This window comes from Larus michahellis, chromosome Z, assembly GCF_964199755.1.
Source record: "Larus michahellis chromosome Z, bLarMic1.1, whole genome shotgun sequence".
Lineage (NCBI taxonomy): Eukaryota > Metazoa > Chordata > Aves > Charadriiformes > Laridae > Larus > Larus michahellis.
This window is the reverse complement of record NC_133930.1, coordinates 65,144,997-65,433,354: the sequence shown is the minus strand read 5'-3', so window position 1 is coordinate 65,433,354 and position 288,358 is coordinate 65,144,997. Positions and strand designations below refer to the sequence as shown.

The window sequence follows — 288,358 nt, the reverse complement described above, 5'->3', positions numbered from 1 at the left end:
GAATTGTAAGAGTTCAAAAAAGCAGAAGTTCAGATTCTTCTTTAATCACCTGGCTTGAAGAACTAAGCTATAAACATAGACCAACTATAACAATACCGAAGCACAAGGGCATGCACCATCAGAGTTTGGATGTCCATGCTCTGTAAAGAAATTGTATGCAAAGAAAAAAAAAAAGAAAATACAGAGCACAATATTAGAGAAATAGATAAACACTGTTTGGTTTAAAATGTCCAGAGAGCACCTCACTTCACCAGAGACTCTGAAAGTCTGTTCACAGCTTTAAAAATCTGTGTATAGTCTGCCTGGCCTGTGCATAGGAATAAAGGGACAAGGAGAGAATCAAGTGGAAAGCAAATGCTCTGGGTCTTAGTTGGAATAAGAGAAAAAAAGGTATGTGACTGATCTATATAGCCATAAGTCAAAAGGAGGGGTAGAAAGAAGTCTACGTGAAACAGGAAGAGTTAAAAGAAAAGCATAAAAATTAACAGAAGTGCATTACAAGAACTCTACATTTGAAGCAAAGCAAAAGACAGACTAACCTTTGCCAAACTTGAAAGTCTAAATGTAAGGTTCAACATAAAAATGAGGAAAATGCTGAAAAGTACAGAGAGATACTGCAGAGGTAACCTAAATCATCTTCATTCTGCTCTTGCGTTACCTATCTACAGTGATAATCTATAAGGCAACTCTGAGAAAAGGCTGTCCTGTATTAAAAATGTCTCTGTAACTCTTAGCACCAGTGGGCATTGACTCCTGACTGGAGCATTCAGGCATTATGAAATGCACATAATAATTACATTAATATTTTTTAGAATACTAATAACTAATTACAATATAACTTTGCACATCAGAATGCAGCAAAGGCCGTGACAGCCTGATTCTGCAAGTACATACATAGGCTTTATAATGCCAGTGGAGCATAATTACCTTGCCAGCTGGGGCCTCTGTAGTATTACAATATTTCTTCAAAGGCATAGATGAAAGGTACCAGTAAAGGTATTTGGAAAGGAGGCTGTTTGGAGAGAGAGTGACAAATTTATTTGTGTACTGTACTGTGTACAGTCAGTGGCACAGCCAGGATAAGATTTACAGATCAGACTCTAAGTCTTATGCTTATTCCTTCCGTGAGCAAATGGGCTTTGCACACATACAAGCAAAATGCACATTCAGAACAAAAGGCCATCCTCCGAAAACCTTGCTCCTGGCAGGTCCATGAGGGAGCAATGTCCCAACCCCCAGAGTGGTGTCTAGATAAAAGCTCCCTGCCATGTGCTGATCTGTTTGTTGCCACTGATATGAGAACTCCCCCAGACAATTCACAACTTGTCACTGCATGTCACCAGTCCTATATAACTGACTGTAAACTTCCATGGAAGAAAAAAATAGCAAGAGGTTTTTCCCAGAGATTACAGAAGTAAAACTGTCTCCTAAATTCGGTGATAATAATTTTAAACTAACTTTGAAGTTAAACCTTTGGGTTCATTCATCTCTGAAATCAGAAATATTACATTTTAGAAATGGAAAACCAAAATGACTGCAACAGTATTTCAGTGCCATGGAAATAAAAATATTTTTCTTCTTATGATCAAATTTTCTTACATTTCACTGATTAGACAGAGGAGACTAATGTTATGTGTGTTGTAGTGCAGAACTATTTGCTAACATAGTATTAAAAAGCTGCCAAGAATCAAGCTTTTCTCCCTCCCCCCCATCCCCTCAGAGAAGATATAGCCAATCCACCAACAGGTCTGTATTTGCCAGGAATAAAAGACCTAAAGACAGGTTTTGCCAAGGTCTTTTTTAATTCTGTCATTCTTTTGTTTAGGAATAAGTGAGGCATCTGGTCTTAAGTGGTCTGTCAATTCATGGTTTTATATGGGCGTAAATCATACAGCGAAAACTGTAACAGCCATTGATACATTTCTTCATGAAGAGATTTGAATTACAGTATTTTACCAGATGTATTTTTCTGCTGTTATCATTACTCGGTGCTAATTTGGAAAAACAACAGTTCCAAAGGGTGCCCTGGTGCATTAAATACCCTTCAAATTTTGGTAAGTAAAGTGCAAAGAAGGAATTAGAAATCCCAAATGTCAGCATACACCATTTAAAAAAGAGCTCAGTTTTGCAGTAGACTTGACCAAATAGGTCTTGAAAGAAGCACTTGTTCTGCTAAAGTACTTAGAATCAGATTCTAGTTTTTGGTGTGTTTTTTTTTTTTTTTTTCCAAAGAAAAGATCTTTTTTAGAAAATTCCCATTTCAAATTACTTCACTGCTGTTTAATTTGTGTGAAATACAGACTTAATGAGAAAAGGGAATTTCCTCTAAGAGATATTGGCTTGAGCTATAAAATTAATACAAGCAAAGTACAAAGAAGTGAAATTTATCTATCGGAATAACTTCCATCCTGGGACCCATTAACACTTCTCTCAAGAATTGTTTTAGATAGATGGCTAGCAATTTCTGATGACCTATGCACTATTTTGTGTTATCTTTAGGAGGGCTATGGCTGACGTTCTGTCCTCCAGGGTTTTGAAAAGAATCAGATGAGCATTCAAAAAGTAGGGCAATAAAAGGCATAAATTATTTCAAAAGGATCAAGGGAATTAATTAAAGAATAGATAGTGCCTTTTAAGAACTTGGGAGAATTTTTAGTTTATATATTTCTCTGTCATGTCAAGGGGAAACTTCAGAAGTATAATATTAAACATCTCAAAATTATCAAGAACCCTTATTATGGTTTAATAGTTGAGTTTGGTGCTGTCATCACAGTGGTCCAGCTGTAATAATTTTCAGATGTTGATTTTCTTCATGGGAATCAACTGTTAGCTTGGGATAATGCATCTCTCTGTACCCAGGTTTTCTGCTTCACGTGGGACCACAACAGGTGCAGAGCTTCCACTAACCTTCATCACCACTGCTGGACATTGTATCTCTCAGATTACTTTCTTGAACAACTGCCAATCGTGGCATAGCCACCAGTCAAAAGCTATTGCTCTGCTTCTGAGGTGGACAAAGACTGACTCATTTTCAAATTATTTAATATGAATTACAGAATACAGTTCAAATAAATAGTGTTTTCCATAGAAGGTAAACTTCTGCAGAACAATCCCCTTTATAAGAAGTTTATGCTAAAGTACGTTGTTTTCCTTAATTGTAGACATAAGGATTATATTTGTATATATGTAAATGTCTCTGTGTGAAGCTAAGACTTGGACTAAATATTTGGTGGAATAAAGCCTTTGGTTTCTGGGAGGGAGGTTTTCCACCCTCAAATATAAGTATTTGGAGACAGCAAGTGACTCATCGGGCATCTTATTCCTCACCTCTATCAACCTGCAACTCGAAAAGATTATTTTTGAACCATTCTATGGAATTCTGTATGATTTAGAAAATTTTCATTTTTTGTAGTTTGATTATATTTTTAAGTAACTAGTACATGGAGTGTCTGAAATAAACATCTAATTTTGTAGAGGTACTATGACAGAAAATGTCAATTCAGAAATCTCAAGCTATCTAATTTTCAAGTTAGAAAAGAGAAATATATACAGTAGATTTGATGCCCATGCTTAACTCTTTCTTTATTATAGAAGCCATAGATAATTTTGTAATAATTTTAATTTATTTCCCTATTTTAAAAACAGACTGCAAGTTATAGGAAGGGGATATACAAGCCCAGTTCATTGAACTTCTCTTAACATCAGGAACCTAAAGCACTTGGGAGTGTGCAAAGTGCAGGTGAGCTGACAATTCCATTATAGCTTTGTTCTACAGGAAACCAGTAGGACCAGCATTAGGACCTAAGATGTCACCAGTGGCTTGCCACTAAACAAATACAGTCTCCAAAGTCTTCACAGAATGTTATGTGCTGGACTGCAGACTTGGCCCTCCTACCACTAACCTTCTGATAGGGACCCTTTTGTGCTACAAATGGATTTAATCTGACATAGGAAAAAAAATGTAATACACACACTGTAATGTCTGCATTCAAAAGCAAGGCTATAAATTTGGTTCAGTCACGCATTTTCCAGGTGCAAACTGTACCATTTTCCTACCATATCACCTACAGGCGGGAGATACCAAAATCACTTGATATAATTAAGGACTATGTTGTATAAACCAGAAGGTTGGGTTTCATCATGGTTTATGCCTTCCTATCCTTATTTCCAAAACTCACAGGGCACAAAGCCACACCCAGACAAAACTGCCTGTGTGCCAGCTTGCCAGTGGCCTGCAGGCTGCTTGCCAGTGCTTATTACTGCAAGAAACTTTGCCTTCTCTGTGATGGGGAGGATAAGGCCGCAACAGAAGTGCATAAAAGCATACCAGCACTTTGTGTCCTTCTAGACAGGGATATAAAGAAGGCAAAACAGTTGTTCAGTCTGAGCGTACCATGGCTATTCAGGAAAATACCTTCCAGACTCCTGCTAAACCCACTGGTGAGACCTCCTGGGAGGCACGATGGATGCACTCCTCACCTTGTACCTGAAAGCAGACCCGGAGGCGCCTTCGCAGCCAGGGAAAACCAACTTGTGCACATTGAAAGCCCAGGGCGCTGGAGACTGGTGATGGCCCCAGGGACAGGGTGGGGAGGGATGCTGTCTGTCCTTTGGGGGACACTTCACCGTGCCTCCCCATCCCGATGGTTCCCCCATCATGTCACGAGGTGGCAGTATTTAGTTTCCACGCTTCTGCTCTAGGTATGCTTGACATCATGTTCCCTTTTCCCAAACTGTATCTTTTTACCAGAGGACATTTCCACAGTGTGGTTATGAGTAGTTCCCTCTGTGTACCGTTGTCCTCAGCAGTTGAACTTCAGTGTGTCTGATCTACGTGTGAGACCACCTGAAATTGAGCAGTGAGGACCGCATGATGAGTTTAAATATTTTATTTTGTTGCATTCATATTTCATCACTACAGCTGTATGTATGGTCTTTGATGCACCAGGGGAGGTGTGATCCCTAATGCAGGGTCATTGGTTTATTCATTTGTCTATTTAGTCTTTCAGGATTATCCCCTTATTCAAGAAAGCCTGGACCAGGAGAATGCGGACACAGGGTCTGTAACACAGGGGAGCTTCCATCTGCAGTGGAAGTGGACTTAATGTGACAGAAGGCTCTTGGCAGCCTTTGAAGGTTCAAGGTACAAGATATTTCTTACATGTAAGCTTGGGTCAGCTTGATAACGGGAATGGTAGAATGTGGGTATAAAATGAAAATATCCAAAATTCAAGATTGCCCGTAATCAGTAGTTAGTAGTAAGAGTATAGTGATAAGCTGGTGTTTTATTCATTGAAAGCAAAGGAAATTGGGGCTGACCTCAGTGAATTCAATCAGCACAGAATTACTGTGATTTGCCTTGACTATAAGAAAAATAAGTGCGAAGTGTTAGGCCAGTGATTTGCAACAGAAAGAGAAACATTGTACAAGGCCACGGTGATAAATCTCCCTGGGAACCTCAGAGACACTGAAGTTCTGGGAAGCTCGGGAAGGGTGGGCTAAAACTGGAATACATCCATGAGGTATACACAGATGGTCTAGGGAGCAACTCAAAAAGCATGACTTTTCCATTCTCATACATGAAGATAGGGAGGAAGTCTGATTGCTATCTGTATGTATTTCATGCTAGATATGAATAACAAGTGAGATCAAAGCACTGGGTCTTCCAAAGAGAGCAGAAAGAGGACACAACTACCTTAAACGTGATCTTTAAACCGTTTAATTTAGAAAAAGGCATTATGACAGAAATAGCTCTTGAAGAGTTTTAGGAAGGCTCCATCCTGTTCTGTTGTTCCTAGGAACACATTTCGGTCACTTATCACAAGTGCTTGAGACCGTCTATCTGACATATTGATGAACTAGCTCAGCATTAATGGGTTTTTCAGATAATGGTGCCGGAAAATTAGTTTTTTGATGATGTCCAATTTATATATATAAAAAAGAAACATTCAAATCAAGGAAATATTATTTTAAAATCAAGCTGGGAATGTTGGCACTTCACAAGCAACAGGCCAATCACGCCTGAGATGATATTTTCATTTCTTAACATCATTTTTCTTGAATTTCGGCAATCCATAAGATAGCATATACCAAATTCTGTAGTCTCCACATGGATGAATAGCTGGTGTTTTGCTGTCATTCAGGAACTTCTGAAAAAAGCTTGTTGGCTGCTGAAAATTATGTTTGTTCTGAGATGCTGTTGCACAGGAATGGCTTGTTGTATAAATGTATATAAGGCAACAGTCACGGTGAGCTTTGAACATTTATTCTTTTTTGCATTTGTTACTGAAACTAGTTTTTAAAAAGCAGAATGTTAACTGTTTTTTGCCAAAGGCGTTGGAATGAATTTGTTTTTCATTAATCCTTTTGGCATTAGTAATTAATTCAGAGAACTTCATGAATGAGAAGAGGCAAAAGAATATATGTGGCGTAGGTAAGGCAGATAGGTGGGAGAGACCTAACACGGGCACATTCCTGACTGAATACATGCATATTTATTTTACAGTGGAATGGTCTTAATGTAACTATGCAGTCCACATTCAGAGCTTTGTAAAAGACAAATCATCCAGTATCACTGAGTTTAAATTAAGCACTATCTACTCAGTAGCTAAAAATTTTTTTTTCTACAGTTTAGCCTATTTGGTTGTTACGAACATTTACCAAGACATAACAATTTTAATATTGCAAGCAGATATTAGTCTTATGTCTCTATCAATCTAAGTGTAAGAAAAAGTCTACTTGACCAACACCCTAAGGAAATTTTTCTTTAACCGTAAAGCAAACTAGAAATACCGAAACTGTTTATACATTTATGTGACATTTAAGTTGAAAAAAGTAAGAAATTAAAAATAGGACCTGACTTGAGAAATACATGTCAAGAGTAAAGGCTTAGAGTTGTAGGCTAGGATCTGGGTGAAAGTTCATGATAGTTTGATTTTCTTTGTTCCATAGGGATTTTCAATATTTCTTTCTCTTTAAGAAATCTTCAAAACAACAACCGAATTCCAATTGGAAATGGAGCATCACAAAACTATACATATAAATTTGCCCAAATCCTTCTCCCTGTGGCCTTGTCAGAAGAATTGCAAGGGCTAATGTATGAATGGAAGGGACAGAATATGACAAACTTCTCGAAAGGCTGAACGTAATTCTTCTCCGGACTGACTGATGTGGGTAAAATACTGTGTAATTACAGACAGTTCCATCATAGCATTAGTCATGGATTCAATAAATCCCTATTTAGACTATTTTCTAGACAATTCGATGATGTAAAATGCTGAAAAAAATTAATCTTCAGGGATTTTTTAGTTCTTTCCCAAACAAAAAGCTACTGTATTAAAATAGTTTCCTGATGTAGTCAAATCTTAAAGCAAGTTGTCTGATGAGATATTGCATGGTTTTAGGGTTTTCAACCACTTTGTAATGAACTACCCCATTTTCCCCCCAGTCAGCTTTGGTATGGAGAGTGACTGTTCTCTAACCTCAGCCAATGCTATCCATACGAACAGAAAAGGAATCAACACCACCAAGAAAGCTCAAGAGACACAACATTAATATTTTTTTTTTACTTTAGTACATACATTTTTCACTGACATCAATTCTTGCAGTCTTATGCTGCTTGTAAACAAGAACCTGGAGAAAAAAAATGTTCCCTGGCTTGAAATTTTCCAGGAAGGTCTCTTTAATGACTCTGCTCTGCTGAATAAGGCGTTTTGTTGGCTGTACACAAGTGTTCAGAAAAACAGAAGTTGAAGTCAGTAAGGGGGAAAAGATCACAGGCTTTGTTCCACAAAGAATGAATGAAAGTCCTGCATTGTTTTTCACTCATTTAAGATGTCTTTAGCTTTTCAATTTGCAACCAAGATTACCAAGTGTACAAGTATTTAATTTCCTGTAACATCAGCCGAAAGTCATTGTTACATCTTCCCAAGTTTAATTCATACAAATAATGAACAGAGAATTCTACAGGCAGCACTGTACAATGTGTGCTCGTTTATAGTAGTTTTCACATCCAATCAACCACTTAATTGACATCTTAAAAAAAAAAACAACTTGAACATCCTATTAAATGAAGGCATGAGTATTTGTTTTTAATGTGTCTTCCTGTGGGTTATGTTTAGCACCTTCATTTAGATGATTTTATAGGCTTTAATTTTTTTATCCTGTTGCTAAACAGTGGCCAAACCTTTAAGGTGCCCAATAAAAATTAACTATAAAGCCTGTGCTAGGAAAACAACAGCTCCTTGTTAAGTTGTTAACTCAGTTTCTGAGACTCCAGGATCAAAAAAATCATTTTTATCTACAGTTCTAACCTGAAGAATGAGGTCAAACAAACCTGACCACAACTACAAAAAAGGGTCTCATCTCCAGTCCTTCTGCTCCCAACAAAGACAGCCAAACCAAGATGGTTTCCTTAACCTTGCTGACCTAAATTCCTCTGAAACACAGGAAAATCATTGGCCTTTCCCAGTACTATATTACTTCAGGTTTCCACAGAGCATAATAGAAAAATCAGTAAAGAACATCCAGAATGTCCATATGTTTCCGTGATTTTAAAAAATAGTCATAGGGTCAATAGGTACTGGGAATAAAAAAATGGCTCCAGAATAATCCACATGCATATTCCCTTCTAATCCCCTAAAATTTCTACCTCATTCTTAAACTGACATCATATTTCCCCCTAATCTGAACCACAATTTTCAGGTGTACCACACAAAATCCCACAGGTCTTGGCATCTCTAAGAGAATCTTAAAAATAAACTTTGAAATGGAGTGTCTGGGAAGAGTGACTGAATGACAGATGTACCCGCTGCAGCATTGTCAAAGAATGCTTTTACTGCAGAGGTCCTGCTCAGAAGGATGATCTCAACTATCTGTTGTGGCTACAGAGAGTTTCATCCTGAGCTATGAGAGACTCACACCTGGGAGCTACAACCCATCTCTTTCCTTATTGCTATCTCATAACAATCTTAATCTTTAATCTTGAGGTTTTTTTAAGCAGTTTTAGAGCTTCCATATAGTGTGAGGGATTTGGGAGAACCCTTCTCCCCCAACAAACACATTTAAAATACCCTATATCAGATTATTAAAAAAAATTCAAACATACATTGAAGCACATCCAGCTGACTCTGGAATTTTCCTGCCCTTTGTTATGCTCCTACAGCTGAAGAACAGCAAATCTGCCATGCCAGCGCTGAACTTTCTCTTCTTTGGAAGACCATTATCGCATTTCTTAAAGTGGGGGAACCTGTTGTTCTTCACCTTTGCCAGAATTTTTTTTTTTTCTGGAGAAGCTGGAGCCTTGTTTCTTATTCTTTCATCCCATATTCCTTCCTTGCTATAGTAGCATGCTCCCTCAATCAGCTTCTCCACTGAAAGAACAGCCTTGTTGTGCAAAGTCCGAGGCACTGTAAGAACTGTCCTCGTAAGAAGAGTAGATAAACCAGCTGGAATGCGTACAGGCTCCCGCATTCTTCTATAATAATTTCCCTACAAAACTGTAAAAAGAGGTGAACCCTTTCACCATTTCACAGCCAGTGATCATTAGAGGATGAGGTTGTTTGCAAGTGGTCTTTGCAATAGAAAATATGAATATCCTCATATACAGTCATTCCCCAGCTCCTTCCCCCCAACCCGCCCAGCTTGCAGAGTAACCACATGTTCAGTTTAAGCTATAGTTTCAATAAATTCAAAAATTCCAGACCAGATTTGAGTGCTTTTTGATTTTGTAATGCAGATATTTTAAAGAAGAAAAGATAGGCGTTCACTTTTATAAAAACAAAAGAGTGGCAGTTGTGGGAAGATGAGAATGTTTATTGAAAATATTTTATTGTTTAAATGTTGAAAAAACCCACTGTGGGCAAGATACTAGTGTTTTGTATTGTTACTATGTAAATGTTATTTGTTGTAAAAGTAAGTAACTACTTCAGAGTTGAAATCTTAAAGTACAGACAGTAGCGCTTTTATTAGTTCACCCTGCATGAGTCATTCCCCAGAGCTCTCAATAAGCAATTCCTAGAAGTCTTAAGACCAGTGTCTCTCTGGTTTTGCCTCAAGGGGTCTACTGAAATTACCCGCTCCTTTATTATTTTGATGAGGTACAGTTTTCTTAAGTGCATTATTGAATACTTCAACTTGGTTATCCACTTTTGTTGCCCAATGTTATTGGCATTTTTTCCTTTCTGCTTAAGCTTTTCATCTTTCAATACATTTTCAGATCACGTTTGGAATTCTAAGTCTATCATTACTGACAGACGTTCATCCAACCTTTTCCAAGTGCTTTACATTTTCTGAAAAAGATTGGCATAAATATTCTTTGCTATAACAAAATGTGAAGGAAGGAAACAGTGATTTAATTACCAAGACTCAATTGCTGGCTCAGGCTTCTTCTGCCTTATAGAAATTCAGAGGAAACCCTTTAATCAAAGTAAAATTATATTCTGTGTTCATTTTTTTTCTATGTCTGCTTGTTGATTTGCTTGACAGGTTCCTTTCTTTTTCTATGTACCTACCAAGATAAAAGTTTTTTTAAAGGTTTATTAAAAAGTAAATAAACCTGATTTTGAACGGGCTATAGCACAGTTGTCTAATGCTTTCCCACTGCCTGTTTTGAGTTCTTTCAAGTCCACAAAATTTCAGTGTTTTTGACTGATACTTTCTGGTCAGGTCTCTGCTTCCAGCTGGTTACTTGAGGAGAAGTTTGATGTGAGAGATTGACGATCAAAATAGGTCCATTTATGAGAGGTGGAAAAGTTAAGACCTAGTACTTGAATCTTCCTGTGTGCTGGGCATTGCAGCTTCCTGTTTGGCAGGGACTTTCTCTTCATGTTAGAAATGTATTTTTGCTATCCCTAAATTTTGTCAGATTTTAGATCCTTGGGAAAAAATTACTGTCAGGGGAAGCACAGTAGAGAGTTTTGTAATGTTTAGTGGATCATATGCCAGCGATTTCCTTTGTATTGAGCACGCTCCAAGCAGGGAATTGAACAGACTTTACTTTGCAATTGCAAGTATGAGCTGTTATACTCTTTGCTGGTGAGGTGTGAGTCCTCATTTCAAGAACAAGTGAATCATCCTGCATCTAGGAGAGGACAGCAAAACCCAGGAAGCTGAAAAAATACAGCTTGTCTGGGGTAGAAGAAACAAGTCTAAAGCAAGACATCAGGGTAAGGCACAACAGTTCTAAAATTAAGAAGGAAGGCTGAGGCTAGATATTAAACAGTTCTTATTAACAGCATAGCCAAGCTATGGAATATGCTACTTAGGAAAGCTGTAGAATTCCCACCATTGAAAGTTTTTGCAGAACAGCAAAGAAAAGCATTATCTTCAGTCGTCAAGGCATGCTTGTTCCTGTGTTGAAGCAGATGATGGATTTAGAAGGTTCCCTCCAGGCCCACATTTGTGTAAACATGAATGTGATCAAAAATATTCAAAGCGAGACACACGGTATGTGTAGCTTTCACCTTTTCAAACTGCACCTGACAAAGATGGAAAATAGAGAAGACAAACCCTACAGTGGTTATGAGCTGAGGCTTGTCTTCATTGCAGAAGTGAGCATTAATTAACATCTCTCAAGTACTCCTTCAAGGCAGCCTCTTTCCTGAGAGAGATGGACAGTGGCCATGCTGCAGAACAGCACCAGAGCAGTAGAAGGTGGTTTCCTAAGAGGGTAATTGCATAAGCAGCTGAAAAGCTGCACATGCATCTGTTGTTTTGCAATGTTGTAACTTGAGCTACTTCATACCTCTCTCATTACCTGTTCAGGTGTCAGCAGCACTTTAGTTTAAAGCCCCTTTCACCAAATTGCCATCAAGTTCAATATTAAAGCACCATTTCATTCAAGCTGCAAATGCTTATGGCTAGAAAGACATCTCAATATGAAGAAGATCTGAGTTATAGTTTGGACAAAGATCTTCAACATTTAGAACTGCAAACCATACTGTGGCACTGTTAAGGAGCTGCTCTCAACATCTGCATACACGGTTTTCTGGATATTAGTTACTAGATCTACATTAATGTGTCAGGAGAGAACATGAGTCAAGGCATCAGGAGCTTTAGTTCACAGACTGCTGTCTTAAATTTCTGCTATAAACTTTGTTAAAGGAATGCTGGAGACACAGGAACTATAATGTTTTTACCATCTGCATCAAAATTTGTTTACTTTTTGTGTAAAATTGTTGTTCAAGCAATAGTTCGAAATTTGTCACCAAACTGATTTGTATCACTATATGTGACAGACCTAGTTTGGATCATCTGACAGAATGTCAACAGTGCAATGAATGCAACTTCTCAGTGGCAAATTCCATAATGAAAATGGTCAGTAGTTACAATATCATGTCTGTGCTTTCAGTTTACAGACTCATCTTGAGGAACTCCATCACATTACTGAAGTTAATACCAAATGTGTATGCTTGGCAACCCACAAGGAAAGGGGATTGATGATTTTAATTATTGATATTAGTTAACAAGGAATATTTTTTGTATTTAAAGTGTTCTATGCATGCAGTGAAACAGCAGGCTTTTTTAATAGCAGCTTCTGGTAGCCAGTATTAATCTGATATTGTTATTACAGCCCTACTTTTTCTTGTCTGTATTTCCTATATTTTTGACTCAATAAGAAGAAATTATAGGTGCAGAGAACTTTTTTACTCTATTAAAGGTGGAAAAAAAGGACAGAAATGAAAAGAACATCCACATCAAAAGAAAATGGGACATAGGAAAACACAAGCAGCTGTAAGTGTTCTTGTCTGCTTTCCCTAGTTTGCAATATGTCCTAATTAATGGAATATTCATATGAGTGTTTGTAAAGGCTGGGAAAGGAACTACAAAATGACAGATCTCAGTGAGAGAGCGTTACTTAGACACAAATAGGTGCAAGTTTTGAAAACTAAATGTTAGCAAACAGAACTTATCCAGGACATAAGGAATCCACAATGAATGGTCTCAAGCAACCCCTACGTGGACAGTAAACCGTTTAGAAAAGGGAGCTGCAAAAGAAAAAGACATCAGGACTAAGTAAGTCAATAGTGTTTTCGCTTTTCCATTCATGAGGCAGAAACTCATCAAGTAAAATGGTGTTCATTTTGGTGTGGATTGAATTTCTTCCATTGCACATTTCTGTGTCTGCTTTGCAAAGACAAAGTGAGATGCAGGAGAAACTACTGTCTTTCAAATACAGACAAAGGGATTTGGGTTTCCTGACTTCTACAGTTCTCTAGTCAATACAACTTTGAAACCATCCAGCATATCTCCTTATCAGACTGTAGGGTTTGGGGACAGACACTGAGTGCTGTGGGGTTTGGGGACAGACACTGAGAAGAAATTAGAATTTATGGGTAATGACCAAGTGAAACAAGAAAAGACTTTCTGGCTATGTTGGCAGGAAAATATATAAATGATTCTAAATATCTTACAATTTTGGTTGATTTCCTCTGTAGAAGTAAGGCTAGAAGGCAGGCCACGAGCCTATAGAGTAATAAAAGTAGTAGAGCTTGATAACACCATAGACCTACAGTGAAGCCCAGGAAGGAAACTGGTCAAAAAAACCCCAAAAAACTAGAAGAGAGAAGGTTACAAACTATTCTTCTCTCACTGCAGTTATAACTGTTTGCATTGAGTATGTGTTGATCATTTATAAAGAAGCCACAGCTTTCTCTCCTATTTTGTCACAGAAACTGTATAGGATGTGTCAGGAGCATATTTTTCATTTCCTATTAAAGTGACTTATAAAGACACACAATGTAAAAATGGGGTTGAAAGTTGAATTTAAACCCTTTTACTGGAGATCATCAAAATAAAAATGAGCCTCAGTACTTCTTTTCTCTTAAGAGGAAAGCGGAAGAGCTGAATATTATCCCAGGAGTACCACCGTTATTTCACTAATCCATTGTATCTAGAATTATCTTGTAAGACCACTTTCATCTGTTCATCCTCATATTTCTGATAAATGTCCACTGAACCAACTGGCATGGCGTGAAGCCTATTCCAAGGCAATGCTCAGAAGACTGAGACCTTGACTACTTCTGCCAGCCTTTATCTGACTAAAATAATCTGATATGAGCTGGAAAACAGAAGCCATAGAAGAACTTTGTTAAGGTAAATGCTCATGACTTTACACTCTTGTAATACATTTTGAGTGAAATATCAGAGAATGAAAAAATCCCTGGTTGACACAAGGAGATCAAGCAGATTGGCCTGGGGCTACACCATTAGCAAAGTGGGAAATAGCTAAGACAGTAAGTAGATCAGGGTTGGGGGGAAAAATCCATGGCATCCAATACTATGTTGAAGACTAAGGGAGGTGGAAGTGCTTCATGCAGGGGCTGGGTGGCCAGCCAGGATCTGCCCAGTCAAGCAGTGGGAGTGAGCGTCATGCTCCCCATCTGAACTGGCCCAGAGGGCCAGGACCTGTGTGTGTCGCAAGAGGGAAGTCTTAGAGTAGAAACCACTATCCACCCACTGTGCCCATCCTGCTGAGCAAGTAAATTTTAGATGAGATGTCACTGAGGGTGTAGGCCGGTTCTTGTGACTGCTCCACCTAAATTCTCCTGTGACAACTGAGGAAACAGCTGCAGCAAGCTAAGAGGTTTCGATTTTGCTAGCTGTTCATTACAGCCTTTTTTGGGGAGGATATTGACCCCTTGGGGAGCAGGCAGACCGGGAGACACGCCCATGCCACAGCCACACACACTGATGTTCTCGTGTCTTAATTTAAAATCACTTTTTGGTTAATGATGTAAGCTAATATGTCAATTTGTGAGCTGGAGTTTGGAGCTGAAGCACCACAGCTAGATTTACCAGAGCAAATGGTCCGTATAATCTGTGCTGTTTTATACCCTGATCCAGAAGAACTCATAAACACATGCATATCTTTAAAATGCTTGCATGCTTAAAATTAAATATATTATCTGAGATCTATCCACCTAGTGTTGAAAAGTTTTAGTAATGTTTAGATTAACAACTACAAGGAAACTGGATGTTTGAAATTACTGAAAAACAGAAAAATAGTGGCTTTAATGCATTATGGCATTTCTAAGTTGACAGAAGCATTTCCCAGATATTCCCCAAAGTCTTGAATTAGGTGCATTTGACAATAACTTTACAATTTCCATTAGTGTCAGGAATTACCTGCACATGCATTTTAAAGAAAATATCTTCCCCAGTACGCTTCACAACAGACTACCTGAAGGAGTATTTTATGTGCTTGCTGGTATCTATGATTAGTTAGCAAAACCGCTCAGAATGTTTTAATTGAAACAATTTTTATATTGAAACAATATCACACTCTTTTTTTTCAAAATCACGTTTTACCAAAAATTTGTTTCAAACATTCTGAAGAACATCTTCAAGGTAAACAGTGTTGAAAAATTACTTTTCTATTTCCAAACGTATTTTGAAAAAGTAATCAAAAATTGTTTCACACAAAAAAAGTGAAATTTTTATTTATTATCTCAGAACAATTTCTCTCCTGAAACCTCATTTTTTCCCCCCCAGGATAAAAAACAAAACAAAACAAAACAAAAACAAACAAAAAAAAAAAAAAAAAGGAAGGTTTTCTGACCAAGCCTGTTCATTTATGTGTAAGGTATTTGTGACATTATCTTGCGAAGCACTTCAACTGATTATTTGAAGTATTTAAATTAAAACATGTCTTCCAGTCTGGTTAAAAAAAAAAAAAGTTAAAAAAAACCCACAGACAAACAAAAAACAAACCCAAACCCTGCCTATTTTAAAACGACACAGACGACCTCTTCAGAGGCAATGCAACAGTAACTGGCCATCTAGATGTTCCCAACTGATTAAGAGCTCCCTCAGCCCTGACAGGCATTTATTGATATTTGAGGACTCTCTTTCAGTGAAAAAGCATCCTCCGTTGCCTCCCTGCAGCTTGTCAATCTCAGGTGAAGATGAACATGTTAATTGACTTCCTTGTTAATTTATTAACGAGTCATGACAGAAAGAGTAGTGCTGAATGCTCATAAAATTAGTCCTTCAGTGAAGAACTATCCATGTTTTAAAATAATACTTTTAACTACGTTTCATTACTAATTTACTCATCATTGTACATTATACTTAAAGACCAACAACACCCAGCAAACTGCTGCATTATTATGGAGGCAAATGTATTGAAGAGGAAAGAATTACACATACCAGACAGCAGTTGGGGCTTTCATCTGTATTGTGTTACAAGGAGAGGCGAAACTGCATTAGCATTTGAAAGTAGGATGCAGAATAATTATATTCAATTAACTAAGGACTCCTTGGGCAGCAGCCCAACAGAGAACTGCACACAAGACCAAGCAGAAGGGAAGGAGGTAAACTGGTTTGAATTCTGTACTCCCCAAGTGCTAATAAATACAAGTACTGTGCCGCGGCTGTTAAATATGCAGCTATGGGGAATGAATAGCTGGTTTAATCCCAGTGGAAGTGTCATTGTTTACTACTTTACAATAGTTCTGTAAGCCTCACTGAGGCATGCAGGTGGTATTTGGCTTTGTCTGCAGGAAGTGCTGTCCAATATACACAAACAGTTCTGCTAAATACATGTTTCCATAAGTTACATTCCACCTTACTCTGAAGGGAAAGGAGTTTGCATTCATCATCACGTATTTATGCTCCCTTAAAGCTGCAGTAATAGCAACAAATCTTCTTACTAATAAGCATATTCCACCGCAAACAGGACAGTCATGTCTTCCCAAGGATTTCACTTACTGGAAACGAAGAAGATGGTGTCAATCTCTGAATTGGGCAATAAACAGAGGAGATGTATTCCCACACATAATATAGAGAGTGAATGCACAGAAAGGGTAGTGGCTGCTTTCAAGGTACTGCCAGAAGGTGCCTGACAAAAAAAGAGTTAATATTTTCCTCAGAATTGCTTTCTACCCTCTGTTCCAAAGAAGAACAGAATTTCTCCCCAGATGCCATGACATTCACTGGGGCACATGTGGGTACAAAGGCTTCCTCCAGCAGAAAACCTTAGTTAGCTAACAGAGAGACGACTATGGTTGCAGCTAGTCAAAAGCCAGCTGGAAGCATGTGACTTCTGTAGGATTACGTCCTCTAAACATGGCCTCTTGACTAAAAATATTAGAATGCCTTAAAATGCATTGATTTCTGTAAAACTTTACAACAGTTGTCTAGTGAAATATTTCTGGATGGTCTTATTGGTCTTCTTCCATACCCCTTCTTTTTAAACTCGGTCATTTAAAAGGTGATGTGTCTGAGTTAGACCACCTCTTGCTCAGTTGGCCAGTCTGTGCTTTTATCTACAAGAATGACACGGGTGTCTTTCCTAGTTAATGTACTTTATTTGAGTTCATTGATACCACTACTCTCCATTTGTTTATATCATGAGAGTAGTCATAGAGAGGGATGGCAATTAGCAGAGGAAATGTAACGGTTACAGTTTTGGCAGTGGCATTTTGCACTTTTACTTCCTCCCTAGTTCTTATGTCTCACATATAGGCAGCTTTTTGTGCGCCCCAGTTTAGATGCCAAGGCTGATGGATAGAATTTCCTGCAAGAAGTTAATCTGCATGGTCTTCTTAGTGTTTGGTTACCTCAGGGGATCAGTAGGATTCCTGCAAAGATTCTGGCACGCTATCAATTGTTACTATAAATCTAGGTGCAGCCCAGTGGAAGAATGCTGAAAACCCTATGTGAAAACAATCTTCTTTGCAAATACTTATTATTATTACAAATAGGTTTTATTCTGGAGTTTTGTCTCAGACAACTACCTCATGTGCCAGTAAATAGTTTGCAATATTTTCCTTTCCTGAGAATATTAGAAAAAAAAGGAAAAATAGGCTTATATCTGTTAGTGCTTCCTTATAATGCAAATTGTAGGCTTGAAGGTGTTCTCTCAAAAGATTGCTTTTCCTTCATACATTAATGATTTATGCAACACAAAATAAGTGGTGACAGAACTGAAGTAATGGTTTTGGAAGAGAGAAATGACTGAAAGATGGGCAGCCAAGAACTGACTGATTTTTTTACCAGACATTTGAATGCTTTGTTAATAACTGTTTATCCCAAAGCTTGAATTGTCACCTGGGTGCAAAGATGGCTTTGGTAGCATTTCAGCAATGTCAGATCTTGAAGACACCTCTTTGAAAATTCGGACAGTCCAGCAGAATAAGGAGGAGAAAATCTGAATTCATTTTATCACTTGCAAAAACACATATGTGTAGTCAGTGGTGGAGGAAAACAAAGCCCCTAAAGTTTCCAGAAGGCTAATTCATTAAACTTTAGGCATGTTTAGAAGAGAAGGGAAGGGAAAAACTTCAGAAAGATCTATAGGAAAAGTAAAGGAGGGAAATACACCAACTTCTTAAATAAACCACATTATTCTCCACACCTTCTAGGACTTAGCTTGTATAATTTGCATAGCAGAACTATGTAAGTGTTATCTGGAATTGAATTTTAATATGTTGTCTAACATATGTTAATGGTACATTTATTAGTGGTATCCATGAAGCCTAGAAGGGAAAAGAATTTTGAAGAGGATTTTTACAGTGACTGATTTTTTTACTCGCTACTAATCCTTTCTGTGGCAGTTTCAATTAAGATTTGTTTTATTCAAAAGAATTATTCAGATGATCGAAAAGTCCATAGGAATATACTGTTTAGTTTCAGACGGCTTCTGAGGAAGCTTACTAAGAACATGGATTAGTCCCTCTTCAAGTAACATGATATCATATGCTTGTGCGGTTTCTTGTTCTGTTTTCTGTGTTCAGCAAATTCTACAAAACATGTGGCTCTGAATTGCTATTACCATAGGGAATGAATCTTCCTCTTTAAGAGAGAGAGACCTCTGACTTTTTAAGTGAGCTGCACTGCTAAATTAGGCCGTCTGTTTTCTTTGCAGGGTATCCAAAGTGACATCTTCCTTGGCTTCAAGTCAGGAATCTTATCTGAAAAGTGCATGGCCAAGCAAGTGTATTTTTTCTGAGGCAGCCCTTATAGAAACTAAAGGAAGTCTGCTACTGCTGTGACTTTCTGGAGAAAAAAAAGGAAGTCTCTCTTCACTCCTACCTGGAAAACTCTCCTTCTGAAATGGGGAATCTACTGATTTCAGTTGCAAACATTTTCTGCAAAATTTGGGAAGAATCAGCATCTCACACCTATCTAAATTGCTGCAGGTGATAGCACTGAAGTTAGATAGGAAGGTATCTACTGTAAGAATGGTACACAATCTCTTCCTGAAAGCGAGCTTCAAATGAATAGGAAAAATATGTTTCCCAACTCTCATGTCTCAGTCCAAATTTAGAACAAGACTTCTTCTGAAGTTAAATTTTGGCATTTTTCTAGTGAGAGTATTCCTTTTCTAGACCAGACCATGACAGCAACTTTTACAAAATGCAGTTGTTGATTTTTGTTGAAATACTTTCTTAAGCCGGAATTTGCTTTGTCTTTCCAAATGTACTTTCTGAAGTTCATTTTCACCACTCTTTTAAAAAATCACATTACTGATGAATAAATACCTATAGATTACTACTCCCCTACCATTCTCATCCTCAAATACATGCTTTGCTCCCCAGTAATGTAGTTCCTGTAAATCCCAAGAACAAGGGTCTGTCCTCCCCAGAAAAGCTGTGCAGCTTGCTCTCCTGTTATGACTCCTCTCCATGGAAATCATGTCAGCCAAGTGAAGCAACATGGAATCATGTCAGTGTATACAGTGTGTCTGAAAGCTCTTTATAAATTACAGAATCACAGAATCACAGAACGGTTCGGGTTGGAAGGGACCTTAAAGATCATCTAGTTCCAACCCCCTGCCCTGGGCAGGGACACCTCCCACTAGACCAGGCTGCTCAAAGCCTCATCCAGCCTGGCCTTGAACACTTCCAGGGATGGGGCATCCACAGCTTCCCTGGGCAACCTGTTCCAGTGCCTCACCACCCTCACAGTAAAGAATTTCTTCCTCATATCTAATCTAAATCTACCCTCCTTCAGTATGAGGCCTCTACATTGAATGTTTTCACTTTACTGTATATTATTCCTGAGTAAATTTTTGGGAGGTATTTCTTCTTAAAAAAAATAAAATTCCTAATGTGCAAAGGGTCTTTGTGAATACCAGTTTAAAAATAACAAATTCTATCATTATTGTCACTTATTGTAGTTGTATCATTGCTTATTCCTTTGTATGACAGCTTAATTTGCATCAGTGCTTAGCCTGTCTTTCACAAGCCCAAAGGAAACAATGACATTTTCTTCCTTTAGACTTCACAGGAGCAAGAAGTAGTACCTAGCATTTATGCACATTACCCCCCGAATGCCCTTTTTTCACGTTTTATTTTAACAGTCCTGTAGATCTTTTGTATCTGAAGGGAGAGGATAAAATAATGAACGGTGTGTGGTAGATGTAATTCATATTGCTTAGAGTGCTCTTGGAAGAATCTCAGGTACAACTGAGATGAGGGTGCGAATTAGAAGAGGGTAGAGTAGAAGAGAAGAATATAATGAGTGCAATAATGCCTTTCAGTGCTGTTTCCAGTGACAATATTGTCTCCTATTATCTGTCCTTGTAAAGGACCTCCCAAGACCAGCTTAAAACCTTCTAAGGCAGGTGTGATGATCCCAGGCTTTTGAACCTGTGGACAAGAGTGTATTCTGAGCTTTTTTTGCAATGTATACAGTAACTGTTGCTTGTTCTAAAGAAATTCAATACATGCAGCTCATATATTGTACATGCAAACTCAAAGATGTTCTTCTTCCTTAGGTTCCTAAAGTAATTTAGAAGTTTAAATGGGTATTTACTTCCTTCAGTGGAAATTTTTGCACCTGGCTGTAGGCTTGGCACATTCTGGTTAGGTAACTAACCTGAAAACCAAGTGTCCAGATCCAGCGGTGAAGTATACAGCTCTTGTTTGGTGTGGATTCAGAGGGTTTTGGATGTACAATATTCAGCTTCAAAACCAAATATAGCTGCGCTGCAGAAACTTGTGTATTTGTCAGTGCTGAGGTAAAATAAGAATAGATAGTGGTTATGTTATTATATGGCCTTTAATGGGAATAGAGACTTGCAGGTGGAAATGTTACCATTAGTAGAAGAAACCCAAGCTCATTCTTCTCTTAGTGATGCCAGAGCAGCTATTATGATTTCCATAAAGCTGAACTGGTCTAATTGGTAGGTGTGATTCATCTTTCTGCTGCCAGTTTTATGCTAATGGGGTTCCAGTGGTCTCATTGTTTCTGTGCTGGTATAAAAATGGAGTAATATGAAGAAAAATGGAGTCTATTGCCCCTGAACAACAACTAATTATGCAACTCTTTTTCATAGCAGAAATTTGAATCATTTAACATAGACAGTGTAAAGAAAGTGGAGCAGTACTTATGGCCAGTATTATCTTTAAATGAATATTTAAACCGGCACAAGAAATATGTCTGTGTGGCATGTACAGCCACTAGTTGGTGAGTAACTGGGAAGGGGAAGAATGTGCACCGGAGTAGAACTACAGTAAACCTACAGCTAGTTTTTGTCTCTTATGCTGCATAAGAAATATGTGCCTGCCTGCTCTCATGGCTCTCTGCCTGTTTTAGCAAGCTACGGGTATTTCATCTATGTCTTATCCCCTTGCTATGAACTATTCTTGTAAAGAGATCTTATCCACTGTGTCATATTCACCAACACAGAAAACAATTTAGAGCTTAGGCACGGAGTTATTATATCCATGAGATCTTCTGCTCTTCTGTGCCCACTTGAGCGTCTAAATAGATATTAATCTGATTTTGTATTTCAAACAGAAGTCGTGGGAATCTCCTTTCTAACTGCCAAGATATGAAAAAACAGTGTTATTAAGTAACTGGACATCAGTTCCTTTTAGTATATCTGTTATATTTCCTTTATGGGCACCAAGATTGAACCAAAGCCATCCACAGTTCTCAGAGTGAGTTGCTGCTGTTCAATAACCCTTGGCTCTATAGCAAACAGGGAGGCCTGTGAAAGAAAAGGAATGCAGACTCTGCAGTAATGTGTAGTTACCAATGTGTGAAGCTGAGCAGTTCGCTCTGAGCCTGCAAGGCTTGCATCACTGGGCTTGGGTTGTCTGTTGTCATCAACGGGGACGGCCATTGTCTTGATGGAGACTGCAGACTGAACAAAGTGACCTGGAGAACTGAAAGTGTGTCTTGACCACTTGAAAGAAATAGCGGCTGTAACTTTTATGAGCCAAATATGTCAAAGGACACATGAAATGCGTGGACCAGTGAGTTATATTCACCCCAACTGGAAAATGTTTTTTTTTTAAAATCCTCTGATACATATCATCATACAGACATTACAGACTTAAAGCAGTCAGAATCAGAACTATGTATTCCTGTTTTCACAGCCTTTTCTTTTTGTGCAAGATCAGGAAAAGCAAGTAGATAGGACATGGAGCTAAAGCGCTTGACTTCTGAACCTTGATATATATGCTATTGATACAGCCTATAAAAGCAGTTTTTCATTATAAAATATAAAATATATTGGTAATTGCTATCAGGGTAGAAGGAAGCATCCTAAGTCTGCTTCTTTGCCCAATAACATTGCATAACATTGCATAGAAATTAAACTTTAGGACTGTTGTATCAGGCGATGGCCTTCTCACTACCAAAACACAGCTGTCAATTTTACCAACCTACATTTTCGAAACAGCTACAGACACTGTATCTATCATCTATCATCTATTATCTATCATCTATCATCTATCTAGTGTACTATCACCTAGAAATTACTGCAAAGCTCACACATCTGCACCATTTTTTATGCAGGATAGGATGTTTATACATATTAATTTCAACGGACCTAGAAAACAACTCTAGATTTCTGCAACTTGCGGAAAGTGAACATTTAAGGACAGCAGAGAATGTATTGCATTCAAGTTAACCCATTCAAATTAGTCAGTCCCTGTAGCTTATTGGTCAGACCTGATTGGTGCAATGACAAGGCAGAACAGGAAACTTGAGAGGCTGATTTTTTTAAATATATATCTGGTATTATTTACCATCATATTTATAATTTTAAAATCTTCCATTTTCATTTTGCAGCAGATCTTTCTACTAGTTAATTGCTTTACGGAAGTTGCCTGAAAGGAAAACAGAATCTTTTGTGCCTGAGTTCACAATTCAAAGTTTTGGTGTAATGTTTAAATTTGGGATCTGATGTACAATTGAGACTTTTGGATGTGAGAAAGTAGATTTTCCCTAATCCTGTGGGAAGGGCAGTTCTGACTTTAGACCTGGGAATGACATGTCACTCCTCTGCCTTCTGTTTCACCGAAATGGATACTTACTGTATATACCACTTAGCCTGGTAGCCTTCTACAGAGTGCAGTACTGAAATCACCACTGAACAATTTCACACTGAACCGAAACAATCCTCACATCTTAACAGCCAAAGTATCAGAACATGATACCATCAGTTTTGCATAAATGCGATTCCATGGATTCTCCTGGACATGTTCTTGGTCGAGCCCAGTATGAGAAAAAAATGAGATTTTCTCCTTCTCTTTTGTTTGTTCATTTAGTGAAAGCAAATATTTGGAGTTGCAGTGGTTTCTATTAGAGAGTATTTTTAACAGCTGCAGGATCTATGAGTTTCTCCAGAGCCTGATTCTTAAAAAACTATAACATAAAGATCTGTGTCATCTACATCTGATTTTTATGAGCAGATGCATGCAATCGCACACTAAATTATATAAAAAAATTGCACTTTTTTATTTTCTAAAATTTGCTTGTTTTAGAGAGTGAGAACAGCTATCATTTCTTTCCATGTAAGCTTTCTCTGACTGAGCTTAATACCTCTGCTAAATAACTCTCCTGCTCCTCTCTGGCTGCTCTGCCCATCACTTCTGTCCACTTCTGTCTGACTCCAGTATTCCATAACCCATATGGTTTTCCTGTTGGAATAACTTCTCACCAATGTTGTCTGTTACTCCACATTGTCACACCTATTCCCCTCCAGCCCAGTAATACCCCTTCATGTCTGCCTCTCCTCCTGACTGTCCTTATTCACCTCCTTTCTTATTATTCTTATCCTTTATTAGATCTTGTTATGTGAACACCTACTGTGAAGTACTTAATAAATTGAAGGTTTTTTCTAAAATTAAATGTTTAAGCAATTAATTAGGCAGATCTGGAACTATTTGGTGCATCGTCACTGAGTTTCCCATTGTTTTCCAAGAAAAGGATGAGAGTATTTTTAAAAATTTATTTCATCTGTACAGTTAACATTAGTAAAGAAAATAGAAAGGGAGAACCCCTACACGTTTTCATGTAGGTTATATCAGGAGGCAATGCATGCAAATACGTGCGTTTACGGACAGACTCTGTTGTTAGCTCCTCAGTAGCTAGCATGCACCAGTCGTAACTCCTATGAACCCACCAGACTAAACAAATGCCAGGGAAAGCAGTCGTAGCCAAAGTAGCTGGGGTGGTACACCATAGCATGGCATCAGAAACAGGCCTCTGAGGGGAGAGCAATGACAGTCAGGATACTGCGAATGAAATGTATTCAATTTTCTGTTATTAATTACATGCCTGTCTCCTACATGAAAACACTGCTAGGTCACCTGAAAGCCGCGCTGATGTGCTGAGCAGCAACGAGTTTTTCATGTGCTTGAAACTTCACAAGAAAAGAGGTTAAAGCGTCTGTTTTAACAGCAGGAAGGCCTCTGAAGGACAGCAGTAGGTGCCATGGCACGCCTGGCCCCCCAGGCTGTAAGGAGGCAGGCCTGTGCAGGAGGGTGAGCTGGCACTGTTTGCTAGGGTGTTCTAGGGGTTTTATGGTTCTTCTCATTTTCAATAACAGATTTTAAGAAAAAAAAAATAAACTCAAATGCTTCTTGTTCAAGATAAATTCTGGAAGTGTAAAACGAGTGGGAATTAATGGTACAATTTCAACCCTCAACAAGGATGCCGAGAGGTCATCTCATGTATGTTCTGCAGTCCACAGGAAGAAGTGGAGCCCTGGCTGCGCTGACCCCTCCTACCCACGCAATCTGTTCCCTGTTTTACTTACACCCTGCGGTACTCCATGAATGTCAGTAAAATGAAAATAATAATTGTTTTCCTACCTGTCTTAAGATGTTCTTCGGATAAATTTGCCAGTCTTGGGAAGGACTCTTCCCACTATTAATATAATAGGTCTGTGATGCCATTTGGCAAACAAACCGTTACACAACCTTTAAAGCTCTTATACAGCAAAGCCTCAAAGGGCCAATAAATTGAAGCTTTTCTTGAAGTCTTATGAAGGCCAGAGAGCTTAAACACTTAGAGACATTGAACTTGGAAAGATTTCCTGCACTACTGACTCTGCTCGCTCACCTATTTTGGGCAACCAGGTCACATAAACTCATGAAGGAAGTTAGCAAGCTCCTTATGTATAAATATTTGGACTTTTTTGAGCAGTGAGAAAATTGTAACTAACAAGTCAGTTATCTCTAGGGTGAAGAAATACACCAATATCAAGTAGTGACTTCAAAATATGATTCTATATTTAGAGCACATTGCATTGGCAAATATATTTGCAGATTAGGTATGGAACCGTATGTATATTTTGGATTTGCAAGAGTGTGACTGAACTGCAAAATCTCTTTGCTCTTTTTTGGGGTAGGCCCAGAATGCGTAAACTTTCATTGATCGCATTTACCTTCTTCCTTCTTTATACATAATTTATCATTCTAAAGCACAACGTTTTAAATTAAAACTCATAAATCCAAAGCAGATTGAAAGAAAGTGCTTCAACAGTATTAATACACTCTTCTAAGCAACCCAGTCGGATAACTCTTTCCCCTACCGTTTCAGAACAATGCCAAAAAGGTCTCCCTAATTCAAAATCCTATTTTTTTATCTTTTTTTTTGTATTACACTTGCAAAGAGGAAGACATAGATAAGAATCCCTTTCTGACTTCAGGGTTATAGAAGCAATTTTCAAACCTGGCATCCCATATGAGCTCTGCAGATGGAGAGGTGCTGTCAGGGCTGCAGACTGATGTGTGTTGATGCTGGAGACAGAGGCTGGTTGTTTCTAGCAAGTGGATTAGCAAGGTCACAAACAACAGTGTCCCAGCTCTTCTTGATATAATTTTAGTGATATAATTAGAATAAGCACATTAAAAAAAAAGGATTTTTCAATTTCAGTATCTTTGAACAATTTTCTTAGTATCCTGGTTGGATCTGTTGTGAATTTCCCCATCAGTTTTTATAAATTTACTGGTTTAACGTTTGCCTGGCATTACATCCCAGGTAGACATGAAGGTCCCCTTGTGTTGGGGACCATATTCTTTGCCCTGTCCTAGGGAAAAGTTGTCTGCAGTTTAAGGAGACAATAGAAGAATCTGTAATAAAAAAATCTGAGGCTCACCAACAGAAAGGGGAGATGTGGTGGTGAAAAATCAAACCGTGCACTTAGACTGCTTAACTATTGCACAACTGGAGAGCCCCAAATTGTCTGAATTTTAAGACCATATAAACACACACAAAAATAACCTCAGCTGCTGTTCAAGCTGGCATTCTCTGTTTGAAACTTGGCCAGCATTGCTCAGAACTTGCAGTAGTTTTATCCATGAAATATGTTCTGCAGTAATAAATGACAAGGACATTCCCTCGTGTCCTGTCCTGTTCTGCCTTCTCTTGGTACTGAGAGTCTTGCTGTGCCATTCTGATGCAAATGGAACATATACCTACCTGTTAGTTTATACTTAAATAAAAAATCAGCTTCTCCTTAATATAGACAACTAAAATAGCAACAAAATCACTGCTCAGAAAGACTGAATATGGAATAGTTATTGCAATGCCTAGAAAAACACCTAAGGCAACTATTCACTTTCTTTGAACGAAATTTCTATGAGGCTTGAAACAGAAGGGACTTAGCAATTTTTTTTTTCCAGAAAAACTGAAAATCTACCTTCTTATTTCATTTTGATATGGAGAAACTTTGAGGCAGTGAAGTGCTTGGAATCGTGCTGACGCAGTACATGTATTTGTAGAATTTCACTGATAGATTCTTCATATACAAAAGTAGGAGGCTAAGTTTTTTTCTGCATAGGTCATGCCACAGTGGTTTTGAAATGGGATTCTAAATGAGGGTGAGATTAGTCCATAGGGACAATGACTTTCCCTTTCATACCATTGAAAGAAGGGAGACAAGGCTTCTCAGTTCTGCATTCTTCCATCGTTATCCTTTCTCTTTTTAATCTCATGGGACTGCTGGGAATTACATAATTTTTCTTTCCAGTTTGTTCTGTTAAGTATGGATCTCTCTCTAAATGCAATGTTCTCATGTGTTCTTCTCTACCAGAGTACCAATCTCAATGCAGTTTTACAGATAGCATGCAGTAGTATCATCTAGTATCCAACTGATTCCATGGTATATTATTACAAGAACTTTGTTTAATGGCGGTTAAAAATACGGTGGAAGAGATCCATCCACTCTAAGATATAAAAAGGAAATAATATTCTAAGGAGAAGGAGTCATTCTCTTACTCCGCCACCATATTCTGTAACATTAAGAACATCATAGAGAGTTACTGTGTTTTCACTCCCATCACTGAACAGTACATCAAGGTGGCATGTTCCCAATTTCATCAGGTTTTCTAAAGTCACTCTTCTACTGGAACAGTGTAGCAGAACAACACATAGACCCTACCGCCACTTGTTCTACATAATAAAAAAGTTTGTGATTCAGTGCTTCTACATTACATTTTTTGTGCAAACTTGACTACGTGGTAGCACAATAGAGAATTCACCTGGAAAATTACCAGCGGTCCCCAGAGAGTATCATACCTAGAGTTCTTATCTGGAACTGGTTTGGAACATTCAAACATTTATTCCACTTACATATTCCATTAATTTTACTTCAAAGCACAGACACCTCATAACAAAATTTGCCCAGACAGCAAAGCCAAGTGTCTAATTCAAAGAACATTAAAAGAAATATTAACTTTTTCTGGGAAGAAGGACAAAACAAGCTTAAACCAAAATTCCCATATTCTAGTAAAAGGGCACTGAAATCTAAATCTATAGTAAATCTGGTGGATTGGTGTGAGAAACAGACCCAAGAAAAGGAACTGCAGTATAAATATTCAAAGGAATTTTGATTACAGATATGCCTTCCGTTTCAGCAACCCAGAAATAGAAGCTGATCTTCAAATTGCACCCTTCTACTAACGGTATTTAAAAATCTAGCATGGCAGTCTTCAGTTCTAGTCCAATTTTCATATGGGAATTGTGACCTAAAATAAACTTTCTTATGAACCCTACCAGGAGTCCAGGAAGGAAAATCCATGTAGTGTGGTCATTGCTATTAAATAAGTTTCCTGATAATGTTTCAAAATTGTACATTCAATGCATCACAGAATTTATTATACTTCTTATTTAAAATTTGTTTTATTTCAATAAAGCAGTAATGTCCAGATATGTTATTCGCAAAGGACTTGATCCTCCAAAGACTCAGCTTTATATACTGAGAATACTGCCCTGGAAATGGATAGGTCATATCTAACAATCTTTGGAGGGATATGAACTATAGGGTGTTAACTTAAATAGGGTTAGCAAAATGTCAGGTGTCTACGTCTTTATCTGCAGTTCATTTTTAGTTAATGCCAACAGCAATTTCTTATTTCATGGTGATCCACACTTTCTTTGTAAATTCACTGTCTCAGTCAACAGACATCATCAAAGTTGACTCACCCTTAAGCTTATTGTAGTGCTTGCTGCCTGGTTTCTGCAAACACCTCTTTTTCAAGGTCATTTTCCTTTACCTCCGGGGCCTAATCTCTTCCTTTAGAGTTAAATTCAGTTAACACATGTACTTACATCAGGGTCTTAGAACTCTCAACACCTTTGACAGTCTTTCTCCCACCAAGGCAAATACGTCTCAGGTGCATTAATTCTGTGCGCTTCTGCCCACAGAATGGGACGAGAGGGCAGAGCTCACAACCAAAGGGTAATCCAACCACCTAAATCAAAAAAGATATATCTCTAACAGTTGTAATACCTATGATGATTGGGCCCGTTGTAGCTGAAGCAACCTTTAGTGGCAGCTGATGAAAAATGAAGCATTTCCAGAGAACAGCATTTCTACTATCTGGTGCATTTACAGACATAGTGGAGACATTTCAGCTGCGCGCATTTTTGTTAAAGGACAGTGTTCTACTCTTTCTGACACCCAATTTAATGCATAAGTTCTGTATTTTTTCATGTTTCATGAGACCAAATAAGTTTTAAAGAAATGTAACAGGGATAGCAGATCATGTTGCAAAACCAAACGTAATTGGAATATCTGAATGTGACAATGAGAGCCTCTTATTTATTTTCTTTCCTCATTTGAAAATGGACAATTTTACTGGCTTGGATTGATACACAAAGTTTGCCCTAATACATGCTGGTACATTTTTAACAACATTAATCATATCCTGTCAGTCCTACCATAATGCATTGGCTTCTCAAACTAGAGTCATAGAGCTATAGAGCAGTCTTTCAATCAAATCTGGAAAGGGGGTCTATTGAAATGAGAGCATGATGGATATTAAGTGCTTCAGTGATAGGGTTTTTAGGTTGTCAGCTTTGATTTATGTCATTTAAAGTTTGCAATACACAAATATGCAGATTGCCTCAAAACTTTGCAAAGGATCGGGTATAATTTTGAAAGTGTTGAAAGCTTATGCTTCTGCGGATGGACAAGTCCTTAAAGTACTGGGGCTCAGAAAATCTTAGATGTTAAATCTGAATGGCCAGACAGATGTTGCAAAATATATTTTTTTCTTTCCATTGCTTTTGCTGTTGCTTTGACTGCCTTATGTATCCCCCCCTGCTCTCTGAAAAATTATCTATGCTGGAACTACAAAAACAAGGGTGGAAAATCTAGCTGTGAAAAAGTATACAGAGACATGATGACTGGTTAGTGAGATGTTAATTATCATTCCTGTATATTCATGCTCTGAATGTGCATGTTTATTGAACAGTCCAGTAAGCATAGGTATACCCTCTGGGAGATGGCAAGCCTACCAGCTGTGGATGCATTTGGAGAAGAAAAACTTCTGCTGTTTGTAAAGTGCCTGGAAAACAAATGCAGATTTGTGAAACCAAATGAAGCAAAGCCTTCAGCCTTAGGAAACAGTTGCTTCCCTCACAATGAAAATCTTGTTGTATGGACGAAGAACTGAAATCTCATTCCCTAAATGGTACTCCTGTTAGATCCCAAACTCTGCAACGAGTATCTCTTAGATTTCATGAACCACTACATTTAGCATTGAAATACAGGAGAGATAGTGACAGAAGCGTGATTCTCTTTGTTTGCCAACACATATGCATGCTATGTATGCTTCAGTGAAAATGTATTTCTGGACAGTCTTGTCTTGGTTATTGCGTGCTGGGCCATGTGAAAAAAAGAGTGAAAGTAATTGGATATTTTCAGCTGGGAGCATCTATCTAGCGTGCAGGGTCAGGCCAGGTGAAGAGAAGTACAGGCAGGAAGCAACTGAAGAACTGGTCCAGAGTCCCTGAGAGTAACAGAGAGGAGACAAGGCGGCAGACGTCAGAGAGGGTGGGAAGAAAAAGACACAGAAAGTCTGTAGCAGCTCAGGAAGTCACTGGAAAATGCTGGACTGGAATCAAGCATGAAAAAAATGGCCTGTCTTGAATGGACAGAGTACGCAGGGTAGAGGTTTTTTTACTCACCTTATTAATTGTTCCACAGAGCAGATCTAGAACTCTCTCTAGTTAAACTTCTCCTGTTATAATGACACAGCAAGAGAGTTTCAAAGATCTTATGTTGACTACATTTTAAGGAGAAGGTGCGGGCAGGTCTGTCATAAAGCTCTGACCAACACAGAGCCATATCAGAAGAACATGCCGATTTTCCGTTTCTGATTCAAAGATTGTGCAGAGCAAAAGACATTCTGTTAGCCCTTCATGGAAGAGTCAATATCCACCCTTGATTTGTTGTTGTAATTAAAATGATCCTTACATTTTACTTATGACAGTATTTTATCACTGCTGCTAATTCTGAGTTCCTTATCCAGTATGTAATCAATGCTTTCATAAGCAACTCCCATTGAAGCCACATATGTAAAAACCCAGGCAAAACACAAAAATCTCCCTCAATTAAGAAATCAAAAAGATAGCCAATGAAAGTTATACTAATTCTTAAACAATATCAATGAGCTGGGTTCATTTAAATGACTTTGTCACAGAATCTCTCAAAACACTTTCCAAACAGGAATAATTTAGGTCTATGCTACCAATATGAAATAATAAGTCTGTTTACAGTTCATAGATAGGGAAACTGAGATTTGTAGCTTCTTCTAAGATAATTTGTAAAAGAGTCAAGAATTTTGGTTAATTTTCCATCTGTTTCTTCATTCAGATAACATTTTTATTTCCTTTTAGTAGATAGACAAATACTTTCAAATTACTCTGTTCTCTTTTTTATACTGTTGACATATTGGGTACTAAACAATCCAGGCAAAAAGTAACCATGGTATCAGAAAGAAGACAGAAACAAACACACACACATATGCGCACAACCTGGCTACAAAAGATTCTATTTCTCAAGGCACTTGAAGAGTAATTTCAGAGAGGAGAGAAGCTGCACTACTTCCTTACATAATGGTGAAGCAAAATTTGACAAATATTGTGATGCTGCTTAGCAAAAAGCTACTGGAAATACATTGATTGCTAGTATGCAGGAGTGGACTAAAGAATGTCTGTGTCAATACGTCTTAAATGAAATGCTGTCACGTGCACATCAGTGTGTGTGTGTGTGTGTGTGTGTGTGTGTGTGTGTGTGTGTGTTGTCCAGAGTCCTGCCTGGCATCATTTTTTTTTTTTCTCATTTTACTCATGTTACTCTTGAAGGTCAAGCACAAGGGGGAGCGAGCTGGAATCTATTCCTTCTTATTAGTCACGGACTGGACTGGTCCTTTGCACAATCAGCCAGCCACATATGAGCAAAGACATGTGAGCATAACCTGCAGGTGATGGGCTGTACGTATGTGTGTGTGGTAGTAATCTGAACCCTTTCTTGTGAGTCATCATGTGTAAGAGGACAAAAGCACAACTTGACCTTTACAGCTGAGGTTGAATTTGCAAGACAGGTGGAGAGATACTAGCTAATTGTCAAATTGCACAGTTGTGAACTGTGCAAAGGCACTGACAGACAATGCATATGGAGTCATACCACTACTTTCTACAGGCCTCAGTGCAAAAAATTATTCTGCTGCACATGGATTCTCATTTTTACTTTCTTCCTCTCAACCTTTTCCCCTTTACTTATCTAACTCCCATACCTGGCTAACATATAGCAAGTGAAATCCTGACGTGTCTGCTTGTTGTCTTCACTTTGCTTCTTTGGCGCTCATTTGGCAAAGTACAGGTAGCTTGGTGGGTATTTATTACAGTGATGGATCAAAGCTTGAGGACACTAGCAGTGTCTGAATCTTTCTTTGATCCACAGATAGTATTTCAATTAAAGACAGATTTGGCAATGCCTCTTGGTTTTCCATCAAACTTTACACCATAGCCTATTTCCCTTTCCCCTCCTACGCTGGAATCTTCCAGGGAAATGTCATCTCATTATTGCTATTTGTTTTTCAGACCCTTCTCAAGGACTTAGTCCTGGTCATATAACAGTACAACTCTTGTTTGATATTACCCCTTTCAACTGTAATGTTGGACTAGGATAATCCCTGCATGATTTTAAGTCAGTTCTTCCTAAGATGGACTTCCTTTATCTTGTATGCTTTATTTGCTTTATTATTAAGTATATGCCTTTACATTTAATGGTATTAAGAGATTTAGTTCCTTGCACTCAGTTTATCTGATGATGCACACCAGTAGAAGGGACCCCACCTCTCATTTTGAAGTTGGCTTTTTGAAGAAGGTGGATCATGTCTTAGGTAAAGGAAAGGATGTTAATAGTGACAAAAAATTAAAGTGAAATACCAAATTCATTATTAAAAAAGAGAGCAAGAGTTAGAGATCAAGATCTTACATTAGCCTCAGAAGAAGGAGACTTAGAGACAAACTAATGCAGCTGCAGGAGAAGAAGGGAAAAGTAGTTTTTGTTTGGTTTAAAAAGACTTTACCAGATAAGTTAGCTACTGAAAAAAAACAATATTTGCCAGTAATTTATAAGAAATTATTTGAGCAACTGGAAAAACTGCTCACAAACATGTAGATAAGCGCTGGCACTCATTCAATACAGCCACATCCCAGTGTAAATGGAAAGCTGGTAACGAAGGTATGCTAACCGACACCACCCCTCCCTGCTGCAAAACCTTGGCAGAATTTTAGGGAAATTGCCTGGGGCTTTTGAGACATTTATTCAAATGACTATGACATCCTTGGATTCTACTAGGTGGTGCTATCTTAGTCTGCACCCAGCATACTATGGTGCAGTTTTGCAACACTACATCACACTTCATCTTGAGAAGTTTTCGGGTATTTTATATCCAAGCTGGGAGAGTGGTCTTCGTTTTCTTATCAGCAGAGGTTTATATTGGGTGCAGCTGGAGTTATATTGCCTTTACAAGTGCTGTCTCCTACTGCAAGGTGAGTGATTTGTTGCTTCCTTTTGTTTCTGGCTGCAGAAGTGGGTGATGGAGGGACCCAGGGAGTAGCTAGCCTGACAAAATGACCCCATTGAGGCAGACACCTTGCCCAGCTTGTGCATGGAGCCAGAGCAAACCACTGTCTGGCTTTTCATTTAGAGGTATACATTTGACCATGAAGAGCTGGCGTTTTTTCCTTCGGCAGTTGATTTGTAGCCCCTGTTTGAAGTGGGGTATAACACCTACATGGCAGCAGTGCACAGCCCCTCTTCCCAGTTGCCAACACTGGGGCGTAAAAAGCAGTCTGCGCACTTGCAACTGCTAGCTGGTTGACCAAACAATAAGGCAGTTAGAGTGTAGGAACAGGTTGTACTCAAACAACATACTATTATGAAAAATGCCTGCAAATGTTTTTAAAAGCCATGTATAATTTTCCATTTCTTATATAACTCTGCATTTGTTCACACAAAAAAAAGGAAGGAGCTGAGAACTACAGCATACAACAGCCCTCAGTGCAGGGCAGTCAGTCATTTCTGTCTTATTCAGAATATGCTGGTCCAAAAAGCATTCCTGTTAACTCTGAGACTAATAAATTCTCGTGATCACAATTAGTAATCTCCTTGGGACAACAATTCTCCTAACAAAGGCATTTTGTAGGAAAAAACAACTTAAACCAAACCATAAGCATATCTAGTTTTTCACTGAAATTTGACATTGTCCTAATCTGACATAATATAGTTCATCTAGGTTGCTGCCTAGAAAAACTTCTCTGCTGATTTTTCCAGTGTTGGCTGTTAACATATGAAACTCTCTCACCTCAGAGATATTTTGTCTTCTGGCGAGTCATGGTTTGCAAGAAGAGGTAATATCTTACTTTAGATCAAAAATTACAGTTATGAAATGGTAACTTTTTAGGTTCCAGCTCTCCTTTGGGTTTGGGAAACAGTAAAAGTTTAGTTTCCTTTTGATGTCTGCACTTCCTAGTTGGTGAAATGGGGTCTTCAATGCACAGGAGACAGAGACCTTGGAGAAGACGTCTTCCAAGAGTACTTTTAAGAAGTGCTTATATCGAGCTGTGTTCTCTTTTCACAGTCCCGTTTTGATTTAGGTTGATACAGTCTTGCAGGGAATTCTAGTTGATTTTCTAAATGTCAGTGATTAAGGGACTTACAATAGTCATACTATTGTCATATACTAATACGTTGCTTATGTAATTACTTCAGTAACTTTATTACCCTACTTATGTAATTCCTTAAGTGATACCTTAACACATAGCACTGAGTGAATACACATACACAGTTCTATGACTTCTGTATTACATGCATACGGTTTGAAACACTTTTAATTTGTATGCCTAGGACATGAAAGTAAGCTTATGTATTCCAGGAGAGTTATGAAAATGAAATTCACTTCTGGGCAGAGATGAAGCATGTGATCTATGTGTTGCGTAAGAAATCATTGTGCGTATTGAATAAGCCCATGTGTTGGCTCACAGAGGCACATTTCATCCACACCAAATGATACTTACACAAACTGTACGATGACCCATTAATGACTCCTCAGATATATAGCTGTTAATTGCTATTCTGTTAAGAAAGTGCACAAAATTATTGATGTGGGGCACACTGTACTTTGCTCCATTTCTTCCTGTATTATGGAGCAGAGGACTAACTGGATTTAATGACAATGAGAAATTATATATTCTTCCATGTAGTGGAAATGTGGTAGTTTTAGTGTCCAGAAACCAGACCACTGGATTTGTTTGTGTCAGTGCCACATAGTGTCAAGAAATACACTATGGAATAAAGGAAATTATTCCCTCAAGGGATGCCGTAGTTTCAGACTGATTGTTATAACTCTGAAAAATTTTCAGGTTTGAATTTTATCTGCTCTCCTTGACTTCTGGTTTTCAGCTATGAAGTAATGGTGCTAACTACTTAAGAAATGTGATAGCGCTTCCTTTTGTTTTGTGCATTGCAGACTCTTTCCTCACTCATTATATATACCCTGAATGTACATCTAGTAATGCTCATGTTAAACAAAGTGACAGAGAGCATATATAATGTGATTATTTTAAGAAGCCTGGTAAAGCTAGGGAAATTCTGATTGGGCTGCAGCAGGAAACAAAGCAAAACTGCCAACAGCATAAAAAGAAATGCAGGAAATTGCCAGTCAAAGGGAGTATTACAAAATATACCGAAAGAAAACAGCAAACTCAGAAGACATTTGTGCTGAGAGACAACCGTTGGACTGACACAGTCCAGAGACGCTTCTAACAGCGCTTTGATTTGGGCCACTTTCTAAACCATTCACCGAACGTGGTCCTAAAAATGGAGTTTGCTGGGGAATACAAGATGCGTGTGGTCGCTCATGGAGGGAGACTACACACCAGAGAGACAGTGAGAAGTAACAAATAGAGACACTTCTTGCCCTAGAATTGATTATATGGAATATTAAAATATGTATTGTAGCTAGGTTTAGCACAAATTAAACCTTTTGTAACAAAGATTTTTTTAAAACTCTGGTGGGAAGACCTAGCTTGAGACATTTCAAAGGGATCTGTGTCCAGAAGGTAGAGGATCAGCATATTTAGTGGATTGGGTCCATTTCAAATTTGATCAGTAATACTGAAGCACCCAGATGACTTAATCACTGACATGCTTTTGTGTAGCCGTCTGGTTTTGAGGAGATTCCTCACAGACTGACAAGGGACTTGGGTTGATAGTCCCCATGCTTTGGCTCTCACACTTTGTATTTGGACTTCCCTCTCTGAACAATTACTTGCATACAATTGCAAGTTGTTTGTAAATATGAATTCACAGAAGGTTACTTCTCTACTGAGCTGAAAAGGAAGGTGTTCTGTTCCTATGTAATCATTATTCGAGAAAGGACTATACAGTGACTTTTTAGATAGCATTTTTCTTTAAACCATTTTAATTAAACTTTTCGGAACTAAGGCAAGACAGAATTATTTCTGGTTGTGAATTCAATGCAGTTTTAAATTAATTAGAATTCTGTATGACAAGGCTTCAGAGATGTTTCTATGCCTACCAGTTGTCTTCAAAACTAGTATGTTATTGCAAAATACCTACACATTTACAGTAAATTAATAAAATCATCAGATTTGCTTACTTGCTTACCTGTCCAGGAGAGGAAGTCACTTTTCTTAACCAGTGGAATTCCCTCAGGAGGAAATTAATCTTTAAACTGGGTAAATGTATAGACAGTCCCAAAAGCATAAAGAGTGATTTTCCAGAGTCCAAAGAGTGAATCTCATGAATACTTCCATAATTCAGATTACTTTCCGATTCTTATATCACAAAATTATTAATGTCAAAGAGTGAACAAAGGAGCTTTTCAAATTTTTCTTAAAATCTTGGTTTTTCATAAGTAATAATAGAAATGAGATAAAAATGACCGTCTGATCCGTGTCAATGATTTGACCGTTTTCCCACCATTCCTTCCAGGTGGCTAAATCTCTCTCTGCCCTAGAAATGAAACATATTGAACCAGTTTGGCTTGTTTAAAATATCTTTCCTAGTAACTGACTACATACATATTTTGTCCTCTGCTCAATGTGGTTGTGTCTGACTGAATCCCATTCCAAGGGAAAAAAACATTTCAGGTGTCCTGTAGATGATTGGAAGAATTTTTTCAGTTGTGTGAAATGGGGCCTGTCAAGAGTACTGATGACATATAAAAAGTTTAGAGTAACTGAAACCCTCTAAAAAGTAAATTACTATATCTTTGCTTATAATACACTATAAAATATAAACTGTATGAGACTGAAAGTGTTTCTCAAAGTTTGGGGAGTGCTACGAGCAATGATGCTCCTATCTTACCGTGGCATCTTAATAACAAGTAACATGTCAAAAGCCCTTCTTATTTATCATTAACTCTGTTAAAAATAGATATTATTAGCAGACTTATATGATTAGTATTATAGTATACAGTACTAGTACTACATTTCAGAAGTATTTTATGTTCTTTTATAAAATGTTACTTATTTTATATTCTGCCCCTCTTAATAAAGCCAAGCTTTTGCTTAGTTTTGCTTAGGATTTCAGAAATTTAGTGACTAAATTGGACTCTATAAAATCTCCTGATTCCTATGGGAGAATTACTCATTGTTTGCATCACAAACCCATCTCTCTGATGCCAATTACATTCATAAAATTAAAATGCCTGTTAGTCCAACTCAACACAGCTGCCAAAGAGTAAAAGTATTAAAGCAGCATTGTGCATCTGTCAACCTGTTTTGACTTCTGTATAATCATGCATATTGTGTTTTTAAAGGCAGTTTTATGCTGTTAAATTGATTACTTGGCTACTTTTGCAATTTGGATTGTCCAGTTCTTTTTCAGTTCCCTGCTTTTTTTTTTTTTTGAGACTAATTACTCTTCACATAGTGAAGAGTACAAGAAATAGAACCTGTATAGGAAATGTGAGGGGTTCCCATAGCACAGAAACTGCTGTCGAGGTGCAGTGTTAGCGTATTTTCATGAAGATCAGTTGAGGTACTGCAAGTGCAAAAGGAGAAGTTAAACTTTTCATAATAACCGAATTCATTATTATTATAAGCAAACCTTCCAATCAGCTTAAGAAGTAAAGCCTTAATGTCATTTTGTGGTAGTAAACCAAGGAAGAATATTACAACTTTAGCATTTTAAAAGCTTCTCTCTTTTTTTCCAGGTATTGTCAAAAATTCTTTATAGCACAAGCCATTAAGATTTCCTGTCAGCCCCTCAATGTGCTGTTAGTTACTTTAAGTAGTTCCTCTGGGTTGTCTGCGTATCTGCAGCCATGTCTGTACTCTGATGCCAACATTGTGATCCCTCTTTGCCTCACACAAGATGGTGCTTAGGCACCAAGTTGATCTCTACACACTGCTGTGCCTTGCTGCAACTTGTAATCCTTTATTTTCAGGTGTCTTTGTATATTGTTTTTTATTGTATACTGACCATCATCCTCACTTTTACACAAATCCAAACTTCTGCCTTACTCGTGTGCTCTAGCATGTATAAATGTAAAGATGAGGCCTTTGTTTATATGAACCCCAAAACTTAGCTTGGCATCACACTCTGAAGCTAGGCACCACTCCTTCCCCTCGCCTTTCCTGGCTAGAAACCAGACACTGATGCCAGTCCTGATTTCTGTTGAGAAGCGCGCCAAACATGTCTTTGCTAAGACACATGGTATGGGCTGCCATAGCCCTTCTGAAGTTACATTAGTTAAATTTATAACCTTGCACAAGGTTATCAATTAGGTCAGGTGACAGAAAAAAGCCAGTATGGGCTTTTAACATACTTTTTGGTAATTTGTAGTTTTTTGGTATTTCTGAGCAAGATGAGGATTCTGGTTCGTCACTGACTGCAGCAATGACCTAAGTTTAAACAAAGTCTTAGAGGGAGCTAAGTTGATGGTCACCACATAACACCACGCTACATGGAAGAAGGATGTTTGAGAAATAGTTAGGAGAGGGCTTTAATGAAGCTTAGGTTTCCAGGTTTGGTTTCATCTTATGCCGAGAGATACTACTAGACCATGGTAACACAGGGGGTCAGAGGTACAGAGACACAGCCAAGGTTTTTCATCAGATTACAGTTGTGCCAGAGATGAAAGGAGACAATGGACTCCAAAGCTGTGGAACTTCTTTCTGACTCGTTTACATTATTGCATTAAATTAACTCAATTTATCCTAAAAAATAAACTAAGCCTATCCAGTAAATGGATAAATATTACTGTTTAAAAAGGTTCTTTAACACAAGTGATCAACATCTAAAACATTTTGAGATATCATAAGATTTTTTACTCTAAGTTACTACATATTTTAGGATAATCAGAAGTAATTTTAGCTAAAACAAAGTTAAAGTTTACAATTCCAGCATTTCTTTAAATACATATTAAGAAGCATGCAATACTGGAAATAAGCTGTTTTAAACTCTGCTGAAGGAAATTAACTTTAAAATTGTTTTTGGAACACTGTTTTAACTAAATCTTCACGAACTAGGTTTTGTGAAACTATTAGTGAAATTTTGCATATCAGAGGTTTTGGATGCTCAGCACAGGCTGCTCCAAGAAATCTGACTGATAAAGGGTTTTTATATTCTCTACATGTTGGATACATTAGGATCCTGGAACTAGTTTACAAAATGGCAGATAGTGATTTACAATGCTTTAAAAAACTTAAGACTTTCACATGTAAGAATGGTAAGACATACTTTCTGGTAGAAGGCAGTCTGACGTACCATTCTTCTGAATCAACCATTCCATCAGAAATAGATTGACAATATTGCAAATCTGTACCTCTAAACGTTTGCCTGCAATGAATTTTAAATACAAAAATTTGTAACAAAAGATCAAACTCCTGTCTTTCATATTTATCTCAATTGCCTATGGCTATACTGGAGACATAGCTGCATGGATTTTTGATTTAGTACAGTCTGGTCATTTCCAGATTCACATTACTGTGAATGAAATAGCTACTGATCTAATTGCTAAATACTGTTTTTCTAGTACCTTGCAGGTATTGTTTGTGGAAGGGTCTTCGGAAGGGTTGTGGAAGGGTTTATGTTTGTCAAGATCTATAGACATATACTGCCCATGCAGTTTATCTTGAATGTATTTCAGTTGAAAATTCAAGTTCTCTGTCTACATTTTCCTACCTACACTGGTGCCGAAAACTGAGGATTCTTATTCCCTGTATACAAGTTTATCAGAAACTTGTATCCTTTTTAAAAGCTTATCAAAAGAATGAGAAATCTTATATGGTTATTAAGATTTTATGTTCCCTCTTGATTGCCATTATTTCCTGAGCATGCTGTCCTTCACCTAAGAAGGAAGAGGTTGAAGACAGTCCATTAAGTTTGTGTAAAATGTTGAAAAGAATTTTGGAGCATATTTTCCAATCATTGTACCACTTTTTGAAATTTTAAATTCTCCCATCATGCTGCTTTTAATCTGTAAAAAATCTGCAGTGATTGCTGAGTGTATTTAAGTGTCCTTCATATGCTCAACAAAGATGTGTGGGGATTTCAGATCAGGTTCTTTAAGGCAGCTGCCTAAATCCGCAACACTGAAGTACTGAGCAACAAAGAACCAAAACTCATTTGTGGGTTTCAGCTGTGATCCACTGTAAGGACTAAGCATGACAAATTCCAAACTTTGGAAAAATTTGTTTTTAGCAGAAGATACACAAGTGAGGCTGGAACTTTCCTACAATGGAGACATACTTTTAATGTTCTCAGAAAACAAAAGTTGTTAAGGGATTTTGGTTAATGATTCCCACCGAAAAAGGCAAAAAAGCCATCCTGCCCAGACTGAAACCAAAAAGAATACTATCTCACCATGTAATGACAGAGAGTCATATGAAACCAGGTCTTACCCTGCAAACAGTTTCACAGTATTTGCAGTAGGGAGGAGAACAATATCTGCTACAAGAGTGACTTGCCCCACCAATTGACACCACTTGACATATGTTTAAGCTGAACTGAACACTGTTGTTAGCATAGAAAAAGAGAAAACTTAGAAAAGTATAAAGGAACATTCTAAGAAAACAACAAATGTAATATTGCAGTATTGCATAGTTAGCAGTTCCTTACTGGATGGGATGCAGCTGCAAGAATCATTAATCCTCTCTAATTCTTTGCCGATCTTGATGTTACAGAAGCAGTGGGAGTACAACTAATGGAATCAGAGTATGGATATTAATTCTCCTTTTTGTAATTTCCTGTTTAATTTGTATTCAGTAGACTACTGCTGCATACAAAAGAGGAAATGAGATTTCAACAAGTTATAAAACAAACAAGGATGTTTAAAAAAGAGATTAAGTTGCTCATAAGAATGAAGAACTTCCCAAACCTGTCATTTTTTATTGTTATTAGAAATGTCTCAGATTTACATCATTTAATGACAAAGAACTTTCTTTCCTTTAAATATGACCTTGCCAGTTCCTGAAATGCCAGAAAACCATCTACAGAATTTTTCCTCCTTTTTATTCTCCCTACTATTTTCCAACAAACGTAATGACCCTTGTATCAACACATACTCCAAATCTTCCTTCTCCATCAATTTACAATTCCCTCTAGGAGTCAATAGGCTTATTCTGTATTTACCACAGTTTAAAAGCCTGCTATGAAATACCTCAAATAGGAGTAATCCTGTGATTTTTCTTGTAAGCTTTTGTCCCTAATGACTACGTATAATCTCATTCATTTGTTGAATTATGTTGAATTCAACCTTTTTCCTAGGAGTTAGTTCTGGTCTGAGTACTTTTGCCTTATCCAACTAGTAGCTGGGGGTAGGCACCCAGGTTAAAAAGAACAAGTCAAGGGAACAAGGGAACATCTGATAGGTGATGGCTTCACGTTTCCTTTTCTTCTTACAATATCCAGGATCAGACGAACAGAAGATACTGGACACAATAATGAGGGTCATCAGAGATACATGGAGTCTGTGGAGGCCTTGAACTGCTAGCAAGAAGAGAAACTGCAGATTTCAGAGGCAGGCAAACACGCTGTTCCAGGAGCTAGAGACGACAGACCAGTAGGGGCACCAGCAGCTACTCTGGGTTTCTCAGTCCCATTCTGTTTCTGGTATTTCTGCTCCCAGATCCCAGTAGTTGGAACCCTGCCAGCAAATTATGCCCTTGGATGCTGGCCCTTCTTTAAAAACTGGCCCTGGGCAGGTGACTCAAAGCAGGAGGTACTCAGTGGTACCTGCCATTTAGATCCCTCTTGGGCTGAGGACCACAAGCAGGAGAATGGTCCCAGACTCACTTTAATGACATAGAGTGAAGTTGAAGAAGACCTCAGTGCAGCTGGTGTCATTGATAATGAATTCTCATCAATGGCCTTCTCAGGGCTTGCAGGCCTGCAGAACTGTAGCACTTGCCACTGGTGTGCAGATCAGAGCCACACCATGGGATGAGAATGCCAGCAACTGTCCCTATGCGGTAGGGGAGGTCCCGCTGTACACTGTTGATCAAGAGAATCTCTACTGCAGTCAGACTCGCTCTGGACTTACCTAGCTCATCCTGGTTGCCTGGTGAGATCTGGGGATGATAAGACTCCATTGCACAACAGCAGAAACAATGCCTTCTCCTCTGATAAGGGATACTGGAAAATGACACACTGATTCTTCTTGCCAAAGGCCAGATCTTTAGGAAGAGTATTGATTAGAAAGAGTTTACAGTGTTCACTATCCCTAGTCGATCATTCAGTACTGCCTGGTCCCAGTAGCAGAAACGGATCCCATGATTGCAAGATCTCCTCCCCACCGTGAGAACACTGGCAAGGGCACCATTGTCACATTTGTGTCAAATGGCATCATCAGTGACATCATCATGTTGCCCACACTTCTGACAGCAGTTTGGTCCAAATTCTGGAGCCCCCAGACAAGGTGCTCACAACATGTTTGGTGAAGGACAGTCCTGCTGCCTGGACATGAGCCATCAATGTGCACTTGCAGACCAGAAATCCAACCATATCTTGTGCTGCATCAAAAGAAATGTGGCCAGCAGGTCGAGGGAGGTAATTCTCCCCCTCTACTCTATGCTGGTGAGACCTCATCTGGAGTACTGGATCCGGTTCTGGGGCCCTCAGTGCAAGAAACACATGGACCTGCAGGAGCAGGTCCAGGGAAGGGCCACAAAAACGATCAAAACGCCTCTCCTGTGAGGGCAAATTGAAAGAGTTTGGGTTTAGCCTGGAGAAGAGAGAACTCTGGGAAGACCTTATTGTGGCCTTTCAGTACTTAAAGGGGACTTATAAGAAAGATGGGAACAAACTTTTTAGTAGGTCCTGTAGTGATAGGACAAAGGGGAAGAGTTTTAAACTAAAAGAGAAGATTCAAACTAGGTATAAGGAAGAAATTTTTTACAATGAATCATAGAATGGTTTGGGTTGGAAGGGACCTTAGAGATCATCAAGTTTCAATGCCCCTGCAATGAGCAGGGACACCTCCCACTAGACCCAGTTACTCAAATCCCCATCCAGCCTGGCCTTGGACAGATATTATCTGTGTGGGCATAATACACTGTAATGGCTTTGACAAGGTGACCTTTCTCAGATTCACATAGGTAACAGAGATATTGATAGGTAACAGAGATAAGTAGAATTAAAGAAGTTTTTACTTTAAATAAACCTGAAGACTTATTTGAAGAGTCAGTTGCTCGAGCACATTTCTTCTCGTGTTTTGAAAGTGTTTGACAGAATATAATATTTTATACCATGGATCCTAGAGCCTGAACTGGTATGGGCTCCTTTGCTTTAGTTTGAGTTATATCATTTTCCATCATGTGGAAGAATTGTTTTTTAATATGTATTTGACTAACAACTGAAAGAAGATTTTTACCTTTATTTCATCTTGATTTAAAATCCATAGTAAGTCTACTCTTTGTTAAAACTGTGCGCACAGTTTCAAGGACTGTATGAACACTATTTCTCCAAAGCAGATGCTATTAAATTATCGAATGCCAAAATCTTTTTGTCCAAGATGTGAAATATTTAGTATAAAATAAAAAATAACAAAGTAAGATTTCTCACATTGTTTTGCAGACTCATGAGATCTGAACATTTAATTGTTTTGCCTGCTCTGACTTTTGAGTTTTCCCTTTCATTGATCCCTAAAATGCAGCTCTGTGTTTCACTAGATAATTCTACAGAAAGCAGATAAGTGTGCTTAGGCCAATGGGATGAGTCAGAAAAATCAAAATGAATGCTACTATGCTAGAAAATGAAGGGATGCAAAAAAAACCACCAAACCCCAACAAAAAACATTTCCAGTCTGAGACCACCTTCAAACTAAGAACACTTACATACATTTTAAAGGCTCTCATCTAAAAAAAAAAAGAAAAAGAAAAAGAAGGAAGCCCATGAGTGTCAACCGAACAAATAGGCTAATTGGAATACTCAGTGAAGCATTAGAAAACTGAATGCAGTTACAGAAAAAAATTTCATTCATTCTTAAGAGTAAGGAGTTTAAATTAGAGTGGGTTTAGTCATGGGCAAAACTTCAGAAGTTTGTATATTGCATATTTTCTGTAACTAAAGAAGTACTGCTCTTTATGCAAAGTATTTTGGAAATTGTGGAACAACTTCTCCCTTTCCTTTATGTACTTAGGAATATCAACCCATGCCAATAACCACTAAACCTTTGCCTTTTCCTCCCATTGCCCTCAGGAGCAGCTCAGCAGGGTCATGCATTTTTGTAAATGTTCTTCTCTCTACAATTATTTTGTATAACTCTACAATTATTTTGTACCAACTGTAGCAACACTGAAAATCTTTGTAATCTAAAGCACTTTCTTCCAAGTGTGAAAACAGTGAATAGCAACTCCCTGTAGCTAACCGCAGTAGAAGCATTGGAGCAGAATATTAAACAGTGGTATCTCTTTGTGGAATACGAACGCCTTTCTTCAGTCCAAAAAGCTGCCACTACTGTACCTGTCACCGTCTGTCTCCCATACATAACATCCGAAACTGTAAGCATAGGCAGAGCTGTCAAAATGGAGTTGCAGTTACAAACAGTGATTTATTTTTCTCTTAATGAAGAAAAGAACAAAAACTCACTTACAAAACCCCAAGCTGGAGAACAAAAAAAAGAAACCCTGAGTTACCCTACCTTGTACAACAGCTGCATTATTCCATGATTGCACTCCAGCCACTGCAGGGAGCCACGTGCTGGTGCCAGTGTCCATGCTCCTTCGGAGGAGTCAGTGGCAGAGCAGGGAAATGTGTTGACTTCTTGTGCATCCTGGCATTTTCTAGATCGTTCTAAGAAAGCAAGTCTCCACCACTGTCTGGATGGGTGATAAATCAACTAAAAGAAAGACAGCATGTTGATTATTTTTTCCTCTTTTTTGTTAGTTACCTCATTACTACTCTCTGTTGAAAGCAAGGTGTGGTGGTAAAAGCACCAAGTTAGTTAAAGTCAGTTTTAAAGACCTCTTGCCACCATGCTATGCAGCGCAGAAGTATCAGGCACAGTAAATTTCTGGAAAACCTTCAACTGCTTCTCAGTCAGGTTTCCTGTTAGATCACCCTCTGAGTAACTGAGCGGTAAAAGTGGCATCCAGCCGGCTAGAGGAAAATGGTGAAAATAGCTAGATTTATGTTTCCCTGTCTTATGTCCCAAATGAAGAGTGTCTGAGCTAGGTTTCAGATTCTGTCCTATTATGGAAAGCAGCTGTCAGTTGTAGCTCCTGAAATGCCTTTCAAGTGTTTTATGAGTAGATTTAATCTACTAATGCCAGACAGTGTTTACAATCACAAAGTGTGATTCTACTACCTTCATTGCTGCATGTGAAGCCTTGACCTTGTCAATCTCAGGCACAAATACAGGTTGGGCAGAGAATGGCTTGAGAGCAGCCCTGAGGAGAAGGACTTGGGGGTGCTGGTGGACAAGAAGTTCAACATGAGCCAGCAATGCGTACTCGCAGCCCAGAAAGCCAACCACATGCTGGGCTGCATCAAAAGAAGGGTGGCCAGCAGGTCGAGGGAAGTGATTCTACCCCTCTACTCTGCTCTGGTGAGACCCCACCTGGAGTACTGCGTCCAGCTCTGGAGTCCTCACCACAAGAAGGACATGGACCTGTTGGAACAGGTCCAGTGGAGGGCCATGAAGATGATCAGAGGGCTGGAGCACCTCTGCTATGAGGACAGCGTGGGAGAGCTGGGGTTGTTCAGCCTGGAGAAGAGAAGGCTCCGGGGCGACCTTATAGCAGCCTTCCGATACCTAAAGAGGGCCTACAGGAAGGACGGGGATGGACTCTTTATCAGGGAGTGGAGCAAGAGGACGAGGGGTAATGGTTTTAAACTGAAAGAGGGTAGATTTAGATTGGATATTAGGAAGAAATTCTTTACTGTGAGGGTGGTGAGGCACTGGAACAGGTTGTTCAGAGAACCTGTGGATGCCCCATCCCTGGAAGTGTTCAAGGCCAGGCTGGATGAGGCTTTGAGCAGCCTGGTCTAGTGGGAGGTGTCCCTGGGTTGGAACTAGGTGATCTTTAAGGTCCCTTCCAACCCAAACCATTCTGTGATTCTATGGCCTGTTTCACAATGGTCACAACTGGTGATTACGATGCTCCTTTGGAGTTCCCTTTGGTTTTGCTTCATGAATGAATCTGATTGCCAAACTTAGAAGTCTCACTAATAAAGTCTTCTTTTCTATGAAAGCTAAGCTAAAAGGCATCAGAATGTCATCTACATTTATCAATACAGAAGAAATGATTACTGATAGTTTCCTTTCCTCTGTGAACTCAGCAAGAAAAATGAAGTTTAATATAAAAACTGCAGTATTATGATTTTCTAGAAAGCAGAAAGAAGCATTGTATATAACCTGATATAACAGAGAATTGTCAGTAAATCATTTCATTGTTGTTATTGAGTTTAGAGGCACAGTTAATTGCTTTACTGAGACAGTCAAACAAATCATAATGAGAAATATATTCACCTGATTGCATCTCATGTGTTACTCAAGAAATATTTGGAAGGAGATCCTGAAATTCAACAATGCTGTTTTTTTCTAAATATTTGACATGATAAATTTACCATAACTTCTTATCCCACCTCAGAATTCTCTGCATTTTGTTACAGTGCAGAGTGAGACTTCATTAAGATGCTGAAAGTTCTGGAATATTTTGATTTTTTTTTTCCTTGGTGAAGTTTTTTGACCATTTTTTGCATTACTTGGTTGCCTTCTTCCACCTAGCAGTAGAGATGAGTTTTTCTCAGACAAAACTGACATGTGTCCAAGGAATAGTATTAAAAGGAATCTCAAAGATTGGGAAGGCATTTAAGAAGTGAGAAAAACTTTTCTGTTATCATTACAATAAATTATATTACATGGATAGCCTATTGTCGTTAGGAGGTTGGAGGTTATCCATAGGGACAGCTGTGTCAAATGAAAGATATCAGAAGAGAAGGCTGCATGAACGTGGCTAATGAAGAGGTCTGCGGGATGTGTTACGGCACTGGGTGCTGTGATTATCCACAAAATTTCATTGTTAGTTCACTCCCTGGCTCTGTTTTGAACCGTTCAAACAGGGCCCTTCGAAGATAAATCTGTTCCCAGGGTGGTGAACACTAAAGCAGCATCAACACTAGGTTTAGCACCCCTTGCCATTTGGCTTTAGCAAATGATCGGTCCTGATCAGTGCTTGTCTCTTTTATTTAGCGGTATAGACATAACAAGAGACACAGAGCTGCCCTAAGGTAAGCAGTCAGTGATCTTGATTTTCACCTAACCTTGATGTTGGCTCCACTGTGCAAGCTTGCTCCTGCATCTTTTTTATAACACTTTTAGATGTACTGGTGAGAAGTGCTGTGTAAGTGTTAAATGTTGATTAATTTCTGTTATTACAAGCATTGCAAGGTTGGCTTGCTGGGGGTGTTCAGTGTGAGGGCCCTAATCAAAAGTAATGAGAGACCAGTGGGAAATGACATTCGTTCCTGTGAAGTGCCGTATTGCTGTACAGAAAATGCTTTAGTTTTCCCCTCCTAAAAAACTAATTGCTTTGTGGTGTTGTTTAACATCCTGTAATTGCAGTAGTTGGAAAGAAGGAAAAAAAAATTGTTCTTTTTGGATTGGTTTGTAACTGTGCATTTAGAAAGTGCCTAATGCGAAACTGTGACGACAGAGGAAAGTAGAAGGAAACCCAAGGGTGGCATATTGCCTTCTTAGAGACCCTGAGCTTTCCATGTGTAAATTAACATCATTAACATCATGTGTAATGGGAGTTACACATACCTATTTTGTGAGAAGGCTAGCATCCCAACTACAGAATACTACGATGCAAATGCAATTATTGACTGTGCGGTATCACATGCCAGTACCTTCCTCTGTATTGAACTGGAATTGAATTCCAAATGTCAAACAATGAGAAGGTTTAAGATATGTCTTTGTATTTTATCAAGTTGCAATTCAGACGTTGTCTGGAGAAAGATGCAGAATAGAAAAGGAAGAGAGGCTTAGAATTGAAGCAGTTATAAACACATAAACATAGTTTGTTACAGAATCTTTTAATAAAACATAGAATTGTGCTAAATGTATTTATTATGACTGTTTTCCGTACTTTCCCTCTGCCTGCAGTCAGTTTTTGTGTACATCAGTCTGATGGGGAACTGTTTTGCTTCAGATAATGTCTAGACTGTGACTGCCAGAGCAAGAGCTGAAGGTGGTATCTGGCAGAAATTAGGATAATTAGCACCACTGGTCTGTGTAAACATATCCTAAAACATGATAACATGTTGATGAGGAGCTCTCAGTACTAAAAAAATAAAGAAATAAAGAGTAATAAGAAATAAATAAAATGAAATAAATAAAAATAATAAGAAATAAATAAAAAGAAATAAAAAAATAAAGAGTATGAACACATTGCAGAAAAAAATATTTTAAAAAGTCCATGTTGAGTTTGAAAAGGTTAAGTGAAGAAATAAAGATATGTAACCTCTCAGACAAAAGCTCTACCAAGAAAACTCTTAAGGCTCATTACATATGCCAAAAATACAACCAAATAAAGTAGAAGAGCACATGCTGATGTTAAAGAAAAAATTGTTTCCTTAGAGCAAAGTGGGCACAGATTTTTTTTGTGCCAACTGAAAAAAAATATCTCTGTACTTGTTCTTTGTTCCTGTGCGCACTTTCCTGTAATTTTACATGCTGAATGTAATATTGTTAGACTGTGTATACTTGGCATAGAGAAGTCTAATCATGAATTAATGGGCATGCCTGTAAGCATTTTGCAGAGGAGTATGTATTGAACTTCACAAATGTGCATTCTCATTACTTCCAGTATTGTGTGTTTGCAGGAAACTGCGTCTAACACCCCCGCCAAAAACAGCCTGCGTATTCTATTCCGTATTCAATATTGCTTAAGAGCAGCACCAGTTGAAGCACTAGTTCTCAAAAGTTGTAAACAAAATATTTCTATCTTTAGAAGTGCATGTTAGTATCACGCAGAACTTTTACATGTAGGGAAAGACTGTTGAGACAGAACAACAAACTCAGGCTGATTCATTATCCTGACAGCTGCTGTCAATTCATGAGAAGCACGGTGTGCCCTCCGTGTTCACGGAGAGCAGAGGTAACACTAGGACTAAGCCTGTCCCCCTCTGATCTTGTCACACAGGTAATCCATGGAGCACAGAACCTGCTTAAAATTCCAAGCAGAAGGGAAATACTGATCCAAAAGCTGCTCTTTTTTTTTTTTTTGTCTTTTTTTTTTCCTTGAAAGAGTTTGTGGATAGCAGATGAGGGCTAAACAACAGGCCACAGTACAGCTACAAGATATCAACTTATTTTTCCCAGATGACAGTGATCTCAATGTCCCAAAAGGGAAACTCAGAAGTTTGTGTGGCATCTGGGACACCTCAGAAACAAATTTAACAGTCCTTGGCACATAATTAGGCAAATCAAAATGCCTATTAATTCTTGTTAATAGCCTTGTTTGAGTAGGAAAGGAAGACACTAGAAATTATCCATTGGTCCTTTTGTTTTCAGTAGCAATGTCCCTGTGCTATGAATGAAAGGTGACAGGAGGCTTCATACAGGTGTCCATGGGGTCATTCTTACTTTCTCTCCATTTACTGTGTTTCCTTCCATTTCAAGTTTATGTGGTGGGAGGCTGCAGAGGAAGGAGAGGGGGTTGGTTAAGGAGATAAGAAGAAACTGCATTTTTAGACCAATATGAATCTTTATTAAAATAAATTGTTACACAGTTGCTACAACTGGAATTTTCATTCCAATCATATGGACTTTCTGTATTATCCCAGACCTTTCTGTGCTGCAAATTGTGTTTCTTCTCCCAAGACACATACACATCAGTACACTTACATACTGAAACTAGCAACTCATACGTTTCATTTCAGCTCCCCTTTTTCTTTGATAAAATAAAACTTTTCACAAATGTGACACCAGTTTTCATTTGATATTTGTGTTTCTTTCCCCAGTGTTTTTTTGTCATTGAATTATTTCTACTGTGTTGTGCTGCCAGTTTCAATCTTCCTTCCATCATGGTTTATTCTACTTAGTCACGGTCCATAGAGTGTTTTTTTCTGGATAGATTTTTCTCATCAGTTTATCATCACTACCGGTTGCTATGAGCACGTGCTTTGATTACAGAACTGCTTGCTGTTTGCCATGTGGCTTCTTTAAACATGGTTTCTCAATATGATCTCATTTCAGAAATAAATATTTACTTGATGTGCACCCCATTCTCTTGTGTTATAAATGGAGTTACTTGTGCGATAGGTGATTTACACAGTGCTTCATTGTACCTGTTTCTGTTGCACTTTCCCCTTGTTAAACTTGCGGAGCCACCCTGATATTGCTTAAACAGAGTTTTCTCTTACTGGTAATTGATGCTTGAAGTGCCATGCTGATGCATAGTTCTGAAACTTACTTTGAGCTGCGGCTTCTTAGAATTGGCATAAGGAATAAAATAATTAATATTTATGATACCAAGTAACCAATTCCGAACAGTGCATTCAGAAATTTAATTTGGCCCAGTACGATTACTGGGGAATGGCCTGGGGCTACAGAGTTATGACCTGAAAATTTAATTTGGAGACATTGCTAAGGGTGTGTTTAATCTCTGTCTAACTGCAAAGCTTTCTCACATAAAAATTGCTTTGATTGTATTAGGCAGATCATAACAATAGCTGAGGTCAGCAGAGGTAGGAGTTGGATGTCTACAGCAAGTGAGTGTGATCTAATTCCTTCCCCACGGAACAGTGGAAATACAGCCTGCAGGCCAATCATCTTGATTGGTGTGTGCATTCTTCTGAGCACAAGAGGAATTTTGAAATACTAAGGGGTAGAGGCAAGAAAGCAGATGATTAGAAGATAAATGGTCTTTGCATGAGATCAGGCAATTTTTGTGTAGGGGCCATGTGATCAAATGTTCCTCTGGACGTTAAATTAATTTCATCCTGAAAGAGTACTGAACCCAGGCAAGTAGATGAAACATGTTATGCAAGCTCTTCCTTTTACTTTGCTCCTGTTCTCTCTCTTTTTTAAGACGTGTTGTCTATGGAGGAAGTAGCATAAAATAGATGCAATAGGCTGTCTAACTGCAGAGTTCTCTCCGTTGTTTAGGAGTCAAGTTAAGGCAAAAAGTCTGCCCATGGCTCAAAACCACACCGATTGCTTCCGTTAGAAGGCAGGAATTCTGAAAGCTGGGCAGGTCGGTTGGCTTGCTGAGAGACAGAGTGTGTGTCATGGTAAGCCTATATTAGCATAGATCCGGTCATTAACGGAGCTATACAAGAGGTGGCTTCAACCTGGCCATCCTGAGTGCAGGTGGAACAGATTTTCTGCCTGCACTTGACTATTACTAGACCTATTCTTATACAGCTACATATAACAAATGGAAGACAAAGGAGTCTGAAAGGAGGGCAGGGAAGCAATGAAAATAACAGTAAATATAAATAGCTTGTAACACAGGAGAAGTAACCGTGGTTCTCCATTTCTTTAGTTTCCTTGTCTTTTGATAGAGATTACCTTTTCCATTTTTCTAAAACAATTAGCGTACAAACTCTAAATGACTGGGCTATTCCCGTCTGGTGACTTCCATAAGAAATACAGCTGGGTTCATTATGAAGTTACCTGGCGAAAACTTCTTTTCTTGGAAAGTAACTATTTCTCTTCAGAACCCAGAAGAGATATAATGGTTCTTACACCTTTTGAAAGAAAAAAGTGAGGGGAAAATATTTTTTGAGCCTTGGACATATGGTCCTCAGCCATGGTCTAAACCATCACTTAAAGTGCTATCAGACCCAAAATTGGTACTACTGGTGAAGTGAAGTGAAGTTTTGTACAATTAAATTTGCGCTATCACAAAGCAGATGGAAGGCAGCCAGGTTTGATCACCAATCATTTGGTGAAAGTTCCTTTATTATTCACCTTCTTTCGACTGGTCCTCTGTAGCTGAATGTGCTAACATGCAGTTGGCAGAACTGTACTGTTTTACCACATCACTTCTTAGTCTTAGACTTGATTTCCATATGTCACAGCACAATCCAGCAGTTGCTCATTGTTATTTATATGTTAAGATGTTGCATTACTTGCTAACACCCACATACTGGAAATAAATATACCACTGAGTACAGTTTAGACTATGCTGTTAACAACAATCCACATTTTCATCTGGGAGTTTAAGAATCTGGGGATTTCAGAAGTAATTTTCTTGATTCCCTAGCTTCTTTACAACAGTCTGCTTTTTCCCCGTTCTCAGACCTGCATCTGTGTCATCAGGCCCTCCTCCTTAGAGAAAAATCTTAAAAATTATATAGCTGCAGAGACCATTAGAGTAGACCTCCTGATTTAAAGCTAAGTGGACATTTTCCAAAGTTGTTTGATTTTTCTACCATATGCATCATGATAGATATCTTAACTGCGTGAGCTGGATTTATGAAGCAGCAGTTGCAGCCTGTGTTAAATACTTCTCTGTGCTTCCAGTGCAACAGCAAAAGAGTCCATACACTCACAAACACAGTAGATTTGTCCTCACTTGTTGCTCCTCTGGTGCCAGCTATTACTTCTCTCTGTGTTGCTTCTTGCCAGCAGATGCGAAATCCCTGCATAGACAGTGGAAGCACTTTCTGAAGTTTTCTCTCCTCCCTTTATCTCCAGCTGAGAGGAACTGTTGCTATCAGGTAGTATCTCTACTCTTCAGCTACTGTGGAAAAGGAAATAGCCATATGGACATTCATATGATAGGCACATTAAACAGCAGGGAAGATTTCTGAAACAGTAGATTAGCATAAGAGTACCAAATACGGATATTATTATTATATTTGACAAGAAATGTTTTTCTTACTGTTTCTGTCTCATTTCTATCTTGAGGTTGTCTGTACAGAAAGCCATTGCAATAAGCATTTCCAATTCTGTGGTTACACATAAAAAACCTTTTACTTGGTAGTCATAATGTTTTAATTTGTCTATCACCATTATCTTTGTAAATTGGGCAGGCTGCATCAGTAAGGCTAGTGTGAAAAAACTGAACATGTGTGTGTCTTCCTTTCCTTATAATCAATTACAATGCTTCATTTCCTGTCTTCTGGGCAAATGTCAAGTTAAGAACGGTGGTACTCTAGTTGTATTATACTAAGTTGCTAAGGGATTCATTGCAGGAACTAAAAATCCCATGGTCTTCTGCTTGTTAAAACTAAGAAAAGCCATGTCACTGACATCTGAAACTCTCATTGCTTGTTAACTCAACCATGCAGCTGGGTTCTGTTGGAGTATTTTTAAAAATACTGGTCTGTGTCATTCCCCAAAAAGCAATGAGAAAATTCCGATTCAACATGGGACTTAAGCATCTGCTTGACAGTAAGCATGCAGTAATTCCACTGACAACAATGAAAATGTTAATGTGTTTAAAGTTAAACACCTTTTAAGTGCTTTTCTGGGTGGGACACATGTTTTAAACTGAAGTGACTCAAATACCATCAACATAACAGTAACTCTAGGAATTCTTATAATTAGTGAAGCAAAAGACTGAAGTCTGTAATTGCCTAGGCTGCTTAATTGCCCAGACTGCATTTCTGTCCATCCTTACTTCAGTGCAATAAACTCACTATGCCACTTAGTGTAGGACTTGCCCAGATTTCTCATGACATCTTCATAGTGTTTTTGCTTTATTATATCCACTCTGACTACAAAGTTCAGGTGCTGTCTACTTGTCTTTCTATAAAAAGCTCCAAGGAATTTAATTAACTTAAATTAATTTAAATGCGCTTGTAATCTAGACTGAGAAAGGTGTCCTTATTGTTGCCAAAACCAGCTAATCAATTAGACTTTACCCTCCAATTTGTCATGCTGTTGCAGGGCATCCTACAGCTGCAGAAGCCAGCAGCTTTCACAAGGACTTCAGTCAGAATAATTCATGGGCACCAGATGCTCTCTTTGCTCAGAAGTGCAATTTTTTGGCACTGGGTACTTCATTTTCTTACTTTAATGTCAGCTTCCCCCACCTCACACACACCCAAATCCCAGGATGTCTGAAGGCATACCTACCTGTGTGACATTTAGAGGAAAAGATGGAAGAACTGTGATGTGTGACTGATTCACGGAAGACTGTAATATTTTAAATGTGTATGTAAGCACTTCCTGAGCTCAGTAAAATTCTCAGCTGAATAAAATTCTCAGTCATTTATTCTTTAATTTAGAAAGTTATTCAGACTATAACCACATAGTTATGCAACAGCCCTGCAACAACGACAGTAAAAACATTACTTATGAATATTTACTAATTTTTTAGTAACTAAATAAACAATTGTTTTGTTTCAGACCATTGCTTATTTCAGCAACTCTTTTAATTTGCATGCAGTGACCATAGTATAATCTCACAAACGTCTGATCTAGTTACAGAAGTGTGCTGTCCCACTCAGCTCCCTGCATAATTCATTTTTTGCCTTTTGCTTCCCCTGGAGTACATTGGGGCTGTCTGGAAATTGGAGAGACAAGCTCCAGAAACTTTTCCTTTCACTGTCTCCACTTACTTAAAAAGGGTCGAGTCTACCCTTCTCTCACCTGGGTATATTTTGTCACAAAATCCTACTCACTGGAGGCCTCTGCGAAATTACATCGGTGTGAAATGTCTGCAAGTGGAGAAGCAGGCTGAGATTTCACAAGCCATATGAATCTGTCAAAGAAATGGTCCATCTGTCTGTCCCCACCCCAAATCCAAATCTCAGATCTTGCTCCCATGTGCTGTCTTCTGCTCAGAAGGCTGGAAATGTTACAAGTCCAGTGGATGCCCTGGTGAAATTTGACGACTTACATCATAGACAATGAGATCAGGTGTCAGTGCTGATCATAGAATGTTATGGTGTCAGGTTCATAAATGTTTTAAGTACCTTCACCATATTAAACTGAAATTTTGCCAGATTTTCTTTTCTTAAGCCTTCCTCACTGCAAAGGGAATCAGAAAGTAGATCATCTAGAAAGGGAAAGAAAGGAAATTTGTTGGTTTTTTTATTTCCTAGTGCATATAAACCCCAAAATATTACAATTATGTGCAATTATGAAACTTTAGCTCTACACAGAATGTGTAAAAGTAATGAAGCAAGGAACGTACGTTGCCATACAAAGGAAAACCTATAAAAATCAACTAATTAGCTGACAAGCTGCCTTTCTACAAAGGGTGTCTGATACACATTTTCCCCTTTCCCTCTTTTCTCCCACACCACCTTGGGTTAGGGTGTATTTTTGGAAGGAAGCATGTACAGAGTGGACAATTTCATTTTGCATTAAATAATGACTTTAAAGTAATATGCACACTGTAGATTTGCTTAACATATTTAAAGAAAAAAACCCCACCGACCAATCGAAGTTAAACCATGAAATAGCAACACAAACCATACTTTGGAAATTAAGAAAGCAGCTCCATCAGGAAATTAGTCACAGTCAGAGTCTGAAATGTAAAGAAAAAATTAAACATTAAAAGAGTGCTAAAAATAAGGTGCTTTTCGGTGTAACATAAAACCCCTCCCACAAACTCACAGCAAGCCAAGTCTCATAATTTCTGCCAATCTCACCTCGTTATTTTCTCCTTTCTTGCAAGGCATCTATTCCTAATGAGTGCAATAACCCCACTGATAGTGGATCATACTTTCTAAATGCTTTGTAATAGCTTGAAGCCACCATCAGCTAAAGGGCAATGCAGAATAATTTTGGGTAGCATTAGGTAGCAAACCTTCTTCGCATGCAACTGGTAGAGACAGGTTGTGGACAGGTCTGACTTCTTTTATTTAAAGCAGCACACATGCTGCAGACAGATTTCTGAACATGTTAGTCATTATTTCTGACGAAGTGATTTTCAGCTGCGTTAAACAACCTTAGAAATGAACAACACTCTTTGAATTCACTGCCTGTTTTCAAAAAACAGATAACAGTTTTACAAAACCGTCTATGAAATCAAATTTTTGTCTACAGGAATTGTTTGGTTGTCCTGGACACTCAATATTCTGCACTCTCAAGAAAGATGAAGGTTCACTTCTTATACCCGTCTCTCCTTGCCCATGAAATATGGGCCTATGCACAAAACAAGCACTGATTTCTTACATTCTGAATAGAGTAATCCCTTGCTAGGTAATCAATATTAATTTATTCTAAATAAAATCTTCTGTCTTTTAGGCTGTTCTGAAAAAAAATTGTGAGAAACATCCCTCTGTGTGTCCCTGAGCTTTGAAACATTCTACTTAGAATTTGAGATGGCTTGTTAACAGGACTTTCTTTCACAATTAGAAGTGAGGACACAGGCATGGGGAAACTGTTTATCTTACCATTCTGATTTGGTGTTCATAATGGTGCACAAACAAGCCTGAAACATCATCAAAATGAGTGCAGCTAGTCTTACAAAAAAACTGGAAATGTCATTGCTCAAGCATACCTGATTAAAAAGCTCCTGGTAATTATCCAAGTGTGTCAGTACGGGAGATCTTCTGATCCTTAAGTGAGAGATCTGGCAGTTTTCAGCTGAGAGATACAAAAACGCACAAATAAAGTACATTTCAATCCTATTTTTTCCTACGGTTGGCATCTGCAGTGTCTGTGAAATGGTTATGCTTTCTCTGTTTTCCATTTTACTTCAGCTTCCTGTTGGTCCAAGTGAAGTTGGTCCAAGATAGAAAGAAAATAGTATTCTACAGTATTTTATATGCCTTTTGGAGAACAGATGATACATATTGTCAAATCCTTTTCTTCTTGCAAACTCCCTTGAAAAATTATGTACTTTACATATTTCATAACTCATTTTATATTGATGATAAACATTCCTGCCTACCTCGGAAAAAAGACATATATTTTTCATTTTAATACATGAACAGCTTTATTTCCATTTGAGGAAAGACAACAAACAAATATCTGGTTTCCATGAAAGAGAACATACTCTTTATTCTTCAGCAGCCTGAGTCTGAACCTAAATCCTCTCTATACAGAGGAGCCATTTTCAAGAAATAGGTGGACATTTGCTTTTTCTTATACAACTATTTCAATAGCAGTACAAAATGCCTCCAATCTAAGGAGCCAACATGAAGATATGATGTCTGAAATAGAGGTTAAAAAAGGCCCAACAGGAGGTAGCATAGTCACAGATGTTATTGGTAAATGTTTAGTTAGGCAAAAACCTTGTTCTATCCTCTGCCTCGTGTTAAATGACCTTAGGCTAACAGGGGTACCAAGCTAATTCTGAATAAACACTAATAGAGAAAATTTACAAAGCAGTAACAAAGATATTAGGAGATTGATATGATATTTTTTTTTCTCTTATATGGTTCTTCCTTCAGCATATCTCAAACCCAGCTTTGCAAAAGCAGCTTCCTTGATGAGCAAACTGGGGTAATTGTCCATGCCCGGAGAAGCCACTGAAGTTGGTCCCCTACAAAGCTGGAAATGGCACGTAGGCCTGTGGCACCCCCAGACAACAACCTCACTACTAAGCAGCCCTGTTTGCTTAATCAGCTACTACTGAAATAGAACGCTGCCTCGTATATCGTAGTCCCTTTAATATTTTCTTGAGAATCCAAGAAAAGACGTAGAAGTCATTTAAACCAATGTTTGTATCACAGTGCTTTGCAAATGTGAGATCTGGAACACAACTTTCATGGGGAGTTACGGGTACAACGTTAGTTGCTACCAAGTTATTTTACCAGCTGAAGCCTTAGGCGAATAGTTGCAGGTGTCGTGAAGACTGAAAGGTAGCAGCAAGCATTTCACAGCACAGAGCAGCCTTTCTCACAGGACATGGGACTGGGCCTATCTCTCAATGACACCCATAAGAATAGATACAGCCTGGACCAAAGCTTAAAAATTATAACATAAGCATTGCTGTCCTTATTGCTACCTGGTTTTCACATCATCTCCGAACTGTACAATCTGGCCGATGCTTTGAATCAAAAAACATGATAAAGTATTACTGAAGAACCTTTTATAAAGAGCCAAACCAAAGTCTGGCTGCTAGACATTACTAATATTTAGGTTGCTAAATGCCAGATTTTTCAGTTTAAGCTCATTTCTATTTTTAATGCAATCTAATGACTTCATGCTCACTGTAGTTCCATTTCTTGTATAATAAATATTACATCTGCTAATATTAATAAATATTGCATTCAGTTACAGCAATAAATGCATCTGAGTGGGCTAATTTGCTCTCTATTGGAGTATTTCCAAACTGAGGATTTTTATTAATGTTAATGAAATTGCTAGATGGCATCTAGTGTCAATGCGGGCCTTGGCAAAAACCAGCCTGTCGTAGTGTACCACTCCATCATATATGTAAGTAGTTACATTTAAAAATGCAGCTTGAAGAGATAAATAAATTTATTATGGCATCTGCAAAATTAAAAAGGTTTATGAGCCTCTTGGCTTCTTTGCTACACAGTCATCACACAAAACTCGCCTTTGTTGTTTTGATTTGTTCATCATGTTTTCACATTTTAAATGGTATGCAATTAACCTGCCTCTAGTTGCTAAAGACAAATCTTAGCTATTGTGATGTGCATGAAACGCATGAAATATTCTTCTGTATAGAGATAAGATATAACAAGTATATGTGTAGGCACTAAGGCATGAGATTTATTAGATAGTTATATTTAAGTTACTTTGCAATAAATTTTTTTCTGTACATCACTGTCGTGTGTTTTTTTTTTAATTTCTCAGTCTTCTGTCATCCAAATCTGGCACATAAACTCCATAGATGTTGCCAGAAAATTGCACTCAGACTGGCAGAAACGGTGACCTGTGCAAGGTAGGTGTTCCTGTGGGTTTAAACATCCCCTTTTAATCATTCTTTCCTTCTGCATCTCCATCTGAAGTTTACAGAAGTTCTTGCCCCTCACAGACAGGTATAGGAATAGCAGTCCCTTACTTTTTGCTGAATTTTTTGATGCCTTCAGTTGCATAAAAGGAAGAGTTTTTAAAAAGGTACTTGTATCTATTGTATGAGATGCATATGGAAATCCCTTAAGAGTCAAAGATTATATATGTAATACTAATGAGTTAATAGTCGTATTACTATTTTTTTCAGCAATGAACAAGGACAGTCTTTGATTTCTAAATACCTTTTAAAGATGTTTGTCATCTGAGGTTCATAACTAAAAAGAAGTACCCAGTGAAAGGTTTTGACCCAGGAACCCTTTTCTCTTTCATCCTACTTCCCTGATAACCGCTATCTGACAGAACTGAGAAATGGTCTTTTAAGTACAGTCCCACAGCTTCAAGCTATGTCTCTGAAATCCCTAGTTTTCTTTAAGCAGCATGTTAGTTGTGTGACTTACCACTACACATAGTTTAGAGTCTTTTCTTCTATATGTCACCGTTTAGTTGTAGGATGAGTCATATTTAAGCATTTACAGTTTCACTACAGTGTTGATATCTTTCTTTTGGAAAGAGTCCACAGAAGCCTCACAGTTTGTGTGTAGTCGTAGGGCTTTGAATTTACTGGCTAATGTGCACTGCCTGTTTTTGCTGATGAACTGGAATGTATTGCAATAAAAAAAATCAGAGACGCCAGAAATGGAAACGACCTACAGTATTAGAGTATACCTTTTTCCTCCAAACCTGTGCTGTACCTGACTCCGCACAGTACATTAGCCAGCATTATGCTTAGTTTAGTTTTGAAGTTCTACCATTTTCCTTGGGAGCGTGTTCCACATGCAAGGTAAAGAATTGTCATGAGCTATCCCTTGTATGTCTCATACTCTTTTCCCCATTTCAGCTGAGCTAATAGCTTGTAATTACATTCCTCTATACTGTTAAAATTTCATGTCCATTTTCACAGCCTAAACCATTCTCAGATAAGTAGATCTGGGGAACAACTGGCAACTTTGCCCATCAGAATGGTGGAAAAAAGCTTATCTTTTGAATTCTTTGGGGCAGAGATTCTTTTTGCATGTGTGGTTTACAGTGCCAAGCATGGTGAGACCTAGTCCACAGTTGAATTCCTATATAATGCTGCAGTGCAAACTAGACTTACTTAATAAAATTAGCAGGGGGTAAGAATGACTTTCAAGGTGGATAGGTGTGTTACATAAGGTAGGAATTTTCCACCAAAATGTTTTTTAAATTTCTCTGCGGAAGTTTGACATTAGTGAGTGGTACTCAACCTACATACAGTAAGCATAGCAGGATTATAGCAGAGGTTTTGTGTGTCTTAATGTTACCCTGAGCATTCAGGTACAGTGCACAAAAGCCTACTCAGTGACGTCTGATTGCTGAAGCAAAAAAATGGGCATGGAGAATTACCAGAGTTCTAACCTCTTAATTATAAAACCTTGAGAATTTTATGTTAAACCAGACCTCTTACCCACTTCTTCAATAATGTCTGTAATTTACTCATAAATATAAATTCACTATTTTCATGTTCTGCCTTTTATAAAACTGTAATGGTTGTAATCCATAAGTGGTTGTCCTAGATATGACCTGCTTGAATACTTTTGTATTGTTACAGTTAATAGTTACGCTTTGACACTGCAGTGACTCAACTGAATGATTCCTTTGAAGTAATAATGAACACACATATTAAGCACGTTTAATGTGCTATTCTTTGTGATACACTTATATTAAAAAAGAGATGACTATATCCTGTGGATAAATGTATTGCATTCTATCATTTCTGGGTAAGATGAAATATTATTCCTGTTTGATCTCTGAGAAAATTGCACAGAATTATTCTTTTTCTAAATTTTTTTTCACTATTCGCATCCAGAAAAGCATGTGGTTATGGTAGCATTTAACTTTTCATATTGCAAAGCCAGATTTACTGCAAAATTTATACAGTAGTTGCACTGCAACCAGGTTTGGACAGAATTAAACTGAATTATTAGACAAAACATATGGGTAATCTATCTCTCTATGTATTTTCATAGGAGCCTATACAGTGACTATTAAAATGATATTTGAGCACTTACAAAAAAAGTCCAGTATCATAAAACAGCAATGGCAATAGACCACAGTCATCCAGAGCCAGGAGGACACAAAATGAGTCCAGGCATGATTTCATAACCACACAAACAGGCGCCATTCACTGTCAAATCTGTCCCTTCCAGTCATAACGTGCTTGAGACCAAAAGGAGTCAGGTGCCAGAAGCGCCTTCCACAATACTTTCCTAAGAAAAACGGTAACTGGTGAAAGAAGCAGAAAGGTCAAATCCTGTGACAGTGCAGTACAACATTGCCCTGCCAATAACAAGACCCTAATGTTGACTTGTGACACCTGATGGCGTGGCCTATTAGATACACAAATAACATGATTTGCTATGAGTGTAGCAGGTACTGGCAAAGGGAATCCCTTCCTTTTAGGAGAAACAAAGTGATTTGTATCTTTGTCAAGTTTTGCATTTGGTTTAATAGGATTGCTGGTGGGGTCTTTTTTGCCTTACACAATGCAAAGCACAGATGTTAAATCTCTTTTTCAGCCCAGGTCTGGCTTACCGCAGCTGCTGCTGCTCTCTGGCTTTGGGAATCCTACTGCCCCATCTTGGCAGCACAGTCTCCATCAGCAGCCTGGGAATCCCACTGATGCCAACAGTGGGTTTGAGTGTCTCCTACAAAGGAAGGCTTAGCTTTTGGGATGATGCCTGAAGGGCCTGAGGGGAGGAAGATGGGCTTGTTTTGTAACAGAAAGGAGTTATTAGGGTCTCTGAGCTGAGAGAGAGAGAGAAAGAAGTGTAAAAAGATGGAATTCAGATAAATGTCTTATACGATGGAGAAAAGGAGGCTCAGGGGAGACCTTATTGATCTCTACAGCTACCTGAAACGAGGTTGTAGAGAGGTGGGTGCTGGTATCTCCCAGGTAATAAGTCATAGGATGAGAGGAAACAATGTCAAGTTGCACTAGGGGGGATTTAGATTGGATATTAGGAAAAATTTCTTCACTGAAAAGTTTATCAAGCATTGGACCAGGCTGCCCAGGGAAGTGCCTGAGTCAACGTCCCTGGAGGTACTTAAAAGACATGTAGATATGGTGACTAGGGACATAGTTTAGTGGTGGAGTTGGCAGTGTTAGGTTTACAGTTAGATGAGGATCTTCAAGGTCTTTTCCAACCTAAATAATTCTGATTCTATGATTCTACAGTTACTACATGTAGAATAATGCACTGTCCTTGAGGTGAAAAATACTGATGTGAGACTTACAGTATCCAAAGTCCAAGTGAAGCACCAATGAACAAATGAGATACTTTGAACCTTATCTCCCTCAAAGAAATTGACCACATTTGGAAACCTCGCCTTTTTAACCTCTCTTGGCTGAGAGTTTTCAAAAGCAAATAACCAGCTGTTCTATGAAGAGCAGTGGGATACCTCCCATGTCAGAAGTATAACCTTTCAAATATGATTCACTCATGAAATACCTTGAAGTCTTTCTCCTTTGGGAACAATTAGAGCAAAACCAGAGCACGATGTCCTGCAGACACTGGCTGTCTAATAGGAACCATTCAGTAACACCATCAAGGACAGTACCGCACAGTCCGCAGCCTTTTTCTCACTTCCCATTCAGAGAAGGAGAATGCTACGTGCTCACGCTGCGGTGTGTCACCAGCGATGCAGAGGCAGAATGGAGCACCATATCTCTCTGCTACCAGCTATGACTTGGCAGGATACAGGCATACATTAAAGCACTTCCTCTCATCAAGTGCATAGCTAAGGTGAAAATATGTTTTTGAATAACATAAAAAGAAAGTCTTTGAAATGGAGGACTTTGTGAATATCTGGCTCATCCTTTATTTCTTTTCCAGTCTCAATGATAAATGAAGGATGGTGGTACTTTTTCCGCATTAAATAAGCGTTCAGATGATTTTTAAAGAAAGCTTTTGTTATGAGGATAACACCTTTGGACAATCATTCATTTTCTTTAAAACTGAGTTTAACTTCATGAGTATCATCCACAAGATTGCTTTTTAAGTTTACTGAACATGCAGTAATAGGATTACTCCCAAGACCTTTTTTTAATTACAATGAATTATTGGTTGAAAGTGTTCTAAAAGTTATTTTAGAAATTAATTCTGAGTATAAAATATGCAGTTTGATTTTGATTTCTGCATGTACAGTACAGTCTTGGAATTCACTTCAGTAGCAGATCAGTGATTGTTTTTCAGTGAATTCAGATACAAAGTTTTTACCAGCCTCTACATGGACACTTGTACACTTTGTATACCCATGATATCACCAGAAATACATGTGTCACCTGCTGTACGCTGGACTGATGAATAAGGTGCCAAGAAATTCTCCCAGTTTATCATATGTATACATATATACATATATATGTGTGTGTGTATATATATCTCCATGCCCCAGCCATTGTCTTAATGATAAGTATATTCCTTGGTAAAAGGGATTGACTGTCAAGCACGTATGTACTCTAGCAATCTCTTGCAACCAGAAGAGTCTGGAAGGGCCAAGATACAATTGTGTATGAATGAGTGAAAACAACACTGAACACAATGCATAGGGAGTAGACTTTGCTTTATTCCCCATCCTATCCTCCTTCCCATATCTATGAAGCAAAAACAGGAGCAAATGCAAGGATTAGTCAGTGACAGGAATTTTTAGCAATGCACAAATATCTAGAATCCTATCAAAGTATAAACACACTTCTGTTTGTCTGAATGGCTAAAAATGATAATTAATGCCCTTTATTTTACCACTACAGGTGCAAAGCATATTTTTACACCTAGAGATATAAAACTGTTCAGTACAGCTGTATCACAGTAAAGTCTTCTGGAAGAACTGGCATCATACATTTCTGATATTTTACTTCTGGGCCCCTATTATGATGCTCTTCAAAAAGAAAGACATTTTTCCTTTCTCATTGAAAGGATGCAGATTTGAGCTCCAGAAGCTTACCTGGGTTATGTCTATTTAAAATAATTCTTAACTCCTAATAGCTGTGGTTAATGGATCTAGTCAATACTACAGCCACGTGGTTAAACATGATTAACCTCTACAGCTTTCAGGTTGCCAGTGTCTGAGTCAGATACTTCTGAAGCACTCAGGAAGATTTTGTTCTTTTTTTCAGGTGGGTGAAAGAAATTTATTCTGAGTCTAAAATAGCTTTATAATACTGTTCTCTTGTTATATTGAATTACTGTTTGTATCTGAAGAAGCAAAATTCTGACAGATGGGAACTTGATTTACAGTCATAATTCCTGAAAACAAAGCAGGAGAGAAACAGATGCCTTTTATTTTCCTGTTACTTTGAATTTAGGAGATGGAAAATACCTAATTTATTAATCTTTTGTCTGAGCAGGAGGTTATGGTTTGCGCCATAAATGCAAGCACAAGTGAAAATTTTTGGAAAACATATTTCTCTGACCTAAAATAGAACAAAATAAAGACTTTTTGCTTTGTCCTAGCTACTAACCATTATTTATAGGATAATCAAAATATTCTGTGTTGTAAGGCCAGGAGAGGCCTAATGTCTGCCTGCAGCCATTATTCTATTATGATAATGTTTGACATTCTTTTAGAGTTTCTTAGCATGTAGACAATTCTATTAAGAGCATGTTTGATAATTGAGATTCCCATATCCCTCCCTGAAACTTTGCTATGAGAAGTCTGAATGATTTCTTATGTGGAGAAACTCTGGTTTCAAGATGACTTTGTTTCTCTTCAGTAGGAATTATTTTTAAAAAGTTCTCCTTTAATTTTTTTTCAGTCTTGACCTTCCTGAACCTTATGTTTAGATTGTCTGTTTACTCGTTCTTTCTTCCTTCCAACATGTAATATAAAAAGTAAGAATTAGTAAACAAAAGGTGTTATAAACATGAAACTACTCCTTCACTGCTGTTCAGTAGTCATGCAACAAAAATAATGATTTTGGAGATAAAACTTTCTAAACTTGTGCCTCGTTTAGTTCTTCAACTGTTTAGTCTGTTTAAATTTTGTCCATTTTATTATAGCTATTTGGGCACAGAGACCTTTAAGTACCTTTAAATGGTATCTAGACTTGTTGCAAAAAAACACAGGACAAAAAAAAAAGAAAATTAATTTCCATCCTAATTCTGTACAGAGTCTAGCAATGCAAATTGGTTAGGAATCAAAGAATAGTTGAGGTTGGAAGGGACCTCTGGAGGTCACCTGGTCCAAATCCCTGCTCAAGCAGGGCCACCTAGAACAAGTTGCCCAGGACCATGTCTAGACAGCTTTTGAACATCTCCAAGGATGGAGACTTGTCCCTGGGAAACCTGTGCCAGTGCTTAGTCACCCTCACAGTAAAAAAGTGTTTCCTGGTGTTCAGAGGGAAATTCCAGTCTTTCAGTGTGTATCTATTGCCTCTGGTCCTGTCACTGGGCACCACTGAAAAAAGCCTGGGTCCATCCTCTTTGCACCCTCCCTCCAGGTATTTATATACATTGATGAGGTCCTCCTGAGCCTTCTCTCCTGCAGGCTGAACAGTCCCAGCTCTCTCAGCCTTTCCTCCTCGGAGAGAAGCTCCAGGCCCCTCATCATCTTGGTGGTCCTTCATTAGAGTCTCTCTGGTATTTGTTATGACTGGGCAGGGGAGCCCAGCACTGGACACAGCACTGCAGGTGTGGCATCACCAGTACTGAGTAGAGGGGAAGAAACACTTTCCCTGACCTGCTGGCAACACTCCTTCTAATGCAGCACAAGGATACTATTCACCTTCTTTGCAGCAAGTGCACGTTGCTGGCTGATGTTCAACTTGGTGTCCACCAGGACCCCCAGGCCCTTTTCTGCCAAGCTGCTTTCCAGTGGGTGGCCCCCCAGTATGTACTGGTACCTGGGGTTATTCCTCACCAGGTGCAGGACTTTGCACTTCCCCTTGTTGAACCGCATGAGCTTCCTGTCAGCCCATTTCTCCAGCCTGTCGAGGTCTCTCTCAAATCTTATTTGCTCTGTTAAGGGGTCAGGTCTTGCCTGTCAAGGTCTGTTTGATTTCTTATTCAGAGGATCTAAATCCTTGCAGTTGACATCCTTTTAAAGTGATCCACACTGGCTACATTTTTGTGGAACTTTAAGCGAGAATTAAAAATACAAATTAATTGAATGGTCAATTTAAACATAGTGGGTTCATATAAAGAGTGTTGAACTTGATTTAAAAGGAGCAATACAACTACTCAGTGAAATGCATGACTGCCCAGTGTTTTAAATAAAAATTCAAAAGCCTGCTCTTCCTTCTCCGTCCCTTCATCTGTTCAGCACATACTTAAACTTTTCATTATTATGTGGTTGTCCATTTGACATTTTAATGATTTAAGTCAATCTGGTATCTTTTGACTACAGAAAGCTCCTGATACTCTATCTAGCATTTGTAATTCTATCATTAGTTCTTCACAACAGTTATGTTGTATAATCTGTGTATCAGTTGGAGGTCTGTGGGTTTCTCGTTCACACACAGAGGACAATGTGTCAGTCCCTCTGTAGACAGTCAGCTGAAAATCTTGAGGCATTGTGATTGCAGGCGTGGGCCCCGCGGTCCGAGGGCCGTGTATCACTGCGCAGTGCAGCAGTGAGTTCCCACGCCAGCCCATGCCCCGCAGCCTGCTGAGATAACGAAGCTCACCACAGGAGACAGAGCATGGCTGGTGGGCGCTGGAGTTCATGCTTTCTTTTGACTGACAAGTAATATGCCAGTAACTATGGTGGCATACTGGAAATAGTTCTTAAATGTTTACACACAAGATTTTGGGGTTTTTCTTTCAAAAAAATAGTTATAGATATGACATAGTCATGAAGGAAGAGAAAAGGAAGAAGCTATGCTGTGAACTTCTATTAAGTACAAAGATAAGCATTCATGATGGATTGCTAAAATGCTCCTAACGGGCACAGGGGTTTCCAGTAAGGAAGTGGCATAGTCATTTTCCCAGTAGAAAATACCTCAGGAACACAGTGCTGCCAGGTTCTTAGTAGCAGCTAGTCTGCTAAGGAAAATGCATGTAGAATATTTGTTTTAGTGCCAGGCTTGCTAGGCAAGTCTTGCTGGCTATCCAGGAGGGTAAAATTTTGGTCTTGCTGAGATTGCTGTGAGCTCACCCATCGACTCCTGGGATAACAATCTCCCTCTCAGTCTTTCCTTTAAAACTGTTGAAAGTATGACTTTAACTGGAGCTTAATGTTTCATAAACTGTTTATTCCCTTTCCATCATAAAAAGCTAAAGCTTCAATTTCACTTATTTGCATCAGGATGTTAGGTTTTAACAAAATTATAAGTGCTTGGCTATTTTGTCATCAAACTTAGAAAATAAAACATAATGACCTTCGGATTTCCTCTAATGACTTCCTCCTATATTAAGGATTCTTTTAATTCCCTGGTGACATGAAGCCCATCAAATCAGCAACAAGATAGTTGTTATGTAGTAATAAGTTTGCTAAGCCTATTCAATTTTTTCCAGTTTGTTTTATAGCCTGTTAAGCACACCGAGGAATAGGTCCTTGAAAAAAGATCAAAAGATCCCAGTAACCGCAGAAGAAAGAGTTTAGAGGTCATTTAGCTTATTACCCTGGCAGTACAAAGGTTTTTTACATAGTGTGTAAGTAGTGCTCTGTACAACCTAATTTTAAATCTCCAAGCACAGGATCCCACATTCCGGTTTTACTGCTATATGGCTTGTGGTACGCACTCCGTCTCTTGTCACTCTTGTGGTCCAATGCCTCATTCTACAAAGAAAAAAGAGAAACTCCCCCCAACAAAGATATGCTAAATTTTACATAGAACACCTTATGCTAGAAGTCAGCCACAACATCTAATCAACTTCTCAAAATTATTAAGAGTAACAAGGTGTGTCACAGCGAAAAGCAACAGCAGTGATTGATGTGGGCTGTGGTCTCAGCCACCCTTTCAGAAATGCTGGAGCCTGGAGTAACACAGGACCCTGCTCCATCCTGAATCTTGGAGCCTCTCTGCAGATCTCACACCTCCCTTGTGTATCTATACGTGCATTTCCACGCAGCGGGATCTTCTTCCTCACCTCCATCCCAGTTCATCCCCGACCTGAGCTCTGCCTGGCTGCTGCCCCTGTGGAGCCCAGTCTGTTAGCTGTGCTCACGTTGCACACAACTGGCTTGAAGGGACAGGGAGCAGCAGGCTATTCTGTGGGCAGTTGGAGCATTTCCAGCAAACAAGGGGGGCGGGAGAAGGAGATGCAAGGTGTTAGCCAAGTATGGATCTTTGATACATAGGACTCTACCTACATTGTGAGAACAACTGTGAAGAAAATCAAAATGCTGAGGGAAACGCTGATAGCAGCTAGATTTAAGAGAAGGCGCAGTCTACACGAATAAGAGAGGATAAGGAGGAGGAGAGAGCAGAGGAACAGATGACTCAGGCCAGGAAATCTGACTTAACCTGTGGGACAACAGAGACAAAGCTTATGCGTTCATTTCTGCCGCCCTGCCTGAGTGCCCAGTCCTGTGATCTTCACTATAGCAGCTGCCATGAAAATGGTAGTGCAGAACTGAAACCTGGCATGCTTCTCAGTTTTGTTACAACAGGACTCCTTAGAGGAGAGTCGAAAGAAAGTGGTAGAGGAATGTGCTGGTATGGCTGATTTTTCCCCACTTTTATACCTGTATTATCAGACATACACATTCCTGGACTAGCAATTCTTTCTTATTTTTCTGTTAGATCAACTTTTCCTTAAAGTTCTTGTTAAACGTGTGCTTTTAGGTTACTGATTTTGTTTGGGTGTAGACAGTACAGCTTTTTTCTTCATTGCTCCGGTTTGCCTCTATTTTCCTATAAGGGAGCATTCTAGAGATAAATGCTTTATTTCACATGCAACCACAGTAAAGGTGCTTAGACAGAATTTGTGACTTCCTTTTCCTCTTTATGGAAATCGAAACTGTGCTACTCCTTTTGTAATAGCCTGTGGCCTTGCACGTGCATTCATTCACAATTTACCATTGCTGCTACAATAAATCTTTTAACTGCTTTACTGCCCAGGTATTCCTGACTTTTTCAACATCTTCTTCCTTGTGCCTTGTTGAGAATAGAGTTCTTATTATGGGTAGCAAGAAAAACAATTTCATGCTGGTACTCTTTCCAATTTATAGCATTTCTTCCCCTTCCCCTCTTTGTCTTCAGCTTGATAAGTCTTCCAGAACTAACCAAGTAGCATTACTATTTTGAAATTTGGCATTTTCTGCCTTCCCAGTTTCTACAGGTATGTGATTTGAGTAATACATTTAAAAAAAAAAGTAAATAAGATAAGTATCTGAACATTTTCTTCATTGATCACCTGTCTCCAGAACTTCCAGTAGTCTTTATGCGACTGTTTCTCTACAGTGTTGTTCTACACATCACTTAAGAAAAGACACAGACTCTTTATGAATCCATCTCCAGAGTTCCAGATAGGAACAAAACACAAGTTCTTTATAGAAAAACTATAAGATATGATTAGGGATAAGACCAGGATTTGAGCTGATGTCTTAAGAGACACGGTAAGTGTTACAGAGTTCTGCAATGGGACCTTATGATGGTTTTGGGGACTGGAACCATGCTTAAAGCTAGATGAATGAGCGAAGGAAATATAGGCTTACTAGGGGAAACTATGCACCATGACCGAGGTCACCAGTTTGTCCTATCTACAGTCCTAAATGTAAAATTTTGAATCATCTCACTGAAATAGGGTTGAAATCTTTCCACCTGAGGAGAAGGACTATAAGAGCTATGATAGCCTCCAATGCTGCTAGAATCTAGGTGAACAATTAGAATTGCAAGACAACTTTTTCCTGACATTTGGGAAAACCATGACACAGAGCAGTGGCGTGGATGGGGTGGGAAGAATCATGTGTGTATAAAAGCAGGTGCAGATACAGAAGTATGGCCTGAAAGTAATCAGTTCAACCAGATGAAGCAGCAGGGCAGGAAAAAAACATTTTTCATCACACATGCCCTTCTGAAACAGCAAGTTTAAACTGAAGTAAAATTTAAGTTAGTCTGTTACTCAGCTAGACAAGGTCAGGAAGTTTGTTGGTGTGAGGGGCAGAATAGAAGGTCGTCAAAGAGGAGTGAGTTGGAATCAGCTGCAGCTTGGGGAACTGTCATCTCTAGCTGGCTGCAGCTTATGACTAATATGAGTCCCATCAGGCAAGTATCCAATGCAAAGGGATGGCCAAGGCCCAGAAGGAACACACGGGAGCAGTTTTCAAGACCTTAACTCATGGGTGGAACGACAGCTTGCACAAGGGAAGATCTGAATGACAGTTGAAGATCCTGAAGCTTACAAGAGTAGGTGTTGAGAAGGCACCAGTACACCTACCGAATAAGTGAGCTGGTCTATGGGACCATTTAGCTCCTTTTGTACTTCCCTTGCTCCTTTGAAGATGTAAATGGAAAAAGGATTCTATTTTCTTCTTGGGTGCTGGCATATTTCTGATATGTTTGTTTTATTGTTACTGGTAGATGTCATGATGATATTTCTCAAATCTTCTTACAGTCCACACGACTGTTGAGCCATAAGTGAGGATGAACTATGCAATTGCAGCATTTAAGTGATGAGTCCTGAATTTCAGTGCTACTGTTACTTACTCTTTGTCTTTATGGTGAGCTTAAAAGAGCTTCAACTCCCATGTGGATTAAAATAATATTGTGGTACAAGCCAAATAAAAGAAAAAGGAAAAATGTCTTTTCCTCTGGAGAGTTCTCCTGCGTCATCCATCTAGCGCCCTTCCTTCCCAAAGGGAGTGATAGGAAAGATAATTCTCTTCACTACATGTTCATTGCAGTATCAAAATGCTACTGTATCATAGCCATTTATCACAAAATAATGCACTGTATAGATATACAATAATTCTAATAACTTACTGAATAAACAAAAAATAAAAGCTGGCTCATAGAAGCATTCAAGAGAAGAATTTACATAATTGAGTTGTTCAGTGTGATGTAAAGCAGCATAGAAGTCATAGAGCTGTAATCAATTCTGTGCTGAATTCCTTTGGAAAAGCTGGTTAGTATCACCTTCTGCGGCCTTTAGCTCTTTCTTCAAATACTGACTAGTCTTGAGGTTACTGAGTACCCTAGAGGATAAGATCAGCGGTAGTGGTGACTTGGTTGCCACGGAATGAGTAGTAGCCCTGTAAGAGATGATGATGAAACATTAGAAAACAAAAAAAAAAATATTTAAGGATTGTGAGAAAATTACTAGAAGTACTTAATAAACGCTTATAACTGAAGAGACCTACCTCATGCTGAAATCTGCTGTGGGATTTGAATGGTGCTCATTGTCAGGCTGCAGCATTAGAAAAACAGAGACATTTCAGATTCTTGAGACTAATATTTGCCTTCATGACATCTGAATTTAAGGTACACTAAGTCATAACATCCAAGCACAAATTGTCATCAGTGAGGTTAAAAGCTGTCATAAATCATTCAGTGTGGTGCAGGAGAAATCCAGGAATCCAGTGTCCACTGTGAACAAAATTAGCTGGGAAGCATGTGGGTTTGCTTGTCTCTAGATGACTGTAAGTGTCCAATTAGAGGGGGGAAAGTTTTCATGCAAATATACTTTGTTACTTAACATCCCTAACTAGAAAAAATTAACTTGACAAAGTCTGCTACTGTTGTAAGTAGTGCAAAATGCTAATTTACTGAGAACTTCTAATAAAAAAAGACAACCTCCCCTAAGACTCCTTGGAACATAGATTAAAAAGGGCAACAGAAGGACACAATCTAAAAGCTGAAAATAGCTGAAATAAAATCAGAAGGACTGATTAACTCTGGGGTAGAAAAGGAGATTGGCAAGTCTAGGATATTGTCAGGGAGGAAACGCTCCGCAAGAGCTGAGGGTGGCAGGGGGGCCGGCAGGACTATGTCCACGTCAGCCGGGGTACTGACCCACCGCATCCCAACAAGGAGAGCGGTGCTGGGCTGGGACAGTCACTGGGGGTGGCTGAGGGGTCTGAGGCCACCACACCAGGCCCACTGATGAAGCAGGTCCAGGGTCAGCCAGGAAGGCTCATCAGCAGAGACAGCATGGGGCAAGGGCCTGAGCTGCCGTGCAGCTCCCGAGAGGTGCTTGATGAGGCATCTCACTGCTCTTTCTTGCAACATAGCTGTTTTTCTAGTGGTTTCATCCATGGCTGCACCTTGGCAGAGCTGACCTTGAGTGCAGGCAGCTGAACACTTGTGGTGCAGAGGGAAAGCACTGGAGACTGTTGGTGCACTGAGTGCCTGACAGATACCAACTTTAAAAATGTCAGGACATGGAGCTGTTGCCACTTTCCTGTAAGTTTAAATAATACAGTCTTGTCTTAGCTAACATTAATGCAGAAGACCCAAGAGAAAAGGACTGGTACAGTTACAAAAACAAAAACCCACAGAGAGATATTTAATGAAGATGATGGAATTGTTTATATCCCAGTAGCTTTTAACATGATACACATGGAACAGAATTTGTTCAGAAGTGTAAGGTCTGTTGTCTTATAAACTTTGCTGTTTTCAGCTGCTGCTTCCACAATCATAAAACTGAATCAGCACAGTACCAAGTCACTCAGTGATAAAAATCTGGCCTGAACTGGTCATGGCATGTGAGGGTACTTCTGTAGAACTTGCCAAAGGATGTGGTAAAGAAATAGATAAGACAAAATCTTGTCTTTCTTTCCTTAGCCAGCATAAAACTAGCCTGAAGCTTGCTTATGCAAAATCAGTCTTTCTGTGAGAATGTGACCTACCCAAGTTGGTTTATACTGCAGTAGGGCTGTGCACTACATGGCTGCAGCATCTTCTGGTTCAGCACTGGGAGTCCAAGTGCTAAAGGCGCCGTCTTCCTGGTGGTGCAGCATTAACACCTCTGTTAACCATAGATTTTATACACCAGAATCACATCTAGATCTCCTCAGTCGAGCCTGATGTTTACACAAGTACTTTACCCTGTCTTGAAAGAGATAATGCAGTTAATCTTGTGTGAATGTGCATTGCATTTAGAACAGAGGTGGAATTTTGTTCTTTCATGGGGTTAGAAAGTCTAACCTGCCTTTAGCTTATTAGTGTGAATTTGTTTTTTAAAGAACAAGTTTCTTTCATTCACACATTTTTTTTTTTTAATTGTCTCTGAATTAAGTTTAGGATTTCAAACCTTTTGTGAATCCTTAATCTAAAAGGATGGTGCAGGATGATTTCATGCTGGAAAGCACAAACCTAACATATCATGCGTAGTCTCCACAATGATGACTGCATCCCAGAGTAAAAAATACCTTCTATTTGAGCTATTCTTACATCTTATGTAGGCTGCAAGCAATGTAGTATGCAATACTAAAGACAGCGTCCAGAGTTGGGTGGAAAGCTGTGCTTATGAGCTAAGTAACCTCCAAGCACAGCAGAAGCCCAGGCCCAGAAAAGACCTGTTAATGTTCATACCTCTGAATGAGCAGAGCAGGAAATGTCCTGAAATGCTGAGTTTTTCTATATTGGCATTTATATTTCAAACCCGAATTGTGGAGGTATGCGGGCTAGTATGAGAAAAGATAAAGCTTTCAAAATCAAGGCACCTCAGTTTTAAAATCTCTTAAAAGAGGCCTATAAGCAATTCTAAACAGTGTTTCAGCACAGATCAGTGCTAATCTCTGCAAAGTGTGAATCCGTTCCAGACAGTGCATACCAAGAAGCTGCTGGTGTAGAGGTGTATGATAAGGACCTGGGGTTGTTTCCTGCTGAACTGATGGAACTCAGCATGGGGGATTGCTATTACCAAGTGCTAAGGAAGAATTGCACCCTGTAGGCATAAGCCTGCGCGATTCCGTAAAAAGCAGAAAACTGAAAGGAACTCTATGCACATGCACAGACTTAGGTCTTTGTCCTTCTGCACTGCCTTTCCATCACTCGTTTGCTGTCATATCAAATTCAGTGTACACATGCTGCTTTACTGGTGTCGAAGCACAGGGGCAGATTTGTTGTTGCACAGCAAAGTAATTGGAGATAAACAAAACAGAAATTAAACCGGCCTTATGTACTAGTGAGTAGGAAGAAAGGTCCTTACTATCAAAGTTATGAAGGAAATTGCCTTGGTTGAAATTTCTCATAGGTAGAGTAAGGAAGGTGTTCAAACAGTATCAAAACACTGCACGCTTTCCTTGTATAATGTGATACAGGGTGTTACCTGCACCTTCCCACTCCGCTGGGTGCCTTGCTTGTATCTTTTGTGGAGGACTGCAGATACATGGATCACAAAAAGTGTCAGGTGAAAATCATCAGCTAATCATTATTTTGCCTCCCTTACTGGCTGAGCCTCTCCCAGTCTTCTGTCTGATATCTGTCTCTCTTTCCATTTTGTTGGTGTTGAAAGGAGATGAAATACCCTAGTAGCATAACCAAATCAGAAAAAGAACGTGGAGTCCTACTGATGTACCTGAGACTGTACCTAAGACCTGCCAGAACCTAAGTTCTGGAACCTTCAGAACTCTGTTACCATTATTCATTTCAACCCACGGCTTTTATAATCAAATGTCCCTTCTCCAACAATAAATGTTAAGGGCAGGAAAAATGTATTTTGTATCTGTTGTAATTAGAGAGATAGTTGAGAGAAGTAGTCTCGAGTAAGTCGCTGTTGCAGGTATTTTCATCTTCAGAAAAATAAAACCAGCCTTCTGCTCTTACTATTCAAGTTTGTGATCATATGAGATAATTGCTCTTCCCTTTTCTGATTCTGTGTCTCCTTGGGAATTCTATTCTCAAAAGGCAGTAGTAGCTTCTGATGGGAATTTCTGGTAATACAGTATGATTACAGAAGAGAAGAGTAGTGAGTATCCCAAACAACTAGTAGAAACTATATATCTGTGGAGAAATGTACTTCTGAATTTTTTGGGGTTTTTCGTTTTTCTGCTGGGAAAGAATTTTGATGATTGCAGATCTCAAAAGTAAAGGATGTATCTTTGAGAAACAGTTTTGCTAAAGAATAGATGTCCTCCTAATTTGCAGGTAGAAATCCATCCCTGAATCTAAGCTTCCAGGTGCCTGACTTCTTTTGGCATGTACCCCACAGGGATTCTGACCAGGAAAGCAGACTCTCAGTGGTTCTGAGGCTCTGCATAATCCAGGGGAAATGGAGAAACTTCTGAAAAAAATGCCCTACTCTCTGCAACCACATTCTACATGCAGCACTTGAGAAAAAAAAATCCTTGTCTCTAATTTGCCTCCTTTTTTTTTTTTTTTTTTTTAAAGCATAGGGTGAGGAATGGGAGAGAAGAGCCTTTTTTAAATGCTTGTTTCCTTCAGACCTTTCATGCTATGTTCAACTCTGTTTTATTTATATGTGGAATAAACCTTGTCAGCAGTTTTAATTCTACTTATGTTATTTGTCTTGTCTTACTATGGGAGCTTCTGGGCTAATTAAAGTGAGAAAATGCAACACTCCAACTAAACCAAATATTTGGTTTAGTTCTGCAGCCGCTCAGTTGACCTTAGATTGCAACAAAGATTTTCGGAGTAGGTTTGAGAACGCTATGTCATAACTGTGCTCAGCAATATTAACAAACATGAGAATTTGCTGGCATTGCTGTCTTGGACTTTTTGGAGTGGGGTTTGGTTTTTTTTTTGTAGATCTGATCTTGTCTCTTTGAATTTGCATGAGGCAGAAGTCCTCATGATGACTTGGAGACTCATTCAGGAGGAGAACTTCTTATCTGCAAAGGACTGGGGCAGGACCAATGTCAAATTCCACTTACTCTATAATCACAGTGGAGATTTCAAAACACTGGGAGAATAACTCTTGGTTATCCTGCTAGGTAATCTGATGGAGAAAAACTATGACTAGTATCCAGTCTGTGGACAATACAGCATTTGGAAGAGTTGATGGCAGTGTTGAGGAAAGGCACTTTTGGGTATTTTTTGCAGCTTTACCAGGGTTAATTTATATCAGGCATGGTCAAAGCTGTAATTGTTCTTATATATTCATAGGTTGCATCTCTGGGAGAAAGATGGATTTGAGCTCTCCAGATCAGCAAATTTCAAACATTATCAGAAACTCTATTCATGTGAGAAAGATCACACAAAATAGAAGCAGCTAAGGAAACAATATGAATTACTTGAGAAGGCACTTGAATTTGGGAAGGGTTGTCCTCTGTCTGCACTTCCAAAAGCAGCAAGGGACTACTCTTTCACCTAGGAAGCAAGCCAAGTATATGGGGAGCAATATCTGGTCTGGTATGCCATAGAATCATAGAATCGTCCAGGCTGGAAAGGACCTTTAAGATCACCGAGTCCAACCATGAACCAAATGCTGCCAAAACTACCACTAAATCATGTCCCTAAGGACCACATATGAAGTACAAGCCACTTCAGTGTACTTCGTACCAGTGTTGCATTACCTTCTGAAGTCCTTGATGCCCTACAATAATGTCTAGGGCCTGTGTTGCACTGTGTCAAATGTAATAGACTTTCACCAAATGAGCATAAACAAGTCCTGATAATAGAAAACTTGTGTTCTACTGGAATAAAAGGTGAGAAGTCTTTCTTAAAACAGAAAAAAAAAAAAAAAAGAAGACATGCTTCTGTGCTTCCGTGGTTTACTGTGAACCTTTCCAAACAGAGAGATCATTCTTCAGCCAGTCATAGGCCACAGTATTTAGTTTATGTACAGAGATGGTAATAAGCACAGAGCAATGCTTCTTTGCAGTGTAGTTGATGCCGTAAGTACCCAAAGGAAACCAAGAGATGCCACAGAGTAACTGCAAAAAGGCAGAAGTTTCTATGGAAGAACAGCAGCTCTCATACAAAGAAAAGAATGTTTGGGGGATGTTGAAAAGCTCTGGAAATATATTCCTCACCCTTTTGCACAGTGTGGTGCCTTCTAAAGTAATTTGCTGAGACTGAACGTCAGCTGGGACAGAGTAGAGTATGAGAGTAGATGAGATGATTTTATTAAATGAAAATGGATGTGATGGGGTGGGGAAAATAGAGAGACTATCAAACTAACAACTCCTTGTAATAACACTGAATGACTTCTGGATAAGGAGCAGTAGTGACAGGCCTTAGGGTCCAGTGCTGCTGCCAACTGGACTCCTGTCAATATACAGTAGTTGTTGAAAACAGAATCTTGGCCAAAATGTGTGAAAAAGTTGATATATATGACAGAACAGGACTGTAATATGTGTGCTATTAAACTAGTATAATCCTACCAATTGCATGGCTGAAACACCTTAAAGTCTTTTCTTTTGGAAAGCAAGTGTGAGTGGTGTGTGGGCAACTCAGTACTTATACATAAACAGCTGCATTGTTTGAAAATTTAGTGTTGAGAGTTAAAAATTTCTGTTCCTCAAGGAAATTAGAGTTTAAAAAAAGGTTGAATTTGAGAGATGAGATAGCTCGGAGTAGCAGCATTTATATGCCAGCAACTTGCAGAAGTTTGTGTGATTATGGAATATGGTGCTGCATTTTTAAAAATCAAAAGACTGCATGCTTACCATAGCAACCTTTTTGCTACCTAGTTCACATGCTAAAAAGATACATGGCAACTTGCTCTAGAAACTCCCACATATATCTTTGCAATGTGTCATTATGTATTTCAAAAGATTTTGTGGAGATTGGTTAAAGAAACAATTCCCAGCATTTAAATACAACTTTTGGGTGAGAGAAGAGAAATGAGAGTGTTTCCTATTCTTACTGTTCAGCAAGAAAATATTTCTTAAAATTGCAAAAAATGCAAAGATTCGGTGACCCAGATAGCATTTGATTTTCCTATTGTGCTGTATGAAAGTGAAGAGCAAAGTAGCAAGTGCCTGATCTACTGGAGGTGATCAAAATCAACAGCACTTTGAAAGCACTCTAGATTAGACCAACTCTTCTGCCCAGACAATCCTCACAAGTTAAAGAAATTAAAGTCCCCTAATGGGCACTAAATTCACGGGAATGATTGCAACCAGTTCTCAGTGAATGTCTTCAGAGATTTCTGACACATTCTGAAAACGGAACTGAAATTACTAGTTGATTTGATGCCTAGGGGCTGCAGCACAGCAGAGCTGAACAAATATGTCAGAGGGAATATCCCTTCCCTGAAGCAGATATAATTTGAGAATTCATCCTGATTTCTGTTTTTGAGAACTCCTGGAATCCCACACAGGCTGTGCAGGCTGGTTGGTATGCAGTTTTATAGGGAGGGTGAGAAGAAAGGTCTGCTCTTCATGGATTTCCCCACCTGCCACCCCCACTTAAACATGAACCAATTCTGAAGGAATCCACCAGGCTGTCCTGATTTCCATCCCTGGCATGATGGGTGCTTGTTAGCCTCACGAAAGAAGGTATGCAGGGGAGGGAAGGATAGCCGGTGCTCAGAACATTTCAGGGAGGGCATCCCTGAAAGAAAGCACAAAAGCAACCACGGAAGTGGTAGCCTGGTACATCCTCCGCGTGAGTTTGTGATGCTCATACATGATACGTCTCTCTCTGGTTCAAAAGATATTTTGTTTTCAAGACATCCTTTGCCAGGGACCAGCTGCTCTGCAAGTTCTGGAAGCCAAGGGTGACAGAGAGGCAGGGCCATGCCCTCACTGACAAGGACACAGGACCACTGCACCCCAACAAGGAGAGATGCACAGGGCTGGGACAGTGAGGAGGGGCACCCAGGGGAGCTGTGGCCACTGCACCATCCGCACCAATGGGGCTAGTAGGCGGTCAAGCCAGGGAGCCAAGTCGGGGGAGCAGGGTCAGCAAGGCGCAAGGCCAGGAAGCGCATATCTGCAAGATGGCTCGGGCAAGGACTGAGGAGCTAGAGCCTGAGCTTAAATGCAGCTCCTGAGCCACGGAGGAAGAGGCACTGCATGCGGCATCTCACAGCTCTTTTTTGCAACACAGCTGTTTTTACGGGAGTTTCACCCATGGCTGCATGGCTGTGCTGTGGCACAGCCGACCTTGAACACAGGCAGCCAAACCCTGAGGATTGCAGAGACTCCACTCCTCGCATAGGGCCCTGACAGCCTGCAGCATTTTTAAGCACCTTCTTCTCACTTAATTTTTAAATTTATACAGCTCCAGCCTTTCGGTAATATGATATTTCATGGGTTCTCTGTTATACTAATCTTTCAACCCATTGCAGTCCAGATTATGGACCTGGAAAACATCCTGCAAATAGCAACATCCCACGCATGCTAATAAAGTTTATTTCCTTCATACTCTCAGTTGCCAGTAAGCAGAATAAACATGTATTATGAAATTATATCCTTCTGACTTGCTTCTCTCAACAGGGCATTGCAACCGCAGAAAGTATTAGAAATGGAAACCTCTTAGCCTTGTCCTGGCTGACTGCCTTGCCTCCAGTACAACGTGCTGCCAATGGAGATCTGTGATTCCCTGCTCCCATTCCTGCTGAGTCTGCTCTCCAGTTCCAAAAATGAAAGTGGCAGCCACACAGTCCTTCTCTGAACCCTTCCCTTCCAAACCTCCTTCTGGCACCGCTTCTTCTAGCAAACCAAGCAGCAGAAAGGGATGTGACAGAGCAGCTGCGGTAATGGGGATGGAGGCTTTGTGGAGACATGTGAAAGAGGCAAGGCTTTGCTCAGCCTTGACCCTAATACTGTGCTATCGTGTTAACTCTGTTTGATACCATGTGAGCTTGAGATGCCCACGTAGGCAGTTATGTGCAATGTTGTGAGAACTGAGTGTGAAATGCTGTGAAGTGTTCAGATGGAACATGTTATAAATGGTGAAAATATCACTTAAGTTATGGGAGGCAAGGACTGCTTATACTCAAGTGGGCTTGAAAGTTCCCAAGCATGAACTCCCATCTTTCAGTTTCTTCTCTCCTCCTCTCCCCTTTTGACCTAATGTAGTATTAAAATGACCCAGAAAGTAGAAAGGTCAGATTTGGGGGGCATACTGCACTGATAGCTCTGTACTTGTGAGGGTGAAAGCAGATTTGATTTGTATTGGTCAGAAATAAATATCTTTTCCTTTATAAATGTGCTACCTATTGTTATTTGATGTTCCTTTTTTTTTTTTTTTTTTCAGCTTTGGTTGTGGTTGCTGTGACTAACCAAGGCTGGGTTCTGACAGGCCTGTCTAAATGCCACCTTCCTATAAATCCACCCAGGAGCAGATGCTGCCCTCACATTGGTGAGCCAACTCTCGTCCTGTCTTGTCTTGTGACAAATAACAGGTGTGAGGCTGCAAACAGGGCTGCAGACGGAGAGCCAACCTCTTCCCCGAGGAGCTCCGCAGATCCAGTTGAATGTCCCCCTTCTGGCCGAGGGATGAGAGGGCTGGTGAGTTTGGGGCTAATGCAGAGAAAGAGCTAAGCACCCTCTCTGAGCTTCTTTGGTCCCTTACTCCATCCGCAAGCTGCTGTTTTGAGTTCAGACCTGGAAAAGGGTGGAGGGAGGACTAATGCTATAGTTCTGGAGGCTGTCACTGTGCAGAACTGCTGTGGTTTGTTCAAATCCCTGTTGAGTGCTATGCTTCTCAAACACCCCGAATTAGGGTTGGGCCCCAGACTGCCAATATGTCCTACACACATATAGCTAACCTCATTTATTGCAAATATTGCAAAATTTCTGCAGCCCTTGTATACCCACATGGTTTCTGATATCTGTGTAAAGAAATGTTTGGACACTAAATGACTTTATACTCTCTGGGTGTTTTTTTGACTGAGTATGCATCTGTTCTTGCCCCACATATGCCAGCAGTTAAGGAAGAGAGAAGCTGTGGCAGATGAGCTAGATACCGTGCAGAACTCAGTTGCTGCTCTCATCGGCTCTTCCTGGGACCTAGCTGTGTTGTGCCTCTGTAGGTATGTCATCAAGGAGTTCTCACCTCCTTTCCTCATGCCACCTGGATTAGCTTTTGCAAAAGTTTTTACAGAAGTGAATTGCTTGCCAGTACTACAAAGCCAATATTATGGTCTATGTATAACAAAGTCTCCTATTTGTATTAATTGCATATCTGGAAACTTCTGTAAAGTAATGTGTGCTGTGATTCTGTGTAAATACATAGTGGCAACACCCAGAAAGATGTCTCAGAATTCGTCAATCCTTTCAGAATGCTTATAGTTGTGTATTTTTTAACCTCATTAGGGAAAGGCAACATTCAGGAGACTCCTACACTGTGCCCTTTGTAGCAGAGGAGACGGAATATAAGGTGGTTTAACTTGCATTGTAAGCAATCCTAGATTTTTTTATTTTTAAATATACAAGGTCAAGTGTTGTCTCCCTGGTAGTTGGCTGCTTCAGTCACTTAGCAGTGAGAGGACCACTATCAGTTCTTGAAAGTCCGGTGGGTTAGTCTTAGCAAGAAATCAAAACAGATAAATGAGCTTTCTGACCCAGGGAGGTTTTAAAAGTTCCTCTGACCCTGGTGCCGAGAGAATTCTTTCCTGAGGCTGAAAAAAGCTCTCTGAGAGGAGCTCAGGGTTGAAAAGCACTGAAGCTGAACTCCTCAGACACAGCTGCTCTTTAAGGCTATTTTGTTTCACAGTCTTCTCTCCAGTACAGTTCAAGTTTCATGGTGATTTCAACAAGCCCTTACAAACAGCTGCTGCATTTTAACAGAAAAGACTCCTGGTTTCTGACACTGCCCAGCTTTCCCTCTGAGCTACTGACAGAATAGCTAATTTAAAAAAAACCACATGTGGTGTTTCATCATTATCTCATTTTCAGAATATGATTTTTGGGACCAGTCTGAGCTAATTGAACTTCCCTCTTATGACACTGGGATTGACAGTATTTATAGCAACCTAATTTAAGTTTTCACTTCCCCTAATGGATATGCTGTTAATACTAAGTTTAAAGAAGTGCTTGGATCTCCCAGCAGGCTCAGTTTTCTGCTCTAGAAGGCTATTGTAGGTGGTATTTAGCCAGCTGCCCGAAGACAGCCTTGTGCTCCCAACAGTTCAGTTGCTGAACTGTCAGTAGTTTGCTTTTCTCCTTTCTTAATCAATTTGTTCATATTAAACTGCTCTGGAATTTCAGTCTATTGGCAGAAATTAGTGTTTCCTGTAGGGCTACTGACTTGTGAGGTTAAAAACCAATTTCTATGTGCTATAATTAAATGACAGGTTTCTTCTCTTGGTTGTGCTGTGAGTAGCAGGGAAAGTTTTTGTACCCCATGATTATGAGCATCCCCCCACTACCCATCTCCACCTCCCCGCTCCCCAAACCTCATTAAAAATGAGTTGAGCTTCCTTGATATAGGTGCTGATTTGAAATACTGGGTTTGTGTTCTCATGTTTTTCATTGCACGCAACACTTGCCAGTAGGTAAAAGAAAAGCTAAAGTAATACTTTGTCAACAGGATTTTCTGACACAGATTGAAGACAGTTCGGAAGCTGGTCACAGTATCATCACCTGCATTTTGCTAATGAGTCCCTTATGTCACACCTTGTCTTTTCAACAACGTGTTACCTTCCAGCGGCAACGGTATTTTCAGAAAAATAAGTCCTGTTGACATTTGATGATCTCAATCTTAAAACAGGAGATTTTCACAGACTCTTCACAAACTTATAAAAGAACTTCTGTGGTGTGAAAACAAAATAACTCCAGATTTTTCAGTATTTTTGGTGTAAAGAAACAGATTTTTATTAAAAAAAATAATAATCTTTGCAACTCTTCAGTGTTACCTGTCCTCAAGCAGCAATCATGCTTTGTTATTCCATTTTCTTAAGTGCTTCCACATTCACAAAGGAGAGTGAAATGGCCATTGTCAATGGTTTAATAGTAGTCACCAAACTCTCGATACTGTTTAGAATGTTTCCTCTAACTATCCAGCAAGTGGCCCTTAATTCTGGTTCTGTGACTTCTGAGAGAAATGATGCTGGGAGCTGCAGCTGAAACAAAACTTCTGGGTGTTGGCTAGGTTTCATACCATGACCAGAGGTAAAGGATCAATATTTATTACTCACTCATGAGCTCTGTTGTTTGGATGCTTTCCTTGTTGTTTGTGAGGACACCACAGCTTACATCAGCGCAAGGCAGCTTACCTGCATGGAAGTGCCAGCAGTTGCGGTGTTTGGCCGGGGTAGCCACTGAAGTCTCATGTCTGTGGAGGACTGACATGTCTTTCTGTGACAGTGCAGTTCAGGCCAGAAACTGCTGTCACCCAGACTAACCAAATCCAGTTATATATTTCATTTCTCCCTACCACACTTCCAGTTGTTGTTGGGCAGACACGGCTGTATGTGGCACAGTAGTCCTGCAGAGTCCCGAACCTTGTTTAGGCAGTAAGCCTAAACCAAAGCCCTTAGTTGCACCAGCCTCTGATCAGGACTGTAAAGCCGCAAGGTAACATTACATAGGGCTGGGACCCTCCTTCTTTATTACTGCTTTATGCTAAGGACAGACAGACCCAGTCTGTGTTTCCTACTCTATCTGCGTGCTCTGAAGGTAGAATCATAGAATTGCTGAGGTTGGAAGGGACCTTCCAACCATCAAGTCCAACCGTTAACCTACCCTGACAAAAACCTCTTCTAAACCATGTCCCTAAGTACCACATCTACCCTTTTTTTAAACACCTCCAGGGATGGTGAATCCACCACCTCCCTGGGCAGCCTATTCCAATGTTTAATAACCCTTTCAGTGAAAAAATCTCTCCTAATATCCAATCTAAACCTCCCCTGACATAACTTGAACCCGTTTCCTCTTGTCCTATCACTTGTCACCAGGGAGAAGAGCCCAGCCCCCATCTCTCTATAACCTCCTTTCAGGTAGTTGTAGAGGGTGATAAGGTCTCCCCTCAGCCTCCTCTTCTCCAGGCTAAACAACCCCAGCTCCCTCAGTCATTCCTCATAAGGTTTGTCCTCCAGACCCCTCACCAGCTTTGTAGCCCTTCTCTGGACACGCTCCAACACCTCAATGTCCCTCTTGTAGTGAGGGGCCCAGAACTGAACGCAGTACTTGAGGTGGGGCCTCACCAGTGCCGAGTACAGGGGGATGATCACTTCCCTAGTCCGGCTCACCACACTATTCCTGATACAGGCTAGGATGCTGTTGGCCTTCTTGGCCACCTGGGCACACTGCTGGCTCATATTCAGCCGGCTGTCAACCAACACCCCCAGATCCTTTTCTGCCGGGCAGCTTTCGAGCCACTCTGCCCCAATCCTGTAGCGCTGCATGGGGTTGTTGTGACCCAAGTGCAGGACCCGGCATTTGGCCTAGTTGAACCTCATACCATTGGCCTCAGCCCATCGGTCCAGCCTGTCCAGATCCCTCTGCAGAGCCAACCTCCCCTCAAGCAGATCAACACGCCCGCCCAGTTTAGTGTCATCTGCGAACTTACTGAGGGTGCATTCGATCCCTTCATCCAGATCATTGATAAAGATATTAAAGAGAACCGGCCCCAGCACCGAACCCTGGGGGACACCACTTGTGACCAGACACCAACTGGATTTAACTCCATTTACCACCACTCTCTGGGCACGGCCATCCAGCCAGTTTTTTACCCAGCGAAGAGTACACCTGTCCAGGCCACGAGCAGCCAGTTTCTCCAGGAGAATGCTGTGGGAAACAGTGTCAAAAGCTTTGCAAAAATCCAAGTAGACAACATCCACAGCTTTTCCCTCATCCACTAAGTGGGTCACCTTATCATAGAAGGATATTAGGTTTGATAGGCATGACCTGCCCTTCACAAACCCATGCTGACTGGGCCTGATCACCCTGTTCTCCTGCATGTGCCGTGTAATGGCACTGAGGATGATCTGTTCCATGACCTTCCCAGGCACCGAGGTCAGACTGACTGGCCTGTAGTTCCCTGGATCCTCCTTCCAGCCCTTCTTGTGGATGGGTGTCACATTTGCTAACTTCCAGTCAGCTGTGACCTCCCCGGTTACCCAGGACTGATCATAAATGATGCAAAGTGGCCTGGTGAGCACTTCCACCAGCTTCTTCAGTACCCTTGGGTGGATCCCGTCTGGCCCCACAGATTTGTGCACCTCCAGGTGCTGAAGCAGGTCCCTCACCATTTCCCTTTGGATTACAGGGGCTTCATTCTGCTCCCCATTCCTGTCTTCTAGCTCAGGGGTCTGGGTATTCAGGGAACAACAGGTCCTACTGCTGAAGACTGAGGCAAAGACTGCATTAAGTACCTCAGCCTTTTCCTCATCCTTGGTCACTATGTTACCGGCCCCATCTACTAGAGGACAGAGATTATCCTTCATTCTTGGTTGTAGTCAGCACTGTATCTTGCACTCCAGCTGCCAAGATAATGCTTCACATGAGAGTAGGTAGAGGGCTGTGTTCTACAAGGGAAACAAGTGAAGATTTATTTTGCAATATAATACTTGAACATATTTTGATACTTAAACTAATTTTGCAATATGATACTTATATGATAATATAAGTATGATACATCCTTAATAAGTACTTAATATGACCTTCATATTTTGCTTTTAGCATTAACTTATTTCAAGAAAAACAGTTCTGCAGCAATTCAAGTAGATCTGATTATACCATCTTGGCTTTCAAACACATGTTTGAGAAAGACTCCATTTCTTTGTCAGAGAATACAGTAATTAAGGCAGAACTATTTATTTTCATGTCCAATTTCACCTTATTGCTAAGGCCTTGATTTTTTTTTTTTTTTTCATTTGTTTTCTGTTGCTGTACTGTCAGACATTTACCTCCAGCAATCACTGGAGTGACTGGAAGGACAGCTGATCTTTGTTCTTTCTGCAACTAATTTTGTTAGCAGACAACAGAAGCCTTCCGTTTCAAGAGATCTTGCAGGAGGACATCTGTCTTCCTTATGTGGTCTAGTGCTAAGCAACCCTTCCTCTTGCATTGCTGGTTTTCCTGTTTTTGCTTCGGAGAAGAAAAAAAATGTACTATCTTCCCTAGCCCTTCCTGTCTTCTTTGCTAAATCTCTACTGAAATTTGAAAGACTCAGAAAAATTCTTCAAGATGGATACAGAGTCTCAAGTAAAATCCAACTTATTTAAGAGAATGGGGACTTAATATCTGCAATGACAGCAGCAGATAATTCAAATACAGTTCGAATTCAGTTGTTTGGAGGGTTCAACCAAAGACATTGTAATTGGCTGATCAAATTAGACAATGCTTTTTTGCTTACATTACCGGTAGCCGTTTCACTCATTCACAGAACACATAAAATAACTAGTTTAAGCAGACAGGATTTTAAAAATTCAGGAGGGTGTGCTCTTGTTTAGGGATGCAAACAACTATCTAAGTACTACAATATGTGAAGCATCAAGAAATTTGATAGAAGCTAATGCATTCTCCAAGCTCTAAAATTAAGCTGGTTATTTATGTACTGGCATATGGATTTAGGTGCTATATGTGGACATTTTTAAGGACAACGTGAAGAAATCAGTATTTCTCCACAAACTTACTCATCCAGAAACGGGTGACCATGTAACTGTGCACAAAGGCTAATGTTAAGTCCTGCTAATGGCACTAAAACTTTGAAGTTTATTTACTGTTTTTAGGAAGATAAAGGTGTACCTTTTACTGCACCGAGCATTGGGTTTATTTATTGACATCTGTTTCCTCTGCAATTACTTTGCACATAACATCATCCTGTCAATTTATTTTTTTTCCATACGTGGCAAATAGAAGCTAGACAGATGTTCAGATTTAATGAACTGGGCCTTTTAGTAAAAACTCTTGAGGACAAAGTGTCCTAAAAAGGAAACTTGATAACTGACGTGCCAAAGTAATATTTACAAGACTTCTATTCCCGGTGAAGAGCTAATGCTAACTGTTTCTTGGGAGAAGAATTTTGGTCTGTTTTAGTTCTCGCACATACAAATGCAATGTACATCCCATGCATTGGAGTAACACGTGATTAATGTCTTCAGAACTGTAGACTTACACTGCAAAGGAGTTGGGCTTGGACATGACTTCCAGAGGTGTGCAACAAAAGTTGAGAATTAGTAGGAATAACTGTAAATTTTTGCCAGTTTTGCATGTGCGGTGGAACACATCCCAGAGATGAAGACAGGTCTATTGGATGTAAGTATTTAGGAGGGCACTACTGTGGTGGTGGGCAAAGGTTTGGGGTATCTGGTAGAGTGGAGATGAGGGAGGAGGTAATGAAAACTTTCAGCTTTGTTGTCAGGCTAAAGACAACTGCATAACTTACGTCCCTTTCACTGCCTAGCCTTCATGTCTTAAGATCTTTGGCAGGGGGGTGTTGATGTGTCCTACAACAGCAGTGAGCATACAAACACTGAAAAATAGAATTGATAGCTAATATCACATTGAGGAGAATAAAAACATCAGTGGTAAATGTGGGATGAGAGCAGAAGGTAGGCTTCTTTCTGTGTACATGAGCAAATGTTGGTGTACTTCAATATTTACATGGCTAGATTACTCTGGCCAGAAAAACTATGTTACAAGCTAGTGAGAGTCTGAGATATTCCAGATGCTGTGGAATCCAGCTCCTAAAGAACTACTGATGCTTTCTGAGTAGTCCAGCAGTTTGTGCATGAACCATGTGTTATGAGTCTATAGGCAAAAATTTCTTCTTTTCTTCTACACCTCCACCCCCTCACTACCTCTGAAAGGTGGTATGCGCATCATTGGCACAGGTCAGACAGGAGATTTAATTAACAAATATCTGTGTATGAAAGGAACCTTGTGAAGACGTCCATTTTAGGATTCTCTGCAGTTGTAGGTGAACCACTTTTTGTGACTCAGGCAGTGATTCCCAGTAAGTTTTGTTAGTTACCAATTCCCAGTTAGTTACCCAGAACAGTGCAATTGCTAGCTAGCTAGCTAGTTTTGGTAGAGATTAGTACCTCTGTGGGAGTATACAAAGTGTTGGGATATGGCTTCCTACACCAGCAAGCCATGCAGGATTATGCAATCAGTCCGTTCTTTCCTCTTGAAAGAGTTACCTAATTTCAGAAAAAAATCACAATGGAATAGAATTGTAAAACCAAACATTTTTACAAAAGTTCTAGGACCTTAGCAGCTGTGGGAATAAAGAATCTATTGCTGTACTGCTGGTGGAAGGGCTGTGGCATAGCAGAATCCATACGAGCTGGATCCTCAACCAGGGTCTGTTGGGCAACAAGTTTTGTGTTCCCTCCACTCGTGGGACTGCTTATCTGTGAGTCTTTGTGAATCACGTAGAGGGTGTTGAGTGATGTGTTTGGACGAAGGTGAAGGGTTTTGTTGTTGTTGCTGGTTTGGATTTTTTTTTTTAAAGCAAACGATGATATGAACCTGGCTGGTCTGCAGTCCTATATAATCTTTTTTTGCAACAGCATACACGTTTCAGTCATCTCTTCTAAACCGCCTCTCTGAAGCTTGGTGACAAAGGTAATAGCTGCGCAGATCCAGGTATACATGAGCAAAAAGGGTGCTGAGGTTCACAAGCATCCATGATGGCTCTGATTTGATTAAGTTGGCATTCAGCGGCCCGCTGCCTCCTGTCATACGATCATGCCTCTTTGTCTGAAAGATTAAACTATGCTCAGGGTCCACTTTCCCCCTCTTTCTGCTCTAACAGCTGTATTAAAACTTGCAAGTATTTTTAATGAAAGTCCAGAGATCACAAAAAGGTTTCCTAATATTATTCTTGTCTAACTGGCAACACTACTTTTAATTAGCACAGACCTCCTTCTTCCCTCTTTGGCTTCATTTGTTACTAGAAGCATTTTTGGTTTGGGCTCTATAGAATTCCCCAGGGAAGTCTGTAGCTTGTTTGGTCTCTGACCTCTCAGGGGGAAGCACCTGTGCAAGACTAACGACTGAAGTTCTTGGACAAGAATTTCAAAGCAAAGAGAGAAATTGCACAAATTGACAGGAATTAAGGAACAGTAAGAAAATAATAAAGATGAAATATGCAGGTAAATTCATTTTAGAAATACATCTTAGTTCTTGCAAACAGGTTGTTGGCAATCTTAGCTTTTTATTTAGCTTTCTTCATTTTAGATAGACAGCAGTCTTCAAATGCTTCTCGTATTTAGTACCCTTCAAAATTAGTTGCCATGGCCAAGGAAGTTGCAGTGGAATTGTAGGCAGACCTCAAACCCTGAAACCAACAAAAAACGAAAACTGAAAAGGGAACTCCATAAACGGCAGCACAAAAATCTAAAGCCTTAGTAAAAGGGCTTAGCTTTTTGCACTATCACTTTCTAGGGTCAAAGAGGTTCCCTTAGACAAAAGATATCCTGGGCCAAAGGCAATATCTCAATACAGAGTAAAGGTACTATTAATAAAATTAATACACTGGCATAGCATCCCTTTGAAAGAAAAAAAATTAAAAAAATTAAAAAAAGCAGGAACTGGCATAATGAAAGCTTCGGTCATGTGAGAGTTGCACACTTCCCTGTTCATCCTGTTTGACCCTGACTGCCAAAGTTAGGTGTCAAGGATTTGCAGGCAATGTATCTGAAAGGTTATGTCTTTTTGAAATATGATACGTGAATTCCATGTGCTTAGCAGATTGCTGCCAAGAGCCTGCTGCTAGAAATGTCCTCCTGAGCAGCAGGTGGCCTACAAGCTTAGGGGTCCGGTCTTGATTGAGACCTACAAATTCTGGCATAGTTTTTTGTGGTGAACTTGGAGTTTCCCCTAAGTTTTTAAACTTGTATAGACTTAGATGCCTTTGGGAGAGGGTAGGAATTTTCTCACTGTGTGCAGTGACACGCGACACACAAGACAACCCCAATCTTTGCTAACCAGAATAAACTTTTTTTTCTCTATTGTCAATATGGATCATGCAAAATACTAGTAATAAAGAAAATACAACACAGAAGGTAGCTCATACTTTTAACGACGTGGGGTTGCATTGTATCTGATGATCACGCTTATTCATTTCAGGAGCCCATTTCTCTGGTATGCTGCTTTTTGTTTGGTGCTCTGGTAGATCTGCTTGAAGCAGAGTGAATAAGGTAACTGTAAAGATGAACAGATTGGTGTAAGCAAATGTGATTTTCTGCACCTCAAATAAAAGCCAGGGAACTACTCTGCTGTTACTAAACTGAAGAAAAACAAATGAATAATGTATAAGCACCTCCATTAAGTGAAAAAAATCGTACCCTAAGGGAAAAAAATACTCTAAGCTGTACTTAACTGTAAAAGATGTATTATACTATTGAAAGGCCCTGGGCTTTTGAACAATGACATAAGTGACAGACTAAGGTGGTAACTGTTCTAGGGGTGAGGACAATAATGCTGAGCATCTTTGTGCCTTGTGAGCCATGGTCCCATCTCCTCAATAACAAAATCTGCTAGTATGAGTGGTACTGCCATGTGCTTCCCTTCTCAAAAAAGAAGTTTAACAGGTGTCACGACTGATCTATAGCTAAAAGCAAATGAATTATAATTGCAAGTTTGTATTATGGGTCTGACTTTATCTACAGATGCTAGGAGTCTATAGTCCCCTGCCTTCCTAACTTAGTCTACCTAGAAGTAAATACTGCTTCACACTGGATCTGTCGACCAAACCGTGGCGTGGGAAGGGGCATACCCTCTGTAGGGGGAAGTGCATTCAGGGAAATTATTTTTTTCATTGAGGACAGATTACTTAATAAAGAAGCGCCATTCTTCATGACTTAGAAAAAGTGAGAGAGACTTCTGCTGAATTGCAAATGACTATGTGTCTGAAAGCTGCCCAACGCAAGTATAAACTACTATTATTTAATTTGTAGGAAAATGCTAGTCTTATGTGTGCTGCAAAGCAGGGATTAAGCCATCATCTCCATGAATACCCTGGTCCTGTGCCCTTACCAGTATACTGCAGAACCACTTTACCATGAATACATTTGAAAGGCTTCTCTTTTTTGTTGTTTTATCTTTGTTCCCATACAGAACAAAATCACGTGTTAAAAGCTGATGTGGTACTGAACTATTTCCCCCTGTCCTCAAGATCTCTGCAGTTAGATGGCTTCCCAGCTCCCCAGGACTGCATCAGCAAGGTGGCAGGTCCTCTGTGCCGTCCCCTCATGCTGGGAGCCACACAACAGCCACCGCTTTGATTTGTATTTCTTTGATGGCCATTATTTCCTAGAAGCTGCAATAGTAGCGGGCTTCCCTTCTGTCCTCCTGGGGAACAGACGTGCAGAAAAATACCTTCTTTCCTTTGGAAGATGTAACAGGTCATGAAGATCTAGTGTGCAAATACGTAAAATTTTTACAGGATTTAAGAGACTGTTAATGCTAGCTGAGAAGATGAATTTCTATAGTAAGAGAGGTGTGGTAATCTTACAACAAGGACAGGTGCTTTAAAAAGTTGAATCTTAAATTAAAATTATTTATTCCTTTAAGTATTAATTCCTGACTGATTTATACGTGTGTGTATATATATGTATGTGTGTACATAAATATATATAAAAATTGAAGTTTGGCTGCACCATTCTACTTTAGTTTTGCACTTAGTTTCTCTCCACTAGTGTCAGGGTATGGCTGCATTCTCTTTGCTTATAGTATGATAAGGCCCATAATTAACCACACTTACACAAGGTGCCAGCTATTTGACGTTGTACTATTCTCCTCCTGGCACTACCTGGCTTTCTCAGAAGTTAGTAACAACCGGTTAATAATCCAGTGAGAGGATTTCTAGTTAGCAAGTGGACAGCTGCTGCTAAAGTTAACCCTTTACAACTTGTGGAAACAAGAGAGTCCCTTCGAGAGAGGAGTGAAGGAGGAGTTCAGTTGTAGAGCACTGACAGCAGTTGTGTTAACTAAACTCCCAGCAGAGCTGAGAGTGGATGCTGTTTTTCATTAAGAACTGAACAGACTATTTCACAGAAACCAGTAAATAAATTCAGAGTTGAAAGGCAGTCACTGCTACAGGTAGAAGAGCACTAGGTCTCAGCATCTGACCAAGAGGTAAAATGGAGTATTTACTTTTTCTGATCCTGTTAAACCACTAAGGACTTTGTCTAAAGCTTGTTGAAATCTATTTAAAAGGCTATCGTAAATCTAGACTCACTTTGTTTCCAAAATACTTCTGTGGAGTTTTTTTGTGGGTTTGGTTTTAATTAGTAACTTCTCAAATCTTTCTGTAATTCTATCCCCTATCCACTCCCTGTTATTAGAATACTGGATGTTTTTCCTCTTGTTGTCTTCATTATAGAACTGAGAGGAACTTGCTGTAAATTTTCTGTAGTCAAATGAATTTTGAACTTTTTTGGCTTGGAGGAAGGGTGAGGTGCTGAGTAACAAAAACATGACTCCAGATCAGTTGATGTGCCACTGGTACCCATGCTAGACTCGTTTATGTTTGCCACTACTTAAAGAAAATACAAATGACAAGTGTGTGGAAGTCTGAAAGAAATAAGGTCGTCAGCAGTGAACCAGGAGCCACTTTTTGCATAAGTTTTGAAAGGAGTGTCTATATTTTAAAATAAATCTTAAAACTGCATGGATTTTTTTTCTTCAAACCATAGTGCTTATCTCTTGACAGTAATTCAAGGAATACTGAAATAATTCAAATCTGAAAGAAGGGAGAAGCATAACATGTCTACTGCTTTTATAGTCTAGTATAGTTGAAAATGGTGATGTTGCATAAATATTTCAGCAGCAAATCCCCATATGACTCTTTTTAAGTAACTGGCTAATGCCCAAAGGGTTGCATGTTACAAATTACCTCTGAAATTGTTGAACCTCTTGTAAAAGAAATCACTTACAGCATTTTACATATCATTAAATTCTTGCAATGTTTTAAGTGAAAAGTAAACAGCAATAACACTGCTGGTTTAGCTTTTTCCCTTCATTTAATGTATAACCAAGTATTCTTCCAGCCTTATTGTTTGTGCATCTACTACAAAAATCCCTATGTTATGTCCCCACTATGTTATCCTCTGTGATTTTAGAGACACTCCATTTAGCTGAAGGGAAATGAGGTTTAAAAAATAATTTGAATGATATTATAGAACCAGGGCTCTCAATAGAGTTTGAGTGCCACTCAACTTGTATTTTGCATACCTCCTCCCAAGACAGTCAAGCCATTTAGTGGAATACTCAGACCTGGATTTGGCATCCAAAGCATCTCAGAAAAAAACAGGGAGAACTAACTCATCATGCAAAGATGGTGTAGTGGGCCAGCTTCTTTTGGGGGCCACCTAGGAAGGATGGTTAGAAGAAAAATGGCCAGATACACAAAGATGAGTAGGTAAATTGGGGTAAAGGGAAAGGATTTAGGCATTTAACAAGAACTACTTCTCCCTAATTGGTTGGGTGCATCACTCCACTCCTCTTGGAGTTAAGCTTTATCTTGCTACATTCGACTGCCTCTTAAATCACAGCTGAAGAGGAGACTTCTTATCTCCTAGTTCATAGATAATAGGACAACAGGTACTCAAATCCTTCTATGAGAAATCGGCACTAAAATGGTAGTTAATGCCCTTAATCTCAGTTTAACAACTCAGTTGTTGTAACTGTTCTGTACGTTTTCACATCTAAGCGATTTTAACCTTGATCAGACTGAGTTTGTCTATAGCGATCACTTAAATAGCATATGGCCTAACTTTAACCAGCTTGCTAGGTTTGGCCCATGTGGCATCAATAGTATAGTAAAAAATTATTTACTATATTGCAGTACATGGAACATAACAGTCAATAAAATACAAATATAAACACATTCTTTATTATTAAAGTCAGCATTCTTTAGCATTATTTTAAGCAGTCACCTCTGTGACATTTTATGCTAATCTGTTTTGCTAAAGCAACAAAATTTACAGTATGGCACGTTCTTTTTGTTGATTCATGTAAATACTTGTATTTCTTTACTGTGGGAGTGTTTCATAAAAGAAATTTCTAATTACAGTACTGAAATTACTGAAGTTTAGGCATCAGCTTGTGTTAATAAAATCTTCACTCAGCACCTAAGGCTGTAATGGAAAGGTGGCTAACATAGTCTGATGGGCCTGACTCTAAGATGGGACTTGCCCGGTGCCTCTCAGCGCTGCAACAAGGCTATAAGAAGCACAAGCCATCAGGCCAGCAGGCTGGCCAGGTACTGCCAGCTACAGTCAGGGATCAGCATCGCCTGTCCAGGAACCATACAAACACTTGCCAGGCAGAAGTTTCTGCGCCAATGATCTGCTGGCTGATGGGATACGCTTTGGCAGTGTTTCATTTGTGGGATACTGCTGGGTTCAAATACAGTGCTTGGACGGGTAAACCGCAATCTAACTGGTTGTTGGCACAGATCAGTGTTTATTTTCCTCATAAAGCCAAAAGTATTGGTAACCTGTTGTGCTGGAAACGCTATTACTCTTTCTGAACGCCAGTGGGGCAATGCAGCTATCAGAAAGCAAAAGCACTGAACTTGGTAGGACAACCTGTGAAACTGCCCGTCTTCGCTGCTGGCTCCCTATGGGATTAGTCTCCAAAGTGCAGAATCTCTCCCTTATTTCTGCAAAAAACATATTATTTTTTCATTCTTTCTGTATAACTTTTTGCTTCCTCCTTTAAAAATGCTAGAGGTCTTTTTTTTCCCCCTTTCTTTCCCACAAAACCAAGACGGGGGATAGAAAAAGCCTAGGACTAACTTCACAAGAGGTATTTAACAATGGTTTTAGTTCTCAAAGTGTTTCCAGCTCTTGAATCATTGAGCTGCTCTCTGTCTGGTTGACTTCCAAATCCCACCAGAAACAGCTTCATTTTTTTTAACATTACGCTTGCACAGTGTTGCTTGATGCAGGAGTTCAGACGGTCTCTGACTCCAAAGAGGAAGGAGCAAAGCACCACATCGCCAAGGCTTCATCTCAGCCAATAAGACAAGAAAGAGGCTGTAGGGAAATATGTACCTCGTTCTTTCTGTGGGCATCTGAGAGCAGCCTTCCTGCTTTCTAGGGGAGAGCATCCTGTCACAGGAAGAATGAAGCTGATGGATGGGCAGTCATTACAGCATGCACCTGTAAAGGAGCAGGAGAAGAAACCTGCGTGACAGTATTTGCTTTTGAGTCATCTGAGCACACACATGAAATTAGACAGCTGAACCAAAACACCTTGCAGAAATGAAAAATCTTTTTTTCCTATAAGTGTCATTGCTACCCTGTTTTTGGGTTAATTGAAATGTTTTTCCTCCCAAAAAAAAAAAAAAAAAAAAAGCAAATGTCTTCTTTTTTGGCAGAAGCACTGAACTCCAAGTATATTTACAGGTGTGGGCGATGTATATCCATCCCTGGGGGGTTAGAAATCAAATCTCAGGGAAAAGAGTGGTATTTCCTATAGATTACTTTGGATAGATACCTTTAGTGTTCTCGGTGACTTCCCCTCCATGGAAGAGTTACCCAGCAGAAATGCCAGGACTTGCAACAGAAATGAATTTGTTTGCCACCAAAATTTTCTGACAGTTATCTTGCAAATTACTTGGAGCAATAATACACATGCAGCTTCAGGGAAGCTTCTGTCTCTGTTTAAGAGAACTGGACAGAGCAGTGGGACAGTGCTTCTTCATTCACAAGACTGAAATCGACACATCATCTGCCGGGCTCCTTTGTGCGGTCACCTCGTACCTTGCCTCGGTGCTCAGACTATTTGTCATGCTCGCAGCTGAACTGAGACAGAGCTATCCAAACAACGGCGAAACAACTTGTGAAGCAGTGAGAGGCGAGCTATTCTGTAGCTCCTTGCAGGGAAAATACTGTGAGTCAAGGTAGGTGGAACTTCACATCCCGAATCGTGCATTCAAACACCGCCAGCTAGTACCAGGCTATTTCATACACACATAGGAGGCGTTTTCTCCACCAACTTAGAGGGTTACAAAAGGCCTCTGCATCTGACAATGTCTTTTTTACATCCAGCAGGCAAAGATCAAAGGAGGGGAGGGTGAAGACAGCTTTAAAAAAAGGAGAGAGACTTTGCCAACCTGCTTGTCATTTAGAAAAAGCTTAATGGATAAATGTCATGGAAACAAGCTGTTCCTACTGAATAAAACCAATACTGTTCTTCATATTTCTTCCTTCTTAATCTTTTAAATGCAGAGGAACAAGAAGGCAAATGTTAAACAGTTAAAAGCAAATATTTTCTACAGTAGCAGCCTAGCTGTCTGTATTTTTTTTTTTTTTTGTCTGGTCCTCTTTGAATATTGCATCCTACAGCTATAGATATTTGAGCAGAAAGGTGGCGGGGGAAGTAGATGTTCACGTGGGTGAAGTGTGGGCTACCGACAGATGCCCTCATGCTGCTGTCAGACACCACACCATGTCTACATTGTCTGCAGAGATGGCCCATATCTTCTCCAGGGCAGATGTGGACACAGCCTCCAAAGGACGCTTCACATCTATCTGTGGACCGCTAACAGAGAGGCCGCAGGCTGTGCCAGCTGAGGATCAAACCCTCTCTCTGTCCTATTTCTACCTCTTTGAAATTTATTGCAAAACTTATTTGGAAAGCCTACTTCCTACTTGCCCATCTCTCTCTGTCTCCCTTCCGCTGAAAAGAATATCTGCAATTCTGGAAATGCACATATTTCATGCTGCTGTATTACAGCAATTGCTTCAAATTGAAAATAAATACGTCTGAATCGCTAAATACATTTTATAGGCTGGACAAAACAGGGTAGCAAGGCAGGACATATAATTCTGAATATGGAGTTCTGGAAAAGCAATCTATTTCTTATGTACAGTTTTTATGTTTCTTTTCATGCACTTGATAACTGAATGAGTGTGGCCCAATTTCCTACCACTGCACTTTTGATACTTGATTAGCTTCCTCTGTGTGTAGAATGTAACTTAAAAGTCTGAAAGAACAGAAACCCTTCCAACTATTTCCGCATTATCTTCCAAAGTAGCTTGGGAAATCATCGGAAAGCTTCCTCTCTCCAGACCTGATTGGCGATGATGTGCTGAGCAGCCAGCCAAAGGTGGTAAATTCAATGGGCAGAGACATTTTCTGGCACGTCTGTGGAAATAGCCTGGCAGTGGTTCCAGCTGAGACCCCTGAAGTCAATGCACTCCTCAGAGGGTCCTGAGCCCAACAGCAGGAGGTGCTTTAAAAGCATGTTGAAACCACAGGTAATACAATGGCTTTGGTTCACCATTACTAGTCAAACTGACTGAATGCTCCATTTCAAAGGAAGCTAATGAAGCTAGGTGTCTTGCTAGCACATTTCAGCCTTGGGACTGGCTTCGAAACTCATGTGCTCAGTAGCAGGTTTGCAAGTCTTTTGTCTCACTGTTACGCAGCACAGGTGAGACTCTGAACTCCAGCCAACACAGACATAAAGAAGGGCTAACTGACACCTCTCCTTGCGCTACTTTTCCCCCCTCTCTCATTTTTTTGGAAGTAGACTTCAGTGTTTAACCACTTCGAAGATAAGCTTCTGGATTTCACTGCCCAGCCAGAACACCTCACTAAGTTTATTCCCCTTGAATCTTGAGGTGGTGTGCTGGTGGACTGCTATCAGTTTCGATCTCGAAAGCGGGCCATTGTCTGAAAGGGTCCTGCTGAGCAGCGCAGCGTTGCCCTGTGCTCGCAGCAGACCTCGTGCTTTCCTCACAGAAGTAGCGCAGCCTGTCACAATGAGTGAGGTCTTACCACGCTTGAGAAGTCACAGGAAAAGCATTTTTCAGTTCATATGACCATTTGAGAAATATAAGGACGCAGTGACACAGTGGTACGGGAGGAAGAACAGAGGCAGTCATTGTAACCCCCAGCTTACATGCTTGCTGCCCTGCCAAGGAGGCCATGGCTGCCTTGAGGTTGGGTCTTGTTGTTTGGTCTCCAGTTCCATGCACTGGGACAGTGGTGTCTCAACTACCCCTGGGCCACCTCGCCTTTCAGATCAGTGCTGGTGGCTCTGTCCCACGGCTCCCAGTGCTCAGCAGCTGATGGACGAAAGCGCATGGAGCAAATGGTTGAGGAGCAATGGAGGGGGTGTGGGTGGCATGCAGCCTTGAGAGACCTTCTAACGTCTGTGTGGTAAGTGATGTCTGCAAAAATAAAATTGTGGAGCTCTGATCGTTGCAGCAATGTTACCCAGCGTGCCACAACTATTTGAAACTGCAGGTTAAGTTTATGAGTGATTCTTAATTTAGATTTCTTGTTCTCCTACATGCATGTCAGGTTCATGTGCTGACCATTGGACATTTCTAACTTCTCCAGAAGTAATCTGGACTCAGCTACTTTGGAGAGGCAGAGCACTGCCACACTTCACTTTGCACAGATTTGTGCTACCCAGCAAATTGTATAGTTAGTGTTTTTTTAAAAGGGCAATTCTGAGTGTCAAAAACTGCTCAAGAGTTATTTTCTTTGTTTGATTTTTGCTTGAGAATACTTGAAACCTCATCTCTTGCAACTTTTCTGGAGGCTAGGTGCCTATCTTTTGAGGCAATAATCTAGCACAAGCTCTTTCAGGTTTTCTTCTCATTTCTATTAGAGCGTTTGGAGTTCTTTGCTTTTGGGCAACAAGAGGTCAGAATAGGTATCGTTTTAAAGTAGAACCCTTTACTCTAACTAAAAGCTTGTTGTTTGCTTCATGTATAATTGAAAACAGTCTGGATTGTCCTAAATATTTGAAGATACTAATGGGTTTAAGTGAATCCGAACGCAAGGGAAGTCAGCATAAAGCATTTTATGCTTCACTTCTCCATTTGGTTTGGTCACTTGCCATGTTAGATTGCAACAGGTTCACGTTTGTGGCTTACGGTTTTTCTTGCATTGCAGCTGTGCTGCACATCCTCCACTATGCAAGAGGGGTTTGCAGTCCTTTGCAGGAGAATCTTCTTAATATAAATGCCCGAACATTATTGACCTAATGGAGTTTCAACTGCTCCACTGTTGTAAAGTCTGATATACAGCAGTATGGCCATGCTAATTCTGGCAGCTGCCTCCATTTTCGCATTCTCAGAGCATGTCTACACACCCTAGCCCGGACCATGCTGCACCTGCTCCATCCCTCTGCTCTACTGCCCAGCTGCGAGCAATTTTTGGCCGGTGCTCAAGTGTCTGCGTTCGGCTTGGTGCTACTCTAAGCCCTAAGTCTTCGGCGGAGTTGCATAAGTTTACACAGCTCTCCTCTCCTGTTTATTGCCATCATCTTCTGCATCAGGCTCTTCTCGAGATGGGGCTTATCTGCTCAGTGCTGTGCTCGCTCTATAGCGAGTGACATCCTGTGTTTTCCGGACCAGAGCTGATACACAGACGGTGAGGCACTCGGGCAGATCAGAGCCATACCTGTGCACACCTGACTGCCAAGTCTCTCCTAAGCATCTCTTTTGCTTTATTCCCTCAGTCATGAGAGGGCAAAGATCATTACGGATCCTCTTTACAAGGTTTGGAGAAAAAAGGCTAACAGGTGTTACAGCTCGGTCTTCTCTGCACTTGTGCTAACAGATCAGATTCATAAGCTCTGACTGACAGATGTAGGTTAATTTTATTATGCATACATAAAGTCCCACATACACAGACTGTTGGCTCTGACTGCGTGTTAGCTCCCTCTCAGCATTGTACTGATGTGACAGTGTTCCTCCTGGCCTACAGCTGGTTTGTACCTAGGTAGCCAGGAGTGCTGGCAGAGGAAACTTGTGACCGTTTCCACCTGAGCACGTAGGTATGCTGATGCAGGGGTAGGTTTCTGAAAGTGAGACTCATCAGTGTTAGCTCTTTCTTCCCTTCCCCTCCTTGTTTGTCTGCTTCTCACCACTTAATAATTATTTTGAGACAGGTGGAGGAAAAAGGCAAAAGGAATTGAAGGACTTTCTTTTAAAAAAAAGGAACAATATGAGCCACAAAAAAAATGGCAGATGGAGAGAACAGACTTACCAATGAGAAAACCTTCCTTCCATATACAAAACTTCCTAAGAATTTTTCAAAACTTTCAGTTAGGGGAAAAGAGCTTTCAGAAAATTTCCATTCGTAGCACTGACATGGGTAATAAGTTTTATTCTGAGTATTAAGACACTCATATTTAAACCATTTATACTTTTATGCTTAGGTATGCTTTTAGTCTGTGGTGTATCAATTTGAATGTCCACACATAATCCGCCATGGAAAGTGTCTTACAAACTGAGCAGCAGTAAACCAGTATGCCTATTACCTATCTTTGACCTCTAATAATGACAGTGATTAAGACCTGGTCTGGGGAGACACATTTTTTAAATAGCTCACAAGGAAAGTTATGGACTTCCAGAAGGTGTTCAGATCTCCTAAGATGGATGCTTAACTTTTAGATAGTGAAGCTCTTTCCACATCAGATCCATCTTTATGGAGCAGCAGGAGGTAAAGAAAGGCTGAGTTGCACAAGTCTGTCTGGGAAGATCTGCAGGCTTACACCAGATAATGATTTGCAGAATTAAAAACTGCAGAGCATTTGGAAGTGAATTTATTATTCCGATCGTGCAAAAACTTAAATGTAACCAAAAAATACTATTTAAATCAACGTACTTAGTTTTAAGCACGGTGGATAGGCCTATTTGTGATCTTACATTTTAGTCCTTACAGGCAAGGTATCTTTGCTAAGTGTCATTAAAAATGCAGGGATTAGCAAAAGACTCCGAAGTAACTGATAAATGGAATTGGTGTCTGGAATGCAGTAAAAAGGAGAAGTTCAATAGCAACTGAAAGCTGAATTTTCCTGTCGATGACACTAAAGCAAGAGGTGCATGAAGCTTTTGAACTGTAACATGGTAAATATGCCATATGCTTTGAGAAAGATTCCTTGTCGTTTGTAAACAATGTTTCAAAGAAAAATCCACATTCTACTACACAAGCAGTTTCAGAGATCTGTCATAAAGCTGCGTTTTCCTTTTGGTGACCTCATATGCTGAACACAGTGAGGGAGCCGCAGTTTTGTAAATAAAAAATCAGTAATGGAATTTGTGGTACTACAAAACCCAAACCAGGAAAGATTAAAAGTTTTGTATCAGGAATAAGAAAATCAAACCCATACTGCTTTGTGCTCTCCTGAATATAAGTTTATATCTGTTTTTTCTTGGACTGTATTCATGTGTAATGCTTAAGTGCTTTTCAAAACCAGGTATTAGAAGAAAAGAATCATCAGTACCAAAACCACAGACAAAATATTTGTAATGAGCTGTAGAGTAAATTAAGAAATTGAACTGGAGTATTCCATGGTGTCATCACTTGTTGTTGGCTTTAAAAACAAAGAAAAAGGAATCCAAAAGAATTTGGCAGATGATTGTTACAGAAACCTGCCGATGCGGATAGTCCTGGTACATCTCACAGCCCTGCTTCCATAAAGCTGCTGCAAGAATTCAGCGGGTTTGGCCTCCCGAGTCCTACTGTGTAAAAGAAATTGAGAGGTCAAAGATGCAGTTTCTCTTTCACATCAGAATAAACCAGCTCAATACATATAGCTAGATCTTAATTCAAACTTAACTCTGACAGATTGGCAAGAATTTTCAATGTGGAATGACAGTTGTCTAAAAACCCAGATGTACAACCCAGAGGAGGAAAAAACCCAGGTCTTACAAATATAAAAAAGATGTTGTGAACGACGAAAGAGAGAATTCAAGCTGACAGGACAAAAAGGACTGTATTCAAGCTACAGCAAGTGTATTTCACATTCAATGACAGGAAAAATATTCTAAATTATACACAAAAAATGGGAGAACAGACAAACAAAAATCTTCAAAAAAGAATTCCTAAATTTGACTACTAAATTACAATATTATTAATCACTACTTCTAATCCTGCCAACAGTGTAAAGCGGGTGGCCTCATGACCACGCAAAATCTCATCTAGTTTAGGACTGGGCTAGCACAGTTTTAGCACAATATAATACCCATCTTTTCCTTTGGAAATGAACTTCATAAAAACAAAAGCAGAACTGCAAATACTGTGCATACTGCTTATTATTTCCAGTCACAAAATACCACAGTCTGTAAACAAGGCACTCCAAATACATGTAACTGTCCTGCTCATCCAGGGGGAAAAACTCTGCAAAGTCATCCTCTTTCTCAAGCACATAAAAAGTGTTGGAGAAACTCTTGACCTTTTCATAAACAAGCAATGCCTCTGGATGTAACATATTCATCAGTTACATATTTTGTATCCCCAAAAAAGGCAGACCCTTTATTTTAAATAGGCCTAAAGTGTCTGCTGATTTTCAGATTATGTATTTGGTTTGGGAAATTTCGGGTGCTGGGGAGAACAGCTCTTCTGTCTTGTCCAGCACGGCTCTGCCCTGACTTTCTGCATTACTACCTTCCCTGCCTGTCGCTACTGACCAGAACTCACAATGTCTCACGGAGCCATCAGCATTTCCTTCAACATGCACGTTAGTTACTTCCAGGCAGAGGCAGTATTCCTCGAAACAGTCAGACATGCCTACTTGTTATACTTAGCTATAGTGTCACCCTTGTCTGTAAACTGGGGGGGAGACAGGACTAGTATATTTCATAAATAGCAAGTACTATAAAATATTTCATAAAGTCAAATGACTTCCTGTTTATAATTAGGAATTGTGAATGCAAGTTGCATGTGCTGCGCATTTAAGTTTACCTAGTTTTGCTACTCTGGAATATAAACCAGGAGAAAAGTCAGCCAGAACTTTCTCAGAAACGTGTACACTATGCTTTGTGTATTTTAAGAAAGCAGGAGACATTATTATTTGTGCATGAAAGTAAAGTACCACAGATCCCCAGTGCTGTAACTCCAGTCTACAGCAGTTTTTTTTTTTTACAAGTTTTTGGAAATATTGCTAAAAGTGTCTTGCTAAGCTTGACTGCATAGCAGAAACCATGGGGGTTACCCAAACGTAATGTATACAGAATACTGTGCTGCCATCACGCAATTGTGTATACTATAACTCTGCGTGTCAGTCATTCACTCCAGAAGCATTAAACACAAAAAAGGGAGAGGAGAAATAGCAACCTAACATTTTCAAAATTCAAACAGCATTAATGGGAGACTTCCAGCTTCAAAGTGATGCTTCTGTCTGGACACACTTACCTGGCATAATTATGAGACTCTGAATAAATGAACAGGGCTTTACCTGTGCTTTTTGCATGCCAGTAGCTTTACAAATAGTCAGTTTAAAAGATCTTTGCCATGGGCATTGCATAAATAATTTTATATACATACGTATATATGTATATATATTATCTATGTATGTGTGTACAAATGCATGTTAACCAAAAGCCCTAAGAAGATTTAAAAAACCCATAGCGTACTTCATAACTTATTTTCTAGGATAAACTATATTTTTAATTAATCACTTCAGAAATCGAAGCTGTCAGTGACCTTTTAAAATGACTATACACATACAGCACACTGTTAGATGATTTTTTATTGATTTTTTTTCCCCCTCCACTGCAAGCAAAGTTTAGAGAATTAGTTTTCATACTGAGAAATAATTATTAAGCTTCAATTTTGTTTCTTAAAAGTTTATAATTAGGCCTTTTGATTGTGAGCTATTTTAGTTATTAAGTCCAAGTAACCAAGCAACTATGTGCAGAAATTAACCTTTTTATTATATTATATACTGTAGTAGTAAAGTTTTTTCGAAGTGCATGAATAAAAAGTTAGTGGAATTATAGGAGGAACAATCTAATATAGCAATAATAGGTGCATTCACTGTGCATCTGAGAGGAGGAGGGGGGAAAAAAAGAAGAGTTTTCACTCATTTTGGCCTAAAACGTATTCAGGTTTCCAGGATTCTGACATCAGAACCCAGATAACACTGGTTAGAACCATAGGGCTTTACAATAAAAGCTAAAATATTGACCATATGATGGCAAAAAGTCTTTATTTTGTGGTTAACTTATTCTCTTCTAGCTACTCTCTGATGAAGTTGGTGGTGCTGTGGAGGATGATCTCCTTCTTCTTGACAAGGATCGTGATCGTTCAGCACTGTAGGCAACATGCTTATCATAATTTTGTATCTGAGCCTCGAGGAAATCCCTCTGTTGCTGGCTGATTGTCTGGCTAATCAGTCCAGGGAGAGCCTGAATGCTACCAATTAAAGTTTCCAGTTTAGTTTCCAGAGTAACAATTCTCTTCTCAAAATCTTCGCTTCTTTCATTTAAGTCAGAAATCATGTCATACATGATGTTTTGAGTCTGAAAGTAGAAGGATGGAAACAAAGGTTTAGAGAGACCTTAGAAATATTCTAACAAGCAGCGCAACTCTACAAGGATTTGTAAATGCTTTTGCACTTCACACACACACAAAGGATAGGAATATTATAACAATATCTAGTCTTGTGAAATAATTTTGCTTGTAGATTCAGAATAAACTTTCTACTAAATTTGTGGAGGAGAAATTTAATATATTTCGAGTATCCCTTTAGATGACAAGATCTAAATGAATTAGGCAAAATACAAGACCTTTTTTTGAAGTCCAGGTGCTTAGAAATGTACCATGCTAAGCTTTGTCAACAGTCAATTGTGTAAGCCACCAGGAGACCAAAGGCTCCAATGCCGTGATCCATCCTTGGCTTTTCTGTATTTCCTCTGGTTTTAAACACTCTAATTCTTCAAAGCATAACACAAATGTTGCTCATTTGCTTTCTCCTTAAACTGACCAGGTTTTCTTGAACTGGATGTACTAAGATGAGTTGAGTGGATTGTTTTTGAAATGAAGTGCAAGGAGTAAAAACTCAATTGTATGCTTCTCTACTTCTGCATTCCCCAATTTATCTGCCCTCTACAAAACAGTGGTTTGGTTACAGCAAGTATATAGGGTGTACTTTAAAATGCTATAGTGGTCAGTAAAAATGTAATCTGAAATGTTATTTCATAGAGGCTTGGAACTGGTTAAAAATAATGACTGAATTTCTCCCTCTGATAGACTGAGACTTCAGAGTAGACTTAAACTAGAATCAAAACTGAATGTAATTCAGTAGACAAACTGGTTGAAGTTTACAAACCATCCAAAGGGAACGAAAATTAATTGACTGACCAACTGCCTGATGTGTAAAGCACTTCAGTATCGGATGAGTGTTGATAACCCATTTCTCTGTCCCCTGTTTCAAGATGCTAGAATAATCCTTGAAAGCAGAGTAGTCTACATTAAACAGTATCTGCAAAGTCCTTATCAGCTGCTAGAAGCATTAGACTGAAACGTATTTTCAACATCAGAAGTTGCTCTAAAGCAAAAGGGGAATGAACACTGCACAGTTTAATCTTTGCTTTGATGCACTTTAAATTGAGGAGGGTTTTGAGGTACATGAAGAGGTCTACAAGAAGCTCTTCAGAAAAGCCCATTAATGCCTGTAAGATAGCCTCAAATTAAGATCAAAGTAACTGTTAAATACTGAGGTCTAATGTGAGACCTGGAATGCTATCAGCTCAGCCCTCTAACTCTCTAGTTATTACTTTATATGAATGACAAATTCCAGCAACAATAGACAAGAAGTTTGCAACTGAATAGCCTCTTTTACCTCATCTCAAATGGCTTAAAAAAAGATTAATAAAGCCTTATGAAATATCGGCAAAGTAGGCACCTATTATTCCTTACGAAAACTTCAAAACATGCAGACCTAAATTTACTTGTCCAAAGTCACTGCTGCATAAGACAACAGGCATAGAAACACAGAACGTCTAATTCCAGTCTGTGTGAGAGCCTGTGTACTATGGTCCCTCATGGCACAGTCACTATCAGCAGATGGGATCTCTTTACTACACGGCACTACGCTACTATGGCCCACTCACAGTTCAGCATTTACCAAGACCCCTGCAGTCACTTCAGGAGCTCTCAGGATCAGCCTCTCAATTGTGAAATCTTTTTCAAATGTACAAACAAAAAATCAAATATGGTGTATCCAAACTTTGGTGAGAGCCATAAACAAGGTGTTTCATTCAGTAGGCGTTACCACAAAACACACACATATTTTCATTTACTACAAATAACAAGCTTGTTAACAATATTTTCACATATAATGCATAACATTTTTACTTTCAAACTCTTCATCTTGAAAGGAGGAATGTTAAAACCACAGTAATTGCCTACTAACCTTTGCCAGGTCCACCAAAGTGTTGGCTTGATCATTCAGTTTCCTTTGTTCCATTTTTACACTTCTTAATCTAAAAAGTGGAATTTTAAATCAGATTTTTTTGTGTACGTATTCATAGTAGAATTTCTAAAAAGCATGCACAAAACTTACAAGAGCAAATAACTGCATGGACAATGCCTTGAGTACTTTGTGTAAAGTCAGAATTGGTCATGTGCCTACTACAATGAGAAGCATGCTTCTTCAACACCGCAAAAAAGGAAAGAGCAAGGAAATGTGATGTCCTTGAGAGTACCATTTGCCATGGTCAAAGTTGAATTCAAAAAGGGAGATAACAATTTATCCAGACTATATGAAAGAAAGCCAAAACATTCCCCAAAGCCTCAGTATCGTGACAAGTAGATATAGGAAGAAACATAGAACAACCGGGTTTTTGTCATTAATGTTGTATCAATCAAGAATCTTCCCATGCCTACATGACTAGATACAGGTATTAGCCCTGTTCTGTCGGAAATGGATTGGGTTAGCAGGTGTTTGAACCTGATGGAAATACAGTGATAAGTGAGTTTCTCATTACTTTAAACAGAACTTTTATCTGACCAGCAGCTAAATAACCAACATGCTTGCCAATACATTTGATTTTCTTACATAATTTGTGAATCTAAATGTGATTACTTCTTAAACTTACATTAGACATTCCTTTTCAATGTGCTATGTAAACTACGGCATTGGAAAACTATGAAAGAACCAGCAAGGGTAAAATTTTCACTTTGATGCCTACCTATCTGCATTATTATCAGTTATGCACATTCTTTGAAAGATATATACATGACTGTTCTTATGTGAAACAAAAGTCCATGTTTTTCAAATTAACTACTAGAGGAGCGGTTTGTAGATGGGTTTTTCACAAATAAGCAATTTCTCCCTTAAGTGCAAGTCATTTGTTCAACACTTCCCAACACAGAAATACTTGGACTTTCAAAGACTTTTCTGGTGGCTGTTCTAAGCAGGAAATAGCATGTTTCAAAAACAACATATCAGTTTATGAACAATGCATGATAAGATACCATGCAATATACTAGTATGTCAAGGGCCAACCAAGCTAACCATGTGGTTAGCTGTCAAATGAAAATGAGTTTGGCAGCATTTTGTGGCAGGTGGGTTGCTAACGCATACTCTGCCTATTTCTCAGTGATGGTGTTAGAAAGCTAGTTTAAAGAAAGCCGTCTTGGAGATATTCCAAAATCAGAAAGTTTCTGTTCGTACCTTTAGTTACCAAGCATTTCCTTTCATATCTAGGCTAACCATCATGAGAAAATTAGTTGTGAGGATGCGAAGAGTGAAATATCTTTTAAAACACATGAAAATAACTCTGTTAAGGTAGAAATCAATTGTTCACATAAAATTGGCATTCCAGCAGCTTGTTACTGGAATGCCACACGCTCTTCTTCCCCTGAAGGCTTCCTTCAGAGCACAACATAAATGCAGACTGTAGGAATGGTGCTTTCAGAGGCTATGAGCTGGAGATATTCTAAAGCAAAAAATACAGAGGAGTCTCCAAGGTAAGGAGTTATATCATTACAGTCTCAGAACAGAATAATTACTCAAAGGTAAGCATGTAATGATTTGACTGGAAAATGATAACCCTAGTGTTTCGGTAAGCATCTCTCAAATAATTTGCAGAATAGATGTTTTCTGCTTTTCTTAAGATTCATTGACTCATATGTTTGTCAGTATTTTAACTTTGAAATGCCATGAAATCCATTGTTATTGTAGCAATACAAGAACTAGCTGACACCAACATGATAATTCTTCATGGTAACCAACCCAAATACCTATCACAGGCTGTAAAAATGTATCTCTAGGTAGTGGCAAGTCTTTAGCTGCAGCAGCTGGATTTAAAGAAAACTGTCAGACTTTCGTTCCTAAATTCATTAAGAGAAAATATGAAATATCTTGATTTTATGAACTTCACTTATCACAGCAAAAGATCATGATTTTGGATCGCGTTTCCATGGCAGCAATCAGACCACTGAAGTTCACAAAGAAAGACTCTTATTTTTGGCATGCAGACAGTGGTAAATTCTGCAAATTTAGAAAGGAACAGCTTATACAACTTACTTCCGAGCTCTATTTGCATTTTGTTGAAATAAAAAGACAAAACAAAAGAAAACAAACTGTAAAATATACTAAAACAACCAAATGAGCACAGTGGGCTCGATTCAGCAGGTGCGAAATCCTAGGGAGTTGCTACTTCTTTCAATCAGTAGCTGCCTGAGGTGGAGTCTAACTCACTTGGGTTCATGATGAAGGATCCTGCAATAGCTTCAAACCTTCCCATTAACTATCATCTGTAGATTTCCTTATTCATAGAATACATAAAATGCCTTTTAATAGCATCACTTAGAGTGATGATTTCACCTTCATCTTATTTAGTGTGCATGAGAAGCAAAAAAGACCCAGACCAGCTAAGGCAGTTTTAGAGCCATGACCATGAGTTTGAGACTGTTCTCACAATCTGCTCTGGTGCGCTGATTTCTTTTGTAAAACTGGCCCTGAAACTTCACTCCTTTTACTTCTCTCTCCAGTGAAACGGTTGGAAAGGTGAAGGAGGGGTAGCAATAAAAACCTAAGAATCCAGAAAGATGGAAAAGAGCCATATACTACCATGAGTGATTTGAGAAAAGTTCAAAGATGCAAAGGAAGAAAAAATAACTTGCACCCACAGCAGAGCAACTCTGCTACAGCTGGAAGAAAGCAAACTGCTAGAGCAATGTTTTCATCCATGGCACATTCTTCATCATATTGAGAAAATTATCTTTTTTTTTTTCTTTTTTCCAGAAGTACAAAAGTTTTGGTAATGGGACGCAAGGAGCTAAAGGACGGAGGGAAATGCATTATTAACAGAGCTGTTCAAAGTTTGGCTGGCACAGCTAGGAAAAAATTACTCCTGCACCTTCTTCACCCCACCTGATTAATGAATTTTTAAGGCAGATGCAGAACAACACTTCACATCCTGTGAAGCTCTTCTGGGCTTGACTGATACACAAAGCTGCAGATCGAGCCTGCTGTGCTTTTTAGATTCTTCTCTGAACATGCGCGTGCACGCGCACGCACACACACACAGAGATGCACACACACACACACAAAATAAACAGCAAAGTTAAATTGTTAAGGAATAACCTTTGCAATCAAGCATTCAAGTACAGCAAAGGATGCACAGGGCATGCCATCCTCTACCCCAGAACCCCTGACACTCCTCTCCACCTCCCAACACTTTAAGCTAAGCAGGATGACCATACTGGGAAAATATATATACTTTTTATATCCACATAAAAATGCCTCAACTTTTGCATCTGTTTATTCCTTCAATTATTCCTGCAATAGCACAGTAACATTTAATCCTGCAAGTCTGCTAAATATAATATAGTAATTAAGGCTTCTAGAATACTTCATACCTTAAGCTTTGCTAACCATTGCTTTAAAACATTGCTACAAAACAGAGAAACAATGATTGTTAGCCTAAATTTACTAATAGGAAACATGATAACCTGGCCTTTCCTTCTTATCTTTCCTGCAAGATGACACACAGGTGTTTTTTTCATGATGGATGCTTCCCTCACATCTCCTCACACGTTGGCTCAGACACAGACCCACACTGAAATGTTATCAAATATCAGTTTGAAATTAAACTTACTAAATTTATCTACTTCTCCCCAGTTATTAACGGAAACTAATTTCATAGGCTGTACAAATGGCTGCCTCAGGCTGGATGAGGACATTGAATCGAGCAGACAAATAGTGGCATGGGCCCTGACCATTCCTCAAGAAGAATTTGTGGTTCTTGGGGACAAAGGTCTCTCTTTTTCTCCCATGCAGTCCAATGAAGTGTAACTCAATCATTGTGCAATTCTGGTAGTTTTAATGTGCTTTATGGCAAATATGTATTACATATTTCAGACAAATACTTACAGTCTGGCAATACCAGAATTCAGCTTAATCCTACTACTGGTTCCAGTTCTCAGGCTTGTTTTCAACCCTTTAAGATTTCAGTAGAGGGGAAGAACTCATCTGAATCATGTCAGAGGTGCTCAAAGGTCACAAAACGACTGTTGGCATATACTCCCCATTTTCTAGAACAGATGTCAGGGGTCGTAGCTGACATACCAACATTTAATTTTACGCACCGAGAATATCTGGTGGAGAGAGGCAACTAATTGCTCTTGAGCTGTACAATGATGCTCGATGCATGTTCTTTCACTAAACATTACATACATACTTATAGGCTCTCCTCTATCACATCATTCTGATTTTAAACTATTAGAACATCTACTACAAATGATACTTTTTTCATTTTCTTCTGTCTATTGTAGCGCGTATCTTACTACCTGTAAGCAAATACGTAACAAAAAAGGATAGTCTCAGTGGCAAAAGACAAAAAAGAGACTTAGATAATTCAAGAAGCATGGGAAACTTCTAAAAATAATACAAACAAGTTTGATTTACACCATATTGGACACAGACAGTCGGCATACTTATTTATTTTTTTGTAAACAGGTAATATAGTAAAACCTTATCTTTTATCTTATTCTTAGAGAAAAATCAACCTCAATAGCAATGTTCTTTGAAGGGGGAGAGAGAGAATGGGGGAGGAGAGAAGGGGGAGGGCAGGGCAGCACACGGGGACTAAGCGTGACTTCGATGGAGAGGGAAACCAAGACAGAAAACATCTGGAGAGGGAAACTAAAGCAAACTAGTACTTACTGATGAATAGCTTGCAAGAATTTGCGTTGATGTTTCCTTACTTTCGCATGGTCTATCTTTTTAACCAGCTTCGTGTTTTTATAAATTAACCATGTTTCCCTGAGTACGTTGGCCGCTGCATTTTTCACCTGTTTAATAAAAGAAAAACACCAGGCTGACAAAAACAGCATTATGTCATGTTTTCTCTTTTCTGGCATAAACTAAAGCACTTAAGACCCTACCTAAATGTGTGAAACAGGTATATCAAGAAACTGCAGCACTGAGGGTGGAAGGCATTAACCGGACCGAGGGGATGGCTGAGCAATTTCTGTGTTACTTAAAAACATGATATTAGGACCATCTCTCTTTGCTTTGGGGCATAATTTGTCCCTCTTTAAAGAGTTAGCATCATTTGGTGTTTATGGCAGTACGAATTACCTCCAGGAAATAAGTAACGCATTATCTGTATGGTAGTTAACTAAACTTATTTAATAGGATCATAAAATTTCTTTCTTGATCTATGTAAGTACCTCTTAATTCTCTTAGCAATTTAACCGTCTTTTAAATTACCAGAGCTGTTTCAACATACTTTTTTTGTTTACATTTTTATTCTTCTTTCTTTTTTACCATTCTCCAGGGAAATGAAAAAATATCTTGTCAATTAATGTGGCCAGAGTTCTATTTCTATTTTCTTTTAACTTCTTTTAAAATGAGGCTTTCTGTAAAATCTTAAAGGTAAGAGTACCTACAGTTCCTTCTTAGGCCTCCAAAATTTTCAAGAATGCTTGAAAACAGCAGACAAAGAATTTCAATGCAGTGTTGATTAATGACAGAATCACTAGGTTACTTGCAAAGGAAAACTGTCCTTATTACTCATCTTCATTTTCTGTCCCTGCAACTTTATATCATGCCAGTCACTGCAGCGTCAGAGCTAGGCCAATATCAAGGTAAAGGCATTGCAGGAATGCCATGCATCATCTCTTCCCAGCAAAAGGTCCCCACCTTGTACCTGTAGCTGTGCTGGAGAACCTTGGTCCTGACTTCAGTGGAAGCACAATCACGTTTGAGAGATCTCCTTGCTATCTCTACCTGGTCCTTGCATTTCCACAAGATATGGCTATCTTCAGGCTGTGAGGAAACCTCTCCAATAACTGCGTAACTGATTTGTGATCTGATGTGCATCTCAGATTTGTTTGCTTGGTTTCATTTTCATGTGCTTTGAGTTTCATGAGTTTAAAGCTACCAAAGCACCACTTGGATATAGTATTAGACTGATATTTAGATTTATATAAAGGATAGCCGAACAAAATAAACTTTAAAAGGCACAAAGGAACACCAGATGCAAAACCTGGCCAATCTTTGCGAAACCTTTTTTCCTTCTGAAAGACATGTTGAGCTCAGCTGTCAGATTACACTACAAAAGTGCCTATGTTAGGAAGGGACAAATTGTGGTCTGTGGTCTAGTATCAACAAGACCTTAACTGACTATAATAGGAGTGTAGATCAACAAGCTCATATAGACATCTCAAGTCAGACATCCTTTATAGCTATACAAGAACCACCTTCCCACTCATCCTTAGTCTTTCCCCACCGTGACTATTTAGGGGAGATACAGGCTGTTAATGGTAACAGCATTTAACTGTTGGTTATACCAATTATCTTCCAGCTGCAAGAGCCCTCTATAGAAGAATATTCAAATCCTCAAAATCTGATGAGAACTTGCAGCTGCCCTCAATCCAGAGAAAAGCTGAAGGCATTCGATTCCTCCTCCTTGCAAAATCACACCCTTGAAAAAGTTTGGTAGGAGAAGAGAGCAGTAGACTACTTAAAACAAATGCAGAAATAAATTAACACACATTTCCTTTTCAGTTGTGAATATAAAGTGTGACTTACTCTTTTAGTTAGCTGGGTGTCCATCATGAAATTATGCACATGTTTTTCAGCTTTGGTAAGTTCTAACTTCCTTGCCACCACAGCTACCACCAGTGCAGTGCACCCAGCACCCTGAAAACAATAAAACAAACCCCCAAGATGTTACTACTGCGTTTTGCAGAGTCTTTAGTGGAAGTTTCTCCTTTGCTGTAGAAGTATGGCAGGCATCAGGTGATTCATCCCTGGTAAATACAGTGAACACGCTACAGCTACTTCAGTTTAGAGTAATAGGAAAAGTCAGTAATTACAGGCCGGTAAACTGTCAAGGCATCAAAATAATTAGTGAGCAGCATCATTTAAAAGCTCTGCTTTTTTTCCTGCAGGCATTGGAAATTTGAACACATCCCATTTCTAGTGCATAAACAAAGGGGGTGATCAAAACAACTTTAAAACCTAGAATATTAGTAACTAAATGCAGAATACCCTGCTCTGAACAATTGTCTCAAGGTTACAACACTTGCTAAATAAGAAACAAGATTAGATTAGTATTTAGCATGCAAAAAAAGAAAAGTTTATTAGGATTTTCTGTAGGGCCTAAAAATAATAATAAGTATAGTATTTAATCACTTCAGTATGCTTCCCTGTTGTTCTCTGAGTCCTTCAATGATCTTTTCCCACAGTATTTCTGCTTATCTTATTACCATTTAAAATAGCACTTATACTCAAGACCATTTATTCAAAACTTGGATGGAGAAAATATCAATTTTCTAATTTGTGCTCCGTATATGTATGCATATATGTGTATCTACACAGGCATGCATGTTCACAACAGGTCAACGCCAGCAGGTGCCTTTTCCTTTGAAACGGCAGTACCTTTATCAGCATCACAAATTTAAATGTTTTTTTTTTGGGGGGGGGATGAAAGGAAAGGAGGCTAAAATGAGCCAGGCAATGAGAAGCAGCATCTATTATACGTGTCTAGAGGTATCATTTACTTTACACCATTAATGAATTCTGCTGCCTTAGTCTTTTTTTTTTTTTTTATAAAACAAATCTTTACAGGTTCTTTTAAAAAAAGTACAAAAATCACATTAAATATACGAGGCTGTGTTTAACTTGCAGGTTCACCCCAACTTAGTTGTTATTGCACCTGTGTCAGTTGCTCTTCAGTATAAAGCAATCTCTTGTTGCACATTGAACTTTACCACATTTTAATTCGTAGAGCTTTCTTCCACTCTTTCTGTATTTCTCCCATTAAGTTACTCTCGGTTCCCCACCTCTGTAACTGCCTTACTCTCTCCAGAAAACCCAGAAGAAATCTCTGAATCTAGCTTCCAAAATACAAATTCCATTAATAAACACATAGAGACTACAAAATAAATTAAGTCATTGGAAACCCTTATTCACATAGTGTCCTCAAAAAAAAAAAAAAGAATCTGCTTTCTCTGCTTACTTACTAAGGCACCCAATGAATTTTGTGAAATTTTCCAACTAATTAATTCTCCATTCCCCTGGTAGATTGTTCCAAGAAATCCATCTGGTCCTTCAAAAACACCAAATTCTCTGCAATTAGTTCTCACCTATCAAAACTTCCATCCCCAAGAGCTCTCAACATTCCCTTGAATGAGGCCCTTGTAATTTTGCTGCATTTCCTGCTTCTCTCCTGTCCTCAATACTAAGTTTTCTAGCTTTGCTGTTTCCTCTCCCTCTGTTCTCCAACCCTGTGTCAATAGAAGTTCATGGAAATTTACTCAAAGTCTTGCTCTCTCCACAAGATGAGTCACAATCAGGCTACATGTTCCTTTGCTTCTCCAGATACCACTAAGAGTTAGGAAGGAAGACAGCCAATGCAGCTTAAGGCTGAGAACTTCAGAAATGCACCGAGCCTTCTGAGAAGAGCACTGGGCAGGAGATGCTCTACCATATGCCCTCCCTCCCCAGAAAACAAGACAGCTCTCCTTTGGTCTCCTTCCCGTGAAGAAGGGAAGAAGGGAAGTGCTAAGATGCAGATGACTTTGCTGTGGGCAAATAAATAAATAAACTACCCCATACAATGGCAACAACATGAAGAGAAAAGCAGACATCTTTTGGCCCAATATACCAGGGTAACCAGGGCCAGATGTTGATTTAATGACCCAACTTGAGTTCTGCCTGCTTACAGCAAGAATGCTAAAATGGAATGAGGTTATTTATGCAGAATAGCACACTGGCAATGTAGCACAAAACAGCTGTTGATGCCAAATTACCAGGGGAGAGAAATATTAGATCCCCCTTCCCAGCCGCTCCCACCTCCAAAGACTAGAGGAATGGTGACAGACAAAAGGAATTTTGGTTCCAATTGAAATTATTCCAGCCTTTGCGATTAACTCTCATGCTTTTTCAAAGTGGCACAGCAGTTATAAGGGTCAAATGCTATTAAAAACAGTAGCTTTATATCTCACACGAAAGTCACTGCCTGCAGCAGCAGGATATTGTCACCAGCAAGTTCTGACAACCACCTCTATGGTGTATGTGCACTGCTACCTTCCATATCTCCAGAACAGCTTACGGCAAAGGCAAGGTATTCTAGATTCAGGTTAGCCCTCTTGGCTTTGTGGGATCTCAGAATATCAAAATGAGCTCTTTTAGCATTTCTGCCAAAGACGGAAGTATTATATTATCTGTACATTTACGTTTAGCAGTACCTTGAAGGAAAACAAATTACACTCATTCTCTAAACAACTAACAACTTACAGAACTAAGACTGAAATTCCACTTAAAGTACATGATGCTAATTAATATTTTGTTACAGTGCTCTACACTATTGTATGACTCCCCTAAAGACCTCAGCATCCTTAAAAATACTAATAAAGAGAGAATTATTACAAATTGCAGAAATGAAACAGAGGCAATATCCTTACTTTAAAATTGTAGCATCGTAAGCATCATACTTGCCATGTTACTGAATATATTGAATCGCATGAAAAACATCAACATGAATTCAATGAATTCATGCGCACATGCTCAGGATTTTTTCTTATATCAATTCTACGTAATGCAGCAGCTACTTTTTTATTAAAATGACTCAGGCTAAGTAAAAGCACCACAATAATAATTTCAACTGCAAGAAGGGCTCTTTTGAGAATAAAATTCTGAAGAGTATTATTTGATTACTGCTTTTTATAATTACCAACATCATTCTTTTTATACTGTTTTGAAGTAAATAATAAACTAAATCACTGCTTCAAGCTCTTGCTTAACCTTCAGGGGAATGATGTATCACACAAAGGAAATGAAAAAGGCACAAATGTATATATTTTCAAGTATCAAGGCAGTAATTCATTCTATATGGAATTTGCACTCTTCAGCCAGACCCATGTCCACCTCTTGCATTACAGAGTTATTGTAGTGTACTTTAGCGTGGTAAGCAGCATGATTTTAAGGGCAGTTAGGACTTCCAGTATGTCAAAATTTGAGTAAAAAGACAATGAATAATGAATATAAATAAAGATAATAAAATCCACTCAGCTCATCAGTCCACTGCAGCTTTAGCTAAAGATACGTATATCTAAGAGTCACCCATTTCTACCCCATTGAACAGTCCATTCAAGTTGTGGCTAAAGCAGAAGATGAAGAGGCAAGTGTCAGATTACAAATAATTAGAAGTATCAGTTTGGGCTAGTTAGTAAATGTTCATAACTATTTACATCAGAACTAAAAGGTCTGACTCAAAACTATTTCACAAGGAAGGGTAAAAATGGCCAAAATATTTAATTACTTCAGATTTTCAGCAATTTCAAGTAAATTTGAAAAACAGACAATTCCGCTTTCGCAGCTTCTCAAAATTACAGAATTCTTTTTCTATCCAGAAGAGTTTTGTAGGTGTTCACATGAAATGAAGCACTCAACAATTACAAGCTGTGTTGTCAATTCAGACACAGCTGTTAAAAAAATGGACACAAATTATTAAAAAACATGCAGTGTAAGCAACTTGGGGAAGCCAAAGTTGAAGTTTGACTATGTTTTTCATTTGCTCCATTTAAAGGAAACCAGTAATAACAGAATTAACCATCCATTAATTTGATTTCTTCCAAGTACTCTATGATCAAGGATTTGCCAGCAACCATCAGTTTTAAAAGCTGATCTACCTGAATTTTCCTGTTTTCCAGAAAGCATGTACAGACTGAAGAAACTGACCTACTAAACCAGGAGAAACCCTTAAAGATTTAAAAATGGACTTGTCTAGAATGACAAGACCAGGACTCTGCTGATGAGCTGAGCAATGCCTATTTTCTCTTTGCAAGGATCTGAAGATGAAGCACATGAACCTCACCCTGAACGCACAGTATTTGTTGCTTGATATCAAATGGTGCGTATTAGTCTTCAATAAAAGCAAGTCTGAAAACAAACATATGACACATCCTCAGTCTTTCAGTTGGGCAAAGCAACAAACACTGGACTGCACAGTGGCATCAGATCTCTGATAGGGATGTAAAACTTGCATTTGTGAGCAGTATGATCTTGAAGCATAAGGTTTACAGCCATTTACACTGGACACAACTTGCCTTGACTATCAATCTGTTTAGCTGCTGTCCTGCATGAAAACATTTTGATGTATCTGCAAACAATTTTAAGAGTCCTGAAGTGCTACAGAAATATAAATAACAATAAAAAAGATGGTAGGTCTGTGTTAACAAATTATACTGAACACGTCATAATGCTAGACTTGACTTTGCCTTTTCTCTCCTTCGGATCCTGCTGTGGTTTACTGAGATTATGTATCAATATACTTATTATATACTATACCATCTGAGATGCCTTTAGCAGTCTCATCATGGTCCTCCATCCTTCTCTTCACTGATGCAGCCCACCCTGAGCTTTCTGCTGTTATCGTCAGAACCACCAGAACAAAGAATTTTACATTATGGTAAACCACAGTAGACATTGCCATGGCAGTTAGAGGGAAAAGCTGGTGTTGCCTGAAGTATCCGATGGGGGTGAGGCTATGAAGTTTGGATCAAGACCATGCCTTTCCTACCACTTACAAGTGCCAAGACTGACGGTTCACACTGGTGCAAAACACGGTGATTGCAAAACTGCAGGGTTCGGGCTTCTATAAAGTCTAGGATTTACATCCAACATTCTGGTAAGGGCTCAGTTTTAGCAATAAATAAAGAAAGGTGCTTCCAGCTCTTCAACTAAAGGGTTATCTGCGGCAAAGAATGGTTAGCGCTGGCTGCTGAGTCGCACTGAAAATGGCATTTGGTCAACAGAGAAACCCTGTTCTCCTCTAAGTAAACGCCTCTGGCATTTCCACTTGGTTCTTTCTTTGGTCAGGTTCCAAAATACCTTTACAAGACAGCGACGAATTGAGCCACTTCTGCAACTGCCTGGAGGTCATAAATATGCCTGGAGGGTGCTATTGGTGAGAAAGGAAGCAACGCCGTGTATCAATGTCTCAGCTGAAAGTCTCCTGGCAGCTTTGGTTTACTGGACTGGAAGTGAAGTGCAGTCTTTAGTGTCGTAGTTGTCATAAAAATGTCCTGCTATACTTGCCTGTAGCTGAAAGAAGGCAGTTGCCACATTTCTTGCTCATTTCCCTTGGGATCCACTGAGGGAGAGAGAAGGTCCGCTTTGCAGACATATGGTTCTGGTGTGAAATTTATCTCTGCACCAGAAAAGGCACAACATTCCTCCTGCTGCTCTGCATAAAATGAAAATCCTGTAAGAATTTAAACAGGTACTCTGTTCATCTGGCTCTCTAGCAGTTGGACTTACAGGACCACCAGGGAAGGGGAAAAAAAATGTAAAAAAAATATTTTGCTTGAAGTGAAAAAAAGGTCTCCAAAACAAGCAATGCAAAAGTTGAGGGAGAAATTCATCCACAAGGCAGGCTGAGGCCAGGGAAATGGTGTTGTATAAACGTGGTTTTGCATTTGTCATTGTTTACTGGGAGAGATGTGTAACCTTGCAACACTGAAACAAAATAGGATGAGTAATAGGACAACAACTATGCCATCTCAGCCAAAAAGGTGACCTAAAATAGTTTTGCATTATTTATACTTTCATATATTCAATATTTGCCTGGCTACTATTGTCTTCAGTGGAGTTTGTCTGCACCACAGCTAGAGTTTTATTGCAACATTGAAACTTCTAATCTATACAACACCAGATGAGCAGATTCCTTTACTTCTAATTAGTTCATTTTTAGCAATGTTGCAAAAATAAAAATTATGACTAGCATTAAGTGTCATAAACAAATATGAATGATTAAATACCCTCAGACAGTAATGAGTAGTGGTAGCAGGGGTGAAGTAAACTTTTCTTGAGTAATGCAAGCTGGGTACTGGGAAAGGCTTCTGAGACAGCACAGAAAATGATCATTTATAGAATGAACACAATCTCTCTTCTACACAGGAACCTATAAATGATAGTAGTGTTAACTCAGAGAAACCAAAGAACTGAATGCACCCTGGTGGTTGGGCTCCTGGGAGACCTTCAGTGGTCATAACAGCTAAAAGCCCCCTGGAGATCAAGACAGTTTCTGCCAATGTGCAAAAAACCTTTTTGCTGAGCAAGGTGGTGAAATCTGATTTCACTAAACGAGCAGGCTCAAAAGTCTACAACGCTGATGGGAAACATTAATTCAGGATGACGGCTACCGATGATGTTCTTGTCCAACACCTGTGTTGTAAATACAAAAGTTTCATGAGAATACCTGTAAAAATATATTGAAATTGCTGTATTAAGTCTGATGTTATTGCAGACGAAACCAAAACAAATCACATTTTTTCAAAACAAAGCAGAAGTTTTGCTGTAACAGTTGTCAGCTCCAGTCATATCTATGTAAACAAAGATATCATGGGACAATTGCCATTCATTTCAGCCAGTAACTGACTGCCTTTGAACTTGCTGAAACACATCCGTAACTCCTAGCTAGACCTATGTAGGAAGCAGTTCCCCTGTCCCCTGACACTTCAAAAACTTTCCTGCTCTACTGCTACAAACTGAAGACCTTCTGAGGGAGTTTTTTTCCTTAATTTTTCTAATTCTAAAAGTGGGTTACACCTTCCAGGAAATTTTGTTTACTCATACGGAGGTAGAGCTTCTGATACGGAGGTAGAGCTTCTGTCATCCTCTCACATTTGAGACCACTGGCCTAACCACCACAGCTTCAGGGATCACTCTCTGGAGCTTCTCAACTCAATTTTGATCATATATTCTTTCCTTTCTTCATTTAGAAACTTCACACCAACAAGCTATAGCCATAAAATAATCCCAAATTATGTTTGTTGCCTTAAAAAATTTCCATTTTGGCAATCTGGTGTGCTGGAACAAGAATAGTAGAGGAGATGAAGAACTTCTGAGCAGCCCAACTTTTAATAGCTTCCACCTTAATAATTCAAGCATCATTAACTGTCTTCTCCACATTACATTTCTGATGATACACTGTCCAGTTAGGTTGTATTATATTACAAGGAATAATCACAATCTGTTCTGAATCCTGATATCACTTATATTTATTATTGAATTCTCAGAACTAACTGAATTAAATTCTATCATATATCTGAGACATGGACCCGAGATGCTACCAATTTGCATTAAAAACTTTTCATATTTTCCTGTATTCTCAGGGAAGTAAAAAATGAGTTGTGTTCTAGATTTTTTAAATTCTTCTAGTAGGCTTCTCCTCCATAAAACATTCACCACATTGCTCTGGCCTTTTACTACCAGAGATGAGAAATGATAAAAACATTATAGATTCTTGATCAATGTGCAAAATGTTCTAGGTAAACCTTTAACTATAATACCAATACAATCTATTATTCTTTTACTGTTATTACAGAAAATTGAGTTGCTTCTATCAGTTCAACCGTTCCTATCTACCCACAATGCAGAGTATTCGTCTTCATCATACCTTTTTGACTCTGTGAGTGTAATTCAGAATACATTTCTGTGTTTCATAAGCAATTACATGTTTCTGCAACTCATTACAGCATTAAACAATGTAAGCAAAAGTTTTCATAAAAAGTCCCATAATGTTTTAGGCATAATTATGCAAAATAACTTATGAACTTTGTGTACCTTATCCATAGAAAGTTCTATAAGATAATTTTCATATTTCATTGCTCAAATCTGATGTTTGCCTTCTTTTTTTCCGGAATCATCCCAGAAGATCTGCAGCCAATGTTAACTATACAGTTAGAATCTACTTTTTTCTCTTTTTCTTACAATCTAGTAATTATTAAATTTCAAAGATGTTAGAATTCAGATTTTGCTACCAACAAAAATCATGTGGTTAAAAACTATACCACTCTAGGTGCCATGTTCCTCTTGTAGATATTTCTCTGTATTTGTTGGTAAGACTGGGCTGAGTTTGAGATAAAACTACGCACAAACACCACAACTTAACCTTAGATGAGGAGTCCCCTATTCTCAGAAACATCTCATCCTTGTAATTTTTTTCATGATGCATAGGAAAGGAATCGTGATCCTTCTGAACTAAATGCAGACTTCCACAAGGACATTAAAAGCTGCAGCATGAGAAGCTTTAAAATCAGATCTGATTCATTTTTGATTCACGATTTAGAACTAGTAAAAACTAATATCCCTAAGGCCAGATTGTACCCATTGACTCCATCGTGACTACTCTATATAAGAATTCTTCACCTACATAAGCGGTGTTCAAAACCTGTCATTAAAAGATTTTCCAAAAGAAACAGCTAATCTTGTCCACCTCTATGATGTAAATTTAAGAAAACTTTCCTAATTTATTTGGTTCTTTCACAGGCTTAACGATGTTTTTGGAGTTCATTTCAATAACAGAAGCATTTAAGCTGCACTTTCAGCATATCAGCCACTCTGGAATAACAGATACTTCATTTAAAGCAATCTTCATCCAAACTATAGCCAACCACCCTGTGCATCCTCTGACAGGATTGCAACTCATCCATTTTACTGTAGGAACATAGGTTTGACCTACTAGTCCTGCACGTGTGCTTCTAACTGTTGGCAGCTGGCTCTGCAAGCCAGCTGGTGGCATCCTTATCTTTGCATCACACAATAAATGAACTATCTCACTACATAATGCTGGATGTAAAAGGAAAAGAGTCATCAAACTTTGCAACAGAACCTTGTATTTGGAGTCAGAACAATGGATTGCCATTATTTTATCTTGCGTAAGTACAAAAGCTTACAAAGATTTGCAAAAATTATCCATCTCACAGGCAATAATTATGTATCTTCCCATATCTTCTCACTCTTGTCCCCTCCTTTTACTTCTACCGATTTCTGCATCCTTTCTTTAAATTTTTAACTTCATTATACTCCTCACAAAGCAAGGAAAATTTGCAAACCACTCCAACACACGAACTCCAAAAAGCCATTAAGAAGGTGGAACTGCTTATACGGGCTCTTATAGCCAAGCCAAGCTCAGCCTGCTGACCAGGATCTGAGTCATCTGCTTGGGTATGTTCTGATAACCATGGATGACATCTTCAGTGAGCAGACAAAACTCCGACGAGCTGCATGGCATGGTGAAGATGCCACAGGTCTCTCCATCTCCTCTATATCCTGTTCTGATAACAGTGACAGCACTCAAATTTCCACCCATCATGCTCTTGCAGACCTACCTAATGTATACAGAGGGCAGAGGACATATTTGCTATCCAATTTATAGTCTACTTGGCCCATAGTCTACTGCTACTGCCTAGAGAAATCTCAGTGGAAAAACACTCATAGGGAATCAAATCAAGGTGGTATCCAGTTCAGTTTCACTTGTCTGTCCGTAAACTGTCTCTGCATTAACCCATGCCACCAACTCTGTATCAAGCTGTGTCAGTATTTTCACTAGTTTCACATAGTTAAGTGCTTTTCAAGATCAAAAAGTAAATTGTTCAATACGACAGTAAATACTTTTTCAGTATTTGCCTTCTTTGTTCACAGGTTTGGGGCTTTTTTTCAGTTTTTTTAATACATTAATCAGACTTCTTTGCTGGCTTACTGTTAACAGTTCTCAAAGCTTTTCTCCTTTTGGTGTAATCTGAAGATGTGTTAAGATTTTCCTATTTTCCAGCAGCGTGCATTTATACAATTTAAAAGGTGTCACTTGAACCAGTGCCTCAAAATAGCAATAACTGCAGTTTCAACAGCCAGCACAACTTGGTGCCACCAGCAGACTGCATGAGGTCTACTTCCCAGGCTGGAGCAAAACACGGGGTTCAGCCTGAGCGGTCCAATTTCCATCGCACAGCAAGCAATTCCTGCGGCAGAAGTGAGAGGACAGCCAGGGCACCTGGGCTCTCCTTTCACTGGGGTCAAGACACCAAAGGAGTGCTCCATAGGCCACCAGTTTTGCAAAGCCAATATTAACTGTTCAGTGGTCTGGTAACTACTCTTATATTCACAAGTATTTCTATTTATTCTTCCTTCCACCCTTTTTAACAGGGACCTTATCCAAAAGCAAAAACTCAGTGGTATTTGGTATTGATCACGCTAATCCAACAACATATTTGCTACTTCAGATGCTAGGAAATTACATGTTCCTTCTTAAAATCACATACACGGTTTTATTCTATTTGTTAGATTCATTCAATAATTATCCTGGTGTATCCATCAACCACTCCTATTGAAATAAAAATCACTAAGTCTGTTCTTTTAGGATCTTATCTTTTCTACAACAAACATTAATTAGTTAGTGTACAAGTTTCAGAACAGTAGCTGGCTTTAAAGAATTATATTCAAGACCTATAAGCTTTTTGGTATTGCAGGTTAGGCTGGAAGATAGTTCACTGTTTCATACTTCATATCTTTCAGATCCTTTATAAAAAAAAAAAAAAGAAATAAAAGAGTAATTTCAACATCTGACTTTCTCCCATTGCGCCATAATTTCTTTCTCAAAGATGACGTATGCCAAAGCCATATTGCAGATGTCCTTAAAAACATAATTAGGGGTCAGGCTTTCAGTATTGTTTTACCTATCATCACACACTAGCTACCTGGCTTGTTTTTTGGTTAAGAACACTTTCTGTCCCTGGAGGTATTTATCCCAAACTCATTACCATGAGATTCTGATCTTCGTGCTTCCAAAGCAGCTGCAGAATTTTTAATTATAAAAAACAATGAATCAGAGACATGAAGGTATCATCCATACATTTTACAAGTCTAATTTTGAACCAAATCTTATTTTAGTTGTGAAAAAGAAATGCTATGTGTGCAAATGGTACATATTAATCAGTACTTTAGTTTTTCACCAAAGCAATGGAAGCAAGTGCTATAAATAATTTTACATCTGAATTTAAATGGTGCTGTCATAAGCAAAATTACAAATATAATTTCAGCTTCCGTGTGTTTTGTTTGCAGGCGTATAGAATAACATTTGCTATAATCTGTAATCTGTTTTTCTGACTTTATTTTTACCTTGTTTTCATCATAATAAAATCATAAGCCTACCCACAGCTATTCAAAATAACAGTCCAGATGCTGCTGTCATTTGCACTAGCATAAATGCAATAGCAGTGTGAAACCCATAGATGATTTGTATCAGTACTACTATTCTCATTGCAATTCTGCAGAACTTTGAGGGTCCTAGATTTCTGTTACTGTAAGTTTTTTTTCATAATGAAATGCTGAAAAGTGCTGAACAATTCCAGTGAACAAAATGATCTGATACCTGCATCTTCAAGTATTTGCTTCTTATTTCTAAACAGTGCCTGGGAAGAAGGAATGCTTTATAACAGGGTTCTGTCGCCATTCTGCACACCCCTGTGGCAATATATACTATTTGTCTTCCTTTTTTGTGAACTTATGACCATGTTTTATTTTTTCTGGCACAAAAATCCAGCTCAGAAAGAAGAGCAAAAGCAAATACCCCAGAAGATGGCAGATTTGAGCTTAGACAACAGCCTTTAAAAAAGCCTTCTGAGTCATTCCTCTGCTTTCAGCCTGTACCTTACAACTACATGGCAAACTCTGTATTTAAGGAGATATCCATTTCCCACCACCAGGGAAATGTACTGAAGTCTTTCTCAATAAACGCCAATGACCTGAAACCTGACAGATGTTTAAAAAAAAAAAAATATGGAAAAAATTCTTACACATTACAAAAATGCATTGATCTATTTTACTCTTTGGACACAAATTACAGCCTTATAAATGAAAATTTTACCAAAACACCTGTTTAAAAGGGGCAGCTATTTGATACCATTTGTTTTCAGCCATAATGCCAATACAGCAGTTTTAACAAAAGGTAGATATTGGAGCTATGTTACTTATGATCAATGACAAAAATTCCAAAACGATATGTATCTTACTGTTATACACAGTTTATATGATGCTCATTCTGCCCTTCTCGTTCACAGGGACATTTACACAGGAGTTAATATGAATAAAAGTGGCAGAGTCCAGAGCTTTTTTACTTCTAAATTACTGGAGATACGTGTAAAATTTCCCAGACATTGTAATACATCACCTTTACTCCCTGCCTAACTTTGACCAAATGGTGCAATACAGAAAAATTAAAACCAGACATTAAGTACGTTCATGGACTAATAACTGCTGCATTGTATCAATGGTAACAAAAACTCTTACCGTGAAAATTGCACTACATAAATCCACCTAAAGCAATGGAATGCTATGGACACTGTGTTATTAGACTTGTAAGAAATAATGCAGAAAACTATGCTCAAGCAAAATGCTTTAGGATATTAGCCACCATTATGGTTTTTTTTGTTCGTGACTAACTTAATTTTAAGAAACAAAGTCAGAACTGTAGATTCATTATTAGAACTGATCCAATTACACGTCCAAAGATAATCAAGATGATATAATACCTTAACATTTAATGAAAGACTCTACTGAGATTTTTCAAATTATATCAGGGTGGAATTTCTTTCTCTTTATTTCATTACACAGCTGCTAAATATTACCTAAAAGAAGAAAACGCTCCATTCCATTACCAGGAAGGAAAGACCATGGAAATGGTGCGAATAAGTAAGTATATACCCTATAAGCCAGCAAATAGATATTTATTTATGAGTACCAAAAGTTTGGGATGAACTCCAGCAAACTTAACCTCATATCCAATGAATAAATTCAGAAACACTCACCATAATTCCAGTGAGTAAACAGACTCCTTTCCCACAGTATGTATTAGGTACCATGTCACCATATCCAATGGATAGAAAAGTTATTGAAATCAACCACATTGCTCCAAGGAAGTTGCTAGTAACATCCTGTTGATCATGGTACCTGAAAAGAAAAAGAAAACAATTTCTTTATCATAAAAACTTTTGTTAAATTTTGTGTTTTCAGAAAGAAAAATCATTAACTGGTCATGCAACCATTCTTATATTCTATAGCTTTTTCCTTTTTAAATGCAGCTATAAAGAATTAAATAAAACTCAAAATACAATATCAGCACTAAAGAAAGTGCAACAATAACACCAGCAGTAGAGATAATCAAGATGGTTATAATTCAGTATTCTGTTATTATTATTAAAATAGCAGAAACCTCTTGGGTTTTAATAGAATCTCTTAATCAGGGGTACAAATCCTGCTAATCCTCTGCAGCAGCATAAGACATCAGTCTACTACAGTTGCTGCAGTCTGAGGCGAATATGAAAGTCACAAAAGGATGTATGGGCAAGGACACAGCAAAGCATATCTCCATCACCTTGGCCTAAATATAAATCTGTGATTGGAAATCTAATCATGAACTATCATGTAAATGCTGACTTAGACTCCTTCAACACGTTCAAGATAAACAGAAAAGTATGCCACCGTATTTCTCATCATCAAAAGATAGAATAGAATAGACTATTTCAGTTGGAAGGGACCTACAATCGTCATCTAGTCCAACTGCCTGACTCCTTCGGGGTTGACCAAAAGTTAAAGCATGTTATTAAGGGTATTGTCCAAATGCCTCTTAAACACTGAGAGGCCTGGGGCATCGACCACCTCTCTAGGAAGCCCGTTCCAGTGTTTTGAGCACCCTCTCACTAAAGAAATGTTTCCTAATGTGCAGTCTGAACCGCCCTTGCCACAGCTTTGAACCATTCCCAGGCATCCTGTCACTGGATCCCAGGGAGAAGAGCTCAGCACCTCCCTCTCCCTTTCCCCTCCTCAGGAAGCTGTAGAAAGCAATGAGGTCACCCCTCAGCCTCCTTTTCTCCAAACTAGACAAACCCAGTGTCCTCAACTGCTCCCCAGAGGACATGCCTTCCAGCCCTTTCACCAGATTGGTTGCCCTCCTCTGGGCGCACTCAAGGACCTTCACATCCTCCTTAATTTGTGTGGCCCAGAACTGCAGATAGTACTCAAGGTCACACCATCGCTGAATACAGTGGGATAATCTGCTCTTTTGACCAGCTGGCCATGCTGTGTTTGATGCACCACAGGATGTGGTTTGCCCTCTTGGCTGCCAGGGCACACTGCTGACTCCTACTGAGTCTGCTGTTGACCTGCACCCCCAGATCCCTTTCTGCAGGGCTGCTCCACAGCCACTCCTCTCACAATTTATACTTGTGCCTGGAATTCCTCTGTCTTAGGTGCAGAATACAGCATTTTGACTTGTTAAATTTCATGCCATTAATGATATCCCAATGCTCCTACCTATCTAGATTCCTCAGCAGGGTCTCCTGTCCCTCAAGAGAGTCAAAATCACCTCCCACCTCCCTTGCTAATGATGCATTCAACTCCTGCATCCAGATCATAGAATCATAGAATCATAGAATCATAGGGTTGGAAGGGACCTCTGGAGATCATCTAGTCCAACCCCCCTGCCAGAGCAGGGTCACCTAGAGCAGGTTACACAGGAACATATCCAGGCGGGTTTTGAATGTCTCCAGAGTTGGAGACTCCACCACCTCTCTGGGCAGCCTGTTCCAGTGCTCTGTCACCCTCAGGGTAAAGAAGTTCCTCCTCATGTTTAGATGGAACTTCCTATGTTCAAGTTTGTGCCCATTGCCTCTTGTCCTGTCCCCGGGCACCACCGAAAAGAGCCTGGCCCCATCCTCCTGACACCCACCCTTTAAGTATTTATAAGCGTTGATAAGGTCACCCCTCAGCCGTCTTTTTTCCAGACTGAAGAGACCCAAATCCCTCAGCCTTTCCTCATAAGAGAGGTGTTCCAGTCCCCCAATCATCTTTGTAGCCCTCTGCTGCACCCTTTCCAGCAGTTCCCTGTCCCTCTTGAACCGGGGAGCCCAGAACTGGACACAGTACTCCAGGTGCGGCCTCACCAAGGCAGAGTAGAGGGGGAGGATGACCTCCCTCGACCTGCTGGCCACGCTCTTCTTGATGCATCCCAGGATGCCATTGGCCTTCTTGGCCACAAGGGCACATTGCTGACTCATGGTCATCCTGTTGTCCACCAGGACTCCCAGGTCTCTTTCCACAGAGCTGCTCTCCAGCAGGTCAGCACCCAACCTGTACTGGTGCATGGGGTTGTTCCTTCCCAGGTGCAGCACCCTACACTTGCCCTTGTTGAACTTCATAAGGTTTCTCTCTGCCCAGATCTCCAACCTGTCCAGGTCTCTCTGTATGGCGGCACAGCCTTCCGGTGTGTCAGCCACCCCACCCAGCTTGGTGTCATCAGCAAACTTGCTGAGGGCGCACTCTATCCCCTCATCCAGGTCATTGATGAATATGTTGAAGAGGACTGGACCCAGTACTGACCCCTGGGGAACACCACTCGTCACTGGTCTCCAACTAGACTCTGTGCCCCTAATCACAACGCTCTGAGCTCTATCTTTCAACCAGTTTTCTATCCACCCCACTGTCCATTCATCTAACCCACACTTCCTAAGCTTCCCTATGAGGATGCTGTGGGAGACCGTGTCAAACGCCTTGCTTAAGTCAAGGTAGACCACATCTACCGCCCTCCCCTCATCTATCCATCTAGTCATGCCATCGTAGAAGGCTATCAGATTAGTCAGACATGATTTCCCCTTGGTGAATCCATGCTGAGTACTTCTGATACTGCATCATCCATCTGCAGTGTGTACCTACTCATCCCACATTTGGTCAACTTGTCCAGAAGGGTGCTATGAGGGACAGTATCAAAAGCCTTACTAAAATCCAGAAAAATTACATCCACTGCCTTCCCTTCATCCAATAGGTGGGAAATCTTCCCCTTAAATATAGCAAAACCTCCCTTTTGTGTTAAGTCAGCTATTAAGTGTAATTTCCTGATGTGCCATTTGTTGTCTTAGTTTTAATATTCTAGTGGAATATGTTCATTTTCTCCTTCAAAGAAAACAAGTTCAGATGAATAATCTAGTCTTCACATGACATATACACCTAATCAAATGGGAAGCAGTAAGGACATGTTTTAGGGCTAAAAGCTGCTGTCACCACTCACTCTGTGGGGGAAAAACAGCCTAACGTAGGTGGAATTTTGCTCCCTGGACAGAGTACCTCTGCAACAGAGACTATCTGTGGCAGCCACTGCAGCCTCAAGGTTGCAATGACCCCTGCAGCTGCTCTGAAGCCTCAGGTTAGCTAGCTATGCTGCTGGATCCTCAAGGGTATTATTTTAACCACTTCCTAAATCCGTGGGTCACAGAGGGCCATTAGAGAATTAGTTCACAAATCCACAAGCAACCTGCTTTCCACAACTGAAATAATTGCTTCAGTTTTCTTCCTCTCTGGACCGCAGTCTCCATGACGGAGCAGGAATGCAGGGTGAGCACAAAGACACTCCCAGAAAATTCCCTATTCTCTCACTTGCAAGATATTAACTATAAATATCTGCAAAATGCCTTTTTCAAAGTCCCACCTATGCCCTGATGGTTACAACAACCTAAAAACTCTTTGACTGCCAGACTACAGCAATCCTACAAATAAGTCTATCCCACTTTTCTCCTTACTGTTCTCTCTCTTGCTGTCAATGTTGTCTTTCTCACATCCTTTATACAGGCTTTCAAAAGTTTTTTCTTCTGCACCTAGACCAATGCAGTAACAACCCACATTTGGAGCTCCTAAGGACGACAGTGACACAAATAATGACAAACACAACAGCAACAAGAGTAGTAAGAAAAACAACAGCAAACTTGGTTTAACTCATGACCACACAGCTCCGCACAGCAAAACCAGATCTGACATCGCTTTTTTCCTGGTCTATACTAAATGGTATGGATTTTAGTCTCTGCTTAACAAACTTAGCAAATAATGGCTGAGAAATACATGGATGCAGGGAGACAGATATATTCACCTCATCCAGGGGGCAAGAAGAAAGTCTATGTACCATGCAAGTCCCCACAGAGTACCATGTAAGTGATATGACCCATAGGCTTTGGAAGAGCTTCACGGAAGGGTGCTATAGCCACAAGACATATTCTAAGGCTAGCAACTCACTTAAATGTCAACAAAGACTTACATAAATATTTATAATACTTTTCTTTAATGCCCCTCTTTGGATTTGGAACCTGGCCACTTCAGACAGAAAACAGTTTTCCTATGAAGGTGAAAATGCAATGGAATTTTGTCCAAACAGTTACATCCTTACAAAATTTCAGCCCTACATGGTGATAGTTACAGGAATCTTGATATGACTTAAAACAGAACATTCAAATACAACTCAGCAAGTTCCTGAAATAAACAACACTTTCACATAAAGAATGCCAAAACCTCCATCATAAGCCTTGAACAATACATGAAAAAGATAATGGAGTCTCCATTTATCCTCCTTTACCCCTGACAGAAAACACAGAAGCCAATCTACACATAGATCATTTAACAAAGGTGACATAGGGTTAAATTTTAGAAAGCACAACAGTAGTTTTTCAAGTTTCATTGGAGACATGGATCTTAATTAGTAAGGTCCCCTAGATGAAATATTCATTAAAGCCATCTGCATCCATATTTAGTAGCACACTTCGAGGACCTGTTCAAATGTTTTTATCTTGTTAGCTCAGAGCTCTTGGATTTCCTACTCTGAATATTTCACTCGGTTGTGATTTTAAGTTTATAGTTCAGCAATCAAGTGGTGTACACTTGATTTAAAAATCATCATCAATACTTATGATTTTACTGTGACTAAGAAACAAAGGATACTTTGTACCCTCTCTATGGGCTCACACACAAGCATGACAACGCACGCAAATCACAACCTAATTTTATCTTTCAACAAAACCAAACCCCTCTTTTTCTCTCACAACTGTACCGGGAAGGTTGGACTAAATTCTCAAGTTAAAAATCTGTAAGCTAAATAGAGACAATATAAAAGGAGGGGGAGCATAGTGTTACTCTCCTTATAATCTCATAATTTCTATACAAGATTTATAGGAAGGTGAATTGGTTTTGTCTTGGGGGTTTTTTTGGTTTGTTTTTTTTTTGCAACCTCACTCATGATTTTTGAATCTCTGTGGTTAATCCGTGGTTAATAATTCTGGTACAGGCCTACATCCTTCCGACTTTCTTAAAATTACAGTTGTGCAAGCATACACTTCCAAGTGCTCTGCTATGTCATTAGGCACCACCATCGCTTGGGATTCAAGCCTGAATGAGATAACGCCACAGGACTCTTTGACTACACTGTGTCCACCATCAGGCAGAAAATTACTGCGACTATTTCAAAACAGGAAAAGCAATTTCTTAAAAAAATAGAAACCATAACATCTTATTCGTACAGCTGTTGGAATGGCTGAAAATGAGCATTGGAGGCATTTAAACTGCTTTGTTTTGAGGAGGAGGAAAGAAATCTACTCATTGCCTTTTTGACTTACTTTCAAAGTTATCACAGCCCTGAAGACTGAACTTCTCCATTTATGCATGGAACAGTAAAATTAAGACATCAGAATCACAGAATCATAGAATTGCCTAGGTTGGAAGGGACCTTTCAGATCATCTAGCCCAACCATCAACCTAACTCTGACAAAAACCATCACTAAACTATATCTCTAAGCACTAAACTTTCCCATGTTTTCCATCAGTGCACCTCTAACGTGTTGCACCCAAGGCACCAGAAGGCCTGAGAGACGTCATTCCCACCACCATATTTTTCACTTTGCTATTCGGACTACCCCCAGCAGAGCCAATTGCAATGGACATTATAGTGAGGAGAAAAGCCATTCACACGAACAGCTGGAGCAGAGCTGTCTCGCTGACCATCAGTCACCCTCAGCCACTACAAACATCTCCTCCTTCCAGCTGGACTGTGAAAGACAGCTTGGATACAAGACACTCCAGAATTCAACTGCATTTTTCCTAAACTATCCGTTCACTCTGTATCTAAGAGTTCTGAAATCTGACAGGAAGATACTGTACCATGAACAGCTCGGAAACCTGAAAGCTCAGGAAGCAAAGAAAAAGTAAGAAAAATTTCTTTTCAGTGACAAGTTCCACACAAAGCAAAATCCGGTCATTACCAACCAAATTCCAAAACATAAGCTTATTGCCATTAATCTTCAGTTTGATAAAGGATTTTGTTTTTTATAAAGATTTTGATTTTTTAAATTCAATTCACTACAAAAATATTAAAATATTTAAAGCCCGCTATTCTTAATCTATAAAAACTTGGACTAGAAACACAGTGAGTCACTTGAAGATAAGAGCTAGTATTTAATTGTGTTAAAGCTGCAGCTATACACAGGTTGATTTTCTGGATCACTTCCAGCCTCACACAGCAGCAGAATAAAGGGTCATTTATAAAAGCTGTGTATTCCCCTGAGGTAGGAAAATCCTTGGCTGAAGTCACACAGTCATAAGTATAATTTATCACTTTTTCCCTCCTTCTCTAGCAAGAATGTGCTAGCAGCCAGGCAGTGCTGCAGCTGGAACGCGCTACTCACCAGGCAATCCTCATCCTGTGAAACACCGCTATCTAGTTCTCACCAACCAGCACATATAAGCCCCGTGACTACTCTAATTTAAACCACAAATAGCTGAATGATTAGATTTGTGCAAAAATAGCATGGCTCAATTCCTTCCCAAGCCAAACTGAGTGGGAGTTTTACCATTCGTGTCAGGAAGACATAAATGTATTTCTCAGCTGACAATACTGCAGTGGCTTGGGTTGTCAAAGCAGTATTCCAGACTCTTTATCAAACAGCAGTCCTTTTCTTCTGGTTGCACTACTGGTATCATGATTTTCAGTATTGCTCTCCTTCAGTTCATATTTGATGACATTTCATTTAACTGGTAAAATGTCTACACACAGTTATTGCACATTGACATATTGACAACTAAGACACATTCCTCTTAAAAAGCGATGAATAAGAAGAAATCAAGTATAACATTAAGCTTGTCCACTGGCACAATAATTCCCGCTTTGCAGCTTCATTTCAATTTATCTTGCCTCCTTTGACAGCCTCTGATTGCCTTGCCATCTTTGGTTTTGCTTTCTTGAACAAGTCAAGGAAAGAACTAAAAAAATGTTTGAAAAGATGACCCTTTTTGTAGGGAAGAAAATCGCCCGCTTTTACCATAATCATGAAGAAATTCCTGGACTGCACTACAATGGCAATCCAGGCTAAGTTTAGTCTTGTCAAACCTTAAAAACTTTCAGACTAATAACAGAGGGAAACAGGCTCAGCCCATTAAATCAGAAACTCGTCAAGACTCTGCTGAGACACTGATTGATCTAACCAGCTATTAGCGCTCTCCCACAGTATCAGGCCATTCTGTTACTAAGTGCCTTTTCAGTCTTAGTTAGATGGTAGGTACTGGCAGCTTTTTATCTGTTAATACAGTGATGATAACAGACAGGTCTTTTTATTCCTTCTCGCTTCCTCCTGCTTAAAAGAAAGAAAAGAAAAGAAAAAAAAAAAAAAGAAAACCACAACAGCACTTGTAACGAACAGCTGGGCTGACTCCCAGTCTAATGAAGTCAGTGGAAGAAGTTTTGTCTGCCTTGATGGGTTTAGGATCAGAAAGGCAGCCTGAAAAAAGCATGTCACTCCTTGTCTTTTTTCTAACATGCCTGTTGGCATCCCCCAAATATTTATGAACAACAGCAAAAATGTTCTTGTCACAAAAAAAAAACGCTTCATGAAAGTGCAAAACACCATAGCAAATGTCTGGATTTTAGACAGACACACTCACATCAGTAGTAGTTCTGAACCAAACCAAAAATAAGGGGTGTGAATAAGCTGTCTGGATTGCTTCTACAGGGGTCAAAATGTTCACGATTTTTCTATTAAGAGTATTTGTGAACTATTTATGGAAAACTAATAAATCCAACAGAGAAATGTTAAGTATCATTACATAAGTAGCATATGTTACTGTTACCTAAGATGGATGGAAAAAATAACCCAAAAGAAAACAAGAGGACAGAGGAGAGAGAGAAAACAACACAAAAATAGAAGGGTGAGATGGCGTGTTTTAAGAAATTTTTATCATTATTCTTGAATATAAATTGCAGTTTAAACATAAGTATGAAGACATAAAATTATTTAAACCCCTCGCTGCTGTCAGTGCCCTGGGTGCTGGGTAACCTGTCAGTAGAGAAATAAGGACCAACTGCCATTTTTTCAAAGGGTACCAAACTTTTACTTGACCTCCACCGGTGAAGGTCTTGCCTTGTTTTCCTGGTGCTGTGAAGAGCTGATGTTCTGCTAAATCAGTATACCTGTCTGCAGTTGTGGGAAAGTTTTTCCATCTTTCCAAGAGAAGCCATTCAGCTATAATCTGAAGATACGAGAGTTGCTGAAGCTCCTTGAAAGTATTAACTGCTTTTTGTTTCTTTGGTTGGTTGGTTTTTTTAACCTGCATTCAATAAATGTGTTAGAGTGTCAAGGAGAATCTGTTGAATCAATTCTACAAGAACTGGGAAACTGGAAAACCTTTAACTTTGTGACAGGCTGCAAACCACTGAGAGGAACAACAGCAAAGACAGGAGTGCTCACTATCAGTGTACAAAAAAGTATATCTGTGAATAAAGTGATAACTAGTGCTTGAGAAGGTCTTAGACTATATGAAAACACTAATGTATCTTACGAAAGTTTTTAGTGAGTTTGGTCAAGGAGAATTTTTTCTTGCCTTGATTAAGAAACACATCCATCACTCTCCAAACCCCACTTTTGGGGGTCATCCCCCAATATAATCATATTCTTACTCCCACTGTGTTCTTTTCAGCAATTTCTAGGTATTTGGTTCCTGCAGTGGTATAACTAATCTAAAACCATATCGCCACTGAAGTCAGCAGCAAAGTTCCCATTGACTTCAGCAGGACCAAGATATCTATTCTATTTTTTTTTCCCCGAGTTTTCATGGATCAACCCTTAAAATGTTCCATTTCATGTTTCCATGCTTACCCATTTCAGAATTCTTACTTTGCCTTTGCCTTCATCTCACATTTTGGATGCCAATAAAGCTTCGCTGCTATCACTATAATTATGCATATCAAGAAACATCCTAATAAAATTGCTAAGCTAATTAAACTAAAGAGAAAATGTAAAAATTTATGCTTCTCATCTTCAACATTTAGAAGCATAATAATGAAATGAAATGCTTGTTTGGGGATTTAAACTTAGATATTACATATATTTACTTCCCACATGCTTTTTGTGGCTCACTAGAACAATGAATAACACTAAAGATCACGGAAAGCTGTCTTAAGTCCAAAGTCTAAAACCAACCCTTAACTCCTACAGATCTGAATGGGTTCTGCCTGCAGCAGGGTTTTCTGAACACATACCCTGTCTGCTTTGAAAAACAACCAGGTTCACTGTGTCTAAACATGGCCCACTTTAATAAGATACGCAAAAGAGAAATCAAAAAGAAAGTAAGGCCGGTAATACCTTTCCGTCTCTCAGAAATGAAATCTTGGACAACAGAAACAGCTGTCATGATGGTTACATGACTGATTCTTCCCATTTCAGAAAACTTACATTAATTATCCTTCATATAAAATTTTGCCCAATATTAAGTATTTGGACTCATGCACTGTATTATATTCAGACAATCTTCTTTGAGCTAGATCTGGCTTTCTTGTGCTATGGAGCAGGGTCGGGGATTCAGCTTTTCCCAGCTCTACTGAAATTTATTTACATTTGACGTTACTCTGTCCCCAACAAAAAAACGGTTATCATGTTTCAAAGGGCTGCCTTCAGATTTTAAAAACTCAACTCTCTACCCTTTCACGGCTCCTATACACGTCCTGACTGTGCAGAAAGCTAAGCATGCTTCATATCGCTGAAATGCTAAGAGGCAAACTCAGGCTCTAATGGTTGGTGTTAGCTTCTGGATGAAGAGTAGCAACCGTCACCGAAACAGTAAAGTCTGGAACAATCTTTATTCATGAACTTTGGTGCACATATTAGAAAGTGCTCCATAATTGCACGATCATATGCTACTTTTTGGTCTTCACAAAAACACACTAGTATCTTTTTCAATGCAAATTACAGCTCTGCTCCAGGGATGGACAACAATAGCAGAAAATACTTTATTGTCATAAAGTCTTCTACCTCATTTTTTGGAAATGAAAAATCATGTTTTAATTTTTCATAGCTCTCTGACAGACTCCCTGCATGAAGTTAACCATCTTTGTTACAGCTTTTTGTTATTTTGGAGGTCTTCCCCTTCTGAGCTTTCAGCTCCGTATGTCACAGTTTGATTAGCCTGGGTGCTCAAAGCTACAACTGAAAACCAATGAACTTGAAGTCCTCAATAACGGCACGTATGTTTAAAAATAATTCTCTTAAATTAGACATCCAAAAGTTGCATAACACCAAAATTCTTCACTTTGCCAAAAACAGCGGCATGTCCCAAAGCAGCAAAATAGCCCTTCAAATGCCTCACTATCCATACATGAAGCAACACGGACAGAAAAATTCTTAAGGAACAAGTAACGTATCAGGCTTCCCACCAGGCACAGGAAAAAGAGCTTTTGATACTCTTTTTTTTTTACTTTAGCAGCTTAATGACAAGAGCATTCACCAAGGGGAACAACCTTGCTTTGTCTCTTCTCAAGCACAAATTCACATCAACATCCTAATCTCACTGCCCTACCTGCTAGGATATAGATTGTGAAAGCATCTCAGAGTATCTTTTTGAAGGTATTTCAACTTTAAATTGAATTCAAAATGGAGACAGCATGAATCTCTAATCTAGTGGAGAGAGAGATCGCCTAAAAGGTTTATGACAGGAACTGGAGACGGGAACATGGCCGTTCCAATCCCTGACAAACCACTCTTTTGAGTAAACAATAGCTCTGCTTTCAAAGCAAAATTCAACAAGTAATCCAGAAAGTACTGGGACCACAAACACATTGGCTAATAGAAATAAACCCCAAAATATCCAAGAGCTGCTTTTTCTGTAGTTCTGTGTATCATCTTTATCAAATCAGGTTCAGTAAAAGAAGCTACTATAAACACACAGTTGAAATAATATTATAATGCATTCATATAAAAGAAGTAAACTGAAGTGACATAAGGAAGCTTGAGGGAAAACTTTTGTTTTTCAGCACTCCAGTTTGTGATATTATTTTAAAAGATAGATATATAAATACATGTATATTTCCGTTCTGCAGCCATATTTTTTTTACACTGTATAATGTTTGAAATTTGTCAATACAGTATGAATAAATCTTATTTTTAAGGTTTGCTTAAATTTTTCAAAATCCGTAACAGCATTGGTTAAAGCTGTGTTATGATAGAAAAATGAATCATTCAAAATCAAAGAGTTTCTTAATGAGCTCTACTGTGAATCATTCATTATATTCACTAGCAACTAGTTCCCTTCTAAAATTTTCCCCTATCTTGCATATTGCATTTTCTCTGGAGATACCCTGTTACTATTTTATACACAAGCCCCTCTCAGAAGGAGGAAAGGTTTGTGGTTTGTTCTCTTTTTAAGTTGAGATCATCAAGATCAACTGATGTCTACAGCATCTGAAGTAATTTACTGAAGAAAAATTTCAGAAATAGAAGCATTAGAACTAATCATTATGCACTTAAAATTAAGCCCACCCTTTTTTCTGACATAAAATGGTAGAACTAGATACAAGTTAGCCTTTCTTTTCTCCTGTATGTGGGAAAAGGGGGGAGAGAAGAGGAGGAGGAGAAATTATACAGCAAAGATGATGCTGAATTCTCAGAGAAGACTTTCTGACAAACTGAGTACTCTGAAGGTATTTTTCTCTCATGGAACCAACTTCATTTATCATCACGCAAATTACTATTTTTTAATAGGTTCGTTTCCTACATCAGAAGCTGCTGTATTGCCTCCCATAAAAAGGAATGAAGTACAAGCTCACAGCCATGAAGCCTGCTTTTTTTCGGTCCAAACTTCATGAGAATGTCAACAATTTTGCCAACATATGCATCTTCTCTAATGTAATGAACACTGGAATGACCAAAAGGGAAGAAAAAAAAAAAGCCCAAGGCAATTTATTTCATTTTCCTTAGAAAGGAAAAAAAAAATACCCTACAGATTCTTCAAAATATATGGATTCTGGATAAACTGGAGAATAAAACTGTCTTACACAGCACAGCATTTTATGAGTAACCATTTTACAAAATCTAGGCAGAATTTTTTTTAAACTAACTTTGGATCAGAACGGAAGACAGCGGTCAGTGTGAAAAATTTCATTGACTGCCTCAGATTTGGGACTACACACACCCAGTATCACGGACACTGCAGGAGCCATATGCTTAACTTAAACCAAGCGAAAGTGTACCTATTCCTTGAATATATTTTGATTTCCTTCACGAAAAGGAAAGGCTGTATTGGCTTTCAGTTCTATAAGCCACACTGCTTTAAATTAGATAGATTTTACTGAATATTTATAAAGACAATTCCAAAATAAAAATCTGTGTACTTTTGGGAGTCATCTGACAGTTGTGCCAGATTTCACTGACAGTTCATTACTGATGTACTGAGGACAGTTAACACATTTACTGTCATGAAACATAAAGACGTATAAAAACACAACTATACATTGCTATATAGCAAAAGAAACAAGGAAAGCACTTGTAACATAAGTATTTCCCACTTACATTTTTATGTATGAAACTTCGGCATAAGTTTGTCAATATTTAGAAAAAAAGTGTTTTCCCTATTTTAATTCTGTTCTTTTCATCAAACCAATCAGAAGGCTAGGAAAATACGTCAGGGTGAATTTTCGTGATTAATCCGGAGACATCCATTTACTGGGGACTGAGAAATGTTAACTACACAAAAGACAGATTTTTGTGTGTCTCAGGTACCGTAAGCCTTACAGTGAAGTGAGTGCATACACGGATCAACTATGGGATGGACTTCTGCCCCAAGTGTCTCAAGGCAAATACAAGTTGAGAGAATCCCTTAGTTTCAGTCAGGCTATCAGAAATGTAATACAGCTGTACATAGTGCTTAATTCTGGTGATGACAGTAAAGGAGTATCATCCTCATTTGTTTATGCAGACCTTTGCAGTGCCAGATTTGAAGACAGAAGTATTGCCCAGCTAAATGCACCCAAAAAGAAAATGCTTAAGAGACCTTCATCATAGTATGTTAAAAATGCCAGATGCAGTTATGGTTTTCTTTGCTCTGTTTTAGGCCTTGACATGTTGCCATCAAATTCTCTGATACTGGGATGTGAGACTATATGAAGTCTGACTCTTCTACTTTCTTCCCTACTTTGTCATTAGAAAGGAGATGAAAATCAGGCCTCTTGATTTTGCTAATTTTGCATTTTCAAGTTCGTTTGTTGTTTGCTTTCAGGACTGAATAACTTTTGTAGGGATCATTCTCATTTTAATGACAAACATTTAACAAAAAAGAAAAGAAGAAAAAAGAAAAAAAGATCTTGCAGTATTTTCTCTAAAGACCACGCACATGAGAGAGTTCTTTCTACTGCCAAATTCTTTTTACCAAGACCTTTTTGTTGCCTGGTATCTTGGCCTTCATTCAAGACTTTCTGATTTTTCATTTCTATTCATTTCAGTGAAGCGCTGAAGAAAGGAGTGAAACCCTGTGCTCTGAAGGAATTCTAGCAGGTGACGTTTTCAGCAAGAAAGAGCAGCTCCGTACTGTCACTTCATGTTGTACTGGAGGGAAGAAGTCCAGATGGAGTGGCAACTGAACTTACCTACTGCACTATCTACACTTCTAGCATCTGTCTTGAGGTCTACATCTTGATCGTGTTGGAAAAATCCTTTAGTAAAACAAAAAATATCTAATGCCTGCTGATTGCTCTATTGGCAATTTCTATGCAAATCATACAGTAGATGTGTGAGGTATCTACGTAACTTTCATACCTAAACTCCAGTCTTTGGCCATGATTCAGGCAAGCAAGCACATAATCTGGGGTCATGCTTCACTAAGGATGTACACGATGAGAACATGTGAATTAGGGCACACTGTCTGTTACTACACTGACTTGATATGAAAAGTAGATTTAATTTCAACTGTCACTAATTATTCCTTTTTCAGACTGTGGAATGGTTCATAAAGGCTGTCAACATACTTAGTATTAAATTGCAACAAAGAGTATGAGCAGGAAGACAAAATGTTAAACAAACTTGAAATCTAATTTACAGTGCTCTTTCGGCCCTAGAAACAAGACAAGTTCACGGATGGGACAAACACAAGGAAGTGTATATGCATGAGCAGGTCGAGTTCTAGCAAGAAGAATGCTGCCCTAAGGGAGCCATTAATCCTCCTCCTTTCACTTGCTTGGCACAACTGGCCTTCTGCAAGACTTTACATATACCACAGCAACTGAATCCAGTTGAAAAACATTTAAAAATCACAGGCCCCAAATGTGACTGCAGAGCTAGAACTTTTTTGTTATCTTAACTGTTTCAGCTGTCCTTCTTCATAAAATTATCTGAGATCATCATTTGAAAGCATCACAAAGGATAACAAAAGAGACTATTTTGGGGGTGGGGGGGTGCCCCTCATTTTAAATGAGTAATGACCACCAGCTTATAGGTCAAAGACACCTTATTCCATTAGCAGAAGTCCATGACATTAAACAAGTCAGAGATAGTCAGAGAAGATGTTTGGTTTGGGAGAGGAAGAAGAGGACTAGACACTGAACTGAAGATGTGTGTCTCATTCTAGTTGAGTTGGGACCACTTTATACCTACGCTGTATTTCTGCAGCTACAAAATATTCATTATAAAAATTTATAAATCAGTCATAGTTAACATAGACTGAAAAATTTTCCTATAAGAGTTCAACTACATTTCAGTGTTACCTTTTCTATAACTCAAGAAAAGATGTGACTAAAAGTAAAATTCTTTCATCTTTAAAAGAAAAAATTCTTGAGTTTCTCTAGATTGCAACTTTTGAGTTCGAGAAATTTAGTCATGAGTCCCCCACAGGCAAAGAGGACAAAGGCTTCCAACTCTATGGATTAAAAATCCCTGGAAAATACAGTAGATCTACAGTTTCGCTTTTCCATGCCATCCAGCTTCAGTCAGTTTCTCCTTTAGGTTCAGGAGTTGTGATTGAAGAGAAGTAGGTGGGGAGCTGCAGTACAGCCACAGAGCCTTCTGCAGGGGATGGTCTATGTTTTCTGAATATCTTTCCCCAAAGCGTGAGAAAGCAAAATGTAAGCATTCAGAATTTAACAGCATTTCCTGCTTTTTCACACCCCTCCCCTTGCTCCTCAGAATGGGTATAGCTAGATTGCATCTCTACCTGTGTAATAATTTTAAACAACATAAAAGCATTAACACTGAGACCACAGTTTAATAGTACTTTTTGCTGGGTAAGTTCAAACCATTTTGTTATTCAGTATAAGGACACCACACAAAGCAGTAACAGTAAATATAATTCTCTGCATGAAACAGACACAAAGAGCTTAGGTGACTTTGTTCAAGGTCACAACAGAACTGTAGGATGGATTCTCTATTTCATGCTTTAACAAATAGAACATCTTCTATATCATTAAATAACGGCATTTTCCACTAAAAATATCAACTTTTTAATACTTTTGTGAATTTATAAGTTATTTTTATACATTTAGTATACTTCTTTTGGCATACTAAAACCTTCACTTCAATGTTATATACTACCAACACTACTGCCTGTTACCTGAATAACAGCAAAGCATTAGGGTTGATCTTATTAAAACCATATTAACATTATTACAATGTAAATTTTTATTTTCCTTTGAAATAAAGTGAAAATGAACTGACAGAATGTGTAGATCTTGGTGCAGATTGTTGTGTCTCCAGCAGACGCTGGAACGTCAGGCCACAGCATCTGCTTCTTGGCCAATTACCCGTGCTACATCTCATTTTCCAAAAATCCAGAGAAATCATACTCCTTGCCATCAGAAATACAATCACTGAAGGACAACAGTGTCCTGCTGCAGTACACTGATTGCGTCAGCAGGTCTTCTGCCTCCCAGCACACAAAGCACAAGGAAGGCAACCGATGCGACCTGCTTGCAAGCAGATTCAACTGTTTGAGCAAATACCACTCTAAAAGCAGTATTATCAAGAATTATCACAGACAACTTTTGTTAAACACTGGCAGACTTGGAAAAGGAAGAAAATTAATGCTGCAAGTATTACTGAGAGCTGACAAGTGCCTTTGGTGTTAAATTAACTAGATGTAACATATAATTTGCTTTTGAATACCTAGGAAAGAATCTACTGCGAAAGACTGCAATTTAACAGCAAAGTTTAAACAGTTGAGGTTACAAATTTAGAAGCTCATTAGTCTGAAGGTGTATGATGATTTTCTGAAAAGATGAATGATTAAAAACAAAGTCAAAAGGAAAAGACATTTGGGCATGAATACTTGATCTGAAATCAATTCCATTTCAGGCAATCTTTTTTTTCATGCAATTTCAGATTGCAGGAAACTTTGCAGGTTACATCTACTGTATTCTTTAAAGTACAAAATAACATAAGAGATCACTATTAACTCAAGGAATCAGAACATCAAGTATCTTCTTTCTGACACTCAGTGAAGAGATAAATCATTTCTATTAGAAGACTATTACTTAATGTAAATCATTTGCAAGGTCATCTCCCACATATGCTATTGCATGTCCAGAAATATGACAGTAAAGTCAGAAAGGAAAACATTCTGGACAATTCTCAGGTCAAGCCAATTAAACTAAGTGTCTACACAACAGATAAATTCAGGTTATTAAATAACAACAAAGAACACAGTGGCTGAAGAAGACAGGACAAAGATTAACGTCATCCCTCTGTAACTACCAAAAGCAAGCCTGAAGCAGCGAACTGATGGTGCACTTGACAAACAGTTGCACCTGCACCACAGTAAACTTCACATTCTCGTATCACCACCTCACTGCAAACCCAGCAGATGGTCTACAATATTTTATAAACCCATGTTTTAAGTTTCCCCCTCAGATGTACCGAATTCAAAATAAAGCTATTGACATTTCTGATGATACTCTTCTCCAGAGCTGGACCAACAGAGCAGCTTCTCCCCTTTAGATCGCATGCCCTATATCCATCTTATACCTACTAGAGCAATGGCAGCAGAAGAAAACAAGCCAAAAAAGGAAAACTCGCTCAGCTAAAGTCCTCCTCTCCCCTCAATCAACATCAAGCTGCAATGGGACTAAAATATTTTCTTCTTCAAATTCTTCTGTTTAACACACAGGCAGCTAGGCCAACAATGTCTTTTGTCTCCTTGCTGTTTTGTTTCATTTCAAAAACATCCAGACAGCATGAGACAGCTCAAATGCAGCAAACTAAGGGCAGAAAAAGCATACTGGCTCATAGTCCTTTTTGCAAACAAAGACAAGGTACTTCAGCTACATTTTTAAATATTATTATTTCTTGTGTTCATGAAAAAGATCATAAAGATAATAATCAGGCACCATTTAAGTCTTAAGAAAAATGACCCTTCCATATCACAGGACTGTTAACTGATAGATAGTTCAGCACCAGTTATTCTGCAGTACCCATTCCTGAACATAGATTTTCATGGCTCAAGCTGAGTTATCGTACGAGACCATGAGATCACCAGGTCACAGCTTGAACCTGCAGAGGTTTTGACAGCTGAACCCCAAATTTTCAAAGATTTTTAGTCACATCTCTACCTAACTGTTTTCACTACTGTGCAATGACCATGAGCATATTACTTTGAAACTGTCCTTTGTATCTTTGTGGGTCTGCTGTTGATCCTAGGAAAGAAACACCCAACCAAAGATACAAGGCTGAAATAAAATGGAAGTTCAGCTACTCTGCTCAAGCAGCAAGATGCCAATGTTCAATTTTCTACAAATGAAGAACATGTTACAAAACGGATATGCATAAGCCAGCACCTAAAGCAATCACTAGATTTTACTCTAAGTAGAAGGAACTACACCTCCTCTGCTTGAGAGGGACAGTTAGTAGCCCAAGGACTCAGGAGGTAAAATGCCAATGTGGAAAGGTATAAAGTCCTAAAGTTAAAAAACAGAAGGCTGGTTGGTCTGTCTGGGGCCAGGGAGGATCATCCGTCCATCACTGCCAGCAGTGCAGCAAGAGGTGGAAACACAGCAGCACAAAGGACTGTCCCTGGCAGCGGTGGAGGCCAGACCTTCACTGCCTAGCTCGTGCCTGCCTGCCCAGCAAAGGCTCTTTTGGCGTCTTAGTGGAGTGGTGAATGTCCTAATGTTTAGCCTGGTTGTTCACTAAATTCCAGCTAGCTTTTGGGTGCATTTGTAAGGAATAATTGCTCTGCACTTTCAGGCTGTTCATGCCCTGCTTTCAGAGTCTCTTTGCACCTGATGAAGATGCCCAAATGATCTGCCCCAGAAGTGGGCTCACAGTGTTATAGGCAAGGAAATTAAAGCAGAGCTGTAGGAAGTGAAAACGTCCTAGGTTGCAGAGATGGCTCTAGAAAAGCTAGTTTTTGGTATCCTAATCTTCTTACACAAAATCCTGATCTTTGGAAGAGTATGTTCATTTATTCAGCCCATGCAACTCTCAATTCCTATGTTTTTAAAATCTTTCTGCTTTGTACTCCCAAGTTGCCTACAACTCAAAATATTTTTAGCACAGCTTATCCAATGAGACAAAACAAATGCTATGTAACTACATTTGTATCTACTCAAGTTTATGATTATTAAGAATAGCCTTTAACATGATTACGGCCTGCTTTATTATGTCATCATAACAAAATAAGCACGGGTGAACAACACATCATTGCACTCCTAAGACTGGGACACAATCTTGCAGTCCTGGCATACCCACAATATGAATCCCATTCAGTTTAAATTAAGTGAATCATTTGTTTACACTTCTAGGTGATCATGATTATCACAGAAGACTACATTAACATTAATATTAATAAAACCCCTCTGTCCTACAGATACATCTTTTATCATTCTGTCATTTCTTGTTTATGTATTACAATATGTTTTATTGTTTCAAAGATAGCATACACTGATTTTTACTGCTATTTTCACCTTCTGCAAGTAAATAGTAGTCTTCTGCAAGTCAAAATTATTTGTAAATATTTAGTGAATTAATGACATAAACAAATCTTTAAAAACAACAACAAAAAACCAAAACAGCTGTTTTATTTGTAGTTATTGCCAGACATCCTTCTCCCTTTCTGTTTCTCTCATACACAAATGCGCAGTGAGAAAGATATTCCAAGGTGATGGTAAAATGGCTTTTCATGCACATTGATGCCAGTAACAGTGGTTGCAGATTTTTTTTATTTACTTTTTTTTGCTATGCATCCCTATTTCCTAGCTTCACAGAACCTATTTTCAGACCTGTACTCAGTTCCTTGAAATTGATACTTAAGTTTGCACCCAAGGCTCATCCCAACAACTTGGCATGATTTGCATGATTACAGTCAGGATGCAATCATATTAGCTCCATTATGGAACGCCTGGAAGTCAACGCAAGTCCACTGGCTTCTGCAGATTTTGCACCAGGTTCCAAACCAGGCTATAGCCCCATGACAGTGACACTACCTATTATTCTTTCTGCTCTCATCCTGTTCAGGTAGCTGCTACTCTGGGACATCTGGAATGTTTTTTACCTTCATTGCATCTTCCCAGTGATCAGGGACTGGTCTCTTTTGCTGTCACGCTTGGCATCAGAAGATAGACTTAAGCACTGCGTCACAGACAGAGACCCCAGTTTAGTGCCAGGCTGTTCCAACTCACCCTGATGCACGTTTGCAGCATAGCGCTGTGCACAGTGCTTGCACACACCTAACGGCAGTACAGCTGACTGACCCTACTAGACAGCAGATTTCAAGGTCCCACCACTAGACTGACATGAACATAGCTTCCCCTCTGCAAGTGAGACTACAGAGTCTCTCACCTCAGCCTTCTCCACTTGGGGCAGTGACTCTCTGCAGGGTAAACAAGCCATCTAGCAGGGCATTACTCCTGCCTGGGCAGTGCTCTCGGCACAAGCCGTCAGCAGAGCCAGCATTAATCAAAACTGAACAGTTCCTCTCAAACTGCTACATCAACACACATGAAAGCCTTCACCTTCATCTGAACATCACCGGTTTTCAGAAGAGTTTAGATCCCCTTTTTTCTCACTAGAAATTATTACATTTATTAGTACTCCAATATCATATATATACATATAAGTGTTATTCTTGGATACCACTGTGCTAAGCAGTGTGCAAACAGAGAACAAAGACAGCCCCTGACCCAGAAGCCTGCAACTTAAACAATCCAAGATACTTGTCCAATTCACATTGCATTGATGGATTCAGTTTTCCTTTAAGCATACTTCAACTCAGTGAATGACTCTCGTGGAAACCCATAGGAATTTTGCCAATGCATTTCATTTAACACAGAACAAGGCTAAGAAAGAAATATTGGATAACATTCTGTTTTAGAGAAAAATAACTGCAAGTCGATTCATGTTCTATTTTCCAATTCAGGAATGTTCTTGATTTATCAGCCTACAAGCTCTGGACTAGTACATCATCACTGGTTTTGGAAGCATGAGTGTAGGTGATAACACACACCAGCACTTGCAGAGCTAAAAGATTAAGAAAGTAAGTCACATATCATGGCCCTATCTCCAAAATTCATTGTTAGTGAGCACTACACATCTGAGAACACTGAGATCCCAGGAAAACATACACACCCCACTGATAATGATGGGGGGGAAAAGAGAACAAGCTTCTTTTAAAAAACAAATAATAACGCATTCCTTCTGATTTAGCTACCCGAATATAAACATCTAAAACATACCAAAAAATGTTAGAATGTAGGGTATTTTTATAAAAATATATAAAATAAATGAGTATAAATAAAAGTGAAAAAGGTGTCTGGATTTCAGTCCAGAAATACCGATGGAACCTTTACAGAAATACTAGTATCAGGATACTAGTATTCCTAGTGTGTGAAACAGTGTGAATTCCTGGTTTGGGCCAAAATTAGGGAAGAGCCTTGTCACTTGCAACGAATTTAGAAGGCAAAATGTCATTCCCTCTATTACTTTGTAACTTTTCCTTTGACGAAAAATCTTTTTTTTTTTTAAATATAAACAGATTTTAAAAAGAAATGCTAAGGGTAAGTCCCTTGCAACAGAAAGCAAGTGAACAGATGCAACCTTTGGTCTGACTCTTCAGAGAGAGCTGCATGTGACCAGCACGCCCATCTCACAGACTGACCCAGGGGTGTCACGTCAAGGTAAACCTCACTAATCCCTGCCGCACACATCACTCTGGTTTGGTAGTGCCTGTTTTCTGCCGCATTAATTACTTACAGTCAGGAATACAGATCAGGTTACGCAGGTAGAGCCGTGCCCTTTTCCATTCCCACTGAGAGAAGGAAGCTGCCATTTCTAACCTCTTCACACACACAATAACATAGGATCATAGAACAGTTAAGAGCTGGAAGGGACCTTAAAGATCATCTAGTTCCAACCTCCCCTGCCCTGGGCAGGGACACCTCCCACTAGACCAGGCTGCTCAAAGCCCCATCCAGCCTGGCCTTGAACACTTCCAGGGATGGGGCATCCACAACTTCCCTGGGCGGCCTGTTCCAGTGTTCCTCACAGTAAATATTTTCTTCTTAATATCTAATCTAAATCTCCCCTCTTTCAGTTTAAGACTGTTACCCCTCACTCTACCACTACACTCCCTGATAAAGAGTCCCTCCCCATCTCTCCTGTAGGTCCCCTTCAGGTACTGGAAGGCGACTATAAAGTCTCCCCAGAGCCTTCTCTTCTCCAGGCCGAACAACCCAAACTCTCTCAGCTTCTCTTCAGCCCTCTGATCATCTTCACCACCCTCCTCTGGACTCACTCTAACAGGTCCATATACTTCTTATGCTGGGGGCTCCAGAGCTGCATGCAGTACTCCAGGTGGGGTTTCATAAGAACAGTGCAGAGGAGCAGAACCACCTCCTTCAACCTGCTGGCCACGCTTCTTTTGATGCAGCCCAGAATATGGTTCACTTTTCTGGGCTGCAAGCGCCCATTGCCGGCTCACGTTGAGCTTCTCATCAACCAACAGCCCCAAATCCTTCTCCCCAGGGCTGCTCTCAAGCCATTCTCCACCTAACCTGTATTTGTGCTTGGGATTGCCATGACCCAGGTGCAGGACCTTGCACTTGGCCTGGTTGAACTTCATGAGGTTCGCACAGGCCCACCTCTCAAGCCTGTCCATGTCCCTCTGGACGGCATCCCTTCCCTCCAGCGTGTCACAGCATAGTGTCATCAGGAAACTTGCTGAGGGTGCACTCAATCCCACTGTCCTCATCAACAAAGATTTTAAACAGTACTGATCCCAGTCCCGACCCCTGAGGAACGCCACTCATCACTGGTCTCCACTTGGACATCAAGCCATAGACCACAATTCTTTGAGTGCGACCATCCAGCCAATTCCTTATCCACTGAGTGATGCATTTGTCAAATCCATGTCTCTCCAATTTAGAGCTGTTGCGTGGGACAATGTCAAATGCTTTTCACAAATCCAGTTAGATGATATCAGTTGTTCTTCCCTTATCCACCAATGCTGTAACCCTGTCGTAGAAGACCACCAAATTTGTCACGCACAGTTTGCCCTTAGTGAAGCCATACTTGCTGTCACCGATCACCTCCTTATTTTCCATGTGCCTTAGCATAGTTTCCAGAAGGATCTGCTCCATGACCTTGCCAGACACAGAGGTGAGATTGACCGGCCTGTAGTTCCCTGGGTCTCACTTTTTTATACCTCAATATAATACAGTATATCTCAATAATATTCCAGAAGGGCTGGCGATGGGACCTTTCCACTCACTGGTCATTGGTCTGCAGCATGACACAAAATTAGGGCTCTCTGTAACTGCCATTAAACTTTTTTGCAGGTTTAATATCAAACGTTTCCATAGGGATTATGGGTTTGTGTACATAACTGAGCTGTACTGAAGGAAACATTGATGGGAATCCTTTAAATACGCAATTTTAATATAAGGCTTTTTCAGCTCTGCATAAACAAAGCAGCACCATATAACCTGGTAAAAACTAAAGTAATCTGTAAACATGTAATGCTATGGGAACTTCTGGTAGTAAAGATTTGCCTGGAAAACTTTATACATGTTATATACAAATGTTATGCTTTATATACATGCTAACTGTACGGGGATCTAGCACAGCTATATCCCTAAGCAGATCTAAGCATAGGCTGAACACTGATGCCTCTGCAATACTTATTACTGACTTCCTGCAAGTCACTTACCATCTCAAGAATAGCTGTAGCTATTCTGTAGGCAAAAAACTACCCAAACAAAAAAAATCTGAATGCATTGGGACAACAAATTAAAAGGGGGAGGAGCACAGAAAAGGAAAATAAAGAACATATAAAATATTTTAAAAGCACCTTCTGGTGTTTCCCTCCATGTAACCAGTAATTTATTTAAATTGTGTATTTCCCTTCACACCGTCTACTGTAACTGACCTTATAGACTTGAATTTTTATGACTGAATTGTAAATTACCAATAAAAGGAATTCTTTAATGTCTAAGGTCATATCACCCATTTATTGGAACTGAATGACAACTATGATCCAAACGCCTCACTGTGGCCTGATATCAGATCAAGAAGAAAAAGAAAAACAGTAGTAAAGCCTAAATCCCCATTTCGGGGCACATTTTTCAACTACATTAAGCTACTGGAGTAACAAGTTATATTTTGAAGTGGTAAGAAATTTATTTCTGCTTCAGTATGGTCATATTTTCTAAGGACTGCTTTTAAGGTATTATGGTAAATAGTTTTGACTCCTTTTGAAGCAAAATATTGTGAACAGTTTAAGGTGTTGGTTAAAATGGGGAGGAAAAGAAATTAACTATCACATTTAAAAATGCAAGGACCAGAGGATGTATCTTTGGATCCAGTAATGAAATAATGATAAAAAAAAATTCAATAAATTGCTCTCTTATCTGAAAGAATTTGGAGTGGGTGCAACCATTCTTGCTGAACAGAAGAAAGATCATTCCCTGAATTATGTTTTACAGATTCAAGATTAATGAAGAAAAAAAAAAAAGAGGACATTTTGTCCTTGAAAGCAGGTAAGTGCTCCTTTGTAGGTATTCTCATTCTCTTCTGACTTTTGCGTTTCTTTGTTCACGATTCTTCTAAGACCTTGGAACTATACATGAGCTTTTCCACTTCATTCTGTTCTCATACAACTGTTGTATGTATAAATCCTTTGTAAATAAAAGAGAATTTAACCTAAAAAAAAGTTTTCCTGCTCTAGTTAGGTGACCCTGAAAAACAGATATAACATCTTTTTTAGGTAAGCAAGATTTTTTTGTGCTTGTTTTTTAACTTTTTGTCTTTTGCACTCCCTTCCCCCAAGTTGGGTCTGCTATTTTTGGACTAGAGAAACACCAATCTATCTTGGCTTGATAAATTTTTGTGATGGGATGACTGAGTTACTGCACCAGTTATTGTTACTTTCCATAGCTATAAGGCTAATTCTATAAATCCAAACAAATGGAATAATATGTTCTTAGTTGTATTCCCCAAATTCTTTTGCTAAGAATACACAAACAGATTGTTCCAAAGGGAAGGAAAGTATGAATTTGAAAGAACAGTGATCAAACTCTACATGCATTAGAATAGGTGCCTCTACTTCCTCCATTAAGTGAAGATAAACTGTTTTGTCACCAAGCAGCTGAAGAACACATCATTTAGCTATTAATCCTTCAGAATACACCTAGCAAACCAATTTTTTATTTGGATCAGTTGTTCTTTTTTGGATCTAGGTTATGTATATCAGACATTCACTGACGTACTTCTGTGATAGACTCGCTTGTTGCCTTCATTGTTTGATAACACAATATAATCTGATGTCTATTGGTAACATCTGAAACTAAAATGCAATCAGTTACATCTGTTTTAGTTAGGAGTTGCTTTGAGATGTAAATATTATAAAAAAGTAACCTAACATTTACAGCTAATCAGTCAGCAAAACCTCAGTCTGCAAAACCAGGAATTAAGACTAGGAGGCAGAGAATCATTCATTCATAGCACAGATTCAAGTCAAGATGATGATGGGTCGTCTTTGATCACTGTTGTGTTGAATATTTAACAGTTAACTTTTGCCACCGCTGGAGCAACCCGACTGCAAGTAGCACATTTTAGTTTCAGTGAGCCAAGAGAAGGTAAAGAACTGTGATAAACAGCCAGCACTGTCAATACACAAACATTATTTGATCTGTTGACAGTAATTAAGCATTTTAGCTAGAAAAAATAAAAATGATACGTCGTTGCTTCTGAGCTTTTGGGGCTAAAAATAGGTTTAAAACTAAATACCCAAACCTTGTTTGTTGGTTGGTTGTTTTTTTTTTCCTAAACTACTAGCAAGAATTTTCACACTGGCACTGCGGAGATTGCCAAAGGCAATTTCCAGCGTGTGGCCTTGGGATTACACGTGCAGTGTACAACCTCAGATAACGTCCTCAAACCAACCAAAAAAGTCAGACACATACTGCAAGGAATTTAGGTAGCTAAGAAACATTTTTTCCTGCATGAATTACAGCTGCAAGTCTCGGTGCATCCCCATGCTTGTATCAAATGAATCCTTAATATTTGCCTAGCAGTCGTCATGTGTGAGCTGCTTACTGAAAGCTTTGTGGTGGGATCATATTTACAAGAATTAAGACAGATATTTATTTATCTGTAGAAAACAGGAATGAGCCAAGAGCAGAAATGGATTTCACCTTCATGCACTGACAGTATTTTTTTATCTCTTTGGTTTTGCTTTTTTTAAAGCAAGGAAAGAATACTGAGCAGAAACTGATGTGAGGAAGAAATGCTGACTAAACAAACCGCTCAATCTGAACTGACTTCATTGGCAGAAGTTAGAGAGAGGTACAAACAGAACCAAGAATGGTGCCAAAAAATGTGCTCTCTGGGGAAGCAGAAAATCCACTCCTGTTCTCAGTCCTGCTGCTGTAAATCCCCAGTAACTCTGGGCATGTGATATGACCTGTTCTGGACATACAACAGTGTAATGTGGGCACATGTGGCTCATGTTGCCCTGATACATGGGCATGTTATAGCCATGTGTGCATTCATAAGGCAAGGTTCTTTCTTCCTTTCCACAGAAAAAATAAAAGATCAACAAGAGCGACTACCTTCTCCATAAGCTAGAAAAGCAGCACACTTACAGCAGAGACAGGTCTTCTCCAGAAGAGCGAAGGAAATTTGTCAGACTTTTCAATGACATAATGCCATACATATTAACTTTTTTTTTTCCCAGAAACCAAATATTTCTATTTTAACTGCTGTCAACAACTGATGACCACGTACAGAGCTATTTCAGCAACAAGATCAGTATGGGAGACTGCAAAAAAGTAATTTGCTTACAGGGCTCATAATTCATATATGAAAGTAACATATTCATAAGCATTCTAGATTGTGTGCCTCAGAGATGTTATAAAGACAAACATCTATTGAGTTAGACCTAATAAAAAATTTAGATTTTCATTATGAAGCCCACATATGACAAACAGCAATATACTGATGCTGGCAATGAAAAGGCAGATATTAAAATGTATGTAGTGTAATCTCCCCCTCAAAAAAGACATTAAAACCTGAGCAATAAAAAAAGCAAGAGTTTTTGGCATTATGTATACAGCAACACCTCCATGCTTTCCCCATCTTTTCCTCCCAAACTCCCTCAGCCAGATTACTCTGCAGTCCTGGCAACCCATTTATACTCAGCTAGCTGTCCACCATCATCATCTGTACCACATTCTGCCCTCGTGGATGACCTTAAACTGCAATCCTGGAAAATATGTTGCTCACCCACCCAAAGTGTCACTTGCTATAATTAGCATTCTGGGAGCCAACAATACAGCCATTAAGGCACTGAGAAAGACACATGTCCTGCCTTAGTTCAGTGTATATCAAGTGATCAGTCAAATGACCATCAAAGCAGTGAAGTCTTTATTCACATGGTGAATTTGCCTGCCTCAACCCATAACCTGTCTACAGCGTTTTTCTTACGGAGATGGATAATGACGCTTTTTCATGGTACATTCCTCTCTATGAAAGGCGGTGCTTCCAAATCTTCCTTCCCATTCCCAGGACAGCCTTCAATGAGAAAAATCTGACTCCAAATAGAACTACAGTCTCAAAATCAGGCTGTCATTCAGCAGCAACAGCTTTTGCTGGGCACCCACAATTTCACAGTAAGGACACTGCCTACTGCAACTTCTCCCTTCACTGAGGACACGGAATAGCGTGAGACTGTTTCATCCCCATTTCCAGATTTTAATATTTCTATTAAATCTCATCATCGTCATCTTGTTCCAATTTGGATGGCCAGCTAACTGATTTAATACACTGAAGATACACTAAAACCACTAGTGCAAAGCTTTATGTAAAACTACTATATAACATAAATTAAAGAGCTTGGTGCTAGAATGATGCTGAGAACCATTTAACACCACCAAATTTCATTCAGGTAAATGCCCCCTCATCAAAACAAAGCCACCAGAATGCTGCCTGATTCCTCATTTCTGTTAAATGTATCAAAATTTGTCAGGATTTCATGTATAGTGTCAAGCAGAATAACAAATAATCCTTCTAATGATAACATTTATTTTCAGGATCATTTTGTGTGCATAAAACAGTCTATTCCAACAAACAAATTCCCTCTAGTTAAAACTGAGAAAAAAAACCCGCTTTTAACTACCAAAAAAATCGAAGCCCTTAAGATCTCAGGAGACATCTTCTGAGGTCTACAACCTCTACACAGCAGAGAATGGATTCGGCAAGCCATATTTGTCCTTTGCCATGACAAATGGCTATTGTATCTGTCTCCAGCTATACAAGAAGGGATGGTTAGCTTCAGATGGCAGAATGTTAAGAGCACGCTGATGCATGGGGTTTTGGGGTTTTCTTATGACAGCTTTTTTTTAGAAAGGTACTTCTCTATGGGCTATGCATCTACAGGTTTTTGATGGGCTAATTAATAACTGGAATCTAGAGCCAGTTATCATTCATTTGGCAAAATACTTATATATTCCCCCAAGGGTAAATCTGAAGCAAAACACGCAAAATTGGCTGTGCAGCTAGCATGAATGACAAAAATATCTAATTCCCAAAGCCAAAATTTTAGTGGCTTTGAAACATAAAATTAACAATTTTGTTAAATGTGAAGGAACATAATCTTGCACTGGACTCCACTGACCGAAGGCAATTACGCTAAAGACATATTAATCTGCTAGTCACTTTGATATTTAACTTGCTTTTAGTTGTGTTTTGTTTCAGTTTTAGAGGAGTCAGTGGCTATCCAGCCTACTGTCCAAACCATTAGCGTCATATTAAGGACTGCAACTGCAAATTAAAGCTGTGGAAAATCCACTACTAGTTTAGCAAACAGTTGAAGAAGATTCAGCCTTGTTTGCAACCCTGAGATCAGTGTGCCAACCAAACCATCCCAGGTTGAGCGACGCAGGACTAACTTCTCTTCTAATGCTGGGGAAAACTGCACTTTTAGAAGACTCTAGTGTCTGCATTTGTGAAAATACGTACTTTACAGCCAGCTAGGCTGTGTGGGATTCAAGGTCTGAGTGTTTTCAAGCCTTACCAGATGCAGGGATGAGGAGGAGTGAGGCCCGGGCACTTGACCCAGGCTGGCCAACAGGATTATTTCGTACCATGGACGTCACATTCGATATAAATTAGAAAGTTTGCTGCGTAGTTTCTCTCTCTTGATGGCGGTGATCCAGAGAAACTCCTTGCCCCAGTGCCAGACCCCTGAGCCCTTCCCTTCCTTCCGAAGCCGTTGCGCTCGCAGTGTCCGACATTTGCTGTCCCCTGCTGGGAGTGCACAGCTTCCTACTGATAGAATGGGCTGAGTATAATTCTTGTATATCCTATATTAGTATTGGGATCAAAACTGGTTCTTTACTGTTCTTGTTAATTATTAGTCTTATCCTATTAAATCTGTTTATATTTCAACCCTCATGTTTCCTTGTTTTCCCTGGTTCCCCTTCCAGGGTGGGGAGGGGTCATCAGGTGATAGAATAATTGCCTAAACAACAATAAATTGTTATGGGTTTTCTCAAACCGTAACACCAGCAAATAAACTTCTTCCCAGGATCACAGTGATGCAGAGGTGCCTCGGTTTCTAAAAAGACATAAAAACTCACAAAATCAAAACTTTGTGATAGTGTTGTCTTCACTCTCTCTGATTGGAAATTGTGTGAGGTAGTCTTTGCTTCTTTTACTTTTAGTATTACTTACACACTACACATTTCTTGCCGTGCCATCTTTATACCAACAAATAAATATGTTTTACAAACGTGTATCAGATGGTAGTTAATATTTTTCAGTAATTTTCACTGTGAGAGGCACAAGTTTTATAAGCTTATTTTAAATGTGCACCTATTAAAAAGTTTGTAACTTAATGACTATTTAATGCTACTTTTTAGTAACCATAATACTACAGATTATTAATCAGTGATATGTAAAACAGTGACGGCAGTGGATGCTGAGGTTACTCAGAGACACTTCACAAGTGACAATTTGGGAAATGCCTGAGTAGATGCTCAAGAATTCCTGAGCAGTAATTCTGTTCAAAGAAAACTGGTGAGGATAGAGGTGAAGAATGTGAAACAAAGAGGAGAGGCTTTGCAGAAGTCAGTTACATCTGAAATAAAACCATGCTTATTAAAATACAACTATTATACATTGAGTTGGTATTTAGGGTGCTCTGCCTGCTTCCGCTACGGAGAATATTTTGAAACTATAACATGTTTCTGTTAACATGGCATTTTCTGTTAACATGGCAGTTATGTCACTGTTAACATGGCATTTTCAGAACATTCTTAAATGATTAGTCTTTCCATAACCTGAGGAAACCACATTGACACAAAGCATTTACTGTAACAAACTACGTTCCACAATTCTGTCAATTTTAACAATAAGAACTACAACGTCAACACGATCTCTACACACAGTTTATCAGATCAGCTATTTTACTTTGTACGAAATTGAGAAGTAATGCAAGGAGTAACTTCCAAAAGTAACATAACCATAACAGTTGGCATGCAATTTAGCTGCTGATTTAAATCAGCTAGCTGTCACAAATAACTCCCCTAAACTGCTTATAAAACGGGCAGACATGGAAAGGAAGATGAAAAACAAAACAGTCAACAACTAGCAGCAGAAATGCCTTAAATATGTTGAAGAACTTCCAGCTTAAGTGAGGAGAATTTCATTCCAGGATCTAGGAGCTCTCCCAGGCAATAAATCTTTCATAGAGAATCATCCTAATTGTCTCCTTAGAGTTAACCTATTGCACATTCCTAAGCAATCCTGTCCAATCAGAAGCTCATTTCTTTTTTGTTAAAACTATGTTTGAGAAATTAAATTTCAAGCTGTCAGCACTGATAGCCATTTATTCTGCACCTACACTCGAGTCTGTGGGAGGAGGAGGTTGGAAAACTGGCTGAAATGAATGAAAGCCTGCCTCTCAAATGCACTTTTTCTGGTTTTTAGCAGAAGAAAAAAGAATTATATTACTGTAATTGCTCTGTCTGTTCCCCTTCTTTGATCTTGCCAACTCCTCAATAATATTTTGCACTCCCTTTTTTTTACAGCACAATAAAACTCAAATTAAAAAAAAAAAAAACCACAACATTTTTCATTGGAATTTTACATAGCTATTTTATCTATCTTAACCTGAATAAATTTAACTTGCAAACAAAATAAATGAAAGCTGATACCAATGCAGAATATCAACAATTATTCTTAAAGACATTTTATGGTGCCTCTCCACCATGTTTTAGCGAACATACCTAAACTTGTATCAAAACACTGAAATCAAATTGCAGTGCTACAGCAAACAGCGTGGCACAGACCTCTCTGCAGAAGTCCTTCAGATTAAAAGGCAAACCATTCCTGACAATCTGTGATACAGAATACAACGCAATCAACACTCAAAATATCAAGGACCTGGAAGCTCCATTCCATTAAATATTTAGGTCCTCTGGATCCAAAACTGAAGAGGCAAAACAAGAGAGAAAAATAGAAAGACAGACAGAAAGAACTAAACAAACAGAACAACCTTACCTTTCACAAGCTCGGACAGTCCATGCAGCAATTATCCATAATGAGATACTAAAAACCAACAGTACAGTTCCTGGACATATTGTCATTAGAGTCTTCATAACAAAACGGGTATTGAAGTTTATCTTATTTAATGCTCCAATGCTTCTAGATGAGGCATCAGTGAAAAGTTTGCTATGCAAAAGCATAACTCTGGCAATAAGATATAGTCTTAAGAACATTGGTATAGATAAAATAATATCCACATCAGCTGTTGTTGTGGATGGAGCGTAAGAAAAGGCGAGCCGGGCTGTCCATGTGAATGTATAGTTCCCAGGTATGGGATGTATAGCACACACCAGTATTTCCAAGCAGATAAAGAAAATACGCTCATAAGTCATGGCTATTCTCCAGTCATCTGCTCCATTGTCCACCATGAACAACTGAAATAATAAAATATAAGGTTAACTTTAGTACATCATTAACACACCTTGTTATAATTCCATTTTAAAATACCATAGTTCTCAGAGCTGCCAATGACCACTAAAAAGAAAATGACATTACTACATCACTATGAAGTGAAACATAACTCTGGTTATGACAAAAATATTTTTTTTCATGCACTATTTTTAAAGCTGTATATGAAACTAAATTTTCACATATTTAATAAGAATTCCTCATATTTTCTGATCATTTCTGATAGAAAAAATCTCTGGATTAATTAAGCCTTGTCCCTTCAGAATCAATTGCTTACTCTAAATTCATAAAATTGTGAAAAATTTAAGAAAGTGTTTTCAGAATGGAAATCTAAATTACAAATTGAAAATACTTTCTAAGATGCAATGTTAAGCCTGCCCTACTGCATATTCATGCATCAGCCACGGAGATATTACAGCTTCTGTAGAACTATCCAAGCTTTCTTCAGGCTTCAAGCACCAATACAGACCAATGTAGGACGCAAAACCAGGTAAGGCACTGTACAAAGACTCAAAAAGATACCTCATGGTGAAAATCTAAAAAGCAAAGGCCAGCAAATATCAGAGTAGCCCAGGCAGGCAAATGATGTCCACTAGTGGTTGAAAATTAAATGCACGTGTTGGTTCGTGCACAATCAATGCCTTCAGTTTGCCACACAGGAATAAAGGTTACTAAAACGTTTTCACACTGTTTAGTAAATGATGTTCCTGATGACTTACTAAATAAATATTTAATCAAACAGTATTTGTCACTAGTAGAGAGTAGTGGTATGCAAGAAGTTGCAAATAGGCAACTTTTCAAAAAGGAACATAACCCAAAATGACAAAGAAGATACAACCTCAGTGACAGGAGGTTGTATCTTCTTTGTCATTTCATCTCATCACTTCAACTACACTTCAAATCTAAACAAGGCTGATCAGTAAACAGGTAAGAGGAAATAAAAGTACTCTTGAAGGATTTTTGAAATTATTCAAAAACAATGGCTGAGAAGGAAAAGTACACAAAAAATGCACTCCTCAATGCAAGAAAAGTATTTTCAGCATGCTACACATCATATACACAGCCAAAAACCCAACTACTCATCTGCATTGCTATTTGCCCCTTTCCATCTTTCAAGAGAATAAAAATAAAAGCCTGATCTCTCTTTGTATGTTTTTAGAGATTGAAAACACATGCTACATCCTCCTCCCAATGCATTCAGTTTGTCTTTCAGAAAATTCCTCCAGTCTTTTGTTTAGAAAAGTTACAACAACAAATTAACTTTATTGTAATTGAACTGATACTAAAAGAAATAAAGAAGTTAACCTTAGTAAGAAACAAAAGAAACAAATTTCTGTATGCATGGACCTGTTTTTCATCCCTTTGTATTTTTTCCCTCCATCTTACTGTATTGGGTGTCGGTGACAAGGTTTTAGTATTGGGTGGGCTGCAGCGGTGGTGTCTGCGAGAAGAGGTCAGGGGCTGCTCTGCAATGGCCCCCCGCAGGACGTAACTGAGCTCACCAGTGAAGCTGGTGGTCCTTTTGTGAAAGAATATTTAAGGGCAAAATGCTGCCTAGGCATTAAGGAGTGAGGGAAAAAGGGCGTGAGAAACAACCCTAGAAACGCTAAGGTCAGAGAAGAAGAAGGGGAAGGAGGGCCTCCAGGCACTGGAACAGGGATAACTCTGCAGCCCATGAAGAGGACCATGGAGAAGACCCACACTGGAGCAGTGGAAAAGGGTGAGGAGGAAGGAGCAGCAGAGAGGAACTGTCGTGGACTGACTCCCATTCCCCATATCCCCCGTGCCACTCATGGGTGGAAAGAGAGAGGAGTTGGGAATGAAGGAAAGCTCTTGAGCCTGGGAAGAGGGCAGCAGGGCAAGGTATTTTAGTTTTTGTCTTTGTTTCTCACCATCCTACTCTACTTTTAACTGGCAATAAATTAAATTAATTTTCCCCAAGCTGAGCCTGTTTTGACAGTAATGGTAATTGGTAAGGGATCTCCCCATCTCTACCTCAGCTCACTAACTTTTTCATCTTATTTTGTCTCCTTGTCCTGTTGAGGAGGGAGAGTGAGAGCGGCTGGGTGGGGGTCCGGCAGCTGGCCAAGGTCAAGCCACCACCCTTACGTATAGTTCCTCCCTCCACTGCAATACTATTGAAAACAAAGAAAGATGGTGTTGAATTAAGCTAAAGAAACACTCAGTGGATTCAAGGTATGCAACATAAGCACACGCACTTTCTTTTACCAGTGGTCATTTTGCAAACTTCTCATACTAGATACGTGAATTGACACCGGAAGGCCAATTTAAGTATGTATGTATGTATGTATATATTACCAAAAAAGTGCTGGTTTGCATTTAGCAAATGTACTATTTGGTATTAAGGGCCAAACTTTGAACATACAGTAAGGCTTAAGTGCATTTGATTCTTCTGATTAGCCTGTAAATGCTGTCAGTCAGATCACGGAAGTGCTAAATGAGTTATGAAGGGGTCCAGGTATTTAGAACACCGAGAATATAGATGTATAGTAACCAGCTTGACTGAAAAAGAGATAATATCAAATATCTCAAGTGCTGTGTGGGTTTTCAAAGGAAAGAATAAATTAACAACACAGTTAAATATTTCCATTCTCAGATACATATCAAATACATGTCAAACTGGCAGTATTTTAAAATTTCTTTTAAAATCTGATGAAAAAAGTAATGGTATTTTGTCCTCCCTTTTTACCTACCATCTTCACAGATTTCAAAAAGAATTCTATATGCAGAAAGGCAATTCAAGAAAAATGATACCTTAAGAACTGATTCAATTTAAAAGATGAGAATAGAAGAATGTTGAGTTAAACTTAGGTATTAAAATTTCATCTCACAATTTTCATAGAAGAAATTGCTATTTAATCATTGAGTTTTTAAAAAACTTTAAGATGTAATTATGGAATACATACTTGCTAACATATTCACCTGTCAGCAGAAAAAATCCTAACATGCTACAAAGGAAGAAGTTTCTCAGTAGTTCTCAGTGGAACGGGTTATGTTTGCAGATCCCTATCAACTTCTCTTGACCTCAGCTGTGCCAATTTCTTCTAAGGAAAATAATATTTTAAAGTGATAATATCTTCAGCTACTATATAATGACATTTAGGAGGTGAAAACATGGAAAGTAGAAAACACCAGAAGTTACAAAGGACCACAGATCCAGTACAAACATTTCTGTTTCATAAAAATATTAACATTTCAAAATCATATTTATGAGGAGGATTTCCTTACAATTCTACATCTCTAAATTCAAACTATGATGGATATCAAACACTCTGGAACAAATACAGGTATCTAAAACGGGCTGTGAATAACAATTAAATTGGGACTTGCTGAAATGACACAGAAATTAGTACAGGATTTCAGGCACACTTTATATACTTGCAATTATGCAATGTACTAAATGCAACTTTCACTTTTAATTTGGAAGATACAGAGGTATTTGTGTCGGCCTGCGTGCTTGGCTAGGTACATTTTCCGGTTCGGAAAGCAAGGAAGGTAAATGAATGAAGAAGAGAGAGAACAGCTGAACAGCACAATTTAAAGTATACACTCTCTCAGCTGCTTTCAGCCAATCCTGTTATAATAACCATGCATTAATTTCAAGATACTACTTCCTCATTTGAACAGAGAATGATGCTAGCAATAAAAAGAGAACACAATGAAAGAGTGAGCAAACTCTTCCTATAGAACCGATTCCTGAGCTGCACAGAGAAGGCTAAACTCCAGTCAAGGTCAAAGATGTTATGCCTGTTCATAGCTTTCAAATTTCTTCAAATTATTCAGTGTTGAAATCTAATGCAAGTACTTCATCAGTGTTCTGCAAGATTCTTCAAATAAAGAACTCTCATATACCTTTACCAAGTCTGCACTCTGTAAGAAAAATTTTGAAGTTATTTTCACCTGAAATTATGTATTTCCATCATGTTGTATGTAAACGTAATACATAAATCAATCTTTCACTTCAAATAAACTTGATATTTTTAATGCCACACAGTAAGAACATGAAATAAACATAACATAGATATTTATATAGGTATGCATATATCTACATAACACTTTGTTAAATTTGTGTAACACCAGATCAGAAAAAGAGAAACACATTCAAAGTAAACAGATTGCACACAATGGCAACTTAGATCAGAGACTCCCTGAAGCTACTTAAAACAAAAGAAGTTAATTTTGTAAATCATTAGTATACCAAAACAGATTCATAGCAGCCTATCAGAGGGTGTTGGTGAATGCAAAGAACAAGGATACTAGCCATTTCTGAAAATGCCTTTACAATCCGGGTAAAAGACCAAATCAGAAAACTGTATCACTACCTTGCTGTAATACTGTGGGGATATGCTAACACAGGAGTAAAAAGGAAGCAATAAACAGTGATAAAGTAGCACCAGCTGTACTCCTGGAAGCATTCCTTGCAGAAGGGGAATCAACTGTGCTCACAAACATACTCCTGCAATTCTTGAATTTAAAAATCCAAATTTAAAATGGTTAAATACTGGAGTGACTTAAATCTTACAAAAGAACTGATGGGACTATGATTCAGAGTAGCAAAATATAGCCTCTGGAGCTGCTGATTTACCAAAATTTTTGATCAGACATTTTTCAATAGTCTGTAATCCCCAAAATATCATGTATACAACCAAAAAGAACCTTATGGTACTCAAAGAGGACGAAGACACTGATTTTGTCTCACTACTTCAAGCAGCCTAGTTATTGTCCCACAGCACCTTATTAAGTATGCAAATGATTTAAAACCATATAGTGGTGGGAGATATAGATCTCAAGCCTTTAACACAGTTCCCCCTAACTAGGGGATGAAAAAGACTTTCTCCTGTCATCAGAAGGCACATAATCATACGGTCTGTAAGTTATCTAAAATCCTGTCCTTGACCCTGCAGCCTGCAGGAGTTCCTGCTGTACTCCTTATCCTAAATACAACGCCACAGAGCAGAGACGTTCATGGGTTTAAGTCATATGGAAAGTCATGAGGCATCAAACACCTTCTGCATGCAAAGCACAGAAGGCAAAGAACACGTTTTCATAAAATCACATGAGGGCTCAGCTATCTTATATTTTCTAGAATGTTTCTGGCATCCAGAGTTAGAACCAAACTTTCTGGCAGATCATTAGAAATTTGTCCACAAGGTCTTGTGGATATAGCTATCTACCGAATGAAACATGCTTAGTTCATTCAAATAGGGAAGCTAGACTGCTCTATCACTTATTATACATGGATACATGCATAAGCCCCCCCACCCAGCTACAAAAATGCCAATTTAAACAGAGGATTGTAAAAGTCTGGTACTTTGCTTCAGCACAAAAATGATTATTTGCATAGTATATTTATTTAAATTTGGCATCTCTGTGCAAAATGAGCTTTTCATAGTTATTGATATTTTGCTATAAACACTGTCTACATCAATGCATGTAAAGAAAACAACTTGCTAATGTGTGCTGGTGGATAAGCAGGCTCAAAATGCTTCTCTCAAAGACTGCATTTAAACCTTACCATCTCAGCAAGGGGTGCGGAAAAGAGGCTTAGACCATTTATAGCCGTTGTGAACCATATTTTCAGAAGTGCAGCATCAAAACCTTCACATTAAAATACATCTGAATAATACACCTTAGTTACTTTGGCAGGCAGCACATAACCACTACCATTTCAAAAAACAAATATGTGTTAAACAACACTTACCTGGTTTGTCTATGTCTTTTTTTAACCCCCATCCCTTAGATCATCATAAAAAACCTAACCCAAATACTCCATGAGATTTTTTACAACGAAAGGACATTTATGATCACATAAACTAAATTCTAAATTCTGCCTAAGCACACAAAGTTAAACTCTGCCTACCCACATTTCCCCACTTTTTTAAATCCCATAATGACAATATACTTTTTAGCTTTCTCTCTCCAAAGATATTCAGAGGCATTGCTCAATATTTTTAAATGGTACTGGCCAGATTTTCACCTCCATCTTTCATCTCAAACTGTGAAATAGCTTAACCCCCCGACAGCCTAGAATGCCAAAAGACCACTAGAGGATTCAGCAATTGCTGAGACATACATAATTTCTTTTTATATAGGTCTCTCCATATACATATATGTGCTCCAGGGACTCAAGGAACGTGAGATGCTCCTAAAAATGCCATTCTTTCTACCCAGTAACTTGCTATGCACATAATAGTGTTAAGAACTGATATTCGAGGACTACAAAGGAAAAAAAAAGGCCATTCCAAGATATCAAGATTTCTTTCACAACAGTACGGAGAAGAAGAACCCCCCGAGGAAAGTTTAATTATGCACTGAACTAAGAAATCATCAAAGCTTATAAAAATATTAAAAAAAAAAATCAAAAGAATTAGATAATTAACTCATTATTATTAATAGAAAGGGATGATTTTTTTAAAAAAAATATTAATAACAAAACAAAAGATTTTTTTCACTTCCATGATTAAAAAGATATTTCACAATACAATCTCCTAATTTAATTTAGTTTGGACGCTTGCTGGAAGAATCACAGCTGAGTTTCCTCAGATCTGTAATCAACAGGGACATACTTAGCTATATGAAATTTTATGAACCTTTGAACCAAATCAGAGGTCCAGAAATAGAAATCCACCACTCAGTTACTATATTCATTTGAGATACTCAGTAGACCCACCAGTAAGTGACTGAATTAGATTGACTGAATCAGGGGTCTCTGCAAAGTCAATGTCCATGACAGGTATTTCTTCATTTTAACAATATTCTTAATTTAACAGCTATTTCATTATACCAAAGTATCAGATCCTCTCCAGCTGCTTAAAACACAATGCGAATAAGGTCCTTAATTTACCACATGTAGAAGGCTTCCATCCAGCACCAGCAGCTCCCAAAAGCTCTTGTGACTGCAGTCGACAGTCAAAAATGGTCTCCAAGCAGATACAGAAGGAGCATGACATAATAAAGCTCTGAATATCACTTCAGTGCAAGAAGAATAACAGAGAAGAAACAGTTGAGACAGATCTGCATAAACATGCAAAACAGGAAAATGGGACCAGTTCACTAAAAGGCATTAATCTTGTTTAATACTATTTATTATTATGTCATTTAAAAAGCAGGGAAAAAAATAACAAAGAAAATAAAAAGAATATGGACATTATTATATTACAGATATATTTACTAGAGAAGGCACTGGGTGACCCAGAGCAATCCAGAATAGCGGCTTCATAAAACTGACGGAGATGGAATGAAAAAGACGCTAAGAGAATGCAGCAGGACATGAGCTATAGCAGCTTTATTCCGTGTAAATGGGAAAGTTGCAAAGAAATAGTGAATGAATTGCTTAGGTTCCCTTTGCACTTTCACAAATACAAACAAATGACCACACTGAGCGAACTACCATGCTAATAAAATAATCACAAAACGTGAAAAAAAAATCTCTTTGAAAACTTCTTGGGTCTTTTAGGTTTGCTACAACTACTACGCTGATCTTGGCAGTGTGGGGATGGAAACGCTGATTTCAAAGTTAGGGATTAATTTAGTTTTGCACTGAAGCAGCAGTTCCAAAACTTTGTATATGAACAACACAGCACACCTTGCTGCAAAATAACTGTGCTATTTTATAGAACTAATTTTTAGAATGTATTTTTTAAGAAAACTAGTGGTCTATGTTATATTTTTCCCCATTTCAAGTACCTCAGAAATAAAGTAATTCTGATTCTACAACCTTTTTGCAGAAGAAAAACTCACTGAGGAGAACAATCTACATTTCAATATTTTTATGGTGTTAATTTTGAATTATTATTTTACAATTCTTCACTTAGGATTTGTTTTTCTTCATTCAGTACTAAAAATAATTTGTTCCACAGATCACTGCACGAAGAAATGCCATCTCCCAAAACGGCTGCCATCTGCCACTGTTCCCAGTGCGAGAGAAGCCTCACTCTCTTCAGGGATGATCAGCTTCATTACTCCTAGGAAAACTGGAACCAATTAAAGAAAGGATGTATTTTCTGAACAAATTGCCAATATTTTTGCAAGTGAATATGGGAAACAGAAGTTAAAGGAAGAAACACCAAATCTGAAGCTAGACAAAATGAGCTAACTCATTCATTCTGCCAAAGGACTACACCAGTGACTCTAAATTTAGGAACTTGATTTTAAGGAATGACTGGTAGCAACACATCATATACACAAGAATTTGTCTTCTCAGTTCTTCCTTTAGTGTTTACTTACTACATACATACTTTTGGTATTTCGGAAAGTTTGTGTGTTTGTTTTTAAATTGTGTAAATATTTATTTAACTGACAATGGATGAATACACATCAGCACCACAGGAATTATAAAGTCCCTGTAGTGTTTTCACTGTCTCAGAAACACACTTAAACTCAGAACTTCATTGAAGGATATGTTCAAAATAACTCCAAATACAGAAATACAAAATCTAAGTATTTAAGTGCTGTCCTGAAGCATGACCACTTAAATAAGGGAAACTAACAATCGGGCAGCAGGAAAAGCAGAGTGGAGTTTGATGTGCTGGTTACTTAAAAATCCTAATAAACATAGCCGTGCACTAATGATAAGTGTGTAGAGGCATTCCTGCAAGCACTGCCCCTGTAATTCACCCTGGCAAGTAAAACTGGGAGGGAGCATCAATAAAGCAGCTGCTATTCAGTTAGTACCTGTTACTCCTGAAGGCTTAAAGTGGTCTTCCAGCTAAATGATATAGCAGATAAAGTTTTCAAACTGCTTCAAAGATTAAGTTAAAATATGCTTAAGCAGGGCAACTTTCAACATCAGGTTAAATAAACATAGACACGAGTTTTTTTAGGTAAAATACTGTTTTACACAATCACTACTAATTATGACTGCAGCTGCTTCCTCAGAAAAAAACTCCAAAAAACTCCCGCAAAACCCAAATCCCAGCATATTCCGTCAAACACCTCTTAGTTCTTGTTGCTGTCCCATTCATTATTTGAACGTTACAGCTTCATCAAATCTGTCTAGTTTACAGCAGCTCTCTGAGCTAAAACATGCTCTGTCCTCAAACCTATTGTTTTTTTAAATTCTGCAAACCAAATACATGAAACAAGTTTGCATGAGTGCTGCCAACCCCCTTATCTTCCTTGTTTTAAAGACAAAATTGCTATTCAATATGGTTTAGATAGCGTTCTTTTCACAACCATTATGCTAAGTGGGACAGTCCATGGCAGCAAAAAGCCATGTCCAGCAGTTAACACACTTACCAGCCACAACATAATACATATAAAAGTCACAGCTGAAACACAAGAATTATTAATTTTGGATGAGCTGACATCTCTGATCACAGGCTGGATATAAAAAACCTGTTCATCTTTTTTATTTTCCTTCCAAGTGCCAAATGGCAGGGGAAAAGAATGGTCTGCCAGCTTACAGCCACACCGCTAAATCTCTCATCTGGCTCCGCTGCATCCCATTCTGTTGCTGGGAGGTAGACAAATGTCTATTCATATACGGCTGCACCTAAAGATGGAGAACCCACCACTTTCCTGAGCTGACAACAAAATCTGGAAAACAGATTGGCCATGGGTAGTCTATCAATTTTTTTTTCTTGCACATTTTGCTATTAAACTAACATAAAGCTATATGGAAGCTGAACTGGGAATCCATCAGGCCCACCACTGGTCCATCCTACTGCATAAAGATTTGGTTGTTCTAAATTATCCTACTGCAGAAATCATAACAGAATGCAAGTTACTGGCTTTTACCATGAAGCCCAAACCCGAATGAGAAAAAAAGGAGGGGGTAGTCTTAGTGCGAAGCCACTTTACCCGTGACATGATTCAGATGAGGATCGTGTTCAGTAGCAGCTGTCACGGGATACCTTTTCAGCTGTACTGGAATTCTGGGACAAGAATTTCTCCTGTATCAGCCCATTCCCTATGCAGAGCCCAAGAACAACTCTTGTGCAGTATCCTACAAAGAAATCCACAATCAAAGGAACCCTCTACAATCTGTGTGTGGTAGCTGCATAGCCAAAACTGAATTTTACAGCTACTGCAGCAAGCAGCTTCCTGGGCAAAGGAAAAGTGGGTAAAGAGCATCCTTAGCTCATTCAATAAAAAAAAGTCTGTTCAAGAGTTTCTAAGTGTTCTTGAAAAGATATTTACTAATGACAAAGGTGTTAATAATGACAAAGGTTCAAATCCTTAGCACATAATGAGGATGCTCTAAACTGAAAGGCTCTAAAGAACCCGCTAATTTAGACATATAAATACAGATTCTCCTCTGAAGTCAAAACACACCTCAAATGTGCATAGCTGGTGTAAAAATGGTAACTAATGTTGTATCAGAAAAGTAGTAAGAATACTTTTTATGAGAATGTCATTAAACCTAGGTGCTATCAGTGAACACTCAGTAATCATTATTGCTAGTTGTATTTACTTTGTGTTTCAGGTAGGAAACAATTTCTTTTGTGCTTCCTAGCCACACCTGAACATTCAGTCTTTCTCCAGTTTCCCAGCATGAAATCAGAGCTCTATGCATGTGAATGTTATGGATGCAAGGTACAGACTGAATCAGTTACTGTGCAATTTTTATTTTTAATTAAAGACATGCCTTATTCCCTGGCTGCAACAGATCTTATTCTTAAAAGCATAGCAACCATCACAAAACAAGAAATACCATTCGCCACCTGGGATGAAGCTTTGTTTTGTTAAGAGACTGAAGATGAATCATTGCTTCATAATGCATTATTCTAGTGAAAGACACTGCGGTCGGAGGTCAGCGGCAGGGCAGGTGTGAATGTCTGCATACACCTGTAGTAATGCTACACACGTTGCAGTGCTAGGAAAGCTGGAATAAACAATTGTAACAGGAATAAAATGCTTCATAAAGATTCTCAGCAGTATTTTGTTAGGATGTACTGTGGAGAGCTGTATTCATTTTATGAGCAGTGTTTGGGACATCCGCTAAAGCAGGCAGATAATTCTTGAAAATTATAGGTATAGCTGGATGGCAACAACAGTGTCTTATTTACATGACAAATGACTGATCTGAGCATAAGACTACAAGACAGCAAGCTTGAGCTTCAAACATAGTTACAAAGCCCTCCCCCAGATTGTTTCCACAGCACTTGAACTCTTGGTCTCAGTGTTCCCTTGTGTAAAAACATCATTTAAATGACAGGAAAAAAATGTGAGGATTCATCCAGGTAATTCTCATTGACAATGAAAACTACAATATAAATGCTTGTTATACATGCATTTCTGTCTTTACAGGCTATCTTACACCTACCATCAAACCACAGAACTGATGTATAACTGTTTATGGAAGACACACAGCTACACTAAAATGCTATAAGCAACAATATTTATTGCAGACTACAGGTAAGAAAGCTCAGGAAACTCTTTACCCACAGGTGACAATAAAATCTATTTTTTATTTCAAATATGCTCTTTTACAAGCAAAAGCTCTTCCTCTGTCTCTGGTATCTTCTTCTGAATACCCCCACTCAGTATCAAGCTACGTCCCTTCCCACAGACACATCCTTACCAGCAGCAGTGATTTTGCAAGACAAATTATACTTAAGAGTTACACCAGTACAGCTTTTTAACTCTCTGTTTATGACGTTCATGGCTCCTTCAGTCTTCAGTAACTTTGTGATATGTCTTCAATTAGAATTCAATAAACAATTCTGTTGGTCAATCACATAACACAGAACACAGCTCTCCCCCATTCAACAGGATAGCTCTAGAGCAATAACATGCATAAAAGTTTTGCTGAGTGGGGTTTTCTTTTAATAAAAATGTGTCTTTACAGAAAAAAGCAACCCAGAGCAAATTACTCTTAAAAAGACTAAGAGTAGTGATTTTAAAATATAAAGATATTTAAGGCCTACCCTTTGGTTTTACTATATATGGAATTCACAGGGGTACTTCCATCTGTCATGAAAAGGTTTAGTATTTTCTCAAAAGGAATTTAATTCTGAAAGGTCAAAATGAATGAGATAAAGAAGCACCTTAGAAGATGCACAACATCCCTCTTCGGAATTCATCCCTCTTCATTCCTTCACGGAGTATCTAACATTCACACCCTTTTGTTTTTAAAATGTCAATATAAAACTATGTTTATTAAGGACTGTTTTCACACAGATGAAGGAGCACAATTGCAGGGAATGTTCAAGAGCGAAAAGCTGAATGAACCAGTAAGTTAAAAATGTGTGATTCACAGCAACTACATTAAGACAGTATCATATGAAATATTTATGTATGTTATTAACTGAGCATTTTCAGTTGCAAAGGCCTGGGTTCAGATACACCAGTTTAAACGACAAAATGTTCATGTTTTACCACGCCCTTTACACAAGAATTCTTTCTAAGCTGTAAAACATGTTCTCATGACAACCTCTTCTGATCTTCTGATAGCTGTAAGAAGAAATTACTTAATGTTGCTTTCACTAAAATAATGGGACAAAGTGAATTTACACAACTTCATTAAAAATACATTGTCACACATAGGCATTTCTCATACTACATTTTTAATGGCAGTTTTTCCATTCACATTTTTCAATGTAATATAGTTTATGTTATTTTTTTTTAAAAAGAATGAAAAAAATGATATTAAATTCTAATTTTTTTGTGTTGTCCTGATGTGTAATTTTTTTCTACCGAACAGAGCTGTGGAAAATTCCTCACAAAATTATGTTTTTCTGCATACTTTACAGCTCATTTTCAGTTAATAAAAGAAACTTTGTACAATGACCAATACATCCAGCTTACCTGAAAGCTAATTACCAGATCAATTACAGCCTCTTCTCTTAGGGTTAATTTACGCCTTAAAAGAAGCTTCATAGGCTCAGAGCACTAATTCATCCTCTAGTAAGGGAGCGTGACAACAACTTTCATCATCAAATCAAGGGTGAAAACAACTGACTGAAGTTGCATAGAAGGTTCCACACAGCTTTTTAATTCTCCCAAGTCCTAAGCGGCAGCCATTCCTGTTCTGATCTTTGTTCAAAACGGACCACAAATATGTCTCAAATCAAATTCAAAGCCCAGAATACTACATTTAGTAGATCACACACAAACCAGAACCAGAATCACATGAGCGTTCATCTACGCTTCTCAGTCTTGGCAAACTTTCGCTTAAAACTCAAGCAAACCAGAGCTGCAGTGAAGTACCTGATGGAATTTTCTGATTTGAAGTCCCCACAGTTGAAGCATCTGCATGTACAGTACTTTCACGTTAAGATGTCCATGCAGAATGCCTCTAAGTATCTCTGTTTATTTCAGCTAAGTTACACAATTTATACAAATCCAGAACCTGATCTCTGGTTACAAACGTTCTCCTCAAGAAGAAAGGGCAATAACATACCTTCTCACACTTCATTATGCACTACTATGTCTTGATAAACTTCTAACAGCCTCATTACAAAATGCTCAGAACAATGGTGCATATGAATAGATAACCCTAGGTATGGCCAGGCCAACCATCCAGTGTCCCGACCATTAGGTACAACCTCCTATGTTTTAATGGAGCCTGTTGGAAATAGAGGCATCTTCTATGTGTAGCTTTAATGCAAACGGCCTCAGATGCTGACCAATCTTAACAGATTTTCTAGCCCACCTTCTGTGCCGTATGCATTACAGTGCTGCATTTCAGAGACACAGGGCATCCGTAACTTTTCCTAGGTCAACAGGTTCTGCAGATATAATCTATCAAAAATGTACTGAATGGAATTAAAACTAAGTATTTTCACAAAAATACTCTGAAGTGTTAGTTTGACAGATACGGTGTTAATTTGACATATATGATGTCCTTGGATTCCTACATGATTTTCTCCTATTCAATACACATATGGAATGCTCTGTTTAATACATATATGAAACTTGTATTAAACTTCATTGGTAGAAGAGAATTTTCGAGTCTGTACATGAAGTTACTGTATCCTGGATCAAAACTGCTACATAATATGTTTTGTTGTTGCCTGATCCGAGGCCTACTAAAATAAACAGAAAAAAAAATCACTACTCAACAAGCTTCAGATACGAATAGAATTATCACTCAAAGTTTATTTCTTGATTTTCACCTGTTATTCAACAGACTGGCTCTCTGTGGTCTTAATCTAACTCATTTATTTCTGCAGCAGATTTACAGTCTGTGTGTGCAATCCCTGATGCTTTAATATATCTAAACAAAGGCAAGTTAGACTCAGCACAGAGTCAACAGATTCCCAACAAGACAGCCAATGAGATGGACATGTACCACCCCAGTGAAGGCATAACAATAATATAGATTTAAAAAAATAAATAATTTGGCCTGCAGAATACCCATTACTTTTTATGACAGAAAACTGTAATGGAGTTTTAACTTCTTATTTGTTCACAAGTGCAAATTTTTTACTGCACAACTTTTCACTGATGCCAATAAGATAATGAAACTCCCGAAAACAGTGTTTACTACTGTCATGAGTTATGCCATTTATTTGTACAATAAACAGGTCAAGATATGTATTTGTTACCATTCTTTGCTGTCTCCTGATAGTGCCTGTTCAATTTTGTCCAGTTTTCAGAAACAAGGAAAAGAAGAAAAGATTCCTGATTCTTCAGCAAGATATTTGGGCTCTCAGCTGTGATAACTCTCCATAAAGTCAATGAAGACTGAAAGTGTTTCAGTCCAAATCCATCAGTAGCACATTATATTCCCTCCACTTCGGAACCATCTAGGGACTGAAGGTGCTTTTTCCCTGGAGCCCTGTGAGGCTCTGCTTTGAAAGCAATGGCTTAACCTTAACCTTGAAGTTTGCAAGACTTTCCACTGGGCGTTCTACCTAAGTATGAACTAGCAATACATTTTAGAATTGGTTAGAAATCTCAACTGACGTACCAAAAAAATGAACATTTCTATGCACTTTTACCAAACACCAACAATTTTCATGTTTCTGCATGAGTGAGAGCATCTGTCTCAGGGAAAAGGAAATGAGGTCCAGATTCTGTGCAGGAGAACACAGGTTAGCATTACTCAGGTTACTAATATTATTCAGGGCAGGCAACAGAAGGGCGATGTTTATCTACAGAAGGGATATACTAAGCAGTCCAGCATCAGAGGAAAAGTGTTCCAGTGGATATATTCATCCAGCAACCACCATCTCCCAAGAAAATACCAGGCTATGGTGGAATGCCCAACAAAAGACACTAAAGACCTACTGGCAACCTCAGGGAATTTTTATTTTAATCCTTTGCTCTGAGTAACACAAGAACTTCAGAACTGCACACTTAAGCAGTTATCTCTCCAGCAGTACTAGGAGAGACTTTTTCAATAAAAGTAGAAAAACTGAAGCTTTACCGTGCGACCTGCTCCCCAAAACTTTCTTAAATTCCACTTTATTTATTGATCTAACAGCAAATTCCACTAGAGAAATGTGGAATGAAACAACAAGTTGTCTAGGAACGACGATTTTAACTGTGTTCCATGCTGCTGCTTTAATTATGTAAAACAGTATTAAGTAACGAACTGTTTATGCATGAAGTGGATAATTTATACATCAAAAATTATTATGATAATTAGATCATGCTATCTTGTTATCTCTTCCCTCCTCCACCTCTTCAAACTCTCAACTGGAGTAATAGTCAGAGAAATACCTGTTCTAGGCTGGGGTAATGATGAATTACATTTTTCCCACTGATCTTCCAAACACAAGGCAATTGCTCTGAAGAACTGAATCAACAACCACACAAGCTTCGGCAGAGAGCACTGGATGTTTCATTATCTCCCAAGTGTGACAGGCTTAACAGCATTATAGGCATGACAACAATGGACCAAAAAGAGAACACATAGATTTGGGGTTGTCACTATCCTCAACTCCAACATCATTACTGTTGTTCATTAAGGTTTTTTTCTAGAAGGGAGGGGGGGGATGTGAAGGAAACTTGCTTGTAATTTGTATCGTCTTTTCTAGAAATGACAATGTAAGCTATGAATTATCATTTAAACCCAGCTGGTTTCATCTGACTTTTATTATACCCTTAACACTAACTCACATTTATTAAATCTAATAACAGCTTACTCTTTATTCTTAGAGTTATACAGAATAACCAATACACTGCGATCGCTGAAAACCTATTTGATGAAAATATTTTAACATTTCCAGTGTTTCACAAGACCACGTAGCATCCATACAGTTATCCTTGCCTAAACCCTAAACGCCTAAATCTCCCTTCTGGAGACTTTGGTCTGTCAGAGGCCGAGTTCTGGGCAAGTTCCAGGGATTCAAACACAAACCCGTGTGTCTGTTGGGGTTTGAAACCATCCCCGGGGGGATGGATGTGCGGGCGGGCGGCGGGGGAGGCACCGGGCGGGAGCTGTCTGCGGTGCTGAAAAGGCGGCGGCGGAAAACGCCCCACCCCCAGCCCCGCACACCAACCCCGGTCTAGCCGCGGGAAGGGACGAAAAAGAAAACTCCGTTGTCTCACGTCAATATAGCGCACTCAACTCCTGGGAAGAATCCCTACAAGTCTTTATAAACTTCCCTTCCAAGTCCCTTAAAATGTTCAGCAAGTCTGGGACAGGCAAGCTCTAGAGTTTGGTTTAACTGACTGGATGACTGTTTTCAAAGCAAAACAGATGGGCAAGGTCATTTCAATGGAAAGACTGGAGTCATCTGCTATGCTGCTAGGCATTGCCCCATAGACTTGCTTGCAGCATGGCTGTTTGGACTTCCAACCAATAAATCAACGTCAAAGACTACTGAAAAGAACGAAAAAGCTGATTTCCATTTGCAGGCATTTTAGGTCACCTGGAGTTTCCAAATATTAAATCTGCAATCAGTCATAATTACTCAACTGTCATCTTTTTATTTCCCAATATGTTTTGTCTCATGCTTTGTAGAAAAACCTACTTATGTTTAGGTTGGCTTGCTTCCACCAGAATATGAAACATACCACACCGCAAGCAGAATACACTGACCTTCATCTGTTCTATAGAATAATTTCTCTTCCCTCAATGAATTCCTGCATATTTACATTAAACCAACTGTTAAAGTCTAAGTATACTTCAGAGAATGATTAGAAAGGAACGTCCAAACTTGATCAGGATTGACAAATAGCTGGTGCAAACAGTCCTCCAGGACACAACCAACCATCTGTGGGCATGATTCTACAGACATGATTCATTCTACTGCACATAGCAGGATCTCTGCCGGAATTAAAGGCATGTGCCTTCAAAAACCAGTCAGCTTTTAAGATTATTTTAAAAACAGCATTTTCTCTTGCCTGGAGAAGATACCTTATGTTCCTAAGCCAAAGAATTTTAAAGGTTCTGCTCATTTTCAGATATCAAGTGTAACATACATTTACGATCATAGACGGACGTAAATTTTGCTCTGCATGTTCATATTTTTTAAAAGTCAAGTTTGTGTGCAAAACCAGACTGTGCCTAAATTAAAAAGCTATCAGATATCTAATAGCTAAGGGTAGTGCTATGCCCTTTACTTCCAACAAGGTCCTTGAAAAAGAGAACTTCCTTTTCCCTTTCAACATGAATGATGGAGCCCCTTGAAGCTGCAGCTCACTCCAGGCCCTACCATGACTGTTGCAGTTTTCGGTGTCTCTCAGACTAAAACATAGGGTATTGCTGTTTTACGGGCAGGTATATTCACGTTCTGTACTGTCACGCAGCACTGAAAACTACACTAACCTTGATTAAGCCAGATGATTGCCTAACTCCTTCCACATAGTTGCATACATGAGGAAGTTCTTTAAAACGATCAATAAAAAAAAACAAAACCAAAACCAAATTACAGCTTTAGTTTTTTAAGATTGTTTCTTCTGAGCTGTAACACATTCCTAAGGGAATGAAAATTTGTAACTATTTACCTGGCAAAAACCCCAACTGAATCTTGGAGTAACTACTGAGTATAAGATGATGCACGCAGGGACCTATAATTATTTGGCTATCTTGCATAAAATTTTCCATTTGAAGTTTCTGGAAAATGCATAGAGTAATTCAAATGTTTACAGAGATATTTTTTTCAGCTTTGCTCTTCATGCCTCAAGCACCACTTGTGGGAAGATAGATCAGAAAAGAGGGCTCCCACATTGCAGCAGCACTACTTATTTATTTCAATACGGATAAAGAAACCTATTCATCAGTACTCCAGTAGTTTATAGAGATGCTCTTTCACTAGAACACTTGTTTATTGAGTACAATATCATTAAACAGCTTTCAATATCTTTGATATTAATGCAGAGAAACTGGGTTCTGAGCCAGGAATAGAAGTTTTGCATGTGCAAGTACTGCACAGTAGGATCCAATTTGGCAAAGAGTCTTCAGTAACATTATACTTCTCTAACATTACCCTAAGTAGGAGACTATGGTACCGTTTCACATTGAAACTACAGCATTCATTTGCACAGAAGCAGGGTACTATACAATTTTTTTTATTATTTTTTTTACTCATTGGTACCTGTGGAAAAGTCTTCTTTGCCCTTGAAAGCTGTCATTTCAGCTTGTAGCTCAAGGTATCTTTAACTAATCTGAAAAAGCAAAAGCATCGATGTATCTATGAGTAAGGTATTTTTCCCTTCAAAACTCTGAAATCTATCTGTCGTATGTTTCAGCTGAAATGCGTAATTCTCATTTGTCAAAAAAATTACAACTGAAATTAGAACTAAAGTCCTCACACAGAACCCGTGACAGTATTTGTGAGACTTATTCTACAGCTTTGATCATTACTTTCCTCCTACCTTTAGCCCCACCTTTCTTGACAGTTTTCCTCTGTCACATTCCTAGTGGCTGTGCAGCATTAAATAAAACAAGTCAAACATAAATTTTCCCCCTCCTCTTAAACATTCTCCTAGAGTAAGCTCACATCTGAGACAGTGAAGATTACATACCTTGCACGGTGAAGACAATTAACTTTGCCATCAAGATGAAACGCACAGCACGAAATATAGTCATTGGGAAATAAAAGACTGTTGCTACACATCTGCTACAGAAGACGGCAGGCATGTCACCAAGAAAGCGTGTTATAACCTCGGGGCTAAGTGATCCTATAGCACAAGCGCAGGTGACAGTCCCTAGCAGGCAGAGCTTCCTGGTGTGTATATGCCCACCGTGTTTCCAGAGCTGAGGTCCGTCCACCAACTTGGGCAGGCATGCAGAGATCCCTTCTGCTTTCCGAACCAGCGGGATGTGCCGAGTACTTACCACCACAGTGCCCTTAGGCAAACCCCCGCGTACCCCCAGCTATGCCAGCAACGCTCGCTCACCACAGAAGAAAACGTTTTACCTGGATTTCCCTTGCGTGGTACACGATGATGAGCCCGAGCAGGATGATGGTGGAGAGGCTAATAAGGCATTTCAGAGCGAGGGAATACAGCGACTCCTGCAAGAGAAAAGACACAGCCGACCCTCAGAGAGCCGCACGCAGGGACCGCTCCCGACCCACCGCCACCCCCGGCCCCAGTCCCAGTGCCGGTCCCGGTGAGGGCCGCCTCGCCTCACGCTGCCGCCGGCTGAGCGGGGGCCGGCGGCACCTCGCCGCAGGCCGGGACGGGCGGAACGGGGGACGAGCAGCCCGGCCCCGCTGGGCTTTCCGAGGGTCCGGGGCCACCCCTCGACGGGGTCACCAGAGCGGCTGCCCGGCCGTGCCGGGGGTGCGGCGGCGGTACCTTGGTGTAGGCGCCCCAGGAAAGCTCGGTCTCGATGACCATGACGACGATGCCGAACATGCCGAAGATGAGCGCGTAATCGCTGAGGCGCTTGCGCTTCTCGAAGAGCGCTCGGCGGTGCCCCAGCTTGTAGCCGATGTTCTGGTTCTTCTTCTTGCTGGACTTGCCGCCGCCGTTGTTGGAGCCGCCCGGGCCGGGGCCGGGGCCGGCGGGGCCGTAGAGCGCCAGGTTGTTGGAGTTGTTGTGCTCGGGTTTGGAGACCACGATCTCCGGGGCGGCGGGGGTGCCGGTGCCGGCGGCGGCGGCGGCGGGGCTGGCGAGCGGCGGCTGGAGCGGCTGCGACTCGGAGTCCAGCTCGTGTAGGTTCCTGCGGGACGAGCTCAGGTTGCTGAGCGGCCGCATGACGCCGCCGTTGTACCTGCAGCTGCTCATGGCTATTTCTGTGAAGGGGTTGCTCTCCCGGCGCTGCTGCTGCTGGTGGTGGTGGTGGTGGTGATGGTGGTGGTGGTGGTGGTGGGTGCTGCCGCTGCTGACACTGCTGCTGGGACTGGCTGCCTGCTGCTGCTGCAGGCTATGGCACTGGTGGTACTGAGGGTACTGGTGAGGCTGCCTGGACGCGCCGGCATGGCTAGAGGGGGTGAGCTCGCTGACGTTCAGCTGGCTGCCCTGCCGGGAGGAGGCGGCGGAGGAGAGCGGCGAGGAGTGAGTCCGGAAGGCGCCGGAGAGGGGCGAGGAGGCGCGGAGCAGCAGGGGCAGGTTATCCCCCGCGGCTGCCGCAGCAGCCCCCTGGTAGGCGCAGTTGTTGCACTGGAGGCATGGGCTCTGCTGCTGCTGCTGGAGGAGGAGGCTCTGCTTGTCCTGGCTGTGCTGCTGCTGACAGTGGGGCGGCGGGCGCTGCTGCTGCTGCTGTTGCTGTTGCTGTTGCTGCTGCTGCTGTTGCTGCTGCTGCTGCTCGGGGCCGAAGCCCGCCGGGAACTGCCGCGGCGCGTCCATGCCGGGGCCGTTAAAGCCGCAGGAAGACCGGGCGGTGGTGCACCCTGCGCAATGCGTTATGGTCGGCAGGGGAGAGTCCTGCTGCCGCCACGAAGGGCCCATCCCGGCTCCCGTAGAATCCAGCCGCCGCGTCCGATTGGTCGGGCGGACCAAAACAACGGGCATCACGTCACCTGGGGGGGTGGGGGGTGTGAGGGGGGAGACACCGGCAGCGGCGTGAGGCGGCGAAGGCGGCGCAGGGTCCCCCCGCCTCCCCGCCCGGGGATCCCGCCTCCCGCCCGCCCCGCGCCCGCAGGTAAGGGCTGCCCTCGCCCCCCGCCCCCGCCCCGCCCCGCCGCGGAAACCCGGGGGTTCCCGGGGGCGGGGAGCGCGGTTGCTCCCGGGATCACACACCCCCCCCTCCTCCCCCCGCTCCCTCCGCCATGACGGGTCTCCCCCGGCTCCCCGCCGCCGCTCACATCTGCGCCGTCGCCGGAACATGGGCGCTGCGCCGCGCTGCCGGAGCTGTCCAGCGGCGCCTCCCGCCCGCCGCCGCCGCCGCCGCCCTGCAAAACACAGCGTCGCACTGGGGCTCCCCTCCGCCGCCCCGCCGGGCCCCCGCCGCCCGCCCCGCGGCCTATGGCCCTGGCCCGCCGCCGGCCGCCCTGGCGCCGGGCCGCGGGGAGCCCTCCCCGGCACATCTCGGGCCTGTCACGGAGCGGGGGGGTGGAGGAGGAGGGGGGACACGGGACACGACGGCTTCTGCCGTCCCTCTGCTCCCTCCCTCGGTTGGAGAGCGGAGAACCGGCCGCCGGGGCGTGAGGCCGCCACCCGGGACCCGGCCGGGCGTGGTTTGGGGTTTGGAGACCCGCTCTGGCGGGTCGGCAGGAGCTTTTTACCGTGAAACGGGGGGGTCGGTGTCACGGAGGAGGCGCCTTCCCCTCTGGCGCCGCTTCCCCGGCGTGCAGTGTCAGCCCAGCCCTGAAGTTGGTCGCCTGCGACCATTTTGCCTCTCCCCCATCCTTTCCCTCGCGAAGTCTCACTGAATAATTCATTCCCGCAGCTCCCTTTGGCAGGGTAATGTCTGAACCAGCTAAAGTCTCTTTTCTGCGTTTATTTAAGGGAAGAATCAGTGAGAACGGTAAGTGGTTTGCCTTGTTACAGCTGTGCCGTTCTTGTCACCTAGGTGAGCTTAGGAGAGGTTTTCGGTTTTTTTATTTATTATTTTTCCCCCCCAGTCAGGCATCACCATCTTTGTGGCTCGAAAAATCAACTGCAAAATTTGATAGCCTGGAAGATTTCCTTACATCTTTTAACTTTTCAGTAATGTTAAAGGCAAAATTCACTAAGCCTTTCTAGCATAAAAGCCTATGTTGTTATAATTTCTGTGTCTCACATGACATTCAGTTTCCTTTGAAACTCTACACCCTTGAATGGCTTGCAGTTTAGAAATACGAGGGAGGCACTGTCATTTACAAAGTTTTTAAATATGCTCTGCTGTAAAATTTCAATGGCTTAATTCCTAACCAAGGTGTACCTTTTCCAGCAAGCACATATTGCACACACACAATCAGACAACCCTCACTAATGTAGTAAATACCATGCTTGTACAATATAGATAGATTATTTAGAAAGTGACCAAAAAATTAAAAATCTCTGAGTATGTTTACAGAGCATAGGTGTTTTGGAAAATAGCTCGGAAATGCTTGGAAAAAGCACCCCCATGAATAGGAGTGTATGCAATATACAGCATCATAATGCCTTGTGATAATTCAGAATTTGTTTAACAACCAAGTTTTGAATACGAATCCACACACACATTCTTGCGTGAATGATCAAGCACTTTCTAAATACATCACTCTGTTTTTAAATCACACTAAAGGGTATTTGTATGCTCTCTTAGTTCCCCTGAGCACCAAAGACCGAGAAAAAAGATGCTTTTATTTTTAAGAATGAACAGGCTGTTTAACACAGCTTCAGATCTTCCACTGATTGTTTGAAAAAAACACGGTGCTGTAATTCTGTCTCACTGGTGCTATTTTGCCTGTGTTTTCAAAGACACAGGGATAGCAAGCCGCTTAGAAAATGAAAATCTTAGGGAACCCAGGCTTTTATCACTCTGTAAATAAAAGTGCTGCACAAGCGAGCTGTGAAAATACATGTTTTCTGAACTAGTTAAAGATTTAGATAGGCCTAGGTTTCATCTTTCCTTTTCTGTTCGTGCCATGCTCTTAATGTTTGCTTGGAGATTCTTTCTGTTGTGTTCTTAAGATAAAGTCCTCAGGACCTAGTTTACCATGAAAGATTTTTAAAGAAATTTGTAAATCTTTTATGTTTTGTTTAGAAGTCACCAAGGCTCTGTCCTGTATTTTCATCTACTCTGGTCATGCAAGGCTTTATTAGAATTGTGAAGAAAAAATTGATCCTTTTAAAGTCTTGGTAGACTAAAATACATGATAGCTATATTCTACATGGGGAAATGATTGCATTTATTTTTCTAATTCATATATAAAAGTTACAACTCCCAATTTTAATACCTCTACTGCTGCTATCCTGTTTATTTGTAGAAACGGCAAGGACAGTGCTGTAACTAGCTTTTAGATATTTCATCTACTTGCTTCATTGTTTCATTATGTGAATAAACAAATGAATATTCCCGTGTTTAACACAAGAGGTCATACTAATCACACAGCATGTTACAAAACTAATCAGCTAGGGTTTTCAGTTCCATTGTGCAACCTGGGATATCTCATCACAGTTTCAAGGTCTAAAATAAGAATGGTCGAGAGTTTGCATTTTCAGAGCTAAAGAGGTAAACCTTCCTCTCTATGAAACTGATTAATGAGCTGGAATAGAAAGGTGCTTTTTAATCTAATATCTTCCCTTGTAAAACAATTTTAAAGTTCACTTTTAAAAATTAGTGTATTTGTTTTCAGAAATAAAATATATTCTTCACGTGAACTGAATTGTTATATTCTTTTCTATCACAAATAAATTATCATGGGCAGCTCAGACCTGCTAAATCGTACTAAACTGGTAACAGTGAACCCTATTAAATAAACAGTATCTGTTTGGGATTGGGGGCTTTTGTTTTTTCCTACCTTTTCATTATATACTGGATGGAACTGCTCTTATCATAGGTCCTGCTGCTGCTGTTTTTACACGTGTGTGTGTGTAAAAGCGTATGGCACACACCTTTGTACAAAGTACGAGAGACATTTACTGCAGATCTCATTTGAAAATTGTGATTATTAGAGATGTTCAGAAAACAGTTGTTTTTTGGTTTGTTTTTTTTTTCTAAACCCACTAATTGCAAGAACAAGATAAATACTGTTGAGCAAAACCGTACCAACAGCAGGCCAGGAAGCTCAACAGACCCAGGAAAAATTAGATTTCTGAGGAAAAAACCAGTATGAAATATTTGAAGTGACAGCTAACAGCTAGTCATTTGAAAAGCTCAAATATCAACATCCAATGGAGATGCAACACCTACAGGCTACAATAAAAGGTATTAGAAAGCTATTTTGGCTGTTATCGTGTTGCCCACCCCCCCACCCCTCCCCATGCCAGACTCCTGTGAAATCACTGAGAATTTTGCACTCATAAAAAAGTCAAAAAATACAGAAAGATAGTAACAAGTAAACAAAAGGAATGGAAAAAAAAAAGCCTAGGATATTCCATTCTGTAACAGTAGTTTGAACTCAAAGCACATTCTCCACAAGGCCTAGGAGTTTCTAGAAAGCACCGAAGGAAACAGCCTTGTCCAATTCAGATACAGCAAGAGGGTACATGGCTCAGTGTATACACAGAAGGATGCCATGCAGTGAAAGCAGAGTCACATTATTAAAAACAGAGGTAGCACCGGCAGCAATGGGGTATCATGAGATCATTCAGGGGTATCCGTGCAGCAATAAAAATGCTTTGGGATACGACACCAAATGACTGCAGCACAGCTGCCAAGACGATGGCATGGAAACTAACCATATGAGCCACATGTGTAAATTATCTTTTGCATACCATCTGGCAGGCCTTTCACCCACCAGATGTCTCTGACATTCACCCCAGCAACTTCTGTTGTCACATAGTTATATGCCCTAAATGGAATCCACCCCTGCTGGACTTGTGCGTATGTCAGAGATAATGTTCCACAGTAGTGGGGGAAGGAGAAGAAATACCAAATAATGATTCTGTGCAGATACTACAGCTCCATATTAGAAGGAGGCATGCTTTGCTGTTTCTCCTTTTGGTTCTGTACTGTTCCACTAATCTGCACTTTCTTCTGCTTCTCCAGCGTATCACCAACGAAAATGAAGATTCACTCCAGTTAAAAACCTTAATCTATTATCAGAGACACATAGGATAGAAAAGATAAGGACACAGGATTGACAGCTCTAAAATGGTAACCAAAGTTTTCAAAAGTGGGGATGTATTAATTCATGGGGATGCACCTTAAGAAATATCTACAATTGCTACACACCTTTCCTCCAGTGAAGGGGCCTTCCTTAAGAGATGGAGTTTTTTTCAAATTTTTTGCTAACATTTTTTATTACTATTAAACATGTTGAAAATAATGGATGGGGTCCACAAAACAGCTGGGAAAGGTGTTTCTTCCCTTAATTCACTTTCTCATGCTTTCTGGATATTTTTGTAGTACTTGGAGATTACACAAACCTAATGGCTTACTTTCTTCCCACTACTTTTTTTCTCATTATCAAGAGATACTGCCACCTACAAGGAATTTCTTAGCTAGCTAATTGTCTCAGCATTAATACTATTTTGCCCAGCTGATACAGGTGATCACCAGGTGACTATTAGATTATGTTTAATCTACCTTTATTATTCTCACAAATTGAAGTTTTGTAACAGAACTTTAACTCAGTGCAATTACTGAAATGATAACATCATGCAGTATTTCTATTTCAGCCTGTACAAAAGCACAGAATGACTCTGAGCGTGTGGGGGTTTATCAAGTGCGGGAGCTTACTTTTAACTTGCAGAATCCCGTATTTGAAGAATTTTGACCCATTGAGTCCAGTGAGACAGTGTTTACATCTAAATATAAGAACATACCTTGCAAAGTTGGTAGTGTGCAAATTGAAGATGTTAGCAGCACTTTTCCTCTCCATGAAATATGTCATTTCTGATTCATGTAGCAACTGATTCTAAATAATTAGATTTCATTTGCCTTTTTTTGAAAAATAAATATTTTTTTCCATTGGTACTTTCCACCAGTGCTTCCATTTTACTATCAGAATATAGTTACTACAGATTTGCACTGGCCTTGTTGTGTTTGGAAAATTCATTCTAGGTTACTAATAACATATCCCTTATTAGGCTGTAAAATGTGAAAAATGGACTTTGCTTTCATCAAGTGACAAATATGTGGGGTGTATGATTGCTTTCAAATATTAAATGCATTGTATATTCTTCCAGTCAGTAGCCCTCCCTGTTAAAAACCTGATAAAATGTAAGGTTGCTTCTTTCGTTGTGTTTACTGGGGGATTTTTTATTTGTTTCTGCAGTCCTGATACACTGAAAGACTGTACAACTTCCACAGCATGTTCAAATCCCACGTCACAAAAGTCTGTTTGTTTCTTGCTCTCATCATCATACCTAAAGCCTTTTGGATAGGTTCATAATACACCTGAATGTCAATGTACGTTGTGGCACTGTTTGCAGAAATCATACCTCTATCAAGTCTGGAAAATTTATACACTTGCAGGACAAATGGAAGCAGGGAGAAGATGAAAGCCCATGTCCAGTTTTATGTTACCTGCAGTGCCACTTTCTTCTCCATATACACTGAATTGTATTTGTGGTTTTTTTTCTGTAACTTACGAGATGGATGACTCAAGAAACGAGTTTGGGACAGAGGAGTGGGGCAGTCGCTGAGGGAAGAGCATCTCACTCCTTCCTTCCTAGCTATGTCTGTCTGCAGCCATCTCTGCAACCCAGTGTATCAGATTAGTAGCCCTTATATTAGCAAAGTGACATTTAATGATGCGTTATCATTGTAGACTGCTTTAAAAGGTTAGGGTAGCCAGAGCGTTTCTCAAAGAAAAAAGCATTTTTTTTTTTATTCCATCTACAACTTAACACATTCAAAAGATATTCTACATTAGAGTGGTCTGATGCAGAAATACATGGACAGTGTGTTTTTTTCAGTCCTGACTAGCATTTTAGATTCTTTGTCTTTTTGGAAGACCAGAATCAAGTTTGAAATGGAAAAGATCTTCTAGCTTTAATTATGAAATCTCTGCTGTAACTATTATAAGGTATGTCGTAGAAGTTCTTTCTCAGAATAATTTTCCTAATATTAAAAATGTATCAGGGTTCAAGCTGGTCCGAATAAAACTAGTTTTTCTGTCTCACAGAAGACTCTCCTCTGGAGAAGAAAGCCACCCATAGGGCATGGTAGGAATCCATTTTCCCCTTTGTGGTCATTACTACAAAACTAACAAGGCACACAGGTAAGAGATCTTCCCGTACCATCTGGGGGAAACAGCAATGCAGCTGTCAGACAGTGTTGAGAGCAACAACTCATCAAATTGTCACTACTCATTAATGCACTTTGTTTTTAAGGACAGAATTCCAGTATGCAGCCAGCCATGTTCTCTGAAAGGTGGAGGTGCAACCTGCACCTGCACCTCCACACACCTCATTTCTAGGCACCTGATCCCCACTGCGGAGCTGAAGCACGTGGATTAGAGGGCTTAGCAACCAGTATGCAGAGCCTGAGTTTGTCAGGAGTATGAACTGAGGATAGGGACGCAACCTCAATACCAACACTTAACCAACGACTCTCCTATTCAGGAGAACAATTTCCTGATGGGGTATGAGCTTAAGCATTTTATTTTAAAAGCCATCATCCATTGTGTTGTCCTCTTAAATGTAAGATAGATGGGTCTGTGTGTTTCTTGTCCACATAAACACAGTAGGGAAGAAAAAGCTATTTTCTTTTCTGCCAGCCTAGATGAACTCACACACATGCTCCAACTCGTAGAGCAAGTCCTAAAAATCAAGCTGTATCACAGTTGAGGGAAAGAACAACCAATCCCCCCCTTGCATTTATCTATACATGAAATGTAAGATGATTCATTGGGTCAGACAAGACACAAGACACATAGATCTAGACAAAACCCAGTCAATCTCTTCAGCGTAGGAACAGGAATACCTTTCTAGGAGATGAAGAGAGACCCTTTCACAGACCCTCTCCAAGAGCAGTCCGCAATATCTACTGATGCCCACTTTGGAGGAACCACAGGAGGCAGCTGGCCATCTCCAGACTCATGTCTACAGATGCTTCAGCACAGTAACATCATTTGAATGCTCAGGGGAGCATGCAGCATGTCAAACCCCAGATCTCAAAGCTACTTTCAGAATTTTCCTGAAGTCTTGAGGCTCAAATGTCATTTGCTAGAAATTTATAACAATGTCTTAAGTGTTTATTCTGATGTTCAAGAGTCACTTATACTTTACAATACCCTGAACAGTGGTCACTGTTAGTCTTGAGTGTGAAATTCAGCATCTCTCCTGTTAAATACATAGGAAAAGGAGGATTCACTACAAGCTAATGTCATCATACTCATTTGTCGTTCAGGTAACATGCAGCTGTCAGTTCGGATGAATTTTTGTCCTGATGTCCTTTCCATGCACATGCTACGTAACTGGCAGGACTGCCATTCCAAGATGTGAAGCTGCTATGTGACTGCTAGTTTAAACCGATTTTAAGTGTCTGCGTGTGCTCTTTACTAAATCTGGAGAGACACTTAGCTTTGTGAATTTCTTTTTCAACTTCAGCAAGCTTTTTTATGATTTATGCTTTACAAGCATGTTTTGCAGAAAAATGAAAAAAGACTTTACATTTGACGTAAAATAGCCACAATTTTATTTATATCATGTGAAATGTGTCATTAATAAAATAATTTAAAAAAAAGCCACATTATAGAAGTTCTGGCTTTGTTAATTCACAAGAACTGCCTAGACTATTTTTACTCTGATCTACCAGAAATTTACTCTTTAAACCCCTGAAGAAAACTTACCAAATCAGTATTCAATGGTAGCCAAAAGGAAATACCACAGTTGTCCCTCTGAAATGTTTCTATATTCTAGACCAGAATTTAGGAGTTTGGTTCTACTTTGTTTTATTTTTTTGACTGCCGTGAACATGGACAGGATATCTAATTTACTATTAAATGGCATGACTTTGCAGAAAGTGCACTCCAGGTTGTATTTGCCTATTAAATTAGTCAGTGCTACCATGCAAACAAAAGCAATATCAACAAAAGTTGGTGAGACTGCAGAACTGTGTGCTGTGGCAATTCCTTAAAGGCTAGAAGTAGTTATGATTAGGAATAAAAATAAAATACTGCTAAATACATTTGCAATGCAAGTTACAATGAGCTGTCACCTTTTAACGATTATGGTTGAAATTGCAGTTCCCCCAAAGCTGAATGATCATTTGGAATTTTTTTCCCTGTGACAGATGCAATCTTTTCCACAAAAAAACCCCGGTGCCTGATTCCAAGCTGTTATATGACAGAAGTAAATAATCTGAAATTTTGTTGGTAAAAATAAATCAATAAACACCCATCTCTGCTTTCTCAAATAATCAGCTATTATTCAGTGATCCCAGTTCACAACCTTTTCATGCTCCTTTCTGTGCATGAGGGGATTAGAACAGAAGTTTTTGTATTTCTCATTCTGAGGCTGGTACATTTGTTAAACAAAAAAAGTCACAGAATGCAGTCATGCCTTTGAAGTCTGGCAGCTAAGACCTGAAGGTGAACACCATCATTTCTGCTCTTGCACCAATGAATAGCTGTCTATCCAATACAGAAAAATAACCAAAAGGGTGTCACAAGAATGTCTGTGCTCAGAACACCTTGTGCTGTCCTGTGGGGCTGGATACCACGGGAAAAGCTGTAAGGGCACTGGGAGTTTGCAGTGTCCTCGGTGACTTAGTCTAACAATAAGACTACTGAATAAGGGAGAGAATAGTGTGGCCTACTACAAAATTACATGTTCGTCTATTTTCCTTTTCTTGCAACAACTAAACCACCTTTTTTTCTCTTTTTTTCTTTTTTTTTTTTTCTTTTTTTTTTTTGGTAATTACACAATACTGCATATTGAGAATTTCTGGTTTTGTCAGAGATGAAAAAGAACTCCTAAATCTGGTTTGATGTGAAGCTAAAGTTCCTAATACCCCTGCTCAAAAATAAATTATTCACAGTTTTACTCCTTCTAACTTTGTTCACCTCTGTTTCGAGTGTAATGCTTTCGTTTCTATAGGCAAGTATTTGCACAGAACAAAAGTGTGTGCCAGTGAATGTTTGCTCATGTCTTTCTACAAAAGTATCTCTTTGCAGATGTAAACGTATATTTTGTAGACATAGTCTGAATATTTACTTTTGAAAACTGCCTTAGAAGACAATGGCAGATGTAATTGCAGAATCTAGGTCAGGATGATAAATCTACGGCAAGTGAAATACAGGAAGCATTAATGAAAAGCCATACAATTATAGGTGTCATTTTCTAATGAAATGTAATGGCTTACATTTGCAGAAATGTGGCTGCTGTACAGTAGGCACAAACTCTGCCAATAAGTTTGCATCTACCTGTATAACTTCAGGGCTGCAAGCAGGCTGGGGAGTTAGGTGCTGAAGCACTGGAAATGCATGCACTGTTCCCACACTGTAGGGAAGAGTGGCATTTCTGCCTAATATGAGGCAAAGCGTGAACTTGTGTGAAAATACCCTCTAGCATGCTTATAAAAAATTTCTTTTAAGTGGCCAAAAGCTATTCAAGTGGATCAGTATTGCTTATTGGTCTCTGATCTGTAATATAAAAGCAACTCATGAGAGCGGAGCTAGAAATGAAAATAAGACAGCAGTCACTATGAAGGAATATTGGAACTATGTGAGGTGGAAAGAATGGTAATGAGGGATAAAAAAAGCTGCAATTCCAAAATAGATGTGACAGCAGATGTTTAAAAAAAACAATCTGAGACATTGGGATTGAAAAGTGTAATTAAAAGAATGAGAGGTGATGTTTTGGCCAGAAATATGACATACATACAAAAGAAATTGTCTAAATGTGATGTGTCACCAGCACTGAATTTCTTAAAATGCAAGAATGTCAGTAATTAAATGCCAGTGATAAATTCTGGGAACAGATTTTATCCATGTAGAATACAAATATCATTTTGGCCTAAGTCCTGAACAATGAAAGTTGGCTTGCTGATTTAAGATACGTGGTCTTTTAAGGACAGTCCTACCCGCGAGAAGATCTTGTCATCTTTACAGACTAGATCGAGGTCCTCCACAGATGGAGGAGGTAGCTGGCATGTCCCTCTTCGTGCTTTAGAAGGCAGATAAGGCCTGCCAGCACCAGGGCTGCCCCTCTTTGCAATCTGTGGGGAGAAGGCAGTGCCCAGGCTCCAAGTTTAGGCGAGTATCCTGTCCCTGATGGGAGCTAATCAGAGATTCGGTAGACGAAGAGTGCTAAGGACTTGGCAGTAGATACAGGGATAATCCATCCCCCTTGCTCTTGCTTACAAGGGCAGAATGGGGGATGCATTCAACTTTACTTTAAATGACGTGGGTGACGGAAGCCTGGTCACCAGTGTGGAAAGATGGGTCCATGTGGATGGAGGGACAGCCATAGCTCTGCTGCTGGTAGCACCCCTTTCCAGTGCATCTCCACCATGCAGCCGGCCGTCAAGGCATGCGTACCTGCTTGGTCTCAGCTCTGCCCCAAAGCAGTTTTGCCACTGATAGCTATGAGATATTAGGTTGGATCTCTCTTCCAGGGTCTCTTATTTGAAATGCTAGATATAAATCTAAATTGATACCCCAGCCGCCTTCTAGTCTCTCTGAGCTTAAAGCTCAGGTTTACCAAGACAGTAATTTGCAAAGGTTCACATTTTATGAAAAAAGAATCCCATTATAAATTTTTAAAATTCCCATTTCTAATATTTCATTTACTTGCTCATAACTTCTGGTAAGAGAGAGAAAACACAGGTCCTGTTCTGTTTTTCTGTAGTATCTATTTTATTTTTATGCCCTTTTATATAAAGCACTATTCTTACAACATTGTGGAGCTAAGATATTTTGAAGATGACTCAAAAAAGCTTACAAGTGAGGAGGGCTTGTAGTACATTTTTTTCACAAGTGTTTTCTATGTCTGGCCAATGGAAGTTATCCCTTTCTCAGCCTCCTTTAGCATTCAAATGGCCTTCTTGAAAGGGAATGTCGAGTGCAGCATTTCAAAGAATAAGGCTACTGCATTGCCTTCAAAGCTATTAAGTTATTATTGCTATTCTTCATCCTATTACTTATGCATGCATTTTTGGCTGTGACTGTATACTGAAGCTGTTCACTGAGCTACCTGCAGTAATGGATAATAATACCTCAGGTGACTCTGTAAAAGAAGGTTAAAAATTGTTCATTTATTGCTACATTAAAGCAATAGTTTCCTAAGGTTCCCAACTTTATATGATTTAAGCCAAGCTTATCTACAAAGTCCAAGCAAAAAACTCCTAATTAGTAATGACCATCCCACCACAACATCCTTTGTCCTGTTAAGGCATGTGCAAAGCTTAACACAGTTTACTTTTCAGATTTATGAATATTCAGGTTTTTCTAAATGTACATGTGACAGAGCAGTGCAGTAAAGGGGACAGATTAGTTTCTGGTATAGCTGTGAAGAGTGTGGCTCAGGCACCATGCAAGTTATGTCAAACTCTTGGAGGTGGTGTGCCAGATCCTTCGGAACTTCTTAGCTGATGTATTTTGCCAAACTGATAATTAGATGAGGTGCTTAGCAATTCTGAAATTTAAGCCAATTACTATGAAACTAACAGATTTCTTATTCTCTCTTAATTCTACTACAAGTTTCTATTTTTCACTACTAGGCAGAACGGTGCAAGTATTCCAGGCCTAAAGAAAATAGTGGCACAGTGCCAGCGCAGGCAAATACAGGTCATTTTCCTGTGGAATTTTTCTAAAATAATATAAACAAGACTGTGTCTTTTGTAAGTTTATGGAGACAATGGATACTGAATATGTGCTTAGTGAACAATCTGAGAAGAAAGTATTAGGTTAATCAGTAGTTTTGATTTAGGACAGCTAGATTTTGTGGTGGCATTCATTCTCTTGTGGCATTAAAGTAAGAGTATTACATAAATATAGACATCATATTAAAAGTAGATTACTGGAATTGTGCTAATTCAGGGAGGAGGGAAATATATGAAAAGAGGCATTAAATATTGAAATCAGACATACTGGAAAACTAGAAAGTACTTTCTCAGTAACAGTATGACAGTGGATGCAAATTAGACGTGCTAGATGAAAATAACTTTCAAGGAGAATCCCAAGAAATTTGTTTCTGAAATTTGAAGAACTGTGCACAATATTATTTGGTTTGTCCATCTGTTGTAGCACTCTTGTGTTTCTGTGTAAAGAGATTGCATAAATGTATTTACTGCATGAACATGTTCTTGTATATGTTATTGATTTATATATGAATGAATGAAATGGGTAATGAGGTTCAAAGCAGGTGATTATCTCTACTTCTTCCAGAAAGCAAATCCTTAATTTAGGTCTATATAGTTGCCTGGCATAATACAGCCTTTTAGGAATCTCCAGAAATAGAATTATTGGATATAATCCTGATACTTGAGAAATGATTAAGGATCAGTGAAGCACAGAAGATGACTGACACTAGAAGAATAAACAATTAGAAGATAATCCAGATTAGAAGCTCGGCAATAGCTCACAGTCTTATCTTTGAAATTGTATTTTCTTAATTTTAGAAATTAATTTGAAAAAGTGCTCACTTAAGGTAGAGAAATATTACGTATCCTAGAACACCTTCTCTCATTTCGAGATTTGCCTGTTTTGAATAGCTGCTCGGTAATTTGCCTATTTTAAGTTCCTGGTTCCAGAAAATTTCCTAGTAGATGGATTTCTTAATTCTGGTTTACATTAATTATCTCTCACTTGAGTATATGTTTACAATAATTGCGTAAAATTATGAATGCTATTACAGTAGAACATAAATGATGAACTCTAAAGCATTTAACCAGTGAAACTCCTCACTACTGAATACCCACTCAGCTCCACAGAGCATCCCTTAACCTCTCTGACAAGAACTAGAGGTTCAAAAGCTGTGCACCACATCAGCAGGAGTAATAAATGCTGTATTTCTCAGCACTATAACAGTTCTGGGGTATCTAGCCACTATTCCAGAACCTTTACTTGATGATTACAACTTGAAACTTTACACAACATGTTGGAAGAGTTAGTCATCTAACCATGAAATTGAGGAACAACATGTGAACCTGATCTAGCCAGTAGACAACTGCCATCTGAGGGATGATGGCACTTCACGAAAATAAGATGCTGCCATACAGTACACAAGATAGACTCCCAGATCCAGACTGTTTCTTAGGGCAGAGTATTCACCGCTGCTCCCTGCAAAATGGAGGGGAGGTGGAAAAAGGAAGAAGAGGATGCAGCGGTGCCTGTGCCCTCTTTCACCTGTTCAGCACATGCCCAAGATGCAGAACAAATAGAGTCGATATCTTCCTTTGCTTGATGAGCTTTAATGTGCATCTCTTAGCTCAATGCTTTAGCCACTAACCTAGAGGTTCTCTGAAATGGGACTCTTAATAGAATACACTTTAAACACTCATTAGTACCAGGGACTGGAATCCAGGCTTCCAAGTCCCAAATGACTTCCTCAGCCATTAGTCTGCAGAGCTTTGCAATGGCTATTTAATTATTCTGTTCAACAGTAAGAGTAATTGAGAAAACCTTACCCTATATTCTGGCAATTAGAGAATCCAGCTCAGAGGGATTTAAGATTTTATCACACAGGAGAGATCTACAGCATGGTCTCTCACATGCTAGGGGACAGTCCTAGCCCCTAAGATTATTTAATAAGTGAATTTTTGGGAACAGGTAGTAGCACCTCTGTTTTGGAAGGAGCAGTGAGGGAAGGAGAGAAGCTGTATAGCAAGTTGCAAAAAATGCTTACTGGAGTTGGCCATGATGGTGTGAGATGTAGAAGAAATACTCAAGGTCGTTTTGTTCTGGGCAGGCACAGACATTAGCTGATGATCACATGTAAGATTTTAGTCCTGGCCATCCCCAAAACCAAGTGACTTAATAATTTGACTAATAGGAGGGAAAGTATCTGCATAATCAAGTAGCAGATGTGATCTTACATCTTTCAACAAGTCCCCCATAAAGAAGAGATCCAGACAGACAGTTTGAATATCTATCCCACATTGATTTTTCAGTAAAGGAGGATATGGGAAAAACAAATAAAGGAGAGAGTATCAGCCAGTATTTACCTGTGCTTTTGGTGGTTAAGGATGAAATAGCTGAATTACTGACTGCAGAATATATAATCTCTTGCTTAAGGCTACATCAACATCAGAGAGCTAGCAAATGGCCAATATGATGCCAAGGTTCCAGAGGAGATAATTGACACTACAAACCAGTAAACCTGATGTCAGGACTGCAAAACTGAGTAAGGACTACAGTAAAAGATAGAAGTGATACACACACAGATCGATACAATTTTGGGAAAGAATAATTTTTTTTTCTTCCCCTTCAGGGGCCCTATCTAAAAATTCAATGTATTTCCTTGAAGAATTCAACACAATTCTGTTAACAAGGGAGAACCATTTAATATAGTTGGATTCAAAAGGCAATTTAGGGGCACCCTGAAATCAAGTTGTCTTTGCAGTAAATAATCATTACTTTTTTTTTCTCCCATCACTGTATAATTTTCCTTAAGCATTAAAATAGATTGTTATGTGGCAAGGCCATAGCACTAAAATTAAATAAAGCATTTCGTTTACTGAGGCAGAGTAGCAAGTCACTTTATCAAAACATTTCAAACCCATTAATTCTGTTTTTTTTTTCTCTCTGCATATACACTTTTAAGATTATGTTTGTAAGTACTAAGAGGATGCCTAGCAGCCCTGATAATCTCACTGACCTTCCACCAAGGCCCTATTGGAAATAAATAAAACAAAGGAAAATGGCAGCTGAATATGAGCAAACTTTGCATTAAAATACAGCATACCTTTATTTCGGCTGTTATGAGGGTGTGAGTCATGTGGCAGCAGTACCCCTGCTAAGATGGGCAAAGCAGGCAAAGGGAGAGACTCCTACAGCAAACCATTCAGGGAACTAAATCCTGAAAAAGCTTTTTTGCTCTGATTTTAGAAGAAGGCTATTCACATGATTGAGTTAGCTGGATAATCAGAGCAATCAGATTTTAACGGGAAACATAAATAGCTTTTTATCAAAAGTGATAGTTTCATCAAGGATGATACACAGCAAGGTTTCTCCCCTTTTGTACAGTGTATTTTTCTTCTCCCTTTTCCTGCTACCCTTTGTGCATATAATAGCAATAGCTTCAGTTTTATATGTACTATATGCAACTGCAGACTTATTTACTTAAAAAAAAAAGAGTGCAAATAGGGTCCTTGAGTCACTTTTTAACTGACAGCCGGTCAATATTTTTCATATAATATTTTTCTTCACCTTCCCACAAGGAAACTTATGCCTAACATTTGTTTGTCATGGAGAGAAAAAAGAAGTTTCAGATTTTAGGGTTTTATTCCTTTTCCATTGCACCCTATCTATATCCATCAGTAAACTGGATTTGGGAAGCAGTTTTAGCTGAGAATATTGATTTCAATTACATGAAGAAGGAAGATACAGAAGGATTATTGAAAGAGAAAGAGGAAAAGAGGAAGAGTGTTGAGAAATGCTGATCTTACCAAAAGAGAAGCACCACCGTAGTGGAGATATTCAGTTAATGGAAGATAAGCCAAATCCTCTTTGTATATTAATTTCTCCTTTGAATTCTGTCTTTCATCTGACAGGAGTAGCATTAGCAATTTACACAAAAATAATCGTGCTTATCTTGTAACCTTGTAAATGTAAGAAAAATAAAGGAGAAATGAAGAAATTGAACTTCAACATTTGCAGCTGGACTATTTATATCTAATCTATAAATATATAGGACATTGTTTTGTACTCCCTTTGTTTTATTGTACTCCCTCACATGGCTAAGCCAAAGACAAAAAAAGGATCTATTTTAGATGTAGTTACAGCTTTCACAGCACTCAGTATTGTGAAAAAGACAGCTTTCTACTTCAAAACTGCTTCCCATAATATTTGTACTTTGCAGATGAGTTACAAAAGCTTTGATTTTAATTTGTGGGAGAGGAAAATTACTGAGGCATCAGAGAACTGGATAATCCTTCTAGATCTATTCTGCAGAAACTGAGTTGAGAGCTGGATGACACAGTATGGTTTTTTATCCCATAGTATGTATAACCATACCTTATGTTCATTTGCTTAATTCATTGGTCTGCTTCCCGATAAGTGTTTTGCAAAGAACCTAATCTTTCTGTATCTCTTAAACCTTTTTTTTTTTTTTCCCCAGAAATGGCTTTAAAATTTGACTGTCTTATTTCTTGATAGAAATACTTGCCACTTTAAAAAGGCGTGAGCTTCAGAAGGTGCTGAGAATCTAGTCTCAAGTATCAGGCCTTGTAAATGCCTGAGGTTTGGCACAAAGGCAGTGGTTCCAACGTCATTGCAGGCTTGTGAAAACCTAGTCCTGTGTTTTCTAAAGTATGTAAGCCAAATTCCTTACCTCAAAATCAAATATTCAGTAGGATCAAATGCCTATGACAGTAAGTGAAAAGATATTAATTTAAATAGCTGCTGGATCAAGCCTCTACCCTTTCTGTATCTGTCACATTTAGCACACTACATTGTGAAGCTGGCTGCTGGTGTCCCAGTGCTGAGCATTGCAAAAACCTAACTTTCAGGTAGTGGAACACAGCCGTAAGCACCTAGGCTCCCTGGGCAGAAGAAAGACGGGTTTCTAAACAGGATCCACAAGAGCTATCTGATAGTTAAACACAAGTGCAAAAAATGTACTTTATATGTGGCCTGTTCCCCGGGTTAGCAAGCATCAGAGGTGAGCACCTCTCTCCACTTCGAATTCAGAGCCTGAAACCTCCCCCTAACACACATCAGTATAAAGGCAAGCCAGAAACAGGAACAGCATCTTCTCTCCTACATCATAGTCTTGGGATTAGAAACTCATCTCCTACATTTTGGAAACTGTCCTGGACTAATATTTTACTGTATGTATCTCTCTCCTGCCAAAGTGTTGAATAAAGTCTTTGAGGAAGAAAAAGAAGAGAAAAGGAGAGCCTGACTACAGGCTCCAGCATTCAGTGAGGCAGGGATTCCTGATGTCCGAGGCTCTCATACTTGTCCTATATAAATATGGACCATTACCTCCATCTCCGCTTCTAGCTGTGTTTTGAAGAAAGCAATGTGTGTGGTTAGATTTCATGAAGATTTTTTTGCATATGTGCTGTACGAAAGCTTACTAGACCACTGCCTCAGAGAGAATGATGGAGTAACATCTAATTTCTGCATCCAAATGAGATTATGTGTTAACTGTTCAGCAAATACAAGACAACGCTTCCTGGCACAGGAAACCTTTAGAGGCAGAAGCTAAAATGATTGTGGATTAAGGCCTGTGGGTAAGCGCTGAACAGACTCCTGAAGACCTCACAGATGAAAGTTAGTCTTTGTGAATACTTACATTTTGCTGGTTGCTTTCAGGTGGACAAGGAGAAGAGAGGGTATAAAAAGCCCCCTCATCTTGTGTATCTATGTATTGACACAGCAGCAAAGCACAGCTGCAGTTTTGATCTCCCTTATGTCACCATTTCTTGGCATGCCTGCATTGCCCCAGTGATTCAGAGTCTGCCTGCATTTCCCATGTGACTAGTCCCCAGTAAGAAAGAAAAGGCAAAATGTCCATGGTTCATTTGAGGTCTCTTATTTGTGATTCATTAGCAAAACCTTTAGGGTTTTGTAAAAATGTGTTTATTGAGCTCAAGTGAGATGGCTAACAGCAACAATGATTCTCCTTTTGCTATTGTAATATCCTCAGCGTTGAATTTTAAGTATTTATGTGTATTTGACAGTATTAATCCTTCTGTTTTTTTTTCCCTCATGACAGTTGTAGATCTGTTAATGCAACAGATACAAATTGAATAAGCAAAATTGTCAAGAGCACATTACCTTGAGCTAGGAAGCACAAATCGCTTGTCCAGCCAGCTCAGGTATGTCTCACAGCCTTATTCCCTGCACTTACAGTCTCGAGGTGATCAGTAGAAGGAAGGAGGCCCAAGTCTGTCTGAGCCCACTAGTGTAAAAATGCCCTAAGTCTCACTGCTCTCCAAGGTTTTTGTGTTAATCAAGCATCCTCTTCCAGTCACTTGTGATTCACGGTCTGGAATTGCCTTTCTGAGGTAGAAGCCTCTCTCCTTTTGGGGAAAAAAAAACATCTTGGAACATTTTATTTCCAGAACTTGGATTCAGTGTCTCCTCTGCTTAAAGTAATTCTCAGGGAGAGCCCAGGTCACCCTGCTCCAGGCTGTGCCTGGGGACAGATGGCACCCTCAGGCTTTCCTCCTGAGGATAGGCCTCAATTTGTAAAGAAAGCAAAATTCACTGGACCAGAATGAGTTAAGATTTCCTTGTTTTTACTTTTGTCAGCAACTACAGCAACTGCATTTAAAAATTTCAGTAAATGAAGGATACCGGCTTGAATGCACAGACTAGCAATTGCTGAAATTGACTATACATACGCCATATACTATCAGCTGTAGAAATCACTTTTTTCCTGTTGGTAAAAGAAGTGAACCCTGCCATCATTGCCAAACTGATAAAGTATGTTTCCTGTTTCCTTTTCTGTATAGGTTTCGTGACTTCTGCTGTATAGTTACACGGTTGCCACTACCACAGGCAGATATGTGTAACTATAAACATGTGGAAGCCAAAGAAAATGTTTACTTAATAAAGCTTTATAAACAGAAAGAAGTATGTAAAGAGTTGGAGCATGAGCTGAGTATTTTATTTATGCAGTTCTTTGCAAGAAACACTGGCAATGCAGGTTAATAGAGCTGCCTAACAAGGGCTAGAAATACAGGCATTTACAACGCATGTAAGAAAGTAGTGTGGCTGTTGTTACAGCAGACTTCCATGTCAGTGAAGTGGTTTAGCAAGAGAAATTTTGCTAGACATTAAGAGAGACACTGATGAGGGGAAATGTCTCTTCTTCGGTATATGTTTTTGGCTGAGCAAGGGTAACTGTTATCTTTCTGTTTATATCTTCTGCATTTTCTGGCTCGCCCTAGACAAGCTCAAAGGGAAGAATCGCGTTTATTCAGCATTATGCTTTCCTGTGCTTCCTTACCCTGTGATTTCTCAGCACTCCTCTCTGCGCCAAGTCTCTTAGAGAAACTCTGGCCCCAGCACACAAGCCAGAAGCGTGCTCTGTGTGCCCTGACCACGGACCTTCACCTGGCACTCACACAGAAATACTCCTTTCTTCTCAGCCGTGTTCCCCCTCGATTCACGAAAACAAAGTGTTTTTACACCATGCTGTAAGAGTATTGTAATCTCTCTTTTCCCTTTAGCTACATGAGCACAGACAGGCATCTTTCTGTATGCGGGCCAGTCCTACCCCGCCTTCCAGTAACATCGTGGTTTACAGCCTGTAAGATGCGAAAACAGCGCAGTGACATTGCTCATGTCTTACAACTTGGGTGGCTTGTTCCAAGTGCAGCACACTGCCTTAGCACATCAGAAAGCAGAGCCTGGCTACACCAGCGTGCGGGCACTTCGCTCCCTCTTCTCCGTCTACAGTAAACTTACTGGAATAACAAAGTTGTTGAAGGTCAGGAAGCCACTTTCCAGCCTGAAGAGATTCTGTTTCTTTTTTCATCACTGTTTGCGCATAATTAGGTATGTTAGCGAGAATGCTATGGTTGAAATCCTGCCTGTCATACCTATGTGATTAATCACATTATGAGCTAAACCTTGAGAAGGGCTAAGCACTTGAAAGCATAATTCATTAGATCTTGATATAATCAGTATTCATAGTTCTCATTGATTTAAGCTGTTGAGTTCCGTACCTTTCATGAATAAGGCTGGATTTGACCCTAAATATTTGCCTCCAAAAATAAAACCAGTTGTAAACAGATTAAACTCAGTATCAACCAAGCTGTAGACCCCAAGATAGATAAATATTTAAAAACGTGATTTGTAATTGTCATCTACCATTCCCCTAAACCATTGTAAAGTGATAAAAATGAAACACTTTTGTACCACAGTTACTTTTTGGCATCCTTCTTGAGTGAAACGGAAACTAAAATGGTTTGGAATTTAATTTGATAACACAGTGAAAAGAATAAATATTTCCAAATAGACAAGCACAGGGCTCAACAACTGTCACTCCTTTGCCATTCAGCATAATCAGGCTGTGCCTGATTAGAAGCAAAAAGTCGAAACTTCTTTGCATAGCAAGCTCCCTTTGCAAGCAGGTAGCGTCATACCAAACTTTCAGAACATCCCTCAGCTGCTGGGTGCATTTTTTACAATTAAAGATTTCATTTTTAAGAGGTAGCATTCTGTTTTTTCAGACCTCTGTGGCTCCTGCATTTATAGAGCACGGGTCTTATGTTTCATTCTTTATTACTCTGCCATCTTTCAGCCAGTCACCTATTCAGACATATAAGGCATTAAATGCAAGCACGCATGAAGGTAGGGAAATCTTCATATTATCAGTTGATAAATAAGTGACATAAGTATTAATGTAGTATGGAAATATTAACATAATGGACAGACTTATGTGACAGCATGGTAGCCATCCTAGTAGGAAGATTCAAATCATTACACTTGCACTGCCCTTTAATTATATTCTGAAACATTTCTCAAGTAGGTGAACACTAAACCAGTATCTGATACAACATGTAGGTACCACACTTGATTCTTTTTCTTCAAAAAAAACCAAACAACAAAGAACAACTGTTAGGCATCCAAGTCAAGGTTGTCATAATACATCATACCGCAAGCCCTCATCCAGACCGGGCAACCCACTACACACTTCCCACCGTAAGGTTCTGGTGGATAGTCACATCTCCCACCACACAACTATAGAAGTGGTTTGGGGTTTACATTTAATAATGGGCCAGACTGAATATTCATGTCTACGCACACACTTTCCTTTCTTCGCCAGCCCTTTTAAACAAGATAACCCCAGGTGGCACTAGACGTGACAGGGATTTGACACCTGAAGCTTGCTCTGACACTGTTAGACTTGCATCATTTTCTGGAATGGATCTGATGTGGTCCTTGAGCGATTTTGCATTCACAAAACTGTAGGCTAAAGAGACTACCACAATGTTTTTACTCACAAACTTTTCTGCATCTTCTATGAAATTACCTCATTTAATACCAATTAAAGAACAGAAAAAGGTTCCCTCTTCACACAAGATTCCTGAAGACAATTCTTCAGTTTTAAGAATTTTGCAGTAGCTGCCAAATATTTTAGAAACCAACTAAAGGCCTGGGACAGGTTGTGTTTATTGTTAAAGGTGTTGTTTCATGCAGATAGTGCAGTCTTTTCGGAAGTGATAATTCACATCAGAGTCTTCACACAAGGGCTGTTTTCTACCTAAGACCCCTGTAACTCAGTGAACAAAAGGTGCGTGGCATTCTCTAGTACCCTTCTGAGAGATGTACTATATTAATTCAACTGAGAGAAAGACTGGAAAACAAATGGTGCCTCTAGTTGAAGTACAGAACATAGTGGAGATATTTCAGTGAGCAGGAGTTTCAGTCAGATGGATTTATGCAGTTCTTATTATATTGTGGTTTGACTAAGGCCATAGGTGGAAAAAGATTCAGGTCGAACTCTAACCCTAAATGTTTTTATTAGTACAATATCTCATGCTGTTCTTGCAAGTTGCATTCCTTGTGGCCACAGGTCAGACTAGGAGCACAGCAGCCCAGACCTGGCAATAGGAGCAAGAAAGGCATCACTCACTTTTGGGGTGAAGTGCCCTGATGTCTTCCCAGCAGTCAGACAAGTCAACAGCATAGCTCCAGGGTAACTGGCTGCATAAGAGTGGTGAAAACACTAATATATTTGTTGAAAAATTAATAATAAGATGATGTTATTCCTCAAGTGATAAAGAAACATTTTCATTTAGGTGCGAGAAGAATCTGATACATTTTTGTATCTGGGAAAAGTGAAAGAAGGAGAAAAAGGCAGAATTATGCAACTTTTTAGAAAGAAACAGTATAAGGTTATCCACAATGAGTTTACTTATTTGACAGTACTTGTGTTGTTAATCACAAGTGCTTGAATGCTCACATCTGTAACCCAAATGTCTCCAGTACATGCGTTCACATCTACAGAATAAGGGATGAGAGCTTACAAATTGTTTTACAAATCAAGTCTCATGGTATTTTAATATTCCAGACAGAATCCAGAATGCCTTTCTCTTAAGATCCAAGTTATTGAGGAAGTTAGACAAACTTAACAGAGCATTTGGGCAACAAAAAACCATTGGAAACAAACAAACAAAAAAGCCAGCTTCTTAAGATTATTCCAGAATATCCACTAAGTAAAAACAAAATGGCTTACTGTTTTGTTTGTTGTTTACAACAGGAAATAGCATAACAAATTCTACAATTCCCATTTACAGAAACATAACAATTGGTGGTTTTCCCCTGAAAGAGAGATACAAATTATGTTTCTCACTGAAAGAAGGAACCGGGGTTGACAAGTACATAAGAGAATACTCAGCTTTCAGAAATGGCATAACAACAGTTTCTGCCTCTGCCTACCTTCTATGTGCAATCCAGTCTTGCTCTCTAAGCCCTCGTGGAAATACTGAGATAACTGTCATGTAGTTTTTATATGCATTTGTTTAATGTGTTTGTGCAATGGGAAACATGGAAATAAGGTGTTAATAAGGTGTTAGGCATCTCTACCTGTACTATGGAAGGACTGGATTAAAAAAAATAAATCATTGTTCTATAACTCTTACTTGATGAAAAACTGAATTTTGGTAGAGACAAAAGTCCAGCTTCCAAACTGCATATATTAAGTAGTACTAAGCTCTTGTAGTACTAAGCTCTTGTGCTGCCAGGATTGTAATCACAATAGGGCTGGATGGGCACAAACCGTGGCTGAGGCTGGAGACAACCCTGACATCAATAGGAAGTTATCATATGCAGGTAAAGTGGGAAACAAAACCTGTTTATTCCCTCTATACTCCTTTCTCAGCATTTATTTACGCCGACAGCCATGAACAGAAGCAGCTATTACATCTCTTTTCAACAGATCTTGAGGCACTTGTCTTTAAAACATGTCTCACAGCTCTCCCTTTCAGCCCGTTGTTTCTTGTGAATTGGCGCACAGGACTATATCACACCTCAGCTCTGCAAAGAGAGGGCTGGACACAAACTTGGGCCTGAGCCAAGGATGTGCAAGTGACTCCTGTAACTCCTTGGAGGCCACTTAAAACTGTATTGGTTTCAAAACTTCAGTGTCAAAGTCCTTGAAACTTGTTGGTGGCTTTGCAAGTAGAAAAGTGACAGCAGAGCAGGCGGGAAGTAAGGGAGTCCAGGGCAAGCTGACAAGTTAGTTGTATTGGCAGAGCATAAAGTGTACAACTACCAAGAACATAAGAAAGCAGAGACTCCACTAAGATTTTACTATGGGATCAATCCTTACTTAAGGATGAGATGTATTCCTGAATAACCTCTTTCCATTTCCCCAAATATTTTTTTTCACCAACAACCCAGTGCGTATCTTTGTTCCAGCTCTTTCCTGGAGCACATATAATAGAGTTTTATGTGATAAGTCTCTGTGGGATGGATTCATCAGGCTTATATAAAGCTAGCAGAGTGCCAAAGAACAATCTAGCCAGCACTGGCTTTCTATCAGAGAACACTGGGATGAAATGTCATCCAGTCAATTCCCGTAGCCAATTCCTTCTGGCATTCCTGACACCAGTTTGTCTAACCTAAAAGACACAAGTAAGGGAAAACACATTGCCCTCCAAGATAATCTCCCCAAAGGCTAAGAAAATCTTAGCAAGCTTTTTAGGTAGACAAAAGACAGTAGATGCAATATCTCTTACTTTAGGGAGGGTGTTGACTGTCTCTCATGACCTTTCCGTTAAGTGTACTGCAGAAACACAGTCCAGGTGGGAGCTACCATGAAACAAATACAGAAGTGATTAGAAAAATCATAGTCAGAGTAGTTCTTAACGATCCACCATGAAACTGTAAAAATATATCAAATAGACTTTCAAATTAATGATCCGAATCCTTGAGTAGACAGTGCACTTAATAAGTTTGTGTGTGTATGAAGTGGAAAAGATTGCACTCACTTTGGCAGATAGAGAGCATTTAAAATTATCTCCACAAGGAAATAATCTGTGCATAATATTATGCTTCTGTGGGAATAATCAACTACAGAAGTTCAACTTGAAGAACATCTATGCAGCAGCTTTGCGGGAAACTAGCTGGGGATGGAACAACTTACAGACCAAAGCAGCTTTACCAACTCCTAATTCCGCAATATGGCATCATCTGAGGTATTAGTAGGACTATCAGTAGTCAAGACTGACTAAGGAACCCACATGAGTAAAAGCCTTTCTAATGAGAATATCGTGCTCAAAGTACCACTGTTTAGAAACTATTACATTAGTGGAAAGCTTCTAGAGGAGACTAACAACTGGAAACATAAGGGGCAGAGTGAATGGGGGAGTCAGAGATGACAGTGATATTTATTTAGTCTAGAGGCTATACTGCAATGAGAAAATGAATAAATATTTCCCCATGTCTCCTGGATATAGGAGGAGAAGCAATAATCCTGAATTGCATATAGATTAGATGTCTTTGATTTTGTGGATGGTTAAGAGCGAGAATGGATTATCTAGGAAAGATTATAGCATGTCCTAGAAAAAAACTTTTGTTAGGAAACTTTCGGGCAGAGTTCCTGAGGTTGGGAATGAACTAAATAATCTTAAAAGGTCCCTTCTAGCCATATTCTTTGTTCTATCTATAAGAGCCGAGCATTGAGCTCCTGCTCTCAGCTAGTTTTAGAAAAGCTCGTGACATATTCTTGGCCCAAGGTATATAATAGCTCACCAGCTTAGATCATTACTTTCCTGCTGCGGACCTCATCTACACAGTGCATGCCATTCTTACCACAGTCAATATTGCTGTCTCTCACTGACCTCTCCAGCACCACCACGGAAAACCTGTGTTTCCTAACCTACCTTGTGTTTGTCTCCCTGACACATTACTGAAGGGACAGATTCCTTTTCCAAACCCATACTTGTTTGGCTTTTAATTAAGATGTATTTTAAAAAACTTCCAGTAATGATCCAGCCATAGCTTTTTTTCAGCAGCAGCTCTGCGGTGGAAACACAATTTATAAAGTTCCATCTACTGGCACACAAAAACAGATAGCTGTCCCTACACAACTTTTCAGGACTCTGGTGTTATGCCAGTGCCGTATGATGCAAACGTGAGCAACATTGTGTTCGCATGCCTGTTGGAGAACAATATGCAGTGCAGCACAATGCCATGTGTCAGCTTTTGTCTGCTGATGGCAATAATTGCTTGGGCCAAATGCATCAATGTTTCAGAACAATAGATTTCTTTTTATGCCGTTTCTAATTTAGAGTAACAAATGGTTTTTATTTATTTCAACTGTGGTTGGTTCTGGTAATAGTGTTGGACTGATACCCACAGAAAACAAAGCTGTGTGTTCACCCTTTCTTCTCTGTTATTGCTGCAGAAAAACGGCTTTAAGACGCAAATACTTTAAATATGGTGTAGGTAATCTATCTGATGAAAAAACACTTAAATTCTCCTCTCTTCCTGCTATCATCACAGAATGATCTTCAATAGCACCTTTTTCTTTTTTTTTTCCTCCATAGGAAATTGCATAACATTGCTGAGAACAAGTTCTGATCCTAAATTAGAAGAACGATCCATACTTTGGCTGAGGGAATGGCAGTGTCCACTACTGGCAAACTTCTCTCAAATCTCAGGCTTGTCATCCTCTCTGATTTTCATAGCAATGCTAGATACAGAAATTTCTCCAGTTACTGCTGAATCTTCAAACTCCCTTCTTCAGAAAAGCATTAAAAAAGTAATGAAAAATAAATTCAGACATCTGAAATCAACCTTCAGCATGGAGATGCCGAGTAAGTCTGGATTAATAGATATCAGAGGACAGATCACCTCAAAAACCTGAACAGAACACAGTCATACACGTGCATCCCAAATTGTCTTAATTTACAAAAGAGCAATGAAACTTAACGGATCAGTAAATCAAGATAGTGGGATGATACTAATGGCACAACTGCCCCTTTATATCTCCAGCTCACTAGAAACTGCTGCTCCCCAAAGAAGACAACCTGGTTGAAGCAATCTGGCTACATATCTTCTCCATCCAGGACTGTGGTAAACCTTATATGTGAAAAGCATACACACCTAAGAATGAATAAAAATGTAGAAATAGTTTGGTTATCATGTGACATGCCAAAATCTTTCTCAGTTTGTGCCTGCAAAGCTCTAGTTTGTTTTCATTGCAGGTTTTCAAAGACCTGGTTACTCCAGAGGCACATCCGTCTCCAGGAGTCCTCTAAGACCACTGCATTATTCTGAGCAAGGCAAAGCCCACAGGTGAAGCAAGCAAGAAGCTGAAAGAAAAATACTTGTCTTTGAGGCCTCCATAGATTGAATTTCTGAAAGAGTTCTGTTCTGTCTTGCCACATTGCAGAATTTTCTCTGTAGAAGTTATCCCGACCATAACCATGGAAGGGGAAAAGAAAAAGACATGCGCTATGCAATCTCCCTTAGGTAGATTCTTCTGTACAAGCACAAAAGAAAAGACTAAAGCTCCTTGCAATCCACCAGACTTTCTTGACCTGCAAATCCAGTTTGCTAGGGTATTGCCTAGGTAACAGTTGTTTTAGAAATTTCCTAATGCAGATTAACACTCTGGGCAACCACTTATTCAGTAATTCCGAACCAAATCCTTAACATACACCAGTGTTCCAGACCTCTTGTGACTGTCCTGCAAGCTGCATAATCTATGAATGTGTTGGCACACAAAAGTGTGTGCTAATTAATAGATTCATTATCACAATGTGATACACATCATCAAATTTTTACATTGTCTTTGATCCAACAGTCACTGGCAATATTACAATGCACAGTAACTACTTTAAGTTATCATATTATTATCCTTCTATGCATGTTTAAAATTTGCATAGCTGCAAAACATTAATTTTGTTCACAGTTGGGGTTTCTGTACACTGATGTCTCACTTGAGCAGTGTAAAGCAAGAATTGAAATCTCTTTGCCAAAACTTTTCATTTATTTTCGACACCCCTGAGCGACATCTTAGCTGCCTTGAAAATACTTCCTCTTTGTAATAAGCAGGAGGCACTGGCTGCTTTTGGATCATAATGCCTCTCTTCCTTTTTTTTTTTTTTTGGGGGGGGGCAAATTATCATTTCAGTCAGTAGATATTAATTAATTATTTGCATGCATCAGTCAGCAACCAAAGGAGAAATTAAAACGCCAATATGTCTTCATATCTTATGAATGAAATTCCATATAAAAATGATTAGGAGTTGCAGTTTTTCTGTCTGAGACCTAAGTGCTTGATCTTTTACTACTGTTGTGGGAAAAACACCTCCATCCATAGGCCCTCTCCACCCCAAAATTAGAAGGAACACCCAAGAAAACTGTGTGGTCATTTTCCCCATACAGAGAGTATCTGTTGTGCTCTTGCATTGGATCTATATGTTCTTTTAAGAAGACTGAGGCAGGCTGAGCTCCCTGGAGGGTGGGCAAAGGGGAGGGCTTTGCCTCAAGCCAAGTGCCATCTCAGGGGGCAGATGTTCCAGCAACAACAGCATCTGGCTGGCAAGAGAGCAGTGGACAGTGAGTCTTCTACAGATCCTTTTTACTTCTGTTCTGCCCTGATGTGTTGATTTATGTTTTCTTTATTTCAAAAGAGTTACATTTCTAGTTTTTTTCAATGAAAACCAGGATTTTCTGATTTTGAAAGTCTTTTGGTCTTCCATTGGGAGTTCACTGTAAGGAGGAGATCTGAGCAGATCCATCTCAGAGTTTGGACTGGCTTAGCTTCCTATCCAAAGGCCTATAAAGCACTATATCTTCATTGTTGGAAACAGTCAGATGATACTTCCCCATCACTTTACAATTTAATATAAAACATTAACACCACACAGTGTCACGATCACCAAGCGATCTAAGCACAGCATATTGCAGGTACTTGAAACAGGGTCAGTGCATGCTGCAAAATGAAGAGAGTAACTGCAATGAATAAATGACACGTAGAAAAAGAAATTGGATGAGGAATAAAGTCAAGAGACAGGTTTTGATTTTTAGGGGCTATAGGAAAAGCATTTATTTAGGGACTCTGTTTTTGAGGGTTTTCCCTTTTATAGTTTCTAAAACAGGATATTGCATCAAACACAAATACCAATACCTGAATCTTATGAGCAAGGAGCTACTTACATATCGTACATATTTTTGTTCCAAATTGGTTCTGACAAACAATTGCACCTTATTCAAACAAGTGTAAAGAATGGAGAAAGAAACATAAGGGGAAAGATAATACCGTGACAAAAAAAAAACCAAACCCAAAATACCTCTCTCTACCAACAGGACAATGGAAGTGTTAATTTCAGTAGCTGTAGTTACATCAAAAGCATGAGATAAATGTTTTTATTTTTATTAGAACAAGAATAAGACTTATGAAAATAACCTAGTCATACTTTTACTTTAATGAAAGAGTGGGAAATCTTATATGGCAGCATTTTGAGCCTTAGGTTCAAAACTTTAGTTTTGAAAGAATTAATACGTGTTACATTTCATACAACAGATGTTCAGCAGAGCTAGCAGGAAATCACCCTATTGTACTGACATTTACGAATTAGTGTCTGTCCCAAATCAGATCACGAAATGTTGATGTTTCCCACAGAGGGGAAAGTTCCCAAAAAACTTTCACAGGGAAAATACTCAAAATATGCAAATTATTAAGGACTACTAACACCTTCCTAGTCCAAGCAAAATAAATTGAAATTTTTGTTTGTTCATTTGATGTTACTGCATGTAGAAAGATAATGAAGCTTGTAGACCTCAAAATCATTTACCAATTTATCAAAATCAATATCAGAATAACAGGTGGGAAACAACATCTTTCAGCCTTTCCTCATATATTGCCATCAAGACAGGATGGGAACCAGGGAGAGATGCTGACCGAAGCCATTGCTCCGGTGGTTTAAGATGTTATTGCCTGAAGTGAGAGTTCAATTCCTAAACCAGATCCAGTGGGATGAATCATGCTCTTCCTGCTTCTCAGAGTGAGATCAGAATCTTGTTTAGCTTAATATAGTTTCCTTTGTCCTAAAGGTAATGACAAGCACTGGAAAGATCCTTTCCATCCCTTTGTTTTAAGTTCTGGCAAAGAGACAGTAGCAAACAATCCTTGGAAAATAGCTTTTTAATCCACTGCATTTCTGAAGTGAACCTCTAAGTGAGGCTTGATAGTCTAAATCATGAAAGCACAAACACCTAGAGGAACTTTTAGCAGCATAATAATGAAACATGCTGCAGACTAGCCCTTTTTCTTTCCCTTTTTCTCTCATGAGCTGTCTCCTGCTTCCCACGGACTGTTGTGAAGCCATGCACATGCACACAAGGTTCTGGGCTCCTTTTATCTTTGGTAACCTATCCAAAGCTTAACATGAATGCTGAAAGCAGTCTCATTAACAACAAATGTGACTTAATAGTCCAAAGTTTCCAGCACACAAACTCCTTTCTTTTGTGAACATGAAGCAGTGGATTTGAGCTAGCCAGAGGTCTGGACTTGAAAATTAATTGAAAAAGTAACAGCAGTCCTTGCCAACCTAAAGCTAATAAGCCGTACAGCCACCTTCTGTGCTTATTACACTCCGTCTCCTGAAGAGAAAGAGGATGTTTAATGTTTGCTAGGGACACTCGTCATTGAGCCGCACAGCTTGCATCCTATTACTTTGCTTTACTTTAAGCTAGTACTGCTAGCTCCGTTCTACTGCCTCGAGCCAGCATTACAAAAAGGGGGAACCATGGAGCCAAACCCACCTCCCAGCAGCCGCCCGCCCCCACTGTAGCAGAGAATGGGGACAAGGGGATTTAATCCCCCTTACTTATGGTGTTCAGGTGATGCAGCAGAACAGTGTACAAATATCCAGTTCCTATAGAGCACCGGCATGGAGAACGCCCCAGGTTTATGGAGAATACACTGTATACAAGGGAACCAAATCTCAAATCTGAATTTGACACCAGTGCTAAGATTTATTTATTTATTTTTACCCACTAAGTGTCAGATACAATTGAACTGGTCATGACTAAAAAGTCCTAACAGGACATGACAAAAACCAGAAAAAAGGGAGTGATACTACTGTGTACACATACTGCAGTGGCAGAGCAGCTGACTGTACGCAGACCCTGCAGATAAGGTATTTCTTGATATTCTTATAGATATCAAGGAAAGAGTCCAACCTGATTTGACATCTGACTTGATCTGATTAGAGACTGGGCCTAGGTTTGTTCAAAGTTGGCTTTAGGTTTGTTTAAAGTTGGCTTTAGATTGGTTTACAAATGTGGGGTTTTTGTGGAGTTGGGAAGTAGTCTGCATAGTGCATAGAGGTAGTTTGGTGGTGGTTTTTGTCAGGGTTGGGTTGATGGTTTGACTAGGTGATCTGAAAGGTCCGTTCTAATCTAGGCAATTCTATGATTCTATGATTCTATAAGAGCAAGAAGTGGGTCTGGAAGAGACCTGCACACCTCCTGCCAGGATAATAATATACAGGAGATGCATGTGTGAATTTTTGCAAAAAATATAGACGACTCTAGCCTATGCAAAATGGCCTGGTAGGTTTTGTGTTTATTTAAATTGTTCATTTTGCACAGGTTGTTTTCATTAACTAGACCTTTATTTCCAGGACGGTGAAGATGTGGTGCAGCACAAAGCCTGCCACAGCCTGCCAGGCAGCACATCAGCCACCATCAATACAAAGGTGCCTGAAGGCACCCTGTGGAAAGAAGCCTTTTTCCAAGAGAATTGCAAGACAACCTGCTGGATTTTTTGTTTGTCTTTGAATGCCACCAAACTTAAGTAGAAAAACAGATGAGAGGAAAAGACAGAGTCTAAATTTACAGGTAGTCCCTTGCAGCCACAGTAGGAGCTGAAAGAAATGCTAAAAGAGCACCGGGTGTCACGACTTGACAGAGAGGGAAAAAAGCCCACAGTTATGATAAATGTTCTCTATGCACATTGATTGCTATGAAGCCCTCCTTCATACTCATTTTATCTTTTCCTCAATTCAGAAAACTGTATGTGTCCCAAAGAACTACATATGTTTTCATATTTCCTACATTATCACCACAGTGGAACTCCTATCTTGGGCTAGGATAGTTTAGCGCAGCAGGAATACAAAATAATAATAATAATGCTTATATTCTTTACAGATCCTGTAGGATGCTAAGTTTAAGGATTGTCATGCAGTTAGTGTTACTATGGAAACTGATTTCTTGGTTAGTCACACATTCAATGTATTTATCTCACTCTGCGCTTAAACATGAAAACTGTTCTGTGATTTTGTTCCAGGGCTACCTGAGTTGCATGGAAAGAAGTGTTCATTTTATTAGAAGTGAATCCACTGCAGTAAGTAAAAAATTTTTTTTCTATAGTAACGCATTAAATTAAACTAGGCTACAGTATTTTCTGGTGAAAGTTGGATGCACTTGTAATTCCAACAGCCTTAAGGAGTGACAGAGCAATTATACTTCCAAATTGTGACAGCCCCTGCAAGGCCAGAAACACTAGTGCCTAGACTGGTGCCTAACTAGCTTACCCTGTGGAAAAGTCCCAGTGGCTGTTATTTCTTATAGAAGGGACTGAGTTTTTGTCTTCTTACTGACCAAGAACTCTCACCATTTCCTTTCCATAGTAAGATAAATTAAAAACCACTTCACAAATGACATCAGACAACAGCGATGAAAATTCCTTTAGGTCTAGGATGAAATTTATGCCAGAGCACATATACATTCTTCTGAAGACATTCTGGCATTTGCCTGCGACATGGGAAACAAAAGTTCCAGCACTCAATGGTAGGTGGTAGAGACTGCACTTGAACCTAAGTTAAATTTAAGTATTATAAGTTCTACTTTTTCTCGTAGGTTCTCCTCTCACATTATCTAGCCTATTGAGTTATGCCACACAACTGAGGTAGAAGCAGGAGGATATGACGACAAGGCTTTGATCTCTCTCCAGCCCGAGAGCACTCTTGTGTGCAAAGTCAGTTTTTTCTCCAAAGAGCTGAGAGAATAAATTGTCACACACTTTTGGAGAACCAAAAAATTGCTCACTTAGACCACGGTTTTATTCTTCTTTTATAACAAATCATGTTAAATACTTGTGGATCCAAGGCGAAGAATAAGCCAGGACTCAGGCAGCATTTTTATAATTTTTCCAATTCACTAAGAGATTGCCAATGTTCAGTAATTTTGCAGAGATCATCCTTGTCCCCTCCACAAATATTTTCTCCTCACTCTCACAATTAGAATAAATAAATAAATAAACAAATAAAACATATATATATGTATCAATAATATATACAAAAATCAATATTTCAGACTCCCTGTATGAAAACCAAGAACAACAGTTACTATGCTTACACTTCACATACATCAGATTTTAGATGTATCCTAGAAGAAAACAATCATTCTGGAAATTTTATTCACTTTTTATTGTTTTGAAATTGTTATAAAACATAACACCTGTAACATCCTCCGTATAAATTACCTTTTTTAACTACCCCTGCGAGTCTCAAATAATCATCTGAGGTACACCACAATACAAGATGTTAGTAAAGGGTGGGAATGTGGCCCTTGTGAGGTATACATGTGTAAGAAAAATGTGTTTGTTTTAACAGCATACTCTCTGAAAAGTGATAAATTGTTGTTACAGAAGAGTAAGACTCTTGTGTCTCATTAGGCTACATCAGAAGTGACAAAATACAAGGTTCTTACAGAGCTAATGGCATAACAGCAGATCTTCCACAGACTACACCTGCTAGCTACTGGGAAACTGATAAGCAGATGATCTCTTGGGATCCAATTCAACAGTAAAACTACCAAACTAATGACAAGAAAACCCAAAAAAAGATTACTGAATACCCAAATGTTTGCTTATACACTGCAAAAGCAGATGGGTATAATTTAAACTGGTCCCTTGATGATTATTAACTGCAATATCCAGTATAATCTGGCCTGAAGATTGACATCTTGACAGAGGTTAGAGCAAAAAAAACTTAGCTTCCAGGGCTGAGAGCACTAAATCCTCCTCATTTCTGCATGCTCCTGCTTTCCTCTATTTCTATTCTGTCCACGGGATATATAGTAGCTTTCAAGAACATTGATTATTACAATCTTTCATTTTAAAAATCCTAGAAAATAAACAAGTGAGATTTTTTTGCCAGATAACTGAAGAAATGCACCTACAAGAGGGCTTGAGTAGAGAGATGGAGACAAAGAACAGAGTCACGTAAGCTCAGCGGCAGCTGAACATGGAGCGTTAGGAGGGAAACCACAGGAAATCGTTCTTTAACTTTGAGTTCTACTTTCTACTGTTCATAACTTAGAGTCATAAGTGACAAAAGCAGTTTACTAGTGATCAAAACCAATCCTATTTTAAGAATCTAGGACCAGTACAAGTGCCTTGCTCTCAGTGAAATTAACATATTGTCAGGACTTCAATTTTCTAATATTCATGGTATAAAAACCTAGTGCGGCGGGGGAAATGGTATCTGCCACTAGGCTCACAGTTCAGAGAGCACTGATTACATCAAATACATACAGTATGCAGTAGATTTTGGCATCATCTCAATAATCTTGTGTCAGATCTCAAGAACCACAGTGATAATTTCATTGAAGTATGTGATGTGGAATTACAAAGTCTTATTTTGCATCCAAGTTCTGGGCCATTAAGACATTTGGGAAGGAAGGGAGTACTTCATTGTACCTGTCATATTATCATACCTCTTACTATAAAAAATAATAATTTTCCATTAGCGAAGGGCAGCACTGATTCTTCATCCAATCCAAATCCCACTCCCACTGAAGCTGCCAGAAGAAGCAGAAGCACATTATTCTCATGCGCGTGAATTTCCAATGATGTGCCTCTCAGCAAACATTATTTCCATTTAACATATGACCACCCTGAAGGTAGCAATTTTTCCATGCATTTTGAGACATAAAAGCAAAATCACAAGTCACAGCAGTTTTGAGTCATGCTTCTTCAGAAAAGAAAGACATTGTCATTGGCTCATAGAAAGTTTTCCAACACAGCTGCTTTTCCTGGATCTTTGACAGCAGAGCTGTGCCTCTGAATTGTAAACATAGCTGCTGCTTTGGCCGACAGAAAATTGGTTCAAAAATATAAACACTTTTGAATAAAATAGGCTTGGACTGTAATTCCCTGTGAGTTATTGAAAAAGATGCAGATACAATTGGAATCCATTCTTTCCCAAATGCTCAGAAACCACAGCAACAGTAATTATTTTTCCTCAAATGCTTTTAAACTCACTCCAGCCATTGTTCGGTGATTTGTAGGCTCTGCAGAAAAGCAGATGGTGTGTTTTGACGATTGTTTATTTTACCAGCCAATTTTATTCCACTGTTGTTTCATATCCTCTCTCCTGCTTGTTGCATCTGCTCATTTCTTCAGGTTATACTTGGGTAATTGTCCTGGGCGACAATTTCTGTGTTGTGTATGGACGGTGCCTAACGCAGGAGGTCTCTGCCCCTGGTGCAGGTCTCTGGAGGCAAAAGTTAGACGCTAAACAATCTTTTAGTGCCATGTGCTATCTTGGGTCACTTCAGGTGTAACTTGAAGTTCACTATAATTTTTACCCAATTAAGACACCCAGTAGACAGAAAAGTGCAATTCACTTGGTAGATTTCGGGAAAGAGAAGGTGTCTAAGAAGCTGCAGAAATAGTCTGAACGATGGTCCGCTCAGCATTCCTCTGGGTAAAAAAAGTGAAAGGTCATGGGCCAAGCAAGGAAAACTGTTGACAGTCCTGTCGACACTACTAGCAGTAAGAAGCGATACAGAGGCACCACATACGCACATACGTATTTCAGTCTCTGTAAGCCAATAGATAACAGAGGTCCACCAATCCTCATCTCTCCTGTTCTAGTGAAAACACTATGGCTTGCTCAGAAAGCAGGCTCAAATGAACACAGAAACTCATCCTAGTTATCTAACTGGAGGCAACCCAAACCTTTGGCTACACAGACTACTTTGATTTGAAGCGGCCCACCCACAGAAAACAAGGGGTGAGTACTAGGTAATAACGCCACAGTTCAATTTCCAACCAGTAGAAACAAGCACACCTTTTCTGTTTTGAGCAGTTTTTTCCTAAGCAAATTATTCCTGAAAAAACAAACCATGACTTTTTAAAATGTCTTCTTTATTATTATTCAGCTCTCTTCTACTGTTACTTTTCAATACTGTTTAAGAATCGGTACACAGATGAAGAGCAGATGCTTCCTTTCGATTAGTCTTAATGCAACTCATTTACTTAAAAACAAACAAACAAAAAATCCCAACGCATCAACTTGACCAGCATTTGCACTGTATTCTCCCACTGGACACCTGCATCCTTAGGTCTTCATTTTCAGCTGTGCAGTCTGCGTATGCAACTACATCACACTACCATGATGAATCGTTGTTGTAGGGATCATCTGTTCCATTTGTACATTCTAAATAAAGAAGAGGAACACTTCTGAGTTGTTATTTAAAATGTAAGCTCTTGGCAAATTGGTGGATCAAATGTGATGAAGTAAGTGGACTTGTCCTGCGTCTACCTACGTATTTTCTGTGGCATCACTACTCCGTGAACGGACTATGAAGTGCTTCAGTTCTCTGGCACTGCAGCCTGGAGATTGTCCCGTCCACACATCCGACGTGGCAGCGAGTTGCTACATTGCTCTTTTACAAGGAACCAAGGAACAAGTTCAAGGAGAAATGCGCACTGCGTTGCGAAGCGGCAGCACAACAGGCTGATGGGTGAGAAATGCCAGAAGCGGCTAAAGCAGCAACAGCTGCCCTGGGAGGAACAAAGAAACGGGTCACTGTTGTAAGCCAGAGCACACGTCTGCGTGGGTCTCCTACCCCGTCAGAGCGAAGATTAGATGGTACCTCCCGACACGAGTGCACAAGAACCCACAGTGCCTCGGGGAGGGGGAATGGAGGGAGATGCCAGATGGCAAATCCAACCAAGAGAAACCACTGCAAAAGCTACCCAGGCTGTCACCAGCCAACAAATACATTCTCCCTTTAACCATTTCTGGGGCAATTCAGGTGTTCAGATCGTTTATCGTTCAGAGCCAGCATAACAAAGCCTCACTCTCAGCTGCTCACAGACATGTCTAACAGCAACACAAAGAGTAAAAAGGAACTTTATTGCTAAATAACTCAGCTAGGTGAAACCTAGCCAAGACTATATAGAATAAGTCACTAATGCTACTTCAAGCATGAGAGGCTAAAATGACAGTAATCTAAACAGAAGGAATATCAACTAGAGTATGAGCAAGAACACCGACGATTAGGTGCAATTTGAACACACCTGTTAGAAGGAACTCAAGAGACTTGTCCAAGCCCAGTGAGTCTGTCTTTGTGCACTCGCATACACACACAGCACTGCTACCACAACAGCTGCTCCAGAGATACTCTTGAGCAAACAGAGCTCCTACTGCAGGCTGAGCATTGAAAGGAACAACTTCAACAGGAGCGAACAAGAACAGTTCCATCAGAGGGTATATTGTAACTTAGGAGGTAAAGCAACATGGTAGGAGATGTAGGGTGAAATCACTTGATGGGTAAAAGAAAGACTATCCATGCCGAGATGCTTGATGAGGGGAAAGAAGGCCACCAGCTTATTTTCTGGTTGTTTTTTAAGAGATTGATGCAAGAACCACCCAACGGGGCTTAAGCAAAGGAGCGACCCACACTGCTGAACGCCGCCTGCACACAGTTTTGGAGGCTGAAGAATGCTAAAAGCCTCAGTGCCTGTAGGCTAAGAGGAAACTGACCGGAGAGCTTCTGAATATCTAAATTTTGGGCTTAGATGCTTTTCAAGAAAGCTAAGCACATAAATCCTTCTCTAAATCGAGCCCTCCTTTTGAAAAAAGGTGTCGCTGTGGAATGCCATGAGGTTCTATGGAGGTTTTAGGGTGTGCTTCTGTTCCATGGTACAAAACCTAAGCCAGGGAGAAGGCCACAGAGAAAAGCAGAACACACTAGTGTAAAACAGTGTTAAATGAGACCAAAACCTGTACCACAACCAGAGATGTCTGTAAAGACTGGATGTTCTTTGACGCATTACGTAACACATTGCAGCAAAACATTCAGTTGCTTCCAGGACTCTGACCAGTAACAAAAATTAAGTTATTTTTAAAAGAGTTGAACCTATGACTTTTAAGAATTATGCTGAATAAATTTTTTTCCACCTCACTTCCTGTATATGAAAATGCATTATTAAAAGTAGCACTGGATCACTTTATATTTTGTTTAAAAATAAACGTCCTTTAACTTCTTTATTTTTTTTCTGTGAAGGATGTAAGGGTGAGATAAGAGGAAGCTGAAAAATTACCATCAAAACTCTTTGAAATGGAAATTGCCTAATAAAAGATTATCAGTGATAACAGATGATTTGCAGAATGTGATAGTGCATCATGGAAATGGTTTTTGAAATGCTGGTGCACACAAGCCTCTAAAATAGATTTTTATTGCTTTGGCATGTCCAAAAGATCTTGTCTTCCCTTACTGCACTTTTCAAGTAAGTCTATGCATGCTAAGATTGGCAATTTACCCAGTACATTCATGAAAAATTAATGATTTTCAAAGAATATGTAAGCACTGCAGCAGGCATGACTTCGCAGTAAACAGTAAAAAACGAGTGCTATTGTTCTCTGGACTTTGATTTGTAAAAATTTGAAGTAATAAAACAAGGTTTCTAAAATATCAATAAAATTTTGAAGATTCCAGATTGTGCTTGGACTTTAAGGTTTCAGACATGTACAAGTTAATCACAAACCTCAGAAGAGTGGATTCAGTGAGGGGGGGGAGGGAATGAGGATAGTGCCTGTAAGAAACTGTTTTCCTTTCAGATCACTGTCAGACTTTGCAGTCTTGTCCTTTTTTTGTGTAAAATATTACCAGTGTGACCTGCTTTTGCTATTAAAGTGTCTTCCGATGAGAGCAAGAGAAGACATCCTAGCAACAAAAAGACAATATTGATTTCTAGTTAATTTAACATTTTATATGTTTGGAGTTGTATTTATGTGCATTGCTCAGTCATGTGTGTTAGTTCTGCCTTTGGAATTATGCACTTTTTGGTGTTTGCCTAGACTTGTTTAATTTGTTCTTCCAGTTACACCAGTGCATTTCTCTAATTGCATTGCAGCAAAATCAAATCTGGGTGCGGCTGAGCAGTAACGCCAGGGCTCAGCACAGGCTGGAGGGGTGCTGGGAGCCGTCGGGGGTCTTGGGGGGTGCAGCTGGGCAGTGTGTGGCCACTGAGGGCCATCCCACCACCCCAGCCAGGGTCCTCAAGTGCCCTCCCACGCCACATGCCCTCCGTGCAGGTAGCAGCCACAAACACCCTCTATGTCTCATGGTGACTTTGATGGAGAGCATCAACTCATTCACAGCAGTGTCAGGACACGCAAGATGTCCCTTTCTCTCATCCACATCATCCCTTGCAGCCTGCTACAGAGCTGTTTTATCTCAGAAATATGTACACATCAGGAAGAGGGGAATTCTTTTAATAACACAAGGAGCATTAACAGAGTCTTCCTCCTACCACGGCTTCTGGGTTTGCATCCTTTATGTGCTTGGAGAGTGGATACCAAGCTGAAGGTGTGCAATTCTCGGAGTCAACAAACGTGGGCTTCGCAGAGGCGCTGAAGCTGACACTAGTTTTCACACTTACCACCTGCAGAATGTGTGAGAGAAAAGCCTACGTATGGTATAGGGACCCCAGCTAGTTCATTTTTTCAGCTCTCATGTCAGCAATAGCAGAGAGAGATTGATCAGGGCATGCTGTAACAGTGATAAAGTGGGAGAAGAGGATCCAGCAGGGCGAGCTGCATGCCAGGCTCCCCCGATCGTGGTCCCTGGCCCTGACACTGCAAGGTGAAGCTCCCTCAGCGCCAGACCCCAGTCTTACAGGGACATCCTCTGGTACGGCGAGGGCGTTAGTTGCGGTGATATGGAGGCTGCAGAGTGAAAGAAAGTGAGGAGAGAAGCAGCCTTTTATAGCAGCTTTATAGCAGAGCGGATTCGGTCCACAAGAGGCACATGGTTCTTGGTGATGGGGAATTGCACAGAAATAGCCTTTTCACAAATTTCTACTGAGCTGCTAAAACAACCACTCTAAAACCTTGTTATTTCAAAACCCTACAGCTAGGGAATTTGTCAGTGAAATTTGCTGTGGTCCAGATGCGTGACAGATAGAAGGGAGACACTGAATGTTTACACCAATCCCCTCCTACACGACCGTTATCTCCTTACCCAGACTTCTGTATTCTGTACTTCCAGTGCCGAATTCCCCAATTTCAATCTGCAGGGAGCAGCAGGAACAGGTTCAGTTTTGTCCTAAAGTGAGGGAACACTGCTACGTATTGTGTGTTCACCTCAAGGTTGCTTTGATCAAAAGGAATATGTAACCCACTGCTTAGCATGTTAGAGGGTCCCCTTCTGTGTCTTACCCAGAGGAAGGTGCTAGTTGTTAGTCACTGATTACAGAAAGCAGTTGATGGAAGTAGGCCAGAAATTCCTCAATTCCCTGTATGTCACCCATAAAAAGAAAAAAAAAAAAACAAAACAGAAAAAAACCCAAACAATAAACAAACAAAAACCTAACAAAAACCTCACCAAAACACAGACTTTTTGAATCGGTACTATGTAGACCTGACACTTCAAATAACTCATATGTCTGTGCAAAGTGCAACAACGGCTTAAATAAACATTTAGTTTTTCTAAACCAAATTGTGACTAAACGTCGGTTCTGTATTTGAAAAACAGAGTGGTGACTGGCTTGCGTCCAGACTGAACTTCTGAGTCTGTGAAAATTTCAACCAGTGATTTCAGTTTGTATTAATTACAGAAATGAAGGATTCAAGCTCCTTCATATCTGGGCAAGTTGGTTGCTTTTGTCTTTAATAAAAATAGCTTTCCCAGTTAGGAAATAGGTGCAGGGAGTACCACAGGAATAATTCTCTAAAGAATCCCTCCAATAGCAATAGTGATGACAAGAATTTTAACTGGTTTCAAGAGGCAGCTACTACCTACATTTTATGAAACTGGGACCATCTACAACAATATAGGTCTGGCCTCTAAAATCTAGAAAGCCATTTTTACCTGGTTAAATATATTTCACCCTCTGAAAGGCTAAAAAAAGCCCTACAGAAAGTATTCATTTCAACAGGCTTTGAATGAGCCGCCAGAAGATATCTGAACGTCACTGTGTCACTTTTTCAGTCATCTAACACTCGCCCTTCATATTCTTAAGACTGTCTTCCCTGATACTTGAGTCATTTATGCACTATACCATGAATGTTTCCATAATTAGGAAGAAAAGAATTTCTATTATTCCTATTTAACGAGGTACAGAAGCTATTCTTTGACACATACAGTGAATGAATCCTTTTTAGATAAACAAACAGCTTTACCTGAATTTTCTACTTACTTCCTTCTCCTGTCGTATGACAGATAATTTCATGGAATTTCTGGTATAGTTTGTTTTTATTTTCTCTAAGTGCACCTTGCTTCCTCTCGCTCAGGTGCAATGATACAGTAATTGAAGGTTTTCATCACCTCTTACCCACAAGGAAAGTCTTGCCTCACCCTTCATCTCTAGAGGACATCACATTAGGAGATTAAGACTGACTATTGATGAGTAACTTCATCTTCCTGTGAAACTGCAATGGGTGCCACCCAAAACATAGAAGTCCATTCTGAAGGAGGAAAGCTAAAGTAAAATCTGAATTTATTCCCTTATTTCTAGCTGAATGCCTAAAAACCAGCACAGACAAAAACAAAGCAAATAAAAACCTGGACCTCCTGATGCAAGTGAAGATTTTGTCAAGTACAACATTGTGGAAAGGATTTCATGCACCATCATTTAGAAATTCATATTTGAACATACAGCCAAACTACTGCTCCAACGCCCGAAATGTCTTTGCTTTTACCAAAACCAAATCCCACCTTTGCAAAATAATTTCTGGTGTTGAATACTGCCGCCTTTTTTAATGTTGTTTCATTGTTACTTTTTATTTTTCTCAAATCCAATATTTTTCTTTTAATTTATTTCAGAAATGTGTTTTTAGAGAATCTTAAATAAGTACAGAAGCACTTTATCTATCTTAAGCATGTTCTCTTCACCAGAGATGGTCCCTCTCCCCCCTAAACTCTCATGCAATCTATTTATGTTCTGATAAGGAAGCCAATAACAAAAAAGTATACATTAAAACTGAGAAAGATTAATTCAATAGAAACTCTTTCATTATGACAGTATTGCATTTTCATTAGGCCAAGTGCAATGTCCTGGGTCCGGACAATCCCCAATATCAATACAGACTGGGGGATGGATGGAGCAGAGAAGGACTTTAGGATTCTGGTAGAAGAAAAATTAGACATCAGCCGACAATGTGTGCCTACAGCCCAGAAAGCTGACTGTATCCTGGGCTGCAGCAAAATAAGCATGGCCAGCATGTCACAGGAGGTGATTCTTCCCCTCTCTCCACTCTTGAGAGACACCACCTGGAGTACTGCGTCCAGCTCTGGGGTCCCCAGTACAAGAAACACATGGACCTGTTGGAGTGGGCCCAGAGGAGGGCCATGAAAATGATCAGAGGGCTGAAACACCTCTGCTAGGCTCAGGATTGTTCAGCCTGGAGAAGAGAAGGCTCTGCGGAGACTTTATTGTGGCCTCTCAATATATAAAGAGGGCTTAAAGGGAAGGTGGAGCAAGACTTTTTACCAAGGCCTGTAGAGACAGGACAAGGGGCAACAGTTTTAAACTGAGAGTGTGTAAGTTTAGATTGGATATAGGGATACATTTTTTACAATGAGGGTGGTGAGACACTGGAACAGGTTGCCCAGAGAAGCTGTGAATGTACCATCCCTGGAAGTGCTCAAGTTCAGGCTGGACAGGGCCTTGAACAACCTGGTCTAGTGAAGGATGTCCCTGCCCATGGCGGGAAGGTTGGACTAGATGATCTTCAAAGGTACCTTCCAACCCAAACAATTCTTTGATTCTGTAATTCTATGACTTCTTACTGATAGATTTAATTCATACAACAGAATGTTTTCCTACGTAGACCACTTTGCATGAGGAGTCAAAGAGGTAAGAGCCTGGTTTGTGCATCTCGTTCCACTTTTTTTCACTCTCCAGCCTGGTTCTCCACTCCCCTGGTTCTTCCACTTCTTCTGTGTTATCTCAAAAGACCTTCTGTTCCAAGGCTGTCTCAAATGTCATTTCTTTTCTGCAACCCTGTCCTTTTACGTGTCTTTCATTCCAGTTCAGAGTTCACTGCTTTTTCCTGGTAACCTTGACCACTTGTGAAACTTCTCCCCTGCTTCATTAAATCTCTGTCCCACAAAGTTCTCCACTCACATATCTCACATAGGCATGAGAAATCCAGTGTAGTTCAGCCTATATGAATGTATACACTGCTTATACGCTCGAAGTGAAATGCTTTGCTGGGTTTGACAACCACAGTCAGTCCCATGGAGACTTATGACCATCTTTCATGGAAACCACAAACAGCTTAGAGGAGTTTTTTCACTTTTAATTAACCTAATAAGAAAATCTGACTTGGTTTTTAAATTATTTCATTAACCATTTTGGGCACTACAGATTAGCAGCTAAGAACAAACCTTTCAACCGGCTGCTGGAGGAGGCTGATTTTTAGAGCTAATGACCATCATCTAAGGGCTTTCAGGTGCCTTGAAATCTGCAGTCCTACGTGAAGCCAAGAAGAACTTTTTCCTCCTTTTTTTCAAATACTTGAAATACAATAAGTCTTCATTAAACCTTCTTACTTGCCAGATGGTTATTTTTGCCTGTTTTCACTGTTACTATTTTTCATTCACCCAAAACAAGCTGCACAATAAACAACATAAAACAGATACTGGATTGTAAAACTGCAGCAATACTAATTGCGGTATGAAAAAATGTTCAGGACTTATAAGCCCTTCATTTTTCTGTTTCCATAGCAAATAATGGCATCTTGGTCCACTTCTAAATGACGTATCATAAAAGAAATAACATTGTCATGCAGCATTTCTGCATTAAACTGATGAATTCTCAAAAGGAAACGCAGTCTTAATAGGTATGTAAGTGATCATTATAGAGAACCCGATTTGTTAGGAATTTCCACCTAAAGGCATTTTCAACATCAGTTTTTCTCTATTAGCAAATGTTGACTTTTTAATGAGATCATTGCTGCAGTCTCCGGTGGTGCTATTTCAGTTTGTCTCCAATTATAAACTCAGTAGGTCACAGCACAGCCTGAGAAAACAAAGAAAAAGAAAAGAGAAAAAAAAAAAAGAAAAAACCCAGAGAACTAAACCTATCAATAGTCCCATTAAAAATATCACGTGCCAACTCTGGGCTGAGGGGGCAATCAGTGGACACAGTTTCACAGTTTCATTTTATGCTGAAAGAAATACTAACATGTCCCTGAACAGATTACTTTTAAACCTCACATGGCTAGGGTTTTCACCTGAAGAAATATGAGCAGTCCACCTCAAGTACTCGGGGCATCAGCTCAAGCCTGCAGCAGAGGAGTGCTGTGAGAAAGTAAGGACATAGACACATTATCATTGTAGGCCAGCTGGGGAGTGTGCTTTTGAACACAATTTCCCAATTGCCTCCACGTGTTGGTTCATGCCACAGAGCAGGCTCAGACCGTAAAAGCTATATTCTTTCTGGATGACAAGGGGGAGGTGAATGCTCCCCAGGGACTTGCTGAATGCACTCCAACCTCTAATGGGTATTCAGAGCAGAGGACTTGACTAACATTTCGTTGAAACGACTCCACACCATCTCCAAAAAACAGCACCGTAGCACTAACCTTGTCTGTAGCCTAACAGGTCACAGTACTTATGAGCACAGACACAGCTGAGCTGTAACATGACAAGAGACAACTACATCACTGAGAATCTTTTCCTTGACCTTAAGCAAATTTCTATTCCTCTTGAAAGTGCTCAGAAATTTTAAAAACTGACTCATTAACAGAGCTTCCTTACAAAAAGGAAAGTTGTCTTTGCAGCTACCCAGTTAGCAGTAGCACTGAAGGATGGAAAGGTCACAGGAAATTAACATCACTAGAACAACTCAAAGCATTGTTTTGCCCAAACCACAAGGGGAGAGGGAGGAAGGGCAGGATAAATTGACTGTGAATACCGTTAGACTGGAGGTCAGAAAAAGACTTGTAACCCACAAAGGAGTCAGAAGTCGAAAGCACCCCAGAGATTGCTGTTATCACTGTTTCTGGCCAGTTCAAAGATGAAGCTTGACCATATTTTTAAAGGGATTACATGAAATACCTGGCTGTGAATACAGTAGATTAGACTCTGTGGCCCAGTAAATCTCTTTCACTCTTATTTTCTCCTAAGCTCCTGAGGCACAGATGTACTATGGGTAAGTGCGAATATCAGAAGGGATGAGGACTTATTCCCACCCAGATCCTGTGTTACCACTGCCTTAGCAAGTGAGAATCGTCACGGTTCCTTCTCATCAAACACTTCTTCAAAGCCTGGAAGAGAAGAAGGACAAGACAGTCTAAGGAAACTGATAGGACACCACTGTTCCTCATGTTGCTCTCTCCCTTCTCCAAGAATTACTAACACAACACGCAACAGTAGATGCTTATGTTAAAAGATTTTCTAGTTTTTATGGAAGATTTGCAACCAAAATCATGGTATTTTAGCAGCACATATATACAGAAGATTGCATGGTTATAAATCTTATTATCCTAAGATTCTAACTTTTAGGTAAAAGCACTTACAGTGAATGTGGCAACAAACAAAGCAATATTGCTGTGCATGCAGGTAGAGGTGTATGCAACTGTTGATGGGGAAGGATTACAAAGACAAAGCTGTTTGGTAATTCACAGTTTTCCACTTCATTCCAGGAGCTTCACAAAAAGGAAAGCTATTTCCATGTTTTAAATGCAGAGACAAATGAGAGGAGCATACTCCTTCACACTTATTTACAGAGTTAGTAGTGTCCTACTCTGCAGAGAGCAGCACGGTACCCTGGGGCACCGGGGGTGTCTAAAATCACAGACCAAGAAGTCAGGAACCTCTCTGTCATCCTCAAACAGTACAACTTTCCACACCCTTTTTGCTTCCCTGCAGTTAGTTCCTTTTCAGTACATCTCTTATTAGTTGCCAGCAAGTCTTTATCACAGGTTTTTCTTTAGCAATGTCAGGCCAGCTTGGCCAATGCTCTGTAGGAAATAGCTCTCTGTGCTGTTAAGGAGGACACACGGTGCAGCTGCACCATCGCTAAGCGTAACAAAAATTGAAAGGCTGCAGGCTTATGATCACCAGGAAAAGAAGGTTTGACACTGCAGAATGGAGGCTCCTGAACAAAATACATTTAAGATCATCTCATACCATTCTGACATCTTTGTTCTGCAAAGTTCCAGCCATGAAAGTGACTTGGGTTCATCCTGAAGTATCAGTTTCTTTTACTTTAATTGCCTCAAGGACATGTCTCTCTTTTTTTCAAGAAGGAGAGTGTTCTTAAAGTAATAAAAAAAAAAAAAAGAAAAAAAAGAAGTTTATGTTAACACTACATAAATGTGACAAGCCAACTTATTTGTATAAATGCCTGTCAAACTTTGTATTTAGACTCCAGGCATTTTGACAGAGAATCTTTTATTGACAAACATACCTGGCCATTGCAAAAGGAAGGAAAAGGAGAAGGGGGAAAAAAAAAGACCTATCTTCAGACTTTAACAAATAAGAGAGATTCTAATCAACACTAAGTTCTGCCAGTGGCACCATCGATTTAATTGAAGCTGGCTTACAGACAGGATAGTATTCATCATTTACACCTGGAAATAAACAGGGAAGATAAGCTGCAAAACAAAACTCCATGGAAATTTTATCTTATTATCTGCTAGTACAAGTCCAGAAGAATATCAAGTGATTTTGGTTTCAGGATGGCCTCCCTATGCCATGCTCACACTGTTTAGGGATGCCAAGGAGGCAATCCTTTCTGCATCCAGAGAAAGCCCCTGAATTAACAAGAAGTGTACAGACAATCATTTTATTTCATTTTTGACATCAGGTTTTTGAAGAACATAGCTCTAGGGAGTAGGTAAATCTTCACAGTTATATTCAGATTTATCATTATTAAGAAGACTATAAAAAATAATTTCAGACTTACTCTTTACTTAACCATTCAGAAATTACTTCTTAGGGACCTGGCTCTCCAATGGCCTTCCCTGAAAGAAAACTTTGCAAGGTTAAGGACAGAGGCACAGCTGTTGTCCTTCCTCCTTTTCTGCAACCAATACTTTTGTGAAAAAACCTTAGGTTTTGTGAGAACTACTGGACATAAAGCACTGGAGTTGTGGAAGCTGCTGCAGAAGACTTCCTGAAACCAACAGCCGAGTGTTCTGATGGATGTCTGAAAACTGAGATTGAGAACACCCTGTATGTAGAGAGATCAGAAAATTCATGGTGGTGATATTGCTTTCTGAAAAGCACTTGTCAGCCCTGATAATGATTGCTTTATGCAATGCCTATCAGTGTGACAATAAATATTTTTGTTTGGGTTTCTTTCAAAAATGGTAATATAAAATCATATATATATTATATCGGAGCTGAGGTTTTTTATGTGCAACAGTGGTGCCCCTTACATGCCAAGACCTAAAGTCAAAAGATCTGCCAGGCATCTCAGTGAACTTTGTTACTCTTTCCCCTACATTGAGTGCCTTTTGCACTCCTCCAGAGAGCTTCCCTTCTAACTGCACCTCACTTACACCTCACCATTAGGTATCACAGATATCTTGTAACTTTTCTGCCAAGTCTGACACTCCATTTAGCCATCATGTTAGATAAAATAGCATCCCGCGCCTATGGGAAAGCTTTTGGCATACCCAGGCCATTGCTGAGCATAACAAAAAGTTAGAGGATATCATGCTTACAATGGAACCAGAATGTTTTGGCAAAAGGAGACCTGAAAAATGAATAAACTGAGTGAGACAGAAAAAAAGACACGGAAATGGGTTCAAAATTCAGCAGTCAAATGTGAAAGCTAGGAAACTGGAATTAAACAGAATACAAGAATCACTCACTGGACAAGAAGCACAGGGAATAATTCCTCTAAAAAGAGATTTGTAATAAAGTCAGTAGCTCCCAACGAGGGCATCTGGGATTCCTTGAGGTCAGTGAAAGTTTTGTCACTGAGATCAGAAGGATCTGAAGTTTCATGACCGGAGGCTTGGTGTTCCTCTCAAGACTGCCTGGTTTTACACTAATGAAATTTCCTTGTTAGAGCAAAGATCTGAATATTGCATTTGCCTAAGCCAGTAGCAGCAAGAATATCTCTGGAGAAAGTGAAATACTACATTAGTGTATCAGGGAAAAAAAAAATTGAAAGCACTTTAAGTGGCAGGTGTTTACTCTTAAAAGTCCACCATCATTTTAATTTACATCAGCTCTAGCACTTAATGGTTATTTACATCCAACAGTGAGCCAACACTTCATTTTTGGTACCAGTTAGCACTTTTTCAAGGCTTTAAAGGACTGCCAAGATTTGCAATAGAAGGAAGTCCATTAGTTTCCAGCTCACCTCTACTCTACTGGGAAAAGTCCTTACCTTCCCACTGGGAGAAGCACCCAAGTTCTTGATGTACTAAACATTAGTCTACAAATTCTGCATGAAATTTAGTAATGCAGAGTAAATTCATAGTATTTAAAGACTCCTATTGTATCAGCTCTTTTTAGTTTTAAAGATCTCTATCATGATAAAAAGCTGTCCTACCACTGAAACAAATTCAAGCAGCAACACGATTTCAATGTCCTCAGCACTTCCTAGAAACTGCAGCGTTTAAAAACAAGTTACGTTTTGATGAGGGGTCTGGTACACAGGACGCCTGCATTAGGTACCTACAGGCCCATTGCAGACACATCTAGAGAGGGAAGAGGACCATGCCCACAGGCGGATATCTTTCTGCACTGCCAAAGCCCGAAGGCATTTGCCATGACCTCAAGCGATTTGTCATAGGCTGCTCAGCCAGAGTGCAGGAGAACAGGGTGCTGGATCTGAACCCCCCTTGGATGTCATTTTATAATGAGTAGCATTTTAGGTAGTTATTAGAACTGGGAAAAAAGGAAACTAAATACCATTATCATTTGCTATGGTGAAGGCAAGCTGTAGCTGTAAGGACTTGTCTAACAAATTATATTGCACAGCACATGCAGCATTGTTTTTAAAAATCATCAGACCTGAATTATTTCTAACTAAGGAAGAGTTCATGACTTCCAACACCTTCTGTCCAAAATGAGATTTCCATTTTAGAAAACCAAAAGTACCTGCGTCTCTCAATAAAATAAAATAAAGTAAAATAACACCTTTCAATTTTATTTACAACAGTCATAGAATAAAACAGTACTGACACAGGGCCCTCTTTCAGCTCCTTTCCAAACATTTTACAAAGGAATGGAAGCATAAATGGATGATGAAGAATGAAGAAAAGCAAATGCAGGTACATGACTGTATTGGGTGCAGTGTCCAGGTGTTGGCAGTGGGAGCATTTAAGAAAGGGCGAAAACGCCACACAGAGAGAGGGCAGAGAGAAAGGAAAAATAAATAAATAAGAAGTGTAAAACAGGAGGATTAACACCAGGAGGTGCCCCAAGGCAGAGCAGGTGTCCACACTGCAGCCCATGGAGATGAGCCCACGCTGTATCATTTCATGAAGAGCTGTATCCCATGGGAAGGACCCACGCTGGAGCAAGGGAATGGTGTGAGTAGGAAGGAGAGGCAGAGAGGAACTGTTAAGGACTGACCACAACCCCCATTCCCCATCCACCTGCACTGGTAGAGGAGTGAAACTGAGCCTGGAAAAGGGATTGTTTTAATTTTTGTCTGTTTCTCACCATTCTACTCTACTTTTAATTGGCAAGAAATTAAATTAATTTTCTGCAAGTTGAATCTGTTCGGCTTGAGACAGTAACTGGTAAGTGATGTCCCTGTCCTTACGTCGACTCGTGAGCTTTCTTATCTTATTTTCTCCCCCTGCCCCTCTGGGTTGGGGTAGTATGAGAGTGGCTGGGTGAGAGCGTGGCTGTGTGCCAAGGCTAACCCACCACGGCGACTTACTGAAGGTCACATAGCAATTCACAATAGCAAAACCAAGAACAAAAACCATCTCTCTGTCTTCCCAGTGCAGTGTATGTTATTTTAGCCAGCTCTCTAGTTCCCCTCGGACATAGCTGCAGGAGGACAACCCAATTCACACAGACTTGCACAGGAAATGTCAACATGGTACAGAGAGTAGCCAACAAGAGCCCTGAGGCTGGGGCTAATCCCTGGCCCAGGGCAGCCGGACAAACTTCAATCGCATTGGCACAGTATGGCTGAGGCTTAAGAGGCCTTACAGCTGATTTCAGTAAGTGCTTTTGGCACTAGCCAGATCAGAAACTTTTCATGCAAATAGCGTCTGCACAGCGTCAAGAAGTCGTGTCAGAATAATGTTATTTTTATACTTGGATGTATCATCTGCAGTTCACTCTGAAGACTAAGCTGTTGTATAAGGCAAACCTTACACAAGAGGGTAGGGGAAAAGCAAAAATACTCAAATTTTCTTTTTCTATTAAGATTTTCACATGCCTTCTAAACCACTGCCATGTAGTCATCTATGACTTAAGATAAATAAATTTTTGAATTTTATGACATGCAGTTGAAAAACAGTTTCCATCTGGATCAGAAGAAAGAGAAAATAAACTATAGTCAAAGTATATTTGTATATTTAAGGTACATTTAAACTAACTATAATGGAATTTCACTAATATAGCTACAGTAAGTACTTTTGTGGAAGCATCCCTCATATTTATACTGGATTTTGGAAAAATTCCAATTTATATTGGAAAATGACCCATTTACATTGAGAAAAACCTTTTCTTTTTTTTTTTTCTTCCTCTCCAGTACCATACTAATTGGCTCTGCTCAAATTCAGTGCGCTGCCAAAAAGCCACACAAAATACCCCGATCACCATCTGTATATAGGGATACACACAGGGCTTCCAAAAGAATAGCAGCAATCACATTGGCATGGACAAGCATTCCAATCTAAAGGCATTTTGGCGCTTTTTCATCTGTATGAGCTACCCACCAGGACAGAACAATCATGAATCTACCATGGCACATAGCTGCAAATGGTCAAAGACTACATCAGTTGTCATCATTTTTTACATTTGCCTGCGAGCAGAGGCAAAGCTAGTTATTCCGCTAAGCAAGTTGTCAGGCGTTTATTCTGAATGACCCATAATTTCAATTAACTTTTGAGCATGTGTGTTGTGCCCTACTATTAGGGCACAAATACTTCAATAGTTTTTCAAGGTGCACAAGTGGTAGCAGCTCACCCCATGGCAGACAATAACGTAAAAAAAGTATATCCATGGACTAAAGTTGCATGTTTGCAAGACAAAGCCAAAGAAATCAACTGTTTCAGTACTTTTGCCTCATGCACCTCTGGCTGTGTTTCAGCATTTTCAAGGCTGCTTAGAAAAATGAGATGTGTTACAGTGGTAGTAAAACTTGAGAAGTTTTGCACAAGATTTCCTTTCCCCAAATAAAAATGGTCAGTTAACTTTTTACAGAGGTATTTATATAGCAATCACTTGCAATGTGAAGTTATTACCAACAATATTCTTGATCAGGTTAGCATCATAGAAGTATGCTGTGCTTTGTATCACACTGTACTATGCCAACAAAAATTAAAATATATTAGTGTATTTCTGTGGATGTATACGGGGACATGCAATCAGGACATGTAATCACTCTCACAAATTAAATATTTTAAGATGCATTCTCATCAGACTAACAAACACAAATGTAATCTTAAAGCTTTGATCTTTGAATCCTCAGGCTGTAGAAAGTCTTTGATTTTATACTGATATGTTAGAGCTGTGAACTTGAACAGGCCATAGAAAAGTGGCAGCAGAATCGAAATAAGTTTGGTCATGATAAACTTGTGCTGAGTCTACAAGATAGAGTGCATAACCAAGAATTAGAGAAGAGACAAATGTTGGGGGATATGCTAATGAGTTGGAAAAGATCTAAAATCAATAGTGATAAAGTTTTTACAGTAAAAGTGGAAGGAAAGGCATAAACACAGACCTCTGTAAATAATCCATGATGACAATCTCATCTGGTTTGGAATTTAAAACAAACACTATTCGTTGCCCAAACACCTCTCGCAAGAAAATGCATGTTGCTCTTTCTATTTTATTCATAACAGTTCCCAACAGGTGATGCATTCTTACTCTTTTGCGTAAAACGTAAGTCACATGGGGGAAAGCAAAATAAAGGGCAATAATTTCCATCTGCCACTTTTATTTCATCAGATTATACTGTGAATTCAGATATGACCCTATCCCCAAGTACAACTATAATATAAATGCACTCTTTTCATTATTTGACAGTTAACCAATACATTTCTAAGGTTTGAGAGGTGCTGTTGATCCAGTAAAGCTCCAGACCAGCTTTTTTATTTGTATTGAATAGCACCCTGCTATCTAGGTAGCCCTGCTCACCTCAATGTGGAGGAGAAATACAGATTCAGAAAAGACTTGCATTCACAAGTAAAGCTCAATTTTGAACTGTAAAATTGTTACTCAATTGTAAATTGAGTAAATGCTCAAATTAATTGAACGTCAGCTAACTGAGGAGCTGGAGAAGCTTAAAGAAAAGTAGATTGCTCAATACTAAATAACGGTAAAGAAATAGATGAGTAAGAATCATATCATCAAACAATCACTTTGTTTGAAGTTTTTGTCTCAAAAAATATTCCAGCTGTTAAAAGCACCTAACTGGTAAACTCTAAGTTTCCTTAAGCACACAATAATATCTCAGCTTACCTGCTGTGTCTATCAGCTCAGAGGGGTCCCATTCTGACACCTCGTCTTTCAGCTGTTGGGATCAGCGAGACTGTCCCTGAAGGGCTTTAGTTCCTAGGAGGTGGTGACTGACCGCAGGCTGCGACCCTCTCTACCTCTCACAGGCTTCTTGCTTGCCTGTGGCTGTGTCACTGCAAGAGTTCCTTGTGGGAGGGAGTGTGAGAGGGGCAAAACATTTCTTTCACTCACTCCCCATTTCCAGCAGAGGCACTATCCTGTCACTTCAAGTTGCATGCCCTTAAGGTGAATAAAGCAGCAAGTGAAGAAGAAAATGATCATTTTTACACAAGGCTCAAAGTTTAAAAAGAAATACTAATAAAGTCTTCTGAAACATAAAACAACCACTTTTGGAGTCAGTAAACTTCTGCTGCTGAGAGGAACTGGGAAAAAAAAACAGAGAGGAACTTCTGTGCCTATAGGGGAGACATCTGACAGGAAAGCAGCTTATTGAAGAGGAAGGGACTGGCTAGAGAAACATTTGCATGACCAACAGCCTGGAGAGCCATTTTCCTTTTGATTCATTTTCTTTCTTCTGCACAGTGAAAGGAACACCTGGATACAGAAATAATGCACAGCTAGTTGTCTTCATACCCTTGAGAGATGACGTCTATCTGCCTTTTAACCCAGCTCCAACAAACAGGCATTTCTATGTGTAGTTTTGCTATGCTCCCTTCTTCTGTATTTGAGGATTCATCTTGTATTTCGCATGTCACAAAGCATACTAGGTTTTTAATTATTTTGGTTTTACAAAAGAACAGATCATTTAACTATAAAACTTTTCCTCTTGCTTTTGGATAAAACTTTAACTTGCTTTTGAGTAATCCTGCATTTCTCCCTTTCATTGGAGAAAGGTCAACTAGAAAGGTGCTGTGACCCTGAATATCAACACTATTTAGTAAGAGACAGTTTTTATCATTCTTTGTCACCCTTCTCATGTTAGGTGTTCTCAGTGATTTTAGTGGGGATGCTTAATCAATGGAAATCCTCAGTGGGCAGGTAGTATGAGCTATGCAGAGTCTGGCTGTAAGTAGTTATTTAAAGCTCAAGGAAAATGTGGGCTTGGGGTCCAAAGACCAGTTTGCCATTTATCCCAAATTCAGATGACCAAGCAGAAACACAGTCTTCCCCTAATCAGCAATAGCTAAAAAGTAGGCAGGATGGACAAACAAAATAAACTTTTTTCTTAAAAAAAATCAGTTATTTCTTGACTTCCTCACAAAGTAAACAATGCCAATTTTTCTGGATTTCACTGACTTTTGTAATCTCCCCATTCACTTTAAAGTGTTTTGTATGAAGTCAAATCCTGTCAGTGTTGTGTGAGGTGGACTACCATTACTTTTCAAATAAGACAACACTCAACTTCCTGGTGGAAAAAGCTATCAACAGAATACTGCTTAAAGACTCTGTATTTCAATAAGTCACACAGGCTTTTTCTACTTTTAATGTTCATGGGTTTAATTTCCCACAGTAATTCATAGATTAATTTCTTCTTGACTCTAGTCAATTTTCTGTATATTTTTAGAACAATAAATTGTGTGCCATCTCTGTGGGTACAACCTTTTCAGTATGAGAATCAATCACTGATGTTAGAAGATCAGTCTCATCTAACTTTTCATGTAGCTTTGCTTTTTTCTTAATTGCATCCAATTACTGTCCTTTGAAAGAGTACTGGACATTCAGAGCATGCTCAATTTCATGTCTCAGCACACATCTTTATTATCAAGAGGGAAGATGGCCTGCTGCTGTTAAAGAATTAATAGCTTGACATAATTTTGAGGGGAGATGCACATCACAGGTGGGCATGGGAGCTGCAGGGGCAAATAAGGAATGAATGACGTGTTTTAAATCTTACGATGCAGCTTAAAGAGTTCTATAGTACCATGCAAATATACTTTGGAGTACATATTAGGAAAATGTAATTCAAATTCTCCAGGTACAAATATTGACAAAGAACAGCTTGGTGTTTTAGTCCAGAACTTCTAGCTATGACAGGAACTGAAGGGAGTATGATATAAAAACATTAGTCATAGGATACCCCATGTAAGCAATCTGGTGACCAAGATACCTAAAGAAGAATCCCAAATTATTTTAGAGAGAATGCAGTACGTGTATTAACTCCCTTGAAATTACATTGCTGAATAACACACTGCATTTCTTGTAAATGCTTTTGATGACACAATTCTTCCAGGCAAAAGACCTTAATTTCAAAACATTAATTGTATATGGTGACTGATGCACAGAAGGCAAAGTAAAAGAACTGAAACCAAAGTGGTAGGGTCACAGAAGTAACTAGTGTTCGAAAGGGAGTTTGATAAAGAGAGTGAAAGAAATGGGCAGAGAAAGTAACAGATGCCTTGAAGAAATACCTGGTTTTCTGTGAAAAATACACATGATCAAATTGCTTTAGAAAGCAGTTTGTCTAACCTGCTCATCTATATGAAGTCAAAACCACCCGCAGTCAGAAAGCAGCTCCTGTTATAAAATATAAGTCCTTCCTTGCAGATTGTGTTAGTTTCTTCCTGTCCTTCCCTGCATAGGACTTAGGGAACCGTCACCGTTCCCTGCATGACACTGTTTGTGCCCCAGGCAGCATTGCCCAGACATATTCTTCTTGCTGTTCTCCTCATGACTCTCTGCAGTGGTTTTGTTTCTCCAAAAAGGAACACATCCTACAGCTGAACTTGGGTAGCCCCAGACAGAGCAGCACCGTTATTTCCCCTCCTTCCTTATAATCCTCCCCAGTGAAGTACCACAAAAGAGTGTTTGGCTTTTTAAGGCTGGCATCATTATTGACTTGCAGGCTTGTCTGCTTTACATGTGTTCTCTGATCAGTGACTGAAATCACTAATGGCAATTTCCAGTTAAACAGGGCCTGGGAGAGATTACCAAAAGCACCTCAAGCATTTTCAGTTTGGTAACAAATGATGGCAATCACTCAGAGAATAACTGGTTTCTAATCCATTACGTTCAGAAAAAAGTTCATTATATTACTGTGAAGAGTGCCTCGCAGACTACTCTTGGACTTAGTGTCAAGGCAGGACAAGTTACATCTTGCTTCACCTTCTTACTCAGCAAGCCAGCTGCTTTGACAAACAAGAAAATCACATTAACCTGACTATCAGATATATAAAATATCAACGCTGGCCTTTTTGTGTTATTGACTTTTTTAAATGGTTAATTGAATTTATTTATCATGTGACTTACACACAAGTTTTTAATGAATTAACTTTTATACTGGATCTTTCCAAGGATCAGAGTTAGGTTGACCAGCCAGCACTTTTCTAGTTGTTCTTCCTTAAAAGACTAAATCTTATGTCACCATTTTCATGGAACTTATTAGGTAATTAACTATCAGTTACCTAACCAGTGAAAGAAAAGAATAGATCTTCCACAGTTAGTGAGTGTGCCTTCCATTGACTTTAATGAACAGAAAAAAGAAATGCTGCAAAATGGCATCTTTCATCAGTGGTTGGTATTTTACTGTTGATAGATACTATAGGTGTATAATTTTATAATGGACTGTTTATGTATTTGAGTTACCATAGCCATTAAACATTAAAAAGCACACTAAATCCTGAAAAAAAAAATAAGCTCATCATCATCTGTATATAAATACACACACAGACAGGACAGCTGAACAGACAATACCAAGCCGGTGAACTACGGTTTTCCGCTTTCTACTCAGCAAGTTTCAATGGACAAACTCTACGCCTTCCCCATGAGTGCCAGGGAAAGCTTGTCTCCCCCAACGCAGTGTTGTTCAGCTGCTAGCCTGCTTTGGCTTGTCTGTGCGTCCCCGCGCCACCTGCCTCCCATGGGGCTGCTGCTCTGCTTTCCTCTGGCTTCACCAGCAGCGGCAGCTGGGCAAGGACAAGGGGAACACAACAGCCGTCCGTGTGTTAAATACCAGGGGTTTTGGTAAGAAGCCTCCTGGAAACAGTGAGCTAGCAGCAGCATAGCCCAAAACCTGACCCTTTCTCCTTCTTTGTCTCAAACCTTTGCTGACACTCTTCTGTTTTAAAAGTGTAGATTTTGCAAAGCCGCTTGTGAAACACTTTTTCAGCAGACTGGGAATTCCTCCCTCTGGGAATTTGGCATAGGACTCTGTTGCTGGAGTCTCAAGCTTTGCTAACGTTAACTGCTGTTAACCTAACTTTAGGCCAGCTAGTCTGTTTTTATGTAATTCTCTGTTACTATTTGCGGTATTTTTTTCATCTCATTTAGTCTTCATTCTCACTGATTTCTGTATTGCACTGAATTTTCGTCAAGTGCTTCCTTTTCATCTTTGCCGCTTTGCATTTGGCTTTGGACTTATTTGTATTTCTTCTGTTTTACATCTAAATGAGCTGCTTTGTTATTATTTTGTATCTTGCATTTTAGTTGTCAGCCCGTTTTTACCAAATGGCTTATTTCCCTTTTCTTAATTCAGGAATAACCTTGTGTTAATAAAAGTGTGCAAAGGAACTGTTTAACTTGTGGTTTCTATGAAACTATATGCAGGTAGAAACTGTAGGTTAATTACAAATGTAAAAACCTCTATTTTAAGTAAATGTTAGCTAAGCAAAGCCATCTAAAGTGTGTCCAAAGCAGGACAAGATGGATCGGAGAAAGGAAGCTTATCAAAATAGGTTTTGTACAGACACTCATTGATTAATAGCAGAAATAATACTTATAGTTAAAGAATTAAACTGGTTGTTCTTAGGCACTGCATTTTGTAATAAAAGAGCTAGTAGAAATTTTCATGAACAGGCTGAATAAACTGAAATGAGAAAATTATAATTTTTTTCTCCCGTTGCAGAGGTGATACTTTCAGAGGTGGTGTAGTGCTGTAACAAAACATTCTTTGCATTTAACCCATGACACTGATCACTTCTTTCCTTTTAATGTTCAGCAGCAAATGTGTTCTGCTTTAATAAAGTTGAAATTAAAAGATGGTAATCTTAAGCCTTTTTTTGCCAAATTTTTATAATATAAACTTTCACATCCTTAAAAGTTAACTTTTTTTCCCCAAAAAGTAAATAAAAATAGATCACCTTGGCAGAAATGTGTTAAGTTTCTATGAAACTATCGGTACAAAGACATCATTTCATTCTGGCCTATTAATTATGTTTATCAAGGAAAGAAACTGAAAAGGTTGCATAAATAGTACACATTACTTTAGCTTAATGATAGGACTAGATGACAGACTGCGTTGAAAATCAAAGTAGTTCTTCTCAACCCATACATCAATATAGTTTGGTTTCCTTTGCTGACAAAATAATTATGGTACAACATATCTCCCTCTCATACTCTGTAGGGAATTGCCTACAGCCCATGTGGAAGCTAATTTACTGCCTAAAAGGAGAATAGTGATTTGTATTTGTGGGGGAGTGCTGATTTCTTTATTCGCCTACCCATGGTGTACCATGGTAGAGATTGGATTATGGCCACAGGTTCAAGGTCTTGTCACACTAGTGCTCTGACAAAAAACTGATTTGTCCTGCTCCTTGCCAAAGTCCCTGTTTGTCCACACTGACAAGCCATTAGATTGCTTTCCAGTGAAGCCTGGCAGTCCCTGAGTAATGAAACCCGAGAAGGCACCCCATCCTCCCTGTGCCTCCCAGTTACATCCACACCAGTAGTCTGCATAACCTGAATTCCCAGATTCTGCCTGAAAATACACCAAAACTTCCTACTGCATACCCCAAATCATCACCATGCTATATTGCATTTTATTACTTTGGTGTCTCTTTCAAAATGCTTTATCCTCCCACTCCCAAGTCAGCATGTTCTTTCTTAACGAAGAACACACTACACCAGTAACTGGTGACAGCTGCATGAAGATCATCACCACGATCATCTCTGCATGGGGTAAGACTATGCACAGAGGCACAGTTTTGGCAAGAACACCTGAAATGTATCTAGACAAAGATCAGTGTTGGGGAGGATCGCGTAGGGAATACGTAGATCACAGGCAAGTGCTGAATCAGACTGGATAAGCCAAAAGGCTGTCACGAAATCCAAAAAGAGAAGTAAATGCCTAAAGAGAAGGTGGCAAAACATATCTTGCTTCATGAACAAAGTGTTCTTGGAAGTCCTGAGCAGAGAGCACTGGCTATTCTTGACCACACTACAGATTTTGGCAGAATAATGGTAGTGCAGGTAAAAAAACCCCATTTCTTAAGAGGCATCGCTAATTAGGGTTTTAAGTACTTGGCAGGAGGACACAGAGTACATAGAGTAGCCTGCTTTAAATCCAAAAAGCTGTGCATTAATTGGGAAAAATAATTCAACTCTGCATTCCCAAGGGAAAAGATACAAGCACGTAGTTCCTCATTAGCTAGAAACAAATGTAGACTAAAAGCCAGTTTTCTTTTGGTAATGGGTATTTTGATAAGTATCTGCCTCTGGCCACCAATCCCTGTCCCAGCAAAGAGGAGAGGGACCTGGATTGCAATTGCATCCTGTCTCCACAGCCATTCCTGTTGCAGGAGTCAGGCCTGCACTGCCTCAGCATCAAGCAGCGCATTGGCAAACACTTCTCAGTCACCCACCAGAGGCTGGAATTTAGTAAGGTTAGAAAATTATTAAAGAGCTTGTGTGAAGAGCAAGGGACAGATTATTTTCAACTAGAAAACATCACCAACTCCCATGGTTCCCCTCAGCATTAACCCAAACAATGGAGAGTACAGCGTCTTCACGGCATGCAGCAATCAGTTCCTGGGAAAGGATCAGCGGTAGCTACAACAGACCTGGGAACAACAGCACCTTGCAGAGGAGCACCCAGCCCTTGTCCACTCCAAAAAAAGGGTGACATGTCAGAGGCCAGGGACTTCTGTCACTGGAGAGTTTCCTGCCATTTCACCCACATCCCCCTGGCACATTATTGCTCTTTGCTAACCTCCAAGTTCATCAGAAAATGCTCCTGTGACACATCTACTGTGGGTACCGACAGGCAGTGGGAGTCCTGAGTACCAGGCATTATGTGGGGCCACAGGGTGCAGATGTCCCCCAGTGATAGGGAAAACACAGGGGAGCAGAAGGGCATGCAGCAGGAACAATGGGATGCTCTCGGCAGTATCCAGATTGCAGCTGGGATGATCTGGAGGTGACGGCATGGTTTTTGACAGGAGATGGTCCTCCAGTCCTCCTTGCCTTGGCGGGGCAATCTGGGAATGGCAGAACAAAACAGTAGGATATGGCAAGGGACAGGATAAAATTTCCCATTAAAATTCTTATTTAAGATCAGAGACAATTTTGAGAGAATACTTACGAATGTAATAAATACAGGAAAGCAGATATCACAGTGCAGAAAGAAATTTATTTCAGACAAAAATAAACCAGGAAAAAGTAAGTTCTATGCATATTGCTGTGTTCTAAATTAACCTGTCAGGGAAAACAGTGAAGGTTTATTGATAAAGGAATGAAAATACCTCTCTTCAGTGATGAAAAGAAATGAAAACAAGCAAACATTCAACTACACAAAAAAAAAAAAGTAAAATACTGAAAATATTACCCTGTAAAGTCTGATATGAAGCAATTCAATGTGACTGTCCAAATATAGCAAGACTACTCCCAAAAGGAGAAATAAAGAGAGAGAAAAGCACAGTTAACCCACAGATCGCAGGAAGCACAACTGGACTTTGTCCCTTTGAAGGCAAAGACACACATGAGAACAGACTGGAATAAACTGGGACAAGAATGGAACAAGAATGGGTATAAAAGCAGTGAACGACTGGAACAAGACAAGTCAAGTATGTTACAAAATAGATAAAAACAAACTTTTCCCTACAATTTAGCTGATGTTTGGGACTACAGGCCACAAGACAGCAAAAATAAATACTTGATGAGATTCAGAAAGTCTTTACAATGTAGCTAATGAGAGCATCCATGGGGTTCATTTGCAAATAAAGTGAGGCAGATTTGAATCCTTGTATTTCAAGACAAATGGTTATTCCAGTAACTATCCATTGAGTAATTTCTGGCAATTTTCCCTGAAACTGATAGTAACTCCTATCAAAAACAATACTAGGTTGCATGAATTATACATCCAATCCAGAATGATGATGTATTCCATTGTAAGTGTAAGCCTATTTATGTCCTGATGCTTGTTGCATGCTACTCTGGTGTTTTTCTGGAACTCATGACCCTCAGATGTTTTGTCTATTGCCTCCTTTTTGTTTTTAATTGGATTTGGTATCTTGAGATATTTTGAAAAAAAGGCAACAGCTAATAAATTCTGTTCTAAAACCAGTACTCACAAACATTTAGTGATGTAGCAAAGTCAAACGTGTCACAGTACTTCTGTCCACTGCATGTCTTCAAAGTTGAAATGTACCAAAGCTAGCAATTTTTTTAAGAAAACTTGGAAAAAAAATCAACATGGAAGCATGGGCACAAATGAAAAAAGTCTCTATGTATGGGCTATAAATTGTGGCAGCAGACGAATGCGAAAGCTGCTTCCTGGTCCCAGAAAACTTAAAACATTTCCCATTCTGTATTAGCAAGATGTCAGTGGTTTTTCTGAGAAAAAAAGAAAACTGGAAACAAAACACAAAGAAAAACAACAGCAAAAGACAGATGAGATCAGAAGAAGTACTTACTGGTTAGTTACAACACTTAGCCACGATGTTTCTTCACGTTCATTCCACTGACTACTCATCCACCCAACATCTGGAAGAGGAATACTTTCACCACTAGACTTGTTCTGTGCTGAGTAAGTCTTGATATTGCGTTGAAGCTTTTCCTCTGAGACAATATATATTCCATTTGCAAGGTGGCTCAGGATGGGAAGTGTTCAGTATCCCTGACATGTGCCTTAATCTGGCTTAGAGAGAAAGGTGGTCTCAGATACTCTCTTTCAAATTAAAAAATACATGGAAAACCAGGAACTTCTATGTGTTTAACTGCAGATGTAAAATATGAGCATATGCCTTCATAGCCCATGACTAATACCAGGTGTGGTTACCATTTATCCACTCTGCTTCTGGACAGTGCTTTGTGAAAAGGAGGTATAGTCCCAATCTTCCTGTCATGCCACTTTCTCTAGACCTTATAAAAAAATCTTGGGCCAGGACAGTGACTTCCTCAGGTCCCCTCTGTTGCTCTGCTCCAAGACTATTACTGTGTCTGTGTCTACAGGCACTTGTTATCTGCTCTCATAGGTTTACAAAACCAGAGACTCTGACCAACCTCACCAGTCTATCTAGTACTCCCTCATTTTGTCACCAGAATTTTTTTCTTACCACCGAATCTGAATGGTCCTTGCCACAGATTTCATCCCATTACATCTTGTCCCAGCAGGGAGAACAGATAAGCGTCATTGTTGTTGCAGTCATCTGTACATATGGAAAGACCACGTCCTCTCAGCTCCTGCATGTCATTTAAGTGTTCCTCAGAGTTCGTGCCTGCCAGAGAGGTGATCATCACCAATGCTCCCTCCTGGCCTGGACCACCTCTGTCTGCACCCTCACCAGTCTGTCAATGTCTTTCTTTAACCACCGTACCTAAAACTGGATAGAGCAGTGCCAGGGAAACCTTGCCAGTACAGTAGGGTACCAGGTGCCTCTGAGTGCAGTTTCTCTACCACCTTATGAGGCCCATAGGGCAGGAGGGTGCTGTGGGATCTGAGTCCCAACAATGACTTTTCCCTAGACAAAACCCCTTCCCACTGCAGCTAAGAGGGCAGCAAAGGCAAAGACGGAACATTTGCAGTCAGATCCTCACCTCTGAACTTTACTGGAAGGAAATAAAAAGTACAAGAAAGACACAGTGACAGATAACTTATTCTGAAAGCAACTGTCAGGGCACAATAAGAGCATGTCAAGAAATGGGAGAGAGTAGGAGCCTGAAATGTCTCAACTCCTACACAAACTTCCAGCTGAATCCCACCAGCACAGCAGTGGTAGAGAAAGCAAACCAGAAAACTCAGCCATTTTAAAGCCCAGCCATCCTCCCTGCTGAGGGACTGCTACCATGAGGCACTGTGCCAAGAAAGCCATCAGCCTGGCAGGACTTTTTCACATTCTTTTAGCAAACACATTCTGTGCCACTTGCACTGTCTGCTGCCCAGAGGTTAATCAAGCAAAGAAGGGTGGACAGATGGGAACACAACTCCCAGGATATCATGTGGAGGCAAGACTGGGTCCAGTGGCAAAAGGGCATGAAAACAAAATCACAGTGGCCAGAAGGCTGTGAAAAAGCTGGGGCAGAAGGGACAGACCTGGCTATCAGCATCACTCCATCACATTCCCCTGCCTGCCTTCCACCTGCATCTCTTCAGGTCTCATTTCCTTATTTCTTTTCTCTTCCCAACTGAAGGTTGAGAAATGAATTGAAAGAAAACCTCTGGCAACTGAACTGTAGATCCTGAATTACTTTGGTGGAGAAACAGCATTATGGGTAAATTATTTTTCGGGAAAAAAAGTCTTTGTTGGAGGTCATGGGTAACTTTTTACTGAAAAAATAAGTACCCAGTACATGCTATAACATCAGACTGAAATCCCCACAGCTCTTGAGCCAATGACTGTATTCAAGACAGACAGCAGTGCTGTGAGTATCAGCCGATGTCTGTCACCTGATAGAAACCTTTGGTCATACCTTGAAACCAAAAAAGGAAAGTGAAGACAAACACCTCTCACCTACACCACCTCCTAATTTTTTTCTCAACGGGAGAACAGGAAAAAGAAATGATGAATTTTCAATGAGAGTCTAAGGCATTACATTAATACACATTTTCAGTTGATTGATTAAATACTTCCATATGGCTGTACTTACATGCCATGCAAATGATCATCAATAAAGGTACTTGAACACTGTAACAGCAACAACCAAGAAAAACATCCAGATTGAATCAGACATTACACCTAGGAGTAGCCATACTTCCTCTACCACCACTTTACAACCCCCCCTTTGCTGACTTCCGAAGTTACAACTTAGGTTTCACTGAATTACTAGCACCTCTAAATAGCACTTTCCATGCTTTGAGAAAAACATTTATTGCCAGTCCAGCAAAGGTTCTAAGCATGTCATCAGTCTAAACTGTCAAGCCAATCTGCTCATTTTAAATACTTTGATGTATTGAGCTCTAATTTTTCTGTGCCATTCAGAAAATTTAGGACATTCCCATTAGAACTCCACCATAACTTTGGGATACTCTAGATACTCCTTTTGATCAACCAAATATCAATCAGGAAAATGATATGCTTCCTTAAAACCAGTGTTGAAGGTTTATAGTTTGCATTGGAGGCTCAGACTAAGCAGGAACCGCTAAGTCCTAACTCCTTTACAACTTGTCACTTAAGGTTCTTGTTTCTGTTTCCAAGTATCTCTGATGCAAAAACAATAATAATTCTAAAATTGCTTTGTATTTAAAAAATAAAACTAAGCCTGCAGTGATCCATTCTGCATTTCTCAATGTATTTCTTACTCTGCATAACCCTGTATTAGCTGAGCCAGAACTGGAAAACAAAGTAAAGGTAAGGTTCGTACTCCATAAAAGAGGAAAAGGAAAGAACTTTTCAAAAGGGAATTCAAAGCATAAAAACAGCAGGTAATTCTACTGCAGGCCTCTTGTAAAATATGCAAAATGTGTTTTGCTCTGTTTCCTACAGCAGATACCATTCTTATGCCCCATAGCAGTTATTTCCCTGAAGGAAGGACACACAAGAACATATCCCCACGCCTATGCTCCTGTAACGTAGGGCATTATTACTGAGCTTGTAAAGACACAGAGAGAGTCTAAATCACTCGATGTAATTGCGTCCCTAATCTGAGTGTGATTTCAGCAGAAAGGAAATAGCAGAAGACAGAATAATAATAAACACACTTTCCATATCTCAAGATCCCCCTATAAAATGATCAGTGTAATCTGAAAATCCCCTTCCTTCAGGTCAATATCAACATACAGTTTAGCTAACAAGGTTCAGCTGTAAGTAAAATGATTACAGGCATAACTAAGTTAATGAAATCGTGCTTCGGTCCTCAGGATTGAATATACACTTTTTATGTGGAGCTATGAGGAGTTCTAAATGCATAAATATCCATACTCCTCTTTAAGGGGGTTATCGCTACTCATATTTCTTCCTTGCAACCATACCTGGCATAGACTGTGGACCTTCTAAATATTTCCAATAGTCTCACCAACAGCATCAGTCATTTCAGAATAGGCCAGGACACCTAAGAGTTTTCTTACTCAGCCTGTACATGCTGTTTACTTTATTCTCACTGGAGTCGGTAAGCTGATCGGTAGAACTTTAATTTGCACATAAATTTGCTAGCTACATTTGTATTCCTATGGGAAAGAGGTGTACATTAAAGAAATTCGCCAAGTGCAAAACAGTCCTAAAACAGAGAAATATAGATCCCTTATCAACTTAAAGCATGCATAACAATTATGAATTTCAAAATGGATAAAGAGCTTAGAAATTAATTTTAAATTAGTTCTGATAAGAAGAACAATTATCGAAGATTATAAATAGTTTTGTTAGCATTGTATAATTTTTTGAAGGTCAAATAGCAATCTGCTTTCAGATCATTTGGGGGCTGCCAAAACATTACTTTGTTTCTAAATTAATGATATATTCTGATGATCAAAAAGCTGTTGTCATGACTATCATTACAGTCTTGATCTAAAGCTGATATCAGTTTTACTCACCAATAGCTCTAATAGCTGTCTTTGTAGCTAATTTATCGAAACATCATGAGAAAAAAACCCTCTAAATTTGTTTCCCAGTCATTCCACTAGCAGCCGTCTCTCTGCAGGTGTCATGTGGATCACAACCACAGGGTAAATCTCAGCTCATCTTAGGTAACTCTCACACCGCTCTGCTGAAGATGATAAGAGTCAGACATGAGGGTTACAGTGGGACTACAGAATGAAGTAAAGCAGATAAGCAGATCCAACTGCAAGGAGACTGTGGAAGGGGAAGAAGGATCAGTCACTGTGTAGGTGTTAATCCTTCCTTGTTGCTCTGCTGAAGACACATGTGGACTGCAGACAACTTCACTGATCGGGCTATGGCAGCCTCAGCTGCTGCATGTAGTTCTTTTCAACACAGTGACAGTGCCCATCTCGGTATTTTGCTTCAGTCTCTCAGTTTGTTTCTTAGATCTAAAGTAGACACAAATTAGTCATCAAAATCCAGAGCCACCAAGAATCAAGGAAAGATTCCAAGTTTAGCGGAGTTTGTGCCTATACGGCATACATTATTTTGTTCACATGATTCTTACCACCCATTAGCATTCTGGAGTTTAGGAGGACACACAGAAGACGACACCGCATTGTGGTTAAGTGAAACTTTATCCATGTGATCTGCTGACAAACTCAGATTCAGAAATATCTTATTTCCATCAGATGTGAAAAGGAATATGCATGTATGTGCATAAGATTTGAGTTGGGGAAAAGAAAAAAGAGGTAAATACAAAAATACTTTGGGAATCATTTAAGACTCCTGATATCTGTCCAAAGCTGACCTGGGGAACACTCTGATGTCCATTTCACTGCTCTTCAGAAAGGAGCATTTCTAGTATGTGTAGCCATCACACATACATGCATGAACAAGCAGCCCTCCCTTCCCCCTGCCAGGAGATTTTTCCCTACCAAATTTCCATGCTGGAGTACAGTATATCAGAGGTGCCACACTGCCCTTCCTGGCATCTCAGCTTTCTGGTAACCTGGTGCTGTGTCCACATGTTGGGAATGTAGTATCTACTCTAAGTCATCTCGACAAACCCTCAACAGAAACCCTGGAATAGAAGGAATTATTAGAACCTTAGAAAAAAGTAAGGTTCCTTTACCTTCAGGCTTAATATCTGTAGGCATCAGTTTTGATTGGTAAACTCAAAATTTAGCATGGGTACAACTCAAGATTCCTTATATTTTAAGAAAATTTGAATTGAGAAGTTAAGACAAATTTAGTCCCACTCTTTCTTTCAATGGTGTTTATGCAGTTTTCCTGTCTGTAAGCAGGTGTTGTCATCAATGGTTATATCAAAGACCTTTTTGAGTTTAATATTTGCATGCTATTCCCTTTTTTGTTTTGTTAGCAACTTCTTTTGTACATATTAATTACTGCAGACCTCTGCGAACATGTGTTAATATCCAAGCACAGTCTCTTTCAAAGGGAAATGTCAAAGATTAAATTCAAATGAAGGATGACATTTCAATTTGCATATTCCATGTATAATGGTTCTTCTCTACCTTCTAGAAGCTTCAGCTGAGGAAAAATGTAATATTTAAAGAGAGAGCCTGAACAAAAAGTTCATTTTGTGTTTTTATATAATAGCTAGGTCTCCAAATCATCTTCCAGAGGCAAAAAAACCCTACATGACAAAAAAAATTTCAGAAACTAAATTAAAATCTTTCAAGATAATATGCTTTACTTGCCAGGCACTAACAGAGAACTGTCAGAAAAATAATAAAATGTATCTCATTCTTCTGGCCTTTTGCATTTCCTGACTGCGTGCTTGAGCAAAATGCATTAATAAGCACTTCTGCTTCTCCTAGATGGTGTTCACCACTTTAGACTAATTTGCTCTCGTTGGCAGTTTTCTACACACATGTCAGGAAGCAGCAAGGGCAGGCTGCTCTGCAAGGGAAGGTGAACCAGGACCAAGCACCACAAGGACGGTAGAGGCAGCGACCCTCTGACAAGAGCACAGATCCACCACATCTGAACGTGGAGGGCAATGTGGGGCTGAGATAGTGACCCAGGTGGCCAAGAGACCTGTGTCTGCCACACCAGCCCTGGCAATGAAGCAGGTCTGAGGTCAGTACAGGGAGCTAAGTCAGTAAGTCAGAGTCAAGGCAGTATGGTACTACACGTCCCTGTAATGTAGCTCAGGCAGAGACCAACGGTGAGAGCTCAGCTCAAAAGCAGATCCCAAGAGAAGGTGAGATCCTTGGTCAGGGCTTCTCACAGCCGCACAGCTGCCCTGTCGGAGCTGGCTCCCTTCCCAGGTAGCTGAACCTCCACAAGGGAGAGCCGGGAGAGCCTGATACGCTCAGCTCTGACACTACAGTCAGGGAGAGGAAGTCACTAGGACTACTTTTGGGGGGTGTATAGAAGAAAGCCATGAGAATCAAGATGATTATTTGCAGACTTCTATATGAAGTTTTCTATATGAAGAATTTGCACTTCCATTGACAACATTTTGGTGACCTGCAAGTTGAAGAACACTGATAAGCATTAGTTTCAGGACAGTTTTGGACTGAGTGCTCTTCTCTTTCTTGCAGTCTTTTCAATGGCCATGTTATAACCATACAGACTCCTTTAAAGTTTCTCTGAATTCACAAAAAAACCCCAATTGATAGGTAACTTAGATCTGCAACAACTTAAATAGTCTTAAGAAAAGTACCCTTGAGGTTCATTCAAGTGAACATGCCTTCTCTTCAGCTGCTTTTCTTCTCTGGAGAGTCTCTGTGTTACTAGTACTGTATTTGAGGGGGAAAAACATGGAAAGGACAACAGCTGTCCCAGAGAGTTAAGAATTATGAAAAAATAGGGACTTGAAGAGACGAAGAGGGGCCTATCATGAGAAAAGGGAACTGAAGCATAAACATTCTTTTGCTGCAGTGCCTTAGACTTACAGAGCAGTAGAACTAGCACTCTGATGAGCTAGATGCAGCTGTAAGAGTCAACTGCCCTAATGAATTTGTCAGCACAGGAAAAATGATGGGCATAGCCATTCTGGGGTAACTAGTGAGACAGTAATATTCAGACATAACATCAGTATGTGAGCCCTACTAAAACTGAAAAACTACAGAGCCAGGAATTAATATGCTTGTTTGGAACTACCCTGAATATCATAGTCATTTGATATACTCCATCAGTCAGTTTCCTGGTGTTAACAAGTCCCTGGATGATTCAACCAAGCATAACTCAGACATCACTTCTTGGTTCGATTTTATAACATGGCCAGTATTGCTTCTCAGTGTATTTTCTTCACATATGCAACCTTGGCTTAATATCTCAATAATATACAACATTAGCAGTGATATTTTTGTCCCTTGGTTCTCAGCGGGACTCAGAATTAATCCCACTAGCCACTTCCTAGCAAGCTGAAAGACAAGCAGTGACTAAACTCAAAATACAGAAGCTCAAAAGTTCTGCCTTACAAGCTTTGGGCATTCTGTAAATACAAACTAAAGAGTAATTCTCAGACATTTGTCTAGAATCTTCAGGAAATATTGTATTGTATATATACAATTGAATAGAGGGTAGAAGAATCTGAATCACATTACAAAATTTAATAAAGAATCACATCATTGTTGTAATGATGGCTCAGGAAGCCTCTAAAATATATATTTACACTAATCAAATATCTCATAAGTCTGATTTAAGATCTTGAGGTTTATATGAAGTGGTCTATTAATGACCAGCATCCATTCCGTTTTAAGCAATTTTCTTGTCACTTTTTAAGAAATTTTATAATAAGAAATAGGCCTTATTCCCATGTCTGTTTTTTGTCCTAACAAACTATATTTTCCCTATATTCATCTTAACTGACGGATAGTTGACATAATAGCATTTTGCTGATTAGAATTTGTATTTCGTTTCTACTACCATTGACTTTCCTGGTTCAGATGATTTTAATAAATTCTATTTCTGTGAATTGATTTTGAGGGCTGCTTATTTTTAGAAGATGCAAAATGTAACCAATAGAGTAGAACTTCAGTGAGCAGCAACACCATGTCACAATCAGAATAGCAGTGAAGTGCAGGTACCGTCAGTATGGCTGAATGCCATTTTTTTAAAGGCCATTTGACTTTGATATTCCATCCAGAGTTGTATTAAACTATACTACCTGCACAATGAATCATATTTGTTCTTCTACCTTTCAGCATGTTTACAAGCCAAGCATCCACTATTGCAACTGAAACATGCATACAAATGCATTGACTTTACATAATACACTAATAGGATTATATTTTAAAAAAATCCCTTATCTGCATGAAATGAAAGAGCAGGTTGTAAATGGGCCTTCGGCCAGAAACCAGAACAGTGGTGCTAGGCATCACTGCCCCTTCTGTGTCTGAACAGGACTATCCATAGTGTGTTCCCTCACTGGGAGGGAAAGGCAGAGCTCTCCTCCACCTGCCTGGCCCCACGGCTCAGCATGCAGTGGTAGAGGTGGGTCCATCCGTATGGATGCCATACCATCACAGACAGCAGCACAACCTACAAGCCCAGACGCGCTCAGGTAATCACCTCTTCCCACAGCTCCACGAGAACAACTAAAATGTCAAGAGGAGTCTCCTGTGAAAGGTGTCAGGAGAGGTCTCATGCACCTGGAGCAAAGGGTGGATGCAACAGGAACTGCACACCAGAGGGGTTTTTGCAGGCACTGTCTGCTCTCAGACAGCTCTGGGACAGACTATCCCAGGCTTTGCCCTTGGTAGATTCACTTCAAGGCATGCAGAATTAGGCATGCACACAATTATACCACTACCACCCAAAGCTTTGTTTATGTTTCTAATTCCCAATATTTAATCCATAGATAGTATTCAGGATCTTAAATTTATTTTGTCCTGCTGCTGGAGCACTATTTCTTGATGTAGACTTTCACTTTGAGGAGCATTCATTTCCCACCTCTTTTGTCTCACGATGATTTCATCCTTTGGTCTTTTGAGCTCCGTCTCCATACATTTGCCTCAAGGAGTTTTGCAGCTGCAGCATATCAATAACCTTACAGAAGATGCTGCATGACTGATTCACATCTATTGCTGCAAATCAAGGACAAAGAACTGAACTGGCTGATAAACGTAATTGCAATTTTCCATTCCTGCTTCACAAGCAAGCCAACCAAATGGGTCATCGTCCAAAAAAGGTATTCAGATTAACTGATGACTTCTAAAATAGAAATAAATAGGAAGGTACTGATCTGCTTAGAGCAAAAATAGAACAGAAAAAACTCAGTAGCTCATCACTGTATGCACAGTCTGCACAGTTGAACATTTGAAATTACTACTTTCATTGCTAAAATAAAATGTACATCGAATTCACATTAAAAACAATGGACCAAATCTTATGTTCCTTACAATAATATTTTGTCTGCACAAAGGCTGCTGAACACCCCAAACCCAAGCTACAGCATCTATATTTCTCTTGTGCTATTCAAATTTAGGTAATAATTAATTCAGTGGATATTGAAGAACTCCGATCAGAAGATCCTGGCATAATTAGTAAGACATCAAACAAACCTTTAAAAGAGGTTGTTTATGCTTTCTGTTTTCATTTACCTTGTTCCAGACTATCAAAAAACCCTCTCTTCTTCCCTCTCTTTTTTTTTCACTTGTAAGTCCTTTACATTTAACCTGTGAAGAGAAATAGCAAAGGCTGAAGATGTAAATTAATGTACCACCTGATATTGTTTCTAAGCACCTTGCTGACAGATAGGTTCTCTCTGAGAACCTGGCTGGCAGCAAGGTAGTTACTGTGTTGTATTTTTATAAGAAAACATTCTCAATCATAAAACCCAATAATTTCCATTTTAATGCCTGCCACCTCTAAGAGCCCCAGACTGTGAATTTACAGTCTCAGGACTGTAAATTCAAGCAATCATTCATTCACTGCTGCTATTCAGTCTTGACTGACTAGAAGCACAAAAATGATGCTGAAACAGCATCCATTTTTGGAAAGCCTAAGGAAGGAAGGAAATTTTGCAAGCTCTCATGAACAATGTAGATGGCATTTGTGTACACATTGCTGTGCATGAACTCCTGAGGGCGCTTCCTGAAGAATTTTCACTTCAGTGGAGAGTAAGAGTTGCTGCTAAAGGAAGTGATAAGGTCGTTTTTAAAAGGAACTCACAAATAACTTCCTATCATATCCACTGCACGTAACTTCCATGTATCTAAAGGACATCTGTGAAGTTAACTCAAGCAGCGCTATGTATCCTTTCCTTGACTCTTGCATATTTTGAATGAAAGACAACAGGATACATATTTGTGCATATATTTCCTATTTTCTATATTTCCTATTTTCTTTCCTATAACATTCCTGTTATAACATTATTCATAATGTCTTAACAAAATTGTAAAACTTACTAAGAATTATGAGACTAGCATTTCAATATTTCTGGAAAGCTTTTGGAAAACTAACAAGATTTAGGGTTCAACATGATGTTCACTACATTTCCATCTCTGTCTAAGGAATGAAAGAGATTTAACGTACAATATCAGGACAACACTGTTACTTTGTAGGACTGGGGCACATAATTTCTTGCAAATTAGTAGTAATACTAACAACAGTTTTCTCCTGTGTTTCATCCAGTGTTCAGACTGCTGCATTTTCTATTGAATTGTAGCTATTATTGAAATACCTCAAAAAAAAAGTTAAGCTAATCAAAACTCAGATTACTCCCTCAAACTAGGAAATTTGCATCATCAATTACTTGGATTTTTGATGCAAGAGTGCAGATCAGTCAGATGTAACTCAAAAATGAACTGTGGTGCGTTTCCATGAGTTTCTAAATTACAGGAAACCTATACCAAAACTGGCATTGGCTTTGAATTTGTAGAGAAATCTACAATTATATTTCTCATGAGTTAGCTTGACTATAAGCAGACTTGACTTGAATATAAATGGAGTTTATATTCAAGAATACAAACATGAGTTTGTATATGTATATATTACATGAGCTTGTATATATATGTGTATGTATATATACATATACACATAACAAGTTTATATTCTGTGGCCCACCATAAGGCTGACTGCAAGTCAGTGTCAGACTACACAAAACTGCTTGTTATGTGCAGCCTTCAGCTCTTCACATTCCAAGTGCTATGTTAATTTAGGGACAATTTGTCTATACTAAATGGAATTTTGACATGAAAGTCTGCTATATTAGAGATGCACACACAGATGCACGCACATATGAAAAAAAAAATTGTTCGCAAATGGACCAAGCTTGGAATATTTAAGTAATTGCAATGAAAACATCAGCAAATTAACAAGTCGGCTTCCTCTACTTCCTGTCCAATTGACTGTGTTAACAAAGCTGTGGAAGGTCGTGGTGAACGAAAAAAGAGCTGAACCAAATGCTGTTTACACTATGTTTTGTGAAATTAAAAAAATATTTTCTCCACTTGTAAAATATGCCTAATGTGCAGCAATAGTTCTGCTCTGTTCAGCAACCTGCTATGGCAATTTTGGATGTATTTTTACAGTTTTGTCCGCACACATTGCTGCCATTAAAAATATACTCCCAAACAAAGGAATCTTTTAACTTTCAAAATTTAATTAAGCACGCTTTTTTGTGTGCTGTGTGATATCTTATGACATGACAAGAATATAGAGCATTATTTATAAACCACTCATTTACATTGTTTTTATAAATCTGCAGAAAAACAGAAAGACAAGGTGGTTTTATCACTTAGCCTTTAATGTGCTTAGTGAGCCATTTTACCCTAACGCGTCACTTACCAGCACTGAATCAAATCACAATAGTTTAATTTCAGTCTATCATTGGATCAGTTCTGTTTCTTGTTTGCATTACCATACGAAAAGGCTGAAATTTTGATAGCTGTGCTTTTGTCTTTTGTATGTTACAGATAAACTATGCATATACCTCAGTATGATTTCAATGACTGTTCTTGTGTTTATTGTCTTCTAGTTGCCCCATAGGAAGCACCGGTGACCACTGACCCTTTTTGCTACAGTTTCTGCCCTGAGGTAAGATTCTGCCAGTTGCTTCTTGACCATGAGGGACCTATAGGTTCTTTTTGAAATGCACACATGCTTTACAAAATAACTATTCAAATTCTAGGCATCTGTGCCTGGAGCAAACAAAACAAATTTCTTCAGACAGTGCTTCTGCCTGACTGCCCACATGGTGAACACAAGTCCACTTTGATATGAGAAACAACATCTCTAATTAACTTCACTAAAAAGAAACTAGCCCAGGAAAATAGAATTTACTTAATTACATACAAGAATGTGTAATTGCATGCGTATTTGTGCCGCTAACATGAAAGATTTGGCAAAGTTAGGCGTTATCCACACAGAAGTTTTAGGTGATATTTCACATTCATGCAATGAAACTAATTCTTAGTGGTGTGTGTACGAAATAATAATAGATATTCCAAATGACCCCTAAAGTTTGCATTTTTTCATTAGTGTATTATAGAGGATGGTATCCTCAGCACAGTGTCAATTAATGGAGAGAAAGCATATGAGAACTATTAATTAATTTGGTAGAGACACAACACTTTTGTAACCTTTGTGTAGAAAGGAAGTAAGTAAGAAGGGAAGTAGTATCATTTCTCATTAACAGCCCAGTTAACCATGTCCCACACCGCACCAGTGTTGCCATCCCACAGTGCAACTAAGGGCAGTTTACAACATGCCCAGTGCAACCCAGTCTGCGTGAATATCACAATAACTTACAAGACTTCCAGTCATTCATTCCGTAACATACAGATCAGTCAAACTTACGTCCATGCATAAAATACGGGATTTTGGCTTACCATTCTCGATCAGGATTTCAGTGTAGCAACTTAAGTGAAGAATTATTAAACATAGGTAAATGCCTTGTATTTTGACCCTTGGTAGTCTCCTCATTAGTACAGAGAATTAGCCAGAAGAACAGAAACTAATATTCAACTGCATTTGTGAATATGACAGTACATAATAACCAAGATCAACTCTACTATGACATAGACTAGTTCAATTCTACTATCTTCAGAATTCCTTATTCTTTTGAATAAACTTAGAATGGATTAGTAGACAAGAGGCAGAATCAAACCAGCAATTTGTGGAACTTCTATTCTTCGAGTGGTTTGCTATACATGATCTTTACTTAGGTCAAGTTTTTCCAACTGTGTATAGCTAAAGAAAAATCACAAAGAAACCATCATTTGATGAGAATATGTTAAGCCACTACAGATAATCAAATTGGCTCTGGTTGTTATCTGATGAAAATTAGTAGTCCTTTGGGTGGAACGGTGGGAGAGTATGTTGTAGGTCTGTTTCAAGAAGTTAGTTAGGTTGCCAGAAAGTTATAAGGTATTGGGAATCTATATTGAATAAAGGAGTTGATCAATGTCAGTTAATAAAATCTATGGTTTTGTAAATTATTTTAAAGACTACTGCGGGTATTTTCTCTTTATACACACATTACTGGAAAAGAGAGAATTCGGGTACTTGGAGGAGCTGACTGCTCTGCTATTAGTTGAACATTCCCCACAAAGAAAATTACCTTAGGATTTTCATTTCTTCTTTTCCCAGACATCACGCTGTTTGTCCGGTGCCCTTATTGCAGCTGGGACACTGGAATATAGCAGGGCAGCAGCCATTGAATATTTCTCCAGGAAAAAGTAAGTACAATATGTGTGGCTTTACAATTAAATATTACATCCAATGTCATTTAAAGACAATATCTTTCTAGACTGTCTTAAGAAAGATCATTTTTACGTATTCAGAAGTAGCCATCAGTAGAAACAAGGGAGTGGTTTCTTTTTTAGTCCTCTTCTTCTGAAAGCTAATGCAGATTTAAATGAAAACTAACCATCAGCTTTTCCATTTCACTTCTACTGTAAAATGTTCAATACACAAAAAATAAAAACCAGCCAAACTTAGGGAAACACCATGGCCTATGCCAGCAAGCAGGAACCTCCCTCCAAATCACTTCCATCCATAAAAAACTGAAATAACTTCAGGCAAGAGTCACAGTTGTTCGTCCCAAAGCACAGTAATAAGAATGTTAATGATGGTGCAGCCTGGTGTATTGATTATGTATTACCAGCAGAAGTCTTTCTTCAAATTTCTTCAAATATCAAATTTCAGAGTAAAACCATGATGTTTTGTCTGCAACTGTTGTTAATTAAGCTCAAGGAAGATTTGTATTTCATTTGTAGGGAAAGAAATTTATCAGTCCAAGCAAATTTTTCAATATCCCTAAACTTGACGTATTGTGTTTCAATCAGCGGTTGAGATGGAGAACTGGTGTCTCAGGGAAACTGGAAAGCAGTCAGATTTCATTAGATATTTCAAAATACTCCACAAAGCTATCACGCAGCCTGTAGACCACAGAACAGTGGGAGAGGATTTTCTTTTCCTTGCAAAAGAATTCTCTTCCAAATGCAGTCAGTTGACTGAATAACATTTATTATGCTCTTGTAGACAGATATTTGTTGCATATCCTTATACATCCAACAAGCTTGAAGAGTCGTTTCTTTACTACAGCATACAATTACTTATATGAAATATGTGAGCTTCCATAAAATGCTTCAGCAGCCGGGACATTTATTACAAACGGAAATACAGAATAAGTCTTATTAAAGCAAGAACATATATTTCACTGTAAATAGTATCTTCATCACCGGGTAACCATCACAAATGTTGGCAGGACACAGAAGTATAGTTCTACTTGATACAAATTTATTTGTGGAAAACTAAATGAACAAGGTTCTTATTCTGCAGTTTTCAAAGATGCATTAAATTCTAATTAATGTTGAAGTACAAGGACATGGAAAGAAGATAGGGAATTTCTTTTAAAGCCTTCATTTTTATAATCTGCCAATCAAGTTTCAATCTATTGGACCACAGACTTTGTTCCATCAATAGATATAGCTCTTGTGATCAGTTATTTTATATCTATGCACACTTGGGTTCACGGTGTATGTCAGTTGGCCCAGGACAGATACCAGATCTTTACAAGCAGAAGACACCAAGTTTTCAGTTCTGTGACTGATATAAGGAGTGCTACACTAAAGTGAAATGCTTGCTTGCAAATCATTTGCTTTCCTTTAGTGACTGGAGAAAGACTAGTCTAAGAAACTAGACTCCAACAAACAACATTGGGGTCATTTTAATTTTGGTTAGAACTGCTGTATCACTTCTTTTGATAGCTGAAAGAGAATTTCTCTATGTCCTGTGAAACCGTCTATAATAATGAAGATTTTATTCAGAGAGTTACAAAGTATTTACCAAAAAAATTATAAAAGCTTAAATCATTAGAAACACGTGCATCATTAGAGGCCCCATGCACCTCAACAGGCTTTAAGTTCACAGCTGAACGAAGGTACAATTTGTACGGCCAATTGACATGTTATCTTTCCCCCTCCAAACTCCCTTTTATTAGTCATAAGTGCAAGATACAACACAGATGACCGCAGTAATCTGCATAGCACCTCAAATGAAGACCAGATGGAAGCCTGAACTTTATCATAGTAGTAATATAAATAATATTTATTCAGTGCTCCAATTAGCTAACTGCATTTTTAAATAGCAGCAAAACAAGGACAACTTATCAATTCATCAAACTTATGTTTAATGCATAGCCAAATGTACCATGAAGCAAGACAAACACACTCATAATGAACACACAGATTAACGAACCGAACTCACATAACCTTTCTCAGATGAATTATTTCCTACTCAACAAGCTATCTGAATGATGTAAGTGCACCTTTTATTAAGTAAAATATTATTTACCATGTCTAGAAGTAGGAAGATCTGGTTCCCAAGTAGAATCTTTATTCATGCATGCATTTATGTTAATAAAAATGTTAGGTTCTTACCTGGATTTTGGGCATCCATCTCATAAATTTAAAAACTTCTGTAGTTATAAAATACAATGAAGTAAAGAGAATTAATTCTTTGCAATTTTATTCAGCCTTAGCCACCACCCGTGTAAAAAAAAAGTAGAAGTATATGGTAAACTCTTAACAGAATTGATACTTCCAGGAAGAATTAGTTATAAGCAAATGTGTAACACAGGCAAGGAACAATTTCATCAACAAAACCATTCATTTGAAAAGCAGTACTGTATTTCGAAAGTACAAAATTCTACTTGATAACTTCCAGGGATACTTCCATACTAACAAAAACAGGGATCTAAACAAACCAGTTGCACATCAGAGTAACTGTTAGTGACATCACCCAACTTATTAGCATGTAACCAACACCCAGAATCCAGAAGTTTCTCTGTGAATTTTATTCCAATGCTAGCAGTAGGATAATGAAGTCCCAGTCATTGACCAGACAGCCGGTGAAACCACAAGAAGACGGCGTTTGTCCCACAGGCCTAATTTCTGATTAATTAAGTTGTTGACAATTTTTTCATGTCTTCCTCACATGGAACTAAAACATTACAACCTCTGTATTGCTTTGGATACTCCTTGATGCACAGAGAAACCCCTTGCAACATCAATCCTCAGGAGATGGTCACGGGAGGTCCCAAGTGGGCATCACACACCCCCCTGGCTTCCATTGCCTCTGCTTGAGACCCTCCACCATAAATATGTAGCCCCCACTCTTCTACTCCTATAACCAGCAGTTTTTGCACCACTTACTGTTTCACAGATGCCTCCAGGCTAATGGAGAAGTTTGATTTCTCTTTGTATTATGCACGTTGCTTTTCATAGCTTAGAATAGACACACAAGTAAATAGGTAAGGCTTAAAAGGGGGAAACGCATACAGAGTGCAGCTGTCTTCCTAATAACCTCCAATAAAGTCTTCTACTGGGATGTTCTCCAACCTACAAATCCCTTCTGTGTAGAATATAATTTAAAAAAAAGCCTCATAACTGTCCAAATGTCTTCTTTATAGGTGTCCAGAAAATGTTGCAGCTTTCCCAGAGGAGCAAATAGAAAGACTTGATGGAGAGACATTCACTGAAGGCAGACCTTCTGAATTGGATGTTTGCCTTCTGGAAATTTCTTTTGTGTCACAGGCATTGTGCTGTGGTAAACCCTAACAAAAGTGGTGTTCTCAGCAAGGAATTATTTGAATAAGTTTTTATGTCAGCAGTTTTCCGTTGCAGCATACTAACTAGCAATAGCAATGGATGAACAATACACGACGCTTATAATGCAGTCATTAATAATACCTGAGCCTCCTGGCACCTTAATTCTCTCTCTTCCAGTAATGCATATAGATACAAAGAATCTCTCCAATATCCTTTAAAACTAATTTACAGAACTGTAGCTTTTAGTACTGGTAATGATGAATTTTCAAATTACATATATGTTGCTGCTACCTTTTAACTTTCTGCTAACCTAACCAACTTCTTTAAACAGACTCACAGCAAGCTCTCCTGCTGTGTCACCAGAAGGCCTGCTAATTTTCAGCAGGTAGTGACCAGCACAAGTAGGACAAAATTAGGGCTGGGTTTTCAGCCAAACATCTGTGGCAAAAACATTAGAATCATGTTCAATAAAATACTTAATGCATTGGTATCAATTCCACCAGATTAGTCAGCTTTGAGGAAACAAAAATTCAAAGCAGTAATGGATCAAATTTTTTTTCTGAAATTCACTTCAATATGACTTTTGAAATACAACATTTCAAAAGGCAGAAATATTTTTTGCCCCTTTCTCACAAGTTTTTGGAACTTCCAGGATATCAAAAATATTTCTGTTATTCACACAGTTCAAGACACTTGTTGTGACGTTCACAAAAACATACATGACTTGTGAATACCTTGCATACATAAACTATAAAGAACTAATGGACTCAGAATTCCTATCTAGTCAAATACCTACAAAACACATATTAAAAAAAAATAAAATAATCAAAAACAAGCCTTGAAAGAGCAATTTTGTGTGGGGAATACAAAGGAAACTTAAACCTTCTGAGTTCTTGCTTTAACTTGTAGGAGAAATCTTGTTGCAGAACTAGGTGCTATAATAAGAATTTGGGTTATATTACCCTGAAGCACGTTTAAGATCCAAATTCAACCCAATTTGTTTCAACTTATGCCCCATTTGCTCTTGTGTATGATGAGCTCCTAGATAGAATCAGAGTCTGTATCATGTGTGCCATCCAAGATTCAAGAACTGATAAATCTGCAAGTCGTACAACATTAACAGTGGCTTTTTCAAAAAAATGCACACTTAATTCCAAGGAATTACTTTAGGCACATTTACTCTTTCAAAATCAGGGAAAGGCTGAGGGGGGATACAGCCTTATGAAAGTCAGATAACAAACCAAAGGATTTTCAGAAAAGTTATGCTTAGCATCCCTACTGAAAAAGAAATTTGGTGTCACCTGCTGCACAAACCAGTTTCCATTCACAATGCTTAGGTCTGTGTAGCACCGGATACCTGCTGTGACAATCACAAAGCCACTTCTAAGTAGGCGATGAGATATTCCAAATTGGCAGTAGTAAGAACATACCGTTATGCCTAATGGGCCCCAAGAGAAATGAAAAGAAACCTTCACAGTATACACTCTAACTGCTCCCTCCTAAAAGTATCTGGTTTATGTCTCTAAATATATTCAAGTACAATTACAGTTAGGTCTGCTTGAAAAACCTTTAGTTGTAGCTGCGAAAGCAGCTGTAGCAGGCAATCCATAGGCTGTCACAACTGGCTTCAAATCCGTCCTTCCTACCTTCAGTGCACACAAGAGCGAAGTGCTCCTGGGTCGCCCACCCTTTCCTCAGCAAAGACCTGTCATGACTGTCCATGCCCCTTACACTCGTCCTCTCCAGTTTGCGCCAAGCAGACTGCAGTCTACACTCATGATTAAGATACTGTAAATCTCTGCGTGGAGGTATTTGAGCATAATGGGTACTTATACAGTATTAAGTTATTTTGGCTGGAGTCGCAGCTGACAATTCTCTTTGGGGAGACTATCCTGCCAGGCATGGTGGGAAAACAAAAACAGAAGACAAGTCCTACTGCAAGTATTTTACATTGTAAGTTTTTTGTAAGTCATGATTGATCAAAGCTTCTTGGCTTTTCACCTGTTTTCCCATGGTTGTCGGAATGGATTTAGTTTGTTATTTCATCCCAGAAAATGGGAATCTTAAGATGCCCAAGGTGAACTTTATAAAAAACACATTATATTCTTCAAGATATCATTACCATTTATGTAAGACAGCCTGAAAAAAAAAAAGAAAAAGAAACCCCAACCTCCCCCAAAAGACCATGATCATATAAAGAAGTCATTAAATTAAGTGCGTCAGAGTAGACTAATAATCACCTGACTCTTTTAATTGAAAGCTTTTTTTCCTTTTGTGAGGGCAGGGATGGATAACAGTTGCTTTTCAGTGAAAGACTAAGACTGCTTAAAAGACATATTCAGTAAGCAAGTCATATTTCTGTTCTTGTTTAGCACTTATGTGCTATTGCCAGTTGGTGTTTAAATATGTGCTGTCACACGCCTGCTCCAGAGTGTATCAAAGTGGACTTTAAAGAGTAATTGAAAATTACACAATACAGCTTGGAGAGGAAATAGTAGCATTATAACAGACTATGCAAGCAATTTAATACAGTTGCTGCCATTACTTCTGAAATTTTACAGGCATTACGATGATCTATGGATGTCAGTTCTCCAAGCCCAAGAAGAAGACTGAAGATAAGATTACTCAAGTGGTGGGAATAGAAGCTGACTTATTTCAGAAGGGCAAAAAGTATATTGGGTATGCATGGTCTTATTCCATAGTAATGGCAGTTCACACACTGTATGTGGAGAAGTATATGCTAGAAGCAGGGAAAAACTGAGTATTTCAGTTTTTATCTCAACCCAGACTGAACTGAGATTTTTTTTTTTTTTTTTTTTTTGTCAGGGATCACTTGTTTCTCATTAGAACTTCTTTTTATTTTGAGAGAAAGTTGTAAATGGGACTATTGCTAGAAATGACTACTAGTCAGAAAAATGCATTTTCGTTGTTCAGAAGTTACAGTTAAAAGAGGAATAATTCAAATTAGGCATATTAATATTTTTCTTAACCATTAACCATTGCATCTTCTCTCAACTAGTAATAAATTCATCATCATTTAGAACATTTTTGAAAGATATGAAGCTAAAGCTCAACACTATCTAGTAGTATGGTTAAGAAAAATGCTCCTCCCTGGCAGAGTTAAAAGCCATTCATACAATACAGGTCATTATTCTCAACAACTACAACAAGCGTTAGACTCCGAGTTTTTTAAAAGCACCGACCTTACAGAGTGTCTTTAAAAAGCTGCATTCACCACATTCTGATGTTTTATATTGGCAATTTATCTTGCATTTTGTATAATTACATTATGCAAGTGATTTTAAAAAATGCGTTCTCTCACAAACAACCTATAGTTTCCTGAGCTTATATACAAAATACACATAGGTTCATAAGTATATATATACACACATATATGCACACTTATGTATACATATATAAGCGTTGCTCACTCAAATCTCTATCCAACACAGGAAGACATGGTAGCTGAAAGATCTGAAAACTGAACCAAAGTCTCTACCGTTGCTCTGAAGTCAAAACAAATGATAGGAAGATGCAAAAAGTAGTCTAAAATAGGAAAATACATTAGTCAGCAGATTAGAAAAAAAAAATCTTGGCCCTGTGGCACAGACTGCCCAGCAACTTGCTACATTTTAGAAGAGAGTGCTAATAATTGGGACACTGGCTAGAAAACATGCCACCAATCAATTTGATATGAAGAATCAGGGAGGAGTTTTTCCTCAAACCTACTGGGTTTCAGAAAGACATTTTCTATCAGTCAAATTCTCTGTCAAGAAATTCATAGAAGCTGTGTGACAGAACTTCTGATTAAAACTGTGGAGCATGAGCCACAGCCCGGGAGCAAAGGGGATCTCCTTGGCATCTCCAATAAGGATGTTGGTTCCTCAGGCAGAGAAGGAGCTCAGTGTGGCTCTTCCTGGGTGACTGTAGCGATAGAATAAGGAGTAACAGTTTTAAACTGAAAGAGGGTAGATTTAGATTGGATATCAGGAAGAAATTCTTTACTGTGAGGGTGGTGAGGCACTGGAACAGGTTGCCCAGGGAAGCTGTGGATGCCCCATCCCTGGAAGTGTTGAAGGCCAGGCTGGATGGGGCTTTGAGCAGCCTGGTCTAGCGGGAGGTGTCCCTGCCCAGGGCAGGGAGGTTGGAACTAGATGATCTTTAAGGTCCCTTCCAACCCAAACCATTCTATGATTCTATGACTGGTTTTTTTCCAGGCTGAGTGAAAATAACATGCTGAGCCCTTTGCTGCCCTGTCCCCTCTTTGTTCAAAACAGAACAGCAGCACTGTATCAGTCTCACATGTTTTTGCAGACTGGAAAACATTTCCTGACCAGAATTACTTCTAGATGAATAATCTTATTAAAACTTAATTTCTACTAATTACAAGGCTGCTGTACTTCCCTGGTTTTATACCATTTTTTCTGAAGAACTCTAAAAATTAGTTTAACTGGATTCCCCACCTCCTTCTGGTTTTTAATCAGTATTCAAACTCTACCAAGTAACATTTTGAGACCATGTCTTGCTCCTATACCAAATAAAAGGAAAATAGCTTGAAGCAGCCAGCTCCTTCATCCTGAAGCAACATACATACGCACAGCAGAACCACTTGGAGTATTCAATTAACAATACTTCTCTTTTTTCACAAAAACTGCAAACCAAGCAACTTTTAGCCTGATGATGCATATTTGAAATTTATCTGTAAAGTCTACTTTATATAGTCTCTCTTTTTACTTCAGATTTGAACATATACTTTAGACAATTCTGCTTATTAATCCAGTGTTAGAGCAAACGAGTGGCTGGTCGGAGGCTACAGATCAGCTAGGCATCTCATCTAAGCCATTTGTGTCTCCTTCCATAATCAGTACAGTAGCCATCCTCGACTGGGAACACATTCTACCATCCTGTTCTACAGCCTCAATCCTACTCTGGAAATACATATTTTACTCACAGAAGGAGTTTTGGTCCCTAACTTTTACAATTAGATGACAGGAATTCTATTTTGTCTCTTAAGAAAATAGAGAAAATTACTTAAGATCTTACATTTCACACAATAGATCAATGGTGGCTGTCATTTTCATTTATTTTTTTATGATTTCCCATCTGTAAAGTCATTCAAAATGGAAAGGTATATAGCACTTTTTGTTCATGGAGAAAAACAAAGTAAATTCAGGTCAGGTTTGGTCTGATAACAAAATGACTTTTCCTGAAAGGTATGGAGTATCTCACCGGAGAGGCAACAATGGACTCTGGGCTACCGTCACAATGAAATTATTCAAAGACAAGGAGGGGCAGAAAAAATGACAAAATAGACAAAGGAAAATTAGTGCTTTTCTCACTGTGACTCTCATTCCTTCTAGTGCAGATAATAAAGAGAAAAGAAAAAATTTAAAAAAAAAATTTCTCCCCACCTCCTTCTAAAAAATGGCTCCTTGGAGCAGATAGAAACAGCCACAATTTCTGTCCAGAGAATGTCACTCACCCTTATGGCCAACAATTCTGCACTCAAATAGGAATAAAACTGTTTTTCTATCAAACTATTTTCATATTTGCTGCCTGTCAGTAAAAGCTAGATTTGTGCACAGGCGATATGTGAAAATGAGACTGTCCTATTAAGTGTACAAAAATCATACTTTCAGTTAATGTAAATTGTTCTGGCAATAGAATTACGCATTCTTATCTCTGGTCTTCCATCACTCTGTTAGTACCAGAAAGAGCAAGCCGGTAATGAGGGTTTCAGTCATAACAGAACAACTTGATGATATAACAGTACTGTGAAAAATAAACATTCATTATTTTTAAGTCTCCCTTGGGTGCACTGCAACGTGGGCAAAGTTGGTGCTCATGGGTGAACTGGCATTCATGACCCCAGAGACTGAAAACTGGTATTAAATCCACTGAGCACTCAAACTCCACCTTGAATACAGAATTGCTAAATTCCTGATTGGGATGCTATGGCACTTGTTACATCAGTGTTTGGAGTGTTTGAAATTACTCAAGTTCCTCAACACAAGCAAGAAGAGGAATTCACAGCAACATGTGAACACATACTCAGGATTCTTCCTGTCTCAAGAAGTGCACAGTATAATGCAAAGGACGACTGAGAGTAGACAAGGAAATACTAAGAAATGAGACCACATAGCAAGCAGATGTGTGGTTTCCACACAACAGCAACTCGTCTGTTGCCACAACATCTGCAAACACTTGAATGAAAAAGAGTGAAGGGTGAGAATGAAACAGGCTTGCAGACATTTGCAGAGAGCTTCTCCCAAACGTACATTGAGAGAAAGTGCAGTTCTTTTCTTGAAATAAATCTCATAAATTAATAGAACTTCTAAGAAGGCCTATTCAGAAGCAGGATTCTTTTTTTAAATACCAAGTAATAAAAAAAAAAGTTAAGCAAGGGAACATGAGTGCTTTGGAAGTGAAGATAATGCACTTGTGATTGACATTATAGAGAAACACCTCACAGAGATGAAGAGAGAAAGTTGATCTTTGTGCATTCTGCACTGCTACAAAAAGTATTTCTCAAGGCCAGAGAAAAGCCTATTGCTGTAAGCAAGTGGTAAGGAGATGGTGACCTAGATAAGGATTTCAGCTGCAAGAGAAAACGTATTCTGCAGAACAAGTCTTCAATACATGTACCTTGCATGTCAGAACTTCAAGGGGGGTAAAAGAACAACAACTGTGAAAAGGTGAAGGAAAGATGAGCTGGGAAGAGGGCACTTATGTTGCACTTCATCAGTATGATGTATCAGTGACACGCTGTACAGAGTGAGAAGTACAGGAGGAGATGGTAATTTGAGGAATGAGTCAATAGTGGCAAAGCAGCAAGGGAGAAGTACAGCTGGTTATCAAGGAAAGTAGAACAGCAGTTGGCAGAACAAATGCCTAATGCAGCACTAACCACACTGTGAGACTGACAACAGAGCAGGAGCATGGGTATAGTCACCCAGAGACGAAACATAGCCCAGAAGAGAAGACAAGGTTGCAAACTGGCAGAGTGAAACTTTTGGGATTGTGACAAAGACTCCAAAAGATAAAGATGAGCAAGAAATTGAGAGAATCTGCAAGAATATTCATGGAACAAAAGACAACATGTAAAAATCTGAGAGGAGATGAGAAAGCACCAAAGCTAGAAGTCTAGATGTCATGGAAAGACCAAGTGGCAGGCATAGTGACAGCCCTCAACTCAAAATGATGAGAGAGATCCAGTTACGATCAAAGTGGGAGGACTCAGAGCAACAGATCAGGAACGAAGGTTCATAGGTAAGCATGAAAGCTGAATTGGGGCCACATAAAGAGGACAAAGTAAAGCTCAGGGGAAAGGGGAGTTCCACACTGAAGCTCACTGTGGAGAAGGGCTTGAGGCTTCCAGAGAACAGAGACTGCTTCACACATTCTCCATAAAGCATGCTATCCTGGCAAGTTGTAGAGGCGGACAATATCAGCAGCTTCATAGAGGGACTGGACAAATAAACAGACAATTGCATCATAAAAGATACTAGCGGGAAAAGGCAGGATGTACTCTCTTTAACTCTCTTACAGTACTGGATACACGGTACTCCTCCAGTCACTCATTTTAAATGTCTGGTCAAACCTTGAGAAGAAAACTTTAATTAAATGCAACTAAAACACAAAAGGTTGCTATGGGCAATACAGAGTATTTTTCTGCCAACTTAACACTGGAAACTGACTGCATTATTATTTTCTGAAACTTTCCAAAGAACAAATAATTATAGTCTGAGGTTGAAAGTGGGATAAGAAATAGAGACCTCAATAACAGAATATTTAGTGAGGAATCAGCCAGCGCTATAAAACATTATCCAGTCTAGGTTAAAACCAGAGAAACTACTTAGCTGGTAAGAGAATTTGTTCATTATTTTATTGTTTTGCACAGTCCTTATCAAAAAGCGACCTGTTTCATCTGTTTAACTGCTACTATATTTAATCACATATGCAATCGTGCAAAACAATTGCTGGTATAAATGTTAGTCATAGCTGATTCACCTCAGGAGACTGCTCTTGTCCATGAAGGGATGAAGGATGAGGGGAGGGAGATAAATGCTCTGGGTTTTGTGCAACTGCATCAGTATGACTTTCAAGGAACATTAAGTCTGTTCTTGCACACCTCTCAGGAACAATTCCAGAAAAAGAAATCCCACACACAAATTTTGAAGACACATCTCTCCACTGACACAAAAGAACAGGTACTGCCCTTTGACACAGAGATGGGATTACAACTTCACCTATTGAAGACACAGAAAATTAAGAAAAAAGTAAAACTAAAGGACAATACTAATAAAGACAGAGCTTGAGAGTCTTACTCTGGGACATAAGCTGTACGTCAGCAGTAAGTCAGCCTGCATTATACAAATTATTACAGTGCTCAGAGGCACTTTAACCCCACTTTGTTAACCCCACAGTCCTCTGTGATTTTAGTCCTGTGTTTGCACAGACTTTTCTGGAAAATGCATTCAGTCCAGGTGTAAAACAAAGAAAAACTGAAAAATGCAAACACAGGACTGGAGAGAAACAGGGTGGGAGAGGAAGAGGTTATTGCAACTAAGCAATTAATGTAGCAGTTAATTACCCAAAGTGCAAATCTGAGCATGTGTTTAATGAAGCCTTTTACTCAAGCATGCAAGTCATCCACACTTTTTGCATAGTTAAAGTAGAGGCTTAAGTATTTCATGGACCAGAGCTTTGGTCCATGCAATGGAATTGTGAAACATCAAGATCTTTCCATGCCTTCGCCACTGCTTTCCATCATGTTTACAGTGAAGAAAATAGAAAATAGAAGGGCATATCTGATGAGCCAATGTTTGCAACAAAAATAAGACTGAAAGAAAGGCACAAATTAGACGTAGTTTGATAGTCATTAACAAGTATTCCTTGCAACATAGCATTCGATCTCTGCATTCCAAATCCAGGACACCCACCTTTTATCTCTTATTTCTACATGCAGCACTCTTCACAACTACTATATTGGGTCCAGCCTGAAGCTGATGAATTTTTACTTTCTTATGGATCAGGAAGGACAGAAGGAGACAAGGCGGGGGCTTATAAGCAAATGGGGGCTTATATACTCCATTAATCACTATGGGAAAAGGAAGTGTACTATCAAAATTTAAATTAATCCATTTTGAAACCTTTGGAACTTCCATTCGTTAAGAACTTAATTCTTACTGACAAATGTGTAAGTTAAATTTTAAAAATGCAATAAATAAAGCTTAAATTTTCCTACTCAAGTTCTTTCTACAATTAAGTGGCTTAAATTGAAGCCTACAGGAAAAAGCAATTTAGGTAACTAAGCTTTAAAAAGCAAGAAGAAACTTTAACATTCTAAATGGTTTATAAATGAAGTAGTTGAATCTGCATCTCCGTAACTCCAAGAATGTTTGTTGCTTTACTTCTTACTTTTTGAATGGGTTATATACCTGTACCTGTACTATTTCCATGGTTATTGTGGTAATGCTTTTCATTCTACTGTTTTTCCATGGACTCCGGCTCCCCAGCACTCCCAGGACAGCAAGCTTCACTCACCATTACTCAACTGACAATGTCCACAGAAACCCTTTTGAAGAATTTTCTTTGTCAAGCCAATAAACTTCCTAAATCTGTGTCTAAAATAGATGTAAAACCTGAAGGGATAGCAATAGCAGAGCAGAAACAGAATCACAAAGACCAAAACTAGGGCCTTTCTAAAGAAGCAATAAGCTTTTCGTCTGAGAAGATGAAAGAGAGGCTAAAAAAGCATGTGCTCTAGGGATGTATGTGTTTTGAAGAAGCTCTCCAGAGCTGTTGTGTTCACACAATGATCACGATGTTCCTCTTCCTCCACTGCAAACATAAAATTTCTCAGAAACCAAGATGAAGGAGTGGCTGATATGTCAATGTGTACCCAAGACTGTGTCAGGAGCTGACCATCCTGGGATTTCACACCAAAGGCAGAAAAACATCAGTAAATTTTTTACTCAAACAGTATGTCCCTAAGAAAAACTGAAGGAAAACGTGCCACTAGGTCTTTAACAAGGACTGACCCCTAACTGGGAGATAAAGGAAAAGACAGAAAGTAAGGAAAAAAAAGAAAATGGCAAGTTGTTTTCCAAATGTTTTTTCACTGCCTCAATCTTAAAGGACCAGCTTATTTGTCTTCTGGATTATTTGTCACTCAGCCCATGGGCACTATTTTTCAAGGAGATTTTAAGACTGTTGTAGAAGTGGCATCTATATTTACTTTCTTGTGTGCACTGGAAAAAGCTGCACAGATAGGAAGGTAAAAGCTTTAGAAGAGTATAAGGGAAAAAAAAATCGAGATGCTGAAAGAGACCAGACCTGAGGGGAGAAAGGGTACTTCAGGGTTGACTGGAACATGGTTGCAGGATTCTGCAGAATGAGAAGCAAGAGAAGTATGAGGAAACAAACTAAAGGAAACAGGAAGGGAACCAGCCTTGGACGCATATTTATCATTAAAGCAGTTTTGAAGTAAAATTTTCTCTCTTTTCAGATCGTGTGTTTCTGACCATAAAGAAAAATCCCTGTCACACATTTTCTAATCAGTTCTAATGCACAAGGCCAGAACAATAGCTCTGTACCTCAAGAAAAGTCTAAATCACAATCCCTCTTAGAAGCCAAAGCCAAGAATAAGTTTGTGCATTTAGGTCACTTTTCCTGAATTTCATCTGCACAGTATCTGTAGTGGCCAGCTCCTTCATAAAGCTAAAGAAACCAGAAAACACATAAAAGAGAAGTTAGTTTAAAATGCATAATAGAAAGCTGTGATTTAAGAATTCTGAAGGACTGACAATATTGAAACAAAACTTACTTGTGACCACAGTCACTGGATGCGTTAGCTCTTAACAAATACTTACATGTGTGAACAGCTCAGAAAACATAAGGTCATATTCTACCTAAAAATGGTTTGAGTTCCTGTAGCTAAAGCCTCTTGCTGCAATAATGCTTTCAACTATATCTAAGCTCTTACAAGACATCTGACTGGTATTATAATCAGAAATTGGAGGATGTAAAAAGGATACTAGCAACAAGTTGTCCTCTTGCATGCAGGGATTACAGCCTTTGTGAATTCCAGGAATACAATCTTCTTTCTGTAACAAGCTCTGTCATCATCATTACTCGGCAGAGGCATTAGGAAAGCAGCAGGAGGCTAGCTGAGAGTGTAATGATAGAAGTCTGAAATCACATGCACTTGAAAAACCTAAGGGTGACGAAGTAGCCCTGGACAAGCACTGGTCATGCAATTAAGTTCTTTCACGATTAAAATTAGGCATGTAATTGCACATATGTTTACATAATTCCCAGGAGCACTTCCAGAAGTTTTGTCTCAGCAAACTGTATAATCAAGCTGTACTCATCACCATCTTCTGTTTAGAACTTAAGGTGTATCTTTCATTAATGAAAGTGTATAGGCAGGAAGATGGAAAGAAAATTCAGGTCTTCCTCAAGTAATGTCAAGAGACTGAAAAATAGACAAGTAAAATCTGCTGTGACACCACCTTATTTCCTAGAATCATCTCCTACTCTTACAAGAAGATTACAGCTTCACAGATAACATGCATATAATTATAGGAGAATAAAAAAAAATCCCACATGAATGCAGTCAAGAACGAAACCAAATGAAAAAATGTCCACTAATTTTTCTGGGTAGTTCCTTACTTAGGATCCTCACTTCTGCTGCACCAATCTCCTCTCTGATATTTGCAGAAAAGTCAAGATTTTTCTAAGTCAAAGATGCTGAGAAAAACTAGCTAACTCAATAGACAGAGAGAGAGAGAGAGAGAGAGAGAGAGAGATTAAATGGAAGTACTTCCTTGACATCTTTTGTCCTTTTGTCATTTAATCCCTAGAATTATCAAAGCAAGATTCTGCAAGAATGTGAACACCAGGGCATTGCAGTGGGCTCAGCTGTTACACTGGTTAATTTCAACAACCGTACTACATTACATCCTGAGCATTATTGGGCAGGCTTGTGCCCATGTTCCCTACTCCACCATACACTAGCTAGAATATAAATCAGCATTATAAAAACAAAGCATTTGAAAACATACAGAAGTATAGTTCATTCACAGCAATATTTCTTTTATTTCATAGCTAAAATAAAATGCAGCACTACTTATTTTCTGCGAGACTCAACTTTTCCATTTGCATGTTACAGGTGCATAAGCTATTCATTCATTTCTGAAAATCATAAAATCTTTAACTGAAAGAGAGAATAAGACAGCAATCAGTATCATTAGACTAGACACATCCATTTCCAAAAATAAAAAAAAAAATAAAATCAAGCTTCAGGTGTGCACTACCGAATTACTTGCTGGCAGACTGCAATTGTGGGTTAACAATAGAGCTGTGTTTTAGCTCAGCCACAAATTCAACGATTTTGCAAGAAGGACACTAGCAAGCCCACTCCACTGCTGATGGTCTTCCAACACATTTCCCATAGTTTAAACTTAGCGACAGAGAAGGTTCAACCAGTTGCCTGGGAAAGAGCATACAGACCCCTTCTCTCAGAGGACCAGAGGGTATGCTGCCAAGACATACAGACAAATACAAAAGCAGGACAGCAGCAATATAGCAGGATTTGAATGCACTCCAGGTTTGGCTAACCTGAGGAACCCTACTCAGCATCTGCTCAAGGCTAGTGGGGCAGTTTAAACCTGCCCTAGTACCTGGGCTGGTTCTTAAGCTACCGAGAACCAAAGCAGTGCTACTTATTTCAGTTACCTCACACTACGTGCTCCCTCCCTCCCTAGCAAGCACAAGGCAGATGAAGGCAGCAAAGGCTCCTTGGCTCTGCTCCCTTCATAAATCCACACCTGAGCATTATACAGATTCACATACATGCAGGCTTTCATGAGATTTGAGTCAAAGTAATTCAGAACATGACATTAACTTCTTCACCAAATCAAGGCCAGACGATACAGAAATTTGCTGAATCTAACCCTCCAGTTTGCAAGTACACGAAGAATATTGAAGCAATGGCAAAGCTGCAAAATCCGTACACAAATACCATCCAGAATCCTCTAAAACTGGGAGAAGATCCCAGGCCAGGGCAGCAAGGCAGCAGCATTATCATCAACATGAAACAGCAGTAACACATCCAACAACAGTCAAATTTGCAAGTCAATGCAAGGTGGAAGCACAGATGGAAAAGAAAAAGAAATGCTACCTTCCCTTCCAGTCTTAGCAGTTGCAAGAGATTTTTCACAAAGCTCCTAAAGCTCGTAAGCAGGAGCTGGCCTCAACATACCAGTGAGCAGAGAAATTAATCACACTTTCTCGTGCTTTACCACAGACTTGTTAAGTTCTTCATGCTGCATAACATGATCAGTCAATCTAACGTGATCCTACACATAACGTGCCTTCGCAGATGTATGCAATCAAGTAACAGTAATAAGAAAGAGATTAATGACTCCAAACAGATGTAAAATCCCTTCACCAAGTGCAGCAGAAATAATCCCCACAAGTCTATTAATGCCGATATCTAATTAAGTTTTCTTAATATGCAGAATTAAGATTCAAAAGGGAATGTCAGTACAATTTGATGCCAGCAATAAGATTGTTGGCTCTTTGGGAAACAAATTAATGACCTTATGAAAGAAAGACTCTGTTGAAAGAGTATCACTTGAAGAAGATCACAGCCTGTGTTGAATTATGTTACATTCAATGATATTCTCTTCATATTTACTGCATGGATTTAATCTTTTATTCATATGAATATCCTGTAATGTGCTAGTTAAAACTGCAGAATTTATTGCCTAAACTGTCGGAGATACATAGGGCTCTCTGCCCTCTTGGGGAAGGAGGAGAGGAAGAGAGAATTCTCTAAAACAGCTAAGTAGATGTAATAGATCTCCATCTGGCTTAAGAAAAAAGTGAAGGAAAAAGATGAGGACAATGACTGATTGAAGTTAGAAACTTCACTCTCAATCTGAATCATTGTTACAAATGGTTTCGTGATTTTTTTTTTTAAATCTCCTATTAGTGTGTTACTTGGCTACTAATGACTGTCATTGGAAGAAAGGTTCTGCTGATGTTCTTGCTTCATCTTAATTTTTCTTACTACCATTCACAGATATATGTTTTACCTCCCAGAAGAGCTGGACAAATTATGTCATAAGACAAAAAGCTTAGGTATTTCCAAATGACATCCAAAAGCAGCAAGAAAGAGTAGTAAGGTTACCAAGGTACTGAATAAAAATCAAATGGGAAACAAATTAATGATCAAAAAATCAATGGGCTTCAGACCAGGGAGAGAAAATAAGAACGCCTTGGAAAGAAACTTAACTAAATTATACTAAAGTAGGTTTTAAACCTCCTTTTAGAACTATTACAATTTTTGTGACAATCTTGGACATCTACATCTAGTAAGCTTATCTCGAGGAACACCTGACACTTTTAATGTTACTTTGCTGACAAGTAAAACACAAACACTACATACAAGAAAGGATTCGTGGATAATACAGGGACAGGTGATTACTTTGAAAATTTAGAAGATAACCAAGAAGTCTAATTTATAAACAATGTTGGAAGTACCATGAGGAAAATGATGGCCAAATGAGGGGAAAGTTATGTTTTCATAAGTTAGACAAATCAATAAAGAATCACAAGGCTAGTATCTAAATATTTATTTACTGTTCACACTGTTCTACTCTAGTTAGAAAAAAATCTGTATTACAAACTTCTGTTTAGTGAACTATACTGAGTGAATTTGCTAATATAGCAATTTTGCATTACAAATACCTTACATCATTGTCATTCAACTAAAGCTTATATAAGGAAACAAGAGTCTTAGACGGGTAAATCCCTGGTTCCTGCTGTAATATCCAGAAGAAAACAAACTTCATAAAGCTGCTTACTCTAAAGAAGAGAGACATCGAAAGGTTCCACTCCATCAAAGCACCGCTGTTTCAAAGTTTCCTTTTGATCAATGAAAAACTCCAAGCTAGAAAATTCAGTTTCGAAGGGATTTACTAGCAATGCATATGAAGGATAGAACAAAAGATTGAGAAAAGAGCATTAGGTCACTTTAGTTTTGACTACCAAATAATTTTCCTGGCAATAACTGATACTAGCATACCTGGTTTTCTATCCACATGAGGTAAATATATTTTCCTCTGATACACCGTCTCACGCACAATTTGCCTGAAACTTAGCAGTTTGTGGCCAATATAATAATCTTTACAGGGTAGAACAGTTAAAAATAAAAAGAACTTTATGACCAGAGCAATACACATGCATCATTCACAGGCCACCTGGCCCTTTTTTCCCTTTCTGATTGTTTGTAGATTGCAGATAAGATTGAAGAATCTTTTCTTTCTAATGCTATAATTAAATCTATTAGGGCAGTTAAAGGAGAAAACTTAATTAATCTTCCTAATTTGATTTAGAATGCTTTATACAGAGACATACTATATATAAATTTAGGACACTACAAAGTTATCTTTTCCTCCTATTAAATACAATTCTATTTTTAATGGCCATAATAATTATCAGATACCCTCTACTGTATTGTTTGATTTAAGTTTATATAATGAGCACTGAATCTCAAAGTATGCTACGTAACGCCGGCTGTTATCACAACCAGTTCCAGTCTTCCCAACTGCGTAGACAAAAGTGAACTTCTTTTCTAGCCATGGGGTCATGAAACAAAAAGAAGGTCTGTAACAAAAAGCTTGCCAAATGACAGGACAGGAAGGACAAAGATGCCTTCTGGGAGGAACCCCCCCAGTAGTTACCATCAGTTGCACATGTCCAGAGGCAATCCTGCAGGAGCTGCTAGCTGAGGTTTTCCAGCTCCACCACGGGGAATCTAGGCTATAGGACGCTATTATCTCATGGTTCCCAGCAGCTCGTTGAGTTTGGCGGCTGCCTATGCTACCTGCTTATAATCAGTCCTGATTATTTTGGAATAACTCTGCAAGGAGAGCAGCGACTGAGAGAACTTGCATGTACACACAAAGCTACCCACCCAAACCCACTCACAGCACCAGTATAGCGCAGCTGACCCCAGCTGTCCTGACAGCAGAAACATGCCCTGAATGGACCTAGGCAAATCTGGGTCCCCAACATTGACACCCATTGCTACGAAACTACCCTTCTACAGCTTCCCTGCTCCCCACGAAAAACATAACCCACGCTTCCGTTACATGGTTCTCAATGCTGCATACACACCGGGTTTGCAGAGTTCTACATTATCCAGAGAAAGAGAGTAAACAACTTTCCCCTGCTGCACTTGTTAATTCAGACATTGGCCACCTGTAGAATAATCTTTGCTTTCACAATGGATAAAACATTTCTGGAACTGAGGGGGCTGGATGCCTTATACCCGACTGCAATTAGTGTCAAATGGAGAACCATGCAAAAGACCATCTGAAATGGGGTTCCAAAGGTGCTAAATGAGCATCTGGTCACCTGTGGGTAAGACAAAAAGAAAAGGAGCTGCTGTATCTGCACTTGTGGGAAGATGGACATCGTTGAGCAAAGATGTCCAGAAAAAGGCAATGAGAAGGCTGAGGGCTATTTCAAAGGTATACTTTGCAATATGTTAAACATGGGTGCAATTTCAGGCTCATTAATATTCAGCATTTGGAAAAGTTCTCTCCTGTGTAAGTTCTAAACATTATGTTCAATGGCTAACATACTGAAATTAGTCTTCTTTCTGTGAATCCGATAGGAAAGCAAAGTAGTGAGTAATTTCATTTCTTCCACCGTCTCCCAAGTCCTAGTAGATCCACCATCAGTGTCAGTGATTTACTAAGTCTACATTTATTCAGGCAGCACTTTTTTTACTGGAAGATACCTTGTACGTGCTTTCTTATGAAACCAATACAACCATAAAATACTGTACACACATACTATGAGAAATGATCCTCTCAGAGGCCAGAGAGCATAAGTCAAAAACCAAAAAGACGTTTTGGAATTTTACTTTTAATAAATTAATATATTTGACTGTTTTCCTTTATTATTAACATAAAACCAAAGTGCCACATACTGCCAGTGTCACCATAATGCAGAACATTTTCACATTACTAACTGTAATTGTTTACAGACAAGATATGTTTCTGAATTTATTGCCTATGAGTACCCAACAGATCATCAAAACATTTTTTTCAGAATGATCTTCAAATGTTTTCAGGAACTGCTTGAGGCTCTCACAGTATCATTAATGTAAATTAATGCAAACTCAAAGACAGAAGCTAGAGCAGACCCACAAATGGGAGAGAGGAGGAGAGACGTAAGTAAATTTCACCTCATCAAACCTCTACCCTGCCCTGTGATGCAGGAGCTAAATTTCCCCAGATGAGTTTTCAGATTTCCCATTATGGTGAGCGTGTCAAAAAGAGAAATTGCACCTGCGTTGTCCATGAATCAAAGAAAGCCCAGGTTTTGTTTGTGAGCCTTCTTGAGGATTCCTTTCTTCCTCTCTCACCACAGGTTTCAGCAGCCCTCTTCTGCTGCTGGCAGCAGCCTCCTGACTTCTCCTTGAATTATGCCTTGTTTGTCCACCTGTAGAGGAAGCAAAACCCTCTAAGGGAGGCAGGACTATAAGGCCTGTTCTCTGCAGTCTGGCATACTTTTCTTTAGCAGGAGCAGAAAAAAAAATCCTCACTGAAATGAATGAGCTGGTGTAGCCCTGTTATTTGTGATAAATCAGAACAAAAGTGTGCTGCCCGCTTCTGCGAGAACAAGAGGGCTGTTTCATGTGAATTCTCATCCACTTGTTTCCTTTCCATTTCCATTGTCTGTGTGACAGGAGGCACCTGGTTGCTTTGTCCACCTGCAGTTAAATAAAGTTCAACCTGTGAATTTCAGAGCTTTACAAGAATTCAAGATCATGAATTCCACCAACCATTTGGGTTTGGTAATGAGTTAATGAGGGGACAGAGAGGTGGGGAAAGGGATGTAACACAAATAATTGCTTCAAGCAGTTCACAAACTAAGGGAATGAAGCCTTGTTTTTATGCAAGACTTAAAAAAAACCCATAGTCTTGAAGTGCTATGATTATCAAGTACGTTTGGTGTTAAGTTTTGACACCTCTTTAGTTGGTGCTGTGAATTTTTCTAATCATTCTAAGGAAAAGAAAAGATGACGTTTGACTGATTTTTCTTTCTTGTGGTTGTAAAAGTATAACGGCATTGCTCTGCAAAGCTTTTGCACTGTGGCCTGAATGCTCGAAGTACCTAATCCCTACTTGGAATATAAACATGCCGCTTCCAGGTTTCACTCTTTCTGCTAATGACTTGAACCACGATTCATAGCCTCCCCCAACTTTGATTCACGGAACTGAGCATTTCTTTCTGCTTGGCTTCTGCTATATAAAGCCATCTGTTTGCTTTGAGGCAACCGAGACTCATTACTTGTGAATGACTCTTACTAAGAACTAACAGAATTAAGAATAACAGGAGAAAACTGGAGAAAACATGGATGCTAAATGTGCTCAGATGTTTAGGGGAGAAACCAGCAATATCTGTCAGACAGTTTTATACATTTCATCTGATAGAATAATTTCAGTATAAAGAAATATTCTGTTCTGCAAATCTTTCGCTAGTCAGGGAGTAACGTTATTAAGTATCACCTCTAGATCATCTCCTCGTAAAATTAACTGTCCAGGCCCACGTGAATTCAGATAAGGCAAGCCTTCCAAGTCAAAACTATGGCTCATCTCCATAGCTGGAGGTATTCAAACACAAATGATACAAGACAGCAAGGCAAATACAGCTGTCAGGAAACCGGTAGAATATAGAGGTTGTACCAGGTCGTTCTTCAGCAAAACTCCAACCTCAACACTTATCCGTTGGAAAGGATATGGTGTTGGTATTCTTCTATCTCTATCAGCTTCTCAGTTCCACCAATTTCATGTCAGCTCCATTTAATTCAACACTGTTACTACTGCTGAAACAGAGGAATCAGGCACTATAATGTCTTCCACTGTTTATGGCACAAAGAGTAAAGGAGTCACACAGTGACAACATGAAAGACTTCTAAACTGATGTAGGTTAGGACAGTTTGAAGTCGAGCCTTTTAAGTTTAAAGGGTGAAGCCTTTCTGTTCCTTGAGAAACAACAGAGGAAGGAAAGAATGATGAGCTGACTCAGCTAAGCAGTTTTGCAAACATCTTGTTAATTCATATGACAAAAATCAACTTTACAGATTTAAACCTCTCTTCCAGCTTCAAATGTGGCATGAAAGCAGTTCAGCTGGAAATTTGCCATACTACATTTCGCAACCAATTTTACACCATTGGCGTAAAGGCCAGCTAGCAACTGGAAACTTTGCTGTTCACTTTGAGCTTCACACTAAAAGAACTGACTACTAGTTTTCATTTGTGTGTACTAGCCAATCCTGCTGAGAACACCAATGAAGCAACCCTTTTTCTCTACTGCATCTGTAGTAACATGCTGGGTTTAGGATAATCTGCTGGCAAAATTTCTCTCTGCTTGTATATTTGCTACTATTTTTAAGCAGAAATTTCGGCGTACCTGTATCAAAAGCTTTTCCTTCCGTTAAAGTAATTCCTGTTGTACAAGTAAGGTCTTTTTGCATGGAAAAATCAGTTAATTTTATTAATTCATAATGCACAGTTCACACATTTTATCAAAAGAGAAAGTACAAAATTTTTTAAAATTACTGTTCTGGTTTTTGGGAAATTTTATGCTTGCAGTAAAAAAGATTCCAGTTTTTCTTCTGGGATTCTAGGCAATGCCTCACTTTTTTGCATCAATATATGAAAAACAGTGGTAATTATTGTGTCTCTGTGCATTTTCTACAGGATAATGATTAACATTTTTCTCAAGGAATCAGTAAAAACCTTGACTTGGAAGGATTAGTCACACATGTGGTGTTGGATTGGACAATGCCTGCTCCTGAGGGCTCTACAAAATCCAGTTACCAAAGATTCAGGATCTGACTTTTGTCCACTAACAACAGGCAGATATTGCTGATTCTAGGATATTCTAATTGATATTCTGGGATATACTTACTGGTATATTTCTTTCATTTCGATAGCATAATTCAGTTTACTTTGATTACTGATACAAATTATTACAAAATAATCTGAAGTAGTTTTTCAAGTGGTCATTTTTTATTTTCACTATTTAAGCTTGTTGACCTTCTGTCCACTACTCTAAATACTCTCTCTTTTTACATTTCGTGTAACTCTTTCTACTGAAATCACATGATGTCCGTTTCTAGGGACATTGTGTTACTATCAAAAGAATATATTTGGCTTGACAAATACGCATTTACTTTCTGCTATTATCGTCTCCGGTAATCTCTAGTAAATTCATGACACTCTGTAGTTCCTATTTTCTCATGCACAATGACATTATTCGTAATGCCAGAAATGTCAAGTTATTTATATGAGAATATGTATTGGAAATTTTTTAATAGACTAACTATATTGCTAGAGGACAACTACCCATCTCGTGCACTCTCATTCCAAAACAAAAACATTACGTTAGCGGTTGTATTGCCAAAGTCATACTAGCATAATTGCACTGTGTGTTGTGTATACTAGTGACTGGTCTTAAGGATCTTGCTTAGGATGGCTGTTGTTAATAAAGTAAGTATTATTAACCTCAGCAGAAAGGCTGAAATGAGTTTGGCTCTTCATATGTATGCAAAAATACCATTATTATCTTCTATTAAAAATGTCACCCCAATAAAATAATTTTCACATAAACATGCAACAAATGCTAATAAACTGCTGCTGCACCAAATTCAACAAGATTGAGAAAACTCCTTTCTATCAGCAGTCTACCAGGGCTGCTCGCAAACCAGCAACCAGGTGCCCACTTAGAAGTGATGAGACACCTCCAGCCTGGGACCAGATGAGCAAATTCATGCCAGGAAGGGCAGAATTTAAAAATTGAAAGTAGTTTGTGTTTGTAATGACATCCAGCATTTAAGCATCTCAGAGATGGCCCATAACAAGCTGGTGGAACTGACATATTGCTGGCCTTGCCTTTCTCATAATTTGAAGGATACACTCAGCATACGCTTCCCAGACCTGCCCCTTTGTGGGAGAAGGGTGTTGGGAGGAATCTGACCCTGTTTTCAGCCCAGAGCATGCTCACGACTTGCACACGGAGACTTAGGCAGTGGGCTGTTTCTACGTGCTGGCCTCAAGAAGAAACTCATCCAACACACAACAAAACATGTCAAGGCCTTTCGCAGTGCTGATGTGCTGATTTTTCCTCAATTGCATCCTGCCTGTCTGTGAATCAGAAAATAGAGTAACAGAAATTGACAGTTTCAGAAACAATTTGCATTCTGATGGGCAATTTCCATTTCCGATCCATTTGCATCTTCCTAGGACATGTTTGCTGAAGAAAAATGAACTCACATAGAGCACAGCGAAATCATTACACCATCTGAGCAGCGGCTATATGTGCTTTAAAAAAAACCATTTAGGAAGAGCCAATTTATTTCTATAGAAATTCAAAAATTCTTGAGCCTCTCAGAACCTAATCAAAAGAACCTGTGATGAATTGCTGTGACAATTTACCTCCTCCTTGCACTGTCCATGCTCACATTCATTACCTGAAGATTACATTTGTGCTAGAGTAGAAGCCTGCTAAATGTATAACATTGTCACTCAAATAAATTCATTCATTTAGAATGTCTCTGTCTACCAGAGAGGATTGCTTATAAGACTCTGTTACCTGAAATAGTTACGCTTCGGTGTATATCAGATGTTGTACCATCTGACACACCTATTTATAATGGAGGTTAATTTTTCCCATTGCTTATTTTATGCAGAAAACAGGAATCTTTTTTACACAGTGAACTTTGGTGAAGAAGATTTACACTGGAGCCCAATGAAGCATCTATATACCCGTTGCAAAGAGGGTAGTAAGTGATTCTTCCTTAACAAAACACCCTTTTCAGCAATCAGGATCTTCATAGCAGAAGCTATTAAAGCAGCTTTCCACAACAGAATATCAGACAAATTCGAATGCCCGAGTCATGTAGACTATATCGCTTACACAGCAGTGCACGCTTTTCCTTTCAGAAGCCTATGCACCTGCCCTGACATTACTGACAGAAAAAATACCATGCTGCTCTTCCCTACATCTCTGGATTTGAAGTTTTAGATTAGGCAGGAAATACTGCTCAGATACCGGGGAAGCGTGGCAGTATAAAGAAGGTTGTATTCATTTTAAAACCCAAAGTAAAGAGGCACAACTTGGAAATGCATCCACTTTACTTTTGAGTAACTTCACAAGACCTGACAAAATTAACTCAAAGGTAATGCAAAGCCTTGACTGTGGTCTTCTTTTGACTTATTTTCCCAACATTATAATTAAGTGACTCTTTCCATGTTCAGTCTTTCGTAAATCTTAGAAATTCTCCTAGATGTTTTAGGATAGTGGCTAGAATTCTAAATAGCTACAATACTTACTGCTGTCCCTTTAAGAATGAGCCTAAAAACACATCAGACCATTTCCTTTCACCCTGTCACAATGATCTATTTTTGTTTCCACTTGACTTTTCCACAGTTCAGGGCTTTTTTTTTTTTTTTTCCTTTCCAGACTTTGATCTGACATTTCCAGGCAAATCTTTTGGAGTGCAATGAGGAACACAGGAAGGCAGCAGGAAAACCTATCATTAGAAGAAAGCAAGAGTCAATGAGCCCACAACAAGTGTAAATACATGTGGTATCCTAATAATTATCCTAATAATTTGTCAAGCATGTCTAATATACAGATATCTGACACAACAGTGAGCAACCAGGTCACCTTTGAAAAGAAGAATTTGAAAGACCACTGCAGGTAGTAGCCTCTGAGGTAGGATCCTCAAAAAAGCAAGAAGCAAAATTGTAAATGGAAAGATGGTTGAATAAGAAAAAATGGAGAAAACAGGGTATTATGAATAACAAGGAAGGCTTAAGTGACTTATAAAGGACAATAATTTGTGACAATCGTCAAACATTTTGAACACAAACCTTCAGAAATGGAATTTTACAATCTGAACTAGACTATTGTGCTTTCTACACCTTGATTATATTTGACATTCGACCAATATCAGGGTGTGTTTCATTGTGGTGTCAAGGTAGCGAATCTGAGATCTGAATGTTTTTATCTGCCATTAACAGACGGAAAGACTTACTAAATGCTTTGTAATCTCTGTCTTTCAATTTATAGTTTCCAAGTGGTGTGCTGTCATCATTAATTATGCTAACAAATAAATACAAATGTTTTGACGTAATAAAATACTGTGCACATCAAATAACTGCCTGATTATAGTCCTCTTATTACTCATCAATTATTATTTTTACCTCTCTTCTGAAGAGGATAAACTCTGCCTGACAAACGGCTACTGTCAAAATCAGCAGAAAATAACTTGCTTTCAGGCTTCTAAGAGGAAGAGTGCCTTATATGTAACTTTGTAAAAAGTACAAGCCGTTGAAAAGATCTGACACTGTCCTTTAGCATTTACTTCCCTCTTTATCAAATCACTGAATGATGCAAACAGGAAGCATTCAGTTAATGCCCTGAAGAATTTTAATGTTAAATGGCAGACTCAGAAAGCGTAATGGCAGAGAGATGTTGACGGACATCCCAATCTCTTTCCACAGGGAGGACAGGGTAAATGAGAGGAATAGGAAGCTCTCTAAATACCTGAGTATTTATGCAGAAATGATAGGTGCCCTTCAGACTTAAAATAAACGCGCAATGCACAAGGCATAACACTGGAAATTTGGTATTAACCAAAGCATTTGCACTGTTTTGGTATAAAAAAATGAAAATCATTAGCTTTCTCAATTTCTTTAATCCATGCTCTGAAAAATGTCTGGAAAAGGTAACTTTACCAGTAGGAAGAAAAAGTGCCATAAAAGATATTCATGTGGCACTGTGTGTCAGGAATATCTTTGCAGTCCACTTGAACACCCTTCTGACAGTTGCACTCTGCTTTCTCTGATAAGGGCTGGACTCGTAGAAGTTTTCCCAAACCCCTTTTGTGCCAGGCACCTAAATACTTCTAAATATAAGCCACATATGTCCTAGAAAACTTACTGGAATATGAAATAGCAGCTAGTTAGTAGAACTGATTTTAAAACTCCTGCTGAAATTTCACATGAATGAGCTCATCAGATTAATTCAAAATAATACTTTAGGCCCAGTATTCACCCTTACTTAGAATATTACAGGAAGGTCTAGATACCTGATTGCTTAAAACATTCCCTCTAAAATTCTCCTTCCCTTCTTCCTATTTCTGTCCTGATGCCAAAAGTAAAAAAGTCCACCTAATTCTTTACATTGATCTGTTTCAGGTCTTCATCGTGAGCCTGAGAAAGAGTTTTCTGTGGATCTAAAGTACTCAGCACAGCTGCCTTTGATGATACTATCAGCATAAATAAATAAAGAAATACATTCTTGCCATCGTGAGTTAAAACATCACTTAGACTATGTTGTGGCCCTTTGCAAAGGAGGAAGTCTCAAATAGCAAAGAGCAAATACAACCCATAGGTATAGAGGTGTTTTCACACTAACATTTCAAGGAGTGAACATCTAGTAAAGTCAAAGTAAGCTCAATGATAATGTGTGAACAAAGAATGAAGGTTATGTTCATCACATAACTTGCTGCAAAGAGGTAATGTGTGAACATTTAAAACTCTCTGAGGCTTGGAAGCTTTCTATAAATTTCAGCTGGCACAGTTCCCACTTTTAACATGGTTGTACTTAAATAGAGAGGGACAGGGAAGTAACGTAACAGTTGTCTGGAGACCAGACAAAATTTCTTTAGAGAAAGAAAGAAACATAATGTTGTGAAACTCTCAAGTTTGCATTTATCAGATAGAGACGGGAAGAGGGAATGTGTTGCTTCCTGGGAAAATGAAGGGTTTCCCAGCTGCCTAGCGTTATAGTCTAAACCAGCAGACAGCAGGCTGAAAAGAAATAATGCTGCTGCCATTCAGCAGTCCTTCAGTTGATCATGAGGCTAGAAAATAAACACTGTAATATAGCAGCAAACTGTGGGAAAAGATAATGATGAGGAAGAACAAAAGCCACAGGAGTAAGACTAATGTTTTTGATAGGTAGGTGGACAGAAAGACCTGCAAAAGACTTTGGACACACACAGTGTGATTCCTACTGAGACCTGAGTCCCTGAAATGTTTGTCCAAGGGACACATCCCAAGGCAGAAACAGCTGTTCCTGAAGGACAGGTTGTTTCCTTTCCCTGCAAGCTCTCAGGTTAACTTGCTGCCTTACAGCTGTCAAGCCTACCATCTTCTGGGACATTTCAAAATAAGTTTTATGGGAAATTTAAGGATTCATTGCTACTTCTCTTATCATATTATGGATTCTGCTGTAGGAAATTCTGGCCCAGCTCATTGTATTTTCATACATATTATGTGTTGTGCTGCTTTATTAATAGAATCAAGAGTGTTAAAACAGTCTTTTCACTGTTTACGTTTGCAATCCCTAGATATGAGGGACTTAAATGATAGACACTGGTCTAAATGCAGATCATGGTTAGGCTTTGCATAGACATTGTCAAACGTGGCACCTCTCACATCCTTACAAGACATCCCACAGTTGTTATCATTCTTCTTGTCTTTTAGGATCAGATGCTGTACGTAACAGCTCTTCACAGCCTCTGAGACGCTGATCTTGTCTGCTTCAACAGTTTTGGTGAAAATATTCAGTGATCATTGGCCCAACCACTTAGATTACCGTAGTAAAATTCGGTTCCTGGTTAAACAACTGGAATAACTGTTTCATCTCCTGTTTCTCATGAACTAACACGATGATTCAACCACTGTGTAACAGTTGAAACCGAGTCACTCAAACAAATGACATAAAATGATTTAGCTGATTTTACACTAAGCTTAAGGGGCATAACAACAATGCTGCTTAGGTATGCTGCTTTATAGAGCCTCAAACAAACATATTAAGGACTGTAGCAAAGCCAATGACATCTGTCTGAGATCACAGATATCAGCCTGTTCAGAGTTAAATGGCAGAGACTTTTGATCTAGAAATTACCTTCCATCCAAAAAATCTGGGAATAATTTAACATAGGGAGAATAAGAAGAAAATTAAACAAAAAAAAAAGCAGCGGCAGCATCAAGAGCTAAGTGACCAAAGCACAGCAAAGAAATGAAGACAGAGAATAGTTTTTTGATAACTTATTTGTTTGCAGAATTTTGTTAACAGTAACAGTCTAATCATATTGTACATCTTTAGAGACAGACAAACTGACGCCATTGTTTTTTTCATATTCTCAGTCGAGTGTATTAAGAATGTCTCATTCACCAGAGAGGAATTTAACAGAATATGGTGTTTCTATTTGTATTACCCCCTTTTATTTTCTTTGTATTACGGACTTCAAATATGCAGCTTACAAGTCATTTGCAGCAGAGAGTCTCACAATTCAAAAAATGAAGAGATTATCTACCAGTTCAAACAGAATTCAAATAGCTGCCCTAGACCCACTTACTTAAACTATATTGGAAAGGTGGCTGCTGTCAAGGGGCAACTGGGATCTTCAGCCAACAGAGAGTGACATCTCCATAATAGCAAAGCTGCCACAGCTGATTAAAATATCCAGGTCAGCATGAGATGAAGAGGCAAGTAGGGTGAATGGACAGAAATCTTTGGCCAGCACAGTCTTTAGCCTGTTCAAATTTATACAGTAGACCACACAGTCAACTTGGAAGTGAATAAACAGTATCCCTCCTCCCTGACCATTCCACCCGGGCTCGAAACCATTTGTGACTTGGGCCAGACCAGGGATCTAGCTCATGGCATCTGGCTGTCCTTCACAACATTTCGAAGGGTGAGGTCAAAGGTGACAACCTGATCATTTATTCCGACCTTCTATAAGACATATCCCATCATAAAACCTTATATCAAGCCCAAAGACTGCAGAGCAAATAGGTTGCTCTAAAACACAGCCAGAAAACAAGGTCGGATGAAGGAGGTAACAGTGCCAGAGACACCAAGGAAGAGACAGTCAGGGAGGCAGAGGAAGATAAACCCTTTGGAAGGAAAAAAAAAATATGAAATCTAACCGGTACACGCACATATTAATGTTTAACCTTGCTGCACTCTCATAGGATGCATTTTGTGATATTCAGAATTTTCTGTGAGAAAGGTAACATTTTTTACAGGTCTGATACGAGGTTTGGGTGTACGTGTTGAATTAAATATTGTTCTCTCTTGAGGAATTATGGCTTTTATCTCTAAGAAAACCAAACAAAAATTTCCTTATAAGAAAACTTCTCTGTTGCTAAAGTTGTCTGCGCTCCCACCAGTGAAACAGTGAATGCTCTTAACTGCATGTTCAGGCCCTGACCCCCACAGGATCAAGACTGAAGTCAGACAGAATCCTGCATTAGCTCTTTTCAGCTAAGCCAGTCTTAAAAGCAGCGGGAGGAGTGCTGTATTGGATAGCATGACGTACTACATGGCAAGAACAACAAAAAAAACCCTCTTCTATTCCTGTCCTTTAAGAAGTTTGCCCAAATTAAAGAAGAAAAGAAAAATGTTCTCTGGTCTAACTTTCAAAGCGACATGAGGATTTCAGGGTGTCTTGCATGTTTATTTCAGATAACACATCACGGAATCACGGAATCACAGAATCACGGAATCTTCAGAGTTGGAAGGGACCTCTAGAGATCATCTAGTCCAACTCCCCTGCTAGAGCAGGATTGCCTAAAGGACTGCATCCAGGCGGGTCTTGAAAATCTCCAGAGAAGGGGACTCCACAGCCTCCCTGGGCAGCCTGTTCCAGTGCTCTGTCTCCCTCACCGTAAAGAAGTTTTTCCGTGTATTTGAACGGAACTTCCTATGTTCTAGCTTGTGCCCATTGCCCCTTGTCCTGTCACTGGGGACCATTGAAAAGAGCCTGGCTCCGTCCTCCTTAAACCCACCCTTTAGATACTTGTAAACATTAATCAGGTCCCCCCTCAACCTTCTCTTCTCCAGGCTAGAGTCCCAGCTCTGTCTTTCTCCACATGCTGCTTTACTAGCAATACTCATCTGGTTAGAAAGCTATTCCTGTAGCTAAATGCCTGCCTTGAGACCCAAGTGTTATTAGGTCTCCTCCTAACTCTCATCAGCTAAATAACAGCTCTGAGAACAAACATCCGTCTTCTACAGGATGGTATAAGTGCTACTAAGTGAGTTACATTGACCTAACTCCTGTACAAATTCTTTTCTATCCCTTGCACTCAGCTGCAGATTAATCCTCGTGCACTTTAAAAACATTGATTTTAACTGCCATAATGTTACCATCAGTACCACACAACTGAAACTGCTTGTACAACAAATTCCTAGTATTACGGTATTCATGAGGAGAAATTCCAAGAAACAGTGAACCAGATTCCCTGCTTATGTCAACAGAAGGGCTCTGACTGGTTTTTGGCAGCCAGGGTCTCCTCCCCATGTGGGGAACCACGGCAGGGCGACCAGAATAAAGAACGCTCCAATGAAGACTTTCTCAGAAGTAGCTGGTGAGAAATCCAGCTGCCATTACTGCAACTCACTATGTGTTGACATACAGAAGAAATGTTAAATGGACACTAACAGACATCTTCAGTGGCTTAACAGTTTCTTTGAAAGCATTCAACTTGCAGTGTTGCAATTCAGACTGAATAACTTGATTTGGAAATGACCACTTTATTATTTAGATCTCTGTGCATGGAAAAGGTACATTGTTCTGCGCAGAGCAGAAAACACTAGTTCTAATTATATTTATTATGCACCAAAAGGTTGAGATTACAGAAATTACTGTCTTACTCAGAAGGGAACTCCCTTAAAGTATACATACAAAATAGGAAATGAGAATGCTAATTTATAATTCTTGTGACAGACTTGAGATGAAAAAGTGATTCATAGGAAACTACTTAAAGGTATCTAGCATTGAAAATTAACTGTGATATCTGCAGATATTTTGCAGAGTTGTTCAATAGGGAATCTAGTGGCACATTTTTATGGTAATAGAGAAAAGGGTCATTGCCTCATTTTACATGGCCCTGTAGCATTTTCATAGGTACATTCACATGTTCCTTGTACCAATACAGAACACCATCATTCTGATGTTCACATTGAAGCATTTTAAAGGGTTTAACTTGGACGTAGTTCTAGCAGAGACCATTTGGGCTCCTGAGTCAATGTCCTGCTACCCACATGCATTCACATCACATACTGCTTTTTTATAATTTGATTAAAGCTTGACATGCATGCCTCATTGCATGCCTTGTTAATGCAGATAAGATATTTCAAACTACCTGGCATTTATTTGCAGGGAAGGAAAGTGCATACAAGTAGGACTGTTCACAGCTGTGCTGCTGCACTCTACCTTACATATTCCCACACCGTCACTAAAGCCTGAGATAAGTGAACTATATCCTTCCTATTCAGTCCTGTATATCAATAGTTAAGGCTGCTCAGACGTAGGGATCAGCAGAATTTGCCCCATGCAATACCTGCACTCCTGAGAAAGATGCAGAAAGCTGACGGATCTCAGCAGGACCTCAGTGCTCAGACTGTGGTTGAGAAGCCAGCCATTAAGGCATGAAAAAAATTTATCATAAATTCAGCAAGCACTATAGAACTAATAAAACACTGAATGTGAGTGCTATGTTTTTCACGGCCTTTCAGAAGGCATCAGTGCTGTGATAGCAACAAAGTGTTTCAACATATCCAGAAAAAATGCAGTATGTACAACTCAAGGTATCAGCAGAAGGACTGCGCACTCAGGAAGTTCCCAGAGCATGTAGGACTCAGTCCTCACAGTGAAACAGTCTGTAGAGGGTCCCATGAATTCAAGGCATGCCAGCTACTCCACTGCATATCCTGCAGTCACTGGACAAGGTCCAGAGCACATGTTCCAGGGTCGTATTTCCATTTGGGGTATGCCAAACCTGCCCTGCTTTTCCTTGGCAGCTCAGTAGGAGCAATTCCCCACCCCTCCTATAATCCCCTCCTATCTGTAATTCCTCCTTGACTTTTTTTTCAAAGCATAGTTATTTTCCTGATTTTTGAATTAATAACGAGGCAGTCATCTCCACAAGCACTGCCCTGTTTTAATTTGGCTGTGGAAGGGAAAAACATGTTCATATACTTTCTATGTTTTTTTAGCGGTCTTTAAAGCAAACAATACAATAATTCCTATTCTGTTGATTCAGCCTATGTGCATCTTGAGTCAGACTCGGGGGGATAGCAAATTTTCTTCACCTTGTCCTTTGGTGTTGTTCAAGTGGCCCGGATCAGAAGGAGATGAGGAACTCGGTGTAGAAACAGGGTCCTCACATTTCTCGTTCACAGAAAATTAAGACAAAATCATTTCTTCTAAACGCATCAGTGTAACCAATGTAAACTGCTCTTTGTGGAAAGAGGTGAGGGGGCCGGCATAGGAGAAGGTCCTTATTTTAAAGAATCAAACAGAATCAACTGAGTGATTAAAAGATCGTATACTGTCCTTCCAGATGTCCCACCTTTGCCTCCACAGTGCTCTCTTCAATATGTATAAAGACATTTCTAACAATCTTTTCAGCGGTACCCAGGCATTAGCTTGAGAACATTCATTTTCCACTGTCTTTTTGTCTGTGCTATACAATTAGGGAGTAATTTTATCTTTGAAAAAAATAGCTAATTCCTCCTTCATTGCTAATGTTCTAGACCTCGTTTCTTTTAGAGTCTCTGCGTAGAAACTGAAAGGATTTATTTATTATATTATAGATTACTACTTCCATCACATTTTTCCAGGGCTTCACTTGTCAGGAATTTTTTCACTACAGAGATGTGTTCATACTGCCACTCCGTGGCAGTGAAGAGATAAGTAAATCAGTAACGTCCATGTTTAAGTTGCCCTCAAAAATCTCTTGGAATGATTCCTAAGTTAAATGAAATATCACGCACATTTTTTCTGACTGCAGAACGGGAATTCGATCATATAACTCAGCTGCTCGAGTTCACATGAAGCATGTACAAGCAGTAGCTCCAATGAAAGACAGATTTCCCAAATATTACAGATATACTCAAGAGTAGAATTTAGTTCTCTTTATTTCTTCCAGGGCTTTTAAGATAACACTATTGCATACGCTATACAAAATAACTTGATAGTCTTCTTCCTAGGTCCGATGGAGATATTTGAATCAGTTTCCTTTTTGCTTTGTTGGCATAAATCCTGAGTTAGGCAGACAACTCTTTGTGTTCTGCTACAAGTGCAACAGAACAAACTTTGTTTTTCTGACCCAAACAGCCAGTCAAAAGACACTGAGTTTTCTACTTTCTCTGGAGTCCTTATGTACCTGTCAGGGCCAAAACATCTCCAGTCCTAACAGCTGCTTTACTGCAGTAGAATATACAGAAATTCAAAAGGAGCAACAGAAAGTGTTGATCTCAAACAGAGAGGCAGCTGGCAGGCCTCTGTAATTAAATTCCTGGCACTCTTTGTATGTTTTTATAATTTTCTCTCAGTCAGCAGATAAAATTAAGTGTGTCGACTCCCAGAACTCGCTGCATATTCTTTTAAATGTCACCACACATTTGCAGGTCATTGCCCAGTTAGGCTCCCGCAGTTTTCCATTTACATATCTAATTCCTTAATTGTTTATGAAGTATCAAAGCACACAGATCAGGGCTTCACTGATTTCAGGTTTGACCACTCCCTCCCAGGCACAGCCATACCAGCTGGTCCTGTCTACAGCCAAAGCTCTCCTACTTGAATCATGACTTGACAGGATCTCATACACCTCTGTACTTTAAAAATTATACTTACTGACAAAGTTTTCAGTTAAAATGAACCAAGCAAAAGGCTCAGTGAAATGAAACAATTGTAGTTTCCTACAAGTTTAACCAAAGAGTCCATTCCTGTCCTACATCATAGCTAATCTCCAACAAAATCTCTCTGCAACCTTGAATCTCCACACTGTTACGTGAATTAAATGGCGATGTGTTTCCTTTCCTATTCCCCCATAGTCCCTTAATTCCCAAATACATCGGGTACCCACTAAACACTTATTTTGTTTTTCTGTACCATGTTGTAGGACTCTCTGTGCTTGATCCTAGCATTTTCCAACACTTTTAGAACAGTCTAAGGTGATTTATGAAAAAAAAAAATCAAGTATTGGGTTTGCATAGCAAGGTTT

At 39.3% G+C, this 288,358-nt stretch overlaps 1 protein-coding gene and 1 long non-coding RNA gene across 2 annotated transcripts; one reads left to right on the top strand and one right to left on the bottom strand.

The window, feature by feature from the left end:
• Positions 1 to 101,824: 101,824 nt before the first annotated feature.
• Positions 101,825 to 179,267, bottom strand: KCNN2 (potassium calcium-activated channel subfamily N member 2). Its single transcript, XM_074569589.1, has 10 exons — positions 179,222 to 179,267; positions 178,802 to 178,888; positions 177,351 to 178,516; positions 176,969 to 177,064; positions 157,236 to 157,654; positions 125,940 to 126,081; positions 112,876 to 112,986; positions 111,004 to 111,131; positions 106,243 to 106,312; positions 101,825 to 104,347 (listed from the first exon to the last, which is right to left on the bottom strand). The coding sequence occupies exons 2-10, from the start codon at positions 178,821 to 178,823 to the stop codon at positions 104,060 to 104,062; spliced, it is 2,442 nt and encodes an 813-aa protein (XP_074425690.1). The 5' UTR covers positions 178,824 to 178,888; positions 179,222 to 179,267; the 3' UTR covers positions 101,825 to 104,059.
• Positions 178,540 to 216,393, top strand: LOC141736000 (uncharacterized). The gene is made up of 6 exons (XR_012584882.1): positions 178,540 to 178,638; positions 179,386 to 179,463; positions 204,193 to 204,943; positions 209,284 to 209,500; positions 209,949 to 210,005; positions 213,830 to 216,393. It is a non-coding gene; the product is annotated as an uncharacterized LOC141736000 (long non-coding RNA).
• The last annotated feature ends 71,965 nt before the right edge of the window (positions 216,394 to 288,358 follow it).

Coding starts and splice junctions, on each gene's coding strand:
- KCNN2 (XM_074569589.1), bottom strand. CDS start 178,823: ATGTTCCGGCGACGGCGCAGAT. Junction 178,517..178,801: donor GTTCCGGCGACGGCGCAGAT/GTGAGCGGCGGC, acceptor CCACCCCCCCAG/GTGACGTGATGCCCGTTGTT. Junction 106,313..111,003: donor TTCTTGCAAGCTATTCATCA/GTAAGTACTAGT, acceptor TCCACTTTTTAG/ATTAAGAAGTGTAAAAATGG.